Source organism: Schistocerca cancellata, chromosome 2 (assembly GCF_023864275.1).
Source record: "Schistocerca cancellata isolate TAMUIC-IGC-003103 chromosome 2, iqSchCanc2.1, whole genome shotgun sequence".
Classification (NCBI taxonomy): domain Eukaryota; kingdom Metazoa; phylum Arthropoda; class Insecta; order Orthoptera; family Acrididae; genus Schistocerca; species Schistocerca cancellata.
In genome coordinates, this window is record NC_064627.1 from 1,112,181,955 (window position 1) to 1,112,470,312 (window position 288,358).

The window sequence follows — 288,358 nt, forward strand, 5'->3', positions numbered from 1 at the left end:
AACACACAGACTTTCCGTTTGCAATATTAACGACAACTGATCGTAGAGAATGCGCAGCCTGTACTCTTAACTGCACACGGTGTTGTAGCTGACCGAAATACTGCTGTCAGTCACTAAAACACCACGATAATTTTGCTCTTGTATTGTGAAAGCGTTTCCACTGGAATCGCCACACTCTCGCCCAGAGAAAGATACCAGTCGCCGCACTGGGTTGCTTGTGTTCATACAGTGCTCACGTTCCACTCTGACTGTTAGTTCCAAACTCGGCTCCTGGGTGCATCAGCTTTGCAGAAGGCTTCTTGGCTGTCCACAGACAAACAGCCTTTACTCTCCCTGTCCCCACAACTGCAACTTCGGCCATGCTATCCCTTCGGTCTGCTATGGTGACTGAATGAGTTAGGCCAATGCCAAAATTGTGGCCTGGCACCTTGCCCATTCCGATGTTCATCTGTCTCTAAAAATTAAAGAACACCTTCGAGGACGTCACCTTGATAGTGATTAAGCTGTCGACGCAGAAGTGAGGTCGTAACTCTGCCAACCAATTCAAACATTCTACAGCGAAGGCATCAACAAACCGCTGTCTGATTGGGAGAGACGAGTTCGTCGCCAGGATGACTTTCAATGGAATAAATGTGTAGACATGAAGAATAAAGACGTAGAGTGCTAATAACGTTTGTTTCATTTAAAAAGCTTAAATAGCTTTCACATAAGAAATTCGGAGGTATTACTTTTCAGCACTTCCTTGTACATCGCCTGCCATTATTAGCAGAAGTGTTCGGTAAGTGGCCGTAGTATACATTTCTACAAAGTCAGTTTCGTTTCCTAGTTAGGAGAGAGTACTGCAGAATGCCAGATACCGACGACGTATTCGAATTCTGCAGGGACTCGTCATGTTCTCTGTGAACGAATAGTCACCGTCCCAGTATCTGAAGGACACACTTTAACCACTTTAATTTGGAATTCACTTCAAAGAAAATGAAATACGAATACGTGTATCAGGGCAATCAATTTCTTTTCTCATGGCGTAGGGTTTTCTTGCCCATTAATTTGTACGGCAGATAACGATTACGCTGTCATTCCGTTAATGCAGTGTTAAGTAACTCTACGTACGCATCGTTATAAATCCTTTACTCCTTTGCTACATATGTCAAGCAGCAATCAAAATAATTTAATTTTATGCTTTATGTTTACTTGTGCTCACAGCTCTAAGAATCACCAACTCGTTCCACCTGGACTGTTGTATGTACTTAAGAGGTAGTACCAGATTGTATCTGTAGTGCCAGTGACACAATTTAAAGATGTTCTACAGTAACGTGTCATGTTATCCTAATTACAAACTTGAAATAGTCAAACCGAATGAGAATGGTGGCCTTTATTTCAAAAAGATTTAATTTCTTTTTTACAGACAATAGACCTCTACAACATAGTCAGTGCTAAGTGTTATCAAAGTCAAATGCATATGACACGTTCCTAAATAAAAGCATATATAGTGCCATGAAATATAATTTTTTAAAACAATGGCATACTTTTATATAACACTGCGACATATTATATTGTTTAAGACATGTGTCTCTGTGTTAAGGTGAACGTAGTTTGAAGCTTATCTAAATGCGGTCACATATGTAGTTCCCGTTGCTAAAGTTACAACGTACGTCTGTATCGGCATACATACTCGGCAGAAGACAGTGATGCGCGTGGTAGTGGGAAGAAGGTACTTACCATGGTATCACACTTTCGGATATCTTGCGGTTCAAGTCACGTATTGGGTGCAGGAAGAACAACTTGTTAAATACCTCTGTGCTTGATGAATTTGGTCTGACATTGTCTTCACGATGTCAACAGCAGTAGTACGCGGGAGTCTTCACTTAGTATTGATCCTTGAAACTTTGGAAGTAAACATTAAAGGGATAACTACCGTCTGCCTTGAAACGTGTGCTAATTCACTTTTTTCAGCATTTTCGTGACGCTCTGCAGTGAATGAAACAAACCTCTAACTATTCGTGCTGACCTTCTTTGTGTACGTTGAGTACCCGTACTGGGCCTAATTGGTATGGCTCCCACACATGTGATTTGTAAGCAATGTTCTTTGTAAAATGACTGCATTCCTCCATTATCCTGCCAATGAACGGCAGTCCGCAACATGGCGTACCTACGAGTAAGACGATGTGATCATTCCATTTCGCATTCAGTGCCACTGTTTTCCAGTGTTCTGTAAACATCATAACCTTACATTTCTGGTTATTTTAAACAATTTGCCATAGTTGAACTACTCACAAATCTTATCATTATCTACGTGGATATTTGCTCACCCTTTTCACAAATGGTTCAAACGGTTCTGATCACTATGGGACTTAACATCAGAGGTCATCAGTCCCCTAGACTTAGAACTACTTAAACTTAACTAACCTAAGGACATCACACACACGCATGCCCGAGGCAGGATTCGAACCTGCGACCGTAGCAGCAGCGCGGTTCCGGACTGAAGCGCCTAGAACTACTCGGCCACAACGTCCGGCACCATTTCCACATATTAATAGTATTTCGTTATAGATAGGTTTATAATTTTCTAAAAGTCTGAAGTTACTATTACTGTTTTCTGCCATATCATTAATATACTTTATGACAGGAGTCCCAGCACACTTATATGGAGTACACCTGAAAATACACTCCTGGAAATTGAAATAAGAACACCGCGAATTCATTGTCCCAGGAAGGGGAAACTTTATTGACACATTCCCGGGGTCAGATACATCACATGATCACACTGACAGAACCACAGGCACATAGACACAGGCAACAGAGCATGCACAATGTCGGCACTAGTACAGTGTATATCCACCTTTCGCAGCAATGCAGGCTGCTATTCTCCCATGGAGACGATCGTAGAGATGCTGGATGTAGTCCTGTGGAACGGCTTGCCATGCCATTTCCACCTGGCGCCTCAGTTGGACCAGCGTTCGTGCTGGACGTGCAGACCGCGTGAGACGACGCTTCATCCAGTCCCAAACATGCTCAATGGGGGACAGATCCGGAGATCTTGCTGGCCAGGGTAGTTGACTTACACCTTCTAGAGCACGTTGGGTGGCACGGGATACATGCGGACGTGCATTGTCCTGTTGGAACAGCAAGTTCCCTTGCCGGTCTAGGAATGGTAGAACGATGGGTTCGATGACGGTTTGGATGTACCGTGCACTATTCAGTGTCCCCTCGACGATCACCAGTGGTGTACGGCCAGTGTAGGAGATCGCTCCCCACACCATGATGCCGGGTGTTGGCCCTGTGTGCCTCGGTCGTATGCAGTCCTGATTGTGGCGCTCACCTGCACGGCGCCAAACACGCATACGACCATCATTGGCACCAAGGCAGGAGCGACTCTCATCGCTGAAGACGACACGTCTCCATTCGTCCCTCCATTCACGCCTGTCGCGACACCACTGGAGGCGGGCTGCACGATGTTGGGGCGTGAGCGGAAGACGGCCTAACGGTGTGCGGGACCGTAGCCCAGCTTCATGGAGACGGTTGCGAATGGTCCTCGCCGATACCCCAGCAGCAACAGTGTCCCTAATTTGCTGGGAAGTGGCGGTGCGGTCCCCTACGGCACTGCGTAGGATCCTACGGTCTTGGCGTACATCCGTGCGTCGCTGCGGTCCGGTCCCAGGTCGACGTGCACGTGCACCTTCCGCCGACCACTGGCGACAACATCGATGTACTGTGGAGACCTCACGCCCCACGTGTTGAGCAATTCGGCGGTACGTCCACCCGGCCTCCCGCATGCCCACTATACGCCCTCGCTCAAAGTCCGTCAGCTGCACATACGGTTCACGTCCACGCTGTCGCGGCATGCTACCAGTGTTAAAGACTGCGATGGAGCTCCGTATGCCACGGCAAACTGGCTGACACTGACGGCGGCGGTGCACAAATGCTGCGCAGCTAGCGCCATTGGACGGCCAACACCGCGGTTCCTGGTGTGTCCGCTGTGCCGTGCGTGTGATCATTGCTTGTACAGCCCTCTCGCAGTGTCCGGAGCAAGTATGGTGGGTCTGACACACCGGTGTCAATGTGTTCTTTTTTCCATTTCCAGGAGTGTAGTTCGACTTCTGTTGACGACTCTCATGCAACATAAAATGCTGCGTCGTCCCTACCAAGAAATTCTCGATCACAAAGTTTGCCTGTTACTCTGTATAATAGTACTGCTGTTAATAATCGTTGTACCGAGCGAAATGCTTTTCTAAAGCCAGGAAATACACTGTGCACTCCCACTGATGGGACCACTGTCAAAAGCCTGGATAACCAGCATCTGGAGCACGGACCGCTTTGAGACGGGCAGAAAGAAAGTCAGTGAGGTTCTGGGAGGTATCGAGATGGATGTGGAGCCATGCCGACTCGACGTTTCCCGGTTGAGGATCCATGGTGCTAACGACCCGATGGAAACGGTCCCGCCGATTTACGATAGGAGTTAAATCCGGAAAGTTTGGCCACCAGGAGAGCACGCTCAACTCGTCCTGGTGCTCTTCAAATCATGCACGTGCCCTGCGAGCTGAGTGACACGTCGGCTTGTCCTGCTGTTAGATGCCATCGTGCCGAAGAAGCACAAACTGTATGTAAGGGTAGATGTATACTGTTGCTAGAGATTGCCCTCCAGTATGACTAGACGCCCAGCGAGTGACACGAAAATATTCCCCAGACCATAACGCTCCGTCCTCCAGCCTGGACCCTTGGAAAAAAAATGGAAATTTGTGGTAATGTCTTACGAGACGAAACTGCTGACGTCATCGGTCCCTAGGCTTACTCACTACTTAATCTAACTTAAACTAACTTACGCTAAGGACAACATACACACCAATGGTCGAGGGACGACTGGAACCTCCGACGGGGGAAGCCACGCGAATCGTGACAGGATGCCCAAGACCGCGCGTCTAACATGCGCTACTGGACCGTTCTGATGATTGTTGCTGAGTGTTCGCTTTCAGGCGTTTCACGCCCTACACGCCAAGAGCTGTCTATCCGATGCAGTATAAAGTGTGATTTATCTGAAAAGACCACTCAGTGAACGTCCAGTTGCCATATTGGCGTGCAAATTCCAGCCTTCAAATGTTCAAATGTGTGTGAAATCTTATGGGACTTAACTGCTAAGGTCATCAGTCCCTATGCTTACACACTACTTAACCTAAATTATCCTAAGGACAAACACACACACTGTGGTGTCACCGCCAGACACCACACTTGCTAGGTGGTAGCTTTAAATCGGCCGCGGTCCATTAGTACATGTCGGTCCCGCGTGTCGCCACTGTCAGTAATTGCAGATCGAGCGCCACCACACGGCAGGTCTAGAGAGACGTACTAGCACTCGCCCCAGTTGTACGACGACTTTGCTAGCGACTACACTGACGAAGCCTTTCTCTCATTTGCCGAGAGATAGTTAGAATAGCCTTCAGCTAAGTCCATGGCTACGATCTAGCAAGGCGCCATTAACCATTTCTATAGAGAGTCTCACTTGTATCATCAAGAATGCTGTATACAAATGATGGAGTAAAGTTAAGTGTTACCGCAGCTACGTACTTTTCTTTATAGCATTCATTACGTATCCTGTTCCAGACCTCACGCCCGTCTGCGTTAGATTATAGCGTGCATTTCGGCCTCCTCTATCAACAAGGTGTTGGCACATTTGCCAACACATCACACACCCATGCCCGGGACCAGCCGCACAGTCCATGACTGCAGCGCCGTAGGCCGCTCGGCTAATCCCGCGCGGCTTCCAGCCTTCGTCGCCGATGAATAGCAACCAGCATGGGGGCATGAACCAGGCGCCTATTGCGGAGGCCCATACCGAGAACGTTTGCTGAACTGTCGTTGAGGAGATGCTGTTCATAGCCTCTTGGTTCTCCTGGGCGGTCAGTTGCTCAACGGTTGCACGTCTAGTCCTCGTACACATCCCCGCAGCCGTCGTTCCCCCTGTCATCTATGGCCCACGGTGTACCACAGTTAACTCGGCACCAGTTTTCGATAACGCTACTTTGGCACGCACGGTATATTTTTACCACGGCGGTACGCAAAAAATTTAGGACCTTAGACGTTCTGGAAATGCTCTCACCCTTGGCACGAACGTCAATGGTCACCCCCTTTTGTAGGTGAGATACACTCCTGGAAATGGAAAAAGAACACATTGACACCGGTGTGTCAGACCAACCATACTTGCTCCGGACACTGCGAGAGGGCTGTACAAGCAATGATCACACGCACGGCACAGCGGACACACCAGGAACCGCGGTGTTGGCCGTCGAATGGCGCTAGCTGCGCAGCATTTGTGCACCGCCGCCGTCAGTGTCAGCCAGTTTGCCGTGGCATACGGAGCTCCATCGCAGTCTTTAACACTGGTAGCATGCCGCGACAGCGTGGACGTGAACCGTATGTGCAGTTGACGGACTTTGAGCGAGGGCGTATAGTGGGCATGCGGGAGGCCGAGTGGACGTACCGCCGAATTGCTCAACACGTGGGGCGTGGGGTCTCCACAGTACATCGATGTTGTCGCCAGTGGTCGGCGGAAGGTGCACGTGCACGTCGACCTGGGACCGGACCGCAGCGACGCACGGATGCACGCCAAGACCGTAGGATCCTACGCAGTGCCGTAGGGGACCGCACCGCCACTTCCCAGCAAATTAGGGACACTGTTGCTGCTGGGGTATCGGCGAGGACCATTCGCAACCGTCTCCATGAAGCTGGGCTACGGTCCCGCACACCGTTAGGCCGTCTTCCGCTCACGCCCCAACATCGTGCAGCCCGCCTCCAGATGGCGCTGCGGTCTGGGAAACTCTATAGTACGATATTTTCCACATATCCACCGTGCGTAGCAATAATATGGCGTAGTCTCTGAATGAAATTACCCGAAACCTTTGACAACGTTTCTGGCGGAATGGCTTCACATGGAGATGAGATGTACTGCTTCAGCTGTTCAATTGTTTCTGGATTCTGGCGGTACACCTGGTCTTTCAAGTGTCCCCACAGAAAGAAGTCACAGGGGTTCATGTCTGGCGAATAGGGAGGCCAATCCACGCCGCCTCCTGTGTGTTGCGGATAGCCCAAAGCAATCACACGATCATCGAAATATTCATTCGGGAAATTAAAGACGTCGGCCGTGCGATGTGGCCGGGCACCATCTTGCATAAACCACGAGGTGTTCGCAGTGTCGTCTAAGGCAGTTTGTACCGCCACAAATTCACGAAGACTGTCTAGATAGCGTGATGCAGTAATCGTTTCGGATCTGAAAAATAGGCCAATGATTCCTTTGGAAGAAATGTCGGCCCAGACCAGTACTTTTTGAGGATGCAGGGACGATGGGACTGCAACATGGGGCTTTTCGGTTCCCCATATGCGCCAGTTCTGTTTATTGGCGAAGCCGTCCAGGTAAAAATAAGCTTCGTCAGTAAACCAAATGCTGCCCACATGCATATCGCCGTCATCAATCCTGTGCACTATATCGTTAGCGAATGTCTCTCGTGCAGCAATGGTAGCGGCGCTGAGGGGTTGCCGCGTTTGAATTTTGTACGGATAGAGGTGTAAACTCTGGCGCATGAGACGATACGTGGACGTTGGCGTCATTTGGATCGCAGCTGCAACACGGCGAACGGAAACCCGAGGCCGCTGTCGGATCACCTGCTGCACTAGCTGCGCGTTGCCCTCTGTGGTTACCGTACGCGTTCGCCCTACCTTTCCAGCACGTTCGTCCGTCACCTTTCCGGTCCGTTGAAATTTTTCAAACAGATCCTTTCTTGTATCGCTTTTCGGTCCTTTGGTTACATTAAAACTCCGTTGGAAACTTCGCCTTGTTGCAACAACACTGTGTTCTAGGCGGTGGAATTCCAACACCAGAAAAATCCTCTGTTCTAAGGAATAAACCATGTTGTCTACAGCACACTTGCACGTTGTGAACAGCACACGCTTACAGCAGAAAGACGACGTACAGAGTGGCGCACCCACAGACTGCGTTGTCTTCTATATCTTTCACATCACTTGCAGCGCCATCTGTTGTTGAAAATTGTAACTACTGTAATTTCGAAAGTTTGTCCGCCTGAATATGTACTGTTGTCCCAAGCATATTGCAACAAACGGTGTATCTGTATCGCTGCTCGTTTAGTTTTTATTGCCGTTTCAAATATACCGGTCATTTTTGAAACACCCTGTACGTCCGCTGCGCCTGTTATAATTATGACGAATACTTTTGCTTAAACTGACTGTGGACTACCGAGCGGGGTGGCGCAGTGGTTAGACACTGGACTCGCATTCGGGAGGACGACGGTTCAATCCCGCGTCCGGCCATCCTGATTTAGGTTTTCCGTGATTTCCCTAAATCACTCCAGGCACATGCCGGGATGGTTCCTCTGAAAGGGCACGGCCGACTTCCTTCCCAATCCTTCCCTTATCCGATGAGACCGATGACCACGCTGTCTGGTCTCCTTCCCCAAACCAACCAACCAACCTGACTGTGGACTGTATCCCGCCGGCAGTCGCGTAGCGACTGGCGTGAGAGTTACGGTGGTTAGAAGGAAAAACACATCAGTCACCCTGATGATGACATTCAACGGAGCTCCCAGAAATCAAACGTCCAGATGATGTGGCACTCAATAAATTATACCCCGAAGCGAACAGAGAGCTGCGCTACGTTAGAAGTAGCCTATCTGCGAGCCTCTTAAATGTTTAAAAGTGAAAGTTATCCTGTACAATCAAAATTGCAAAACTAAATTAAATTTTTAACAAAAATATCAACTGTTTAGAATAAAAGAAGTTTACATCTTTATCGCAAATGTAATGTAGAATCAAACGGGTAGATTCTTAAATGTAGAAATCTGAAAAATTTACTTTTCTCCATTAGAGCGGCTTGTATCCCCGACTGTAAAAAACTGATTCGGGTAAACCCTAGCTAATTTTTGGCATAGAACCCGAATCTGCAATAAAAACTGGGCATTCTCTTTTGAAGATAAAGCCATTTTCTTCGTACACTGCGTATTTTTTCGAGATATTTAGTTGTTCCGAATAAAACACACACTCAGAATATGACCTACGCTCTTATTCTCGACAGTCTTTTATCTTTGGCAAGCGCTCATTTACTGTACAGTGTTATCTGAAGTGGTTTTAATTCTGTCACTGACTTACACTCGAGACGAAAGAAGAAATACTACTGTCCCATATGCGTACGAAAGACGATGGAATGTAGAAAACTATGTTGCATTCTCACGACAACGCTAAGGCTGGGAGCGAATGCTGAATGCTCACGTCATTATCCAGTGTGGAGTCGCGGAATGATTTAGGTACTGACACAGTGTTGAAAATGGATTGTTAAAAGGTGCAGAACTTAAAAATAAATCTTTTTGAAGAAATGGAAAGTATCATGCATAACATAAAACGTGGGTAGCACGTATCCTACGAAAAATGTGAGACAACCGCAATGAACGTTTTCAGGTCAGTCTGGGTTTGAGGCCGCATCGTCAACTACAAAATTCCGACGTTTCGGCGACTATTGCAAGACGCCTTCCCCAGGGTGTACTGCTAACTTTCATACTTGACAATGCAGCCTCAAAACCAGAAGAATTTTTTTGACTGTGACAATGGTCGCTGCAGCCTACGTTTAGATACAGTGTTTTTAGATGATTCTCAAGCATGCGAGACGACTGAAAATAAATTTTACTGCCATTCACTCTCTACTGGTGGAAATTCTGCTAACTAGAAAATAAGTTCCAAACAATAAAACCGACTCATTATCCAATGAATACGCTGAAATCTGTGTGTAATGTTGTGCTTGCACGTAAAAGTTCTAAAGATTTAAACACAAACACAATCTCATCAAAATTATCTGGACACCTATTACTGGACATGAAAGTGGTCTGCGGCGTCTCTTCGCCTTTGTGATGGCCTGAGCTCTGCGAGAGACTTGCAACGAGGTGTCTTTCGAGGAAAGGCAGCCTATTCTTCCTCAAGAGCGGAACCAGGGGAGGCACTGATGTTGCACGCAGCGGTCTGGAGCAGAGTCGACGTTCTAACCAATCGTGAGGTTGTTCCGCTGAGTTAAGTGTGCGACTCTGGGCAGGGCAGTATATTTCAGGAACGTTATGAACCACAAACCACCGGCTCACATACGTTGTTTTATGACAGGGTACACTGTCAAACGCAGATAAAATCGCCTCCGAACTGTTTCTCTAATGCGGTAAAATTTGTTCAAATCCTTCCGCATTTAGCGTTTTCCTAAGCGCTGTAAGGGGACCACACCCTAACCACGAAGCCGGCCGAAGTGGCCGTGCGGCTAAAGGCGCTGCAGTCTGGAACCGCAAGACCGCTACGGTCGCAGGTTCGAATCCTGCCTCGGGCATGGATGTTTGTGGTGTCCTTAGGTTACTTAGGTTTAACTAGTTCTAAGTTCTAGGGGACTAATGACCTCAGCAGTTGAGTCCCATAGTGCTCAGAGCCATTTGAACCATTTTGAACCTAACCACGAAAAACAGCCCCATATCGCATCACCACCACCCGTCTGTACTTTAGAGCTGGCATTGCACATGATCGCAGGTAATGTCCTCCACGCTTTCGCCAAACCCAAAACCTTCTACATCTACATCTACATCTACATTTATACTCCGCAAGCCACCCAACGGTGTGTCACGGAGGGCACTTTACGTGCCACTGTCATTACCTCCCTTTCCTGTTCCAGTCGCGTATGGTTCGCGGGAAGAATGACTGTCTGAAAGCCTCCGTGCGCGCTCTAATCTCTCTAATTTTACATTCGTGATCTCCTCGGGAGGTATAAGTAGGGGGAAGCAATATATTCGATACCTCATCCAGAAACGCACCCTCTCGATACCTGACGAGCAAGCTACACCGCGATGCAGAGCGCCTCTCTTGCAGAGTCTGCCACTTGAGTTTGTTAAACATCTCCGTAACGCTATCACGGTTACCAAATAACCCTGTGACGAAACGCGCCGCTCTTCTTTGGATCTTCTCTATCTCCTCCGTCAACCCGATCTGGTACGGATCCCACACTGATGAGCAATACTCAAGTATAGGTCGAACGAGTGTTTTGTAAGCCACCTCCTTTGTTGATGGACTACATTTTCTAAGGACTCTCCCAATGAATCTCAATCTGGTACCCGCCTTACCAACAATTAATTTTATATGATCATTCCACTTCAAATCGTTCCGCACGCATACTCCCAGATACTTTACAGAAGTAATTGCTACCAGTGTTTGTTCCGCTATCATATAATTATACAATAAAGGATCCATCTTTCTATGTATTCGCAATACATTACATTTGTCTATGTTAAGGGTCAGTTGCCACTCCCTGCACCAAGTGCCTATCCGCTGCAGATCTTCCTGCATTTCGCTACAATTTTCTAATGCTGCAACTTCTCTGTATACTACAGCATCATCCGCGAAAAGCCGCATGGATCTTCCGACACTATCTACTAGGTCATTTATATATATTGTGAAAAGCAATGGTCCCATAACACTCCCCTGTGGCACGCCAGAGGTTACTTTAACGTCTGTAGACGTCTCCCAATTGATAACAACATGCTGTGTTCTGTTTGCTAAAAACTCTTCAATCCAGCCACACAGCTGGTCTGATATTCCGTAGGCTCTTATTTTGTTTATCAGGCGACAGTGCGGAACTGTATCGAACGCCTTCCGGAAGTCAAGGAAAATAGCATCAACCTGGGACCCTGTATCTAATATTTTCTGGGTCTCATGAACAAATAAAGCGAGTTGGGTCTCACACGATCGCTGTTTCCGGAATCCATGTTGATTCCTACATAGTAGATTCTGGGTTTCAAAAAACGACATGATACTCAAGCAAAAAACATGTTCTAAAATTCTACAACAGATCGACGTCAGAGATATAGGTCTATAGTTTTGCGCATCTGCTCGACGACCCTTCTTGAAGACTGGGACTACCTGTGCTCTTTTCCAATCATTTGGAACCTTCCGTTCCTCTAGAGACTTGCGGTACACGGCTGTTAGAAGGGGGGCAAGGATTGCCACAAGTTATGGCACGGGTCATCACTGCACATCAGTTGTGCCCCCGCCATTCACTGTCGAGTGGCGTCGGTCTTTGCACCACCTCAAGACTCGCTTAGTATTGGCCCTACTCTTTTGAAGCCCCTACTTACCGCGATTGTCCTGGCTGGAGTGCTGGTAGCACTTTGGAACTCACGATATTCCCTGCCCTGGTTTCACGCGACTTTTTACTCGTATAAAGACGCTGAGTACTGTTCGACGGACCCTGTCCTTCAGTAAATGAGGTATTCCTGGTCTTGGTTTATCTGAGATTGTTCTTCGACGTTTCCACTTCACAATCAGATCATCAACAGTCGACTTTGGCGGCTCTACAAGGGTTGAAATGTCGCTGCCGGATTTGTTACACAGGTGACATCCAACGACTAGTCTACGTTCGCGATCACTGAGCCTTCCTGGTCGACCCATTCTGCTTCTCTACATGCAACACAATCCTCCCGCCTCATTTCTACATTCTTATGTTCAATTCCACACCATACTGAGGTGTCCGGGTACATTTGATGAGATAGTGTACACGTATGGCGTCTGTATCTCTGATTCAGAATGTAATTTGGTAATGCTCTATGACTTACAACGATCTATATTTCTATACCTGTAGGGTGTCTGGATTGTTTCAATTTTGTTTTGTGTCTGTGTATGATACAAATGTCTGTATAAGGGGCCGTAGTGCACTTTTTGCTGGAATATGCTGTGAGTAGCTTCGTTGTTTGTAATATATGATTTCCTCATCTCATTATGATATAAAGTGGCACACTATAACAATTTTTTACCAAAATGAAGCATAGAGCACACAGCTAAGGACATCCACATTTCTACACTTCCTTCAAGGCTTTCTTCAAGAATGCCGCATCCAGCGATGTGCCTGTGGCATCTGTACTTGGATAGAGCGCTAAAGAAGAGGTCACAAACTATTTAAAAATATTTTATAAGCTGGCTATCGTAACCTGAGTGGGACACATGGTTGTCATGTTTGGTAACAGAACTACGCGAAGCTGTTGTACCTAAAGTGGACATAAATGTTCAGCTGCAACTACGAAGTACTCTTTTCTTAAGGGGCTCCGGAAAGGCTCAAAATCATGAAAAGTTCAATTTTTACTTTTTTGCGTTTTCTGAATCTGCAGACTATTACCTTTTAATAGATATATAATTTATTCAATTCCGAAGACTACAACTATTTTTAAATTTTTTTTGAAATGTGTTCTACATGGGCGTGACCCACTGTGGCGCTGTTAAACTGCTGTCAAATGGTGTTATTATTAACGTCCGTGTTCATCAGGTACATTTTAGTGATGTGAGATAAAGTATGTGTTGTGGCTAACCTGTGATGGTTCAATATATATCGCTGGTGTGATTGTCGATTGTTTCATGTTTATTTACTCCGTCGTTATCTCGAAAATATTCGTAATTAATTATGTGTCTTGAGTCTCTGTTTTGTTGAAGTATAATAATGAGTAAAAGTAAAGTTATTAGAAATCCTCTGAAGGCTTTTAAGAAAAGGAGAAATGTTGGAAAGCCAAAGGTATGTGTTATTACTGTAAACAATAAAGACGATAACCAAGTGAGTGAACCTAACTTGCTTTAGACAAGGAACGCCTTCGGGCTGCAGACAGGGCTGTAAAGAGTCTAGAAATACAAGCAAGAGTAAACAGGAGGAGGAACAAGAGGAAGCTGGAGGAGGAGTTTGCAGAGGATGAAGATAATCCATCCTATGGACCTGGAATGCACTAAAAAGTTAATCCAATCTTTGTCGCTCGATTCCCAAAACTTTTATTTTCTCATACTAATTACATGTTTTCTAAGGATCTTCCAAACATATTTGTTTCAAACTTCCAGTAAATGTTACACAGTACCTTCTGCATAATTTAACAAAGCCTTTTTCCAAAAAACTGTATAATTTTGAATATATATATATATATATATATATATATAAATTGCAAAAAAATGTTGTGAATTTTCATTATAATTGAAAAAAAATCATATTTAATAACTGAACTAAAATTTTGTAAATCCCTGTGTTAAGTTGTAGCCCATATTCCAATAAATAATCTGTAAAAAGTTCAACTTCCTACCTCAAATACTTTGTGAGGAAAGATGTAATTTATAAGCGTTATTTTAACATTGCAAGTATAGGGCGTTCCGGAGCCCCTTAAGACAGCGTACTTTCATAACGCGCACGTTAAGGCGTGAAAACTATCGACTACTGAATCCAATATGGCACTTGCCAAGCGCCCCGCTTCGATAGCAGTTCCTACTGTCTTCGATGAAGCCTTACAAGCTGTTGGATACCCGTAAACAAACCGAGCCTGCGATACGTGATCCGGTAGTGATAGGTTTGTTGCTGTCAGGCGCGGCTCGAGGGCACCGTCGCCAGATTTGGCGGCAGGGGCGGCAGCGTGAGTTTGGTCCCCGGGCTGTGGCCGGCGCGGGGCGTCCCCCGGTGCGTGACCTCCACCTTGGGACGCAGCTGGGCGGCGCGGCGGTGAAAGTGCGGCGCGCGCCGGCTTAGAAGCGGCGGCCGGGCCCCCCCAGCGCCCAGTCGCGCCTCCGACGCCGACGCCGACACCTCACAGCCGCGCAGCGCACCCAGCAACTCACCGCAGCAGGTAGGCAGTGACGAGACGTCTGAAGTAACAGTGCTGCGATACCTGCACGTCGCACTGGCGTTTTCTGTTCCCACTAATTCACGTATCCTACAGGGTGTTTCAAAAATGACCGGTATATTTGAAACGGCAATACAAACTAAACGAGCGGCTAGAGAAATACACCGTTTGTTGCAATATGCTTGGGACAACAGTACATTTTCAGGCGGACAAACTTTCGAAATTACAGTAGTTACAATTGTCAACAACAGATGGCGCTGCGGTCTGGGAAACTCTATAGTACGATATTTTCCACATATCCACCATGCGTAGCAATAATATGGCGTAGTCTCTGAATGAAATTACCCGAAACCTTTGACAACGTGTCTGGCGGAATGGCTTCACATGTAGATGAGATTTACTGCTTCAGCTGTTCAATTGTTTCTGGATTCTGGCGGTACACCTGGTCTTTCAAGTGTCCCCACAGAAAGAAGTCACAGGGGTTCATGTCTGGCGAATAGGGAGGCCAATCCACGCCGCCTCCTGTACGTTTCGAATAGCCCAAAGCAATCACACGATCATCGAAATATTCATTCAGGAAATTAGAGACGTCGGCCGTGCGATGTGGCTGGGCACCATCTTGCATAAACCGCGAGGTGTTCGCAGTGTCGTCTAAGGCAGTTTGTACCGCCACAAATTCACGAAGAATGTCCAGATAGCGTGATGCAGTAATCGTTTCGGATCTGAAAAATGGGCCAATGATTCCTTTGGAAGAAATGGCGGCCCAGACCAGCACTTTTTGAGGATGCAGGGACGATGGAACTGCAACATGGGACTTTTCGGTTCCCCATATGCGCCAGTTCTGTTTATTGACGAAGCCGTCCAGGTAAAAATAAGCTTCGTAAGTAAACCAAATGCTGCCCACTTGCATATCGCCGTCATCAATCCTGTGCACTATATCGTTAGCGAATGTCTCTCGTGCAGCAATGGTAGCGCCGCTGAGGGGTTGCCGCGTTTGAATTTTGTATGTATAGAGGTGTAAACTCTGGCGCATTAGACGATACGTGGACGTTGGCGTCATTTGGACCGCAGCTGCAACACGGCGAACGGAAACCCGAGGCCGCTGTCGGATCACCTGCTGCACTAGCTGCGCGTTGCCCTCTGTGGTTGCCGTACGCGGTCGCCCTACCTTTCCAGCACGTTCATCCGTCACGTTCCCAGTTCGTTGAAATTTTTCAAACAGATCCTTTATTGTATCACTTTTCGGTCCATTGGTTACATTAAACCTCCGTTGAAAACTTCGTCTTGTTGCAACAACACTGTGTTCTAGGCGGTGGAATACCAACACCAGAAAAATCCTCTGTTCTAAGGAATAAACCGTGTTGTCTACAGCACACTTGCACGTTGTGAACAGCACACGCTTACAGCAGAAAGACGACGTACAGAATGGCGCACCCACAGACTGCGTTGTCTTCTATATCTTTTACATCACTTGCAGCGCCATCTGTTGTTTAAAATTGTAACTACTGTAATTTCGAAAGTTTGTCCGCCTGAAAATGTACTGTTGTCCCAAGCATATTGCAACAAACGTGTATTTCTATCGCTGCTCGTTTAGTTTTTATTGCCGTTTCAAATACACCGGTCATTTTTGAAACACCCTGTAGGTTAATACTGCGTCCCCCTTTATATTACACCACCAGCCTATTACAGTCTCGTAAATGAAGTTATTCCCGTATGACTCCTCACCTTATCGTGGCGCCGGCCGGTGTGGCCGTACGGTTCTAGGCACTTCAGTCTGGAACCGGCTGACCGCTACGGTCGCAGGTTCGAATCCTGCCTCGGACATGGATGTGTGTGATGTCCTTAGGTTAGTTAGGTTTAAGTAGTTCTAGTTTCTAGGGGACTGATGACCTCAGAAGTTAAGTCCCATATTGCTCACAGCCATTTGAACCAATCTTGTCGTGGCTCTTTCAAAACGTACTTCCACACGCCCTAAGCGGGTTACTACAGCTTCGGAGCTGCATCTACGTAAGCCTCATGCGAGCAACTATGGAGTGCGTGGCAGAAAGTACTTTTTACCGCTACTATCTTTCTCCAGCTTTATTTTGAGTCACCAGTCTTTTGACCGGTTCGTAGTGGGCAGATCGCTATGAATTCCTCTCCCGTACCAACCATTTCATCTCGGCGTAGCGCTTGCAGCCTACGTCCTCAAATATTTGCTGGGTGTTTCCCAGTCTGTGTGTTCCTGTATAGTTTTCACTCTATACAGCTCCCTCTAGTACCCTGGTGTGTTAACAGGTGTACTTCCATCGTCCTTTCTTCCTCCGCAGCTCGTGGTCCAGCGACTAGCGCTGCTGCCTCTTGATCGCGGGGTCCCGGGTTCGATTCTCGGGCGGGTTGGGATTTTCTCTGCCCGGGGACTGGATGTTTGTGTTGAACTCATCGTCATCATCATCATCATTCGTACTGAGGCTCGAATGGATTGTGAAATAAATTGGACTGTGTACACATTTGCACTTTGTACGAACGCTGATGAGTGCGCAGTTGGGCGCCCCACAAACCAAACTTCATCGTTGTCCTTCTTGCTCTACATGAAACGTTTTCGTAGTTACTAGTATAGCTGTATAGTGGAAAGACAATGAAAATTTGTGCCGGACCGGGACTGGAACCCGGATTCCCCGCTTACTGCGACCGGTCGCCTTATCATTAGGCTATCAAGGTCACATCCAAACTTCCATGTGTCGTCAGCCATGTGTCTACAGCCTGTAGTCGTACACTCATTATATACATGCCCGTACAGGCGATAAATTGTAACTGAAACTGCTTACGAGAAGCCAAAAGATGGGAGAAACCTCGAAAAAATCGTATAAAAGCTTCATATTATTACATATGATTGGTACCATCTACGGCTGTGAAATAATTCGTTTGTTATAGCGACGGCAATGTCGAGCATTACTCAAAGATACGCACGCAGGCACAAATACACCCGCTGTAACTGAACTCCGTCCGAACAAACCTTGGAAGATATTCATGATAAACAAATCCGCCACAGTTGTAAAATACACTATTGACCAAAATCTTGCACGATAGAAGTCGCTACACACCTCGATTTCCGTCGTGGAAGACTTCGGTTGGTAAAGTATTTTACAAATGTGGCGGACTTATTTACCATGAACGTGTTTCAGAACAGTTATGTCTCACAAATAAGAATTTAAACCTTGGAACGCCCCACGATGCAGACCGACCTCGTGTCATGCTCAGTCGATAGGCACCACTGGATACGGCTGTGGAGGTCAGCGTGCCCTCTCGCGGACGCTGTCAGCTTACGTGACCGGAGGCGCTGCTTCCCAGTCAGGTAGCTCCTCTACTGACCTCACAAGGGCTCAGTGCAGCCCGCGTGTCAACAGCGCACGGCATATCTGGACGGCCGGCCATCAAATATACACGCTATTCGATATATCAACCGACTACGGGATACATTTTTAGTTTTATTTTTGTTCGTTTAACATCTTCAATTAGCAACACTAGCCTAGACGAGAAACCTCTTAGAATAATCGATAAATAAGATGACGAGAATATGATAGATTATAATGCATTTTGACCTTTTCTACTTTACTGTTTTTACTGTCTTCAAATGCACGCATCTCGTGGTCGTGCGGTAGCGTTCTCGCTTCCCACGCCCGGGTTCCCGGGTTCGATTCCCGGCGGGGTCAGGGATTTTCTCTGCCTCGTGATGGCTGAGTGTTGTGTGCTGTCCTTAGGTTAGTTAGGTTTAAGTAGTTCTAAGTTCTAGGGGACTGATGAGCATAGATGTTAATTCCCATAGTGCTCAGAGCCATTTGAACCATTTTGAACTGTCTTTAAACGTGCTTCTAAAACTTCCGTCCCGAAAAGTGCTAACGGTTTTCAAATCAAACATGTGTGCAAATTTTTGTTTTTAGATAGCTTTCTTGATGGCTCTAATATGACACATTGTACCGATATTGATCGAAATTATTCAGAAAGAGACTGAAAGTTTTTAAAATTAAGTTTCCTACGTATACAAATCACGTTCGGTACAACAATAGTTATTCATTTCTGCAAAAATGCGCTACACGAAGAGTAAATAGTTGATCGATGGTCTAGGCCGCATTTGTTTTGTATACTGAGCATATAAAATGCACACTAAGCATTCAGAACTTTCTACGACTCTCGTTTCTTGACTGGCGGTCACGTACACTAAGCAAACGCGATTTATACGTATGTCTACGCAGTGGGCCGTGTGAGGTGGCGTAAGTGTCATAGCAGTGCACACTTTTTATTGAAAGTGGGCGCAAAATTTCCATCGTGATACAGGCTTACTGTAGCTTTCCACGTCTACTCGCCATGTTACTCCAACAAAGCTAGCGATCCGCCTCTTCAACCCCGTATTTCATAACGAGACGGCGAGTGAGATATTGTCAAGACTGCGTGCGATACAAACAGGCGGGCAGGTTTTTAAAGCGCTCGTCTTACACTGTTCTTTGTGCCTGTCGGTTCTCCTTTAAAGTCACGTATGCCATCCGGTTGCTGTGTTAACCATTCACCCTTTGCGCGTCGTCTGATTCGAGTTATAAATACTGTCGAAGAGACAATCTTTAATCTTCCATGTCACTGCTGGCCGGGATGACCGAGCGGTTCTAGGCGCTACAGTCGGGAACCGCGCACCGGCTACGGTCGCAGGTTCGAATCCTGCCTCGGACATGGATGTGTGTGATGTCCTTAGATCAGTTAGGTTTCAGTAGTTTTAAGTTCTAGGGGACTAATGACCTTAGAAGTTAAGTCCCATAGTGCTCAGAGCCATTTGAACCAACTTCCATGTCACTCGATTCATTTTTTGGTTAGTGGCTATCCTGACACTACAATTAGTGTTGCAGTTTCCGTCATTCTGCCAGCTGGTTCAGGTGGATGGCGACATGATTTATGGGAGACCGAGCAAAGTTTCGCGCGCTACTGCCGATTAATCGTCTGCTCAAAAGCTTCTTCCCGAACAATAGACGAGGCTCTGCCGCTTGGTTGCTTTAATTTATAAACTGATCATCCGTAACAAGTTAAGCTGAGAAATATTAATTGCTAGCATGCTAATAGTAATGATACATCTGAAGAACAATCAGTGTAAGTTATCTGCGGAACAACACTAAAAACACTCCCGTTTAAGGAACGAATTATTTACGAGTGTCTTATTTCGCGCCTGATTCCATCTGTGGCATGTTTCTTTTTGGATTTGTGTGTTTCTCTGAAAGCAAAAAGAAAAAATTTAAGAAATGCGAAATATTAGAAGGAAGGAAAGAGCCTCCAATTATACTAATATTCGACTCTGAGTACTCAGGTTTGGATTTTCTGCAGTCTGTATAATTTTGACCGTAAAGATCTGATACACCTTGTGTCTGGAACTTGATCTGTGCGGAGCGCTTGCCCAGTGTATTCTAAAACCCCATCATTCTTCATAAATTCGAATGATGCTTTTGATAATTTGTACTGCATTCGAATAAATCATCAGAGAAGCGTGAAATTTTTGTCATATGTGGCTAACAGTACTGCACAGAAACGATTAGAGCTTCAAATTATCGATTTACATACTCTCTCTTCCTTTTGTGATTTTGAGGCCAATAGCCGCAATACCCCATTAAAAAAAATGGCACATTTTCAGTGACACGTGCTTTAACTAGATTCTGGAAGTAATTCAATTCCGAATAAAATAAGATAACTTCTGGCTTAACTAATCGCAAATCCAGCCCGCCTGAGCGTAATAGAAGCCTGTTTTCCGTCAGATCACATTGCAGTATGTAAATACAGGAACACGTACCTGCTACAGCCGATGAAGACCACAGAAAAATAGGATATTATTAAATTCCTGTTACATATCCCTAGGACGTGTCGAGGGCGCTGGAAAGGTCACCATTTGAATATGAATGTACGGAGCAACGTATCGAATTTTTTTCTTAACCATTATTTCTCAGCACTACTTATCTGCAACACCCTTACAAGCTTTTCAGGCTGTTTCTGATCATCCTGCAGAGGCCTACAACGTAAGCCTATCTTCAGTGCGTGGCAGGTGGGGGGGAGAGAGGGGGCAGTGTCTGGTTCCATGCAACATTAACTGAGACGTAAAAAAAAAAGTTCCACTCTTCCATGTCTAATGGGTGAAACAGTGAATGCGATTTGTTATAACTACAGCAAATTTACTATCATAATTAACTTGCTAGTATGCTAACTTGGTCAAATACCAGCTGCAGCGGCGGAACGGGAAGCGGAACGTATTTGGACGAAGAGTCAGTCTGCAACACATCACGAGAATACTGTATATTTCACCTGAACCTTGATGCTGAACATTGTTTCCGAATTAGTTACTGGGTTCCCAGTGCAGAAATTACCACTCTGACACTAAATAGATATCGCTCGTTTCCTCTCGACATGGGAATGCGGAACACGCCTTTATACGTGTCTGTTCATGTATTCGTCTTGGGACATATGTTTCTACTCCAATAAATTTACAGGGTGTTTCAAAAATGACCGGTATATTTGAAACGGCAATAAAAACTAAACGAGCAGCGATAGAAATACACCGTTTGTTGCAATATGCTTGGGACAACAGTACATTTTCAGGCGGACAAACTTTCGAAATTACAGTAGTTACAATTTTCAACAACAGATGGCGCTGCAACATAAACATATCGATGTATTGAAGTACCTCAACATTAATGAAATCAAATCTGAATGTTGTCTCAGAAATATGTCACCTACTTTACAGAAACACAGTAGAATATTACTGGTATCGAGAGGTTGAGTTGAGGTGCCGTAATGGTTACGTAATTCAAGTACCATTACAAGCTGTAACACATTATAGTTCCAGGGAAGCCAAACGAATGGATAAGAATTAATTTGGCAACAGGAAAGAGTCATTTGTGGAAATTTATCACCATTCACAAAAATCTTGGAAGAGACTGGGCCTTTGAAATCACAGAGAGCTGCTAAGATTGCTAAGATTCACAACAAGGATTTATTCGCACAGCTGAATTTGAGGAGAGGGTTTTAAATATCGAGGTAGATGATTCATCAGTACAGAGCTTGTCATCATGGTCGTGAAATGCACGCTTCGAAGAATAAAGTGTTTTGAGTTTTGGTAGAGCCTGAGTCACAGCCGTACCATTATGTACTTTAGAGTAAATAGGATGGAAGGCAAAAAAGGAGCTATGGGGCCAAATGATTTTGCAGCTGGTGTTCAGTTGTGTCTTAGGTACGTGAATTGGTGACCGTCACTTTGAACAGCTGCTCTGAGTTTACTTTGTTACTTTAAGATGTAAGTTGTTTATGTCAATAAAAACGTAAATATTAATTCCTGACCATTATTTTCTTATCTCAAAAGTCCAATTTAGGCTCCTTTACCATCTGGATGAATTTTACTCTTAACGTTCAGGACGTACTGCGGAGAATCTATTCAGCAGACATGGCCTCATCCCTGGTCAAAACGTCGGCTTAATTCGCTCATAGTTGTTTAACAATACGACACAGCGTTACACTGAGGGAACGTTTATGTTAACTTTCAGACTTTTTCCGGTTGTAGAGCTTCCATTAGCCTTTCTGGAAGCAGAAACCTAGTTATCAACGCGCACACGGTTCTAAATGGAGACATGGATACTAAAAACTATCCTTTCTAAGGTTTCACCCTCCAGTGAAATTCTAGCACTATAATAACCTCCTCTTGAAGAACCAGTTTCGTCTGAATGTGAATACCTTTTTGTAAAATAAATTTTTTCTCGAGATAAAAAAAGGAAGTAAGATTAGTATTTAACGTGTCGTCGACAACGAGGTTATGAGAGAAGTGGCACAAGTCCAGAGCAGAGGAAGATGAAGAAGCAAATCGCCCGTGAACTATCAAAGGGACCTTCCCGGCATTTGCTTGAACTGATTTAGGATAACCACGAAAAACCTAAATCTGGATGGCTGGAAACGGATTTGAATCATCGTTCTCCCGACTGTGTGCCTAGTGTCCTAACCCTGTGAAGAGAATATGAGCTACGATGACATTTGTCATGAGGATTTTGTAGCTGGTACAGGTCACTTTCCAAGGAATAAAAACTCTATCTTAAAACTGATGTAACAAGACACTGGATCCACTCTATCGAACTATGGGCGTTGGTCGTTCCACGGACTCTCGGCATTTTGCGGTCACCGAGCACCGCAAAGGCGCTGGAATATTTCCTAGGCGGCGGTCGCTTTGTGAAAAGCCACCGACCTTGTGCCGTGCTAACCGGAACTACACGCTACATCCCGGTTGTTGCCGCCCACGGAAAGGAGACATAGGGAAAAACCTGCTGTTATCACAATTAGCATGTGAGTAAGGAGCAGGTCGTACCTTGCACGTCAATAGCGTTCCTATAAATTGCTTTTGTTGCATATTTACGCTCGTTGATAGCGGACGTTACCAGTGTTTGGAAAGCTAACGAACCGGAAGCAAATGGGTTCGTCTTTTACTGGCACATCAATGGCCCTAACGTATAAGGTGGATGCGCCGTTCATTTGCCAAATTAAGTCAGCAGTTAGATGACACGCCGTTAGCTTGTGTATACCATTAGTAGCTATTTCTGTTTCTCATGAAAGAGGTCACAGTAATCTTCTCTAGAAGCTTTCGAACAATAATGGCACAGAAACGAGGAAATACAAGTGACTCATCGCCGAAAGCCGGCAATAAACCGGTAATGAAAGTTAGTGAGATGTTCTGCTTCGAATCACTCAGAGATGAGCGTTCCGTGACCGAGTTCGCTTAATTCGTAAAATAAGGAACTCGACCCAAATCTGGGCTAGCGGCTGACGTCGCGCATTAGTTGAGGAACTGGGCACATTTTAGTTGGTTAATTTCATGGTCCATGGATTATTTTGCACGATAAATCGTCTACATTCACATCGAAAATTAATTTGTTAATTTAGCTACATGCTGGAAAATTATAAAATGTTTTTATGTTTTATTTATATTTTTTAATGTACAGGTGTGATTTAATAATTGCCACCCACTAGTTTGCACAATGCAAAAACAGAAACTCTTTTACGGAACAGAAGGAGTTGTCGAGGAAAACCTTTTCCAGTTTGTTTTCAAATTTTACTGTGCTATCCGTCGGACGTTTAATATCACTGGGTAAGTGATTAAAAATTTTAGTTGCAGTATTGTGCATCCGATTTTTGACAAATCAAAACATAAGATGGGGCACTGAATGTCATCTTTCTTCCTGGTATTGTTATTAAGTCCATCGTTGTTCTTTTTGAACTGTAGTGGTTTATTTACGACAAACTTCACGAGAAAATAAATAAACTGTGAAGCAATAATCACAATGACGAATTCCTTAAACAGATGTCAACTAGGTGATCATGGCTGAGCACCACACGCATGCTAATAAGCGCAAATGCGGCTGAACTAAGTTGTTTTAGGAGTTTCAAAATGTGTTTTGTCTAGTTTACGTTCTTATCAGTACGGACACCTGAGAATTTAGAAGTTTCCATCTTATTTATTATTCCTCCACCATGTGTCACACTTGTCATTGGTGTAGTACCGCTACATGTACAGAACCGAATATGTTGTGTCTTTTTAAAACAGGCAGTTGGACCATTCGCAGACAAACGAGTCAATGATACTTTGAAGAACTTTGTTTACCTTTTCTCCTTTCTCTTTATGTGTGCTTGGACTGATTAGCATGCTAGTGTCATCTGCAACAACAACTAATTCTGTTTGTTGTATATTAGACGGAAGTTCGCTTACATATTTGAGTTACAGTAGTAGACCTAAGATTGAGCCTTGTGGAACCTCATATATCATTTCTGCCGTCAGAATTGCGTCCCCAAACTATAGTGGTTAAATTACTAAGTACAGCTTTCTACATTCTATTGGGTGGATGCCACATTATCCACTGGTTCACCATACCATGAATTCCACAAATCTTAGATACTGGAGAATACTGTGATTCACACAGTCAAATGCCTTAAATAGGTCCCAGAAAATGCCAACCAGCGCTATTGCATTTTTAACGGTTGTAAAATTTGGCGAATGAAGACCAAATAGTCTTCGTTCCATACTTGTTTTCCGTGCTTTCCCTAACTCAATCTAGGGGAATATCGGAATGGTGGCGTTTCCTTTGCCATGATTTAGTGTTAGGCCACTATTGATTCAGCTACTGACAACAATAAGCTCTAACCTTCCTTAAATAGTTAGATAGAATAGCAGTGGTAAGACGGCTTTCGGAATACATTTAGTAAGAGAAACTGATATGGTTCCATGCAATTCCTGAACGCCACAATGCACATGAATGCCTTGGGCTATGATCCGATATCTTCGAGGTATTGTATGGCGTAGAATTATATGGCATTTTTATTTATCCATAAAGAGCTGAAATTTAATGTCCTGCATATATTTATTAGACGCAGTTATTTATGTCTTGGTTGATTGTTTTTCAACGATGTACACAATAAGTTGCAGTTTCTCTTAAGATAATGAACCCGCCATTGTTGAAATACTTCGGGTTAAGTGTTCGTAACACTCTTTGTAGAACGTCTCTGAAACTAGTATCAGTGATAGAGGTGTTCAGATTTCGCTTTTTGTTGCTTTCGCCGCGCGGAGTGGCCACGCGGTTTGAGGCGCCATTCACGGATTGCGTGGCCCCTCCCGCCGGAGGTTCGAGTCCTCATTCGGGCAAGGATGTGTCTGTGTTGTTCTTATAATAAATTAGTTTAAGTAGTGGGTAAGTCTAAGGACCGATGACCTTAGCAGTTTGGTCCCTTAGGAATTCACACACACTTTTTGTTCCTTTCCGGAAGTTAAAGACAGCGTCAGTGCGATGCATTATGCATTCTGTTAGCCATGAGCGATGGATTATCACACTGAACCCGTGTTCCCGTACCATAACGTCAGACTATTTAGTAGATTTAAAGCGGGAACTGTAATAATTGTTCTTCGTTGAAGTTGCTGGAACACAACGGGAAGCCGAGAGAAGTACTTGTCGAATGTGCACCTGTGTTATGTGTATGATTACGATTTGTGATATGCAGATTAGTAATGAATTTGTTACGGATAGCTCTGAAAATGAAGTAAGGGAAAGGATACAAACCGGGGCTTACTTCCAGTGGCGTAAGACCAAGGGTGGCCTCTGCGTTTATTGTTCCCAGTCATGATCATCAGTGCTACCACACGACCTGGCTACATGAGATACTGCCCGGGAGGTTGGGATTTAATTCTAAACGGTCAAAGATTGATAAAATGTCACCATTACGGTTCCATCGGCAACCTCCACATTGACCAAAAACGTGTTAAAGAGCGGTACTGACTTCTAAAACTTCATCGTGACAGTTTGAGCTCATACCACACTGAATGTCTGAAAAGAACAGAAAAATACCACAACAGATCTGCATTACTTGTGATGGGTACATGATTGGAGCGATATTAGGTGGAATAACTGCTCAAGCCGAGCCAAGGGGAAGACCAGCTTAGATTTATTGGAAGCGTCCTAAGAATGTGCAATTCACGCATGGAATAGGTCGCTTAGATAGTAACCTTTGCGGCCAATCCATGAGTATCGTGCGTCGGTCTGGAATACTATCTACTTGAAACGTGTCAAGAGATAGTAAAGTCTCACGGAACAGATGCTAGATTCTTTATGAATTTCCTTAGGTACAATGAAAGTGTTATAGAAATACCCAACGGACCGCAGTACGAGGTGTTTCAAAGAAGAATATGTGCATTACGCACATCATACTCAAAAAATTCCGAGTATCTAAAATACGAGTAAAATGTTAGTATTTCTTCGAAAATACATCTTGCATAATGACCACGACACTAAAATTAGTGGTGGTGAGCTTTATAAAGAGGATCACGGATAATATTTCTTCTGACGTACCGTCTGCAAGTGAAATAGTAAGTGGAAAGCCGATGGCTCTGAGCACTATGGGACTTAACATCTATGGTCATCAGTCCCCTAGAACTTAAAACTACTTAAACCTAACTAACCTAAGGACATCACACAACACCCAGTCATCACGAGGCAGAGAAAAATCCCTGACCCCGCCGGGAATCGAACCCGGGAACCCGGGAGTGGGAAGCGAGAACGCTACCGCACGACCACGAGCTGCGGACGGAAAGCCGATGCTAATGCGCTACGTTCAGTCTGCCTTGCAGAGTGCAGACGTAGATACGCATATAGACCTGATTAATCCGTTGCAGCAGAATCTTCTCACGAAATTCCAATCACCAACTTTCTCCTCCAAATGCGAAAATATTTTGTTGACACCGACCTACAAAGGGAGAAACGATCACCACGATAAAATGAGGGAAATCAGAGCTCGTACGGATAGATATAGGTGTTCATTCTTTCCGCGCGCTATACGAGATTGGAATAACAGAGAATTGTGAAGGTGGTTCGATGAACCCTCTGCCAGGCACTTAAATGTGATTTGCAAGGTATCCGTGTAGATGTAGAATCGAAACGTGTTGGGTTATGATTAAAGGATTCTGTCTGAAGAAAGTCGCTGTGGTTCACGTCAAACATCGCCCTTCAGACTCGAGACCCTAGCTTCATTAAAAATAAATTATTTCCATCTTATATGTGCTTTTCTCTTAGATATCATAGTGAAAAATCTAGAGAAATTTAGATACGTGGGAGGTTCCTTGTTTTCGTTCCACCCAACCGTGCTATAAGAGGAGACATATGATACAGCAAGTAGCTATCTTGCAAGTAAACTCAGCGTGTCGATGACGTCACTGAGTATATCCTTCAGCTAGCGGCATGGAAAGCCGTTGGGCGGGGTCCCGTGGTCACACCGTGTGCTGGTAACAAGAAAACTTGTCCCCGCAGCGGACTAGAAACTCCAGGCTAGCTCGTTTTATACGCCTCAGCACGCGAGGAAAGGTTTTGCTTTCCTTCTCGTGCATTTATTATTACTTTTTGTTTCGCTCTGGATCTGATACCTCACGTACGTTTTTTCCCCTTTCCCACTTTCTAAGCTCTTTTCCAGTTCGAAACCCTTCGACCCGATTGAAAGAGAGACCGATTTACCTCATTATTCCGTCGAAGCTGACAAATTACGTTGAACGTGGCCAAAATAGCCTTCGGCAGCTCAGCTGCTTACATTCGTTTGTCTATTTATTGCTGTTACATCGACACCCAACCTCCAGAGTTTCTACACTTGACGTTCAGTATTCACTGACTTAGCAAATGTCATAGCGGGGCACAGATGGAGCAGGTATGTTGTATGTGAACCACACCTCCCCTACAGCTGTACAGGAGACATCTGAGAAGTAGTTCTGCAAGTGATTTGTGTAACCTGCAACGTTATCGTGAGCTGACGCCGTTCGAGTGAATTATGGAGGTCAGTGCTCGACGGATGGGACTTTCGATTTCGACAGTGGTGCGGGAATTCGGCTTCACGCGCTCGACAGTATTTAGAGTGAGTCGTGAATGGTTGAATAATGGCGTTACATTCCACAACAGACTAACTACCGACAGTCCAGCCTCCCTCGATGAGCATGACTGGCGGCAAATGAGACGGGTTGTCAAAAGTGGCAGAAGGGCAACAGCGCAAAAAATTACGTCTGGATTCAACACAGGAAGTGCTAGACACGTCCTTCAGTGGGCAGACCGTACGAACGTAGGTTCCATGTGGCATGGGAGCTGGCACCGCACACGGGCACCACTGTTAACCCAAAGTCATTGGGCACAACGGCTGCATTTGTTGCTAATCGCCGGCCGGTGTGGCCAAGCGGTTAAAGGCGCTACAGTCTGGAACCCCGTCACCACTACGGTCGCAGGTTCGAATCCTGCCTCGGGCATGGATGTGTGTGATGTCCTTAGGTTAGTTAGGTTTAAGTAGTTCTAAGTTCTAGGGGACTGATGACCTTAGATGTTAAGTCCCATAGTGCTCAGAGCCATTTGAACCATTTGTTGCTAATCTCCAGGGATGGACACTGGGGTAATAGCGTAACATGATATGGTCTGACGAATCATGATTATAACGGCAAGAGGGTGTGGTCCAAGGCGTTGGTGTCTCTGTTGTGCTGTGAAATGCAATTTCCTGCCATGGAATGGATCCCCTAGTTGTTCTGGATGGTGTCTTGAAGGGAGGATGTAAGATGAACATCAACAAAAGCAAAACCAGGATAATGGAAGGTAGTCGAATTAAGTCGGGTGATGTTGAGGGTATTACATTAGGAAATGAGACACTTAAAGTAGTAAAGGAGTTTTGCTGTTTGGGGAGCAAAATAACTGATGATGGTCGAAGTAGAGAGGATATAAAATGTAGACTGGCAATGGCAAGGAAAGCGTTTCTGAAGAAGAGAAATTTGTTAACATCGAGTATAGATGTGTCAGGAAGTCGTTTCTGAAAGTATTTGTGTGGAGAGTAGCCATGTATGGAAGTTAAACATGGACGATAAATAGAATAGAAGCTTTCGAAATGTGGTGCTACAGAAGAATGCTGAAGATTAGATTGGTAGATCACATAACTAATGAGGAGGTACTGAATAGGATTGGGGAGAAGAGGAGTTTGTGGCACAACTTGACCAGAAGAAGGGATCGTTTGGTAGGACATGTTCTGAGGCATCGAGGGATCACCAATTTAGTATTGGAGGGCAGCGTGGAGGGTAAAAATCGTAGGGGGAGACCAAGAGATGAATACACTAAGCAGATTCAGAAGGATGTAGGTTGCAGTAGGTACTGGGAGATGAAGAAGCTTGCGCAGGATAGAGTAGCATGGAGAGCTGCATCAAACCAGTCTCAGGACTGAAGACCACAACAACAACAGTTGTTCTGGAAGGGGATTTGGACGGTCCGCGGTATGATGAGCTGCTCGGGGACCACCTCCATCCATTTTTGGCCTTCCAGCACCGTGGTGATTCCGCGGTATTTCAAGATGATAACGCGCCGCCACATTGCTCCCATGTAGACCGGAGATGGTTCCGGGAACCTGCACGGGACGTCAAAACACTCAGATGGCCACCCCGGAGCTTAGATTTGAACACCATCGAGCATATCTGAGATGTCACAGAACGTAAGCTCCGTGCCGTGGGTCATGGACCCGTGGACACAACAGAACTGGCTGCCGGTCTTGATTTCAGCTGCTCCAGATGGGTACCAGTGACTCGTAGACCCACTTCCACTCCAGAGGACTCTCCACGCGGTATTAGGCACGTGCCCATGACATTTGGTAAGTGAATGTGTACTGAGCTAATATGCACAAAATTCCTCATTACTAATTCACAATTTTGGTGTTATTTACTGCAAAAATAACGATACTTTAAACGTACAACCCACATGACGAATTGAATGGAAAGGGGTGAAACCCCATCACTAAGTAATAAACAACCACCGAACTCAGGCATGCTGGAAGGGTGTCTTGTAAGCATTTAGAGTTTCGATAGTCCCTCTTTATACCTCTAAACTTAAGTTATTACTGAATATAAGTAGGCTTCCCCGGATGGTGTCGTAATGAGTAAAGCTCTTCTTGGTGTTGTACCGTGTCATTGTATAAAATACTTTAATTGTAATTTATAACACCGACATTTCGACCGTATTATAATGGCCTTCCTCAGAGCAATACCTGTCGTAATACGGTCGAAATGTCGGTTTAAGATGAAACTGGTCATATACAATCACAATCTGAGAAGAATAGTGGTGTCTACACCTACAAAATACAAGAAAAATAGTACCCTTATTAAACATTATTTAAGTTGTCAGTGCCTCACAAAGGAGTGCAATATGCATGAACAAAAGTTTTTGATTATTTGCCCTACATCCTAAAAGTCTGATAGATTGCAAAGTAATTTTTAAATCTAACGTAAAATCATTTCTTCTAGAGAACTCTTTGTAATCCGTTGACGAATTATTTAAGAAGTGGTAGCCTGTCAAGAAATACGTTTACGTTTAGTCGCACGTGTAGGACTGAAAAATAATATAGTCATTAATGTTAAAAATAATCATGTATACATATCACGCAAATGGGTTGGTTTCACATTATTTCGACAGAAAATTGTTCAAATGTCTTATGTAATGTGTAACTAGCTGACTAACTCTTGGTGATCAAGAACTAATAGCAGACACTTGTAACACACGCTGCAGTATTCTGAAAAATACTATCATGGTAACTTCACTTTCCCCTGAAAAATAAGGAATTAGCAAACAGAAATATGGCAGTATAAACTAGTTTATTCAAGTTTAAATGATATATGGCAGTAATCGAGGGTACAGAAAAGTAACCGAACCAAGGTTCTACACTAATTCTAGGGTGCGGGTTCTTCAATTTTGGTTGTGATCCATATGTAGTCCCGAAAATTTAACACTATCGACTTATTGTCTTTTCGTTGCAAGTAAGATGTCAAATAACAGGCGAAACCTGCTTATAAGCACTGAAAACTTTATGGTAGATATTGTATAAATACTACCACCCTTCCCCCTCTCCAACGTGTCGGATCTACAGAAGCTCTCTCAGGACCTTTGTCAACCGGAGTCGACTGACGAGAAAATTTTTCGGAGAAAATTCGTGCCTGGTTATTTATTAACTGACGCCGCCATTTATTATTTCCTAATTTTATGGGCTTTTGTAATTTCTTGTAACTCAATGTTGCAGTTACTAAGCATAATTTTAATATACTCAGATTCAGTGCCAAGGAAGTCCCAATGGATCCTCCTGATAGAGATGTATTCGCTGTATGCTGTATCTTCACGTGGGATTATTAAATCAAGAATCGAAAATAAGTACATTCCAATACGTGGTGCATGAGATGCGTCAGGGCATCTCTGGTTTATGTACGAGTAGATACACTACTGGCCATTAAAATTGCTACACCAAGAAGAAATGCATTTGATAAGCGGGTATTCATTGGACAAATATATTATACTAGAACTGACATGTGATTACATTTTCACGCAATTTGGGTGCATAGATCCTGAGAAATCAGTACCCAGACCAACCACCTCTGGCCGTAATAACGGCCTTCATACGCCTGTGCATTGAGTCAAAGAGAGCTTGGATGGCGTGTACAGGTACAGCTGCCCATCCAGCTTCAACACGATACCACAGTTCATCAAGAGCAGTGATTGGCGTATTGTGACGAGCCAGTTGCCCGGCCACCGTTGACCAGACATTTTCAGTTGGTGAGAGATCTGGAGAATGTGCTGGGCTGGGCAGCAGTCGAACATTTTCTATATCCAGAAAGGCCAGTACAGGACCTGCAACATGCGGTCGTGCAGTGTCCTGCTGAAATGTAGGGTTTCGCAGGAATCGAATGAAGGGTAGAGCCACGGGTCGTAACACATCTAAAATGTAAGGTCGACTGTTCAAAGTGCCATTAATGCGAACAAGAGGCGACCGAGACGTGTAGCCAATGGCACCCCATACCATCACGCCGGGTGTTACGCCAGTATGGCGATGACGAATACACGCTTCCAATGTGCATTCACCGCGATGTCACCAAACACGGATGCGACCATCATAATGTTGTAAACAGAACCTGGATTCATACGAAGAAATGACGTTTTGCCATTCGTGCACCCAGGTTCGTCGTTGAGTACACCATCGCAGGCAGCCGGCCGGAGTGGCCGTGCGGTTCTAGGCGCTACAGTCTGGATCCGCGTGACCGCTACGGTCGCAGGTTCGAATCCTGCCTCGGGCATGGATGTGTGTGATGTCCTTAGGTTAGTTAGGTTTAAGTAGTTCTAAGTTCTAGGGGACTGATGACCACAGCAGTTAAGTCCCATAGTGCTCAGAGCCATTTGAACCATTTGAACCATCGCAGGCGCTCCTGCCTGTGATGCAGCGTCAAGGGTAACCGCAGCCATAGTCTCCGAGCTGATAGTCCATGCTGCTGCAAACGTCGTCGAACTGTTCGTGCAGATGGTTGTTGTCTTGCAAACGTCCCCATCTGTTGACTCATGGATCGAGACGTGGCTGCACGATCCGTTACAGCCATGCGGATAAGATGCCTGTCATCTCGACTGCAAGTGATACGAGGCCATTGGGATCCAGCACAGCGTTCCGTATTACCCTTCCGAACCCACCGATTCCATATTCCGCTAAGTCATTGGATCTCGACCAACGCGAGCAACAATGTCGCGATACAATAAACCGCAATCAAATGGCTCCGAGCACTATGGGACTTAACATCTGAGGTCATCAGTCCCCTAGAACTTAGAACTACGTAAACTTAACTAACCTAAGGACCTCACACACATCCATGCCCGAGGCAGTATTCGAACCTGCGACCGTAGTGGTCGCGCGGTTCCAGACTGAAGTTTCTAAACCGCAATCGCGACAGGCTACAATCCGACCTTTATCAAAGTCGGAAACGTGCTGGTACGCATTTCTCCTCCCTACACGAGGCATCACAACGACGTTTCACCAGGCAACGCCGGTCAACCGCTGCTTGTGTATGAGAAATCGGTTGGAAACTTTCCTTATGTCAGCACGTTGTAGGTGTCGCAACAGGCGTCAACCTTGTGTGAATGCTCTGAAAGCTCATCATTTGCATATCACAGCATTTTCTTCCTGTCGGTTAAATTTTGCGTCTGTAGCACGTCATCTTCGTGGTGTAGCAATTGTAATGGCCAGCAGTGTAAATGGTTCAAGAAAAAACAGTGACTCATAATCCACAGTTACCAGACACTGCAGTTCGAAGGAAACATGAGATTTCCCTTCCCCTTCTTCCTTTCGAACGACAGCCAATCGCGAGCCTTGTCTGGGGATGTAGGACGTTCGCTGAACTCCTTTTATGGCCCGCAGCCCCTCACTGAGACAACGTGCCTATCAATTAAAGGCGACTGCTTAACCAGGGAACTGAACGCACCGGCTTTCACCGAACTCAGTCTTCAGCTGTCAGCCTCGCCGCTGCGGTTTACGGAGCTAGGTATTCTCCGCACGATGCACCGACGCACCCAGTTTCTCGTAAAGAGTTGCTACGTTGTTTCAACTATCTGAAGTAATAGCTGTCCTTATATTGAGAACGAAGAAGGAGAATTCTCACATTCTCCACTAACATCGGTTCACACCATGTTCCACAAGCTAAAGGAGAATCTAATTTTAGATTGTATGCCAGAGTCCACTTGCTCTGGTGGAACATGGAGATTTCAGGAAGAATCGCAGCTGTTACCGTTCCGCCTTAAAAGTGACACATTTTATAGAATGCGAAGTCAGCTGCTCACAGATGCTTGTGGCGCTATGTGTGGCCGCAGACACTGTCGCTGATATTCATGGATATTTCTCAGTGGATGTTGCTGAACAAACTCAGATTGAAGACATTTAATATTTACAAAACTGACATACGGATAGACTTATTTAAGAACTGAAGTGTTGGCAGAAGAGCCAACACCTTGTAGCTAGAGGAGGCCGAAATGCACGCGTGCAAGCTCACGCAGATTGGCGTGAGGTCTGGAACAGTTAAGGGAAATTGTAGTAGCAAATAAAGTACGTAGTTGAAGTAATACTTAACTTTATTCCACAAGTGGAGAACATCGCTCTTGAATGTACATGCTTTTAATATCTCAATATCAATTGGTAATGGCGCCTTGCTAGGTCGTAGCAACTGACGTAGCTGAAGGCTATGCTAACTATCGTCTCGGCAAATGAGAGCGTATTTGTCAGGGTAGCATCGCTAGCAAAGTCGGCTGTACAACTGGGGCGAGTGCTAGGACGTCTCTCTAGACCTGCCGTGTGGCGGCGCTCGGTCTGCAATCACTGACAGTGGCGACACGCGGGTCCGACGTATACTAACGGACCGCGGCCGATTTAAAGGCTACCACCTAGCAAGTGTGGTGTCTGGCGGTGACACCACAAGAACTATTTCAAGGATAGGCGTTAGCGTATACATGGTTAGTCTGCAATTTATAATTAAGTGATGAATGGGCTTCATGTGGTTCCAAAGTTCTGCAGCGACCGTAAACCATAAAATTACCAAGTAAGCAGCAACCAGTCGCAAAAACGTGTTTTCTTTATTTACTTTTCCAAATTGGTTTCAACTGATTAACAGTCATCATCGGTGCTTTGAACGAATATGTGCCCTGAGTAGTAATACCGTCTTAAGCAGAGGTCAAAGATAATGTTTTATCAATCCTATCTGGTACGGATCCCACACCGGTGAGCAGTATTCGAGCAGAGGGCGAACAACTGTACTGTAACCTACTTCCTTTGTTTTCGGACTGCATTTCCTTAGGATTCTTCCAATGGATTTCGTAACGGTTGCTGGTGTCGCTGCCACGATGAAAATAATTAAATGGAATAAGTGTGCGAAGAGCATTCTATGTTCATCGCAGGGCCAAGGCGTGTCACAAACGACTCAGGAAAGGACGGGTGTCCTAGGCAAATGACCCTCGATCCGTGATGCCACACCGCATTACCGGTGTCATTGTCCACCAGGTGGATGGCCTCATAACTGAAGACCGTCGAATTCCATTGGCAGTCGCTGCTCAAGAGGGCGTAGCGAACGCCGGAATTGCGACGGACATGCAGTGCTCGCCATACACTTGTGCCATTCTTTATCGAATTCCCTTTCCCCGCAGTCCTACCGCTGGAATCGAACGCACTTCACCCCTTTGCTGTTTTCTTGAGTCCTCTGTTCCTCTGTTTTCAAGGACAGTCGACGCGTGTTCACGCTTGCCCCGGCACCATGTCGGTGTGTCCGTGACCCTCTAGTGGTGAGTCTGGAGCCCAGGTGCCCTTGTAGGGGACCACACCTTCTTCCGCAGGCAATGGCACTGCGGTTCCTTCAGCAGTTTTCATTGTACGGCCTCCAGCCCATGTCGTTTTGGATGCTCCTTATACAGGGCTATTACAAATGATTGAAGCGATTTCATAAATTCACTGTAGTTCCATCCATTGACATATGGTCACGACACACTACAGATACGTAGAAAAACTCATAAAGTTTTGTTCGGCTGAAGCCGCACTTCAGGTTTCTGCCGTCAGAGCGCTCGAGAGCGCAGTGAGACAAAATGGCGACAGGAGCCGAGAAAGCGTGTGTCGTGCTTGAAATGCACTCACATCAGTCAGTCATAACAGTGCAACGACACTTCAGGACGAAGTTCAACAAAGATCCACCAACTGCTAACTCCATTCGGCGATGGTATGCGCAGTTTAAAGCTTCTGGATGCCTCTGTAAGGGGAAATCAACGGGTCGGCCTGCAGTGAGCGAAGAAACGGTTGAACGCGTGCGGGCAAGTTTCACGCGTAGCCCGCGGAATATTGGCTCATGCCACAACTGGAGACCGACAGCGCCGACTTTATCTTTCAACAGGATGGTGCTCCACCACACTTCCATCATGATTTTCGGCATTTCTTAAACAGGAGATTGGAAAACCGATGGATCGGTCGTGGTGGAGATCATGATCAGCAATTCATGTCATGGCCTCCACGCTCTCCCGACTTAACCCCATGCGGGGTGTGGGGTGGGGTTATGTGAAAGATTCAGTGTTTAAACCTCCTCTACCAAGAAACGTGCCAGAACTGCGAGCTCGCATCAACGATGCTTTAGAACTCATTGATGGGGGCATGCTGCGCCGAGTGTGGGAGGAACTTGATTATCGGCTTGATGTCTGCCGAATCACTAAAGGGGCACATATCGAACATTTGTGAATGCCTAAAAAAACTTTTTGAGTTTTTGTATGTGTGTGCAAAGCATTTTGAAAATATCTCAAATAATAAAGTTATTGTAGAGCTGTGAAATCGCTTCAATCATTTGTAATAACCCTGCACATCACTACGAGTTTTGGCGTAATTTAAGCTAAATGGTGTGTTCCTATTTGCTTCGAGCCCTGATAAAAACAATCGGAGACCTTAGTTCTTGTACTCACCCTTTACCTTCCACTTTGATTCATCGGGCCGTTCCGTCATTATAATTTTCACGAACTTTTGCGAACAACAAAATTTTGAAACTGAGGTAAGTGTGTATGTGACTACGTGCGACACAATGAGATGTATAGTGTAACATATGTAATTCAGATAGTTTTTGTTTTCAAAAATACCCTATATGTGGCCGAAATACTCACTCCAGTAAAATTACTTTAAGTGTCAATATGAATAATTTACAAACGTTCGAGCATCTGCGAAAATTAAGTTCGAAATGGGTAAAGAAATGAAGGGAGTGACAAATCCAGATGCGCGTATAAAATGAAATGATAAAAATTGGCCGGCCGCTGTGGCTGAGCGGTTCTACGCGCTTCAGTCCGGAACCGCGGTGCTGCTACGGCCGCAGGTTCGAATCCTGCCTCGGGCATGGATGTGTGTGATGTCCTTAGGTTAGTTAGGTTTAAGTAGTTCTAAGTTCTAGGTGGGTAGATCACGTAACTAATGAGGAGGTATTGAATATGATTGGGGAGAAGAGAAGTTTGTGGCACAACTTGACTAGAAGAAGGGATCGGTTGGTAGGACATGTTCTGAGGCATCGAGGGATCACAAATTTAGCATTGGAGGGCAGCGTGGAGGGTAAAAATCGTAGAGGTAGACCAAGAGATCAATACACTAAGCAGATTCAGAAGGATGTAGGTTGCAGTAGGTACTGGGAGATGAAGAAGCTTGCACAGGATAGAGTAGCATGGAGAGCTGCATCAAACCAGTCTCAGGACTGAAGACCACAACAACAACAACAAGTTCTAGGGGACTGATGACCACAGACGTTAAGTCCCATAGTGCTCTGAGCCATTTGAACCATTTTTGACTGATGACCTCAGATGTTAAGTCCCATAGTGCTTAGTGCCATTTGAACCATTTTTGATAAAAAAAATGAAATGACGGAGTACATCGCCGAATGTACATCTTAATTTGCTATAAAAACAAGTGTACCATACGTAATTTGACACTGTATGCAAAGATATAATGCATGATACCCGTAAACATTTGCGATTGAATACTAAACGATATGAAATAGTTCATTGCTGTCTGAAAAAAATCTTTCGTTTGTTGACATGATGGGATTACATTTTCTTGGAGACATATTTGCGCCTCAGATTTATCTTCGATAAGGATAGAAGCTGAAGCAATGAATTCAAATGCGCGTCAAGGGGTGGACCTCGGCGCTAGAGTCCTGCTTAGTAGTCAGATGTGTTTATCCACTACACCACCGTGGCACCGTGACTAACACAGCTGGCTAAATAAGCGGGAGAGCCGGGTCCAAGTCGAGGTCTTGACACAAATTTTAATTCATTACTTGAGCTTCTATTCTTATCTAAGATACCGTTAAGACTCAATATGTCTCCAGGAAAATGTAATTCCATCAGATCAATAGATCACCTACACTTGAGGCACAGGCCGGATTTCTCCATTACGTCCGAAGCCGCAGGCTAGTCCAAAATCGGAGAGCCTCGGCAATACTGATGATTTAAGACGGGGATAAACAATATGTGCTGACGTGTGGATTTAAGTTTTGGTTAGGAAGAGCACTGACTGTGATGGTCCGTGCAGCTATGTCAGCTGCAGTGATACGGTGGTGAAATGCCTGAATAAATAAAAGACCAGACCTCGTTTCGAGTCCAGGCTTTGACACAAATTTTAATTCATTATATCAGCTTCTATCCTTATCGAAGAACTGTCCTGTGGTTACCATTCCCTCCAGCCCCATTGCTTCTCTTGTACAAGAGTACACTAACCTAAACTCGTGGTGATCGGTGCATGGCAAGATAAATGCTGGAACACTAAAGTGCTCTAGCAAGCTGATATGCCGTCAGAAATATTGAGGGAATGGTCAGTTTTGTGGGACGTTGACTGAAACGAGCGTCTGCTAACTACGTAGGCTGCTACATACCGTCGTTTGTTCTCACAACAGCACTTACGAGTAGACGTCATAAACATGCAGAACGCGTGTTTGAAACGACTGCATCCCTTTTGCAGGACGTTGATTGAAATTACGCCTCTCTCTTTACAACCGGCGCGGTGCGGACATAGAGGACAGTGTGCAATTTGCATCGGGAACGCGTTACGTCGTCCAGCCCGAATAATTCAGCCGCCACTTCGCGTACTTTCCTTTCCAAATACGCGGAAGCGAGCTATTTTCGAACAAGAACGCCTTTCTCTACTGCAGACTGTTAGCGCGCTCATAGTGTGATGTATGCCCCGATTATCTCACACACTAGGCAAACGATATTTATATAGCATTTGCAGCGATATAACCACAGCGCAACAATGCTTTTACATCACAATATCTCATCTTCCTTGATGCTCAGAATTTGCCTTTGGAGAGTGTTATAATGAGAGAAAATTTACATCGTATTAGGCGTAATGAAACAAAGAAATTGACCTATTAAAAATAACAGTACCGCTCTTATGAATTACTTTTGCCTCCTTCTTTCCCTCTTCCCATCCCAGGTCTCTCTGCCGCATGTGGTAGTCGCGCGGTCCAAGGCGCCTTGCCATGGTTCGTGCGGCTCCCCCCGTCGGAGGTTAGAGCCCCCACCCCTTGGCCATGGGTGTGTGTGTTGTACTTAGCGTAAGCTAGTTTAAGTTACATTAAGTAGTGTGTAAGCTTAAGGACCGATGACTTCAGCAGTTTGGTCCCATAGGAACTTACCACCACCACCATCTTTCTCTTTCTCTCTCTCTGTATCTACATATCTATCTTCAGTTTCCTCACGTTGTTGGTATCTTCCGTTAAATCTGTTTAAATTAAGTAAGTAATTCAAACGAACACAGGTAATTTTTTTCCAGCTATCAATGCCACTGTTGTCTTACTCCTCAATCCTTGTCCACTTTCTCCATTGCTGTTCCCATACAGGAGTAATGCTGATGCCTATAACTGTATAGCACCGCAAATGAATAAAATAACGGTTCCCAGCCGTCCTTCATATTTAGTTGCTTACTGATTATGGTCGCTCTTCTTGGTCAGCGGAACTAATGGTTACATATATCTACTGAACTGCTTTTGAAGGAGCGAGCGTGGGGGTTCCACTGTGTTTAGCACACTGGACTTGCATTCTGGAGGATAATGGTTCAAATCAGCATCCAGCTTGCCAGATTTTGGTTTTTCCCTAAATGCCTACAAGCAACTATCGCGATGTTTCCTTTGAAAAGGCCAGTAGATTTCCTTCCCCTCCCTTCAAACAATTCGAGCCTGTGTTCCATCTCTAACGATCTCGTTGTGGATGGGACGTTAGACACTAAACTTCCTTTTTTCCCGAAGGCACCAACTAAAGTTGCGCACTGATTAAGGCGACAAACTCATGTTAGGGCGATCAAGCTTCAAATCAAGGGACACTTATCCAAAGTTAGGTTCTCCCTGCATTTCGCAAACTTCTTCAGACACATTTCAGGATAATTTCTTCTACATCCCTTACCCATGTAACGCTACACTCAAATCGACCTTCCTTCTTTCCTTTCACTGTCAACTCTATCTACAGAAACAATTCGGATATATGCACTACAAATACAGAATAATACTTTTCAGCTTGAGTGATTCTGAAAAAAATTCACGTAGCCAACTGTATATTGCTAGTTGCAAACATTTCAGCATCAACATCAAGTATTTGAGATCTAGCACGTCCCAAGTCAACTTTTTCACTCCTACATTCTACAAGCTGAGAAAAGCCCCAATTTAAAACATGACTGATTCTTCGAACGAAGACATTAGCCCATAGAAACTCTCTATGTCCAAGCAGACGGAGAAAGGAATCCATTTGTTATTTCAATTGAATGCATGCAATATTTGAAACCTTCCTAGTATTTCACGGTGTCTCTAAATGTTCGCTCTTTGTCGCCGTAGAACCGCGGTTCACCCGGTTTAAAATGACCTGTTTTCACATCAAGTCAATAATACCGAAATTCTGTGATGCTAGCTAAGACGAAGTTTTTTAGACATTCCTCTTCGTATGTCAGTCGCTTTCAATTTAATATATATCATGACAGCTATTCATTCCCCCTGCCAATATTAGGTACCCGTAGCGCTTTACTTCCGTCGAACGTTGCTTGCTGTACAAAATCATATCTTAGGAGACTTCAATTGTTTGAAAAATCACCCTTTGCAAGTCCACATGAGCTCGAATTTCGTCTTCTGTACTTCTTTTCTTCTTTCCTCTTTCCTTCTTATCTCCTGGAACCATCCCGGAATTCGCTCGAAGTCATTTAGGGGACACCATGGGGAACCTAAGGCATGCTATCCAAACGGGTGTTAAAACTTGCCCTTCCAAGATACGAGAAATCTCTTGAAGACTGTAACAAATCGTTCATTGATGTTTCCGGCTAAGGGTGGTAGTCATTTTCTTGGAATTTTGAAAATAAATACGAGAGAGACATTAGACGTCGTCCTTACGCTAATTAGTAGTTCTAATTTTTCAGTATGGTTGGTACGACGCATTTTTCATGAGCTGCAAACCACACCCCAATCTACATCTACATCTACATCTACATGACTACTCTGCAATTCACATTTAAGTGCTTGACAGAGGGTTCGTCGAACCACAAGCATACTATCTCTCTACCATTCCACTCCCGAACAGCGCGCGGGAAAAACGAACACCTAAACCTTTCTGTTCGAGCTCTGATTTCTCTTATTTTATTTTGATGATCATTCCTACCTATGCAGGTTGGGCTCAACAAAATATTTTCGCATTCGGAAGAGAAAGTTGGTCACTGAAATTTCGTAAATAGATCTCGCCGCGACGAAAATCGTCTTTGCTGTAATGACTTCCATCCCAATTAGCATATCATATCTGCCACACTCTCTCCCCTACTAAGTGATAATACAAAACGATCTGCCCTTTTTTGCACCCTTTCGATGTCCTCCGTCAATCCCACCTGGTAAGGATCCCACACCGCGCAGCAATATTCTAACAGAGGACGAACGAGTGTAGTGTAAGCTGTCTCTTTAGTGGACTTGTTGCATCTTCTAAGTGTCCTGCCAATCAAACGCAACCTTTGGCTCGCCTTCCCCACGGTATTATCTATGTGGTCTTTCCAACTGAAGTTGTTCGTAAGTTTTACACCCAGGTACTTAGTTGAATTGACAGCCTTGAGAATTGTACTATTTATCGAGTAATCGAATTCCAACGGATTTCTTTTGGAACTCATGTGGGCACCTCACACGTTTCGTTATTTAGCGTCAACTGCCATCTGCCACATCATACAGCAATCTTTTCTAAATCGCTTTGCAACTGATACTGGTCTTAGGATGACCTTACTAGACGGTAAATTACAGCATCATCTGCGAACAACCTAAGAGAATTGCTCAGATTGTCCCCCAAGTCATTTACATAGATCAGGAACAGCAGAGATCCCAGGACGCTTCCCTGGGGAACACCTGATATCACTTCAGTTTTACTCGATGATTTGCCGTCTATTACTACGAACTGCGACCTTCCTGACAGGAAATCACGAATCCAGTCGCACAACTGAGACGATACCCATAGGCCTGCAGCTTGATTAGAAGTAACTTGTGAGGAACGGTGTCAAAAGCTTTCCGGAAATCACATTGCCTTTCTTGTATACGCTCCTGCGTGACCAACTAGATGTAAGAGACATGTCCGGAAAGTAAGTACCGATTTGGAAAAAAAAAACTCATAAAATATTTTTCGAAACCAAAATCTATTTTTACAAGAAAATACATTTGTGAAACTATTTTTCTTCATAGCTGCCACCATTTTTCAGGATTTTGTCACAGTGGAAAGCGACTTTTCTATGCTCTCTCCACAGAGAGATACCGCCAGTGAATGTAGTCAACTGATGAACTCAGTTCTTTGCGTTGTCATCGTTGTCAAAGCGCGTTGAATCCTGGCTACTCGTCGAATATGGGGTGCCTAGGAAACCTGCTTTCTCGGATCGCTGGACAACAATTCAAGCAAATCGTATCAATGAATTTTATTACAATAGTAACTTTTTGTTAGATAGCTGTGTCGCAAGCAAAGGGCAACAGACAAAGTAAACAATGTTCTTCAGTATATACAGTTCTTAAGTCGCCGTGTAACCGCTCAATGTCATTCAATACAATCACGACGTCACGCCTCGATCGACGTTAGCACTCGTGGTGTCACTCGCCTTCATACATGGCAGTGGACGTTTGAAAATTGGTGACGCTAGCTCAATGGTCGTCAATTGATTTAAATGTATTTCCCGGCTGACTCTTGATTCAATTACTGCCATGGGGGTGAGGAGAAAGAACACATCCTGGTGGTACCAGCATTATGCGGATTTAGACTTTCGATTAATCTGAATGGTTTGCAAAGTTCCAGCGATTCTATTCCAACTCTAGGCTGATGTACCGACAAGGACCATTTTCGCAGGCGGCCGGGGTGGCCGTGCGGTTCTAGGCACTACAGTCTGGAACCGCGTGACCGCTAAGGTCGCAGGTTCGAATCCTGCGTCGGGCATGGATGTGTGTGATGTCCTTAGGTTAGTTAGGTTTAAGTAGTTCTACGTTCTAGGGGACTGATGACCTTAGATGTTAAGTCCCATAGTGCTCAGAGCCATTTGAACCATTTTCGCAGATAAACATGCAAGTACGTAATGGATGTTCAGTCTCTCAATATAACATCCGCTGTAAGAAAAATTTCATGCATTTACATTTTTGGTGTCCCACAATATTGGTTGGCTAAATATTATGACGATACGTTGCATACAACTTCCACAGATATTGTTTATCATGTAGTCAAGACTACGTAATAAAGCCAAAATCGTGGATAAAATTGAAATGTAGTTTGTTTATTAACACTTCTCTTTTCACTAATTAAATATGAAATATGAATCGGGATTGGAGGTGATGATCCTATCCTTCTTTTTTAGTATTTTAGGTCCCCGTTAATTAATATCTGGTTGTTAATAAGCGAACTATTTTTTATGCTGGCGCGTTGTTTGTATCAGTTACCCGCGCAACCGTCCAAGGATAAGATTCTATTAATGTTCCGCGCACATGCGTTTCACCATTTTATAAAATGCAGAATTACGTAAACTATAGCTTTCCGTTGCACACAACTTTCGTGGGTTCCACAACCATAATAGCTTCCCAAGAGTGTTTTTCCCAGCTAACACAAAGTTCGAATTATGTTGTCGGATTCATTTTCACTTCACCCGACAATAAACGTCTCTGATCACTTCGTCACACGCAATGTATTTTAAACGTGCTTGAAGAGTCTTTAAATAATGTCCTTAACGAATTTCGCAGTCGCGTACCACTTTTTCATCGACTAGCCCGATCGCGATAACTGAAGGTAGAGAGCTCAATAATGTGTTACATGTTCTTTTATATGTATTAAAAAACAAACGCGCCCCTATATCTTTCTGTCCCGCTTGGTCTTTGCTACTTTGCTTTTTATTACTTTTCATTATATTCCTTCTTAGTAATACTGAGCAGTTATTAAAGTTTGGTATTGCTTTCCCCTTTTTAATTCTTCCCCGATTTTAATTAATATGATCCTAATTGACACGCCTGCCCGCAAAGTACCGCTATAGCTGGTCTTGGAGTGCCTAATCTTGATTCTGCTGTAGAAGTGGACCGCGGGCAGTCGGCGGGGCGCTTACGCCCTGTTCGCATAGAGGCCGCTGCCGTTGCGTTGTCGTCCTGGAGAGTGGTCGGTCAGCGTGCTATTGGCTGACGTCGTCTTCACAGCCCTCTCTGGTCTCTCGTTTCCGACTGGCGTGCCGGCCCTTGACTTTACACCGTAACACTACAAAATCGTGCTCGTATGTTAATTCGGTCCAGCACACTCGATTAGTATTCTGACAAGCTTTATCAACAGTCTTTCCTGGACAATCTGTAGTTTCCTAGAATTTCTGAAACGTAATTAAGTCTACTTCTTACATCAGCACTTCAAAAGCTGTGTGGTTCTTCTATTTCATTTCTTAGAGGTTGTCAGGACCAGATCTTTAGTTTACGGCAAATAATGGAGAAGTGTTGCGAGTGGAACAGGGAGTTGTATCTATGCTTTATAGATCTAGAAAAGGTATATGACCGGGTTGCTAGGAGGTAGTTATTGTCTGTTCTACGAGATTATGGAATAGGGGGCAAACTTTTGCAAGCAATTAAAGGTCTTTACATAGATAGTCAGGCAGCAGTTAGAGTTGACGGTAAATTGAGCTCATGGTTCAGAGTAGTTTCAGGGGTAAGACAAGGCTGCAACCTGTCTCCACTGTTGTTCATATTATTTATGGATCATATGTTGAAAGCAATAGACTGGCTGGGTGAGATTAACATATGTGAACACAAAATAAGCAGTCTCGCATATACGGATGACTTAGTTGTGATGGCAGATTCAATTGAAAGTTTGCAAAGTAATATTTGAGAGCTAGATCAGAAATGTAAGGACTATGGTATGAAGATTAGCATCTCCAAAACGAAAGTAATGTCAGTGGGAAAGAGATATAAACGGATTGAGTGCCAAATAGGAGGAACAAAGTTAGAACAGGTGGACGGTTTCAAGTACTTAGGATGCATATTCTCACAGGATGGCAACATAGTGAAAGAACTGGAAGCGAGGTGTAGCAAAGCTAATGCAGTGAGCGCTCAGCTACGATCTACTCTCTTCTGCAAGAAGGAAGTCAGTACCAAGACTAAGTTATCTGTGCACCGTACAATCTTTCCACCAACTTTGTTGTATGGGATGAGATGATGATGATGTTTGGTTTGTGGGGCGCTCAACTGCGTGGTTATCAGCGCCCGTACAATTTCCCAACCTTTGCTCAGTCCAATTTCGCCACTTTCCTGGATGATGATGAAATGATGAGGACAACACAAACACCCAGTCATCTCGAGGCAGGTGAAAATCCCTGACCCCGCCGGGAATCGAACCCGGGACCCCGGGCTCGGGAAGCGAGAACGCTACCGCGAGACCACGAGCGGCGGACTATTTGTTGTATGGGAGCGAAAGCTGGGTGGATTCAGGTTATCTTATCAATAAGGTTGAGGTTACGGATATGAAAGTAACTAGGATGATTGCAGGTACTAGTAGGTGGGAACAATGGCAGGAGGGTATCCACAATGAGGAAATCAAAGAAAAACTGGGAATGAACTCTATAGATGTAGCAGTCAGGGTGAACAGGCTTAGATGGTGGGGTCATGTTACACGCATGGGAGAAGCAAGGTTACCCAAGAGACTCATGGGTTCAGCAGTAGAGGGTAGAAGGAGTCGGCGTAGACCAAGGAGAAGGTACCTGGATTCGGTTAAAAATGATTTTGAAGTAATAGGCTTAACGTTAGAGGAGGAGAGGAGGCACCAATGTTAGCACTGAATAGGGGATCATGGAGGAATTTTATAAGGGGGACTATGCTCTGGACTGAACGCTGAAAGGCATAATCAGTCTTAAATGATGATGATGATGGAATTAATGTCAGGAAATACTATTCAGCAGCAACTACATGTCGTCAACGTTGTAGGGACCGTCAAGTGCTGGGAGGACACTTTCTGCAACAACTGTTGGTTTGTACACTCTACAGTGGTACACACTTGGTACTGTTAGGCCTCTTGCGAGGAGTCCCATTTTCGGTCGGGCAGTGTATAATCTCACATTAGCTGCTGGAGGCATGCCGAAGCGGCAACACTTGTAATATCAAGACTCTTCTGCGTCGTTTAGATGATGTTGACTGTAATGGCTTACTACTTACATATTGTTTTTTTAACGTAACCTTCATAATATACATCGAGGTTTGTCGGTATCGTTTTGTTACATTGTGTGTGTGTGTGTGTGTGTGTGTGTGTGTGTGTGTTTGTGTGTGTGTGGATACCACGACCTCTTCTTAAGAAACATAATTAATTAACGACATCCAGAAGAAACAGAATGACTCAGTATCTAAACTTCATTCTTCTTGAACATCAGACCAGTTACTTAACTTAGCCTGGTTTCTTGTTGTAATCGAGTAGCACTACGTTGTTTCTGTTGTTTATTTCCTTTATCTTGGTTTCATTCACATTCTAGGAGTAATGTTATTGTAAATGAATAAGTTGCCTTAGCCGTAATAGAACAACGATCTTTTACTATGTGGAACATGTGTGTCAGCGAAAAATCAGAGACAGATGTTAATTCCTCTAGATATTTTTGACTGAACAAATGTAAAAGGTCTGGAAGTATCTGTGAACGATTGTATTCTGGAATTATCTGTGAACGATTGTATACTGAAACTTCCTGGCAGATTAAAACTGTGTGCCGGACCGAGATTCGAACTCGGGACCTTTGCCTTTCGCGGGCAAGTGCTCTATCAACTTCTTTTTTTGTCTGCTCGGGAAAAGACGTCGTAAGACACCCGTTTAAGTTCGTCGTTGATCCATTAACCCAGTTTTTTGATTACAGAGGGCAGCTATCCCTCTGACCGGACACGCTGAGGTACCATGCCGGCTCAACTGAGCTACCCAAGCACGACTCATGCCCCGTCCTCACAGCTTTACTCCTGCCACTACCTCGTCTCCAACCTTCCAAACATTCTGCAAGGTTCGCACGAGAGCTTCTGTAAAGTTTGGAAGGTAGGAGACGAGGTACTGGCAGAAGTGAAGCTGTGAGGACGGGGCGTGAGTCGTGCTTGGGTAGCTCAGTCGGTAGAGCACTTGCCCGCGAAAGGCAAAGGTCCCGAGTTCGAGTCTCGGTCGGGCACACAGTTTTAATCTGCCAGGAAGTTTCATATCAGCACACACTCCGCTGCAGAGTGAAAATCTCACTCTGATTGTATACTGTCCAATCACAATACTGTCACCACCTGTCAAAACCTGAATAATCACCTTTAGTAGCGTGGACCTCTGCGAAACGTGCAGGAAGAGAGTCAATGATGGTGTTGAAGGTATCAACAGGGATGTGGAGCCATGCCGACTTCAGTGACGTGATCAGCTGCGCTATGTTTCTGTGTTGAGGATCCGTGGCACGACCAGATTCTTGATTAGGTTTAAATCCGGGGAGTCTGATAGCCAGGGAGTATGGTAAACCTGTCCTGGTGCTTTTTGAACCACGCATGTACTAGAGATGGGGGATCCGCTCTTGAACTGATTCATAGAGTTGAATCTTTCAAAGGAGTGAACAATCAGTGATTCAGAAAAAAAGAACGGTAGCTCCAAACGTTTCCCACGGCAGAGAGAGAGAGAGAGAGAGAGAGAGAGAGAGAGAGAGAGAGACGGAGCATATCAGCGGCGCCTCTGCTGGTCAGAGCACAGTGCACGCCACACAACACAGCCAGCTCCGGCCTCTGCCCTGCTTCTACCTTGGCTGCCTGCATTGTGCAGTGCCCCATTGGATTTAGTGTTTCACATATGCCGTGCCATCTCTGTGCATCGTCTGCCGCGTGCAGTGTCTGGCGCAGCTTAACTTCGCATCGCACTCTGTCGGCGATCGTTTCAGTCGCACGTCCTGCCCTCTGGGCAGTTGATGCGAGCAACAGGACAGAGAGCCACCTAGCGGATAACATAGGAACTACTTGCAACAACCTGCTCGCAAGGGAACGCATGATTTGTCTCGGAGCGGATGAGTTCACCGCTCCCCCCACCCTCGGAACTCGCCCGCTCAACGCTCACCCCACCATTCTCGACTCTAGCCAGAGCGTTGAGCAAAGCAACTCAGATGTCACTCTGGTCTCTGCGGTCTTAGCTCACGCAGTAATACAGCTCACGGCTCGACCTGCTCGACTCAGTGCTTCTGCATTGGAGTTCGTCTCTACTGGATATTGTTCTTCGTAGTAATACCGCTATGTATATTACATTGTTATGTTATGTATACATCATTTGTTTTTATTTTATTTTTATTTGTTTAAACTGATCAGATTAGGTTTCTGATGACTCCTCTTACTATAGGATTTTTATTATGGACACTCGAATTTACGCTTTAATTACGAGCGAACCGATAAACGTATCGCAAAATGTGATACACCAATATTTTCCTTGTTTTATTCTGCGTAAGGCTATATGCAGCACTTTCGTTTTACAGTCAAAATGGCTCTGAGCACTATGGGACTCAACTGCTGAGGTCATTAGTCCCCTAGAACTTAGAACTAGTTAAACCTAACTAACCTAAGGACATCACAAACATCCATGCCCGAGGCAGGATTCGAACCTGCGACCGTAACGGTCTTGCGGTTCCAGACTGCAGCGCCTTTAACCGCACGGCCACTTCGGCCGGCTTTTACAGTCAAATTAATTTTTTTTTTTTTTTTCTTATTCTGGTACGGATTTTGCGATTTTAGGCGTCTTCGGAAGGAAACGTTCACTTTAAAAATATATGGCTTGCGATGTATTTGTATGAGGTTAATGAAATTTTAATACATTATAGCCAAATATATTGTTAATGTAAATCTCAAGTTACAACATTTTCCGATCACCCAAAAAACGACGACAGTGCAAAATAAATCAATAATCAAAAACTTTGTCATATCGTGGAAATTTCAATAAACAATACAAAATTCTTACTCATTATCTGTGTTACTTCAAAATAAGATCAAATAAGATCAAAATACAGGTATAGTTCAGGAATAAACCAAGTTTAAAGGGCAATGTGCCTTCCATTTATTTTCTATTGTAAATGAGTGGTGAGTCATGAAAAAAAGCTAATTCATTTCAGGGATGAACAGTTCTGATCCGATCTCTGAAAAGAACAGTTTTGCCCATCTCTAGCATGTACACTGCTAGCTGCGTGACACGTTGCGTTGTCCTGCTGGTAGATGCTATTGTGCCAAAGAAAAACAAATTGCGTCTAGAGACGGAAATGATCCGTTGGGTGTTCCAGAATGACGAGACCACCCAGGAAATGTCACGAAAACATTTCCTGAGCTGTAATGCTCCGACGATTGTTGCTGGATGTCTGCTTTCAAACGTTCCACACCGTACACGCCAACTGTTATCTGTCCGACGGAGCATAAAACGTGATTCATCTCAGAAGGTCATCTTCCGCCGCTCAGTATTGCTGGTGTGCAAATTCCAGCCTTTGTCCCCGAAGAACAGCAGTCAGCGCGGGCACATGAAGCAAGCAGCTGGAGCGGAGGCCCACAAGAAGCAACGTTCGCTGAACAGTCGATGAGGAGACACTGTTGATAGCCCCTTCGTTCAGCTGGCCGGTCATTTGCTTATCAGTTGCGCATCTGTTCGCCCCCACACATCACCGCAGCCGCCTTCCACCCCTGTCATCTACGGCCCATGGTGTACCGCAGTTGGCTCGCCATCGGTTTTGATCTACATCTACATGGATACTCTGCAAATCACATTTAAGTGCCTGGCAGAGGGTTTTTCCAACCACCTTCGCTATTCTCTATTATTCCAATCTCGTATAGCGCGCGGGAAGAATGAACACCTATATCTTTCCTTACGAGTTCTGATTTCCCTTACATTATCGTGGTGATTGTTCTTCCCTATGTAGGTCGGTGTCAAAAAAACATTTTCGCATTCGGAGGATTAAGTCGCTGATTGGAGTTTCGTGAGAAGATTCCCTCGCAACGAGAAACGCCTTTCTTTTAATGATGTCCAGCCCAAATCCTGTATCATTTCTGTGACACTCTCTCAAATATTTCTCGCTAATACAAAACCTGCTGCGTTTCTTTGAACATTTTCTATGTACTCAGTCAATCCTATCTGGTAAGGATCCCACACCGCGCAGCAGTATTCTAAAAGAGAACGGACAAGCGTAGCGTAGGCAGTCTCCTTAGTAGCTTTGTTACATTTTCTAAGTGTCCTGCCAATAAAACGCAGTCTTTGCTTAGCCTTCCCCACAACATTTTCTATGTAATCCTTCCAATTTAAGTTGTTCGTAATTGTAATACCTAGGTATTTAGTTGATTTTACGGCTTTTAGATTATACTGATTTATCGTCTAACCGAAGTTTAACGACTTCCTTTTAGCACTCATGTGGATGATCACACAGTTTTCGTTATACAGGGTCAACTGCCACTTTTCGCACCATTCAGATATCTTTCCTTAATCATTTTGCGGTTTGTTTTGATCTTCTGAAGACTTTATTAATAGATAAATGACAGCGTCATCTGCAAATAACCTAAGACGGCTACTCATATTGTCTCCCAAATCGTTAATATAGGTAAGGAACAGCAAATAGCCTATAACACTACCTTGGGGAACGCCAGAATTCACTTCTGTTTTACTCCATGACTTCCCGTCAGTTACTACAAACTGTGACCTCTCTGACAGGAAATCACAAATCCAGTCACATAACTGAGACGATATTCCGATAAGATTTCACTACGAGCCGCTTGTCTGGTACAGTGTCAAAAGCCTTCCGGAAATCCAGAAATAGCCGCGATGGATTAGCCGAGCGGTCTGGGGCGTTGCAGTCATGAACTGTGCGGCTGGTCCCGGCGGAGCTTCGAATCCTCCCATGGGTGTGTGTGTGTTTGTCCTTAGGATAATTTAGGTTAAGTAGTGTGTAAGCTTAGGGACTGATGACCTTAGCAGTTAGGTCCGATAAGATTTCACACACATTTGAAATCCAGAAATACCGAATCGATCTGAAATCCCTTGTCAACAGCACTCAACACTTCATGTGAATAAAGAACTAGTTGTGTTTTACCGGAACGATGTTTTCTAAACCAATGTTGACTGTGTGTCAGCCGGCCGGGGTGGCCGAGCGGTTCTAGGCGATACAGTGTGGAACAGCGCGACCGTTACGGTCATAAGTTCGAATCCTGCCTCGGGCATGGATATGTGAGATGTCCTTAGGTTAGTTAGGTTTAAGTAGTTCTAAGGTCTAGGGGACTGATGACCTCAGAAGTTAAGTCCCATAGTGCTGAGAGCCATTTGAACCATTTTACTGTGTGTCAATAGACCGTTTTCTTGGAGCTAATTCATAATACTCGAACACAATATACGTTGTAAAATCCTGCTGCATTGATATCGCAGTTTCGCCATCCTCAGTGTACTTTAGTCACGGCGGCAGCGAACAGTTTACAAACGTACAAGGATCACCTTGAGAGCGAAGTACAGGTTCAACCTTTAGTGAGGTTCATTTGAAAGTGTTGTGTTAACGATTATGACAGGAAAAACATTAGCAGGTAATTACAAAGTACGTCAGGAGAGCGACAGGAAATGAGAGTCCGAGAAATGAAGAGATCACTCTTCTGTGGGATATATGTACACATTTCACAAAATGGCTATCGTCGACATTGAAGAAATGTTCAAAACAAACCATCAACTTGCACCATTAACATCAGTGAAAAATGGCGCGCCGCAGTGATCACAAGGATTCGCACCATCAAGATCGAAAGTGAACTTCTTGGGAGTTACAAACTGTGCAGGATGTTCAGCTAGGGATCCACTCTTAAAGATTCCATATAGGATCATATTTGTGTTACGGGGTGATAAGAACTGACGGAATGTGATGGTAGGGCAACCAAATGCTCGTGGAACTAATCGTGAAACAGGGTATCCTTTAAAGCATAGCTGAAGGAAGTGCTATAATATTTGTGTTTTCCGCATCCGCCGAGATGTTTTATATACACTGCTAGTGCTGCTACCTACCGTCTTTGGGCTGACGTCTAACGGTGGTCACAGTGAATGGAAACGTGTAAAACCTAGCTGCAGCGAATCAGTTATCCTACATTACTTATTAAAATTACGCGTCACCTCACTGAAGTCAAATTGCTTACGGCAATGTAAAAGAACCTGCAGTACCTTCAAAAACTGTCAAACGCTGAACGATGCACCATGATCGGGCTATACAAAGAAAGAAAGTAGCACTGAGGGTAGGAAGAAAGTAGCACTTGAACAGTTGGCCGGACTGCGTAAGCGAAGAAGTCAGCACTGCAGGGGAAACCGGCGCGAGCGGCAGCCGGCGTGGGCTACCGGTGGAGTCCGGCCGCGTCACTTTCCCGAACGGACCTGCCGCAGGCGCTGGGCTGTGACGTCACGCGTGGACTGCCCCGCCCAGCTGCGCTGGCACGCGCCGCGCAGGCGCCGGCGGAACAAATGACGGAGCAGCACCGCCAGCGCCACTCCGCGCTGCCACTGTGTGCACCTCGCTAATTACGCTCTACGTGGCTCTTAGCGTAGACTCGAAACTCACGCCTTCATCTGCTGACCGCGACTCCCTCTCCTCAACGCACACTGACGATTTTAGGAGATGCTCTCAAAAGGCAATATGGATCCTGTAACCTCCCCCTCACTTATGGACCTTAATGACAGTAAAAATTAAACCGCGAGTACCTAATGGAAATTCGGGAAAAGCAATCGTCACCGAAGTTAATTTGTCGGTAAAGAGGGAGGAAAGGGTTACATCTAAATGAAAGGAAAAATGCAAATGAAACTGGTGGAAATTAATTTTGAAAAGGGGTAAAGTTAATAAAGAAAGTAAATGTGCGGTCGTTACGTTAACAATTAACTGGCGTTAATTAGATATTTGAGATTTGGGGAAATTATGGTCGCCAGTCCTATGGACAATTACTATAGTAACTGAAAAAGAAAGGTTATTACACATATAATTAGCACTAGAAGCGTGGCAACTGAAGGTTGACACGTGTTGTGTGAAAACTGAATGTTTGTCAGAAGTAATAAATTTCGCTACACTCTGACTTAATTTAGCAAAAGAATTAATAAAACCGGAAAATTGAAAGTTAATTTAGTAACTCAAATTAATAGTGAACTTTGTTTCAGAAGCACTACGCAATAAAATAAAATAAGGTTAGTCTTGGGTCACCTCAACAAACATTTCAAAAGCTACTTGAATGTACGCAATTTAGAAATAAGAGATTTAACTTTGACCTTGAATTAAATGATTCAGGTCAATTAACAATAGTAACATTTAGTACGTACCAAGCTGAGCTGCAGTCACAGGTAAGATAAAATATCGTAACAAAACTCGCACTCTTAATTTGTGCTTGTGTAATCTCAATATTGTAGCCAGCTATGAATACCTTAACTAAACTTTGAAATTAAAGCAGTGAAATCGAATATTTCTTTAATGCTGGCGTTTGAATTTCAACGCCACTCGAGTTCATGTCGGAAAAGTAAGGGACTCCACTTGGTAATGCAATTGGGACAATGAGCAACAAAGGTTCATGCTAAGTTGCTGTAATTTTGATGCAACAATTTTAAAAAGTTTGAAAAGCTGAGGTCTGCCATACAGTTCTAAGACTTTACGTGCTCCCAGTCTTCCTTGTTGGTTGATTGAAGGTTTGAAGCCGTCGATCGGGGAGATGGCGACAGTCACTCATTGTCGACCGTCGCTGTTGCAGAAGCTGGATGTTGGCGCGCCTTCTTCTCGACACGGTCACCAGGCGAAACAGGCTCTTGATGTGCACCAGCTAATGCTTCTCGTCCGCGACACCGTGTCAGAAACTATCATAGCAAGTCGAGCGCAATTACATGCTGCCAAACCCCGAAAGCGCGGCAACTCGCGGGAGCGTCACACAACACACCTGCTCCACTCGCTACTCCAGCCAGACTCCCTCTCTGCCCGCGCTCCACGCGACAGAGTTAACCCTACCAAAGATCCTAAACACTTTGGTTCTCCACACGACCTATCGATGTAATGGTTCGATAGCATAGTTTTCTCTAGGCCAGACCCAGCATAAAAATACAAATAATATTTACAAAACAAACCAATTATACATCGACATAAATGCATAAATATACATATATATACAAATAGTAAAACAATTACAATATATAAAGACACATAAATGTCATATCTTCAGGTAAAGAAAAAAATTTATAGTACAATAGATGGAAATAGGAGGATATGCATTTCCGGCGTTACAACCAAAGAAGAACTACCAGGAGAATGGAAAACAGCTTTAATTTGTCCAATACATAAGAAGGGCGACAAACTGAAATGTGACAACTATCGAGGAATCACCCTGCTTAACGTCTGCTATAAGATTCTGTCCAATTGCTTCATACATAGAATTCAGCCAGTGGCAGAATCGGTGATTGGGGAGTACCAGGGAGGTTTCCGGCGAGGACGTTCAACAGTAGATCTCATCTTCAGTCTCCGGCAGCTCGCTGAGAAACTGGATGAATATGGTAAAGATTTGCATATTTTATTCGTTGATTCTAAGAAGGCCTATGATTGCATACATCGCAAGAGCCTGCTCAACTGTTTAAGGGAGTTTGGCATAGCAGAGAAAGTCATCAATCTGATAAAGATCCGTCTGAACGAAACACGTGCAAAGGTGAAGATGGGAAATCGCGTAACTGAGGAGTTTGAAATTGTGACAGGACTCAGGCAAGGAGATGGGTTGTCCCCTATCCTGTTCAACTTTGCCCTCGAGAAGATCGTACGCGAGACCTTCCAAGAGAACGAAGGGATTGAAATCGAAGGAAAGAGACTGGCATACTTAGCCTATGCAGACGACATCTGTTTACTCTCTAGGTCGGAAGAGGAGTTGCAGCAAATGACCAAAACACTAAAGGAGGCTGCCAGCAAATTTGGGCTAAACATAAACGAAGCCAAGACAGAGTACCTCGTTATGACGCGTGGTCATTGTCAGATTGCTGGTCATCTACAATCACTGCAGGTGATCCTACGAGAGAGTGCCAGAATTCAAATACCTAGGGGCACTTTTCACTGAGAACTCGTCATGTGAAGCAGAGATCAATGCCAGAATACAAGCAGGAAACCGATCTTACCACAGCCTACCACAACTGCTTCGGTCCAAATATCTCTCCAGACAGTTCACGATTCGATTGTACAAAACCCTGATCCAGCCTGTTGTTCTATATGGCTGTGAGACATGGAGTAGCCGGAAATAGGACTTCCATAAGCTCCTTGCGCTTCGGTAGATCTTCGTTCCGGTTCTGGATGCAGATACAGGTGAATGGAGGATCAGATACAACCAAGAGCTTGAGGAACTATACCAGCATCCCAACATAGCAGGAACCGTCAAAGTCAAACGAATGCAGTGGGCCGGCCATGTGACCCGGATGGAGGATCACAGATGGCCTCGGAAGCTCCTGGATTGCACACCTACAGGAAAGAGACCGCCAGGGACACCCAAGAAGCGTTGGAGGGATGGACTCCATGAAGATTTAAACCAAGTGTCAATAGATGTGGACGGATGGCGGATAGCAGCAATGGACAGAATACGGTGGAGGAGGAAACTTGTAGATGCGTGCGGTCCACTGGGCGTGATCACGTAGTAGTAGTAGTAGTAGCAGTAGTAGCTTTCAAAAGGACGTCACAGACCAATCACTGCTTACTTAACCAAGGATCATTATCTGTTGTCGGAATAGCATTTCGCTTTCATGTCCGCTAGTGACGCGTTTCAAAAAAGAAATTCGCCATTTACAGTCAAAATAGCTGCTAAATAGGCTTCAGGAGCCTCATTTAAAACTTTTAATAATATACACTACTGGCCATTAAAATTGCTACACAACGAAGATGACGTGCGACAGACACGAAATTTAACCGACAGGAAGAAGATGCTGTGATATGCAAATGGTTCAAAAATGGCTCTAAGCAGTATGCGACTTAACTTCTGAGGTCATCAGTTGCCTAGAACTTAGAACTAATTAAACCTAACTAACCTAAGGACTTCACATACATCCATGCCCGAGACAGGATTCGAACCTGTGACCGTAGCGGTCGCTCGGCTCCACACTGTAGCGCCTAGAACCGCACGGCCACTCCGGCCGGCTATGCAAATGGTGCACGAATGGCAAAACGTCATCTTTTTCGGATGAATCCAGGTTCTGTTTACAGCATCATGATGGTCGCATCCGTGTTTGGCGACATCACGGTGAACGCACATTGGAAGCGTGTATTCGTCATCGCCATACTGGCGTATCACCCGGCGTGATGGTATGGGGTGCCATTGGTTACACGTCTCGGTCACCTCTTGTTCGCATTGATGGCACTTTGAACAACGGACGGTACATTTCAGATGTGTTACGACCCGTGGCTCTACCCTTCATTCGATCCCTGCGAAACCCTACATTTCAGCAGGATAATGCACGACCGCATGTTGCAGATCCTGTATGGGCCTTTCTGGATACAGAAAATGTTCGACTGCTGGCCTGGCCAGCACATTCTCCAGATCTCTCACCAACTGAAAACGTCTGGTCATTGGTGGCCGAGCAACTAGCTCATCACATTACGCCAGTCACTACTCTTGATGAACTGTGGTATCGTGCTGAAGCTGCTTGGGCAGCAGTACTTGAACACGCCATCCGAGCTCTGTTTGGCCCAACGCTCAGGTGTATCAAGGCCGTTATTACGGCCAGAGCTGTTTATTCTGCGTACTGATTTCTCAGGATCTATGCACACAAATTGCGTGAAAATGTAATCACAGGTCAGTTCTAGTATAATATATTTGTCCAATGAATACCCGTTTATCATCTGCATTTCTTCTTGTTGTACAAATTTTAATGGCCAGTAGTGTAAGAACAACACACACACCCATGCTCGAGGGAGGATTCGAACCTCCGGCGGGAGGGAAATGCTAATCATTTCTGCAGAACATAGTATGTAGATGTCCTTTGAATATGAATGTCCTGTCTCTAGTCGTTGAAGGTGCTTTTTTTTCTGAACGTGAGTGTAATATGCATCTAGCAACTAGCATCCGAATCCAAAAACCTCAACTAACGTTAAGAGCTTCTTAAGACTGCAGTCTTACTGCTCAGTAACGAACAAAAATACTTACAGAGACACTGATATTTCAAGATGTGCTTAATTTTATTTGATTTTGTTGTATCCCGCCTTGGACTATTCCAGTTGGCCGTTTACCTCAGGGGTAGAGCGGTAAGCGGTGCAGGAAGCACAGCGTTAGAGAATGTGTGATAGAGAATGTTTTATTAACTGTCTTCCAGTACTGGCAACTCAATGGCGTGCGTGACTCGTACCGATGAGCTGGTATGGTCCTTCAGACGGAAGTCACATGAATTCGTGAATGCGCATTACAGAGATGGACTACTTAAAGTGGGCTACTTATTCATAGCAGGGAACATTATATTAATTACTCGTAAGGCTGTTGAAATACATGGCAGACAGCAGAAATAATCATTTATCGACCTTCTGTGATGGTGTTTCATATTCAATAGTGTATTTAAATACAAGTAACAATACTGTAAGTAATCAAAGTCAACCGCCCACAAAGTACAACAAGCAACACTTCACTACACAAGTACAGTGTCACAACGGTTAGACCGCTGAGAGTGGCAGCAGTCTGAAACAGAGAACAGTCGACGGCCGGAGTGGCCGAGCGGTTCTAGGTGCTTCAGTCTGGAACCGCGTGACCGCTACGGTCGCAGGTTCGGATCCTGCCTCGGGCTTGGATGTGTGTGATGTCCTTAGGTTAGTTAGGTTTAAGTAGTTCTAACTTCTCGGGGACTGATGACCTCAGATGTTGAGTCCCATAGTGCTCAGAGCCATTTGAACCATTTGAGAGAACAGTCGATATCAAGTGCCAACTTATAGTGATCATTATTCAGCGATTAGCGTCAAATCCTCTCGCCCTTGCTATAGCTAGTCTGACGGATACTTATGACATACTAAATTATGTAGGCTACCAATTAATAATAAGATCGACTCATATGTGGACTAAGATGCTGCCCTACACTTCAGTATCAGGTCATGAGCAAAAAGTTCTACAACTGGTATAAATGTACATACAGACGTAGAGAGAAAATGCAACTGTCTCGAGGTGCCACCTACGTACCTGCCACAATGCATGCGGAGGCTTGTGGAGTATCTTTTGTATACCTGTCGGCACGACTGGCATAAATTGCGGTAACGCGCAGCCTCATCGAATTGTTGCCCGGGCTACTCACGCGCGTCGCGGCAAACATTTCGATGAAATACAACCTGTCACGGGCGGACAGTCAGTTTAATTACTTGTGTGAAGTCGTTTGGCACGCACCGTACCAGTCTGCTCGTAAAGGCTTCGCTGTGTTCTTTACATCTGCTGTGCTTACTATTTGCAGTAGTTACTGTAAGAATCTCACGTTTTTACTCGTGGCTTCGGCTTTGGCCAGGCTCTTACCTCTGACAGTGAAACTGCTTGCGACTTATTTTCTGTATCGCCTGGAAAATACATCTGACTACATCTTTGCGGCAACCCTTGACTTTCGCGTGTATTCCGTGTGGTAGTCAAGTATAAAACTAGGTGTAGATGAAAGCTTGCCCTTTACTCAGTCAGGTTAAGCGAGAAACTTCCTGAAAGTTGTAACCCTCCCACTCTCTAATCGGCTATGAAAATAACCGTCATCGCGTCAGCCTAATTGGATCAGAAAATTAAGGCATCAGTTTCCGAAATAACTGATTAGCGGAGAAACTTACTTTGAGAAATAGTTTACCACACCTTCTTCTTACGTAAACTTTGGGTAATCGTTACGAAATAATGTAAATCACGCACAACAAACACAACAAAAAATACTACGAAATTTTGAGTTATTTAAGTTATTTCTAAATTCGTCCCCGGTTCAACTGGACAAATTCAGTTCATTAACCAGCTATAATCAGGATAATATTATTACATAAATTATATGAACGAACGTGTGCTGACAAAACAGTTCGCACGCGTAAACAACAGAATCACTTTAATAAACAACAAAGAGAAATATTTAGTTCGGTTTTAAATTACTGAAGGAATTAAATATAATAATTTTTTAAAAAACCTACTAATAATCGTTGCGGAAGTGGCTAAATTGTGAGCTCTGTCTATTAGAGTCAAAAGTACGTAATCTCCCAATAACGCTTACCTGCACAAGCAAAGATAACACTTACCTGCACAAGCAAAGCTCATCAACATGACAAATAAAATTTATAGAATTTCAATGTTTTAAATAATTACAGCTCTTAACACTAAATAAATATAAACAAAATTCTCTGTAGTTACAACGCTCAAGTATGAAACACTAAGCAAGCAACAGGAAAGTCTTTCACAAAATCAATCATAATATGAAAAGTTTTTAAAAAATGCGATTCAGTTTGACAGCATCATTGCATTTAAATCACTTTACTATTAGTTCAGTGGCACTTCCATTCAAATTATAATGATTTTTACTCTACATGGTTGTTATGTCGAACAAACAAACTAATGGAGCCGTTCTACTACAAAGCAAAACTGGTATATACTTAGGAAGACAGTCTTTCTTTGACGGATGTTCATTAACGACACATGGTTCTGTTACAATAGGAAAGGTGCACGGTCCTAGCCTAGGTGATAATGACTGAGGTTAACGACAAGGTCGAGGAGTTAGAACCATACGTGACCAGAGTTGTTATTCAGTTGTCAATCATATTCACTGGGTATGGCTTACAAGAGTTCTACGCCCACTTGATGTGAAAAGTCTTACAGATTGTCGAGATTGCTTAGACGGCTGTGTCGATGTCTACGACAACGCTCCATTAGCTCCAGCCTTTACGGGAGCACTCTGGTTAGCCGCAGACGATTTTAGGGCAGAATCTTCGTGTTATCTGGAGCTTAATTCATTTGCCCACATACTCCGCTTCCACTGCGTCTCGTAAAATAAGATTTGGCCTAACATTGACCAACTTCTCGTTTTGCACGAGATACATATATCTCCTCTCTATCGTCGCTGATACTGGAGTACCGAGTGCAGGCACTCTGACGTAACACAACAACGCGCAGAAGTGTTCCTACCACCACAGTTTACTCTGTGAAGAATATGTGAAACTTGCGGCTTTCCATACCGACATTACCCAGTTTCATAATAATGCACGTAAAATTACAAACGTTGTTCAAAAATCATTTTACGAATCTCTCGAAATCTGGCAGAAAATCCAAATGATTCTGGCGGTATGTGAAGTAAACCTGCAGCAAGACGCAAGCTATACCTCCACCACACGGTAACAATGATTATGTCAGTGAATATAGTATGACAGTGCCACTACAGCAGAGTTACTAAACACGGTTTTCCGACACTCTTTCACCAAAGCAGACGAAGTAAATATTCCAGAATTTGAATCTAGAACAGCTGCCGACATGAATAACTTAGAAGTAGATATCCTCAGTGTAGCGAAGCGGCTTAAATGACTTAACAAAGGCAAGGTCTCCGATGCATATTCCGTACCGGTCATGTTACTTTCAGAGTATGTGGATACAACAGCTCTATGCTTGTTGTTGTGGTCTTCAGTCCAGAGACTGGTTTCATGCAGCTCTCCAAGCTACTCTATCCTGTGAAAGCTTCTTCATCTCCCAGTACCTACTACAACATACATCCTTCTGAATCTGCTTAGTGTACTCATCTCTTGGTCTCCCTCTATGATTTTTACCCTCCACGCTGCCCTCCAATACTGAACTGGTGATCCCTTGATGCCTCAGAACATGTCATACCAACCGGTCCCTTCTTCTACTTAAGTTGTGCCACAAACTTCTCTTCTCCCCAATCCTATTCAATACTTCCTCAATACCCATCTAATCTTCAGCATTCTTCTGTAGCACCACATTTCGAAAGCTTCTATTCTCTTCTTGTCTAAAATATTTATCGTCCATGTTTCACTTCCATACATAGCTACGCTCCATACAAATACTTTCAGAAACGGCTTCCTGACACTTAAGTCTATACTCGATGTTAACAAATTTCTCTTCTTCAGAAATGCTTTCCTTGCCATTGCCAGTCTACATTTTATATCCTCTCTACTCCCCAAATAGCAAAACTCCTTTACTACTTTAAGTGTCTTATTTCCTAAAATAATTCCCTCTGCATCACCCGACTTAATTCGACTACATTCCATTATCCTCGTTTTGCTTTTGTTGATGTTCATCTTATATTCTCCTTTCAAGACACTATCCATTCCGTTAAACTGCTCTTCCAAGTCCTATGCTGTCTCTGACAGAATTACAATGTCATCGGCGAACCTCAAAGTTTTTATTTCTTCTCCATGGATTTTAATACCTACTCCGAATTTTTCTTTTGTTTCCTTCACTGCTTGCTCAATATAGAGATTGAATAACATCGGGGAGATGCTACAACCCTGTCCCACTCCCTTCCCAACCACTGCTTCCCTTTCATGTCCCTCGATTCTTAGAACTGCCATCTGGTTTCTGTACAAATTGTAAATAGCTTTTCGCTCTCCGTATTTTACCCCTGCCACCTTCATAATTTGAAAGAGAGTATTCCAGTCAACATTGTCAAAAGCTTTCTCTAAGTCTACAAATGCTAGAAACGTAGGTTTGTCTTTCCTTAATCTAGCTTCTAAGATAAGTCGTAGGGTCAGTATTGCCTCACGTGTTCCGATATTTCTACGGAATCCAAACTGATCTTCCCTGAGGTCGGCTTCTACCAGTTTTTCCATTCGTCTGTAAAGAATTCGCGTTAGTATTTTGCAGCTATGACTTATTAAACTGATAGTTCAGTAATTTTCACATCTGTCAACACCTGCTATCTTTGGGAATGGAATTATTACATTCTTCTTGAAGTGTGAGGGTATTTTGCCTGTCTCATACATCTTGCTCACCATATGGTAGAGTTTTGTCAGGACTGGCTCTCCCAAGGCTGTCAGTAGTTCTAATGGAATGTTGTCTACTCCCGGGGCTTTGTTTCGACTCAGGTCTTTCAGTGCTCTGTCAAACTCTTCACGCAATATCATATCTACATCCTTACATTTGTCCTCTATCCATCCCTGCTTAGCCATTTTGCACTTCCACTCGATCATATTTTTGAGACGTTTGTATTCATTTGTGCCTGCTTCATTTACTGCATTTTTATATTTTCTCCTTTCATCAATTAAATTCAGTATTTCTTCTGTTACCCAAGGATTTCTACTAGCCCTCGTCTTTTTACCTACTTGACCCTCTGCTGCCTTCACTACTGCAGCCCTCAAAGCTACCCATTCTTCTTCTACTGTATTTCTTTCCCCCATTCTTGTCAATTGTTCCCTTATGCTCTCCCTGAAACTCTCTACAACCTCTGGTTCTTTCAATTTATCCAGGTCCCATCTCCTTTTTGCAGGTTCTTCAGTTTTAGTCTACAGTTCATAACCAATAGATTGTGGTCAGAGTCCACATCTGCCCCTGGAAATGTCTTACAATTTAAAACCTGGTTCCTAAATCTCTGTCTTACCATTATATAATCCATCTGAAACCTGTCAGTATCTCCAGGATTCTTCCATGTGTACACTCTTCTTTTATGATTCTTGCACCAAGTGATAGCTATGATTAAGTTGTGCTCTGTGCAAAATTCTACCAGGCGGCTTCCTCTTTCGTGTCTTACCCACAATCCATATTCACCTACTACGTTTCCTCCTCTCCCTTTTCCTACTAACGAATTCCAGTCACCCATGACTATTAAATTTTCGTCTCCCTTCACTATCTGAATAATTTCTTTTATTTCATCATACATTTCTTCAATTTCTTCGTCATCTGTGGAGCTAGTTGGCATATAAACTTGTACTACTGTGGTAGGCGTGGGCTTCGTATCTATCTTGGCCACAATAACGCGTTCACTACGATGTTTGTAGTAGTTTACTCGCATGCCTCTATGCTTAGCAGTCATATAAAACTGCTCGCTCGTAGAAAGATCCGTACCTGAAGACTGGTAAGTTGCACAGGTGACACCAGTACACAAGAAAGGAAAAAGAACTAATCCGCTGAATTACGGACCCATATCACCAACGTCGGTTTGCAGTAGGGTTTCAGAACATTGTGTATTACCTCTAAGAAAATGATTTATTAACGAGTAGTCAGTACGGATTCAGGAAACATCATGCTTTTGAAACACAAGTAGCTCTCGGTTCTCATGAAGTAATGGGTGCTATGGAAAGGAGATGTCAAAGTGAGTTCATATTTTTAGGTCCCCAGTAGCCTTTGACACCGTTCTTGCAAACGTATCCTAATGATATTGCGTCCCTATGTAGTACTGCCTCAGTTTTGCAACTGGATTCGTAATCTGCTGTCGGAAGGGTCACAGTTCATAGTGATTAATGTAAAGTACCGGGTGATCAAAAAGTCAGTATAGATTTGAAAACTGAATAAATCACGGAATAATGTAGATAGTGAGGTACAAATTGACACACATGCTTGGAATGACATGGGGTTTTATTAGAACCAAAAAAATACAAAAGTTCAAAAAATGTCCGACAGATGGCGCTTCATCTGATCACAATAGCAATAATTAGCATAGGAAAGTAAGACAAAGCAAAGATGATGTTCTTTACAGGAAATGCTCAATATGTCCGCCATCATTCCTCAACAATAGCTGTAGTCGAGGAATAATGTTGTGAACAGCACTCTAAAGCATGTCCGGAGTTATGGTGAGGCATTGGCGTCGGATGTTGCCTTTCAGCAACCGTGGAGATGTCGGTCGATCACAATACACTTCGACTTCAGGTAACCCCAAAGCCAATAATCGCACGGACTGAGGTCTGGGGACCTGAGAGGCCAAGCATGACGAAAGTGGCGGCTGAGCACACGATCATCACCAAACGACGCGCGCTAGAGATCTTTCACGCGTCTAGCAATATGGGGTTGAGCGACATCCTGCATTTTGGTTGTAATAAAACCCCATGTAATTCCAAGCATGTGTGTCAATTTTTGCCTCTCTATCTACATTATTCCGTGGTTTATTAAGTTTTCAAATTTATACTGGCTTTTCGATCACCCGGTATTATAGGGACTCTGCTGTTCCCGATCTATGTAAACGATTTAGGAGACAATATGACCTGTCCTCTTAGACAGTTTGCAGATGACGCTGTCATTTACCATCTTGTAAAGTCATCATGCACGGTGGCAAACGCGGCAATTGATTCTAAGTAAAAAAAATATGTGAAGTCATCCACATGGGTACTAAAAGAAATCCACTAACTTTCGGTTCCACGACAAATTGCGCAAATCTGAAGGCTGCAAATTAAACTAAATACTTGGAGATTAAAATTACAAATAACTTAAACTGGAACGATCACATAGATAATGTTGTAGGTAGAGCAAACCAAAGACTCCGATTTTTTGGTAGAACACTTAGAAAGTGTAACAGATCTGCTAAAGCGAGGGCTTACACCACCTCTGCCATGCGAAGCGGGATCCACACGAGATGGAACTGACGGAAGGCATTGAAAAAGTTCAAAGAAGGGCAGCTTTTATTGTATTATTGCGAAATAGGACAGAGAGTGCTACAGACATGACACCTGAAATGGGGCGGCAATCATTAAAGGCCTATTTCGGTGTGCCAGGGTCTTCTCGTGAAATTTCGGTGACCGACTTTCCCCACCGATTGCGAAAATATTCTGTTGGCGCCGACCTACATGCGAAGAATCGATCAGCGTGATAGAAATCAGATCTCGCGCAGAAAGATTATAGTTCTTGTAATTTGCGCCGTTCGAGAGCGGAACGATAGAGAAATATCTTGAAGGTGGTTCGATGAATGCTCTGACAGGGACGTAATGGCTCTGAGCACTATGGGACTTAACTTCTGAGGTCATCAGTCCCCTATAACTGAGAACTACTTAAACCTAACTAACCCAAGGACATCACACACATCCATGCCCGAGGCAGGATTCGAACCTGCGACCGTAGCGGTCGCGCGTTTCCAGACTGTAGCGCCTAGAACCGCTCGGCCACTGCGGCCGCCCCGGGGACTTAATTGTAAATTGCGGAGCAGTCGTGTAGGTGTAGAAATATACGTCAGACACAAGAAACACGCTGTGTTTTTGTGACGTCAGTGTTGTGGTGCCAGTCCAGCGGAACCGCGGCTGTGGGCTGTTTCGGCCGAGCCACGCCTGCGGTTGGCCAACGACGCCGCGGGCTCCGGTGCGACCTTTAGCACGGCCTGGCGCAGACCAACCGTGAAACCCACAGCGCGGCCCTCCGGAGCCGCCCACGAGGTGGCCGAGGTAACGCCGCGCGCTCCACCCACACAGGCCGTACAGGGTGTTTCACAGTTCATGTTACGCACTTCTAGGGGTTGTTTTCAAGAAGGGACGTGTGGTGTCACCGCCAGACATCACACTTGCTAGGTGGTAGCTTTAAATCGGCCGCGGTCCATTAGTACATGTCGGACCCGCGTGTCGCCACTGTCAGTATTTGCAGACCGAGCGCCACCACACGGCAGGTCTAGAGAGGCGGACTAGCACTCGCCCCAGTTGTACGACGACTTTGCTAGCGACTACACTGACGAAGCTTTTCTCTCATTTGCCGAGAGACAGTTACAATAGCCTTCAGCCAAGTCCATGACTACGACCTAGCAAGGCGCCATTAACCATATCTGGAGAGAGTCTCACTTGTATCGTCAATAGCGATGTACCAATGATGGAATAAAAGTTAAGTATTTAAGAAGTTACGTACTTTTCTTTAGTGCATTCATACGTATCCAGTTCCAGACTTCACGCCCGTCTGCGATAGATAGCGTGCATTTCGGTCTCCCCTCTCTACAAGGTGTTGGCACATTTGCCAACGCATCAGGACGTCGAACAGATGTGCAGAACTATAGACCTAAATCTCTAACGTCCATCAGTTGTAGAATTTTGGAAGACGTATTATGTTCGAGTATAATGACTTTTCTGGAGACTAGAAATCTACTCTGTAGGAATCACCATGGGTTTCCAAAAAGACGGTCGTGTGAAACCCAGCTCGCGCTATTCGTCCACGAGACTCAGAGGGCCATAGACACGGGTTCACAGGTAGATGCCGTGTTTCTTGACTTCCGCAAGGCGTTCGATACAGTTCCCCACATTCGTTTAATGAACAAAGTAAGAGCATATGGACTATCAGACCAATTGTGTGATTGGATTGAAGAGTTCCTAGATAACAGGACGCAGCATGTCATTCTGAATGGAGAGAAGTCTTCCGAAGTAAGAGTGATTTCAGGTGTGCCGCAGGGGAGTGTCGTAGGACCGTTGCTATTCACAATATATATAAATGACCTTGTGCATAGCATCGGAAGTTCACTGATGCTTTTTGCGGATGATGCTGTAGTATAGCGAGAGGTTGTAACAATGGAAAATTGTACTGAAATGCAGGAGGATCTGCAGCGAATTGACGCATGGTGCAGAAAATGGCAATTGAATCTCAATGTACACAAGTGTAATGTGATGCGGATACATAGAAAGAAAGGTCCCTTATCATTTAGCTACAATATAGCAGGTCAGCAACTGGAAGCAGTTAGTTCCATAAATTATCTGGGAGTACGCATTAGCACTGGTTTAAAATGGAATGATCATATAAAGTTGATCGTCGGTAAAGCAGATGCCACACTGAGATTCATTGGAAGAATCCTAAGGAAATGCAATCCGAAAACTAAGGAAGTAGGTTACAGTACGCTTGTTCGCCCACTGCTTGAATACTGCTCAGCGGTGTGGGATCCGTACCAGATAGGTTTGATAGAAGAGATAGACAAGATCCAACGGAGAGCAGCGCGCTTCGTTACAGGATCATTTAGTAATCGCGAAAGCGTTACGGAGATGATAGATAAACTGCAGCGGAAGAATTTGCAGGAGAGACGCTCAGTAACTCGGTACGGGCTTTTGTCAAAGTTTCGAGAACATACCTTCACCGAAGAGTCAAGCGGTATATTGCTCCCTCCTACGTATATCTCGCGAAGAGACCATGAGGATAAAATCAGAGAGATTAGAGCCCACACAGAGGCATACCGACAATCCTTCTTTCCACGAACAATACGAGACTGGAATAGAAGGGAGACCCGATAGAGGTACTCAAGGTACCCTCCGCCACACACCGTTAGGTGGCTTGCGGAATATGGTTGTAGATGTAGACTTAGTAATCAATATGCAAATTGAAGGGGGATCACTACTATCAGCTGCAAGCGGGACATTTTTTCGGAATCACCGGCGACGAGTGAAAATGTGTACCGGACCGGGGTTCAACCCCGCGATCTCTTGTTTTACTACGCAGATGCGGTAACCACTGCGCCATCCGGGACACACGGCGTTATCACAACAGCACGCACTATTCCGGTACGCCTCACGGCGGATCCACACTCACATCGAGCGCCACATAGCCTCAGTCCCTGTCCATTACTCTCCTGTTCGCTACTTACAAGGAGACGGCAAGAGCGTGGGGTCGGCGATTTGTCCAAAATTTTGTGTGGTGAAAGAGGACCCCTAACACCTCACGTGGTTAAAATATTAGGACGCACTACCCGGAAAATACCGGGAAAAATCGATCGAAAGTTTCTTAGGTGCCTCATGGGTATAAAATCTGGGACGCTTGCCGAGCCGGCATCTGGCCTAGATGTTTAGGGCTCGGACTTTTACGCCAGAGATCTCGGGTTCAATTCCTTCTCTGGCACTTTTTTTCTTCTGTTTCATTTTCTTTTGTTATTCAACCAATTATTCAGAAAGTTTCCCAAACCTACATTATCTTTAACAAATTAGTTACATTATTGAATAAAAATTATTTTCTTTTTGTCCAACAACACAATTCATGGCGGTGGGTTTTCCATTTTTCATTGTAAAGTATATAAGGAGAATCATTGGGTTTTTAATCAGAATAACAAATTAGTTTGGGAAACATTCCATTTTTATACATATAATAATTATAAACAAGAACCGCAGTGGTAATTATCCTAAAAAAACAAAGCAATAATTTTTGTGACATTTTGCGCAACATATAAAAACGGATTTTGTACGATCACAGGGCGTTTGCAATAAATCTGTACAAAAATAGGCCCCATTAACATTTACGAAAATGTTTTGAGTTTCTGATAATTTTGAGGCAAACCAGACATATTGAATCATGTCTCGGAATATTGGTGACGATAACTGATGGTGAATTATAGAACGAATGTTTATACAGTCTTCCCGGGAATTAATTTCACGATTCTTCTGTAACAATGCGCTGCAATACTGCAAGCAACAGAAGAAAAAAAAAGACAGCCGGAGGAGGAATCGAACCCGATACCTCTGGCGTAAGGGTCCGACCGCTGACCATGTAGGCGAGACGGCCGCTTGGCAATGGACAAACATTTTACTGTCATAAGGCAGATAAGAAATTTTGGGTCGATTTTTCTCGGGATTTTCCGAGTAGTGCGACCTAATATTTTAACCACGTGAGGCGTTAGGGGCCCTCTTTCACCACCCAAAATTTCGGACAAATCCCGGACCCCATGGTCGTGCCGTGTCCTTGTTACAGATTCCCACAGCAGGTTGAACGTATCTGTGCATTCTCACTGAAGAACGTCGATCAATTTCCCAGTCACGCCTGTCAGTTATTTGAATGCGCAGTGTCTGATCCTTCGAAAGAACAGATATCACGCCGACCAGAGTGGCCGAGCGGTTCTATGCGCTACAGTCTGGGACCGCGCGACCGCTACGGTCGCAGGTTCGAATCCTGCCTCGGGCATGGATGTGTGTGATGTCCTTAGGTTGGTTAGGTTTAAGTAGTTCTCAGTTCTAGGGGACTGATGACCGCAGAAGTTAAGTCCCATTGTGCTCAGAGCCATTTGAACAGATATCACGCAGATAGGTGGCGCTCGATGGGAGAGTGGATCGGCCGTGATTCGTACCGAGATAATCCGTGCAGTTTCGGTAACACTGGTCCCGGATGGCCTGTCTAGTAAGGCAGGAGATCCCGGGTTCTAATCCCGGTCCGGCACACATTTTCGCTCGTCGCCGCTGATTCCACAAAATGTCCCGCTGCAGCTGATATCATTGATCCCCCTTCAATTTACATACAACGTTTCGCAGCTGCTGGATCTGCGTGGCTTCTGTTCTTTCGAAGGAACAGACACTGCGCATTCAAAAATATTAGTAGATCAAGTTTCACGTTGGAGCCCAGGTGCGAGAACGTTATCCAACGACGCTACAAAGTGTCCGAAGTCACAGGCGCCGCCAAGGACCCTTATCTCGAACTGATCATCTTATCTTTCTTCACAATTCTACAAAGTTCACGTCATCACGGAGTCAATATACATATTATCTTTCTTCATAATCCTACAACATGAAAAAGAAACATGAAATGACCAGTTCGAGATAAGGGTCCTAGTACCAAAAATTAACGAGTAGAATGTTCTATTACCTCTGACGGCGGAATACATGTACTGATACTGTTGTTGCTAAGACTGTAGCATACGCAACTTGCATAGGTGGTAGTATGGACTAAAAAAAAGGAAAAGAGTGTCCAGTAAACATGGGTTCTAAAATAGATACGTGAGGAGTTGGTGTTGTTGTTGTTGTTGTTGTTGTTGTTGTGGTCTTCAGTCCAGAGACTGGTTTGATGCAGCTCTCCATGCTACTCTATCCTGTGCAAGCTTCTTCATCTACCAGTACCTACTACAACCTACATCCTTCTGAATCTGCTTAGTGTATTTATCTCTTGGTCTCCCTCTACGATTTTTATCCTCCACGCTGCCCTCCAGTGCTAAATTGGTGATTTCTCGATGCCTCAGAACATGTCCAACCAACCGAGCTCTTCTTCTAGTCAAATTGTGCCAAAAATTCCTCTTCCCCCCAATTCTGTTCAGTACCTCCTCATTAGTTACATGACCTATCCATCTAATCTTCAGCATTCTTATGCAGCATCTCATTTCGAAAGCCTCTATTCCCTTCTTGTCTAAACTATTTATCGCCCATGTTTCACTTCCCTACGTGGCTACACTCCATCTCGCTGATTTTCCATTTTACAATAGCTAGTTTAATGATTACAACTCGCAAAGATGCATCTTTCATGCTGATGGCAAATTATGCCCTTCAGATGGGAGTAGTTCCCATACATATACGTCTGTACTCTTCAGTCCGAGTAACAGTGGCTAGCGAATAATACGGCTACCACAGTTCGCTGCTTCCTGTTCCGTTCGAGCACGTTGCACGGGAAGAACGACTACTGATTTCATTTCATATTAGATCGAATTCTCCTGATCTTACTTAATCGAATTTGCTACCTCCTTCGAAGTTAGATTGTTCCGCACTCGTGTTTTTATTTATTTAAAGGTCTTGAGTGTTTACGGTGATTAACTATCAATCGTCTGACTGAATAATAACGGATCCTCCTGTCTACTTTTCAGCAATATATTACGTTTGTTAGTCAGACACTGCACCAAGCGTTGTTCCTATGTAGTTTTCACGTTAGTTTGCCATTAGTTTTTGGAGTTGCGACATCTCTGTACACAACAGCAATATAGCTGTACAGAATCATGTCACCAAAGACGCTACGCCACACCCTTGTGATCCGCCCAAAGCTACACCACTGGCCATTAAAATTGCTACACCAAGAAGAAATGCAGATGATAAACGCGTATTCATTGGACAAATGTATTATACTAGAAATGACATGTGATTACATTTTGACGCAATTTGGGTGCATAGATCCTGAAAATCAGTACCCAGAACAACCACCTCTGGCAGTAATAACGGCCTTGATACGCCTGGGCATTGACTCAAACAGAGCTTGGTTGGAGTGTACAGGTACAGCTGCCCATGCATCTTCAACGCGATACCACAGTTCATCAAGAGTAGTGACTGGCGTATTGTGACGAGCCAGTTACTCGGCCACCATTGACCAGACGTTTTCAATTGGTGAGAGATCTGGAGAATGTGCTGGCCAGGGCAGCAGTCGAAGATTTTCTGTATCCAGAAAGACCCGTACAGGACCTGCAACATGCGGTCGTGCATTATCCCGCTGAAATGTAGGGTTTCGCAGGGATCGAATGAAGGGTAGAGCCACGGGTCGTGCAGATGGTTGTTGTCTTGCAAACGTCCCCATCTGTTGACTCAGGGATCGAGACGTGGCTGCACGATCCGTTACAGCCATGCAGGTAAGATGCCTGTCATCTCGACTGCTAGTGACACGAGGCCGTTGGGATACAGCACGGCGTTCCGTATTACCCTTCTGAACCCACCGATTCCATATTCTGCTAACAGTCATTGGATCTCGACCAACGCGTGCAGCAATGTCGCGGTACGATAAACCGCAATCGCGATAGGCTACAATCCGACCTTTACCATAATCGGAAACGTGATGGTACGCATTTCTCCTCCTTACACGAGGCATCACAACAACGTTTCACCAGGCAACGCCGGTCAACTGCTGTTTGTGTATGAGGAATCGGTTGGAAACTTTCCTCATGTCAGCACTTTGCAGGTGTCGCCATCTGCGCCAGCCTTGTGTGAATGCTCTGAAAAGCTAATCATTTGCATATCTCAGCATCTCCTTCCTGTTGGTTAAATTTCGCGTCTTTAGCACGTCATCTTCGTGGTGTAGCAATTTTAATGGCCAGTAGTGTGTTTTCACATTAAGAATAATTTGTGACTTCCTGAGTTCTATAAGTTAAGAAGTGTTCCCAATTACAATGGTAGTCCTGCACTTCGTTCGAGTGTGTGCCAGGATCGCTAACGATGCACAGAAAAAAAAAATGTCAGTAACAGGTACACGGCTCTCCGCTATTTCGCGAAAGCAGACCGGTCTGCCTAGATCCTGGCGCTATTACGTCACTTCTTCCTCAGTTTTGTGTGTGCGGCTGATTCTCATTAGCGAGTGGCCCATTTCTCGCCGTCTGGAGATAACGTAGCGACAATGTTTCTCATGCACGGCACGTAAGACCTGCATTCAGCCAGGCTAACACATTGTCAGTTTTCACTGTGGAATTTCTTAACCGTGCTGGTAGCCTTACGTAACTGAGCCTCTTACAAAGGAAAACCTTTCAGGAACAAAATAAATAGCAAAACAATATAATGGGAAGATGAAAGATTCTAGTTTCACCTACTGACGCAAAAAGCTGTCGAATACGCAGATCCAAAAATGGGAAAATAGCACGTATTAACTGCCACCACAATGAAATAAACATCTTTTACAAAAATGTTTGTTCTTAATACGTTATTCCAGTCTCATCCCTTTAGCGCCAGGAACCAGACGTGGGTTAGAGTGTCTCTTTTCTAGCTGCTATCACTCTACCTGTATTTTCACGAGGCGTTAGGTGCCTTTCTTCAAGTGTCTAGTAGCTGACATTCTTCAGTACTACAATTGCACTGTACGGGGAGTCGATCAAGCTTTCAACGCGGCTCTTCATTGATACAGTCCATTTCTCTTCAGCTTCTGGTTTCGTTGACACTAGCAGTATTGTAGTTCTGCTCGTACAACTGTTTTATAAAGATTATCTGCCACGATAGAGTGTGTAGTACACAAGCTACAATGTTTTCTGTTTTGCCTTTTATCATATTCAGTATTCAAGTGTATTGAATAGAGCAATCTCATAAAAATTTGTAACAAAAAGTAACGTTAGCTACTACGTGGGAATTAAGCGAAATATTTACAAAGAGACTGTCGAAAGGGCCTATTCGATAACATGTACTGAGCAAACACAGGCCATTGTAGTAAGGACGGAGAGAGAGATGGCTGTACGGAGTTGTTGGCCGTTTACGGTTGGCTCGACTTGAGTGTCTACAATTCGGAAGCGTAGTCCCATGGCTTTGAAGAGACTGTTGAATGACACAAACTGGCCAGATAGTGACTGCGTGTCTCAAACTGTGATGCCTCCTATTGTGCTAAGGTTGACTTATTGCGTGCTTTGTCGTTGGCATTGTGTACGCGTGAATCAACTGATAACTCATCGAGAACTTTCAGAATTGTTAGGGAACTGCATTGTTTCCATGACTGATAAAGAAGTCACTGGGAAACTTTTGTGTGTTCTTTGCCTTGACCTGAAAGCAAATTTCGAGTAACAAAATGTCAGTGTTTTAAGTACGTCAGTATTTATAAGTCTATCATTTCGAAAGTGATTACTTAATGTAAATCACTCCGAGATATTTATTTTGGTAAGTGAACGATCAACTTGTGAGCAATAGTTCAAATGGCTCTAAGCACTATGAGACATAACATCTGGGTCATCAGTCCACTAGACTTAGAACTACTTAAACCTAACTAACCTAAGGACATCACACCCATCCATGCCGGAGGCAGGATTCGAACCTGCGGCCGTAGCAGTCACGCGGTTTCGGACTGAAGTGCTTAGAACCGCACGGCCACCGCGGCCGGCTGGTAAGGTCATCTAAAGTGTTAGTGTTCAGTTGTTTAAGAATTTTTTGTTAATGGGTGCGTTGAGAGACTATGTTTGTATCTTGTCACGGGCGAGGCCCCAAAAGGAGCTACCACAGAGGATTGCCCGTGAACCGTGGCCTCGTGCAGACGTACTTTCGGGCTTGATGGTATGTTACTCCCAAATATTGTATCGTCTTCACCATCGGGATTGGATTACCGCTTACGGAGAGCTTTGTGTCGATCGGGTAGTTATACGTGGAGATGATATTAAAACGGTTTAAAAGTAGTGGCAGAAACGAGAAAAACGCCAGAGTCAGTTGTAATGAAACTGTTATAAATTACCTACCAGAAGGAGAGTTAGTAATTTCTTTATAAACTCCGTCTGAAGAGGAGCAACGCAGCTGACCGGTCGCCGTGTCACCCTTAGCCGACAGGCGTCACTGGATGCGTGCATGGAGAGGCATGTGGTCAGCACGCCGCTCTACATCTACATCTACGTCTACATTTATACTCTGCAAGCCACCCAACGGTGTGTGGCGGAGGGCACCTTTCGTGCCACTGTCATTACCTCCCTTTCCTGCTCCAGTCGCGTATGGGTCGCGGGAAGAACGAATGCCGGAAAGCCTCCGTGCGCCCTCGAATCTCTCTGATTTTACATTCGTGATCTCCTCGGGAGGTATAAGTAAGGGGGGAGCAATATATTCGACACCACATCTCCCGCCCATTGTCAGCTTCCGTGACCGGAGCCGCTACTTCTCAGTCAAGTATCTCCTCAACGGCGTCACAAGGGCGGGGTGCACCTCCCAACGGCACTTGTCACCCACCCAAGGTCTAGCCGTGCCCGACAGCGTTTAAATTAGCTGATCTTACGGGAACCGGTGTTACCACTGCGGCAAGGCCGCTGGCAATTGTTTCATAACCTCTGTTTAAATATTGAGACCAGTGGAGTACCATTAGCTGTAATTTCATACGACGGCTCTCTTGCACTAAACCTGGTCAGCAGTCGAGTCTGACTGCTACATAAAGAGCGGTGCCCTGTTTCGCAGCGCGGCTGAGGACAAAATTACAGGGCCAAAGGCGGCCCCACCGCCCGCTGCCGGCACAAAGGAAGGCAGCAGGTTGCTTACTCACTGCGAGCAGCAGCACCGAAAGTGGCCTGCGACGGTCTGTCCTTCTCCTTCCTGACGATGTCGCAGAGACCGGATTCGAGGCAGTGCTATTTATCGTAACATACTGGCCGGCAGTCCTTCTCTCACCACTGCCTTTAAGCAACTTAAGGGAGGGAAATCGTATAACCCACTTGTCAGTGAATCACGTAAACTTTGCTCTGTGTGTTATATTATTGTAACTGTTTGTGTTGAAACGTCCCCTTAGAAAAATTATACATGACTGTGCTTAAACTGACACACAATATTATTAGCGCAACGCAATCTGACTTTCTATAAACCCTACAAAACAATGGCCCTGACTAACATTAACCTATACCTTTCACAAATCACTTACCTCACAAAAATCTTCATTACTCGAACTACTGCAATACAGCGAGCGCCACTACTGCCAGCTAAATAAAAGATTCAAATTACGGAAGGCACTAACTACTGATAGGCATAGTTAGCAAATGAAAGATTTTAATAGAGAACAAACAATGTATTTACCTTAATAATCATAATGTATATAGCAGTTCATAACATCCATTCTCTACTCAAAAATCCGCCATCTCATTTCCCACATCCACCACTGCTGGCGGCTCATCTCCAACTGCGCAACGCTACGCGCTGTTCACGTCCAGCTGCCCAACACTACAATGGCAGACAACAATGCAAACTAGCCACAGACTGCACACAGCACAGCCAGTGATTTTCATACAGAGAGCGCTACGTGGCGGCGGCGTTACCAATATAAGAACCTAAACAGCCTACATATAAGAACCTAAACAGCCTGCTTACAGTGTACTCTATTTTCTCAAGTGTAGACTGGGGACCGGCCCATCAGTTGCCTAAGTGCTTTTGAAGAACTGCCTCAAACAACATTCAGCTGTCTGGTGCGTTGGACCAATGGTTGTCAATACGAGTATTAGTTCAAAGATCATTTGACGTTGCTTCTCTGCAGCGTAACTTCCACATATTGGCCTAATAAAAGGGCCGAAACCAGTCGTGTGAACGTAAGTTCTAAAAATCAATTGGAGCGGAGTTTCATTAATTGAACGACACTTGTGGTATCAAAAGCATCATCCGGACATGGAGAAACTACCAACAAAACTCAAGTCTGTCTCACCTCCCCGTCTCGCAACCTATCACGTTGCACGTTAAGCTGTGTGAAAAGGTCATACGGGCTCGTACAATATAGAGAGTTTAGCAATATGTGACACAAACAGCACTGATTTGATTGACAACTTCCAGTACAACAGAAACTGTGCAAAATGCAAACGGCAAGTAGTACTGAAGTTCCTCACAAGCGACTTCTAATCAAGTTGCGGGCCTATGGGGTATCGTCTCAGTTGTGCGACTGGATTCGTGATTTCCTGTCAGGAAGGTCGCAGTTCGTAACAATAGACGGCAAATCATCGAGAAAAACTGAAGTGATATCAGGTGTTCCCCAGGGAAGCGTCCTGGGACCTCTGCTGTTCCTGATCTATATAAATGACCTGGGTGACAATCTGAGCATTTCTCTTAGGTTGTTCGCAGACGATGCTGTAATTTACCGTCTACTAAGGTCATCTGGTTCGCCCCTCGTGGTCTCGCGGTAGCGATCTCGCTTCTCGAGCACGGGCTCCCGGGTTCGATTCCCGGCGGGGTCAGGAATTTTTCCTGTCTTGAGATGACTGGGTGTTGTTGTGTCGTCTTCATCATCATCATTCATTCCCCCGGTCGGAGGAAGGCAACGGCAAACCACCTCCATTAGGACCTTGCCTAGTAAGGCGGTGCGGGTCTCCCGCATCGTTCCCCTACGCTCTGTAAAGAAGCATGGGACTTCATTTCCCTGTTTTAAAGGTCATCCGAAGACCAGTATCAGTTGCAAAGCGATTTAGAAAAGATTGCTGTATGGTGTGGCAGGTGGCAGTTGACGCTAAAAAACGAAAAGTGTGATCCACATGAGTTCCAAAAGAGATCCGTTAGAATTCGATTACTCGATAAATAGTAAAATTCTCAAGGCTGTCATTTCAATTAAGTACCTGGGTGTTAAAATTACGAACAACTTCAGTTGGAAAGACCATGTAGATAATATTGTGGGGAAGGCGAGCCAAAGGTTGCGTTTCATTGGCAGGACACTTAGAAAATGCAACAAGTCCACTAAAGAGACAGCTTACACTACACTCGTTCGTCCTCTGTTAGAATATTGCTGCGCGGTGTGGGATCCATACCAGGTGGGATTGACGGAGGACATCGAAAGGGTGCGAGAAAGGGCAGCTCGTTTTGTATTATCACGTAATAGGGGAGAGAATGTGGCAGATATGATACGCGAATTGGGATGGAAGTCATTAAAGCAAAGACTTTTTCGTCGCGACGAGATCTATTTACGAAATTTCAGTCACCAACTTTCTCTTCCGATTGGTTGGTTGGTTGGTTTTGGGGAAGGAGACCAGACAGCGTGGTCATCGGTCTCATCAGATTAGGGAAGGATGGGGAAGGAAGTCGGCCGTGCCCTTTCAGATGAACCATCCCGGCATTTGCCTGGAGTGATTTAGGGAAATCACGGAAAACCTAAATCAGGATGGCCGAACGCGGGATTGAACCGTCGTCCTCCCGAATGCGAGTCCAGTGTCTAACCAATGCGCCACCTCGCTCGGTCGTTCTCTTCCGAATGCGAAAATATTTTGTTGAGCCCAACCTACATCGGTAGGAATGATCATCAAAATAAAATAAGAGAAATCAGAGCTCGAACAGAAAGGTTTAGGTGTTCGTTTTTCCCACGCGCTGTTCGGGAGTGGAATGGTAGAGAGATAGTATGATTGTGGTTCGATGAACCCTCTGCGAAGCACTTAAATGTCAATTGCAGAGTAATAATGTAGATGCAGATGTAGATGAAATTCGTGGGAGCATTGTTCACATAAGGAGCTTTTACTTTGACAATTCACAAGTACATGAGAAACAGGCTTTGAGGAAATTGGAAAACGAGAAACTGGAAGCTCTGAAATGTAGTGTTATTAGGTCAGAAATAGTCTGAAAAGCTTGTAAGTGCATTGCAGGATAGGTTGTGCTGAGAAATAATTGTTGAGAAAAGACTTCGATAGTTTGCGCCGTTACTAAGTTAATTAACACTGAAGTTAGCTCATCAGGTCGTTGTGCGCGCTAATTCACAGCCCCTCAGAGATGAAGGAACACCAGACGTGTTCCTTGTTTGGTTTACTAAAACCAAACGAGAGAGCGATACAAAAATTGGACTTATGACCGTAGTAAGAATCTAACCTGAGCGAAGCAAATGGTTCAAATGGTTCTGAGCAGTATGGGACTTAACTTCTGAGGCCATCAGTCCCCTAGAACTTAGAACTACTTAAACACAACTAACCTAAGGACATCACACACATCCATGCCCGAGGCAGGATTCGAACCTGCGACCGTAGCGGTCACGTGGTTCCAGACTGTAGTGCCTAGAACCGCTCGGCCACACGGGCCGGCCCTGAGCGAAGCAGTTTCGTGCGCTATTATATACGCTATGAGAGCAACTCACACTAAATGTATCCGTCGGACCGTTCGAATGTGACGTGCAAAAGCCTGAATTGCTCTTCAATGCTAATTACTCGGAAACGGCGCAACGAATCCCATTTTCTTCTTCACAATTATTTGCCAGAACAACCCTGCAACACCCGTATAGGCTTTAGACTGTTGCTGACTACCCTTTGTATAGTGTATAAGGCGAAGAGGTAGTGTATATAAGCCAGACATCTGTGGATTACCTCGAGATGACTGGGTGTTTGTGTTGTCCTCATCATTTCATCATCATCCAGGCAAGTGGCGCAATTGGACTGAGCAAAGATTGGGTAATTGTACGGGCGCTGATAACCACGCTGTTGAGCGCCCCACAAACCAAACATCATCATCATCATCATCATCTGTGGATTACCGGAAACAAAATGGTGTGGTTGGATATCTGCTGAGAGATCTAGAACTAGTTAATCTGTCACTAGTTAATGTGCCCCTAGATAACGCAGGATAGAGGGGGAAATGGTGAGAAGAAACAGCGTTTGAAGGTATGACTAAGGAGTCACGCAGTACACTGAGTGAGTTTGAATCGTACCCTTAGAAAAATTTATACATGACTGTCCTTAAACTGACACACAATATTTTTAGCGCAACGCAATCTGACTTTCAAAAATCCCTACAAAAGAATGGCCCTGACTAACATTAACCTATACCTTTCACAAATCACTTACCTCACCAAAAATCTTCGTTACTCGAACTACTGCAATACAGCGAGCGCCACTACTGCCAGCTAAATAAAAGATTCAAACTACTGAAGGCACTAACTACTGATAGGCATAGTTAGCAAATGAAAGATTTTAATAGAGAACAAACAATGTATTTACCTTAATAATCAATATATATATGCCATCCAGTCTTACAAATTTCAAAACTCCGCCATTTCTCTCCCCACATCCACCACTGCTGGCGGCTCACCTCCAACTGCGCAACGCTACGCGCTGTTCACATCCAGCTGCCGCTGCCCAACACTACAATGGCAGACAACAATGCAAACTAGCCACATACTGCACACAGCACAGCCAGTGATTTTCAAACAGAGCGCTACGTAACGTTGCCAATAAGAAAACATAAACAGCCTACTTACAAGTTAGGTATTAGGTTAGAAAGGTTAATTCGCCTATCTAATACCGGAACACTGTTCTTCCATTATGGATGTATGGAAAATGGTTCAAATGGCTCTGAGCACTATGGGACTTAACATCTTAGGTCATCAGTCCCCTAGAACTTAGAACTACTTAAACCTAAATAACCTAAGGACATCACACACATCCATGCCCGAGGCAGGATTCGAACCTGCGACCGTAGCAGTCCCGCGGTTCCGGACTGCAGCGCCTAGAACCGCACGGCCACCGCGGCCGGCCATGGATATATGGATGATATACCAACGGTCACTGTTCTTAACCAAAATTTGCGGCAATGGGTACAGTAATGGTAAATAAGGGAAGTTATAGCACTAATTCAACGCCCCAACAGTATGCGCAGGTAGGATTTTGCCGGCGTCTTTGCTCCCAGCGACTCTAGTCCAATTGGCCGTTTATGTTCGCCCGCCGCCAGCTCCACTAGGCTCTGGTTCATGAACGTGAACAGGCGGCAACAAGAGAACTTGAGTGCGGCGTCGATGTCTCCCTCCAGGATAAGCCAATTCGCCTGCCAGTCACCTGCTAGAATAGTACAGGACAGCCACCTTTACACAGGGAACTCGACGATCCATTGACATACGAGAACGTGTCGTCGCTTGTCACCTTGAAAGCTGTCTGTTAAAGAACAACTTTCTAGCTAATTATCGGCACGGGAGTTGCAAATATTTCTATGACACAAATATCATATAATCGATGTTTTTTGTCTGTTAGAGTAACTTCATTTTTGATTGAGTAACGTAAAGCAATGTATTTAGTCATTATTTTGAAAGTAGAGTCCAGTTGGCCAATCATATTGCGTGACGCTGTGAACACCGTTCTACCAGCTGTCGACTTGTAAAGTGTACACATTTGTCTTGTGGTTTTTAGACGGACTTTCTGAAGCTACGCCATTTAGTATTATTGGTGAGAATGTTGCTTGCTCGCGCTGAACTGGCGTGACTTTAGGTTGCATCATTTTTTAGCTTCATTTACGGGACGTACAGCGCAATAGCTTGTTCGCGTGAGCGATAACAGTTCTTTGTTGGATTCACATCTTTGTTATAATACCTGAGGATCGATTTCTATTTCATGTTCAGTCAACTGAGCACGTCGTTTGCTTTCCACATTACTTTCTCATTCTTTAAATAACAAAACAATGGTTCAAATGGCTCTGAGCATTATGGGACTTAACATCTATGGTCATCAGTCCCCTAGAACTTAGAACTACTTAAACCTAACTAACCTAAGGACAGCACACAACACCCAGCCATCATTTAAATAACACTTCAGGCTTATCGTGGATATGTGATTATTTTTCTGTCTTTTCGGTACAGCGACGTGATCCATAAGTTGACGCTTGTGTTAACAATGGATTTTTGAGTCTGCTCTCTGAATAATAATTGAGTTTAACTGCAATCTCTCGTCAAATGTTTCCACGCGAAATTATTTTTCAGTCCTTCAAGCGCTATAGATTATTTGCACATGTGCTCATTTTAGCTTTCTTCATGAAGGAAAGATGTTTACGTACAATATACTTGCAACGAATTTCACCTGAGGTTCGTCCAGCAGACAAAACAGTTCTAGAAATGACATTTTATTTTCTTGATTTATATATTATTTTCAGCTAAGGTAAGTGCAGTATGCAGTGGTCCTCGAGAGAGGTGCTGCAACGGAGAACTCTTCAAGGCTTTGCTTTCCAGTTGAAATGGTTCAAATGGCTTTGAGCTCTATGGGACTTATCATTTGACGTCATCAGTCCCCTAGAACTACTTAAACCTAACTATCCTAAGAACATCACACACATCCATGCCCGAGGCTGGATTCGAACCTGCGACCGTAGCAGCAGCGCGGTTCCAGACTCAAGCGCCTAGAAACGCTCGGCCACAGTGACCGGTTTGCTTTCGGGTAGCTTATTTTGCAGTCTCAATGCATTACAATGTACCGTGTGGAGTTAACTTCTGCATTGCACTTATTCCTTCATATTAACAGAATCTTCCGTCGGTTCTTGGTAGAACAACATTATAATAATAAATAAATAAATAATAAATAAATAAATAAAACAAAAGCAAACTGGCATTTATTTCTGTTATAAAAGAGTTTACACTTACACTGACAGAGCCAATTATAACAGAAGATCTTGCTTGCAGTTTGTATTGGTTTGATTTATATCAAAGGCGCCTTTATTGCTTCGTTGCGGTATAAAAGTTGGTTCAGTTCCTCAAACTTTGCTAAAAGTAGTCGGATTGCGCTGTTATTCACGTGTCGACTTTCTTACAAAAGGGAATATTTTGAGGTCATTAACGTTTGAGTCATAACTTACTATACACTCAAAGGTTATAAGTTAAAAAATAGTGGCAGGTTTCATCCTGATGACCAAAATAGTACGTTATACAGGACGAACACTAATAAAACCGACAAACTGCAGGGATGGACTCCTGACTGTAAACGAAGGAAAAATGGCCATACGAACATGCGTCCGGAAATGGACGGTGCGCATGGAACGACAACAAATCGGTCCGGAACACAGTACAGAGCTAGAGCGCACGCACATCACATGTTCATAGTGATCTCAATAACATGTAATGCAGGTTTTCACATCTCGCATCAAGGATTGTCACACTCTTTCGCACGTTCCGGTCTTCCTCCGAATAGCGTCACAGGCGTCGTGAACACGGTGTTCAAGAGTCTGCACACCGAGAACTGGTTCAGCATACGCAGCGCTTTTCAGGTGCCCGCAGTGATAAACATCCAGAGGCTTTTAAGTCCGGTGACCTTGCAGCCCGTGCTACAGGGCCTGTGCTTCCTGTCCAACGTCCGGGGAAGATGTTGTTGAGATGTCGGCGAACTGTAATGCGGAAGTGGGGGTGATGCTCCCTCATGCAGGAACCATGTAACTGTCGTGTTGGCGAAACCACTTTCTCAAGCAGAGTATTCCGCAGGAAGTCCAGGTACGTCTCTACGTCGAGGTGTCGTGGAACAATAACCGGTCCTACGACATGGTCGCCAAGATGCTCAGCCGATGCCAATGACAAGCCTCAACCCATTCCCCGAGGGTTGTCTGTACTCCGTAGACGATTATTATGCAGATTGGTTCGGCTGGCTCTGAGCACTATGGGACTCAACATCTGAGGTCATAAGTCCCCTAGAACTTAGAACTACTTAAACCTAACTAACCTATGGACATCACACACACCCATGCCCGAGGCAGGATTCGAACCTGCGACCGTAGCAGTCCCGCGGTTCCGGACTGCAGCGCCAGAACCGCTAGACCACCGCGGCCGGCTTATGCTGATTGATGATGCCAGTTCTAGTAAAGGTTGCTCCGTCGGTGAAGAGAGCTGATGACAGAAATCCCGCACTTGTGATGTTCTGGTGCAAAAACCATCGACGGAATCCTTCGCGTAGAGGAAAATCGACTCTTGATAATCCTTGTTCTCGTTTCGTGTGATAGTGACAGTAGCGGTTGTCACGTAGGATACACATAATCGTGGTTTGGCTTGCTCCATGTTGGTGGGCCACTTGCCTGGAGCTTGTACTAAGGTTCGTCTCAATATCCTGTAGAACTCGGTCCTGCAAATCTGGTGTACGCACAGTCCGCCGCTTTCCTGCACGTTTGTCTGTAAGAAAGTACCCCTGCTCACTCCCAAAAACGACTTGTAATGTTGTGTGATGTGGTCGGTGTCTGTCAGTGTACTTGTTTTGGTGTGGCTGTGTTACCTCTCACCAGTTTCCATCTGCTTGGCCGTACACAAACACCATATCTGCATGATCTCGACATGAATATCGGACCATTCTGTAGCTTAAAGTACGCTGCGTCAACCACACGGCCTGAAACACGCAAGGTTGGTTGGTTGGTTGATTTGGGGAAGGAGACCAGACAGCGTTGTCATCGGTCTCATCGGATTAGGGAAGGAAGTCGGGCGTGCCCTTTCAGAGGAACCATCCCGGCATTTGCCTGGAGTGATTTAGGGAAATCACGGAAAACCTAAATCAGGATGGCCGGACGCGGGATTGAACCGTCGTCCTTCCGAATGCGAGTCCAGTGTCTAACCACTGCGCCACCTCGCTCGGTAACACGCAAGGAGCACACGGCAAGTGGTCGAGGAAGTTTCATTCGTCAGCGCCATCGACTGTGGCAACGTTGGATTTCCGGACGCATCTTCATAGGATCTTTTTTCCTCCATTTCATCGAGTTCCTCCAGTCAGGAATCCTTCCCCGCCGTTTGTCAGTTTTATTAATGTTCAATCTGTATATGGGGAAGACCATCCCCAGAACCCAGCAGGCTCGGATTCGGGAGGACGACGGTTCAAACCCACGTCCGGCCATCAACATTTTCCATGATTTCCCCAGATCGCTTCAGGCAAATGCCGGGATGGTTCCTTTCCAAGGATACTCCCGACATATATATATATATATATATATATATATATATATATATATATATATATATATATATATGTTCTTTTTCATATGCCCTCGTTATCCTCCGCAGCAAATCTCTGCATGCAAGGTGATCCTCTGAAATGCCCTAAAAAGCCAAACTGAAATTATAAATTCTTTTCTAGAACTGAATAAACGGCTACGAGCTATAGTAGATGTGTCCACAGATATTTCTCAGCCGTTCATCTGAATAGTCACGAAACATGCAAAGCTTAGTGATTGACATGTTGAGCGACAGCTCGCTGGCCATGGCAATGTACTGTTGTAGAATCGGTTCGGCTGTGTCAACGGCTGCACGCATCTGAGGTCTATAGCTCCAGAAAGCTGGACTGGAAAACTTGAATGAGTTCTTTGCTGTGCCACGTCGCCAGATAGGGCCGTTGCTGTTCTTCTTATCCATTTATGATATACCGAATGAATACAGATGTTCTTACATACTTTTTCATGTTTTCGTGTTCCCTAATCCGAGCTTTTGCTCCGTCTCTAATGACCTCGTTGTCGATGGGACGTTCAACACTAATCTTCTCCTTGTCTTCCTCCTCTAGAACCCAGCAGTTTAGTAGCACTGAAGAGGACGGCTACAACGATGTTCGGAACACCATCTGTATAGTTATTTTAGTGCTTCATAATGAGGCAGCCAAGCACCCCCCCCCCCTCCCCCTCTTCTCAGCGTCACTCCCGACAAAGGACTATGCTCCTGTTGTAGGGCTGTTGTTGACTGCAGGGCTATTAATTTCTTGTCTACTGTAGGAGGACATAGCGGACAGGACAATAAGTGTGAAAGACAAATGAGACTGAAATGTCGATCGAAGGAATTGGGCGCCGCCCAGATAACGCCGCGCTGCCGGCCAGGTGTCGTAACGAGCTAATGGTGGTGGTGTCCGCAGGCGGCCGGGCGAAGGCCGGGGGGGGGGGGCCTTTCACCGGTGCCAGCGGCGGGCCGACACCACCCGCGTGCTCACCGCCGGCGACAGCGTGAACCGCCGCCTGCCCCGGCACTTACGCCGGCTGCCTCGTAATTACGGCTTATCTGTCTTGTCTCCTTGTCATTCTCCGTAACCGGCTCTTGCGCTTCCGCCGTTTTTAGCTTTCTGTCAGCGTTTATTTACTACTCCACGGTTCGCCTTTGCAGAAGAAGGGAATGGCACACATCTAAGCACGGGGTAGAGAGTGCAGCGACGATTGTCTTACACACGGAAAAGTCACAGTCTTTACGAGGAACGTTTCGCTACGACTTACAGGGTGTTTCAAAAATGACCGGTATATTTGAAACGGCAATAAAAACTAAACGAGCAGCGATAGAAATACACCGTTTGTTGCAATATGCTTGGGACAACAGTACATTTTCAGGCAGACAAACTTTCGAAATTACAGTAGTTACAATTGTCAACAACAGATGGCGCCGCGGTCTGGGAAACTCTATAGTACGATATTTTCCACATATCCACCATGCGTAGCAATAATATGGCGTAGTCTCTGAATGAAATTACCCGAAACCTTTGACAACGTGTCTGACGGAATGGCTTCACATGCAGATGAGATGTACTGCTTCAGCTGTTCAATTGTTTCTGGATTCTGGCGGTACACCTGGTCTTTCAAGTGTCCCCACAGAAAGAAATCACAGGGTTCATGTCTGGCGAATAGGGAGGCCAATCCACGCCGCCTCCTGTATGTTTCGGATAGCCCAAAGCAGTCACACGATCATCGAAATATTCATTCAGGAAATTAAAGACGTCGGCCATGCGATGTGGCCGGGCACCATCTTGCATAAACCACGATCTGTTCGCAGTGTCGCCTAAGGCAGTTTGTACCGCCACAAATTCACGAAGAATGTCCAGATAGCGTGATGCAGTAATCGTTTCGGATCTGAAAAATGGGCCAATGATTCCTTTGGAAGAAATGGCGGCCCAGACCAGTACTTTTTGAGGATGCAGGGACGATGGGACTGCAACATGGGGCTTTTCGGTTCCCCATATGCGCCAGTTCTGTTTACTGACGAAGCCGTCCAGGTAAAAATAAGCTTCGTCAGTAAACCAAATGCTGCCCACATGCATATCGCCGTCATCAATCCTGTGCACTATATCGTTAGCGAATGTCTCTCGTGCAGCAATGGTAGCGGCGCTGAGGGGTTGCCGCGTTTGAATTTTGTATGGATAGAGGTGTAAACTTTGGCGCATGAGACGATACGTGGACGTTGGCGTCATTTGGACCACAGCTGCAACAAGGCGAACGGAAACCCGAGGCCGCTGTTGGATCAGCTGCTGCACTAGCTGCGCGTTGCCCTCTGTGGTTGCCGTACGCGGTCGCCCTACCTTTCCGGCACGTTCATGCGTCACGTTCCCAGTCCGTTGAAATTTTTCAAACAGATCCTTTATTGTATCGCTTTTCGGTCCTTTGGTTACATTAAACCTCCGTTGCAAACTTCGTCTTGTTGCAACAACACTGTGTTCTAGGCGGTGGAATTCCAACACCAGAAAAATCCTCTGTTCTAAGGAATAAACCATGTTGTCCACAGCACACTTGCACGTTGTGAACAGCACACGCTTACAGCAGAAAGACGACGTACAGAATGGCGCACCCACAGACTGCGTTGTCTTCTATATCTTTCACATCACTTGCAGCGCCATCTGTTGTTGAAAATTGTAACTACTGTAATTTCGAAAGTTTGTCCGCCTGAAAATGTACTGTTGTCCCAAGCATATTGCAACAAACGGTGTATTTCTATCGCTGCTCGTTTAGTTTTTATTGCCGTTTCAAATAAGCCGGTCATTTTTGAAACACCCTGTACCAAGAACAGATGTCTACACCAGCGACCCCCGTGAACGACGTCCGCCTGCTAGAACAGGAAGTCGTCGTTACAGCAGAATGGACTGCTTTTCGTGCTGCGCCTGTGCAGAGCCGCCCACAACTCACCACACCAGCAGAGATCCGTAAAATTACCCGGAAGACTCGGAATAACGCGCCGGACAACGACTCCAAAAGCTACACCGATTTGAAACAGTTGCCCAGGAAGCCAACTGTGCTCCTTACCCAAATTCTCAACAGCTGCCTTCTGAAGGGATATTTTTGTTGTGTCTAGACAAGACAGCCTAGACACAATGAGGTGGAAGCCGAAAGACACGCGCTTAAACTCACGCAGGCTGGCGTGAGGTCTGAAACAGGATACGTAATGAATGCTATAAAGAAAAGTACGTAGCTTCTGGAATACTTAACTTTAATCCACATTTGTAGAACATCGCTCTTGATGATACATTAATAGAATCTCAATATATATACCGGTAATGGCGCCTTGCTAGGTCGTAGCAAATGTAGCTGAAGGCTATGCTAACTATCGTCTCGGCAAATGAGAGCGTAATTCTCAGTGAACCATGGCTAGCAACGTCGGCTGTACAACTGGGGCGACTGCTAGTACGTCTCTCTAGACCTGCCGTGTGGTGGCGCTCGGTCTGCAATTACTGACAGCGGCGACACGCGGGTCCGTCGTATACTAGCGGACCGCGGCCGATTTAAAAGCTACCACCTAGCAAGTGTGGTGTCTGGCGGTGACACCACAATTTTCCTACGGCATGGAAGACGGCTCGAGTAGTTCCAATACCCAAGCCGGGTAAAGACCTAGCAGAACCCAACAGTTACCGGCCAATTAGTCTCTTGCCGACCCTTGCCAAGGTGCTCGAGAGAGTGCTGTTGAAGAGGCTCCATGACACGCTTACAGCGCATGATGTTATACGACCCGAACAATTCGGTTTGAAGGACAAGTTATCTGCCGAACTTCAACTTCTACGGATCACCGAACGGATACAAGAAGGATCAGCAAGCAGCACTTCACGATTGGTGTCTTCCTTAACATCGAAAAAGCTTACGATAAGGTGCGGCGGCTCAACCTTATGGTCAAACTGCATCGCACTACCCCTATTGCGGATTGTTACATTGGACTCATAGATAGCCTTCTGCAGGACAGGAAACTGTATGTCCGAGTCGACGATAAAAACTCCGAAATGAAACTGATCTCCGCAGGAATTCCGCAGGGCTCTGTCATTTCGCCTCTGCTTTTCAACTTATATATAAATGACATCCCAACAGTCCCCCTTGATACGGCGAGTTTTTATGCGGACGATACGGCCTTTCAGACAACTGGTCGACACTTGGACCAGCTAATCGCTAGGATGCAACGGCAACTTTCTGTAATGGAACGCTGGGCGCTGCAAAATAAGATAACGATCAATCCGACGAAGACGGCAGCCGTTCTGTTCACACGGAGGAAACCAGTTCTGAACGACAGACTCCAAATAGCTGATCAGTTTATCCCATGGTCGCCGGGAGTGAAGTACCTCGGTGTCTACCTTGACAAAAAATTACTCTTTACGCAGCATACTAACGACAAGAAGACGGCAGCCCAGAAGATGGCCAGGTCATTGATTCCGTTTCTGAGGACTAAGGATCTCAATCCTAAGACTGAACTCCAATTGTATAAGGCAACGGTGGAACCCACAATGTTGTATGGCTCCACCTCGTGGGGAACTACGTGCGTCTCCAACTACAACAAACTCCAAGCGCTGCAAAACATTTGCTATCGATGGATCACAGGAGCTCCATGGTGGACAAGAAACGTCGATATCCGCACCGCACTCCACGAGACCACTATACAAGAGAAGGTCCATGACAAGGCTCTACTAGTTTTTGACAAAATCGATGCCCTTAGGGACGAAGTTCGACAATTAGAATCGGTAGGATGGCACAAGTATCGAGTACCGAAGTCAATAACGTTTCACCCCCCATAGGCAATCTGTCATAACACGACGAAGCAGTTACACATAACAGCCTCGACACATTTCACCCTCCACAGGAGATAGACAACAGCAAAGACAGCAGGCCAAAGGACCCATTGCTTGCCAAAGCCTAACTGAATGTGTAATAAATAAAGTGTTTTCCTTTTATCCTTGCATCCCATCCTAGAAGAATAAGTCATCAAGGATGATCTCTTCAGTCCACACTACACACACACACTAAAAAAAAAAAAAAAAAAAAAAAAAAAAAAAAAAAAAAAAAAAAAAAAAAAAAGAGGACCGTTTGAAAAGTTCGTGCGAAGTCCGAGAGTTGTCACCACCGGCTCGTATCGAGGTCATGTTTAATTAGTAGCATCTTTGGAAATAACGCACGCCAAGATTCAGCCATATTGGTCTAGAGTTTGGCATTCGTGTGAATCAAGAAAGTCGAGTGGTTGTCAAAAAATGGACGAAAAAGAATTTCGTGTGGTGATTAAACATTACTTTATGAAAGACAAAACACCTCAGGAGACTAAAGAGAAGCTTGATAAACATTACGGTGCACCTTCGATTAGAACAGTTTATAAGTGGTTTAAAAATTTTCGGAGTGGCCATTTGAACACAAGTGATGCTGAACGTTCTGACGCCATGTGGAGGTTACGACTCCAGAAATCATTTATAAATCCATGATATGGTGATGGATGACAGAAACGTTAAGGTGCGTGAGATTGCTAGTACTGTGGGCATCACGAATGAACGGGTACGTAATATTTTGCATAAACATTTGGACATGAGAAAGCTACCCGCAAGATGGGTTCCGCGATTTCTCACGATTGACCAAAAACGGAATCGTGTGAAGTGTTGCAAGGATGGTTTGCAGCTGTTCAGGAAGAATTCGCAGTACTTTAAGCGTCGTTGCGTCACTGTGGATAATACACGGATACATTACTATATAGCGCCGGCCGGTGTGGCCGTGCGGTTCTAGGCGCTTCAGTCTGGAACCGCGTGACCGCTGCGGTCGCAGGATCGAATCCTGCCTCGGGCATGGATGTGTGTGATGTCCTTAGGTTAGTTAGGTTTAAGTAGTTCTAAGTTCTAGGGGACTGATGACCACAGATGTTAAGTCCCATAGTGCTCAGAGCCATTACTATACTCCTGAGACCAAACAACAATCTAAACAATGGGTTACCAAGGGAGAATCTACACCAAAAAAGGCGAAGACCATTCCTTCGGCCGGAAAGGAGATTCCAGCAACTAATAGCTATTTTACAGAATTGGACAATTCCTATTACTCGGAAGGGCTCAACAAATTAGAACAGCGTTGGAGGAAGTGTATAAGTCTAACAGGAGACTATATCGAAAAATAAAAACGTTTTACTCCAAACACGTAAATAGTTTTTATTTTTGCACGGACTTCTCAAACGCCCCTCGTATTATACGCTGCTACGTTCGAGACGGTGGAGCAATCTGCCCATACCTAAAACCGTGATACACTTACATCTGTGCCATTTCCTGCAAAATCTCTTCGAAGTATAGTAAAACGTCCAAAACACGAAGACGAAATGTGACAAATAAACGTTAGTGTAGTTTCATGACAGTTTTCTGTACAGGAATAATATGTAGCGACTAACGAATATTCGCTCCTCTAAAATATGTACTTGGAATTTTCTGAGACGCGTTCGTTCTAGCTTCTCCCAGTTATGATTTTACAGTTTTTATGTTGCAGTCCAGTATGAGTCAAATCAGTTTGTAACCATTCGTGCCACCCTTCTCTTTATCTGCTTTTCTCTCCTATTAGTCAGTCCTCATACTGATCCCTCGCATTTGACTAACATTCCGGTAGAGTGTAGCGTGAGTCAAATAAGTCTGTAAACATTCGTGCCACCCTTACTTTTATCTGCTATTCTCTCCTATTAGTCCGTCCTGATCCCTCGCATTTGACTAGCATTCCAGTAGAGTCTGTATAGTTTTTAACCTACAGGTACTCACTATGTCCTTATTTGCCTTATTCATAGCTGCTCAACTTCTTATTTACCTCATGCATTCCTACGATGCAGCTGAGCCCAGACATTAATCGTGTACTCAATTGCCGATTTGTTTTGCACCAAATACAAACCTTTATATATTTTTTACAGTTTGTTCCCATTCGTTGCACAAGGACGATATTATATCAAGAAGTAAACGTCCAGCTCCCCTTCGTAGCTTAAACACGGAAAGTATGTAATAGCATCTACGATCATTCGGTATATCATAAATGGATAAGAAGAACAGCAATGGACCTATCTGGCGACGTGGCACGGCAAAGAACTCATTCAAGTTTTCCAGTCCAGCTTTCTGGAGCTATAGACCTCAGATGCGTGCAGCCGTTGACACAGCCGAACCGATTCTAAAACAGTATATTGCCATGTGCAGCGAGCTGTCGCTCAACATGTAAATCACTAAGCTTAGCAGGTCAGCAACTGGAAGCAGTTAATACCATAAATTATCTGGGAGTACGCATTAGGAGTGATTTAAAATGGAATGATCATATAATGTTGATCGTCGGTAAAGCAGACGCCAGACTGAGATTCATTGGAAGAATCCTAAGGAAATGCAATCCGGAAACAAAGGAAGTAGGTTACAGTACGTTTGTTCGCCCACTGCTTGAATACTGCTCAGCAGTGTGGGATCCGTACCAGATAGGGTTGATAGAAGAGATAGAGAAGATCCAACGGAGAGCAGCGCGCTTCGTTAGAGGATCATTTAGTAATCGCGAAAGCGTTACGGAGATGATAGATAAACTCCAGTGGAAGACTCTGCAGGAGAGACGCTCAGTAGCTCGGTACGGGCTTTTATTGAAGTTTCGAGAACATACCTTCACCGAAGAGTCAAGCAGTATATTGCTCCCTCCTACGTATATCTCGCGAAGAGACCATGAGGATAAAATCAGAGAGATTAGAGCCCACACAGAGGCATGCCGACAATCCTTCTTTCCACGAACAATACGAGACTGGAATAGAAGGGAGAACCGATAGAGGTACTGAAGGTACCCTCCGCCACACACCGTCAGGTGGCTTGCGGAGTATGGATGTAGATGTAGATGTTTCGTGACTATTCAGATGAACGGCTGAGAAATATCTGTGGACACATCTACTACAGCTTGTAGCCGTTTATTCAGTTCTAGAAAAGAATTTATAATTTCAGTTTGGCTTTGTAGGGCGTTTCAGACAATCACCTTGCATGCAGAAATTTGCTGTGGAGGATAACGAAAAAAAAAAAAATTAAATGTACGTGAAATCTTATGGGACTTAAGGTCGTCAGTACCTAAGCTTACACACTACTTGAATTATCCTAAGGACAAAAACACACACCCTTGCCCGAAGGAGGACTCGAACCTTCGACGGAGGGAGCCGCACGCACCGTGACAAGACGCCTGAGACTGCGCGGCTACCCCGCGCGGCAAGCGTAATTGATCTGATGCGCCTGCAACCTGGCCGTGTATTCATTGCATCACGTTTTAATCCTCAGTTCCTGTGAAGAATAAGGTACTTACAATATTTGTGAATAGTACACCGTGCACAGGCGCTGTTGACAAATCACGTGAAAATTCAGCTACTTTCTTTGGTGATTCAAAACCCAAAAGCGGCAGTTTTACCGAATTACGCATTCAGCGATGTGAAAAAAGTTTGTCACCTATGAAAATCATACGTATCACGAAGACTTCGTCGCCATACTTCTTCCATACCTTATATTTCGTTTGGGACGATCGCGTTCTCTTATATCGTGACGTACTAGAATGTTTGCGTATAATCCCAACATCTCTCTTGCAACATTTTCGGCAGTTCATTTCCTAATGCCAGGCTAAAAACTATAGCATTTGACAGATGTATTTTAGTCTCGAATGCAAACTGCCGAATACACTCATTATCTGATTTGGTACGTGTTGTACCGACCGATTTACTCTTCGAGCTTATATAGAGTCCACTAAATTTTCGAAATTGTGTGTTTTCCAAAATGTTCATTGGTCTTGCTTTATCAAATACCTCTCTAATTATGCACGAAAGTGAATATTCAGCTGATATTTCACAAATCGTATGACAGACTGCGTATTTCCTTGCACAAATATCCCGCTGATTTCCCACTGGCCGATTTCCAATCACAATTCTGCATGGGTAACCAACCAGCACAGCAAATTTAACTTTCATAGTGTACGTAAACAGTGAAAAGATATTCAGACTCCTGAGTCGATTGATTAAAATGTTATTAGGACACAAAGTGCCAAGCCTTAGTCGGGAAACCTGTATTAGAGCAAAGTTGTCGAGCTTCTAGGTTTCGCAGGAACATAATCTTTCTTTTCCGCACTACATTAAGATAGTTGTTCCCAGTGGGTTTACAATGTGGGCAAGTTTGGTAGCGTTACAGCGTAACTGTGGGAGCGTATAATCACCGAGAAGAAACGCAGCACGAGTGGTTAACGTCCGTCAATGGCGGATTAGCAGCGACTCCGGTGTTTCTGCGCTGTGCCCGGCGTCACGCCGAGAGCGAATACTGTTTTACGCTGACCTTGGACGACGTGTCCGAGATCCAGTTGCCGATACGTGCACAAAGTGACTTGCTGCTAAACTACAAAGGCAATGTTGTTCGTGCTTTGAGTCGAGGTACTGTGTTCCGATTTAATGTCATGATACGACAGTCCTTGCAGCAGCCAATTAACCCAACTATAGAAGGATAATAGCAGACAAGTCGTGATGCTTAAGCTTACAGCCGCCATAATTGTCGCTCATGAAGAATGCCGAAGCCCTGTACGGGAAGCTGTTCTAAGCCATCGCAAGAAGACATTCGTGTAGATGAAAGCGGTTTCATTTTTGACGATACTGGACGAATACTTGCTTGCAATTAAACTCTGCCAACATAGACCGCCTTGGAAATGCCTATCTTTCATAAAAAAACAGCATATAATTCCAGATTCAATCGACGTAATACCACAACATAGCCGGTTCTAGGCGCTTCAGTTCGGAATCGCGCTGCTGCTACGGTCGCAGGTTCGTATGCTGACTCGGGCATGGATGTGTGTGATGTCCTTAGGTTAATTAGGTTTAAGTAGTTGTACGTCTAGGGGACTGATGACCTCAGATGTTAAGTCCCATTGTGCTTAGAGCCATTTCTGAACCACTACATAAATTTACATAAAATTCAACTGGAACTAAAAACACTGGGAATCTTGCTTACTCGGTAGATAGCAAAGTCCTGAGTGTGCGACCGTAAACGAGTAAGGAACGAAAATGAAGACTAGGGTTCAACGTTCCATCGACAACAAGGTCATAACAGACGAAACGCTAGGTGAGATTAGACAAGGAAGGGACAAGAAATTTGCTATGGCGTTTTGTAAAATGGTGATAATATTTCGTATTGCCGACAATATAACGCGACAATGCTGTCCGGCAACACTGCAGCCACACGAATTTCAGCCACTACACCACAACATTAATGGGCGCTACTACTCGCCAGTGTTTGGCCCTAAGCACTATGGGACTTAACATCTGAGGTCATCAGTCCCCTAGACTTAGAACTACTTAAACCTAACTAACCTAAGGACATCACACACATCCATGCCCGAGGCAGGATTCGAACCTGCGACCGTGGCAGCAGCGCGGTTCCAGACTGCAGCGCCTAGAACCGCTCGACCACACGGCCGGCAGCCAGTGTTTACAGCAATATATTTCCGGGCTAGAAGTCATTACTAGGAGCCACGCTATTGCCACAAAATGGACGAATATCAGCAAGTGTGGAGTGCGGCGCTACTGTTTTCACGCCACACAAGGAATCAACCTCTTGGTTCCAGAAGTACGCAATGTTTTGAGAGAAGGATCAAAGTATTTCATTAAGTTTGAAATAAGAATACAATTTTTATTTACACTCTCTTTTTGTTCACCAGCACACGGAAACAAAAGTGATAAAGCTGACAACAAAATTACGCACGCTTCAGACCCCTTCGCCAATAGCTCTCCAAATATTCTTTGTCAAATTGCGATATTAGTATTCATTACTTTCGACGTCTCGTAACTATGGTCATATATATGAACTTGCAAGTCGCCGCTTGCTTTAATCGTAAATATATGTCTGAGTTATGCTAAATGTTATCATCCTTACATAAAGAAAAGTATTTTCTTCTCAATAACGTTCAAGTCGTGAGCTACACCGTTAATTTTTATATATAAAATTAAAGAATTAACCCGTGAAACCTTTGTTGCCTTTGCCTGCGGTCACATCCAGAAGTAAAATTAATAATCAAATTAATTAATTTAATAAGATTGAACCTTAAATTGCTGGTCTACCCATTTACCACGGAATAAAATAAAAACAGTCAGTAGTTGAGGGAATGTGAATGAAAAAAATGCCGTATTTAAGTTTAAAAAATAATGCAAGTTTTATAGATTCATTTTTAACTACAATGGGCTGATAAATCTTACGCAAAAAATATCAAACAAAAGTAAGAGAAGGGATGGTGTTTGATTCGCAAAGCATACATTGGAGTAGAAGCTATACAAATTCTCGCATGAAGTTATCCCTTTTACAACGCAATCTGACTTTGTTTACAGGAATCCACTGTGAGACCCAACTTTATTCAAATGGAATCAACTACGACCAAGTATACCACAAACTATGGTTCACCTGTGAACAGGCAGCTGTGAATATCATTTAACAACCCTACGCCAGTGCAGCAGTATTTTACGCTTTTACCTTGATTGAGGCGGCAGCAGAAAACGGCGAGCTGTGGGCGAGTAGCGGCGCCTGCAGCAGCTGTTGATGTTCTGACACGTCCACGAAAATTTGCAAACTACGCGGTCTAGCATTCTGGTTATCAGAACGTGGGAAACTTCCCTACCGGAGCCCTAAAATACCGGCAGGTTTTAGTGTGAGGTGCACCTGCTCGCTGGTCTGGCCAAATCAATTTGACTCACAGTCATGACAGTGCGTGCTTGAACTGTCAAACGGCAATCAGCTGACTCAAGACGAATAAGTTCACCTTCGTGACACACAATATGCTCGAAATAATACGAGGGTTGGAACATTAATTGTGGCAACTATTTATTTACAACTCGTACAAAATAGATAGGTGTTTCAAAGTTTTACTGACCTTCGAAGTAGTCACCAGCATTGCGTATAACCCGTTGCCAGTGATGTGGAAGTCGTAGGATACACTTAGCTGTGCCAGTTGTGTTTACAGTTCGAGCGGCGCCGTCTATTGCCCGACGAATTTTTAGCAGTTCTGAAGCGAATGCCGTGAAGTGTTTCCTTGAGTTTAGAAATCGAGTTGAACTCTCGTGGGCTTAAGTCAGGAGAATGTAGTACGTGGTATAGCACTTAGAAGCCCCATCAGTCAAACAAGTCAGTAACACTGTACGTGCTTGAGTGTTGTCCTGCAAAATGATGGTCAGGTCCTGAAGAAAGTGTCATCACGTCTGTCTCTATGCTGTTCATTTTTGGAAAACAACCTACGTGCTGTCATTCCATATCTTCATGCTGAGGCACGCCCCTGGTAGCTGAGTGGTCAGCGGAACGGAATGTCATACCCAGCGGCCCGGGTTCGATCATCATTTCATCCCCATCGACACGCAAGTCGCCGAAGTGGCGTTAGCTCTAAAGACTCGCACCAGGCTAACGGTCTACCCGACGGGAGGCCCTAGCCACACGGCATTTCCATTTCATGCTGAGGGATTATGCCTGATTTGCGAATGTCAACCGATGGTCTTGTTCACTGAATAGATCAGGCGATTCAAAAATGGTTCAAATGGCTCTGAGCACTATGGGACTTAACTCCTGAGGTCATCAGTCCCCTAGAACTTAGAACTACTAAAACCCAACCAACCTAAGGACATCACACACATCTATGCCCGAGGCAGGATTCGAACCTGTGACCGTAGCGGTCGCGCGGCTCCAGACTGTAGCGCCTAGAACCGCTCGGCCACTCCGGCCGGCTCAGGCGATTCGAGAAAACCGTCTATGAAGGGAAATTCATAATAAGCGAACAGGTATCTTGTCATCAGATATTGTTCGTCTTCACGACAATGTTCGGATGCAGACTGCATTTTCAACAAAGACGCTCCTGCAGCGTTGTGGGCGGAAAGTGTTCGATCGTCCAGTATACAGCTCGGACTTGGCTCCCTCAGGCGAACCGCTTTATGAGGAAAGCATTATGGCACAGAGAACGAACTGCACACCAGCGCAGAGAACTGGTGAAAAGCACAGCTGCCTTCTGTGACGAGGGTATTTGAAAGTTGGTACCAGGCTACGATAAATGTCTAAGTCGGAGGGGCGAGAAGTAGCTGGAAGGTGTAGTTACATGTCGTAATTTAAACGTTTTAGATTTTCGCTATGGTTCTCATTTTACAACCTCACATTTACTAAAATTAAAGTCCAAATGTTGTATGTGCTTTATTTGTGCGGTGTCGGATTGCAGGTTTGTTGCTTCACTCAAGAGGTAATGCACAGCGAATGGAACAGTTCATGGCAACGTTTTGGAAAAATGATCGCTGTGGATTCTTGTACTAGTAACACCGTAAATGATGTAGCACATCCACGGGTTGCCCCTGTCAACCGTGCACGTAGTTGCATTCCACAATGTTTTAATTACTTCATCCACACTCGTCATTGGCACTTCGGTAACAAGTAACGTCATGGACTGTGCGGCTGATCCCGGCGGAGGTTCGAGTCCTGCCTCGGGCGTGGGTGTGTGTGTTTGCACTTAGGATAATTTAGGTTAAGTAGTATGTAAGCTTAGGGACTGATGACCTTAGGAGTTACGTCACATAAGGGGAAAAAAACGAAAAACAAGTAACGGAAGAAGTTACTACAGTATAGGACCATCTTTTTTGGGAAATACGAATTTAAGTACTCCATGTGTTAATACACTGAAGAGCCAAAGAATCTGGTGCACCTGCCTAATATCGTGTACGGCCACCGCGAGCACGCAGATGTTCCGCAACACGACGTCGAATGGACTCCACTAATGTCTGAAATACTGATGGATGGAACTGACGCCATGAATCCTGCAGGCCTGTCCATAAAACCGTAAGAGTACGAGGGGCTGGAGATCTCTTCTGAACAACACGTTGCAAGGCATCCCAGATATGCTCAACAATGTTAATGTCTGCGGAATTTGATGGCCAGTAGAAAACTCTGAAGAGTGTTCCTGGAGCCACTCTATAGCAATTCTGGACGTGTGGGGTGTCCCATTGTCCTGCTGGAATTAACCACGTCCGTCGGAATGCATAAACGACATGATGCACGTTATAGACTGGATGCTTACGTACGTGTCACCTTTCAGAGTCGTATCTAGACGTATCAGGGATCCCATATCACACCAACTGCACACTCCCCACACCATTACAGAGCCTCCACCACCTTGAACAGTCCCATGCTCACAAACAGGGTCCACGGATTCATGAGGTTGTCTCCATATCTCTACCCGTCCATCCGCTCGATCAGGCAACATGTTTCCAGCCATCAACAGTCTAATATCGGTGTTGACGGGTCCAGGCGAGACATAAACCTTTGTGTCATGCGGTCATCAAGGGTACACGAGTGGGCCCTCGGCTCCGAAAGCTCATATTGATGATGATTCTTTGACTGGTTCCTAAGATGACACTTGTTGACGGCCCAGCACTGAAATCTGCAGCAATTTGGGGAAGCGTTGCACTTCTGTCACGTTGAACCATTCTCTTCAGTCGTCGTTGGTCCCGTTTTTGCAGGATCTCTTTGCGGCCTCAGCGATGTCGGAGATCTTACGTTACAGTGGAATCCTGATATTCACGGTGTACTCGTGAAATGGTCGTACGGAAAAATCTCCACTTCATCGCTACCTCCGAGATGCTGTGTCCCATCGCTCGTGCGCCGACTATAGCGTCGCGTTCAGACTCACTCACATCTTGATAACATGCCATTGCAGCTGCAATAACCGATCTAACAACTGCGCCAGACATTTGGTCTCTTATGTAGGCGTTGCCGACCGCAGTGCCGTGTTCGGGCCGTTTACGTATCTCTATGATTGAATACGCACGCCTATACCAGTTTCTTTCGCGCATCAGTGTACGAATGGTTTCTAGCAACTATTTTGCTTTTATGTTAAATAATACCTCATTTAGACTCTCGTGACTGCTCGTCATAATTGTGTTTTACCAGGTATTTTTTGCTCGTCATAATTGTGTTTTACCAGGTATTTTTTCAGTAAGTCGTAGTTCTCTATTCTTTAGATTAGTTTACTTTCAATCATCGATTGCACACCATTGTGGTTATGTGTTTGGTACATCCCGTTTCAGATCTGAGTTACCTGAAATGAATTACTTATTCTCTGGTCAGAAGCGAAATTGTATTTATGACGCCACTGTAGATATTGTTAATACACTATCTATTTCTAAGCTGCCTCTACGAATGTATAACGCCTGTTCCAAATCCTGCTGTGTTCGTGGAGCAGCCATGGCATGTACAGGGTGTTTCAAAAATGACCGGTATGTTTGAAACGGCAATACAAACTAAACGAGCAGCGATAGAAATACACCGTTTGTTGCAATACGCTTGGGACAACAGTACATTTTCAGGCAGACAAACTTTCGAAATTACAGTAGTTACAATTGTCAACAACAGATGGCGCTGCGGTCTGGGAAACTCTATAGTACCATATTTTCCACATATCCACCATGCGTAGCAATAATATGGCGTAGTCTCTGAATGAAATTACCCGAAACCTTTGACAACGTGTCTGGCGGAATGGCTTCACATGCAGATGAGATGTACTGCTTCACCTGTTCAATTGTTTCTGGATTCCGGCGGTACACCTGGTCTTTCAAGTGACCCCACAGAAAGAAGTCACAGGGGTTCATGTCTGGCGAATAGGGAGGCCAATCCACGCCGCCTCCTGTATGTTTCGGATAGCCCAAAGCAATCACACGATCATCGAAATATTCATTCAGGAAATTAAAGACGTCGGCCGTGCGATGTGGCCGGGCACCACTTGCATAAACCACGAGGTGTTCGCAGTGTCGTCTAAGGCAGTTTGTACCGCCACAAATTCACGAAGAATGTCCAGATAGCGTGATGCAGTAATTGTTTCGGATCTGAAAAATGGGCCAATGATTCCTTTGGAAGAAATGGCGGCCCAGACCAGTACTTTTTGAGGATGCAGGGACGATGGGACTGCAAGATGGGGCTTTTCGGTTCCCCATATGCGCCAGTTCTGTTTATTGACGAAGCCGTCCAGGTAAAAATAAGCTTCGTCAGTAAACCAAATGCTGCCCACACGCATATCGCCGTCATCAATCCTGTGCACTATATCGTTAGCGAATGTCTCTCGTGCAGCAGTGGTAGCGGCGCTGAGGGGTTGCCGCGTTTGAATTTTGTATGGATAGAGGTGTAAACTGTGGCGCATGAGACGATACGTGGACGTTGGCGTCATTTGGACCGCAGCTGCAACACGGCGAACGGAAACCCGAGGCCGCTGTCGGATCACCTGCTGCACTAGCTGCGCGTTGCCCTCTGTGGTTGCCGTACGCGGTCGCCCTACCTTTCCAGCACGTTCATCCGTCACGTTCCCAGTCCGTTGAAATTTTTCAAACAGATCCTTTATTGTATCGCTTTTCGGTCCTTTGGTTACATTAAACCTCCGTTGAAAACTTCGTCTTGTTGCAACAACACTGTGTTCTAGGCGGTGGAATTCCAACACCAGAAAAATCCTCTGTTCTAAGGAATAAACCATGTTGTCTACAGCACACTTGCACGTTGAGAACAGCACACGCTTACAGCAGAAAGATGACGTACAGAATGGCTCACCCACAGACTACGTTGTCTTCTATATCTTTCACATCACTTGCAGCGCCATCTGTTGTTGAAAATTGTAACTACTGTAATTTCGAAAGTTTGTCCGCCTGAAAATGTACTATTGTCCCAAGCATATTGCAACAAACGGTGTATTTCTATCGCTGCTCCTTTAGTTTTTATTGCCGTTTCAAATATACCGGTCATTTTTGAAACACCCTGTATCAACTACAAACGAGTAAAGCGTACGTCACGGTTCCCTGCGTTTCGCGTGTCGTGCCACATTTTCGTGACTCTGGATTAATTTTTATCAGCAGTCTCACGGCTCTGGTCGCGGTATGTGCGGACTTTCCCACTATTATGGTCAGAGAACGGAAAGTGAGCGCGGTTAAGTCGAGGAATGCCGACTGAAAGTACGTGTTCGGTCGTGCAGTGTTGTTATCAGCAAAGCTATCGCCCAACGACGACGCAGTCACACGACTCTCACTGCCAAGACCAGTGGTACGTTTTCTAGCGTCATTATCGCAAAAGCCAAACTAAGTGACTTTACTGTCCAGACCAAAAGGAGAAATTCGTATGATTAGGTGATGTTTTATATTTGCCCACATTTGCAGTGTGACGTGCTGTCTGACACGTAATTGTTTCCCGCGAGCTGTAGTTGTATACGTGTTCCTCTTCCACGAAAGACTTAAAATTCAAATGGTTCAAATGGCTCTGAGCACTATGGGACTTAACTCCTGAGGTCATCAGTCCCCTAGAACTTACAACTACCTAAATCTAACTAACCTAAGGATATCACACACATCTGTGCCCGACGCAGGATTCGAACCTGCGACCTAGAACCATTCGGTCACAGAGGCCAGCCAAAAGACTGGTCACATAAGCGTCCACTCTTACATGTTTTTGCAAGTAAACCTGACATGTAATAAACGCTAGATGGCAAACACTTGATCATTAAAGTAGTCCAAAACCTATCAATGCAATGTTCAACTACTCTCTACTGAGTAAAAGGTTACTCCGACCTATATAAAGCTACGAGACACCACATTAATAGATCAGTCACGACCGTTAATCTTAATTGCTGTTAATCCATTTTTGGATAACATGTGCGAACATTTACTGTGCACTTAATCCCGTTAATTATCTTTAAAATGTGTTCCCATATATTCTGGCCAATGAAGTGGTTTGTAGGCGTACACTGATAACTCTTGTGTAGGTTGGTTGGTTGATTTTGGGAGAGGGGACCAAACAGCGATATTATCGCTCCCATCGGATTAAGGAAGGGTGGGGACGGAAGTCAGCCGTACCCTTTCAAAGGAACCGTATGGGCATTTGCCGAAAGCGATTTAGGGAAATCATAGAAAACCTAAATCAGAATAGCCGGACGCGGGTAAGAACAGCCTCGTTCCCATATATTCTGGCCAATGAAGTGGTTTGTAGGCGTACACTGATAACTCTTGTGTAGGTTGGTTGGTTGATTTTGGGAGAGGGGACCAAACAGCGATATTATCGCTCCCATCGGATTAAGGAAGGGTGGGGACGGAAGTCAGCCGTACCCTTTCAAAGGAACCGTACGGGCATTTGCCGAAAGCGATTTAGGGAAATCATAGAAAACCTAAATCAGAATAGCCGGACGCGGGTAAGAACAGCCTCTTGTGTTGGTTCAAATGGCTCTGAGCACTATGGGACTCAACTGCTGTGGTCATGAATCCCCTGGAACTAAGAGCTACTTAAACCTAACTAACCTGAGGACATCACACACATCCATGCCCGAGGCAGGATTCGAACCGGCGACCGGAGCGGTCGTGCGGTTCCAGACTGTAGCGCCTTTAACCACTCGGCCACTCTGGCCGGCTCTCTTGTGTTGCTTTGGCAGTTTATCCATAATGGCCTTCACCATTCATACGCGTCTATTCGTTATAGATAACTAATTTTATATGCTTCCAATTGTGTTTTATAGTTCACTTGCTGTTCTAACAGGCAGACGTTCACCAGCTGTATACGTTTTAAGTTCACATTACATATATACCGTTACATACATCATATGTATCTGAATTCTCCATGCTCACAAGTTCTAATAAACAATCAAAAGCACTTTTCAAATGGCTCTGAGCACTATGCGACTTAACTTCTGAGGTCATCAGTCGCCTAGAACTTAGAGCTAATTAAACCTAACTAACCTAAGGACATCACACACATCCATGCCCGAGGCAGGATTCGAACGTGCGACCGTAGCGGTCACGCGGTTCCAGACTGAAGCGCAAAAGCACTTTTCTCCTTATACTGGTGCTGTACTGAATTTCTATCAATCTCCAATTTCGGTCATACGAGAAAATGATATATATATATATATATATATATATATAAGTACGTACAACACTTTTTTAATGTTGCGAAATTCAGTTCTTTTTATTTAATTTGTGACCGCTTTCGAGTATGAGAACCCATTCTCAAACAATTCAAACATAAAAAAAATGGTGCATTCCTTGATAGTACGTAGACCATGCTAATGCTGTGCATACTTGTGTCCAAGTCCAGTTTTTCAGCGACCATTGGCAGGAAAGACGTAGTTGTATGTAGATGCGGAAATAGACATTGTAGTTTCGTCTCGCCGGCCGCTGTGGTCGAGCGGTTGTAGGCGCTTCAGTCTGGAACCCACCGACTGCTACGGTCGCAGGTTCGAATCCTGCCTTGGGCATGGATGTGTGTGCTGTCCTTAGGTTGGTTAGGTTTAAGTAGTTCTACGTTCTAGGGGACTGATGACCTCAGATGTTAAGTCCCATAGTGTTCAGAGCAATTTGAACCATTTGAAGTGCCGTCGCTTAAACAAGGACGCACTGACTGTTCAAATAAACTTGAATTGCCCGCGAAAGGCAAAGGTCCCGAGTTCGAGTCTCGGTCGGGCACACAGTTTTAATCTGCCAGGAAGTTTCATATCAGCGCACACTCCGCTCCAGAGTGAAAATCTCATTCTGGAAACATCCCCCAGGCTGTGGCTAAGCCATGTCTCCGCAATATCCTTTCTTTCAGGAGTGCTAGTTCTGCAGGTTCGCAGGAGAGCTTCTGTAAAGTTTGGAAGGTAGGAGACGAGGTACTGGCAGAAGTAAAGCTGTGAGTATCGGGCGTGAGTCGTGCTTCGGTAGCTCAGTTGGTAGAGCACTTGCCCGCGAAAGGCATAGGTCCCGAGTTCGAGTCTAGGTCGGGCACACAGTTTTAATCTGCCAGGAAGTTTCATATCAGCGCACACTCCGCTGCAGAGTGAAAATCTCGTTCTGGAAACTTGAATTAATTCTCCTAACACTTGACATTTTTGCTGTCGCGCGTATTCAGTAAAGAACGCTTATCGTGCGTAAGATTAGCTCTACTATACGATATACTCATCGCGTCGGGCAGCCCGGACAAAGTCGTGCAGTATCGAGATACACGTGCGTGCGCTACACACAAAGGAGTGGGATTTATTCTCACGGAAGTTGAGTCCTTGGCGAGTAGATCACAAGCAGAGACTGACGTGAAGGCGGCACCCGTCAACATCCTGGTGCGCGAACGTTGGCTGCTGCCGCACGAGCAGTCCACACCACCACCCACATGAATTGCTTACTTTGCGTTTTACAACCTTTTTATGCTGTATAGCTAGACGATAAAGCTAACTTTCAGCAGCCCTGCAAGGCACGTCTTTATCTTAGGTCAATAGACTTCATGCATCATTATTTCAAAATACGAGGTGCATTCAAGTTCTAAGGCCTCCGATTTTTTTTCTAATTAACTACTCACCCGAAATCGATGAAACTGGCGTTACTTCTCGACGTAGTCACCCTGCAGACGTACACATTTTTCACAACGCTGACGCCATGATTCCATGGCAGCGGAGAAGGCTTCTTTAGGAGTCTGTTTTGACCACTGGAAAATCGCTGAGGCAATAGCAGCGCGGCTGGTGAATGTGCGGCCACGGAGAGTGTCTTTCATTGTTTGAAAAAGCTAAAAGTCACTAGGAGCCAGGTCTGGTGAGTAGGGAGCATAAGGAATCACTTCAAAGTTGTTATCACGAAGAAACTGTTGCGTAACGTTAGCTCGATGTGCGGGTGCGTTGTCTTGGTGAAACAGCACACGCGCAGCCCTTCCCGGACGTTTTCGTTTCAGTGTAGGAACGAATTTGTTCTTCAAAACATTTTCGTAGTATGCACCTGTTACCGTAGTGCCCTTTGGAACGCAATGGGTAAGGATTTAGCCCTCGCTGTCCCAGAACATGGACACCATCATTTTTTCAGCACTGGCGGTTACCCGAAATTTTTTTGGTGGCGGTGAATTTGTGTGCTTCCATTGAGCTGACTGGCGCTTTGTTTCTGGATTGAAAAATGGCATCCATGTCTCATCCATTGTCACAACCGACGAAAAGAAAGTCCCATTCATGCTGTCGTTGCGCGTCAACATTGCTTGGCAACATGCCACACGGGCAGCCTTGTGGTCGTCCGTCAGCATTCGTGGCACCCACCTGCATGACACTTTTCGCATTTTGAGGTCGTCATGCAGGATTGTGTGCACAGAACCCACAGAAATGCCAACTCCGGAGGCGATCTGTTCAACAGTTATTCGGCGATCCCCCAAAACAATTCTCTCCACTTTCTCGATCATGTCGTCAGACCGGCTTGTGCGAGCCCGAGGTTGTTTCGGTTTGTTGTCACACGATGTTCTGCCTTCATTAAACTGTCGCACCCACGAACGCGCTTTCGACACATCCATAACTCCATCACCACATGTCCCCTTCAACTGTCGATGAATTTCAATTGGTTTCACACCACGCAAATTCAGAAAACGAATGATTGCACGCTGTTCAAGTAAGGAAAATGTCGCCATTTTAAGTATTTAAAACAGTTCTCATTTTCGTCACTGGCGGTAAAATTCCATCTGCCATACGGTGCTGCCATCTCTGGGACGTATTGACAATGAACGCGGCCTCATTTTAAAACAATGCGAATGTTTCTATCTCTTTCCAGTCTGGAGAAAAAAAATCGGAGGCCGTAGAGCGTGAATGCACCTCGTATTCATGCATAAAAAACAGTGCTTTACTTTTTCCCGTTTTCATCATATATTTTCCAACGTTACTCTTAACTCTAAAACCACACCGCGCAACAGAATTAAAGGATTACATTTTCGAAAGTGCGTACTTGTCTCTCATTCCTACATATAAAAAAATGGTTCAAATGGCTCTGAGCACTATGGGACTTAACTTCCGAGGTCATCAGTCCCCTACAACTTAGAACTACTTAAACCTAACTAACCTAAGGACATCACACACATCCATGCCCCAGACAGGATTCAAACCCGCGACCGTAGCGGTCGCGCGGTTCCAGACTGTAGCGCCTAGAACCGCTCCGCCACCCTGGCCGGCTCCAACGCAAAAGATTGAAATTAGGCTTAACAACGTTCCTCTGTAACAGTGCAAAACTGTGGCACCCTGTGACTTCACCCTTGGGCTCAGCGCACTGCAAAGAGCAAGGTGTCGACACATGTGGGAAAAAGGCCAGAGCTCAGAACTTCACGCGCCTTGTGAAATGGATTGGTGATGTCACATTGGTCTCATTGGCACTAAATTTCACCACAATTCTACACACTGCCACCGTGGACGTTTTGCACTATAAGAAGGTCGTCATAGCCGCTCTTACTCGCATTTAACCCCTTATTTTGACGTCTCTGCGACGGAGGTGAGAACTGCACAAAATGGCTCTGAGCACTATGGGACTTAACTTCTGAGGTCATCAGTCCACTACAACTTAGAACTACTTAAACGTAACTAACCTAAGGATATCACACACATCCATGCCCGAGGCAGGATTCGAACCTGCGACCGCAGCGGTCGCGCGGTTCCAGACTGAAGCTCTTAGAACCGCTCGGCCACTCCGGCCGGCGTGAGAACTGCGATGCCCAGCTTTGACACTACATTGTTTTTGTATGACTGGCCGAAGAAAACATTTCAGACACACTTCAGACACACCGCCGCTCAGAGATGAAACGATAGGGCGTCTGTAGGTGGCAGGAAGAACACAGTGAAACCAACCCTTGCTGTGGGACGGTGGTCTCCACATATTTCGCTATGGAAAATGACAGTTGGCAGTGCGACGAGGAAAAGGACGATGTTATTGACAATCTTAGGCACTGTTGACAATTGCTGGGTAAAGCAGACCTTTTCGACTGACCTCACGGGGTTGCAGCCACATTGAAAGTGAACTCACCCTTTTGTGGGTACTGTGTGGAACCAATAGGAACCGTTTAAAATCTTTCGATGAAATCTGAACGTGATCCGAGACAGCCAATCGTCCTTACGCGCCGCGCGGGATTAGCCGAGCGGTCTAGGGCGCTAGAGTCATGGGCTGTGCGGCTGGTCCCGGTGGAGCTTCGAGTCCTCCTCCCTCGGGCATGGGTGTGTGTGTGTTTGTCCTTAGGATAATTTAGGTTAAGTAGCGTGTAAACTTAGCGACTGATAACCTTAGCAATTAAGTACCATAAGATTTCACACACATTTGAACATTTCGTCCTTAAGCTTTTCCAGTGCTACTTTTTCTCGCCCTCTTGTGGCGTGAAGAGGGAGGGGTGCAACACTGACACATGCGTGAATAAAACGGTAAAGATTGCCTCTAAGGCAACCCAGTTCAGCAGATACCTCTGTGACACCCACCTACAATTATTGAGTGTTTTAAAAATGTGCGTTTAGAGAGAAAACCTGCGAATTACTCCCAGGTTCCTGCAGGCAGGCAGCTGGTCTCGGAGGTGACTCAAGGGGTTGCCTCCCTGCAGGTACCTCGAGCTACTTCACAGGTTTTCTCTCTCTGTGCGTTGAGCATCCTGATCTTGAAAAGATTTTTGTAGGAATGGTTTGCTAATGTTTTTTGTCTACACATTATGAATAGTAACCTCCTTTTCAGAACGTAAGGATGCATCTGATATGTTGGCGCCATGTAATGTGTATTTCTCTTGTTAATTATAAACAAGAGACGAAGTGAAAGAAAGGAATATACAGCGAACTCTACGTTGGCCCATAGCCTACTCGGATAGCACCAAAAACACTTGCTGATTTTTAATGTCCTCGTCCAACCAATGACTCACCACAACCATGTCAAACACCCTGCCACTGTCCCCAAGAGTCATTGCAGAGGCGTTTTGTATCCAACCCAGGCCTGGTGGTAAGAACTGTATCGCGCTATTCCTCCGTCAGTCGCATCCTTGTCATTAGACTCCTGATTGTGACGCAATACTAGGACACACTTCTGATGATCAGCGGAAAACTATAACATCTGTCATACCACAGTCTGCATCTGACGATGTCTTCAGTTCCAGGTTTCGCATCGCAATTCTCCATTCTGTGCAAGCAGCCAAATTTTCAGTAGGAGAAATTGTTTTGCCACTTCTCCTAGTTAACGTCATTATTATTCTTGTTTTGTTATTCACCTGGGCACGTTACCTTCACATCTGGAAATATTCTACTTGTCTCTTGTAATATTATCTACTTACTAGTAAGCTATTATGCGTTAGTTTAAAGGAAATTCCGATACAAAAGGAACAGATTTGTCAGTTACTTGCCCTTCCCAGGAAATTCAGTGAGTCTTTGTTGCCATGTATGATGAAAAAGACCGGTGTTAACGATGCCTATAATGAGAACGTGAAAGCGGGAAGGTTCAGAGAGGGTGTTCAGTGGTTCAGATACTGGAGACGAATTCTAGAGGACTTGATCTAAGGTATCTGTACAGCCACGCTTTTGAGGTGAATGAGTTATATTAGACGAATTCCCTGTGTACAGGACGTTAAACTTCGTATGAACCACACTACTTTAAAATTATTTTTCATGCAAGGGTAATATCAAGCATAGTGTTACCAAGGCCCCATTGTTGAGAGCGGGAAAGTCCTTTTACTTGGCGAAGCTTAGCTGTCCTTCTCAACCTCACAGCCACTAATTACGTGTGAACTTTCTTCGCTTCGGAGGCCGTGAAAAACTTTCTTAAGAAGGAGATTGTGGAGGTGGTGTACTATCGTGCTACGTACTTTTGCGATCAGCTGAACTCCTTTGTGTCAAGGATAATGGTAGAAGCTATTATGGGATCAGACGATTGAAAGCAGCAATGAAAGGCAACGTTCACTACTAGTCGTTTTAGCAGCATAGCTTTAAACGCTGAAAAAGCACTTTACCTACTTTTGTATGAATTTTGCTCTGCAGTTCGCACTAGCCACTCATCCAAGATGTATTTACTATTATACTGTATTCAGTTCTTGTACTGATCGTTTGTAAATACGATTACACGTGAACATTGAAAACAGATCACCGGACATGGACTACTGAGTTCTAGAAACGGATTTGATTCGATTTCTTTGAGCATTACCATCAAAATGGCTCTGAGCACTATGGGACTCAACTGCTGTGGTCATAAGTCCCCTAGAACTTAGAACTACTTAAACCTAACTAACCTAAGGACAGCACACAACACCCAGCCATCACGAGGCAGAGAAAATCCCTGACCCCGCCGGGAATCGAACCCGGGAACCCGGGCGTGGGAAGCGAGAACGCTACCGCACGACCACGAGATGCGGGCAAAAATGGCTCTGAGCACTATGGGACTCAACTTCTGAGGTCATTAGTCCCCTAGAACTTAGAACTAGTTAAACCTAACTAACCTAAGGACATCACAAACATCCATGCCCGAGGCAGGATTCGAACCTGCGACCGTAGCGGTCTTGCGGTTCCAGACCGCAGCGCCTTTAACCGCACGGCCACTTCGGCCGGCTCATTACCATCGATGTACATTTTTTCCATATGGATGACTGTTACGCAGAAATTCTCACTCACCCATCACTGTTGCGAAAGTAATATTATTTCCGTCTTATGTTAGGATATTCCAGCGATTTATTCACTTATAATCTAGAGAATGTCGAACACACGTTATGCCATTATTATATTAACTGAGTCTGAAATGTCAGAACATTTACAACCAGGCTATACTTGGCATTCCAATGGTTTTATTTCCATGTGTGAAAATAGACTAAACAACTTAAAGAGGTAAAAAAGGAAATAAGACTTATCAACAAATAAATGCCATAAATATGTTTAGCAAGTACAGCACAACAAATTACGTTATGATATTTGGTGGATGCAGACATGATATTAGGAGGCGTTTCAGAGACATGAAGGAACAGACACAAACCACTCCGTACAAAATGTAAAATCTCTTCCAGCAGGATGGTCAGCTCAGCAGCCACAATGTTTTCTGGAATGGGACTTCAGCATCTTCCATTTGAGGATCTGTTGTTCTTGTGGTCTTCAGTCCGAAGACTGGATTGATCCATACTACTCTATCCTGTGCAAGCTTCTTCCCCTACGAATAGCTACTGCAACTTAGATCCTTCTGATTCTGCTTAGTTTATTCATCTCTTGGTCCCCCTCTACGACGTTTATCCCCCACACTCCCCTCAAATACTAAACTGGTAAGCCCTTGATGACTGGAAGTGTCCTATCAACCGATCCCTTCTTCTAGTCATATTGTACCACAAATTTCTCTTCTGCCCAATTCTATTCAGTACTTCTGCATTAGTTGCGTGATATACTGACCTAATCATCAGCATTCGTCTGTAGCATCACCTTTTCGAAACATTGTTTTCCCTTCTTGTCCAAACTATTTATCGTCAATATTTCACTTCCACACATGGCTACACTGCATACAGATACATTCAGAAAAGACTTCCTAACACTTAAATCTATATTCGATATCAACAAATTTCTTTTCTTCAGAAAAGCGTTTCTTGCCATTTTCAGTCTACATTTTATGTCTTCCCTAGTTCGGCCATCTATGTTATTCTGCTGTCCAAATACCAAAACTGATCTACTCCTTCAAGTGTCTAGTTTCCTAATCTAATTCCCTCAGCATCACGTGTCTTATTCGCCTATATTCCATTATCCTCGGTTTGCTTTTGTTGATGTTCATCAAATGTCCTCCTTTCAAGGCACTGTCCATCATTCCTTTCAACTGCTCTTCCAAGTCCTTCAATATCGTCATAAAAACTCACAGTTATTATCTCTTCTCCTTGAACTTTAATTACTACTCTCTCTTTCTCTCTCTTTCTTTCTTTGTTTTCTTTTTTCTGTTTGCACAGTGTATAGATTTAATGACACTAGCGATAGGGTACAACCCTGTCTCACTCCCTCACTCCCTTCTCAATCACTGCTTCAATTTCATACCATCGACTCTTCATAACTGCCGTCTAGTTACTGTACAAGTTGTGAATAGCCTTTTTGCTCACTGCATTTTACCCATTCTATCTTCAGAATTTCAAAGAGAGACCTATTTTCTAAGTCGTAGGGTCAATGTTGCCTCATATGTTACGACATTTCTACGAAATCCAGACTGACTTTCCCCTAGTTCGGCTTCTACTAGTTTTTCCATTCTTCCTTAAAGAGCTCGTGTTATCATTTTGGAAACATGACTTATCAGGCTGATAGTTCGGTAATATTCAGGTCTGTCACTAACAAATTTCTTTGGAATTCTTTGAAGGTATTTCCCCTGTCTCATACACGTTGCGCACCAGATGGAAAAGTTTTGTCATGAATGGCTCTCCTGAGGCAATCAGTAGTTGTGTTGGAATGTCGTCTAATCCCGGAGCCTTGTTTCGACTTAGGTCTTTCAGTGCTGTATCAAATTCTTCTCGCGGTACCACATATCCAATCGCATCCTCATTAGTTACGTGTTCTACCAGTCTAATCTTGAGCATTCTTCTTTAGCGCCACATTTGAAAGAATAAGTCTGGGAATCCTAAAATGTGACGTGATCTGTGTTAACGTGAAACTACTTATTGCAAGAATGTTCGCTGGTGAGAGGGTCGCACAGAAAAGTGAACGGTACGCGGGCGCATGTAAAAGGCTTTTCCGTTCAGTGTGGGTGACAGCTTAGCTGCCCAGTGAAACAACTTTCGCTGCCGGTTGTTGGAAGGTGTGTTGTGTTCCCTGGTAACTCGCCAAGCCGCCCAGCAGTCGGTAGGACTAGAGATCTAGGCTAGAGCGTCCGCACACCTGCCAGAAGGGAAAACGACGAATGGAACTGGTCTCAGCTTGCCAACACGGAAGCTGTGGTATCTGGTGACAGAGGCTGCCATTAGAATCGCGGTAGTTACTAACCAGGTGAGGCGAATGACTGCTAGGAAACAACAAAGGAAGTTGTTTGCTTGAGGTAGAGAACGTTTTTGATTGTGGGGGATTGTGGGGCGGTATTAAATTTTGCATTTGGAAAAATATACGAGGTATATATATATATATATATATATATATATATATATATATATATATATATATTATTACTGTGTGTTACATTGATCAATCGCATGGTACAGTAGCCGTTATGATGTGGAACGTGTCAAGTGCACAAGAAATGCACATATGAAACAAGGTTTTCTAATATATATATATATATATATATATATATATATATATATATATATATAAACAGGGTGTTACAAAAAGGTACGGCCAAACTTTCAGGAAACATTCCTCACACACAAATAAAGAAAAGATGTTAGGTGCAAATGTATCCGGAAACGCTTAATTTCCATGTCAGAGCTCATTTTAGTTTCGTCAGTATGTACTGTACTTCCTCGATTCACCGCGATGATTTCATACGGGATACTCTACCTGTGCTGCTAGAACATGTGCCTTTACAAGTACGACACTACATGTGGTTCATGCACGATGGAGCTCCTGCACGTTTCAGTCGAAGTGTTCGTACGCTTCTCAACAACAGATTCGGTGACCGATGGATTGGTAGAGGCGGACCAATTCCATGGCCTCCACGCTCTCCTGACCTCAACCCTCTTAACTTTCACTTATGGGGGCATTTGAATGCTCTTCTCTACGCAACCCCGGTACCAAATGTAGAGACTCTTCGTGCTCGTATTGTGGACGGCTGTGATACAATACGCCATTCTCCAGGGCTGCATCAGCGCATCAGGGATTCCATGCGACATTTTGAACATTTCCTGTAACAAAGTGTTTGAAGTCACGCTGGTACGTTGTGTTGCTGTGTGTTTCCATTCCATTATTAATGTGATTTGAAGAGAAGTAATAAAATGAGCTCTAACATGGAAAGTAAGCATTTCTGGACACTTGTCCACATAACATATTTTCTTTCTTTGTGTATGAGGAATGTTTCCTGAAAGTTTGGCTGTACCTTTTTGTAACACCCTATATATATATATATATATATATATATATATATATATATATATATATACAGGGCGTTTCAAAAAGAAAGAGCAGATTTCAAACATTTATTTCTCAAAAACTACAAATGATAGAAACACAATTCAAACGTTTCTTGTCAGAGAAAGGTTCAAAGTTTTTCAATGGTCCGCGCAGAAGTTCCATGCAAATCCGCAGTGGCGCTGGCGTTTGTTTGTAGGAAAATGGCGACGACACCACAGGAACGATCATTTTGTGTGCTGCAATTTGCAAAGTTAGAGTCCATTGTTGGTGTGCAACGTGCATTCCGCCGTCAATTCAACAAACAGCCGCCTCGTCATAAGCAAATTTATGAGTGGCATCACAGATTCGTAGAAGATGGTTGCATCTGCAAGCGAAAAAGCACGGGTCGTCCACGCACATCGGATGAAAATGTCGAGCGTGTCCGTGCAGCTTACGAAAGGAGCCCTAGAAAATCCACGACACGGGCAAGTCACGAACTAAACATGTCTAAAACAACGGTATGGCGCGTTCTGAGTAACCGTCTGCACATGAAGCCGTACAAACTGCAGTTATTGCAAGCATTGCGTCCTGACGACCACAACAAAAGGTTCGAATTTTCAACTGCAATTCTACAGGACATGGAAGAGGACAATTTTGCCGAACGATTAATTTTTTCAGATGAATCAACGTTTCACATTTCTGGTAAAGTTAATCGGCATAACGTACGAATTTGGGCGAGTGAAACTCCGAGGGACGTTATTCAACATGAAAGAGACTCACCAAAGGTTAACGTCTTTTGTGCAATTTCGGTAAACAAAGTTTATGGACCTTTCTTTTTCATGGAGAAAACTATCACAGGAACCATTTACCTGGACATGTTAGAAAACTGGCTATTTCCTCAACTTCAGGAAGATTCAAATCACTTCATCTTCATGCAAGATGGCGCCCCACCACACTTCTCTGAACCTGTACGACGGTACCTAAATAACACCATTCCAGGACGGTGGATTGGAAGAGCAGGAGCACAAGATCAATGTCATCGTCTGTGGCCTCCCAGGTCACCAGACCTTACTCCCTGCGATTTTTATTTGTGGGGGTACATAAAGGACTGTGTTTATGTCCCACCTATGCCCGCTACTCTTCAAGAGGTACGACATCGAATTGTTGCGGCCGTGAATTCGGTAACTAAAGACCAGTTGCGTCGTGTGTGGCAAGAAATGAGATACCGGTTTGATATTTGTCGTGTAACAAATGGTGCTCATATTGAGGTACAGTTTTGATATTTGTTGTGTAACATTTGGTACTCATATTGAGTGAAGGACCGTTGGAATTGTGTTTCTATCATTTGTAGTTTTTGAGAAATAAATGTTTGAAATCTGCTCTTTCTTTTTGAAACGCCCTGTATATATATATAGAGAGAGAGAGAGAGAGAGAGAGAGAGAGTGTGTGTGTTAAGGCTTAATATTTCTATTATTTACCCGATTTCTTTAAATGGCACAAAATGTATATACTATATTTATAGATTTATTTATTCCTATTCAAGAATTCATCTATGGTATAGAAGGAGTTGTCAAGGATGTACGATTTCAAATTGTTTTTGGAACTATTACTGGTGTCTGTCAAACATTTTATCTCATTTGGTAATTTGTCGAAAATTTTTATAGCAGCATATTTTACCCCTTTCTGTGCTAAAGATAGGTTGCGTAAAGGTTAGTGTAATTCTTTCTTTTTTCTGGTATTATAATCATGAATGTCACTGTTGTTTTTAAACTGGTCCATGTTGTTGAGAACAAATTTCATTAGTGAGTAAATGTACTGTGAGGCTGTTGTAAGAATCCCCAATCTTTTAAAAAGATGCCTACAAGATGTGCGACTATGAACCCCACATATTATCTTAACCACTTTCTTTTGAGCAGTGAATACTTTTTGTCTAAATGTTACCCCAAAATATTATTCCGTATGACATCAGAGAGTGAAAGTATGCAAGGTATGTTAGCTTCCTAATTTCTATATCCTCAAAATCGGCAATTATTCTGATTGCAAAAGTTTCTGAAACTAGACTCTTTAGAAGATCCAAAATATGAATTTTCCAATTAAGATTCTCATCTGGGATGATGATGTTTGGTTTGTGGGGCGCTCAACTGCGTGGTTATCAGCGCCCGTACAATTACCCAATCTTTGCTCAGTCCAATTTTGCCACTTTCCTGGATGATGATGAAATGATGAGGACAACACAAACACCCAGTCATCTAGAGGCAGGTGAAAATCCCTGACTCCGCCGGGAATCGAACCCGGGACCCCGTGCTCGGGAAGCGAGAACGCTACCGCGAGACCACGAGCGGCGGACAGATTCTCATCTATGTGTACACCCAAAAACTTAGTATGCTCTACCCTGTCTACTGACTTCTGTTGATGTTTTATATTTATTCAAGAAACTGTACCTTTTGCAGCAAAAAATTGGGTACTGTGTTTTTTCAAAGTTTAGAGCAAGCCCTTTAGCAGAAAACCAATTAGTGACTTTTCAAAAGACCATATTTGTACCATTTTCAATTGGAGTTTCTTTTACCGGATTAATAATTATGTGTGTATCATCAGCAAACAGTGTCAGTTCAGCTTCCTGTTTCAGATAGGAAGGGAGGTCATTCACACACATCAAGAACAGAAGGGGACCCATGATTGAACCCTGTGGAACACCTAATGTAATTTCACCCCAGTTAGATGAAGTGGAAAACTTATTTAAATCACTTGACCCATATAAGGAAACTTTTTGCTTCTTGTTCTGTAAGTACGACCTAAACCACTCATATGCTATTCCATGTATACTATACCATTTCTGTAACATAATGTCATGGTACACACAATCAAATGCTTTAGACAAGTCACAGAAAATTCCTATTGGTGACATTTTACTATTTAAAGACCCTATTATGTGGAGAGTGAAACTGCATGTTGCTGTCTCAGTGGAACAGCATTTTTGAAATAAGAACTGCGATTTACTAAGTATCCCATTACTGTTGAGATGGGTAGCCACTCTTGAGTACATTACTTTCTCGAAGATTTTTCAAAATGCTGTAAGCATGGATACTGGCCGATAATTATTGACATCTGTGGTGTTCCCCATTTTGTAGAGCGGCCTGACAATGGCATATTTTAACCTGTCTGTCACATTGAATGAAATGGGTCCTCCGGTGTAAATGGTTATGTTCGGTTATTTGGTGATCATTTGTAGCCATTCATAGACTACACGTACGCGGACAACGACGGAACTTTTATGGATGACAATGCGCCACAATTGTTCGCGACTGGTTTGAGGAATTGGGGACTTGGCTGACCACACGGAACATTAAGACAGCAGCATATATTGCCACAATTGCAAACAGAATGTGGCTGAGAATTAAATCGGCCTGATAGCAAATCAGACAGAGAGTTATTAGGAACAGCATTCTCTTCAGGTAAATTGTCCCTAACAAGAAATTTTATCTCCTCAACATCAATTAAATCATTCAAAGAATTCATTCTTCCAAAGTAATTCTAATTTTAACTTTAATTACACTTCTTAATAACCTGCTAAACAGTTGACCATAATACAGCATACAGTCGCTATTGATCTTGATTTTACGATTGCCATTGCCGACTTTCGCCCACAAAAAGAGGTACTCATCAGCATTTAACTTCTTCTTTCTTCTAGTAGACAATACAAATGGCATGCTTGGAACAAGAGTACCATAAGGAACTTTAGCCAGTAGACCAGTTGTTTCAGAAATACTCCAAGTTTTCCATGCCAAAATATTAGCATCTGGAAAAGCTTCAAGGCCACCATAATCTGCGTGATTGCCCCAAACAACAGCCAAGGTCAGCCATGTCGACCCACCAAACACAGCCTGTACATCATATGTAAAGTTCAGGTGCAAACCACGAAAAACATTCGGGCCTCCGATCAACTGGTGTTTGGAAAACTGCCCTTGAAGGTCAATATCAAACGCCTTCAAACTGCGCCGCCAGTGACGACGGCAACCACGTCGCAGAGGCATTGCTGTGGCACGTTAACACAAGCCACCCGGATCGCCCGACATGTATCGCAGTTTGAAGGCGTTTGATATTGACCTTCAAGGGCAGTTTTCCAAACAGCAGTTGATCGGAGGCCTGAATGTTTTTCGTGGTTTGCGCCTGAACTTTATATGTGATGTACAGGCTGTGTTTGGTGGTTCGACATGGCTGACCTTGGCTGTTGTTTGGGGCAATCACGCCGATTATGGTGGCCTTGAAGCTTTTCCGGATGCTAATATTTTGGCATGGAAAACTTGGAGTATTTCTGAAACAACTGGTCTACTGGCTAAAGTTCCTTATGGTACTTTGAGGAACTTAGTGGACAATTCGAGCGAATGGCTTAGCCACCCGGATCGCCCGACATGTATCGCATCGAACGTTTATGGGAGATAAATAGCACGCCTAAGCACTGTTAACGACTGATAATGTGGTGTCACCGCCAGACACCACACTTGCTAGGTGGTAGCTTTTAAATCGGTCGCGGTCCGCTAGTATACGACGGACCCGCGTGTCGCCACTGTCAGTGATTGCAGACCGAGCGCCACCACACGGCAGGTCTAGAGAGACGTACTAGCACTCGCCCCAGTTGTACAGCCGACGTTGCTAGCCATGGTTCACTGAGAATTACGCTCTCATTTGCCGAGACGATAGTTAGCATAGCCTTCAGCTACATTTGCTACGACCTAGCAAGGCGCCATTACCAGTATAGATATTGAGATTCTATTAATGTATCATCAAGAGCGATGTTCTACAAATGTGGATTAAAGTTAAGTATTCCAGAAGCTACATACTCTTCTTTATAGCATTCATTACGTATCCTGTTTCAGACCTCACGCCAGCCTGCGTGAGTTTAAGCGCGTGCCTTTCGGCTTCCTCCCATTGTGTCTAGGCTGTCTTGTCTAGACACAACAGATAATATTCGTAAGAGTATGGAGGGCTGAGTAGCGGTTATTATGGTTTCCGCCAGTAGGACTGACATCACTAATGAGCGCAAACACTGAATACAGCAAAAAAAAAAAAAAAAAAAAAAAAAAAGGATTCTAATGGCTCTGGGCACTATGGGACTTATCGGACTTATCTTCTGAGGTCATCAGTCCCCTAGAACGTAGAACTACTTAAACCTAACTAACGTAGCGGTCGCGCGGTTCCAGACTGTAGCGCCTAGAACCGCTCGGCCTGAATACCGCTGTCACTGCGAAACTGTCGAAACTGCTGAGAGGTTAAGTGTGGCTCGTTGTCGGAAACGGTCACTTCAGGAAACCTTTCAATGCAGAATGTAGTAGGAAGGGCGGTCACTGACTTGCTGATGTGCAGTTCACTACAAACGGAAATTTGTTGAAAGCATTCACGACTAGCAGCTATCTAGGGTTCCAGAAAGGACCAGAAAACTGTAAAAGCAATCTCTGCCATGGGCCTGTGGGCCAGTCAAAATAACATTGAAGTGGAGCAGTTCCATGTTTCCCACAAGTTGTACACTGAGGACTCATCTGTTCGATTTGAGTCTCCGTACCTGGCCACACACATTGACGTCTTGCCAACTACACTGAAGGGCCAAAGAAACTGATGCACCTACCTAATATCGTGTAGGGCCCCCACGAGCACGCAGAAGTGCCGCAACACCACGTGGCATGGACTCGACTGATGTCTGAAGTAGTGCTGGAGGGAACCGACACCTTGAATCCTGCAGGGCGCTCCATACATCCGTAGGAGTACGAGGGGTTGGGATTCTCGTCTGAACTTCACGTTGCAAGGCATCCCAGATATAGGGGAAGGCGGGGCAAGACGGGGAGGTGGGGTAAGACGGGGAAGGGCTATAAGCTACAGTTAGAGTGCTGCCATCTGTGGATAGCTACGTCAACATCATCAATACACAGGTTCCAGTGTGTTGACATTGCTGAACCTTAGTTTCGCGGCGGTTTCTGTAAGCTTTTCAAGGTACGTACAATTATTATACTGATCTGCAATGTTTTACACCTTTCGAGGTCCTAAAACAAGTGTTTCGTGAACATTTGTCCAGACTGTATACAGGGTGTCCCAGCTATCTTGTCCACCAAAAATATCTCTGGAACAATAACAGCTATTGGAAAACGACTTTCGCCGGTATCAATGTAGGGCTGGGGCCCATGAATGTACGTATTTGGAAACATTTTAAAACGAAAGCATGTGTGTTTTTTTAACACAAACTTATGTTTTTTTTTAAATGGACCTCCTATATTTTTTCTTCAGTAATCCATAGCATGACAAAGCACATACACAATGGCGTTGATTGCATCGCAATATTCCCATTACATCCCGAGATATTAAGACGCGAAGTTGACGCTTGAAACACCAGACATGCGCTGCTAGCGCCACGTCCTGAGGCTCAGGCGTGAACCCCATGCTGCCCATAATCGCGATGTGATTGACATGCGTAATCACACTTCCATACTTATCAAGAGGTCCGAAACGAATAATACGGTCTGCTGCCATCCTGCTGCGATTACGCGCAGCATGGGGTTCACGCCTGAGCCTCAGGACGTGCGCTAGCAGCGCATGTCGGGTGTTTCAAGCGTCAACTTCGCGTCTCAGTATCTCGGGATGTAATGGGAATATTGCGATGGAATCAACGCCATTGTGTATGCGCTTTGTCATGCTATGGATTGCTGAAGAAAAAATATAGGAGGTCCATTTAAAAAAACATAAGTTTGTGTTAAAAAACACATATGCTTTCGTTTCAGAATGTTTATAAATAGTCCGCAGCTCGTGGTCGTGCGGTAGCGTTCTCGCTTCCCACGCCCGGGTTCCCGGGTTCGATTCCGGGCGGGGTCAGGGATTTTCTCTGCCTCGTGATGACTGGGTGTTGTGTGCTGTCCTTAGGTTAGTTAGGTTTAAGTAGTTCTAAGTTCTAGGGGACTGATGACCATAGATGTTAAGTCCCATAGTGCTCAGAGCCATTTGAACCATTTTATTTATAAATATGTACAATCATGGGCCCCAGCCCTACATTGATACCGGTGAAAGTCGTTTTCCAATAGCTGTTATTGTTCCAGAGATATTTTTGGTGGACAAGATAGCTGGGACACCCTGTATATAGCACTGAATAGTACGTCTTATTAACAGTAAACTGCTGTGTCAGTAGTCAATGTTCTTTAAATAGTGTTCATGTAGGTGTAAAATACCCTGACAGCATGGTAGGGGGCAAGAGGGGGTGGGGCAAGATGGGGAGCTTCCCCGTCTTGCCCATACTATTTGTCCAACCATTACGTTCTTATCGTCTCATGTGTTTACCTCGCTGCGGGTTTTAAACACGTACATTATACGTTGAATACAATTGTAAATAGAATGGTATTCGTTATTCAAACACTTTCCTAATTAATTACAAAGTATGCCTTAGGCTATATGGTGAATAAAAACACACAAAACGTGCAAAGTCAGTGTTCTTGCCATGCTGTAACGACTGACTATTGGAAATATGGTATTTACTGTATAATATAGATTACGAGGAATGATCTGACTCAATAGTACGTTGCACGTGTTTTATTTCAGATGGTTCGCAAGTATCGGCGACAAAGATTGGTCATTGGAGTCAATGGAAGGCGCTGTAAATGCTGTTATAGAAGGTCGTATGGGTTCTTTCAGGGCTGCTCGACAGTTCAGAGTGCCACAAAAATACGTATTTCAGCGTCGGGGTGCCCACGACAGTTGTGCAGGGACAGAAAGTGATGATGACGAGGCTGTCCACACTTGTGTACTGTGTGAAAGTAAGAGGCCTAAATAAAACGTAATACTTGATTCTACAATTCGCAGAACCATGTTTCGAAACGTTATCGTCACATTATTTCGTTATTTCAGTCCTTATTTAAGCTTTAGAGATGAATTCATGCTAGTTCCCCATCTTTTGCCGCATATGGGGCAAGATTGGGTATTGCTAGTTTATGTTTCAAATCGAGAGATTGCTAACTAAATGTAACAAGTTTGCAGGTTTCTTTGCATGCTATTGTAATTCAATGGTTAAATAAACAAATGATAATCAAACCTATTTGAATTTGTCTGTTTTTGTCCCTTTTGTAAGGGTTTAAGGTTAACTTCCCCATCTTGCCCCGCCTTCCCCTACTAACTATCGCTCATGTCTGGGGACTTTGGTAGCCAGCGTAACTGTTTAAACTCAGAAGAGATATCGAGAGATCAGTTTGTGCACAGCATCCCGCACCGATAAAAGTTCCGCAGTTGTGGACAGTTAAAGCGGCAACACGGTTCAATATTTCAACAGGAAACTTGCAAGGACATTTTGAGTATATGCCACGTCGGTTTGCTGCACTATGCTAGGCAGGAGATCCAACACGGTACCCCATGACTTTTGTCATCTCAGTGTGTGAGCATTAAGTGTGAGTGTGTGCAGCTTATGTGGTGTTGTTTGTCGACTGGTCCCTCTGTTCGGAAGCGGCGCGTCAGTGTTCGCCGCCGGTGCCTGTGCAGGAGACATGATGAGGTGGGCGTGCCTGTTCCTCGGCGTGCTGGCGGCCACGTACGCGGCCGACCTGGAGCAGCTGTACGAGTGGAACTTCCTGCCCTTCCGGCTGCCGCACGGCTTCCCGCGCGACGGCTACGTGCCGGAGAACAACGTCTTCACCGGCCTCGAGGTGGGCTGGAACCGCGTCTTCGTCGCCATCCCGCGCCTGCGCAACGGCGTCGCAGCCACCCTCGCCGTCCTGCCCAAGGTCACGCACCCCGCGCACGGGCCCGCCGCGCCGCTGCTCGACGTAAGTATACCACGGGTACGCCCACGCAGCACCGCCGGCGTGAGCCGTAGCCATCTGTGGAAACACTGTTTCTACACCTACATACATACTCCGCAATCCACCATACTGTGCGTACCACAACTAGCATCTTCTCTCCCTGTTCCACTCCCAAACAGAACGAGGCAAAAATGACTGCCTATATGCCTCTGTACGAGCCCTAATCTCTCTTACCTTATCTTTGTGGTCTTTCCGCGAAATACGAGGTGCATTCAAGTTCTAAGGCCTCCGATTTTTTTTCCAAGTAACTACTCACCCGAAATCGATGAAACTGGCGTTACTTCTCGACGTAGTCGCCCTGCAGACGTACACATTTTTCACAACGCTGACGCCATGACTCCATGGCAGCGGCGAAGGCTTCTTTAGGAGTCTGTTTTGACCACTGGAAAATCGCTGAGGCAATAGTAGCACGGCTGGTGAATGTGCGGCCACGGAGAGTGTCTTTCATTGTTGGAAAAAGCCAAAAGTCACTAGGAGTGAGTAGGGAGCATGAGGAATCACTTCAAAGTTGTTATCACGAAGAAACTGTTGAGTAACGTTAGCTCGATGTGCGCGTGCGTTGTCTTGGTGAAACAGCACACGCGCAGCCCTTCCCGGACGTTTTGGTGCAGTGCAGGAAGGAATTTGTTCTTCAAAACATTTTCGTACGATGCACCTGTTACCGTAGTGCTCTTTGGAACGCAATGGGTAAGGATTACGCCCTCGCTGTCTCAGGACATGGACACCATCATTTTTTCAGAACTGGCGGTTACCTGAAATTTTTTTGGTGGCGGTGAATTTGTGTGCTTCCATTGAGCTGACTGGCGCTTTGTTTCTGGATTGAAAAATGGCATCCACGTCTCATCCATTGTCACAACTGACGAAAAGAAAGTCCCATTCGTGCTGTCGTTGCACGTCAACATTGCTTGGCAACATGCCACACGGGCAGCCGTGTGGACGTCCGTCAGTATTCGTGGCACCCACCTGGATGACACTTTCCGCATTTTCAGGTCGTCATGCAGGATTGTGTGCACAGAACCCACAGAAATGCCAACTCTGGAGGCGATCTGTTCAACAGTCATTCAGCGATCCCCCAAAACAATTCTCTCCATTTTCTCGATCATGTCGTCAGACCGGCTTGTGCGAGCCCGAGGTTGTTTCGGTTTGTTGTCACACGATGTTCTGCCTTCATTAAACTGTCGCACCCACGAACGCCCTTCTGACACATCCATAACTCCATCACCACATGTCTCCTTGAACTGTCGATGAATTTCAATTGGTTTCACACCACGCAAATTCAGAAAACGAATGATTGCACGCTGTTCAAGTAAGGAAAACGTCGCCATTTTAAGTATTTAAAACAGTTCTCATTCTCGCCTTGGCGGTAAAATTCCATCTGCCGTACGGTGCTGCCATCTCTGGGACGTATTGACAATGAACGCAGCCTCATTTTAAAACAATGCGCATGTTTCTATCTCTTTCCAGTCCAGAGAAAAAAAAATCGGAGGCCTTAGAACTTGAATGCACCTCGTATAAGTTGGCAGCAGTAAAATTGTACTGCAGTCAGCCTCAAATGCTGGTTCTCTAAATTTCCTCAGTAGCGATTCACGCAAAGAACGCCTCCTTTCCTCCAGAGACTCCCACCAGAGTTCCTGAACCATTTTCGTAACACTCGCGTGATGATCAAACCTACCAGTAACAAATCTAGCAGCCCGCCTCTGAATTGCGTCTAGGTCCTCCCTCAATCCGACCTGATAGGGATCCCAAACGCTCGAGCAGTACTCAAGAATAGGTCGCACAAGCGTTCTATAAGCGGTCTCCTTTACGGATGAACCACGTCTTCCCAAAACTGTACCAATGAAACGAAGACGATTATCCACCTTCCCCACAACTGCCATTACATGCTTTTCCCACCTTATATCGCTCTGCAACGTTACGCCCAAATATTTAATCGATGTGACTGTGTCAAGTGCTACACTACTAATGGAGTATTCACACATCGCGGATTCTTTTTCCTATTCATCTGCATTAATTTACTTTTATCTATATTTAGAGTTAGCTGCCATTCTTTACACCAATCACAAATCCTGTCCAAGTCATCTTGTATCCTCCTACAGTCACTCAACGACGACACCTTCCCGTGCACCACAGCATCAGCAGCAAACAGCCGCACATTGCTATCCACCCTATCCAAAAGATCATTTATGTAGATAGAAAACAACAGCGGACCTACCATACATCTCTGGGGAACTCCAGATGATACCCTCACCTCCGATGAACACTCACAATCGAGGACAACGTACTGTTTCGTAGTTAGGGCAACCAAAACTTACATTACTCATTGTTACTACAGATCCATTTCCAAAAATTCTCCAAAATCACCTTACAAATACTTTTAACAATTTTATGACACAAAGAAATTACAGACATTGGCTGCGAACGGGCATTGATTGAAGTCAATGGGAAAAGTTGAAAAAATTTCTGCCGGATCGGGATTCGAACCCGGGTCTCTTGCTTTTGTTCTTGGCATTAGGTCTGGCCGGACTTCACATTATACATCACACTTGTTCAAGCTGATTTTATCCATACTGGATGAGACGTCGTGGTTGTGAATGTCAATGTTAAAAAAATTTATCGGCTCAGCCACTTGTTTATAGTGTAAAAGACTAAGATTGACGCGTTTCGGAAGTCTAGTTTCCATCATCAGAATAATAAAAACTAAAAGAACCTTTTAAAACTCGCTAAAATGGGACATGCACCAGGCACAATAAAATTGATAATGAAATTAAAACATCGTGGCTAGTTCCCTTGTTGCAGCCGTGTCTTTCAAGGTGCATCTCCACATAGTCGTCAAAATATAAAAAACTCTAAAATCGTGTCGCCTATGGTGTTTAACATCTAACCACATGGCTCTCTCCTCCATCGTCGTAAACCGCCCGTGCGTCTTCGTTGATACAACACACCACGGAGCCAAACACGACATTGAAACGCGAGTGAGCTCACGCGCAAGTAAATAAGGAAGTCACAGAGATGTCTATACAAACAGATATCGTATACATGTTCCAAGGACCTCATGAAATGATGGTATCCAGCCAATTGCTAAAAATGTAGTTACTAAAAGAAACCAGTGAAATGTTTGAAAAAGTTATTTGTATCACCAGTTAGCTGTTCTTTCAATGTGCTGTGATTATCCACGCTATGTGTCGTAATTTCCAGCTGTTCTAGTAACTCCAGGTTTTTGCCTTTGTCCTGTCTATGTAAAATAACGAGATCCTAATCTATTCCCAACATGGGGTGTCCCGTTTCCCAAATATGGGTGGCTGCAGCTGACTTTTCGAAATTATTAAGCCGGAAAGCATCGCTATGTTCTTTGTAACGTACTTTAGAGAACCTACCAGTTTGGCCTACATAGCTTGCCTTGCAAGTGTTACACTGATTTTATAGACCGCAGCTCTCTCATATTTATCGCCTTCCTGAGTTTAATTCGCAGCGTATTATTGGTCTGAAAAGCGGTATGATAAAATGTTGTCAATAAATTAATACGACAGAAGCAGCGCGCGATTGCAAGGAAGAATGCCGCAAATAATATTACGAGAGTCACAATAACATATTTCGGTGATATTTCGCAAAAAGTGGCTAACATTTTCAAACCTTTTAAAGTGGTTGAGCCGATAAATTTTTTAACATTGTTCACGTTGATCGTTGAATATTTATTTCAGTACTTTTTTACTATTTTATTTTATTTATTTATTTATTTTTTTACGATGTGCAACCAGCCCGCTGACCTATCGTGCTGACATCCACTGAGCTATACGAAGTACCCCTTGTCCATTATCCTCATTACTCGCGTAAGAGTTCGAGCCTATTGTGCATCTATACTGAAGAGAATCAATTATGCTGATGGTGATCTCGCCTTTTATATATATACAGGGTGAGTCACCTAACATCACCGCTGGATATATTTCGTAAAAAACATCAAATACTGACGAATCGATTCCACAGACCGAACGTGCGGAGAGGGGCTAGTGTAATTGTTTAATACAAACCATACAAAAATGCATGGAAGTGTGTTTTTTAACACAAACCTACGTTTTTTTAAATGGAACCCCGTTAGTTTTGTTAGCACATCTGAGAATATAAACAAATACGTAATCAGTGCCGTTTGTTGCATTGTAAAATGTTAATTACACCCGGAGATATTGTAACCTAAAGTTGACGCTTGAGTACCACTCCTCCGCTGTTCGATCGTGTGTATCGGAGAGCACCGAATTACGTAGGGATCCAAAGGGAACGGTGATGGACCTTAGGTACAGAAGAGACTGGAACAGCACATTACGTCCACATGCTAACACCTTTTTATTCGTCTTTTTCACTGACGCACATGTACATTACCATGAGGGGTGAGATACACGTACACACGTGGTTTCCTTTTTCAATTACGGAATGGAATAGAGTGTGTCCCGACATGTCAGGCCAATAGATGTTCAATGTGGTGGCCATCATTTGCTGCACACAATTGCAATCTCTGGCGTAATGAATGTCGTACACGCCGCAGTACATATGGTGTAATGTCGCCACAGGCTGCCACAATACGTTGTTTCATATCCTCTGGGGTTGTAGCCACATCACGGTACACATTCTCCTTTAACGTACCCCACAGAAAGAAGTCCAGAGGTGTAAGATCAGGAGAACGGGCTGGCCAATTTATGCGTCCTCCACGTCCTATGAAACGCCCGTCGAACATCCTGTCAAGGGTCAGCCTAGTGTTAATTGCGGAATGTGCAGGTGCACCATCATGCTGATACCACATACGTCGACGCGTTTCCAGTGGGTCATTTTCGAGCAACGTTGGCAGATCATTCTGTAGAAACGTGATGTATGTTGCAGCTGTTTGGGCCCCGGCAATGAAGTGAGGACCAATGAGGTGGTCGCCAATGATTCCGCAACATACATTTACGGTCCACGGTCGCTGTCGCTCTACCTGTCTGAGCCAGCGAGGATTGTCCACGTACCAGTAATGTGTGTTCCGTAGATTCACTGCCCCGTGGTTTGAGAAAGCCGCTTCATCGGTAAACAGGTAGAACTGCAACGCATTCTCTGTTAATGGCCAGTGACAGAATTGCACTCGATGATTAAAGTCATCACCATGTAATTGCTGATGTAGCGAAACATGAAACGGGTGAAAGCGGTGACGATGCAGTATGCGCATGACACTACTTTGACTCAGTCCACCGGCTCTCGCAATGTTCCGTGTACTCATGTGTGGGTTCATGGCAACAGCAGCTAACACACCAGCTGCACCCGCTTCTCCTGTGACGGGCCTGTTACGGACCCGTTTGCGTGCTACGACCATACCTGTTGCATACAGTTGGCGGTAGATGTTTTGCAGTGTGCGGCACGTTGGATGCTCTCTGTCCGGGTACCGTTATGCATACACCCTGCAGGCTTCAGCTGCATTTCGTCGACACTCGCCATAGATGAGTATCATCTCCGCCTTTTCAGAGTTCGAATACACCATGGTCACAGTTCCTACAACACTACACTATCACAGACGTCTGGTAACACGGTGCACTACAGTTGGTCTGCCTGCGGAGACGAATGCAGAATAACAATAGCAGCAAGCGCTACATGCGGACACTGCGACAGCTAGACCAAACCACAACAGTACACTACAGCCACACTCGTAAACACGGTCGTCATCGTAAACATGTCCCTGCAGATGCTGCTCGCCGACCGTGGCCCGTGTTTGTTACAACACGCAACCGAACGTCGGAGGTTTCAAGCGTCAACTTTAGGTTACAATATCTCCGGATGTAATTAACATTTTACAGTGCAACAAACGGCACTGATTACGTATTTGTTTATATGTTCAGATGTGCTAACAAAACTAACGGGGTTCCATTTAAAAAACGTAGGTTTGTGTTAAAAAACGTACTTCCGTGCATTTTTGTATGGTTTGTATTAAACAATTACACTAGCCCCTCTCCTCACGTTCGGTCTGTGGAATCGGTTCGTCAGTATTTGTTGTGGTTTACGAAATATATCCAGCGGTAACGTTAGGTGACTCACCCTGTATTCAAGCCACGAGTGGCCTACCGGGACCATCCGACCGCCGTGTCATCCTCAGAGGAGGATGCGGATAGGGGCGGCATGGGGTCAGCACACCACTCTCCCGGTCGTTATGATGGTATTCTTGACCGAAGCCGCTACTAATCGGTCGAGCAGCCCCTCAATTGGCTTCACGCGGCTGAGTGCACCCCGAAAAATGGCAACAGCGCATGGCGGACTGTATGGTCACCCATCCAAGTGCCGACCACTCCCGACGGCGCTTAACTTCGGTGATCACACGGGAACCGGTGTAACCACTGCGGCAAGGGCGTTGCCCACGTTTTAATGCATCTTCAGGTAATAATAACTTTTCACATCATAAGGCTAGAGAAAATGTACGGTGTCCCAACGCTGAAGTTGCAAACCGAATAGTGCTTAACCTCTTAGTAGGACGATCATCTAACGGCTAAATTCGGGAGTGTGCTCCTTAAGGTGCACGTCGAAAGCGTCAAAACTCATTCTGCATTAGAAAGCCAGAAGCTGTTTTATATTACCCTCTGGGTCTAAAAAGTTGAACCCTTATTAAACGTGCTCCTAAAATGCAATCCCCATAAAAGAAGAGTGCAGTCAACAGGTATAAGGTCTCCATCAAGTGGACAAAATCATAGTTCACGCAGACGACTTGACGGGGGCGTTGTGTACGCTAAATGCACTCTTCTTTTAATGGGAATTGGAGTTTAGGATGACGTTTGATAACGAGTTAAATTTTTAGACCCTGAGTCTGTTATAATGCAGCTTTGGATTTTTTTTTAAAGCAGTGCGAGCTTTGTGCCTTTTGACGTTCGTCTTACGGTGTTTCATTCCGAATTGAGCAACTCGATGCTCAGTCTTTAAAGAGGTTACGCAATTACCGGTTTGCAGATTCAGCGTGCGTTCTCTCTAGCCTTATGAAGTGAAACGTTATTTCCACATGATGCACCTATAACAGTGTCAAATCAGTTTTGTTGCCTAATAAGGGAGCCTCTTACAACTAAGGGACCCCTGAAGAATTTTCATTCATTTTCAAACAAAAAATTTTAAAAGGATTTCTTAAGAAGATTTTTGAGGATTTTTTTGAAAATTTCCTTACAGTATCACTGTCAAAAGCTCTGTGTAACGATACTGGGAAACTCTGAGGATGAGATTTTCACTCTGCAGTGGAGTGTGCGGTGATGTGAAACTTCCTGGCAGATTAAAACTGTGTGCCGGACCGAGCCTTGAACCCGGGACCTTTGTCTTTCGCGGGCAAGTGCTCTACCAGCTGAGATACCCGAGCACGACTCAGGCATGCCCCGTCCTTACAGCTTTACTTCTGCCAGTACCTCGTCTCCTACCTACCAAACATCAGCCCACACTACTCTGCAGGGTGAAAATCTCATTCTGGAAACGTCCCCAGGCTGTGGCTAAGCCATGTCTCCGCAATATCCTTTCTTTCAGGAGTGCTAGTCTTGCTTGGTTCAAAGGAGAGCTTCTGTAAAGTTTGGAAGGTAGGAGAAGAGGTACTGGCAGAAGTAAAGCTGTGAGGACGGGGCGTGAGTCGTGCTTGGGTAGATCAGATGATAGAGCAATCTGCCAGGATGTTCTGCTATTGCAGGACTTCAGTCTGTTGAGCCTAAGTGGCAACTGATTTGATATACAGAGAGTTTCAAGAGAAATAGTAAATATTTTAGGAGGTGGTAAGTTAGAGTAATTCGAATACAACATTATATAAACCATGTCCTCAATTTTTATTGGTCACCGGGATACAGCTGTTAGGATTTAAGCCAAACAAATACTCATAGAAGATGTTAAAGAACGGCAAATGATTAAATTCCATGTTGATTTTCATAAATTCCTGCCCCGACTTCAATGTAGTACAATACTTTAGAAAAGTATTATAATTAAAATTATTGCATACAGTTTGAATCACAAAAATACTAATTTTTTTTCCAAACGGGTCGTTCCAAGCTTGCGGAGTAGGAGACGTGCTGGGACATGAAATGTTGAGCACTGTTTAAAAGAAACTTATTTATTTTACTAAATATCCAAAGCTAGTAATTTCAAAAGACAATTAAAGCCATCTATTAGACACTAGGCAAGGTTTTCATTATTTGAAAAACCATGGCAGTCTAAAATTGTATCTACGCAAGACCTTGCAAGAAAACCAAATCTCTAAAAATTTAAATCACTTTACAATAGATTCAAACATCAACTTTAAATCTTTCAAATCTTTCATCATGAGTTGTAAAACAGCTTTGGGTAAAACTTACAATAAATTTTAAGAAAAGAAATATTCACAATCATCAACAAAATAAATCACTTGAAGGGTAAGCAATGAAATGGCAAGTAAGCCAGTCCATTCAAAAATGAGTGAACATCAAGCGCCTCGTTTCCAAAAGAACTTCGTGTACATGGCGGATTAATTGTGTGGTCGGCTGATACCGGTTGTACATGCCACCTCTGTCGTTGTTATTTTGTTCCGAAATCGACACAGTTCCCGCATACAGTAATAATAGCTCCTGAAGTACTACAGCTGTTGAACACATATAATAGCCAAGCAACGTGAATAAAATATTTTGGGCCTTAATAATATCAGAGCTTGGCGTAGTTTTAAAGACAAGGCTTGAATTTTAGTCAAAAATATTACTTAACTATGAAGGAGCTAGAGAAGTGAATTGCTAAACCAAACGACAAATTTAAATATTGAAAACAAACACAGCACCTAATTACCAGATGCAAGGATTTTAAATTATCCAAAAAATTACTTAACAAGAAAAGAAGCTAGGAAGACTAAAATGACAAATTTAAATATCAATAAACAGCTCCTCACTTGCTAGATGCGCTACACTCTTTAAATTTATGGAGTATTACTATGCGGGCACTGGAACTACATCGACGTCTGCTGATCAGTACGCCGAACTTAGCACTGGTTGCCTTCAGTACGTTTTTAGAGCAGCGTAAGTACTTACCACATACGCTGCATATTTCGTCGCTAATGCTGGAACACAATTTTCAAGTGCCAAAGAAACCGGTATACGCATCCGTATTTAAATACAGAATTATGTAAACAGGCAGAATACGGCGCTGTGGTCGGCAACACCTATATGAGACAACAGAAGTCCGGTGCAGCTGTTAGCTCGGGTACTGCTGCTGCAATGCAGGTTATCAAGATGCAAGTGAGTTTGAACGTGATATTGTAGTCGGCGCACGAGCAATGAGACACAGCATCTCCGAGATAGCGATGAAGTGGGGATTTTCCCATGCGACCATTTTACGAGAGTACCGTGGATATCAAGAATCCGGTGAAACATCAAATCTCCGACATCATTGCGACCGGAAAAAGATGCTGCAAGAAAGGGAACCATTCGACGCGACAGAAGTGCAACCCTTCTGAAAACTGCTACAGATTTCAGTGCTGGGCTATAACAAGTGCCAGCGTGCGAAACATTAAACGAAACATATTCGACATGGGCTTTCGGAGCCTAAGGCCCACTTGCGTACCCTTGATGACTGCACGACACAAAGCTTTACGCCACACCTGGGCCCGTCAACACTGACATTGGAATATTGATGACTGGAAACACGTTGCGTGGTCGGACGGGTCTCGCTTTAAATTGTATCGAGCGGATGGACGTGTACGGGTATGAAGACAACCTCTCTAATCCTTGGTCGCTGCATGTCAACAGGGGACAGTTCAAGGGGGTGTGCAGTGTGCAGTTGAGTGATATGGGACCCCTTATAGTTCTCGGTATTACTCTGACACGTGACACGTACGCAAGCATTCTGTATGATCGCCTACATCCATTCATGTCCATTCTGCATTCCAACGGACTTGGGAAATTCCAGGAGGACAATGCGACGCCTCACACGTCCAGGATTGGTACAGAGTGGCTCCACGAACACTCTTCTGAGTTTACACACTTCCGTTGGCCACCAAACTTCCCAGACATGAACATTATTGAGCATATCTGGGATGCCTTGCAACGTGCTGTTCAGAAGAGATCTCCACGCCCTCGCACTCTTACGAATTTATGGACACTCCTGCAGGATTCATGGTGTCAGTTCCCTCGAGTACTACTTCAGATACTAGTCGAGTCCGTAGCACGTCGTGTTGTGACACTTCTGCGTGCTCGAGGGGGCCCTATATTAGGCAGGTGCATCAGTTTCTTTGGCTTTTCAGTGTACGTTAGCCACACTGTAAGACCCACGTAAAGCTGAGAGTGTTGCACACACAGCGACCAACAGGTCGTTCCACAAGCCATCTCCGGAACGATGACTTCAATGGGAAATAAACAGCAACTGCTTTACTGAATCTGCGATCTAGCCGTGGAATTGGTGTAAGCTAGCACGCGCCACTTTCAGACACTGCGAGAGTATGGAATCCAGTCAGTTTGGCTGGAGCCGACTGGCACATACAACCGCCCTTCCACACACGACACTACACACAGCTGCTCCGCCCGCCTCTCGTGGTCGTGCGGTAGCGTTATCGCTTCCCACGCCCGGGTTCCCGGGTTCGATTCCCGGCGGGGTCAGGGATTTTCTCTGCCTCGTGATGGCTGGGTGTTGTGTGCTGTCCTTAGGTTAGTTAGGTTTTAGTAGTTCTAAGTTCTAGGGGACTTATGACCACAGCAGTTGAGTCCCATAGTGCTCAGAGCCACAGCTGCTCTGCAGAACATAGCAAGTAGTACCTTGGCTGAACTTCTTATCAAAGCGAGGAAGCAAGCAGCCATTCTGCGGTCGCTCTCTCTCTCTCTCTGTCTGAAATACACCCCCCCCGCTCGCCCCCCCCCCCGCCCCACACACACACACACACACACGCACTTTGTGTGCCCCTGTCTTCTTCCTTCGACTGCCTGTCTTCTCTCTAGCGGCAACGTCCGCGCCGTAGCAGCGCTAGAGTTTCTCTAATATCCAAGCTGCGATCTAACGCGAGATATCGAACCGCGATCAGAGCTGGAGCAAGGTCGACCACCCCACGGCTCACAATGTACTTTCAAATTCTCTGGACAACATCACGTGTAACTACCCTGAAGTCGTTCTGGCATTCTTTTATGAGGGCAGCACTATTGAAAATCCAAACGATCAATTCGTTGGTTGATTTTACAGCCGATGGGAGTTACAAATGTTATTAGTACCGCCAAGAGGGAAAGCGGCTACTTCAGTTAATGTCTACCTTTGCCTCCTTCTCGGAGATTAACAGTAAACATAACGATAGAGGTCGTGCATACGTAGTGTCCGCAACGTTCTTAAACATGCAACACCGAAGCATGTATAAATTCTGCGCATGCTTTCCAGAGGACTGCTTTCTACCAACTGAATGATGGCTTCCAATTCCCTCTTCATTTGCGTCTACAGAACAGCTATGGCCGCTGCGCAATGCGCCAGCCTCGCGCGTTCAGTGAAAACACGAGTAAATACTCTTGAAACTCTCACTGTGCCGTTAGAAAAGCATTTATGGCATTGTCTGCAAACAGCATCAGCGTTCCCATCACAAAACTCTTATAGAAAGACTATATCGGTATACTCCACAGCTATAAATACGTGGGGCATCCTTAATCGCTACTTTATAATTTGTCGACAGTTCACAATCACAGTTGAAGACTTCTAGTATGTACATTCAAGCACAGCTTCACAACTTGACCTTCAAATCAAACATGACACCCGTTAAATAAACCCACAGCATCTGGAGTACCAAAACGTGATATGAAAACATGTCCATAACAACACGTATCTATGTAACCAATAGAAACTGGATATAGGTACGAAATGTTTTATTCGAATAAGACTGCACTACCGTCTCCTAAAATATTTACTTTTTGTACTGAAATAATGAGTGGCGAGACGTCCACGTTCAACTTTGCATTTTCGACCAACCGCCAACGCTCATGCCTCATTAGTACAGAAGGAATGAATGTGAATAGTTAAAATAGGTGCCTATACGAGCGTCACTAGAGCTTGTTTAGCAAAAATTTGATGAGATCTCCACGAAACGGAACGAGTCGCAAAGGGCACCCCACTCTCGCCTATTGTCGCGAATTTGTATATGGAGTACTTCGAGGTGTCATCCAAATGGAAACCCTCGTACTTTTTCCGTTATGTGGATGACACTCTCGTCATCTGGCCCCATGGAACGGACAACCTTCTTGACTTCCTTGGACATTTGAACTCTATACGTTCCAACATCAGATTCACTACGGAGATCGAAGCAGAAGAAAGACTACCATTGCTGGACGTCATGGTCAAGAGAAGGGCTGATGGCACCCTGGCCCACGGTGTGCACTGGAATAAAACGCACACTGACCTGTTTTTGCCTGCAGAGAACTTCCACCACCCTCCGCAGAAGAATGGGGCTCTAAAAACATTTGTACAGGGCTATTACAAATGATTGAAGCGATTTCATAAATTCACTGTAGCTCCATTCATTGACATATGGTCACGACACACTACAGATACGTAGAAAAAATCATAAAGTTTTGTTCGGCTGAAGCCGCACTTCAGGTTTCTGCCGCCAGAGCGCTCGAGAGCGCAGTGAGACAAAATGGCGACAGGAGCCGAGAAAGCGTACGTCGTGCTTGAAATGCACTCACATCACTTAGTCATAACAGTGCAACGACACTTCAGGACGAAGTTCAACAAAGATCCTTTAACTGCTAACTCCATTCGCGCAGTTTAAAGCTTCTGGATGCCTCTGTAAGGGGAAATCAACGGGTCGGCCTGCAGTGAGCGAAGAAACGGTTGAACGCGTGCGGGCAAGTTTCACGCGTAGCCCGCGGAGACCGACTTTCAACAGGATGGTGCTCCACCGCACTTCCATCGTGATGTTCGGCATTTCTTAAACAGGAGATTGGAAAACCGATGGATCGGTCGTGGTGGAGATCATGATCAGCAATTCATGTCATGGCCTCCACGCTCTCCCGACTTAAACCCATGCGATTTCTTTCTGGGGGTTATGTGAAAGATTCAGTGTTTAAACCTCCTCTACCAAGAAACGTGCCAGAACTGCGAGCACGCATCAACGATGCTTTCGAACTCATTGATGGGGACATGCTGCGCCGAGTGTGGGAGGAACTTGATTATCGGCTTGATGTCTGCCGAATCACTAAAGGGGCACATATCGAACATTTGTGAATGCCTAAAAAAACTTTTTGAGTTTTTGTATGTGTGTGCAAAGCATTGTGAAAATATCTCAAATAATAAAGTTATTGTAGAGCTTTGAAATCGCTTCAATCATTTGTAATAACCCTGTATATAGGGTACTCACCATTTCAGACGCAGAGAGTCTGCCCCAGGAACTCGAATACGTCATAGTCGTATCCCGACAAAACTGGTATCCAGAATGGCAGATTAGGCGCGCATCGCAACAGTACAATCTGTGGAGACGGCAGATCCTACGGAGTAAGAGGCAGCCACTGCCTTTATACCGCACATTCGCGCACTATCGCGAAAAATCGGACGTATCTTGAAAAAGCACCGAGTAAAAACTGTCTTTTACACGTCCAATAGCCGGCCGGTGTGGCCGAGCGGTTCTAGGCGCTTCAGTCTGGAACGGCGCGACCGTTACGGTCGCAGGTTCGAATCCTGCCTCGGGCATGGATGTGTGTGCTGTCCTTAGGTTAGTTAGGTTTAAGTAGTTCTAAGTTCTAGGGGACTGATGACCTAAGATGTTAAGTCCCAAAGTGCTCAGAGCCATTTGAACCATTTTTTTTACACGTCCAACAAGACACGAGAATTCTTGGGAAATGTCAAAGATGATCTCAGTTTGCGGAAGGCTGGCGTATACCAGATCCCATCTCAATGTAGGAAGGCATATATTGGACAGACAATGCGTACCGTCGAAGGTCGTTGCCAAGAACACCAGAGGCACACCCGACTGGTGTGACCCAACAAGTCAGCGGTCGCAGAGCACTGTTTGTCCGATAACAGCGAATGGAGTACCAGGATCAGACTTCCAAATACTGGGACAGCATCGTTAGAGAGGCCACAGACATTCGTACCAGGGACGATCTCGTCAACCGAGGTTGCGGCCATAATCTTAGTATAGCTTGGGAACCAGCACTGAGCTTTATTGAGAAGACTCTCAGCAAAGAAAATGATGTGTGGCGTCCAGGGCGGACAGAGAACTTACATCAACGCCATCACAGACGCCGACGCTAGCGCCTCCACGAACGCCGACACGCGTTCTCGCGCGCGGATGGCCCACCGAGCGACTCGCGAGCGCAAAGGACATTAGCCGGCCGCGCGCCCCCAGGAGCTGAGATCGTCAGCGCACCTGACGATGGCGACATGTTTTATCACCGAAATACTGAGCCCGTTGGACACTGTGAACCGGCAGTACACCCGTGGTCTATTCGACCAGTTGAAATAGATTGTAAATCAATAATAAAAATAATTTAAAAATGGCTCTGAGCACTATGGGACTTAATAGCTGTGGTCATCGGTCCCCTATAACTTAGAACTACTTAAACCTAACTAACCTAAGGACATCACACACACCCATGCCCGAGGCAGAATTCGAACCTGCGACCGTAGCAGTCGCACGGTTCCGGGCTGCGCGCCTAGACCCGCGAGACCACCGCGGCCGGCGAATATGGCTAAATGGCTCTGAGCACTATGGGACTAAACTGCTGAGGTCATTAGTCCCCTAGAACTTAGAACTAGTTAAACCTAACTAACCTAAGGACATCACAAACATCCATGCCCGAGGCAGGATTCGAACCTGCGACCGTAGCGGTCTTGCGGTTCCAGACTGCAGCGCCTTTAACCGCACGGCCACTTCGGCCGGTCACGGCCGGCGAATAAAAATAAAAATAATTACTTAACGATATCGTACTCCTAAGAAACACACACACAGAATCGCACAAACTTACAGTCACTTGTACTCCCATTTCTTAATATTTCAAACACATTCTAAATACAAAACATTTTAAAGCCGAGCTGTACATCGAAGTAAAGTCGAATTCACCACGAGCAATTCAGATTTATGTTTTTCGATATTTCTTTTAGTCACCTAACGCAAGTTCTGGGATGTTACCTTTGAAAAGCTACAGACGACTTACTTCACCATTCCGAAACTGAGTAATTTTTGTAACGACAACGACGCCGACAACGCCTTAAACCCCATTCTGCGTCCTTTGTTTCTCAGGAAATTCCAAACAAAACATAAGTCTACAATTAAATACATGCGATACTTGAAGAAATACAGCAACAAGCTACTTTATGTAAAACTTTATTTATGATAATGTGTGTTCAGGTTTTCATCCATGTTCAATTGACGTAATGTATTTATACCTTCACCAGCGCCACATTTCAGTAGAGTGCACTTTGAACGCTGTAGCTGTCCTGTGCAATATAAAAATTGTTTTAGCTTGCACGTTTCCCGAGGTGTATATTCAAGTTTCATTTGCAATTAGTTGCACTTAATTTTAATCTGGATCTTGCAGCTCCTTGCTTCTGTGTGTTTATATCGGAAAATACACATAAGCTATAATTTTCGCATGCATTCGGAAACTACCTCTGAGGTCATATTTGATATACTTACTATTGTCGTTCTTGAAACTTGATATATATGTTTCAGTCGTTTGAAAACGGAATGGTGTGTTATTCCTTACTTAAGATACAACTGTACTGCAGTGACTAGAGCTAAGGTTAGCGGAGCAAGGAGCACAGCTAAACATTAACGCACTGAGTCTTGAGGTAAATGTGAGAATGTCGTATACATAACGAAGAATATAGTATATAAAAAGATATAACTACATTATCCGTTAGCAGAGTTTAAATGGTTTCGTAAATAGTGAAACAGAGACTGGTTAGCATTAACAGATGGTTTATCGCGCGAAATATAAACTGAGACAGTCACTCTCAAATGTTCAAATGTTTGTGAATTCCTAAGGGACCAAACTGGGTCATCGGTCCCTAGACTTACACACTACTTAAACTAACTTATGCTAAGAATAACATGTTGTGTTGGCAGAAGAGCCAACACCGTGTTACTAGAGGAGGCCGAAATGCACGCGTTTTAGCTCACGCAGGCTGGCATGTGGAGGGAAGGACTATACGGACGTAAGGTCTGGAACATGACAAGGAATGAGAATTCAGAAAGCGGACGGAATTAGTTTGATTCTTAACTTTAATCCATTAATGATGAAGGTCGCTCTTGACGGTACATGATTCACAATATCAATATGAGTAGTAACTGAAAATGGCGCCTTGCTAGGTCGTAGCAAATGACGTAGCTGAAGGCTGTGCTAAACTGTCGTCTCTGCAAATGAGAGCGTATGTAGCCAGTAAACCATTGCTAGCAAAGTCGGCTGTACAACTGGGTCGAGTGCTAGGGAGTCTCTCTAGACTAGACCTGCCGTGTGGCGGCGCTCGGTCTGCAATCACTGATAGTGGCGACACGCGGGTCCGACGTATACTAACGGACCGCGGCCGATTTAAAGGCTGCCACCTAGCAAGTGTGGTGTCTGGCGGTGACACCACATCACACACACACACACACACACACACACACACACACACACACACACACAGCCATGCCCGAGGGAGGACTCGAACCTCCGGCGGGAGGGACAGCGCAGTCCGTGACAAGGCGTCGCAAACCGGGCGGTCACTTTGCGCGGCAGAGTCACTCTGCGACAGGCTGAAACCTTCTCTCTAATATTTCAGGGAGGAGGGCGCAGAAATTTATTTGATATGGGATGAGGCAGGACATCTCTTCTAACGATCTATCTCGATATTAACCTTAAGCGATTTAGGGACACCTCCTAAAGCTTAATTGGGGACAGCTGAATAAAGGGTTTGAAACCGTCAATACCCGAATATGACTTCAGTGTCTCTCCTATTACGCCAGTTTTCTGGGTCTTGACATAAAGTGAGTCTGTCATACACGTATCTAAGGAGAGAACAAAAATAATAGTTTACATGTCTCAAAAAGCAGTAATTTGTCATTAATCAATGTGTTTTACCCAGTTTTAGTGATTTGAGGATTAGTTTCGACTTCAGCCAGTTAAAAGGCACGAAGTTTAAATACGTAATCCAACGTGTCACCATTACCTCCACAGATATAAGCTTTAAAAACTAAATTAAAATGTTTTACTTTTCCATGCGTCCGATAAGAATCAAATCATTCTGCTTTTAAGCTATCTGCAGAATACCGTAAATCGATTTAGTAATTTATTCAAGCATCTGACTCTCCATGAATATGTAGGCAGTGTATTATTTCCACGGAATAGGATATCAAAGCCATAAAAGATCGAGTTCTCGGATCTCGGAATGTAATTACGTTGTTCAGATTGTATACAATTTTGCTCTCGTGCGCTGCAATTTCATTCCTGAACAAGGTCGACATAACAAGTCACAGATTACTAGTTTCCACTTTCGAAACCTCAGTTTAAGTAGCGGCAAAACAGTTGGCAAATTAATATACGAGGCCGCGAATGACACTACATTAAGTTTTGTGATGTAATGCTGTACGATATATGTCATTCGCAAGAGAAATCGTAATAAGAAAGTTACAAAGGGAATGCTTTGTATCTCTTTCATGACCATTTAGAATATTCTGACGTTACCTTTTTTTGTCTCGATTTTGACGAAAATTCATCTCATTATCATACTAAATTAGCAACACCCTGATATAATGCACTGGATCATTTAAGTCATGGCCATGAGTCATACTTTCGTGGTTTCCAGGATTTTCATAAATTATTCACTAGACTACATTTACATTAAAAAGTGAGACAAGGAGACATTACCTAATTCCCTACGTTTTCTGGCCACATTTTTGGCACTTTCAATAAAGTTCTTCGTGGGAGCCTACAGTAACTCTCACTTTCAATATACTCACCACCTGAAACTTTCTGGCAAATTAGAACTGTATACTGCACTCGGACTCTTATCCAAAACATTGGCTTTTGTTCTAGCGATCATTAATTCAACACATTGCTGCGCGCATGGTGTTTCGCGTGATACGGACGCGCTTCTCCGGCTTTGCATGGGAACCAGAACTCCATACGCCAACACTGTTTAGCATATGATGATCTGGCCCGTTGCTTGAAAAAGAGTGGCACAGACGAGAGAGAGAGAGAGAGAGAGAGAGAGAGAGAGAGAGAGAGAGAGAGAGAGAAGGGAGGTGGGGGGAGGAGGGAGGGTGAGAATATTCACTATAAATTCGCACAATTTTACCTAAAGTTCACAGAACGATTCAGAAACTGACACGCTACAGACACCAAGACGGCATAATGAAAAAACAGAATTGAGGAGTTTATTTAAAATGAGTCTTAAATCTAGTGAAGTGCTCAAGCCCAGAAATAATATACAGTTGGAACTTACAGTGTTGTGATGTTTTGAAAGTATATGGCCAGTTTTCGCTCTACATAATTATAACGTAACCTTCGTAAATGTTAAGAACAAAAGCACGTGATGTTGAGTGAAGATGTTTTGGAGACAAGGAATTATTTACGTTTAATTTTACATAAAATTCATTCAATAAACATTTTACTCAATATTGACAGAAACATCATATGAAAATGATTTTAGTCATAGAAGTAAGGAAAGATAGCTGATAACGTCCGTTATAGTATCCACATAACAAGCTGCTCCCTTTGAGAATCATCACTGGCACACTTACGAACCTTGATATTTTCTTAATCATTCTGTAGATGTCAGAAATCTCTCCTAACCAACGACCCACATTCAAAACTAATAATTTTTCGTGTACAGAGAAATAAATAGTACGAAACCAGTATGCTATGTATTTACGTTGGAGCAGCTACGGTGAGTCAGATCCATTCTTTGGTTTCATGTAGTGGCCACGCAAATATAAGGTACAGTAAAAAGAAATACAACATCACTATAAGACGCCTTGAATATAAAAAAAAGTTTTCAGATCCTCTATAACTTAAGAGATGAGACAGATTGGCGGATAACACTCTTCTGTTTAAGTGCATGAATGTACAGTACAGTAAATGCAGTAGCATAAAAACACAAAAAATTCAAACTTCTTGATTTCAGTGGCTTTCAAAATAAGATCTTCAGTGCATCAATTTAAATAAATAAAAAATCTTCTCTGACAGCGGAAAAGTGCTTTGATACTGCAGTCGAAACTAAAGTTAAAACATGAATAAAATACACACTTCCGTAGTGGTGACCGCTAACGTACGTCTGAGCTGTGGCGTTGTACTCATTGGTAAGCAGGTTTGCATCCTCAAGGTGGATGACATTTCCACTGCTAGTATTTACCTAGTAAGAGGAGGAGACGTGCTGGCGTAAAGCTGCTGATCACCATCACCAATCTCTGCGCCAGTGTCCTGGGTTAAATTACAGACCTCTCCGCACTGGCTCCTGGAGTGAGGGCATGCGGCGCTGTTGATTTTGATTTTGACCCGTCCGTCGGATGGGGACCTAAAGCCCCGTGGCGCCTTCGATACTATTCGCGAGGAGTAGGCAATATGCCAGAACCGGGTTTCACCCTGTCCCTTCTCTCACCACCATCCATCCAGCACAAAGACAACACTACACCAAGAAAATATGTTGTGTGGACATGTGTCCGGAAACGCTTACTTTCCATGTTAGAGCTCATTTTATTGCTTCTCTTCAAATCACATTAATCATGGAATGGAAACACACAGCAACAGAACGTACCAGCGTGACTTCAAACACTCTGTTACAGGAAATGTTCAAAATGTCCTCCGTTAGCGAGGATACATGCATCCATCCTCCGTCGCATGAAATCCCTGATGCGCTGATGCAGCCCTGGAGAATAGCGTATTGTATCACAGCCGTCCACAATACGAGCACGAAGAGTCTCTACATTTGGTACCGGGGTTGCGTAGACAAGAGCTTTCAAATGCCCCCATAAATGAAAGTCAAGAGGGTTGAGGTCAGGAGAGCGTGGAGGCCATGGATTCGGTCCGCATCTACCAATCCATCGGTCACCGAATCTGGTGTTGAGAACCGTCCGAACACTTCGACTGAAATGTGCAGGAGCTCCATCGTGCATGAACCACATGTTGTGTCGTACTTGTAAAGGCACATGTTCTAGCAGCACAGGTAGAGTGTCTCGTATGAAATCATGATAACGTGCTCCATTGAACGTAGGTGGTAGAACATGAGGCCCAATCGAGACATTGACAACAACGCGTGCCCAAACGTTCACAGAAAATCTGTGTTGATGACGTGATTACACAATTGCGTGCGGATTCTCGTCAGCCCACGCATGTTGATTGTGAAAATGTACAATTTGATCTCGTTGGAATGAAGCCTCATCCGTAAAGAGAACATTTGCATTGAAATGAGAATTGACACATTGTTGGATGAACAATTCGCAGAAGTGTACCCGTGGAGGCCAATCAGCTGCTGATAGTGCCTGCACATGCTGTACATGGTACGGAAACAACTGGTTCTCCCGTAGCACTCTCCATACAGTGACGTAGTCAACGTTAATTTGTACAGCAGCAACTTCTCTGACGCTGACTTTATGGTTATCGTCAACTGCACGAAGAATTGCCTCGTCCATTGCAGGTATCCGCGTCGTTCTAGGTCTTCCCCAGTCGCGAGTCATAGGCTGGAATGTTCCGTGCTCCCTAAGACGCCGATCAATTCCTTCGGACGTCTTCCTGTCGGGACACCTTCGTTCTGGAAATCTGTCTCGATAAAAACGTACCGCGCCATGGCTATTGCCCCGTGCTAATCCATACATAAATGGGCATCTGCCAACTCCGCATTTGTAAACATTGCACTGACTGCAAAACCACGTTCGTGATGAAGACTAACCTGTTGATGCTACGTACTGATGTGCTTGATGCTAGTACTGTAGAGCAATGAGTCGCGTGTCAACACAAGCACCGAAGTCAACATTACCTTCCCTCAATTGCGCCAACTGGCGGTGAATCGAGGAAGTACAATACATACTGACGAAACTAAAATGAGCTCTAACATTGAAATTAAGCGTTTCCGGACACATGTCCACATAACATCTTTTCTTTATTTGTGTGTGAGGATTGTTTCCTGAAAGTTTGGCTGTACCTTTTTGAAACGGCCTGCATATCGAATCAGACTGGAAGCAGAACGTCAAGAAAACTACGAGGAACGATAGAAGATCTTATACTTCCGCAGCTGGTAACAACTTGCCTGAAAAAACTACAATAAATGTGGTTCGTGCAAGAGTCTTGTATATCATTATAACGTAAAAGTTGTACACCAGAATATTATATTTGGTCTGGCCTTTGGTTTGGGCAAAACAACAATGGGACAATGACACTTTTGCACAACTTCTTGCTCTGACAAAACATGTTACAATAGTATAGCAAACATTTATTGTTTCGGGACATAGGTTTCTGCCCTGGTACGGTACTTTTGCATTAACCTGGAAAAAAGGAGAGTAATGGACGTCATGACTACCTATGAATCGAAGTCCTTAATATTTGCTTTTTTAAGCACATGTTTCATTATAATGCAAATGAGCCAGACTGACTTTGTTGCTGTCAGTATTGCTGAAAGTATTGTGACGTGTGACTCAAACTTTAAAATTACTAATTACATGGTTAAATATCAATACAGATGACCCACATTCAGTGTATCTACGTTTTAGTCATAATGTCATTCACCTTTGGGTACGTCACTGTCTGCTAAAGACAAAAGAGAAAGTCAGCCCTAAGTTAACATCCGTATTCTTGTTATGAGGTTTTCCATATCTACATCTACATGACTACTCTGCAATTAACAGTTAACTGCCTAGTAGAGGGTTTATCGAACCACTTTCACGTTATTTCTCTGCCGTTTCCGCTCTCTAACAGCGTGCGGCAAAAACGAACACTTAAATCTTTCCGCACGAGCTCTAATTTCTCTTATTTTATTACAATGATCGTTTCTCCGTACGCACATGGCTGCCAACGAAATATTTTCGCAGTCGGAGGATAACGTTGCAATCAAAAACGCCTTAGTTTTAATTATTGTTACTACAGATCAGTATCGCATTCGTGAAACTCTGTCCACTATTTCGCAAGAATACAAAACTCTTTCAACTTTTTTGATGTCTTCTGTCAGTCCTAAATCACTTTCTTGTATAGAGAGTTTATTCCTCTTTCGGCATAGAAAATGAGGTTCTTGTTGGAATGTATAGATAATTTGTAATAGAATACAGTAAATTTTCTGTGAACTTGACTTCTGAGTGAACAGTTCAGCTTATTTTTCCTCTGTTTCACTTTTTCTTAGTTACTGTATCGTATCCTCTGTAGAATCAGTCATTCTTCGGTAAGTTTAAATAAATGCAAATTATTAATTCAGTATATCAGATAATGTAATCTGATAATATTTCACATAACTTTTGCCACTGTAAGAGAACATTATTTTTTTGATATACGATAGTATTCCACAATGTACTTTTACACCACACGCAGTATTCTCTCACGGAAGGCTGGAATTTATAAAGTACCTTGCGAGTGTGGGAAAGCCTACATTGGTCAGACCACACGCACAGTACACGACCGCTGCGTTGAACATGAGCGCCACACTCGCCTTTTACAGCCCAGTAAGTCGGCCATAGCCGAACATTGTATTTCCACAGGACATACTATGGATTATTCGGCCACGAAAATCTTGGCCCCATCGAGATCCTTCTGGGATTCAGTTGTTAGGGAATCCGTGGAAATACGTTTAGCGGAATATCTCATTAACCGTGATGGCGGCTTTTTATTGAATAAGGCCTGGGACCCGTTGATTTCTTTAATTTCAACCAAATGAAAACTTTTTATGGCTTCTGACATGTCGAGCGACAAGTAATTTTAATTTTAATATTGAAATTTTGCATTTTATTGTTTTGGACACGTCTGCGTGCATGTTTTACTTTTTTCACGCATTCGTTTGCGCTCCATAGATGCAGTAATATTGTAGAGGGCCTTGGAATCGACAGGTGGCGCGCATGCTACGCTAACTTGCGCATGCGCGCCTGCGTCACTTTTACGTATAAATAGAGCGACTTGCACTAGCAATCTCCTCTGTCCAGTTTCCCCCCACCTGCTCTCGGCTGTGGTATGTCACATTTGCCAACTTTTTAGTGCAGTGTTCCAGTGACTATTCAGTGTTGTTCGTCTTTCTCGTGTTGCGAACAGAAACCATGCTGTCGCTAGGTGTGAATTTTATGTCTTTTGCGAACAGAATCCAGACTGTCGCCGTGTTTTTTAATTGTCTGTCTATTGTTTTACCTGTCTGCTTCGTATGTATTTTATTAGCATCATCATCCCTCTGTTGGTTGGTTGTTTCGGTGAAGGAGACCAGACAGCGAGGTCATCGGTCTCATCGGATTAGGGAAGGACGGGGAAGGAAGTCGGCCGTGCCCTTTGAAAGGAACCATCCCGGCATTTGCCTGGAGCGATTTAGGGAAATCACGGAAAACCTAAATCAGGATGGCCGGACGCGGGATTGAACCGTCGTCCTCCCGAATGCGAGTCCAGTGTCTAACCACTCATCATCCCTCTGTTCTTTGTTTTAAGTTCCACGATTTCTTTTCGCCATGTTACTCTTTAAGTCTCCGATTTTATCGCCTTTTTTTATTATTTATTCTCTTCATCTTTCTAACAAAGTCTGTAGGCTGAAGTGCGGCATACTAAGCTGCTGCCAGCCCGCCCCCTTCGGGGGGAATTGAAATTCGATAAAGAAAAAAAAAAAGCAATCTCCAGTGTCAAACACTCGCCTGAAGATGGCTGTAAGGTTGTCAGCCGAAATATCGTGGAAAGAAGTCGATGAGATCCGGCTGCAATCCCGAAATCTTGTGGAATATTCGATACGCTGGGAAAATTTCAAGAGTCACAATCAAGGATATGTGTGCGCAAAACGTAAAATACAAGAGATCATAGGTCACGGTACAAAACGACTTCTGAATCTTTCGTCCATAAAGGATGGTATCATGTGGGATGCGACTGCTGATAAAGTAAATAAAAGAATTCATCACGTCAGTCACCTATTAATTCTTAACTACGCGTTTTGATGGTTCACACCGTCGATTTCAGGTGGAGAATTGCATAGTTACTTTGATGGGGTTAGTGAAAACCAAACACGCGTTTCTACAGCAGCAAACCAAAGGCAGGTTATGTTGCGTCTTTTGGTGGTAATACAGTTGGTTTTTCAGAAAACGCACTGTTAATATGAATGTAAATGAGTATAGTGTACCTATAAGCTAATTATAGTCGAAGAAATGCTGCGTACTACTACTTGTTGCATGTGGCCTTCACTGTACATTTGTTTGCATAATGTCACTTGAAAGATGTTACACATTCAGAGATGGTTCAAATGGCTCTGAGCACTATGGGACTCAACATCTTAGGTCATAAGTCCCCTAGAACTTAGAACTACTTAAACCTAACTAACCTAAGGACATCACACACACCCATGCCCGAGGCAGGATTCGAACCTGCGACCGTAGCAGTCCCGCGGTTCCGGACTGCAGCGCCAGAACCGCTAGACCACCGCGGCCGGCCATTCAGAGATATGTTTCCACACTTTTAATACAAAGATAATTAGCTGTAAGCTACAATTGCTGGAATTTAGCTATTCGTTACTGCACATCAAAATTCTATTATTATATTTATTAAATGGCCATTTGTTCATTTTTCTTTTATTTTTTAAAAACCATATGGCTGGGATGTAACAGAATATGGACGTCTGTGTAAGTATAAAAGTCATCAATTGTAAGGGCAAAATTAATTTATGTAATAAAATGAATGTTATTTATTATATAGCAACCAGATGCGGTGCCTCACACCATCTCCAGGCCTTAACTGGCGCTGAGGGGTAGTTTCCAATCGTATACACGACACCAGCAGTGGCCGACGTCTACGAGCTGGTTTCCTTAGACTACAGTAACAACGATGTTGTGTCTGCAACCATCATTGGTTGTAGGCCATCATTAATGGGACGGGTTGTGCATACGCTTGGAGTCCACCCACTCAGCGTCAGTTACGGCCTGAAGATAGTGCAGTGAGTCACGGAAACTGGTAGCTATATAATAAATAACACTGTTTCATTTTATTATATAAGCGGACGGCCGAATCCCACAGCCTTCAATCAGAAGGATGGACACACACAAATTAGTGTAGTTTAGTGAGTTGTTACTGCATTTAGACTTCTTGCTAATTGTAAATGTATTGCAAATTTAAAGAATAAATAGCGAAAGAACTAACAGTTTAACCTTGCAGGTCCCATATTTTGAAAACATTGTTGTGGAAAACAAAATTTTTCTTATGTGTTATTTATATCCATACATCCATTTAATAACTATAGTAATATAATTTTGACGAAGAGTAACAAATATCTAAACTCGAGCAATTGCACTTTAGAATTATCTTAGTACTCAAAGTAAGCAAATCTACCTCAGACTTGACAACGCCTTTGCAGAGACAGTGTAGGCAAATGCACAGTGAGGAGCACTTGCAAGAAGCGACAAAGTGGAACGTTTTCTCGACTCTACGTGCCTTGTACGTACATCTACACCTACATCTACAAGGATACTCTGCAAATAATACTTACGTGCCTGGCAGAGGGTTCGTCGAACCACTTTCACATTTCTCTATTATTCCAATCTCGTATAGCGCGCGGAAAAAACGAACGCCTGTATCTTCCCATGCGAGCTGTGATTTCCCTTATTTTATTATGGTGATCGTTTCTCCCTACGTAGGTCGCTATTAACAAAATATTTTCGCATTCGGAAGAGAAAGTTGGTGATCGAAATTTCGTGAGAAGATTCCGTCGCAACGAAAAAGGCCTTTACTTTAATGGTGTCCAACCCAAATCCTGTAACATATCAGCGACACTGTCTACCCTATTTCGCGATAATAAAAAAAGTGCTGCCCTTCTCTGAACTTTCTCGATGTACGCCGTAAATGCTATCTGGTAAGTATGCCATCCGCGGAGGACGGACAAACACAGTGTAGGCAGTCTCCTTAGTAGCTCTGTTACATTTTCTAAGTGTCTTGACAATAAGGCGCAGTCTTTGGTTAGCCTTCGCCACGACGTTTTCTACGTGTTCCTTTCAATTTAAGTTGTTCGTAATTGTAATCCATAGGTATTTAGTTGAATTTACGGCCTTTAGATTTGACTCATTTATCGTGTAATCGAAATTTAAAGGATTCCTTTTAGCACTCATGTGGATGACCTCACACTTCTCGTTATTTAGGGTCAGTTTCAAATTTTCGCACCACACAGATATCTTTTCTAAATCGTTTTGCAATTTGTTTCGACCTTTTGATGACTTTACTAGTCGATAAACGACAGCGTTAGCTGCAAACAACGTAAGACGGCTGGTCTGATTATCTCCCAAATCGTTTATATAGGTAAGGAGCAGCAAAGGGTCTATAATACTAGCTTGGGGAACGCCAGAAATCACTTCTGATGTACTCGATGACTTTCCGCCAGTTACTACGAACTGTGACCCCTCTGACAGGAAATCACAAATCCAGTCATGTTGTGGCTAGGAATCGTGCATACTCTGTTCGGTACACAAACAATCAAACAACTCTTATTAATGAGTTTTTCGTTCAAGAAGACAAGTACAAGTACTTATCTTTGATCTGAGAATTCTTGTACTCCTCTATATATGATCATCCACAAGTGCGATTACATAGATGTATCGCAAGCAAAGGGCGACAGACAAAATAATCAGCCTTCTTCATAACAGAGAAATACAAGTAAGACTCCTGGTCCTAGCGTCAGGTACTAGCATAAGTCTGTCAACTGAACTGCAGTGACGACTGATCTCTAACTGTGCTACGTAGAGGTTGCTAATGAAGAGGCTGCCACGCGCCGGCTAATGAAGTGGCTAACGTTCAGGCCCCCACAACCGCACGAGTGGTCGACTGTGAGATGCGGACAAATTGAATAGCTGGCCGGCGGCCATTAGAGTGGTAAACTGACGCGCGGATTTCGAATGTTTATACATCGCTTTTGGTTACCAAATGTCTTCCCTACAGTTAGGTCACAAACATAATGCCTCATTTAAATGCGTTACTACAATATAGTTTTTAATTTATGAACAAACAGCAACTAGTCACTGTTTATGAATTTATGTTACGTAGTACATGGAATCTGCTGTAGCTAAAAGTTATGCACTGGACCCCTAACATTTTGCGTAGTTCATTTACGATAGATGTACGCAAAATGCATCAAAATACTCGATGATTTGCTCACTATGTTAATAGATATTTTCTGACTCTACCTTGCTTTAGATTTTATGACGAAAAGTGCGTTATATATGGCGTAGTGCTTTGGCAACTCACGACCAAATTATCAAGTTTCAGCCTAACCTAGACCATGAAAACACTACCGATCAGCCAGCTACAACAAACAAGACTTCAGGCAGGCATCCAGTATCGCGTTAGTCACAATATTTACTTTCGAAGATGTACACTTCAGTTTATATGTGTGGTTTTTTCATATAATAAATAAAACTCAACAACTGTTCCATCGAGAGAAGTTGTGAAATCAGATTACAATTACACACATTCAGTTGCATTTTATAACGATAAAAAGCCTGCTAACTCAAATTTCGTGTTGCTTGCAACTCAACTTCTATAGTTAAAATAAAATGTGGTTCACAAAGAAAAATTTATCTTCTGCTGTATATGGTCTGGAAAACGAAAGGTGGATGGAACAGCATCGTCTTTCAGCTTTCTGCGATTTACGTAATTTCCAAGGAAACAACTTTCTTCAAAATGATCGGAACATATAAAATAGTATTCTGTCGGTCGGAAATCTTGCCTCCTGACAGCGTGTAACCATTTTTGTAACAGCTGTGGTTTTGAGAAAGAAAACCTGCAAATGTATGCACAGACATTATGCTAATACCGTGTTACAAAAACATTTATTAAGTAAGTGCACCGACATACGAAACAACTTAAAATATCCACATACCTGTGAAATGTAATATTCGTTCCTTTCTCGAATTTATTTGTACAATTAATCGCTGCACAACTCTTCACCACTGTACTTCTTTTGATTGGAACGTACAGACAGTAGAAATACGAGTAACAAATACTGTATGTACGCCCCAACAAATATACAACTTTGAATCAGGGTCTTCATAAACAACAGTACTACACAACCCATCAGACTACAACCACTATAATGGCGTCCAGCCGAAGGTTCAAATTATCCCGCGACTACAGCGCCATCAGTGAGTCTAGTTATTTTTTACAAGGTCTTTGCTAACGTTGAAGCTGCTTTCGATGTGGGCAGCCACCAGTTTGTCTCGGCGCTTATGTCGTCGTCACCTAGGGGCCGCTGGTGTGGCGTTGTCGTGCTGGAGGGAGGTCTATATGAAGATGGTATCTGTTCTTTCGAACATATCCGAAAGAACAGGTACCATAGTTGACCATGTATTAGAATGAAATGATAATTAAATGAAGACCCTAAGCTGCCGACAGGCATTGATATAACATCAACGGGGACAGCTGAAAATGTGTGCCTCGCCTCGGACATGTCCGAAAGAACAGACACCATCTTCATATAGTTAAGGCTAACCGGCCATTGACCTGCTTCTTCTGTGCTGGATGCACATGCATTGCCCGAACTCTTACGGAACTCGGTAAGATTGTCTGCCGCGAGTAATGAATGTAATGGGCAGGGTCACTACGATTGTAGTGTGTGGACATTAAGCTGGGAATGTGGGTCTCAAAGGTAGCGTGCAAGGGATAAATCCCTGCAGCCGCACTATCCTCTGTGCCCTCAGTGGATCAGACGGATAGAGAGTCTGCCATGTAAGCATGAGATCCCGGGTTCGAATCTCGGTCGGGGCACACATTTTCAACTGTCCTCGTTGATGTATATCAACGCCCGTCGACAGCTTAGGGTCTTGATTTAATTATCATTTCATGGAGGGAGGTCGGTCAGCGTGCGAGTGGCTGACCTGTTCTCACAGCCGTCTCTTCTCTGGAGATTCCCGACTGGAATGGCAGCGCTGACTTTACGCCGTAACAAGTCACATAACTGAGACGATATTCCATAAGCACGAAATTTCAGTACGAGCCGCTTGTGTGGTACAGTGTCCGGAAATCCAGAAATATGGAATCAATTTGAAATCCCTTATCAATAGCACTCAACACTTCGTGCGAGTAAAGAGCTAGTTGTGTTTCACCGACTGTGTGTAAATAGATCGTTTTCTTCGAGGTAATTCATTACTGTTTACTCTCACGAATTCTTATCTTTTCAACTTGTAAGTACCAAGTTCTCCACCTGAAGATGATAGTGTGAGCCATCGAAACGCGTAGTGGGAGAATAAATAAATGTTGACGCAGTAAACTGTTTTATTTGTAAAACGGCGTCTACTTAAGGAAAAATATAACTGCTGTCCTCTCTTCCTACACGACCACGGCACGTGGTGATTTAAGGGGCTCCGGAAAGGCTCAAAATCATGAAAAGTTCAATTTTTACTTTTTTGCGTTTTCTGAATCTGCAGACTATTTATTATCTTTTAATAGATATGTAATTTATTCAATTCCGAAGAGTACAATTATTTTTAAATTTTTTTTAAATGTGTTCTACATGGGCGTGACCCACTGTGGCGCTGTTAAACTGCTGTCAAATGGTGTTATTATTAACGTCCGTGTTCATCAGGTACATTTTAGGGATGTGAGATAAAGTATGTGTTGTGGCTAACCTGTGATGGTTCAGTATACACTCCTGGAAATTGAAATAAGAACACCGTGAATTCATTGTCCCAGGAAGGGAAAACTTTATTGACACATTCCTGGGGTCAGATACATCACATGATCACACTGACAGAACCACAGGCACATAGACACAGGCAACAGAGCATGCACAATGTCGGCACTAGTACAGTGTATATCCACCTTTCGCAGCAATGCAGGCTGCTATTCTCCCATGGAGACGATCGTAGAGATGCTGGATGTAGTCCTGTGGAACGGCTTGCCATGCCATTTCCACCTGGCGCCTCAGTTGGACCAGCGTTCGTGCTGGACGTGCAGACCGCGTGAGACGACGCTTCATTCAGTCCCAAACATGCTCAATGGGGGACAGATCCGGAGATCTTGCTGGCCAGGGTAGTTGACTTACACCTTCTAGAGCACGTTGGGTGGCACGGGATACATGCGGACGTGCATTGTCCTGTTGGAACAGCAAGTTCCCTTGCCGGTCTAGGAATGGTAGAACGATGGGTTCGATGACGGTTTGGATGTACCGTGCACTATTCAGTGTCCCCTCGACGATCACCAGTGGTGTACGGCCAGTGTAGGAGATCGCTCCCCACACCATGATGCCGGGTGTTGGCCCTGTGTGCCTCGGTCGTATGCAGTCCTGATTGTGGCGCTCACCTGCACGGCGCCAAACACGCATACGACCATCATTGGCACCAAGGCAGAAGCGACTCTCATCGCTGAAGACGACACGTCTCCATTCGTCCCTCCATTCACGCCTGTCGCGACACCACTGGAGGCGGGCTGCACGATGTTGGGGCGTGAGCGGAAGACGGCCTAACGGTGTGCGGGACCGTAGCCCAGCTTCATGGAGACGGTTGCGAATGGTCCTCGCCGATACCCCAGGAGCAACAGTGTCCCTAATTTGCTGGGAAGTGGCGGTGCGGTCCCCTACGGCACTGCGTAGGATCCTACGGTCTTGGCGTGCATCCGTGCGTCGCTGCGGTCCGGTCCTAGGTCGACGGGCACGTGCACCTTCCGCCGACCACTGGCGACAACATCGATGTGCTGTGGAGACCTCACGCCCCACGTGTTGAGCAATTCGGCGGTACGTCCACCCGGCCTCCCGCATGCCCACTATACGCCCTCGCTCAAAGACGGTCAACTGCACATACGGTTCACATCCACGCTGTCGCGGCATGCTACCAGTGTTAAAGACTGCGATGGAGCTCCGTATGCCACGGCAAACTGGCTGACACTGACGGCGGCGGTGCACAAATGCTGCGCAGCTAGCGCCATTCGACGGCCAACACCGCGGTTCCTGGTGTGTCCGCTGTGCCGTGCGTGTGATCATTGCTTGTACAGCCCTCTCGCAGTGTCCGGAGCAAGTATGGTGGGTCTGACACACCGGTGTCAATGTGTTCTTTTTTCCATTTCCAGGAGTGTATATCGCTGGTGTGATTGTCGATTGTTTCATGTTTATTTACTCTGTCGTTATCTCGAAAATATTCGTAATTAATTCTGTTTCTTGAGTCTCTTTTTTGTTGAAGTATAATAATGAGTAAAAGTAAAGTTGCTGTTGCGACTTTCAATGATGGCAACATTGTAAGGTGCAATGTATTTAGAAATATGGGAATGAAGATAGGTTCTAACATGGTACGAGCGATGCTCGCTTTAGACAAGGAACGCCTTCGGGCTGCAGACAGGGCTGTAAAGAGTCTAGAAATACAAGCAAGAGTAAACAGGAGGAGGAACAAGAGGAAGCTGGAGGAGGAGTTTGCAGAGGATGAAGATAATCCATCCTATGGACCTGGAATGCACTAAAAAGTTAATCCAATCTTTGTCGCTCGATTCCGAAAACTTTTATTTTCTCATACTAATTACGTGTTTTCTAAGGATCTTCCAAACATATTTGTTTCAAACATTCAGTAAATGTTACACAGTACCTTCTGCATAATTTAACACAGCCTTTTTCCAAAAAACTGTATATTTTTGAATATATGAATAAAAAATTGCAAAAAAAGTTGTGAATTTTCATTACAATTGAAAAAAAAATCATCTTTAATAACTGAACTAAAATTTTGTAAAATGCCTGTGTTAAGTTGTAGCCCATATTCCAATAAATAATCTGTAAAAAGTTCAACTTCCTACCTCAAATACTTTGTGAGGAAAGATGTAATTTATAAGCGTTATTTTAATATTCCGGAGCCCCTTAAAGACATTTTTGTAGCTCGATTTCACCCAGAGAGCAGTCTTGTAGAGCGTACCTTTAAAGAGTTGAACAGGTTCATGAGAACTTGCATTCCGAATCGCCACACCAAGTGGGCAGAATACGTTTCGACTTTTGAGGAACTCCACGATAGATTGCCACATTCAGCCACCGGTTATACTCCACTAGAAGTCATGTTTGGAAAGAATGAAACCGACAGCTGGCTGTCACCATTACCAACTGCACCACGACAAGTTGTACCTCACGAACAAATTATAGCTGAGACTCTAAATAACTTAACGAGGTGCGCGGAGCGCCGAAAGGAGAAGCATGACAAGAAGATAAAGAAGGTAACAGTGTATCAACCAGGTGACTTGGTGCTAATAAGGACTCATCCCAAGTCATCTCTGTTAGCAAAAAAGAATAAAAAATGTCAACCGGTGTATGCCGGGCCCCACAAAACCATAGACATACCACACGGATGTAGCTGTTTGTTGCAGGCGTACCCCAGCTGGGCGTGGCACTCGACGGCGTCGCGTCCCAACTGTTCGACGCTGGTGTCGGTGTACCGGGCGCGCGCCGACCGCTGCGACCGGCTGTGGGTGCTGGACAGCGGCCTCATGGACTCGCTGGGCACCTTCACGCGCGTCTGCCCGCCCAAGCTGGTCGTGTTCGACCTGCGCACCGACTCGCCCGTGCGCTCCGTCACCTTCCCGCAGGACGTGCTGCGGCCCAGCTCGCTGCTCACCAACCTCGTCATCGACGACGAGGGCTCGCGCTCCTGCGACGACGTCTTCGTCTACATGAGCGACAGCGCCGCGCCCGGACTTGTCGTCTACGACGCGGGCCGCGACTCCGCCTGGAGGGTCAGCCAGTCCTACATGTGGCCGCACCCGGACCGCAGCGCCTTCCAGGTAGGCAGCCCTCCACCCTCACCGCCTCCCCTTCTTACTTCACCTGCTCTCATTCCAGTAACCAGACCACTTGCATTCCCACTCCATAATAACAAGAATGAGCCAAATTCTTCGAGTACATGTCTGACACTGTGCCAGTCGTTGGGGGCGATTGATTCTTATGTTGTTGTTGTTGTTGTTGTGGTCTTCAGTCCTGAGACTGGTTTGATGCAGTTCTCCATGCTACTCTATCCTGTGCAAGCTTCTTCATCTGCCAGTACCTACTGCAACCTACATCCTTCTGAATCTGCTTAGTGTATTCATCTCTTGGTCTCCCCCTACGATTTTTACCCTCCACGCTGCCCTCCAATCTTAAATTGGTGATCCCTTGATGCCTCAGAACATGTCCTACCAACCGATCCCTTCTTCTGGTCAAGTTGTGCCACAAACTTCTCTTCTCCCCAATCCTATTCAATACTTCCTCATTAGTTATGTGATCTACCCATCTAATCTTCAGCATTCTTCTGTAGCACCATATTTCGAAAGCTTCTATTCTCTGCTTGTCCAAACTATTTACCGTCCATGTTTCACTTCCATACATGGCTACACTCCATACAAATACTTTCAGAAATGACTTCCTGACACTTAAATCTATACTCGATCTTAACAAATTTCTCTTCTTCAGAAACGCTTTCCTTGCCATTGCCAGTCTACATTTTATATCCTCTCTGCTTCGACCATCATCAGTTATTTTGCTCCCCAAATAGCAAAACTCCTTTACTACTTTAAGTGTCTCATTTCCTAATCTAATTCCCTCAGCATCACCCGACTTAATTCGACTACATTCCATTATCCTCGTTTTGCTTTTGTTGATGTTCATCTTATATCCTCCTTTCAAGACACTGTCCATTCCGTTCAACTGCTCTTCCAGGTCCTTTGCTGTCTCTGACAGAATTACAATGTCATCGGCAAACCTCAAGGTTTTTATTTCTTCTCCATGGATTTTAATACCTACTCCGAATTTTTCTTTTGTTTCCATTACTGCTTGCTCAACATACAGATTGAATAACATCGGGGAGAGGCTACAACCCTGTCTCACTCCCTTCCCAACCACTGCTTCCCTTTCATGTCCCTCGACTCTTATAACTGCCATCTGGTTTCTGTACAAATTGTAAATAGCCTTTCTCTCCCTGTATTTTACCCCTGCCACCTTTAGAATTTGAAAGAGAGTATTCCCGTCAACATTGTCAAAAGCTTTCTCTAAGTCTACAAATGCTAGAAACGTAGGTTTGCCTTTCCTTAATCTTTCTTCTAAGATAAGTCGTAAGGTCAGTATTGCCTCACATGTTCCAGTATTTCTACGGAATCCAAACTGATCTTCCCCGAGGTCGGCTTCTACTAGTTTTTCCATTCGTCTGTAAAGAATTCGTGTTAGTATTTTGCAGCTGTGGCTTATTAAACTGATTGTTCGGTAATTTTCACATCTGTCAACACCTGCTTTCTTTGGGATTGGAATTATTAAATTCTTCTTGAAGTCTGAGGGTATTCTTATATTTTCCTTGAAGAATCAAGTTTGCCAGGCTCGCTAGTACAGGGCTATTACAAATGATTGAACCGATTTCATAAATTCACTGTAGCTCCATTCATTGACATATGGTCACGACACACTACAGATACTGGCTGTTTCAAAAATGACCGGTATATTTGAAACGGCAATAAAAACTAAACGAGCAGCGATAGAAATACACCGTTTGTTGTAATATGCTTGGAACAACAGTACATTTTCAGGCAGACAAACTTTCGAAATTACAGTAGTTACAATTTTCAACAACAGATGGCGCTGCAAGTATTGTGAAAGATATAGAAGACAACGCAATCTGTGGGTGCGCCATTCTGTACGTCGTCTTTCTGCTGTAAGCGTGTGCTGTTCACAACGTGCAAGTGTGCTGTAGACAACATGGTTTATTCCTTAGAACAGAGGATTTTTCTGGTGTTGGAATTCCACCGCCTAGAACACAGTGTTGTTGCAACAAGACGAAGTTTTCAACTGAGGTTTAATGTAACCAAAGGACCGAAAAGCGATACAATAAAGGATCTGTTTGAAAAATTTCAACGGACTGGGAACGTGACGGATGAACGTGCTGGAAAGGTAGGGCGACCGCGTACGGCAACCACAGAGGGCAACGCGTAGCTAGTGCAGCAGGTGATCCGACAGCGGCCTCGGGTTTCCGTTCGCCGTGTTGCAGCTGCCGTCCAAATGACGCCAACGTCCACGTATCGTCTCATGCGCCAGAGTTTACACCTCTATCCGTACAAAATTCAAACGCGGCAACCCCTCAGCGCCGCTACCATTGCTGCACGAGAGACATTCGCTAACGATATAGTGCACAGGATTGATGACGGCGATATGCATGTGGGCAGCATTTGGTTTACTGACGAAGCTTATTTTTACCTGGACGGCTTCGTCAATAAACAGAACTGGCGCATATGGGGAACCGAAAAGCCCCATGTTGCAGTCCCATCGTCCCTGCATCCTCAAAAAGTACTGGTCTGGGCCGCCATTTCTTCCAAAGGAATCATTGGCCCATTTTTCAGATCCGAAACGATTACTGCATCACGCTATCTGGACATTCTTCGTGAATTTGTAGCGGTACAAACTGCCTTAGACGACACTGCGAACACCTCGTGGTTTATGCAAGATGGTGCCCGGCCACATCGCACGGCCGACGTCTTTAATTTCCTGAATGAATATTTCGATGATCGTGTGATTGCTTTGGGCTATCCGAAACATACAGGAGGCGGCGTGGATTGGCCTCCCTATTCGCCAGACATGAACCGCTGTGACTTCTTTCTGTGGGGACACTTGAAAGACCAGGTGTACCGCCAGAATCCAGAAACAATTGAACAGCTGAAGCAGTACATCTCATCTGCATGTGAAGCCATTCCGCCAGACACGTTGTCAAAGGTTTCGGGTAATTTCATTCAGAGACTACGCCATATTATTGCTACGCATGGTGTAAATATCGTACTATAGAGTTTCCCAGACCGCAGCGCCATCTGTTGTTGAAAATTGTAACTACTGTAATTTCGAAAGTTTGTCTGCCTGAAAATGTACTGTTGTCCCAAGCATATTGCAACAAACGGTGTATTTCTATCGCTGCTCGTTTAGTTTTTATTGCCGTTTCAAATATACCGGTCATTTTTGAAACACCCTGTATGTAGAAAACCTCATAAAGTTTTGTTCGGCTAAAGCCGCACTTCAGGTTTCTGCCGCCAGAGCGCTCGAGAGCGCACTGAGACAAAATGGCGACAGGAGCCGAGAAAGCGTATGTCGTGCTTGAAATGCACTCACATCAGTCAGTCATAAGAGTTCAACGACACTTCAGGACGAAGTTCAACAAAGGTCCACCAACTGCTAACTCCATTCGGCGATGGTATGCGCAGTTTAAAGCTTCTGGATGCCTCTGTAAGGGGAAATCAACGAGTCGGCCTGCAGTGAGCGAGGAAACGGTTGAACGCGTGCGGGCAAGTTTCACGCGTGTATCTGGACATGCTGGAAAATTGGCTCATGCCACAACTGGAGACCGACAGCGCCGACTTCATCTTTCAACAGGATGGTGCTCCACCACACTTCCATCATGATGTTCGGCATTTCTTAAACAGGACATTGGAAAACCGATGGATCGGTCGTGGTGGAGACCGTGATCAGCAATTCCTGTCATGGCCTCCACGCTCTCCCGACTTAACCCCATGCGATTTCTTTCTGTGGGGTTATGTGAAAGATTCAGTGTTTAAAACTCCTCTACCAAGAAACGTGCCAGAACTGCGAGCTCGCATCAACGATGCTTTCGAACTCATTGATGGGGACATGCTGCGCCGAGTGTGGGAGGAATTTGATTGTCGGCTTGATGTCTGCCGAATCACTAAAGGGGCACATATCGAACATTTGTGAATGCCTAAAAAAACTTTTTGAGTTTTTGTATGTGTGTGCAAAGCATTGTGAAAATATCTCAAATAATAAAGTTATTGTAGAGCTTTGAAATCGCTTCAATCATTTGTAATAACCCTGTAATTGTTGGTATTACTATTACCGGTTTCGACAGATCTCCGCTGTCTTCTTCGGATCCTGTGACATTATTAGATATACGTGCTTCTCACGACACTGGAAGTCACATAGTGATGTTGCGTCAAATTGTAATAAAAAGTGGCAGGGAACAACCGTATGTCACAAATAAAATGGCACACATACATTAAAAAATGCAGGCACTTTGGCGTATTTTTATTAATGAAACAACTGATAAAGTGGCAGTAAATACTCAATACTGTTGTGCAGTATGTAGCAGACGACATGCTGTTGATCGAAACACCTATTGTAAAGGAAAATGTTAACCATGTGAAAATGGACATGGTAATCCGTAATCGGTTATAGTACCAAAATTAAACGTTTTAAAATATTTGTGTCGTCGTTCACCAACAATCAGCAACAGCCGCGTAGTTCACAAGATCCAACACAGATAAAATAAGATTAAGGCTGGACAATTTGATACCACATTTATCGTTTTTCCACTCTTCATTTGGCTATGAAAATTCGGACAAAAATTTTCCGTGAAGTAACGAATTTATTTTTTCAGGTTACCTTCCATTGAGAAATCTGCTGCACTCAGCGACTGTTATATTGACTTGTAAATTATAGATTGCAGCGATGAGTCGTCCTTTTTAAATTTTATTGTGCAGATCTACATTTCGGCTAGAAGCTGGCCATTATCACTCCACTATTATTTTCGTTGAATGCATGTAATTTCCCTTTCAGTTGGGCTTCATCCACAATTCATTGAACGAGTTCTCGAATTTATGGCCCGATAAAAGTACCTTCCTTAACTTTTGAAACAATTTCGGAAATTTTTTCTCTTACGTACTTAAAACGCCCGTCCCTCTTAGTTCATACCTTTGACAATATTTTTCATCAAACCCAGCGTGATACGCAGGGATGAAAGAAAGACATCTTGTGGGTCCACGTGAGGCCCTGCAGCGACGTCATTGCATTCTTAAGAGTATGCAAATGACATTTAGATCACCACGCATTTTACGTTTGTGTTCATGGTATTTTATTGAGGCCGAGATGGCTCTCATATGTCTCCTTCATATGAACTGTATGACCAACAGTAATTGAAGGAAGACGGATGCCATTGTGAAACAACACAGATTTCAGACTAGGCTCGGAGGAGTCTATGAGTAGCCTCCATTCACTTGGATCATCGTTCAAATTCAAAGATTTCATCAAGCCATTAATGTCACTGCAAACAACGACATTGTTTTTCTTCTTCAACAAGGGAAGCAGTTTCATGTGACCTTTTCTGTACTGTCAGATAGTGACATCACATTGGAGAAGATACCATTGCTGTAGTAGAGACCCGAGAATTTCTCCTTCGATACGTCAAGGTGTTTAATCAGATCACACAACTCGGCTTGACTCAGTCCCTGCTGTTTATCATCTTATCCCTCAAAATCAGGGTCACAGGATGTGGAAGGCTTGTTTGGTTCTTCTTCTTGCTTCAGACTTTCATTTTCTAATTCAAAGACACAATTTTCTGGTGGAATAGAAAGTGGTAAACTAAAGGAATGCGAAAGGGGTCAATTAGCAGGTCCAAGATTCGGGTACTGACCTATTCTTCTTTCCTTCATAGGCAGAAATAGCAGTCATCTGTACGGTCTGTAGTCTCCTGCCCAACCATAGACACTGCGCGTTTCTTATTTTTCAGCCATTCTCGTAGTGTAACAAAACACGCTTTACAACATATATGTGGAGCCCAAGACTTACCCTGGTCCCCTCCTTTCATACCGCAATAATGTTGGTAGGCAGTTTTCACAAGAGGCTTCTGACTGAGTTTGTGTGAGGAAAATGTTATTTCACCGCAAATGTTACAAACATTATTCATCTTATTTACACCATTTTTACGAATTTTACACTGCAAAAGCACTCTCTAACCAGAAATTCTACTTTAATTACAGCAAAAACTATATGAAACTCACCGTCATAGCAACAGTGTCTATTTTCATGACTTAAAGACAGGTTAAGAACATTTGTGTTTTGTTATTGGACAGGTGTGCCAACTCCGAAATGAAAATTTCCCCCAAACGGAAAAATGAAATGTCACTTTGTCTCCAAAGCAAGAGCTAATATGTCACCTTAATGGTGGTTTTTTTTAATTCATCAGATGGAAATATACGAGAATTAACAATTTTAGAGCCCGAAACACTTTCATTGTTGACTAGTGTTATTTGCAAAATAAACAAACCCCAGAGGGAAGTCATCGGCTCCGAGTTTCTCTTTCACGCATTCATTTATGTTTCTTTGCCTACGAAAGCCACCAGTACCACCGGTAATACTACCGTTTGAAACTTCCTGGCAGATTTAAACTGTGTGCCAGATCGAGACTCGAATTCGGGACCTTTGCCTATCGCGGGCAAGTGCTCTACCAACTGAGCTACCCAAGCACGACTCACGCCCCGTCCTCACAGCTTTACATCTGCCAGTATCTCGTCTCCTACCTTACAAACTTTACAGAAGCTCTCCTGCGAACCCTGCAGAACTAGCACTCCTGAAAGAAAGGATATTGCGGAGACATGGCTTAGCCACAGCCTCGGGCTGGAAGGTAGGAGACGAGGTACTGGCAGAAGTACAGCTATGAGGACGGGTCGTGAGTCGTGTTTGGGTAGCTCAGTTGGTAGAGCACTTTCCCGCGAACGGCAAAGGTCTCGAGTTCGAGTCTCGGTCCACACACAGTTTTAATCTGCCAGAAAGTTTCATATTAGCGCACACTCCGCTGCAGAGTGAAAATCTCATTCTGAATAGTAGCGTTTACTGAGTCATTTATATACAGGGTGATTCAAAAAGAATACCACAACTTTAAAAATGTGTATTTAATGAAAGAAACATAATATAACCTTCTGTTATACATCATTACAAAGAGTATTTAAAAAGGTTTTATTTCACTCAAAAACAAGTTCAGAGATGTTCAATATGGCCCCCTCCAGACACTCGAGCAATATCAACCCGATACTCCAACTCGTTCCACACTCTCTGTAGCATATCAGGCGTAACAGTTTGGATATCTGCTGTTATTTCTCGTTTCAAATCATCAATGATGGCTGGGAGAGGTGGCTGAAACACCATATCCTTAACATACCCCATAAGAAAAAATCGCAGGGGGTAAGATCAGGGCTTCTTGGAGGCCAGTGATGAAGTGCTCTGTCACGGGGTGCCTGGCGGCCGATCCATCGCCTCGGGTAGTTGACGTTCAGGTAGTTACGGACAGATTGTGGAATTTCCAGCTCTCTGCTAGCTCTGCGAGTCGATTTTCCTGGGCTGGGAACAAATGCTTGCTGGATGCGTGCTACATTTTCATCACTCTTTCTCGGCCGTCCAGAACTTTTCCCTTTGCACAAACACCCATTCTCTGCAAACTGTTTATACCAACGCTTAATACACCACCTATCAGGAGGTTTAACACCATACTTCGTTCGAAATGCACGCTGAACAACTGTCGTCGATTCACTTCTGCCGTACTCAATAACACAAAAAGCTTTCTGTTGAGCGGTCGCCATCTTAGCATCCACTGATGCTGACGCCTAGTCAAGAGCGCCTCAAGCGAACAAATGTACAACTAAATGAAACTTTATAGCGCCCTTAATTCGCCGACAGATAGTGCTTAGCTCTGCCTTTTGTCGTTGCAGAGTTTTAAATTCCTAAAGTTGTGGTATTCTTTTTGAATCACCCTGTACTTTAGCGAAACTACAGGACAGCAGTTTTGGTGGAGCGAAACTGTAATTGGGAGTAGAGTAAAGTAGCGGTGAGAGAGGGCGAGTGCAGAGAGCCGGTGCTGTGTGGCAGGTGGCTGGCGAGTCGTTCACGCTGATGGACGGCGTGCTGGGCCTGGCGCTGTCTCCGCCGCAGCCGCACCCCCAGCTGCACCCCCACCCGCTGGCCGGCCACGGGCAGCCCGCCTCCGGCTCGCGCCTCCTCTACTTCCAGCCCATGGCCGAGACGCGGCTGTTCTCGGTGCCGACGTCGGCGCTGCGCGGGGGCCCTCTGCGAGAGCTGGAGGAGCTGCCCGTGTCCGTCGTGGGCCACAAGTCGTCGCAGTCGGCCGTGCTGCACGTGGACCAGCGCGACGGCGCCGTCTGGATCAGCCCCGTCACAGAGGCCGCCGTCGCCTCCTGGCAGCCCGCCACCGACACCGCCAGCGTCGTCGCCTACAGGTCAGCAGCGCCTCGCCTCTCGCGTCCGACGTATTACAGAACTTCTGTGCCAAGATCGATACTGATAACCTTTATTCTCGATAACCGGTTTCGGTAATCAGTCCGCCATACTCAGATCTCGACATCACGTTATTGCGTATCTCTGAAAATAGAAGTCTAGTACTCTTCCTCGTGAATTGGCAGGTACACAGCAAACACAAGGCTGATGCATCGGCATGTCAGAATTTACACAGCTACTCAGAACATACAACTGTCTTATGCCACTCACAAGTGGCATAAGCCTGATGTAAGAGTTGAATAACCGTACGTGCAGTTGTTTTAATTCAGTAGGAATTAAAATCCACGGACAAGCATTAAAAACTTTGAGGTTTGCCGAAGACATTGTAACTCTGTCAGAGACAACAAAGGACTTGGAACAGCAGCTGAACGGAATGAACAGTGTCTTGAAAAGAGGATATAAGATGAACACCAACAAAAGCAAAACGAGGATAATGGAATGTAGTCGAACTGAATCTGGTGATTCTGAGGGTATTAGATTAGGAAATGAGACGCTTAAAGTAGTAAATGAGTTTTGCTATTTGGGGAGCAAAATAACTGATGATGGTAGAAGTAGATAGGATATAAAATGTAGGCTGGCAATGGCAAGGAAAGCGTTTCTCAAGAGCCGGCCTTGGTGGCCGAGCGGTTCTAGGCACTACAGTGTGGAACCGCGCGACCGCTACGGTCGCAGGTTCGAATCCTGCCTCGGGCATGGATGTGTCTGATGTTCTTAGGTTAGTTAGGTTTAAGTAGTTCTCAGTTCTAGGGGACGGATGACCTCAGAAGTTAAGTCCCATAGTGCTCAGAGCCATTTGAACCATTTTGAACCGTTTCTGAAGAAGAGAAATTTGTTAACATCGAGTATAGATTTCAATGTCAGGAAGTCGTTTCTGATAGTATTTGTATGGAGTGTAGCCATGTATGGAAGTGAAACGTGGACGATCAATAGTTTGGACAGGGAAGAGAATAGAACTTTTCGAAACTGTGTGCTACAGAAGAATGCTGAACATTAGATGGGTAGATCAATTAACTAATGAGAAGGTACTGAATAGAATCGGACAGAAAAGGAACTTGTGGCACAACTTGACTAGAATAAGGAATCGCTTCGTAGGACATGTTCTGAGGCATCAAGGGATCACAAATTTAGTATTGGAGGGCAGCGTGGAGGGTAAAAATCGTAGAGGGAGACCAAGAGATGAATACACTAAGCAGATTCAGAAGGATGTAGGTTGCAGTAGGTACTGGGAGATGAAAAAGTTTGCACAGGATAGAGAAGCATCAAGAGCTGCATCAAACCAGTCTCTGGACTGAAGACCAGCCGGCCAGTGTGGCCGTGCGGTTCTGGGCGCTTCAGTCTGGAATCGCGTGACCGCTACGGTCGCAGGTTCGAATCCTGCCTCGGGCATGGATGTGTGTGATGTCCTTAGGTTAGTTAGGTTTAAGTAGTTCTAAGTTCTAGGGGACTGATGACCACAGATGTTGAGTCCCATAGTGCTCAGAGCCATTTGAACCATTTGACTGAAGACCACAATAACAACAACAATTCTGACACGCCGATGCAGGAGTCTCATAATTTGCTACCCAGTTTACGAGTAAGAGTTCTCGTACGGCTATTTTGAGAAATACATAAAACCGGAATCTCGAGATCTGAAGATAGCAACATCGACTACTGAAAGCTATTATAGAGATAAAGGTATTTGTATTGGCAAAGAAGTTTATCTTCCATAATCTGTTATTACATATCGCCACTAGCAGCTCAAAATGAGTAAACTAAAACATGATCAATAGCTTGACAGATTAAGAGGGGTGCACTGAGATAAATACATATTATGACCACTGCTTACCACCAACCAAAGAGCCGCCTGGTGACGTTGCTGGCACGAGATGCATGAGAGAAGTGCAGGGTGGTTATAATTAAACTTACTATCTAGATTTTAAATTAAATGTTCCCTGAGATATTTAAGTCTCTATCTACGATAACGTTGGAAGCTGTAGAAGTGAATTAAAACTTGTGACGGTCTGGACTCGAACCTGGGTTTTCTAACTTACTGGACAGAGATGCTGACTATTACACCATCGCAGAATCATGCTAGTCAGACCTGCATGAACTACACAAATCAAGTACCATCACCAACACAAAATCCAATTCACATCTTCCCTTCTATTGTCACTGTTACCAGGGCTCTTCCACATTGGAATAGCACCCCAGCATTGTACGTAATGAGGAAGTGCTGTTCTACATGTGATCCTGTAGATCTTAAATTTCCCCCGATAATAGTGACAATATAAGGGGAGATGTGAATTGGAGTTTGTGTTGGGAAGGGTACTTGACTTGGGTAGTTCGTGCAGCTATCTTGACCATAATAGAGCGGTGGTGGAACGGTCAGCGTATCTGCGCTGAAAGCATTGACACCCGAGTTCGAGTCCCAGCTGCAGTACAAATTTTAATTCACTTCTTCAGCTTCCAACGTCATCGTAAACTGACAGTATCACGAGTGCTGTAGTGCAGACTGTATACTTCGCAGTACGCTGAAACATCGTAGGTATCTTACTTAACTGGTGCGCTCGCGGATTATGCTGAAAAAGTAGTAGTTCCAATTTCTGCCACCAGGTGAAATATGGTACTATAGGAATTCAGAGTGTAGTGTGGGCGCAGGACAAGGGGAGGAACGGTCAAACACATGATACGAGCGGTTCTGGCACTTTTATTAGGATACGGTCATAAATTACAACATATGGTCTGTATGGGTCTCTGTACTCAGCAACGTGCTGCATCTGTAGCATGGCAAGGTCGACACTAGCTCGCAACATAGCCAGTGTAATCAGAGCGATACGTCGACGTACGCTATCCTTCAGGTATCCTCGCAACCAGAAGTCACATGGATTTAGTTCGGTCGATCTGGATGGCCATGCGTCTTTAAATTGAATAGTGATGATGTAATCGTTAACAAAGGTATGTCAGAACGAATCTTTCATCTGGAAAGCGACATGTCGTTTCGTCCCATCTGCCATCATAATAATGGTTGCGCTCCAGCAAAGCTTGAATCATACGTTACACTAGGCGGTCCTTGTAACACGCAAATGTCAATGCACAAGTAAGACGCTACTGAGGTGTCATCGCCTGGAAGGAAAACGTACCGAGAATGAAGGAAGGAGTGAAACCACACCACGCGGACAAATAAGCTGAGTGCAGTGGTTGTTCCTCCACAACATGCTGCATAGAAGAACCCCGTATGCGGCAGTTCTTTGCATTCACGACAGTGTGCAGAGTAAAATGTGCCTCGTCCATGCAAAGAATATTCTCCGGCCACATGTCATCCTTTTCTATGCGTACCAGATAACGAACGGCTAAGTCACGGCTCTGAAGCCCGTCTAGGGACTTCATTTGGTGCAAATTCTGAATCTTGTAGAGATATCAGTGTAAAATGCGCCGCATAATCTTTTGCAGTATTGATTTCCACGACACAGCCAGAGCATTGGCTGCAGGATTTGAGGCAAGTGCTTCCCGGTCAGCTATAACTACTACTTCACCAACAACTTCCTTGGGAATGCGCCGCTTCCCCCCCCCCCCCTTTCGCACAACATATTACACCAATTTCTTCAGATTTCTTGATCACTTTCTTTAGCCCATTTTACTGACATGGCTGCTCTTCGCAGCTGTTTCTGTCATCGATATTCCTGCAATGCAGAGCTAATATCGCTGCCGTACTGATAAAAAAACTTTACCGGCAGTGTACGGTCTTTCTTCTCAGCAGCCATTGTGTTTTCTACGGAAAACTTTAACCTTCTTAACTCTTCACACCAACAGTCACTTCACAAAAGAAATAACACACATTGCCAAGCGTCAAAACAGGAAACATTTTACGTTCTGACTGATTGCAGTGCCATATTTAGAAAGTGGAACTATTATTTTTGTCAGCATACTCCGCGAGGGCACCGCTCAAAGAACATACCTGCGATGTTACAGCATCCTGCGACTCACACAGCCCGCACTACAGCACTCTAAACATTTAATTATAAATACACGGTATATAGTCACTCGCCTTAAACTTGCACCGCAGATGTTGCGGAAATGGAAAGTGCTACTAATGTGCAGTTTTCACAGAGTGAAATGGCAGTCAGGGGATCGTACTGCTAGCCTATGTACGGATTATAATAACACTTACAAAGGGTATTTTTTGCTCAAACTTACACTAATTTAAATGGAACTATGCCTGTTGACATTAACGAACTGAAAGTGTGGTAAGTTAGAATGTCAGTGGTGTTTGTTGCAGGATACTAGTGCGAGTCTTTTAGGAGGCTGAACTCAAATGTTCCTGGTTGGATGAACATTCAGGCACGCTATCGCACATGGACAGTTCCGCTAAATTACTCGACTTTAATTCTATTGAAAATATCTGGCATACCTACATCTACACCAGTACTTCGCAATTCACAATTCAGTGCCTGGCAGAGGAGCCAACATAATATTTTTGCATTCAGACAGTTCGCCACTGAAATTTTGTGAAAGATCTAAATGCAACCAAATACGCTTTTGTTTTAATGATTGCCGCTGCAACTCGCGTCTCATATCTGTGAAACTCTCCACCCTGCATCCACATCTACATCTACATGGATACTCTGCAAATCACATTTAATACCTGGCTGAGGGTTCATCGAACCACCTACACAATTCTCTATTATTTCAATATCGTATAGCGCGCGGAAAGAATGAACACCTATATCTTTCCGTACGAGTTCTGATTTCCCTTGTATCATCGTGGTGATTGTTCCTCCCTATGTAGGTCGGTGTAGAAAAAAACATTTTCGCATTCGGAGGAGAAAGTTGGTGATTGGAGTTTCGTGAGAAGATTGCCTCGCAACGAAAAACGCCTTTCTTTTAATGATGTCCAGCCCAAATCCTGTATCATTTCTGTGACACTCTCTCAAATATTTCGCTCTAATACAAAACCTGCTGCCTTTCTTTGAACTCTTTCGATGTACTCAGTCAGTCCTATCTGGTAAGGATCCCACACCGCGTACCAGTATTCTAAAAGAGGACGGACAAGCGTAGTATAGGCAGTCTCCTTAGCAGCTCTGTTACATTTCATCTGTCCTGCCAATAAAACACAGTCTTTGTTTAGCCTTCCCCCACAACATTTTCTATGTGTTACTTCCAATTTAAGTTGTTCGTAAGTGTAATACCTAGGTATTTACTTGAATTTACGGCCTTTATAATTGACTGATATATCGTGTAACCTAGGTTTAACGAAATCCTTGTAGCACTCATGTGGATGACCTCACACTTCTCGTTATTTAGGGTCAACTGCCACTTTTCGCACCATTCAGATATCTTTTCTAAATCGTTTTGTTGTTTGTTTTGATCTTCTGATGACTTTATAAGTCGATAAACGAAATTGTCATCTGCAATCAACCGAAGACGGCTGCCCTGATTGTCTCCCAAATCGTTTATATAGATAAGGAACAGCAAATGGCCTATAACACTACCTTGGGGAACGCCAGAATACACTTCTGTTTTACTCCGTGATTTCCCGTCAATTACTACAAAAGGTGACCACTCTGACAGGAAATCAGAAATCCAGTCACATAACTGAGACGATATTCCGTAAGCACGCAATTTCACTACGAGCCGCTTGTGTGGTAGTGTCAAAAACCTACGGGAAATCCAGAAATACGCAATCGATCTGAAATCCCTTGTAAATAGCACTAAACACTATTTCACGCTAGTACGAAACGAGCTCCCCTTCTTTGAACTTTTTCGATATCCTGCATTAATACTATCAGATAGGGATCCCATATCGCACTGCACTACTCCGGAAGAGGACGAACGAGCGTAATGTTGGCAGCCTCTTCAGTGTATCTGTTGCATCTTGTAGGTGTCCTCCCGATAAAACACACTCTTTGGATCGCTTTCCGCACAACGTATGACCGTTGCAAATTAAGTTAATAGAAACTGCAATCCACAAGTACCTAGTTGAAATAAAAGTCTTTGGATTTGTGGTGATTTACCATGCAGCCGAAATTTAGCAGATTCCTTTAAGTACGCCTGTGGATGACCTCACACTTTTCATTATTTAGATTCCATTGCCACTTTTCCCACCTTACAGATATCTTCTCTAAATCGTTTTGTGATTAGTTTTGGTGTTCTGATGACTTCGATAGACGGCAAATAACAGCATCATCTGCAAACAATCTAAAAAGGCTGCTCAAATTGTCTCCTACATCGTTTTCATACATTAGGAACAGCAAAGAGCCTGTAATAATTTCCTGGGGAGCGCCAGCTATTAATTTTGTTTTACTCGATGACCTGCCGCCAGTTACTACGAGCTGTGGCCTTTCTGACACTACAGCAATGACAATCCCACATAGGCGCACAATTTCATTCGAAGCCGCTTGTGCGGAACGGTATCAAGAACCTTCTGGAAATCTAGAAGTGTGGAATCAATTTGAGATCCCCTGTTGATAACTCAGTAATACTGAAGGTGAATAGCAAAGATGTAACACAGGAATGAACATCCTTGCAATGTGTTAGGCCTAAAGGATATACACTACTGGCCATTAAAATTGCTACACCACGAAGATATGCTTCAGACGCGAAATTTAACCGACAGGAAGAAGACGTTGTGATATGCAAATGATTAGCTTTTCAGAGCATTCACACAAGCTTGGCGCCGGCGGCGACACCTACAACGTGCTGACATGAGGGCCCGCATCTCGTGGTCGTGCGGTAGCGTTCTCGCTTCCCACGCCCGGGTTCCCGAGTTCTATTTCTATTCCCGGCGGGGTCAGGGATATTCTCTGCCTCGTGATGGCTGGGTGTTGTGTGCTGTCCTTAGGTTAGTTAGGTTTTAGTAGTTCTAAGTTCTAGGGGACTGCTGACCATAGATGTTAAGTCCCATAGTGCTCAGAGCCATTTTTTTGCTGACATGAGGAAAGTTTCCAACCGATTTATCATAGACAAACATCAGTTGACCGGCGTTTCCTGGTGAAACGCGGTTGTGATGCCTCGTGTAAGGAGGAGAAATGCGTACCATCACGTTTCCGACTTTGATAAAGCCCGGCTTGTAGCCTATCGCTGTTGCGGTTAATTGTATCGCGACATTGCTGCTCGCGTCGGTCGAGATCCAATGACTGTTAGCAGAATATGGCATCGGTGGGTTCAGGATGGTAACACGGAACGCCGTTCTGGATACCAACGGCCTCGTATCACTAGCAGTCGAGATGACAGGCATCTTATCCGCATGGCTGGAACGGATCGTGCAGCTACGTCTCGATCCCTGAGTCAACAGGTGGGGACGTCTGCAAGACAACAACCATCTACACGAACAGTTCGACGACATTTGCAGCAGCATGGACTATCAGCTCGGAGACCATGGCTGCGGTTATTCTTGACGCTGCATCACAGACAGGAGCGCCTGCGATGGTGTACTCAACGACGAACCCGGGTGCACGAATGCCAAAACGTCATTTTTTCGGATGAATCCACGTTCTGTTTACAGCATCACGATGGTCGCATCCGTGTTTGGCGACATCGTGGTGAATGCACATTGGAAGCGTGTGTCCGTCATCGCCATACTGGCGTATCATCCGGCGTGATGGTATGGGGTGCCATTGGTTACACGTCTCGGTAGCCTCGTGTTCGTATTGACGGCACTTTGAACAGTGGACGTTACATTTCAGATGTGTTACGATCCGTGGCTCTACCCTTCATTCGATCCCTGCGAAACACTACATTTCAGTAGGATAATGCACGACCGCATGTTGCGGGCCTTTCTAGGTACAGAAATTGTTCGACTGCTGCCCTGGCCAGCACATGCTCCAGATCTCTCACCCATTGAAAACGTCTGGTCAATTGTGGCTGAGCAATGGCTCGTCACAATACGCCAGTCACTACTCTTGATGAACTGTGGTACCGTGTTGAAGCTGCATGCGCGGCTGTACCTGTACATGCCATCCAAGCTCTGTTTCACTCAATGCCCAGGCGTATCAAGGCCGTTATTACAGTCAGAGGTCTCAGGATCTATGCACCCAAATTGCGTGAAAATGTAATCACATGTCAGTTCTAGTATAATATGTTTGTCCAATGAATACCCGCTTATCATCTTCATTTCTTCTTGGTGTAGCAATTTTAATGGCCAGTATCGTAATTATCTAAAACTATCTTCGGTTATGTATGGAGTTTTCTCCTCCAGAAACGAAGCGATTACCAAAGCCAGGGGCTGTTTTTCACGGTCTGTCTTCCCGGCGACTACTTTTTTGTACGGTATGTTTATTTTTTGGAGGCAACTTTGAGTAGACTCTCTGTATGCAGTGGTGTACACGGTTAGAGTGCTGAGGGCGCGCTGCTCCCGCTGTTGCAGCCCTGACCTGATCCAGTTCTCGTCGGAGCTGATCCTGGCGCCGCGCGACGACTACAACGTGTGGATGCTGTCCTCGCGCTTCCAGAAGTTCTTCCGGCGCACCTACAACCCGCACGAGATCAACATGCGCATCCTGCGCATCCGCCTCGCGCCCACCGTCGGGCCCTACTTCGGCCCCGGACTGCTCAACAACACCCTCGTCTTCGACGGCTTCTAGGGCGCCCGCCGCCGGGCCACTCGCAGAGGTCACCTGTTGGTCGGACGGTTGCGTCCTTCTCCAATCCAGCCTCGTCTCGTTACCGCTTTCGAAAACTTTTCGCTTTTCATCTCTCCTCCCGCAAAATTTGTCTGAGAAGTATCACGAACAAACTGGAATATTACCTGTGTTCTTATTTACTCATTTACTCAGTTCAGCTATAACGGAATATCTGTATTGCAGCAATATTATCACATAATCATGTTCCTACGAGCGTAAGTCAGCTGCAAATGCAGAACTTTTCAGTTGTCTGTCGACCAGCAAAAGGAAAGTCCCCTATTAAACCGATGTCGTATTAATCTCTGAGCTGCTTGCTGACATTACTTCACTTCATTGCATTTTCAAATAGTTGATAACTGGTCCGAACAGCTTATGTACACAATATTTTTTATTACGTTAAACTTAAATCTTACTGAATAATACACACAGGTCAGTAAGTTTTTTTCCCCCATAGGAACAGCAGCTGAGCTTCACATTCAAAATTACTGTGAAATTATGAGATATTTCGGCTAAATGAAATCTGTATTTCAGATTCTGTTTCTAGACAAACTTTTACATAATTCAAGCTACGGCCACAGTTTGTTACTTTTTTCTTGCCACCCTTCTCAGACACTGAAGACACGAACGTCATTGTCAAGTTTAAACGACAATAGCTATCATATAACTTTACCTAACCATGTACGGTTTGTTAGTGTATAATAACGTTTATGTGCAATATACAATTCTGTACAGCAAAATCGGATTCTGTAGCTACGAATTTGATGGTAAAATTAGAGTTCTAAAACTAGCCGTAATGATTAACGGCATCGGACCGTATTCCTTAGAATTTTCTTTACATGCACAAATCAACAAGTGCTTCTTACTTGTATAAACAGTTACGAATCCCTCTGCTCACATTAACTGAAACACGCAACTGCCTGTTTGAGCTAAACCAACGAATCTCTCACGGTATCTCTTTCTTCCAGAAGTTCAGACTTAGATATTACTTACTTGACACTTCATTGCAGTGTCTAAAATGTTACAATTCCCTACACTTAGTCATCTAGAGATAATTATATCCAAGAACGCAAAATAAAAATAATAACGGAAAAGTATATCTAAAAGAATGTAGCAGTTGTTCCTCGATGTCTACAGCTTTTTACTGGTCAATTCTGCAGTGGCCCAATGCATTTTTATACCGTCAGTTTATTCTTTTTCAGAACACTGCTGACCGATTCGGAGAGCAATTTGTGAATTAATCATCATTAACTGTCATGATTCTAGCGACGTTTCAACCCATAATGTTGGCACCATCTTTCTAAAGTGGCAGAAAAGCATATTAAAGATTTCGTTCGATCTTTTCATACTTCACTTTTATTTCCTGTGCCAAAGAGATCCGTGTATTTTTATGGTAGGCTTACCAAATAGGCCTTAGCACACGTCAAAAGAATAGAATGTACGTTTGTAAAGCGTTATTGTTGTTTAATTATTGAAAGTGGAAAAACTATTCTATTTTAAATAAACTTACGTCAGTCACTTGTTTTGCTGTCATGCGCCAATACATTTAACTTGGAGTGAACAGTAGTACGTTAGATATGTACTACAGTAATAGCTAATACACAAACGGAAAATCTCTCCTGAGTTTGCATCCAAACAGACCACCGCCCATGTAAAGGACTTAATGACGTTGTTAATATGTTTGTTATTTATTTTTGTACATACTCAACAGAATTTTGTAATTACCATCTTTTTGTAACTTTTGCACTCTCATCTTCTTGTTTCTGCGGTTACACGAAATTGTTTTTAAAATAAATTTTATTTTGGAAGTATCGTTGTTAAATTGTAAACGCAATGTTCCTTGCTTTCCTCTGTCTTCCATAAGGATATAACTTTACAGTTTTGTGGCTTTATTATTAATGAAAAATCGTGATAAATTAATGCAAAATCCAATTATATTTTAAACAATAAACTGTAAAATAAAAATTTTAATAAATTTACTTTGTTTAATCAAAATTGTAATTCATGTCATGAAATTGGTCTCTCTAGTCAAAACTGTTGTAGCTCTCAATCGCAGTAAACAAGAAAAAATACAAAGAGGACAAAATATGCGAATTATACACGTAGTGAAAAACTGTGATTGTTAAAAGCTAGTAGCAAAATTAGAGCCACTGTCATTTAAGCTGTAAAGGGTTAATTTTCTAGACGCAAATCAAACGAAAATCTTACGAGTTATACTTTTACAAAGTAACTATCACGAAATTATTCTTGAAATAAATATACATAAACATCAAAGAACTGAGGAAGATATCGAAAATTGCACTAAATATTTTTCGCTGTTTTATCACATCAGTCGTTCAGTGTTATCTAACCTCAGTATCAAAATAACGCAATACACATGATAATAAATCTGCAGCAAAGAGTCACATTCGGTTAAAAATCGACTGAGAAGGCTACGCACGCACTTTGAAAAAGTATTCACGCTGATGGGGAGATGTCTCAGTGTTGAAAAACGTGGAGCTCACCTATGCTGCCGTTTTAATGCTTTGGTGCTCGTCGGTTTGCAAGGATGAACTGTTAGCCACGCCCAGCTTTCACTGTAGTGACCACCTGCGCTGATCACATTTCACTTTCACCGATCTATGTGCACCATCCTTAAACCAGTAAACATTTTTTTCCTCGAACAGTGTGACCGTATTATCCACATTTCAGCCAATTTCACGTTCTCCTTCAAATAGAGTGTGTTCGTAGCAAATTTGCATTAAAAGGTCAGTCTCGTTCAAGCTTGAAAGACTAAGGTGGTGAAAATGTCATCATTTAGACAAATATAAGCAGCAAAAGAATCAAGTCTAACTGAATATCATGCATGGCAATCAGTGTATACTTCTGAAAGGACGTGTTGTAAACACCAAGAGCTGCATTTTATTACATATTTGGTCACCTGACGATGATCCTTTTAGGAAAGGGGAGATGTCTACAATACATCAAATTGAATATAGATATTCAGTTACTAATGATTGCAACGTGTACTAACAAAGCAAAAGATCACTTTTATACAGCAAATGTACTTATCTACACTCCTGGAAATGGAAAAAAGAACACATTGACACCGGTGTGTCAGACCCACCATACTTGCTCCGGACACTGCGAGAGGGCTGTACAAGCAATGATCACACGCACGGCACAGCGGACACACCAGGAACCGCGGTGTTGGCCGTCGAATGGCGCTAGCTGCGCAGCATTTGTGCACCGCCGCCGTCAGTGTCAGCCAGTTTGCCGTGGCATACGGAGCTCCATCGCCGTCTTTAACACTGGTAGCACGCCGCGACAGCGTGGACGTGAACCGTACGTGCAGTTGACGGACTTTGAGCGAGGGCGTATAGTGGGCATGCGGGAGGCCGGGTGGACGTACCGCCGAATTGCTCAACACGTGGGGCGTGAGGTCTCCACAGTACATCGATGTTGTCGCCAGTGGTCGGCGGAAGGTGCACGTGCCCGTCGACCTGGGACCGGACCGCAGCGACGCACGGATGCACGCCAAGACCGTAGGATCCTACGCAGTGCCGTAGGGGACCGCACCGCCACTTCCCAGCAAATTAGGGACACTGTTGCTCCTGGGGTATCGGCGAGGACCATTCGCAACCGTCTCCATGAAGCTGGGCTACGGTCCCGCACACCGTTAGGCCGTCTTCCGCTCACGCCCCAACATCGTGCAGCCCGCCTCCAGTGGTGTCGCGACAGGCGTGAATGGAGGGACGAATGGAGACGTGTCGTCTTCAGCGATGAGAGTCGCTTCTGCCTTGGTGCCAATGATGGTCGTATGCGTGTTTGGCGCCGTGGAGGTGAGCGCCACAATCAGGACTGCATACGACCGAGGCACACAGGGCCAACACCCGGCATCATGGTGTGGGGAGCGATCTCCTACACTGGCCGTACACCGCTGGTGATCGTCGAGGGGACACTGAATAGTGCACGGTACATCCAAACCGTCATCGAACCCATCGTTCTACCATTCCTAGACCGGCAAGGGAACTTGCTGTTCCAACAGGACAATGCACGTCCGCATGTATCCCGTGCCACCCAACGTCCTCTAGAAGGTGTAAGTCAACTACCCTGGCAGGCAAGATCTCCGGATCTGTCCCCCATTGAGCATGTTTGGGACTGGATGAAGCGTCGTCTCACGCGGTCTGCACGTCCAGCACGAACGCTGGTCCAACTGAGGCGCCAGGTGGAAATGGCATGGCAAGCCGTTCCACAGGACTACATCCAGCATCTCTACGATCGTCTCCATGGGAGAATAGCAGCCTGCATTGCTGCGAAAGGTGGATATACACTGTACTAGTGCCGACATTGTGCATGCTCTGTTGCCTGTGTCTATGTGCCTGTGGTTCTGTCAGTGTGATCATGTGATGTATCTGACCCCAGGAATGTGTCAATAAAGTTTCCCCTTCCTGGGACAATGAATTCACGGTGTTCTTATTTCAATTTCCAGGAGTGTATAAGCAGCAACAAATCAATTCTTACTGAATATCATGCATGGCAATCAGTGTATGCTTCTGAAAGGACGTGTTGCAAACACCAAGAGCTGCATTTGATTACATATTTGGTCACCTGACGATGATCCTTTTAGGAAAGGGGCGATGTCTACAATACATCAAATTGAATATAGATATTCAGTTACTAATGATTGCAACGTGTACTAACAAAGCAAAAGATCACTTTTATACAGCAAATGTACTTATCTATTTAAGGAGTAGTTTTGACAGACTACCAACAGTTGTTGCCGCATCACGGGAAAAGGCAGCTATTTTAGTGCATAGTCGACTTGCACAGCGTTGCAGTCCTAATTTGTGATAAAGTTTTCGAGTAGTGAAGCTGTTAAACCTGTGAAAATTCACCGTAGGATTAAAGCACTGAACGGTGATTCGTGTGTGTCCCTGGAGTAAGTGCAAGAATGGTGCAAATAATTTACGCGTAGACAAAGACATGGGATACGTACTAATATCGTGTCCTTTTGATCCTGCTTATGCCCAGCACAGAGCAACAACTCGACGTGACATCGGTCTCTAGTCTTTGGAAATCGCCTGCAGAAATGTCGAGCCGTCTGTAGCCGTCCATAACTGCGAAAGTGTTACCAGTACATGATTCTGTGCACGCAAACACCTCTCGATTATGTCCCGTAAATATTGGATGGGATTCATGTCGGGTGATATGAGTGGCCAAAGCGTTCTCTCAAACTGTCCAGAATGTTCTTGGAACCAATCGCGAACAACTGTGGCCCACTGGCGAGGCACGTTGTCATTCATGAAAATTTCATAGCTGTTTGGGAACATAAAGTCCATAGATGGCTGCAGATGGTCTCCAAGCGGCCGAACATAATCCTTTCCAGTCAATGATCGGTTCAAGTGACCAAAGGACCTGGTCCATTCCGTGCGAAGAGAGCCAAAACCATTATGGAGCCATCACCAGCTTGCACAGTGCATTCTTGACAACTGATCCGCCAAAGCACTGGCCTTTTATACCTTGTGTACCCGATACTGCTACCATCTGTACGTGTGTTTTGACATCTCAGTGTGCAAGAGGCGTACCTCCTGTGGAAGACGCCCCGCGCATGTGTCATGCATTCTGCCTGGTGACGGACGAAAACGTTGCTGCAGTGGAAGAGAAAAACAGGAGTAGAATTTTAAACGAAATACCCACTTTTTTCGATATTAGAGCTGCTTCAGCACCCAGTATTGCCCGAGAAATGCTTCGATTCAGTAAATTGTCCGCCTGATGTTTGTCAAGCTAGTTGACTATAGATTTGAGGTACAGACGCGTGGATGTCTGTGAGGAAAATCAGTGTCGCTTTCAGGTCGAAGGTAATGGATATCTGGACAGAACAAAAAGATCGAGAAAGTATGGCGCCATAACTCTTTGAACAAACAAGAAAACGAAATTCTCTCTTACCCACTTTCTTTTAGGATGCATAAGGGGCTATTTTGGAGGATTACATCGAAAGGGCGTTATGAGTGACCAATAACTGATATCCAAATCTGATACTAAGTCACATTCTCATTGCAGTCAGAGTAAACGACGAGGGCTTCTGCCTGCAGATGTTTCGCTGCAACCGTCCCACTGTAGCAACAATACAGGATATGGAATTTGAGTGTTTCGAACTCCTACTTCACTCACATAACTCCGCATCCATTGTTCGGACGACTCAAGGAAGCGTCCAAGTGTTTCAGAGGTGACGGAGAGTTGAAAACCACGGCGCACGAGTGGCTGCGGGTACAACGAAAAGAATTATTTTCACGAGGTACCTGTGAAGTTCCGAAGCGATGAAGTGGTTGCATTATAAGCTAAAGATACTATTAAAAATTGTATATCTGTAATTGTAGTATTATCTCTTGCGTATAACAATAAATGTTGATAGTTTTGATGTGAATCATCCTCTTACAATATTTTACGACCACGATATTAACAAACATAAATACCGCACCGCGTTGTTGGCTGTGATCTCTCCTAAGGCTTCAACCAACTCAAATACAATGATTTTTTTTATTCTAGCCACTAGGCAACTGTCCTTCGTGAAATGTCACTGTTTAGTCTACCTGAGTGATGGGTTAGTGTAATTCGTGTTTATGTTGATGACGATGAGAGAGAGAATAGAGACGTTAAACCAAGGTCCCAACACGTCTACTAGCGAACAGCACCAAGAGGGACGTCGTGTTTGAGGTCCCCATGCGACCAGCAGATCACTTTCAATGGTGTCGCGTTTCTCCAGTACGTGGTACTCTGTGCAAGGTTTGGAATTTAACCCAGAACATTGGTGCAAGGTCTGGTGACCAGAAAACTGGTGCCACTATCTCTCCTTCCCATTGAAATGGTGGAAATCTGTCCCACCACCTGATCTCAACCAGCTGAAACGCTACTGCCCTTTTTAAAATGCGGTATTTGTGAGTTCGCTCTGCCATGCAGTTACGAAGTCATGGATAACCGGTATCTTAATTAGCGTCCTCATATTTAGGTACCAGTACTGTATGGTTGAGTTGTTACACGCTATTCCACGCTATTTGCAGCTCTGTAGCAGGCTCACTGCTTCTCAGAAAGCTCCACAGATCTATCCGGAACATAAGGAACGGAGTGCCGATTCCCTTCAACCGTCTATTAGTGTCCCGCACGCTTGAATGGCAACAAAGTCCGCATGTTGCAATTAACTGGGTTCGCATATACTATCAAGCTTCATTCCTCCCCATCTCGCTGCTCACCTGCTTCTATTTCCTTTCTCCGTCTATCACCTGCCCATTTCCTCCTCTATGGTTTCTTTGTGCTTTTCCTCCTCCTCCTCCTCCTCCTCGCGTCCATCTCCTTCTCCCTCCTTTCTTTTCCCATCTCTTCCTCCCTTGTGTCTCTTTATATCTCCTCTTTTCTCTTTTCTCTCTCCTTCTCTCCTCTATGTCCACCTCCATTGCCCCTTCCTGTTCAAACCCTCATATGATCTATCTATATCGATCTAATCTATGCCCCCTCTCTGTCCATTTCCTCCTCCCCTCACCCACTTATCATTCTGACCCCAATAGGTGGCTAGTGGTCCTTACTCCACAGTATTTCTTTTCAGATTGTAGCTAATATGGATACCAAATTTGGTTGAAGTAGTTCCACGGGTTCAGGATGAATTTTTTACATGTTATTTGCCTGTATACACGCATCTCAAATATATTTTACATATATTTAACATATTTAAAACACATTTGTTCACATTTTTCACTTGTATCTCTAGCGAATTTCGCCTGCAGTTTAGCTTTCAAGAGCTCTCATTCTCAAGTACTGGGTGACTATGACCATCGAGCGTTGTTGGCTACACTGGTTTTTCATTCACTCCCCCACCCCTTTGACAGGTAGGTGATTACTATCCGCCGTGATATTTCCCAGACATTAAGTGATATGCACCAAGTTTGGTCGAATTCGATTCTGTGGTTTTGGAGGAGATGTGAAACATACGTACATCCATTTGTTGAATTGTATGGAAATACTTGGTATGAAAGTCATGTGTGTGTGTGTGTGTGTGTGTGTGTGTGTGTGTGTGTGTTTTGTGTGTGTGTGAGCGCTATTGAATGCCTCTTTTATTTACTAAAATGAGTCCTATCCACTATAATTTGTAGCGTGACATGTATCTGGAGCAGGCTAAGTAGATTATGTCCGTAAAGAAAAGATCCCGACGATGATGAAGGGATTATGCGAATGGGACGGAAAAAGGTAGATGTATATGTACAGACAAACAAATGATTACAATTTCAGAAAAAAAATGGATAATTTGTTCAAGAGAAAGAACTATACAAACAGAGCAAGTCCGTAACGCGTTGGTTGGTCCACCTCAGGCCCTTATGCAAGCAGTTATTCCGATTGGCAATGATTGATAAAGTTGTTGGATGTCCTCGTGAAGGATATCGTCCCAATTCCACCCCACTGGCGAGTTAGAAATTTACGATCTGGTTGGAGGGCCCTGCCCATAAGCCCCCAAATGTTGTCAGTTGGCAAGAGGTCCGACGACCTTACTGGCCAAGGTAGGTTTTCGCCGGCACGAAGACAAGCAATAGAAACTCTCGCGCTATTTTGCTGAAATGTAATTCCAGGATGGCTTGCTATGAAGGGTAACAAAACGGGACGCAGAATATCCTCGATGTACCGCTGTGCTGTAAGGGTTATGCGGATGACAACCAAAGGGCTCCTGCTATGAAAAGAAATGGCAGTCCAGACCATTACACCCGATTGTCCGACGGCACGACGGGAGGTATTTAGGTTGGTATCTCCCGGCTATCCAGAGCGTCTTCGCTCGTCAGTTCGAAGCGGGACTCAGCACTGATGACAATTCTACTCCAGTGAATAAGATTCCAGGCCGAATGTGTATGACATCATTGCAAACAGGCTTTTTGATGTACAGAGGTCAGTCGCAGTCGGTGCAAAGAGCTCAGATCCCTCTCCGTGAGCCGCCTATTAATGATCTTTGCGGTCACTGAGCATCAGCTGCACGTCAAATTGATAATAATCATGAATCCATGGTACTCAGTCCTTCTCTGACGATTGCTCGAACGGCACGTTCGGTCGTTACTAAAGGTCGACCGCTTCCTTCTTGACGCTGTGCTCAAATGGCTGGGCGCATCACACCCGAGTTGCGTCTATCAGTAGGAAGGCTGGCGCCTAAGAGTTATGCGACCGCCTACCTCGGATGTATTGGTGGTTGCTGCTACTGTAGGCGCTAGGACTACCCACAGCATGTATGACTAAGGATCATGGCTGATAGTGATTGAGGGAATTCTGACGGCCTAACAGTACGCTAAGTGACATCCTGCGTCCTCACATGTTACCTGTCATGCGAAAGTATCGTGGTATCAGCAGGACAATGCTCGTCTACACATGGTGCGTGACCCTATGAACTGTCTGCGAGATGCTGAGGTACTTTCGTAGCTGGCAAGGACAGTCTCCAACAGAACATATGTCGGACCAGCACGCCCCCGTGTCGGTACCCGCGATATCAAGGACGAGTTCCAACAGTTGTGAACCAGCTTGCCTAGGGTATCCTGCTGCTTGATGACACCTTTCCCAACCGAAGAGTGCATCCGTCCAAACCAAATGGAGTGTAATGCCATACTCATTTGAGGGCTCGCACTGTCAAGTTCTTCGTAAACTTGACTCGATTTTCGGTCATTGAATTAACATCACATTGTCTCTCGACCCATGAACTTTCATTACGTTTTTTCCTCCCCTTCTGGTTGTTTGATTTCTTTTATCAGACAGACTACATTTTGCGCCATGACCACATTTGCAAGTGCTCAAGAATTAGAAGTCAAAACCGGTGTTTACTTGTGAATCCATCACTGGTACACACACTTTGTGAAGCATGTAGCACGTAGTTGACAACGCTTTTGGAACTGTCATCCTACATGAAAACTGGGTACTGGCCAAGTACCCTCTCACATATGCATTTGTAGGAAAGCGCAGCTGTGAGAGGAAACATTCCGTTCCCTGTCTGCCATGTTTCCCTCAGGAAGAAACAAATTATGATCAATACTGCTCCTACTGCTTGTAATAATGAAGAGGCAATTTATGTTCTACATGTTACGTCACTCTAGCATCGGTTTGTGGGGTGTATTCGGTGAAAATTTCTTCGTAAAGTTTCGACGTATGACCCTTTCAGATCTTATCTTTATAATGAGTGCATTCCGTCTCTAAGAACGAGTCTGTAAGAACACATCTATGGCTGCGATAACATCCTCACTATACTCTAAACGTTTTACTCCCAGAAATTTCTTTTCGTGTAGAAATAGGCCAAAGTTCACCTAATGAATTGGTTAGATGATCTACGAAATTGCGTTTTCGATGCTTTTGAGTCATGAGTCTTCTGACTGGTTTGATGCGGCCCACCACGAATTCCTCTCCTGCACCAACCTCTTCACCTTACATTAGCAACTACAGCCTACATCCTCAATTATTTGCTGGATGTATTCGAATCGCTGTCTTTCGGTACAGTATTTACCCTCTACAGCGCCCTCTAGTAACACGATGTCTTAACAGATGTCCTATCATCCTATCCCTTCGTCTTGTCAATGTTTTCCATACGTTCCTTTCCTTGCCGATTCTGCGGACAAACTCTTCATTCTTTGCCTTATCGGCCCCATGTTTTCAACATTCTTCTGTAGCAACACCTTTCAAATACTTGGATTCTCTTCTGTTCCGGTTTCCCACAATGTTTCACTACCATACAACACAGTGCTACTGTGCTGCAAACGTGTATTAGTATAAATTTCTTCCTCAAATTAAGGCTAAGTTTGTTATTAGTAGATTCCTCTTGGGCAGTAATGCCGTTTTAACCAGTGCTAGTCTGCGTTTTATGGCCTTCCTGGTCCGTCCATTAAGGGTTGTTTTGCTGCCTAGATAGATGAATCCTTTAACTTCGTCTGCTCCGTGATCCCCAATTCTGGTATGAAGTTTTCCGATGTTCTCATTTCTGCTACTTCTCATTACTTTCGTCTTTCCCCGATTATCTTTCAGAGCATATTCTGTATTCATTAGGTCGTTCATTCCATTGAACAGCACCTGTTATTCTTCTTTGCTTTCACTACGAATATCACTGTCATCAGCGAATATCCTTGATATCCTTTCACGCTTAATTTTAATCCCAGCCTTGAACCTTTCGCCGGCCGAAGTGGCCGTGCGGTTAAAGGCGCTGCAGTCTGGAACCGCAAGACCGCTACGGTCGCAGGTTCGAATCCTGCCTCGGGCATGGATGTTTGTGATGTCCTTAGGTTAGTTAGGTTTAACTAGTTCTAAGTTCTAGGGGACTAATGACCTCAGCAGTTGAGTCCCATAGTGCTCAGAGCCATTTGAACCATTTGAACCTTTCTTTCATTTCCGTCATTGCTTCTTCGATGTACAGATTGAACAGTAGTGACGAAAGACAACATCCTAAGTGGACGTCCTTTTTAATACGAAATCTTGGTCCTTCGTCTTCCAATCTTATTATCCCCTCTTCCTTCTTGTACATTTTGTATATTACCCGTCTTTCCCTCTGACTTACTCCTATTTTTCTGAGAATTTCGAACATCTTGCACCATTTTACATTGTCGCAGGATTTTTCCATGTCGGCAGATCCTATCAACGTGTCTTAACTTTTCTTCAGTCTTGCTTCCTTTACCAGCCGGAACGTCAGAACTGCCTCTTTGGTTGCTTTACCTTTCCTAAAGCCAAAGTGATCGTCATCTAACACATCCTCAATTTTCTTTTCCATTCTTCTGTCTATTACTCTCGTCAGCAACTTGGCTGCATGAGCGATTAAACTGATTGTGGGATAATTGTCGCACTTTACGGCTCTTGCAATCTTGGGAATTGTGTGGATGAAATTTTTCCGAAAGTCTGATGGTGTATCGCCAGTCTGCATAGCAAAGTGATTAATCCTTTCGTTGCCTCTTTCTTCAGTGATTTTAGAAATTCTTACAAACCTCTTCTGCCTTATTTGATATTACGTCATTCAGAGATCTTTTAAATTACGAATCTAATATTGAACCCTGTCTGATCACTGTCGACTTCCGTTTCTTCTTCCATCACGTTGTCAGTCAAATCCTCCCCCTCACAGAGGAGTTCAACGTATATTCTCGTCACCTATCGACTCTCTCTTCTGCGTACTGAATTCATAATGTTGCCGCTCTTGTTTCTAATTTCACCGAAGATTGTTTTGACTTTTCTACATGCTGAGTCAGTCTTTCCGACCACCTTTTCTTTTATTTCTTCGAATTTCCCATTTCTCCTTAGCTTCCCCGTGCTTCCTATTTATTTCATTCCTAAGTGACCTGTATTTCCGCATTCCTGAATTACCCTGGACGTTTTTTTACTTCCTTCTTTCATCGATCAACTAAAGTATTTGGTATTTGTTCTATTACTCATTGTTTCTTTGCAGTTAACCTTGTTGTTCTTACGTTTTTCTCTCCAAATTCTGTGATTGCCCTTTTAAGAGATGTCCACTCCTCTTCAACTGAACTGCCTAATGATGTATTCATTATCGCAGTATCTATAGTCTCAGAAATTTTCAAGCGTATCTGTCCTTTCCTTTGTATGTCCTCATCTCTTTTCTTTGCGCGTTGATTCTTCCTGACTACTCTCTTCACCTTCAGACTACTCTTAATTATTAATGAAATGTGATCTGAGTCTATATCTGATGCTCGGTACGCCTTACAATCCAATATCTGATCTCGAAATCTCTGACTGACCGTGCTGGAATCGAACTGTAATTTCCGTATCTCCCGGCCTTCTGCAAGTATACCTGCTCATCTTGTGATTTTTGAACAGAGCATTCACAGTTACTAACTGATATTTAAAGCAGAACTCAATTATTCTTTCTCGTCTCTGATTCCTACGACCAATCCCATAGTCTCCCGTAACCCTTTCTTTGAGTTCCTATCTTATGAGCGCACTCCAGTCCCCAACGGATATTAGATTTTCAGCTCCTTTTACGTATTGAAACTACCTGTTCGACATCTTCTTATACTTTATCTCTTCTTCCCCTGCTAGCAACGTCGGTCTATATACCATTGTTGTTGGTGATGGTTTGCTATTTATTCTGATGAGAACAACTCTATTACTGACTGTTCACTGTAACTCACTCTCTGTTCTACCTTCCTATTCATAGCGAATCCCACTCCAGTTATAACATTTTCTGCTGCTGCTGTTTGTATTACTCTATACTCGTCTCGCCAAAAATCCTTGTCTCCTTCCATTTCACTTCAGCGACTTCCAGTTATATGTATATTGAGCCTCTGCACTTCCCTTTTCAAATTATCTAGGTTCCGTATTATGTTTAACCTTCTGACATACCATGCCCCGACTCGTTCAATGTTATCCTTTCGTTGGTTATTCAATGTTTTTCTCATAACCACCTCTCCCTTGGTCCGACATCTTTTGCCAATGGACAGATCATCATGACACTTTTTTCAATTACAGGCCACATGTCCTGTGGAACACATTATTTATCTTCAATGTAGTGCTTTCCACTGCCTTCTGCATCCTTACGCCGTTTATCATTGCTTATTCTTACACTTTTAAAGGCAGTTTCCGACCCCAAAGGGCACGAAAGTGCCCTTGGGGCTGCCATTGCTGATGATTTGTATTCAAAATTTAAACCTTAGATTTCTCTTTCCTAAGCATCTTTGTGATCAGGGACATTGTTCTGACGAAAGTTTATATTTGTTTCTTCCTTTACTTTTTCATTCTTCTTTCACTTTTTACAGTTCAAGATTCATGTCGTGGTCTTATCTTTTTTATCCATTTGCTTCAGAAGGCTTTTGTAATATTTGTCAGTTATTCTCTTACAGTTTTCAAAGTAATCATTTAGAAGAATTCTTTTTGCACCTCAGAAAATAATGGCAATTACCGTTTGTCTTTAGGATAAAGCCTACCTGCTTCCACTCACTGCTTTGACTGGTGTGTCGTTTTGGTTGTAAAGTCATATCTCGTCCATAAATACGGACATAATCACTTGAATGCATTTTGAATGTGTGGGAAATATAAGAGGAACTTTTTTATATTTAATCTAAATCAGCATTCAACAGTCGGTGTAAGCATCTCACTCAAATCTTTCTCATAGGGAATTCTTCATTAAAAATACATTGTTGCCTTTCTTTTGTTACTTCTCCAGCATTAGTTACTTTGTAAATCATTAATCGGTTGTCGTTTGTAGTTGCAGTTTTGCGATGACTCTTGCGTCAACTCTCTTCAAGAGATTCAAGAGGTACATGGCTACGTTCGTATTGAGCATCACATTTGCAAACTGCATTACAAACTACCATCAGTTTGGAGAAATTTCGATTGGCAGTAATCTCTACAATGCAGAAAATTATATGACAGTTCACAATTCAAACTTATCCATTTATGCTAAACATACACAGGACAACTACTTTAACAAGCGTAAATAAAACTATCCTGCACTCAAGTGACTCTCGATGTGACTCCTTACATAATATGTACCAACGGAGAAAAAGCAAAATGCCGTTGCCACAACACAGTCATTTCCTTCCCGCTCTGATAAATGAGTCATTGTTGCTAATCGCAAACGTAACAAGAATACTAAATATGCAATGTTTCTCTTGGTGTGAGAAGGAAGACAAAACATATTGAAATGAGATGTAAACAGCCGAGTATGATTTATCATACGCCATTCTATCGCAGAGAGGACGATCGTAGACGGGGCATGTGTTACTTACACTACTCACACCTCAATGAATCTGTTGATTCTGCTAAACCACCAGCTAGTCATCTATTACAAAACCAATGCGGATGTGGCGCGACAGGAAGATTAAATTATTCAGACACCTCTCTAAGCTCTGGGGACCTTTAATTACGTCCTGTTGCGTCAACATCCTCGTACAGAGCGGGAGAGTTCAGTGATTAGTGTGCTGGACTCGCATACGGCAGGACGACAGTTCAAACCAGCGTCCGGCCAACCTGATATAGGTTTTCCGTGATTTCCCTAAATCGCTTAAGAAAAATGCCTTAGGAAGGGCATGGCCGCTTTCCTTCTCCATCTTTCCCTAATCAGAGCTTGTGTTCCGTCCCTAGTGACCTCGATGTCGACGTACGTTAAACACCAACACCTATTTCATCAACATCCTAGTGTGTACACTATGATACACTTTCACTTCCTATTTAGAACTGCGGAAAACATGTATCGTTATGATATCACTGGACGAAACAATTTCTTCTTTCGTGTAATTCTAAATATAACGTAGAAAATATGAGAGCGGCATAGAACAGCCTTCACCTCGTAGCTTCCAAGTGTTTGGCTTCTTTGAGTGATCAGCATATTTTTATTTCATTAATATTTCGCCATGTATCAGGCATACAGCAATTACTTCTTAAAGGATCTAACGTTGTGACGTCTCACTACACAGAACTTGTAAGTGAATGTGTGATGAAATGGTACTCTTTGCTGAAATTTGTATCGTGAATTTCAGATTTACTGAGAACTGTTAATGAAGGAATCTAAGGGATTGCTCACAATGAGACAGAAAGACGAGATGGAGTAAAATGGAATAAGATGGCGGAGGCATGTGAGGAAGAATATGCATTATTATTATTATTATTATTATTATTATTATCAGTAATATAATCAGTTCAATGTTTCTTTATATGTGGCTTGTCTTCTAGGTAGCCATTAGACAATGAAAGTTCCATAATAAACGACTAGTTTGGTTTTCTAAGAGTAGTGTAGTTCGAAAAAATAATAAATAAAAAGAAATTGTTAGTATTTTCAGATATTCTTCCGCATCTGGTATTTCAGTGCGTTACTTTTTACATAAGAATAAGTGTTATTCTACTTTTGCGATTGAATTTAATATTATCCCTTGTATTTCATAATTTTCGTTCATACTGTGGGCCAACTAACTCAGAATCTGGCAACCCAAGTGAGACACAGCCACTCGAGGTCCACGGGGCCCCACAAAAGCATAGGGCTATGTCTGGGCAACTGCAGCTATTAACAAGCAGTGCAAAGCGTGCTGCAACTCGAGTTTTACCGACATCGGCAACGATCCCAGTTAGTAATCAGGATACCATATTTACTTGTACATATCGTTTCAACAAAACTTCAGGAGTGGATTCGTCATATAAAGAGAAGAAAGAAAGTCTGATAAATAAGGGCTCTAAAATGCCTACCTTATGAACTGTGAGCACTTCTTCATCTTCGATACTGTGAAACAAATCTCTTGTACTGCAAGCTCTTTTTTTCATATTTTGGGAGGTAGTACTATGGATCAAAAGAAGGAAAATAAATCCGGTAAAAATAGAATACCTTCGAAACCATGAAGCACACCTCTTATACTGAACAAGAGTTAACAGATTTTAAGGTGTGAATCTGAGAGCCTATGTTTACTGGACATTTTTTCTTATTTTGATCCCTACTATCTCCTCCCAAAATATGGAAACCAAAGAGCTTGCAGTAGAAGAGATGTGTTTTTCAGTATCGAATATGAACAGGTGCCCATAGCTCTTAAGGCATCCATTTTAGTTTCCATGTTTACTGTTTTGACATTGAGTTTCGAAGCATCCTGTACAATACCTTGTAACAAGTGTTTATAATACCTGTTGCAAGCAGCTAGAGAACCGGCTATGTAAACTGATAGCTTAAATAAATGGATGGATGAATGAATGAATGAATGTCCCGTGATCCATCACGCTGCGCCTATTGGTTTTAGACATCTGCTTAAAGAGAAGGGTAACTATGCGTCTGATCTACAGCAACATATGCCATCTGTGACTCTTTTCGTCTGGGAATGTGTCAGGAATTCCTCGATGGCTCACACTTGCATAGAGGAATATCTAAAGTATGTTGATCCTGTAACTATCTATCTACTGCACATGAAACAAGTTACTGTTTCGGTCGTCACCATTGTTTGTGTCTTTTGACGGCTACCATTTTAAGCATAATTTCTGTATTCTACATTATCAACGGTCTGCTTAATACATAATCTAAGCCTGAGCCTGAGATTCTTTCGTCGATCAATGCTTCCAGACCAGTTTTCAGTACAATGATGTAATTTTTGCCTAGCGATTCAGTCTCTTCTAGTCATTATAACCCACATTTTTAGGAATTTAGAAAGGCAACCACTGCTCTTATAGTTAACTGTCCACGTTATTTGAAAAGAGTATCACGTATCAAATTTTGACTGGTTTTAATTTGTATGATATTGTCAATTAACGTACGCATAGATCTACGTATGCTCGTCCCTTCAAATGAGCACCTTCCCGAAGAGAAAGTGTTAAAATAAACTAATAAATAAAAAATTAAAAAAGTAAATTTTAGAACCCAGCTGGCTCTCCTTCCAAGCTCAGAAATTTCACATAGGCTCACAGTTTTACCTTGGGCTGCTATTCCAGACACCCCTTCGCAAAAGGGTGTGCTAGGTGCACTAGCCCCGCTTGTTTCCAGAATGACGTTCTAACACATGCAACTCTTTAATTTAACAGTTTTATTCATTGCTGGTTTCCGTCTACTTGGCCATCATTGGATGCAAAAAACTGAAAATCGTATTCATTTATCAGTAGTATATTATTGCTACTTGCTGGTTGAAATTCATTAGTAACTTCCACGTATTCAACAATAATGTTGCTAACTGCACTGCACACATATATAGTACTACTGGATTTGTGCAGCACAATCAGTAACATATCAACTTTCTGTACCTGAAGATTTCCGTGAAGATTAAAATCTAAAGCGGATAAAGTTAATTCAGCATCATCCACTACTTGTTACACCTATGTGTTCGATAATATAATAGGGCTTCCCTCTCAAAAAGTTCTCTGTACTAAGGGTCCTTTCTTTACACTTTAATTTGGAACTTTATAACTCACAAGCAAGTTTGCAGTACATCATAAATGGCACTGTAAGAGGCATACTCCTACAACTACGCCCCAGCTGTTACACGAGCGTTTGCAAGGTTGAATAAAAAGTAGGCGTCGGCCTGAGTAATTTGTTTCGGTGAATAGCTGTAAGCCGCTAGTTGTGATACAGCGCACAATCTAAGAAACAAATAAATTTCTTTAGTGCTATTTTCTGCGTGAAGAGCTTTTAGCTATCAACGTAGATTACGAAGTAGACGTAGTGTTCAAGTGCGGTAGGGTCAATGAAGACGGAAAACGGAGATCATTAACGCTAACATGGGTAGGCTTGTTCAAATGTGAGTGAATTCCTAAGGGACAAACTGCTGAGGTTATCGGTCCCTAGACTGACACACTACTCTAACTAACTTAAACTAACCTATGCTACGAACAACATACACACCAATGCCCGAGGGAGGGCTCGAACCTCCGGCGAGAGGGGGTAGGCTCGTTTGTTGTTGTTGTTGTGGCCTTCAGTCCTGAGACTGGTTTGATGCAGCTCTCCATGCTACTCTATCCTGTGCAAGCTTCTTCATCTCCCAGTACCTACTGCAACCTACATCCTTCTGAATCTGCTTAGTGTATTCATCTCTTGGTCTCCCCCTACGATTTTTACCCTCCACGCTGCCCTCCAATACTAAATTGGTGATCCCTTGATGCCTCAGAACATGTCCTACTAACCGATCCCTTCTTCTGGTCAAGTTGTGCCACAAACTCCTCTTCTCCCCAATCCTATTCAGTACCTCCTCATTAGTTATGTGATCTACCCATCTAATCTTCAGCATTCTTCTGTAGCACCACATTTCGAAAGCTTCTATTCTCTTCTTGTCCAAACTATTTACCGTCCATGTTTCACTTCCATACATGGCTACACTCCATACAAATACTTTCAGAAATCACTTCCTGACACTTAAATCTATACTCGATGTTAACAAATTTCTCTTCTTCAGAAACACTTTCCTTGCCATTGCCAGTCTACATTTTATATCCTCTCTACTTCGACCATCATCAGTTATTTTGCTCCCCAAATAGCAAAACTCCTTTACTACTTTAAGTGTCTCATTTCCTAATCTAATTCCTGCAGCATCACCCGACTTAATTCGACTACATTCCATTATCCTCGTTTTGCTTTTGTTGATGTTCATCTTATATCCTCCTTTCAAGACACTGTCCATTCCGTTCAACTGCACTTCCAGGTCCTTTGCTGTCTCTGACAGAATTACAATGTCATCGGCAAACCTCAAGGTTTTTATTTCTTCTCCATGGATTTTAATACCTACTCCGAATTTTTCTTTTGTTTCCTTTACTGCTTGCTCGATATACAGATTGAATAACATCGGGGAGAGGCTACAACCCTGTCTTACTCCCTTCCCAACCACTGCTTCCCTTTCATGTCCCTCGACTCTTATAACTGCCAGCTGGTTTCTGTACAAATTGTAAATAGCCTTTCGCTCCCTGTATTTTACCCCTGCCACCTTTAGAATTTGAAAGAGAGTATTCCAGTCAACATTGTCAAAAGCTTTCTCTAAGTCTACAGATGCTAGAAATGTAGGTTTGCCTTTCCTTAATCTTTCTTCTAAGATAAGTCGTAAGGTCAGTATTGCCTCACGTGTTCCAGTATTTCTACGGAATCCAAACTGATCTTCCCCGAGGTCGGCTTCTACTAGTTTTTCCATTCGTCTGTAAAGAATTCGTGTTAGTATTTTGCAGTTGTGACTTATTAGGCTCGTTTAGGGTTACGAATATTTTCGGTAATAATACCCCTTCTTCTTCACATAAGTTTTGGTGAAAATATTACGAGACTGGTGAAAAAGAACAGAAGAAGAAATAATAAATAAAATATCACTTGAAAGAAAGAGAGAGAACCTTGACATGAGTGCTTAGCTTTTGATGATGATTTAGGAATATTAGCAGAGAACCTACAAAATACAACAAAAGTGGTAAATATTCTCCAAGAGCTTGCAGAGAAAAGTTGTATTACAAATTTCACATTATCAGTGTTAGAGGTGCACCAAAATGTGTGAATCAAGCTACATAAAAATAAAGAAAATCTCAGAATTTAAATACTTTGGGGAAATAAACCATTCGAGTGCTCAGGACAAAGCAACTAACAAAAATAGAGCCAAAAAATGGAAGTTGTGTTCCGCTAAACGAAGAACTCGTACAATAAAAAATTCTTCTACAGGCTATTTCTATAATGATTGTAAAATATGAGAGGGCTGGTAGAGCGGGTCACAACAAGCAACTTTCACACAGCAACATACGTCCGCATTCTAGCGTCCGGCGCTGCGAGTCACTTTACAGCATCGCGTGCCAGCAGGAAGGTAGGCGTACAGCCCGTCATCCGTGTCAACGTGGTAGCATATCTGTACGGCAACGTTTGCAACTTCTTTGTGACATCAAGGCAAAAGAGAGGTGTGGTTGACATTTCACGACCTTTATTTGCAAACAGTTACAAAAACTGATGGAAATTACTGCCTCCTGTTTGAATTTATGCATGCAAGCGTAGGCCTTCACGGCAAATGCGCTCTTACGATACCTCGCCAGTGGACAACTCACCTAAGGTACCTCTCTGTCTCTCTCTTAGAGATCTGTGGATTGCGATGAACGTGCGTAGGCCTGGCACTCGAAAATCCAGAAACCACTGGACGTACAACAGTTGAGCAGTGAGAGCATTTACATCTGCCGCCCCATATGCACAGTGTATGTCTACCCTTTCCTACCAAGAAAAGCACTCCATTTGTTGTCTGCTCTGCACAGCACCCCATATGTTGACTGACGCAGGGTGAACTAGACTCAGCAGAGACGTTCGCGTCCCAACAAATGCCAGAAGAAAATCCGTAGTGTTGTCCCGCCCAGAGTACCTGTTGCCATTTCGACTCGGACTGCGGATTGTATGACTCCCTTACCGGTAGTGTGCGACACTGTTAAATGCCGCTCAGCGCTAAACGTTAAGGGATGCGCACATGGGATTCTATGTGAAAGTTGCTTATTATGGCCTATCGTACGAGTCCTCCCACATTTTACATTCATTTTAGAAACTGGCTGTACATTAATAAAAAATTTGAGATCTTACAATGTGGTTATCAAAACTTGGAGTCTCTATGTCTCATAATGGCCCGTCATAAACACACACGAAGACTTAAGTAATCTGGAAGATAAAGAAAGAAGAATAAATGGACAAATTTTGGATCAAAAGAATGAAAGTAGTGTTTCGGGACTGAGAAGCAACAACGAGGTGTATGAAAACACTGAGACAATAATAAATACTATGAAAAAGCGGAGGATTACATTTTATGGACACTTAACAACAATGAACAGCAAGAGGCTGACAAAAATATTCTGTTTTGACGAAAGTAAACATACAAATTTCATTGTTTATAGAAGTTAAGAACAATATATGATAGTTGGGAGTAGCAGATAAAGGCATAGAAAACAGGCATGAGTTCAAGAAAATTAATAAAATGTCACGGATTTCTAGATGAAACTCAGAAGAAGAGAGTAGCGACGTGGGTAGAGGAAGAAGGAGAACAGAGAGCAAGAATGAAGAAATTTTGTGAAGCCAAACGAAAGGGAAAGAATACGATGTCATCAATCTGCTGTGTCAACTGGTTCTGAGTTGGAAAAATTCGAATAACAATAATAATAATAACGAAACTTATTATTGGTGTTCTATCACCCTGCATTTCAGTTCCAATGCTTAACCAATTTTTTACTTCTACCGATACTTCTTTGATGAACAGATTAAAGAGTAAGATAGAAACACTGCATTCCTCGGTCCTTTTTAATCGGAGCACTTCGTTATTATTGTACCTTCTAGGTTCAGGTACATATTGTATATTACCTGTGTCTTCCTATAGCTTACACCTATTTTTCTGAGAATTTCGATCGTCTTACCGCACATTACATTGTCGAAGGCTTTTCGTAGTTCGGTATTTTTCACGTTAACATATCATTGCCTTAAGTGAAAGAAGCGATAAGGTTGAGAAAAACATCGCAGGATCAACTGAAAAGGGACTTCAGACAGCCGGCCGCATTGGCCGAGCGGTTCTAGGTGTGTGATGTCCTTAGGTTAATTAGGTTTAAGTAGTTCTAAGTTCTATGGGACTGATGACCTCAGACGTTAAGTCCCGTAGTGCTCAGAGCCATTTGAACCATTTTGTACTACAGACGTTTGTTATTTGTAGTCAGATATTAGACAACGAGCCCGTAATGTGTATAGAGAAACTCTTAATTCAGGCCTAATTTTCGCAGATATTTGTTTTCCCGGGACAAGAAATAAATATTTTAGTAAACACATATTGATCATTAATGAAGTTAAGAAATATTACATGATATTTAATTTATTAATCATTACGCCAATGAAACACACAGTGAAAGTGGCATTCTGCGTGAACTCAGTTCGTGTGAAAACTGATGTGGCTGCTTCGATGAAGCCAATAGTTGGAGTTGGCATTCAACTAAAGTAAAAATAGGTCAACTTCGTGAAGTACTGCTGTTGAAATGATGGAGGAAAAGCGAAACAAGGTCACTGTAGGCACCTTATAGCGCCATTGACGAAAGGAGATCATGTTGGCGATGTTAGTGACTGGATTGGCGTAGGCGGTGGTGGGAGAATGTATGGGACATGTCTTGCATCTATGTCTATTACAGGGGTATGAGCTACGAGGTAAGGGATTGGGAGCAGCGGTTGTGTAAGGATGGACGAGTATGTTGTCTAGGTTCGGTGGACGGCGGAATACCACTGTTGGAGGGGTGGGAAGGATAGCGGGGAGGACACTTATCCTTTCAGGGCACGACGAGAGGTAGTCAAAACCCTGACGTAGCATGTAATTCAGTCCTGGGTGGTACTGAGTTACAAGGGGAATACTCTTCTACAGCTGGACGGTTGGACTTTGGGAGGTGGCGGGAGACTGGAAAGATAAGGCACGGGAGATTTGTTTTTGTACAAGGATGGGAGGATAATTCGGTCAGTGTAGGCTTCAGTGAGACCTCGGTATATTTCGAGAGGGACTGCTCGTCACTGCAAATACGACGACCACGGGTGTACGGAAGGGATTTCTTGGTATGGAACGGGTGGCAGCTGTCGAAGTTGAGGTATTGCTGGTGGTTGTAGGTTTGATATGGATGGAGGTACTGAGGAAGCCATCTTTGAGGTGGAGGTCAACATCTACAATCAATCATGGATTTTCCATTGTTTGGTAGCATCCAACAGATATTTGTGTTGATGTGTAGGACACGCTGAGATATATTTGACGCTAAATAGCGCTTACACTAGTTAATAGTACGATAGCTTCGTTGCTAATGCCTTCCCGCTCACTTAAGTGGACATTAACCGTGAAGTTGTTTCATTCAAAGTAGTTTCCACAAAGACTAGAATCAGAACTTGATGGACAAGATTATTTATATCTGTCGTGACTCCAGAGAAAGACTCATATTAATACATTAGTAAAATGAGACAACTCTCCTAAATTATTATTGTGTGTTGCTAATTAATCAGTTGAAGTGGTGATAGTTTGCGTAAGAAATACAAGACGTATTCCTCGTCTTATGGTGACACACACATACCCGAAAGGTACAATTCACGAAGTTGCAGTATTGATAGAAGAGATAATAGAAAACGGGGAGCGTGAGAGGACTCGCGCTCTGAGAGTCCCATACAAATCTAATTGTATATATACATAGTTTATATTTAGGTTTTTATGAGTGAGATTGTGAGTACCAAAATATTTGACATAATGGCCTTATCATTCTATTATATTGACTAAGCAGCTTCGGTATTTTGCTCCGCGAAAATATCGTAGTCCTTAGTATTTGACATGAAAGTCAGCTTGATACTTTCAACTTGATACCTCTACCCATTTCTGAGAAAAAGGCGTCTCATTCTTGAATCCACTTGAATATAAGCTTATAACCATCTTTTCACTCAAATAACCTTATTTCCAGCTTTCAAATTACCTTCATTTTATGGAAAGGTACTTTCACATTCATTTCCAGAGAATCACTTTAAAATCGGCTCTTGAAATCGCTTACCGAAATTGTTTATTTTGGAAATGTCATATGTATAATAGACAGACAAGCAGACAGACAAAAAAGTGATCAATAAGGGCTGTGTTCTTACGACTGAGGTTTGGAACCTTAAAAACATATATTAAGTGATAAGAATCTACCACACCGTTTCAAAAATTTCTTACAATTTTCGGCTTTATCCATCGGGCGTAACATTATCAATTCTTCATGTGACTAATTATTCGGTGGTTCTCGGCTTCTGCTCGTCATCGTTGTTGAAACATTGGCGACTCCTCGTGGGACTCACGATGGTTCGGAGTGTCAGTTTTTAATTAATAGGCAGCAACAACTATGAAAGCCCAGATGTTGCGCGTTTACTGCCTGGAGGGTAACTTCGACATGACCTAAAAAAGAATGTATAGAACAACAGAAGGCAATCTGGATACCATTTGAGTTCGTAGATCCATAATTAAACAAGTGAATGTTTTACCTTGTCTGTCAATCCTGAAGGGCTGAAAATGGTTTTCCGTTTTTGGTGCTGCACGAAATTGGAGTTATTACTTACCCTCTACCGTTTACTAGCAGTGTCAGCATTGTTTTCGTGGGAAGATATATTTCTCTTCCTTACGATGTAGCTGTCGGCGGCTGCAGAAAATTGAGAAGCACGACAGGAGAGCCCCTGAATGAGTAGGCAACCGACAATACATGGCAGTTCCCTGGGTGTTTGGTGGTCTAGGCGTTCGGCTGCGCTATACCGAAAAGTTACGCCAGCGAACTATGTCAGATTGATCAGAATACACCTCCAAATTAAAATGGACGATAGATATACGACCTGCATAAAGCAATTCCATAATGCTTATAGGTAAAATAAAGTTAGAGACACAGAACTATAAATTATTACAATGTCTGCTACCTTGCTCTAATTGTAAGTATAAATATATTAGAACTGCTGAATTTAGAGCTTTCTTGCATAATTGTAAACATGGCTTATTATATTCTTGCAGCAAAAAAATTAACGCATTAACACAAAGTACTACGATCAGCTCCAATGCTCTTAGCCTAGGACTGCTGTATCGCGTGGGGAATCCATCTTAGGACGGAAGTAAAGCCGGTGCTCGGGAGGGTGAAGTGAGAGAGCTGACGCGGGGGAGGAGGAAATAACGAAAGGGGTAGGTAGGGAAAGTGGTTATAAAAGAGTTCTGCCGTCTTATAATGTCCGATTCCGCTACTCCACCAAGTAACTCATCAGCTGTCCTCACCAGGACGAGTGCAGCCCATTCCCGTTATATTGTAAAGAATTATCTTAGGCGGTTTGCGGAAACGATCACTGAGACTGTGGGCAGCATTCAAACACACTGAGCGTTCAGAGAAAGAGAGAGTTCTTGTTTTATGAGATGCTTCAGCTTTATGAGTAATCGTCTACGCGATTTAAGAAAGTTTTCTCGCTTACTGAAGCGCTTTTTAACAAAATTTTAGTGTGCAGAATTTTTCCGATGTATTTCGATTCCGAGCTATTCACTACAGTTTTGAGAGACGCCGTAAAAATCACCTGCATTACAACACGTGAAATAAATTCTCGAGAACAAAGTGAATCAATTTAGTGTAACTAAGCAAATCAGTATTATGGATCTTTCAGTGTACCTTACCAATGTTTTCGTATCCTGAGACACACGAAGCATTTTTACTAAACATGAAGTGATGACCTGTTGTGTGCCATTTTATTGTGTTTTCACCGCTAATCCAAGCTAGCTACAAAATTACGCAGATATCTTTCAGTTACAGAGGCTTACCGACAATCATTCTTCCCATGAACTATTCGCGAGTGGAACGGGGTTGGAGGGATCAGATAGTTGTACCGAAACTACCCTCCGCCACACACCATTAGGTGGCTCGCGTAGTATGATGTAGATCTAGATCTTTTAGTTCTTTGAACGCAAAGGAAATCATCCTGATTAAATGTTATGTTTATCGATAATGGCAAAGGGCAAACCAGTTTATACTTCTTATAATATTCACTCTGTAATACAAGAAGGGATGGTTGTAGATCTGTTTAAAAATATGATAGAGAACGTGAGTGTCGAGAACAGCAGTTGTACCAACTGGATACCAAGCAATTGCAACTGTCATGATTTCACCGACAGCATCAGGTAGGCGAAGAGAGTGAAGCGAGTTATTATCGGTTACATAGCAACAAACTATTTTATATCCCGGGCAACCGCAGCTGTTGAAAGGCATGAAGTTCAGGAGAACTCCTCTTACAGCTGGTAAAATTGTCGTTTATTAAAACACAATCGGTGTCGCGCTTCAAGCCACATCATCAGGTGCAGCCTAAACGGTAAAAAGCGAAGAACAGTGTCACCACATTTTGTGGATATTAAAATTAATAAGGGAATACCTAAAATACACTCACAACGTTACAATATCATAGGCACACCCATCGCTCGTAGTCAAAATTTACTATTCAGAGAATATCGTCAATACTATGGAGAGCGAAAGGTGCTCCATTCTTTAAATTTCTTTCCTTTTTTAGGTTTTAGTCATAAAAAGGAAAACGCACAGTTCACGTTGAATAAACAATTGGAATTAAAGCACCATAGCATTCTGGCTAATTTTGATTGTTTGTATGGTTATGCAATATGAAATAAAATTCTGTATTATTCCCGCTTGTAAAGACAGCGACCCAGGACTCATAGTTACGAGTATACGACGCCACGCTGTCCACATGGACATTATCCTCTCTGCCAGCCAGCTCTAGTCTCTCTTTGTCGTTTGTGCGGGACGCTTTTGCCTTGCCCTGCACTGAGCTGTCCTGCTGTCACACTGGTAAGAAACTGCCACCTGATACTTTCCACATAGTAATTTGCAAAGTTCCGTGACTAATCATGTTAGTAGCGACAATTTCTTATCGCCACTCCGGCCCCTTTTAGAAACTTGTAGCCTCCTCTCACTATAAAATATTTTCTTTTTTCTTTTTAGATACAAGCAAATTTTAAGGAATGGAGCAAGTCTTCTTTACCTTTCGCTCGCCACAGTATTGTATGCCTATGAACTGTTAACACTGTGAGTATATATTAGACATTCCTTTATTAATTTTAATATCGACAAAAAGTGGTGACACTGTACTTGGCTTTTTATCTTCTAGGCTGCATCTGATGATACGGCTTGAAGCCGCGAAACCGGATGTGTTTTTAAATAAACAACAACTTTACCAGCTCTAGGAGGAGTTCTTCGTAACGTCATACATTGCAACAGGTTGACCGGAATGTGTCAGTTTTTGAAACGGCCTCACAACACTGACTTTGAGTGAAAAAGTAATGGTAAGGTTTAAAGTCACTTTCACATACTGGACTATTCCGTTATTAAGTCTAGTGTGAAGTCGTTGGTTATTGTGACATGAAGAGTAAGTCGGCATTTGCTAAAGAAGATTGTTTTGCCTACTTGTCTATCGATTTGACAACAATTTTTATGGCTGCGTATTATATTAACTGTTATTTAAATCGTCCACGTACAATCTGATATTGAAAAAGGAGTGAATATTTGTGATCATGTTCAAGAGTTTTTTACATGTTTGTGAATGTTCAGAAGAACATTTTACAATTTACTCTCAGCCACCTACAGATCGTCCATTACTATCAAGATTGATACGAAGTTCTAAATTATGCTTAATATTGTATAACGTTTCCACGTGACCTTTCACTGATGAACCACCGTAAAGTGATTCCTGACGTAACGTCATTCTTCTCTGTGTGTTCTTTGGTTTTGCATTTTGATGTGCTACAATCTACAGAAATCAGAAAATACTAATACACTAAAGCATAAATATAATTTATATGTGTCTATGTCACTAATTCGTAACTATTTCAGTAGTATAGTTCCACCATGTTCATAGCTTATCGATCACACTTACCTGTGGTAGACAGATTTATGGCTGTAAATGATGGTTATATAATGAGTATAACTAGATTAGACGATTTTATATGCATGAACTACATTTAGCCTTCACATATAAGAATGTTAACAGTTAAATATATAAACAGTTCGTGTATAAATGCTGTGAGAACATTAGACATGTATATAGCTGACCACATCAAATATATCTTGTAATCTCTTCCCGCAACCACTGGCTTTGACAGAGTTACACGTGCAGGAAGCCGTTACACAATTAACCACTGGTAGGAAGTTTCCTTGCTGTCGAATGTTTCCTGTTGCACAAAATCGCTATCAAAAGACCACAGAATTCGTCGACCTCTGTAATCTAACAACTCAACCACAAAATCTTACGGATTATCATAGCGTTGTTTACATGTCTGGGGAAAGATATTTCTGTACAGAAAAGTTTTGAGAAAGAAATATGTAGGAAGCTGATGCAACGTGCCGATGTTCTGCTCATGTCACCTGCTGGTAGTCGATTTACTGGCATGTTTATTCAAAACGCTAGATAAAGGTGTCCATCACTTTGATAGCGGAGTCCACAATTTTGTGGCGTAAGATGACACATTTTTCCAACTGTCGCGTTAAGTACGCGTAGAAATGCGTCACGATTCACACCATTATTCAGGAATAAAGAAAATATAACGATACACACACGTCTTATAACGTGTAGTTTTGGAGGAACTCTCGTGTAATCTGCACATTATACCTTTCAACAGTGATACTTATGTACAGACCAGATCGTAATGCTACGGTAGTAAGCGGGAACTGTGATTAAAATGTACTCCGTACCCACCATAACTGGCCAATTTCAGTTACGCAGAACCTTTCCACGTAATTACAACTACCCTTGTCCATTCATTAAAGCTCACATCGTTCTAAAATTTCGAATGAACCATTCATTTAAGGTGAGCTACACCAGCCACGACTAAGAAGTGGAACTGTTGTATTTCATCAAGCAGGGATTAATTACTATTTGTGTAGTAGATGACACTTCAGCATCGACTTCTGAGTCAGGTGTTGTAACTGGAGTTCCGTATCGGGATGACTGGTTGTGTTTGAACCATAACAGTACTGTTGCTACCAAACATCGGACAAACGTCAAAAATACCACTACAGATATACCCACTAATAAATTTTTACTGCCGCGTGTGATAGCCGCGTGGTCTTGAACGCCTTGCCACGGTTCGTGCGGCTCCCCCTTCGAAGGTTCGAGTCCTCTCTCGCGCATGGGTGTGTGTGTTGTCCTCAGCGTAAATTAGTTAAAGTGGGATTAAGTATTGTGTAAGCCTAGGGGCCGATGACGTCAGCAGTTTGGTCCCTTGGAAACTTACCACAAATTAAAAAAAAAATCGCTCTGTGTAACGTAAGCCACTACCTGCGAACACAGTATTCCTCCTACGTAACACGACGACTTGCTGAAAGATCAAAACCTTTCCGAACATCTAGTAACCTCTCTCATCGTTCACCACAAAATGAACTGAGTTTCCTGCAATACAGTCTCTGGAAACACACAACCATTACGCTGACCAGTGCTGAGAAGGCGGCCGAACTTTTAAAAATGAGATATTTTTGTCTCTCCAAAAGCACACATTCCACTACATCTGTACAGTTTCCAATACATGATACCCTTTATTGTGAAAGAAGAGTATTTACAACAGTATGTGTGTACCTAAAACTATTATCGAAATAACAATCTTCGTATGTTCTAATCAGTCTTCATAGGTTGTGCATAATTCTCTGACGTCTGCACTATGCAACGCTGTATAAATTGTAATAAAATCTTGACACTGCATTTTTTTACTGGAATACAACGTGATAACTGCATTAGAGGGAAGCTATTTCATGTCAGAGATGTAAATAGAGGTACAAGACAAGAGTGAGCAGAAAATATATTATCTGTTTTATTTTTTAGCAGTTATCCTCTTTCACTGAATTTCCACAGTTGTACTACATTTAACAGCCGCAGGGATGATTGTGTTTTACTAGGAAGTCTATGAATCTTTATAAATGGTACACTTATCTCTCTTTAAAAGATTGTATGATGGCGTCTTTCTAACAGAAAATCAATCAGCCACGGGAACTTCACTTAAAATGTTTACCCACTCTTTACACCGCTCCAATGTCCATAATTACAATGTTGTGCTATTTGTACATTTCACAGTACATAGTGAAAGTGACACTGCAGTTGACATGCGTTTGTTTCTCATGCAATTGTCTTATCAAAATATACTTGAAACAACGCTAGATTCGGACACTAAAGATGCAATTAGCGTTTGTACTGACCGCCCTCCATGTCGTCTCGTCTAGTTGCCTTGCAGTACTACAAGTCATCCACAAAATACGATGATTGGGCACTTTATTTATTTCTTTGCGAATTATAATTATTCTGTTTTAACCATTGCTAATGGAACAAGTACTACGAACTGCGTGGAAGGATAAAAATCATTTAATTACGACAACAATTTCCCGAAGTTTTGGTAAGCAGATTTTTTGGCGTCTAACGCCAACGTTCTTCGTGCCTCTGCTAACACAGATTTAGAGCGTATTTTTCCGTGCGTTGGAGATGCGTGTAAGTAATTGCTGTTATACTTTGTAAATACTCGAGATCACTTCTAGACTCACAAAGCTTGCGACGTAGGACTACTGCTAATCAGACAAGAATCTTGTCCTCCTGTCCTGATGTCGCACTCTGTCGTCCTCTGACACTTTGTCTACAGCTCTTAGGCCCAAGTCACCCAGATGTAAACAGCTACAATACTACTGCGTCCCACAAGGGTAGCAGTTCCACCCTGTGATACATCTCTTTACTTAATAATGGTCATTTATCACTTAGCTCCGCAACTTGGTCATACGGCATCCTTTCGCCTCGAGGAAGAGTAGACACTTATCACGCAACACTTACCGCTGGCGGACAACATTCCAGAGTACGTCTGCTGATATTTCCATAGACGATGAATACAGTCGTTCAGAATGTACCACTCAATCAGCTAAGATTTTCCAATTATAATCGATTACTTGTCGTACAGTGCTTTGCCATTGACTGAATTGAGGTGTACATCATCTATTTGATTCTTTTGATGTGTTATCATTTCCACTATCAACAATACATTGCTGTAATGAATATCTTACCTTCTAAAGTCTACAATTGCTGACACGTAAAATCTAAGTTAAATTTCCGTGATTTTTTCCACAGACGCCCTGAGCTTTGAGAGGTACGTAAGACAGTTGTTTCCTGATAGTGAAAACCTCTAATGAACAACTATTGTAGCGCATTTTCTCGCAGCAGAGATTTGGAAGTTACTACTCCAATTCGTGTGGCTTCCTGGCGTGGGAATGAATATATGAAAGTCAGTATACTTTTGAAAAGAAAAGTTGCAAATTATGTTATCCACTTGTTACAAAGGTTACATGCAGAAATGTAACATGAAGATAGCTGATTAAACATCTAATGAATGACTCCATATGCACGTCAAATTTTCAAAACGAAACTCAGACTGGGCAACGTACTTCTTTCGTGTTTATGACTCTGCTGTCGAAAACGTGATGAAACTGTTATTCCAGAAATACGGATAGGATGACACGAATGGGATGCAAGAATAAAGGGCACAGACAAATTGCTAATTTTAAATCAAAGGCATGGAAAGAGTTGTCTTCCCCATGCAAAACGTTAGCACCTGAAATCTGCAAATCCCATACGAGAAAATTCAATACATAACAGACACTGAAATAGGTCTTTCACGAATTACATAGAAAGGACAAATTGTTCAGAAAAAGAAGCAAACTGAAGGATCCTCTTGGATGGTTAGAAATCGGGCAGATGAAAAATAAGAAGACACAATCTGAATAAGATGAATTCTTCATAGGTAGAAACCAACAGGAGAAACCTCACTAGTGCAAAATCAAGATATTATCTAACACTCAAATATTCTTAATCTCTTTACAATGGCAGATTTATTACCCTTATAAGGGCGGAATTAATTAACAAACTAAAATTGATAGAGAGAGTCATTCTGAGATGGGTACTGAATAAAGTGGGATGCGTCCTAATAAAAGACTAGTGAACAAGGGATCATATACTGAAGTGCCAAAGAAACTGATACAGGCATGCTTATTCTAATATGTAAACAGGCAGAATACGCCACTGCGGTCGGCAACGCCTCTATAAGGCAACAAGGTTCTGAAGCAGTTGTTTGACCTATTACTGTTGCTACAGAGACGGGTTATCAAGATTTAAGTCAGCGCACAAACGATGGGACATAACATCTCCGAGATAGCGACGAAGCAGGGATTTTCACGTGCGACCATTTCACGACTGTACTGTGAATATCAGGAATCCGGTAAAACATGAAATCTCTGACATGGCTGCGGCTGGTGAAAGATCCTGCAAGAACGGGACCAACGACAACGGAAGAGAATCGGCCAGCGTGACGGAAATGCAACCCTTCCGCAAACTGCTGCAGATTTCAATGCTGGGCCATCAACAAGTGTCAGTGTCCGAACAGTCAGGCAGCAGCAGTGGGCCAAGAGCACAAATACCGCGTCACAAACCAGCGACATTACGTAAACTCGGTTTCACACTGAGGTGCAAAAGCAATCGTTCATGCAGCACACCATGACGCCACACATCAGTCCTTAGTTTGTGAAACGTGAATCTTCCTCTGTTCATGACACTTCTGCTTCGTCTGCTGTGTCTATGACGTTAGAGAATTCAACAAATTAGAGTAGTGGCTAGTTTGCATTCGGAGAAAATGTAAAATCTGAACTAACATTAATAGAGACGCTGGATGTAGAACATAGATAGTGAAGAAGAGATTGTTATAGACGCGATAGGTTGTAGACTATGTAAGAAATAAATAATGATAATAATTAGGAGGTTTCATCGCCAGTGGAGCAACCATTTGCAACACACACGCACGAACACACACAAACACACACACACACACACACACACACACACACACACACATACAGGGTGTTACAAAAAGGTGCGGCCAAACTTCCAGGAAACATTCCTCACACACAAATAAAGAAAAGATGTTATGTGGATATGTGTCCGGAAACGCTTAATTTCCATGTTAGAGCTCATTTTAGTTTCGTCCACCTACGCGCAATGGAGCACGTTATCATGATTTCATACGGCATACTCTACCTGTGTTGCTAGAACATGTGCCTTTACAAGTACGACACAACATGTGGTTCATGCACGATGGAGCTCCTGCACATTTCAGTCGAAGTGTTCGTACGCTTCTCAACAACAGATTCCGTGACCGATGGATTGGTAGAGGCGGACCAATTCCTTGGTCTCCACGCTCTCCTGACCTCAACAATCTTGACTTTCATTTATGGGGGCATTTGAAAGCTCTTGTCTACGCAACCCCGGTACCAAATGTAGAGACTCTTCGTGCTCGTATTGTGGACGGCTGTGATGCAATACGCCATTCTCCAGGGCTGCATCAGCGCATCAGCGATTCCATGCGACGGAGGGTGGATGCACGTATCCTTGCTAACGGAGGACATTTTGAACATTTCCTGTAACAAAGTGTTTGAAGTCACGCTGGTACGTTCTGTTGCTGTGTGTTTCCATTCCATGATTAATGTGATTTGAAGAGAAGTAATAAAATGAGCTCTAACATGGAAAGTAAACGTTTCCGGACACATGTACACATAACATATTTTCTTTCTTTGTGTGTGAGGAATGTTTCCTGAAAGTTTGGCCGTACCTTTTTGTAACACCCTGTATACACAAAAGAAGGCAAAAACCTACGTACCACGAATGAATTATCCGAGGTTTAGGGAAATCGGTAGATGTAAGGTACGTTTCAGACTAGTTTCCCACAGCTGTCCGGGGGGTATCCACAGACGCCTTATCTTCAGTGACGAGTCCCTCTTCGATGTGAGCCCCACTGACCAACGAAGTCGTGTCTGGATACGCCCCAGACAGCGGTATGATACCAACTCGACTTTCGCACACCATACAGTCCGACAACAAGGAGCGGTGGTCTGGGGAGTCATTCCACTTCTTGGCAGGAATCATTTGGTTGCCATCCACGGTACCCTTACAGCCCACTGGTACTTGACGATATTCTACGCTCCATTTTGTTGCCCTTCATGGCAAGCCACCTTGGGCTTATATTTCAGCAAGATAACGGTCGCCCGCAATTGCCCTCGTTCCTACTGCTTGTCTCCGTGCTTGCCAGATACTACCTTGGTACACACTACCTTGGCCAGCAATGTCGTCGGATCTCTCCCCAGTTGATAATATCCGGAGCATTGTGAGCAGGGTCCTCAATCTTCCAGAGATTTTGAGTATCTAACGAGTCAATTAGACAGAATTTTGCGCTACATGCCTCAGGTGGACATTCTAAATGAATATTATAATTTTTTTTTAATGAATATATAGACACTAGTCCAACTACCAGAGATTAATGCGTAAAGCATTTGCTGAACAAAAGAAGCTTTACGCTCTTCGTTTATTAGTTTTAGAATAAGTTACCTTTCGCTGTTATCCTGCCCTAGTGTTAAGACGTGTTGTACCATTTCTTACCGATAAAATTGCGTTAAATAATGGAAGTGAATTTGAAGCAGAGCGATTTCGTCTTTTGTGATACCATGGGCCCAGCTCCTGAAATTCTGGATAATTATTTCTATTATTTTAATTTTATGCAGAGAATTTAGATGGAGGCGACGATCTTCACGGTGACGTTGCTCAACAATAAAGGTACGTGAATGTGTTCATCTTTTTCCTTTCGTTGCCGCTACCGTCAATTTCAATATATTTACAGCGACATTCAGAACGTGCAGTCTCTTTTCATTTAATTTCGAAGTCCACGCATTTAGGTTGTAAGATGAATAAATGCGTTTAACTGTGATTCCTTTTGTCCAGGTCATGGGGGATGATTGCACACAAAATGTACTTGCCTCTATCCCATTCGTATGTTCGCATACATTTGAGTATGTACAAGGGTAACTATATTTAAGACTCATTTCCTAGATAGTATTAACGCTTTTTTTCCACTCTTTCGCGAATGTACGTGCCCTCTTATTTGATGTAGTCAATCGACCGTATTCTTTAATAACATTATTTGTAATACTCAGTGGCTTAGTTTCCACAATTGATCTTTGCCTGTGTCGCAACAGCGCTTCCGCACTTCACGCGAAATATTTATTACGCGATATCCACAGCAACTTTCATTTCAAAATTTCGACGACCGACTGAATAAACATTTTTATAACAATAACAATAGCAAAACATAATAATATACGAGGACGCGTGACAAATGACGACCGAGTGCCATGACGTTTGTTAATTTCCAGAAAAATTTAGTACATATTTCAAGTGGAAATATTTACAAGGTGTATACGGGGACAAGGAAAAAAATTCCCGGATATCCCGTTTAAAAAATATGCTTTTTCCCGGGCGAAAATACACTTTTTCTGTGCTAAGTGACAGTAGGTTTTCCGTAGATTTTCCCTCGGAACTGTAAAACTTATCAATACTTTGAATGGTTAACGTTTTATACACTGGCGTAGAACTTCCCCCCCCCCCCCAAAAAAAAGAAAAAAAATAAAGAAAAGACGGGGGAGAGAAGTTAGGCAAAGACTTTTAATGAAAGAAAGGAGAGAAGTTTTGCAAAGACTTTTAATGAAAAACAGGACAGAAGTTTCGGAAAGACTTTTCATTGGCAGCAACATATTCGCTGCATAATGTTGTATTACGAAAGTATAAATTCAAATTGCACCAAACACAGCGCGTTAGTTTCCGAAGCGTTGAAGCCGAGGTTGCGATGTCCTTTTGTAAGCCAATCATATGTCACGCCACGTTGATGTCGCCAGCCGATGACAGCAGATATTCAGAGCATAGGACACGTGTTATAGTCAGCCAATAGCTAGATCACTGGTTACATAGCGAGAACAAACAAAGAGGAAAAGTTAACGGTTTACATTAAAGTACATAGCATAGCTACAAGAAAAGTTAAGCTTTCACATATAATATTGGTCTCTAAGATTAACAAGCTACAACAGAAGCTAAGCTTTCACCTGTAGTATTGATCGTTTTTTTTGCTTGTGTTATACTTTAAGATGCATCACGTAAATGAGCAGGTAATTTTAAAATTATGACATAAATGTCTAGGCTCGAAATTCTTGTAAGTGGCTGGTCCTCAAACTGTTCAGTTTTAAACGCTTTGTGATTTAGAAATCCATCCCACTTTCCCACACGTAACATAATTCATCTTGCATAAAAACAAATTTACTTTGAACGAAACGCTTTTCGAACCAACGTTCGCAATACCATCCGGAGACTGTTAGAAATAGGTACGCTTTACCAGTTGCCAGAGAGCGCCAGAAAACAGGCATTATTGCACGTGCGCAGCTGCAGTGGTGTAGGAAGCCCGCATGTTCGTATGTATAAAGCACTAAGAGAGCTTACATTACACCATAAAAGAAACAGGGCATCAGAGGATACTCCCAAGAGTATCGGAATTTCGTAAACCATACTAAAATGCATAATCGGCTTGAAGCGCACATTGGTTTTTTCCAGATTCACAATGAAGTATGTCCCATCTGATATTAAGCTTTTCAGTGTGGTTTATGGGACGTAAATTTGCTTGGAGTACCAGTACTCTACGCTCTCATTTTTGGTTCTTTATTGTGGCATAATGCCATACATGGCACAAGATGATGACGTGCACTTGAAATTCAGCGAACAGTTGGAACTAGCCAATACCGTGGAATGAAACACTTCGTTTCAAATAAAATGATTGCCTCAGCAGGAAGATTAATAAAGCCAAATTTCTTTAGCAAACTTGCAAAAATAGCTTCACTGTTCTGCAAGGCGATTAATGCTTGGCTGCTATTAACTTGGAAATAAAATCAGAAAACTACAACTAATAATATATTTTTGCCCTCCGTAATTATGTTATGAAACGTCCCCTTAGAAAAATTGTACACGACTGTGCTTAAACTGACACACAATATTTTTAGCGCAACGCAATCTGACTTTCAAAAATCCCTGCAAGAGAATGGCCCTGACTAACATTAATCTATACCTTTCACAAATCACTTACCTCACCAAAAATCTCCGTTACTCGAACTACTGCAATACAGCGAGCGCCACTACTGCCAGCTAAATAAAAGATTCAAACTACGGAAGGCACTAACTACTGATAGGGATAGTTAGCAAATGAAAGATTTTAATAGAGAACAAACAATGTATTTACCTTAATAGTCATAATATATATTGCAGTTCATAATATCCAGTATAACAAATTTCAAAACTCCACCATCTCTCTCCCCACATCCACCACTGCTGGCGGCTCACCTCCAACTGCGCAACGCTACGCGCTGTTCACATCCAGCTGCCGCTGCCCAACACTACAATGGCAGACAACAATGCAAACTAGCCACAGACTGCACACAGCACAGCCAGTGATTTTCATAGAGAGCGCTACGTAACGTTGCCAATAAGAAAACATAAACAGCCTACTTACAATGTGAATGCGTTTTAATTCACTCGATAGCTCCCGGCCACAGAAATCCGTTTTGTTTTCATTTGACGTTGGAGCTGTAAATGGAGAGAAGCAGCCAAATCACGTAACTTAAACACGGGTCACGTGGAGACTAGCCCCCTCCCCACTACAACTCAGACAACTCTGCGATGCGCAAATTTGGCAGCTAGGGCGCGCGAGAAAATTTTTCTCGTTTGCATCTGGCTGCTTGCTGCTACTGCCGATACACCTAACAGCCACATTTTAAGTAGCGGGAAAAGGTACTGCTCATACGCGAGTCAACTGCGCATGCGCATCAGCCCGCTTGCAAGTAGTCAAACGAACCTAATGTGAACAGTTGTGACATCATGCTCATAGCAAGCAGTTCATTGTTACGAAGAATTACCTAGTCTTCACCCTATGGCCTTTGACATATTTTTGCTATTTGCAGACAATTGTGCGTTCATGGTGTTTTGTTGTAAATTGCACATTTCCTTTGCCACTAAAGTTTTTTTCCCTCTCGTTTATATTTTATTGCTGCAGTATCATTCTCCAGTAATTGTTGCGGTATCATTCTCCAGTAGCTGGATACAGTAACATTCTTTGCTAGAGAGTCAATTCTTACCAGTCAAAATTACAAAAATTTAACTGAAAGCTAAAAGAATGAAATCCCGAAAAATTCTCGGGTTTATTTCCGGTTTTCTCCCGGGTGAAAAAATTCCCAGGTTTTTCCCGGATTTCCCGGTTGTCCTGGGTCATATACACCCTGATTGAAGTAATTTTTCCCATCCATTATTGCGACTATAACCAATTGTTTCTGTTACATGTTACGCTAACTGCGTATAAGATCACCAAATTTACTAATGAAATCAGCCCATAAAATTCACATATATCCATAAAATAAAAATTTTGAAAAAAGAACGAACTTCTGGAACATCAAATTTTTAACCGACTATCAATAAAATGACTGGAAAAAGAAAATACGCTTTTAGTTTACCGTAAATGTGGGACTGAATAGCATTTTTCCGACACCCACAGCGTAGCACGCGTTTTTTTCAAAATTTCATTTTTTTACATGATTTGCAGATTGCTGCTAGTAAAATATACGTGAATGCGTCGCAAGATGGCGGATCATTTCCACTGATTGCGCGCGTAAAAGTCATTTATCAGTATACTGTTTTACCAGAGACATATTTTACTACATTGAAATACGCGAAAGAGCGCGACGTCATCTGTGATTTGTTTACATGTAGTACGAGCCGCAATAGTAGTGAAGTTCGGCTGCAAATTGGTTTACGATTACATACAGCTATGGTGAAATTAAGATCACAAACCAAAACTATGGATAATTCGTCAGATGAGAAATCAGTTGCTCAACCTATACCTGGCACAGAGATAGAAAACATTTCAGACACAGATACCGTAGTCGCAGCTACCAGTGGTACTCAGAAGATATGTCAAACCTAGAAATTGTTGCGGATTTCGCAGATGTACCAGGCCCAGCAGAGCCAGGAATTATGCAGATGTCCAGAATAATAAAAACACAGACAGGGAATGTAACAGTTCAAATGAATACACAGATAGAAAATGTCACAGCACAGATAGGGAATGTAACTGAGCAAATGAACAAGCTAGACAGTGATGTAAAAACCGTTACTGAAATGCGCAATAACCCGACGACACAACTGACACAACTAAAAAGAGAGGTAGGGGATCAGGTAATAGAAGTGGTGCGTGAAGATCTAAACTGTATGAATCGGGATATCGATAACTTGAAAACCACAGTTAAGGATGTGCCAAATCAGATAAGTAAGTTAACTCAAACTTTCACTGCCATGAGTGTACAGGAAACTAAGCTCAATACAAAAATGCAGGAAGCTGTAAATCAAGTTGAGAACTTGACAAAACAGCAGAAACAGTAATTCGAGGGCTTTTTAGAAGAAAGAGACACACACATAAATAGTACTCTAGAAACACAGCTACAAAAAGTAATAAGTAACACAAAACACATCTTAAGTTAAACACCAAACTGACATAGGCCAGAAACAGAAAACTTTGACACAGGACTTACCAGGTTGGCAGAGTCAAATAGTCGAGCAACTAAACAGGAAACTTGGTACAATGAAAGAACGAAACCAACTTGCAGCAGAAGAACTTGAGAACATACCCACAGCAGGTAAGAGCGGCATTGCGGTCAGTGGATATCCTAACCCGAATGTACATGTGTATTCACCAAACAATGAGGTGTACGGTAACCAACGACACCGCGACGAAAGAAGGGAACAGCAGATAGCTGAACCCACTTTGTCATCAGTTTTGTTAGAAAAGAGTCTTATAAAACACCGTCAATTTCAAGTGTTTATCCCGGAAAAAAATCCGTGCATCCGGTAATTTTTATAAAGCCATTTAAAAATGTATTGCCTAAAACGTGGATGGAACAGAAAAAGATACAATATTTTACGGGTTATATCCAAGGCGATGGAGCGTTATGGGCGATGGAAATGTCAGAAAATTGTCAGACATTAGAACAGTTTGAAAACGCGTTTCTTTCAAAGTATTGGTCACATGGCGTGCAAGACAGTTTAAGAAAAGCCTTATTCAACCCTGAACAATATAATCCAAAATCTGGACTACTCTGAAAGTACTTTCAGAAATATTTAAATAAAACAAGATTCTGGGATGAACCAGTGACACACACGGACGTCCTGTTGTTGTTGTTGTGGTCTTCAGTCCTGAGACTGGTTTGATGCAGCTCTCCATGCTACTCTATCCTGTGCAAGCTTCTTCATCTCCCAGTATCTGCTGCAACCTACATCCTTCTGAATCTGCTTAGTGTATTCATCTCTTGGTCTCCCTCTACGATTTTTACCCTCCACACTGCCCTCCAATGCTAAATTTGTGATCCCTTGATGCCTCAAAACATGTCCTACTAACCGATCCATTCTTCTAGTCAAGTTGTGCCACAAACTTCTCTTCTCCCCAATCCTATTCAATAGCTCCTCATTAGTTACGTGATCTACCCACCTTATCTTCAGCATTCTTCTGTAGCACCACATTTCGAAAGCTTCTATTCTCTTCTTGTCCAAACTAGTTATCGTCCATGTATCACTTCCATACATGGCTACACTCCATACAAATACTTTCAGAAACGACTCCCTCACATTTAAATCTATACTCGATGTTAACAAATTCCTCTTCTTGAGAAACGCTTTCCTTGCCATTGCCAGTCTACATTTTATATCCTCTCTACTTCGACCATCATCGGTTATTTTACTCCCTAAATAGCAAAACTCCTTTACTACTTTAAGTGTCTCATTTCCTAATCTAATTCCTTCAGCATCACCCGACTTAATTTGACTACATTCCATTATCCTCGTTTTGCTTTTATTGATGTTCATCTTATATCCTCCTTTGAAGACACTGTCCATTCCGTTCAACTGCTCTTCCAAGTCCTTTGCTATCTCTGACAGAATTACAATGTCATCGGCGAACCTCAAAGTTTTTACTTCTTCTCCATGAATTTTAATACCTACTCCGAATTTTTCTTTTGTTTCCTTTACTGCTTGCTCAATATACAGATTGAATAACATCGGGGAGAGGCTACAACCCTGTCTTACTCCTTTCCCAACCACTGCTTCCCTTTCATGCCCCTCGACTCTTATAACTGCCATCTGGTTTCTGTACAAACTGTAAATAGCCTTTCGCTCCCTGTATTTTACCCCTGCCACCTTCAGAATTTGAAAGAGAGTATTCCAGTTAACATTGTCAAAAGCTTTCTCTAAGTCTACAAATGCTAGAAACGTAGGTTTGCCTTTTCTTAATCTTTCTTCTAAGATAAGTCGTAAGGTCAGTATTGCCTCACGTGTTCCAACATTTCTACGGAATCCAAACTGATCTTCCCCGAGGTCGGCTTCTACCAGTTTTTCCATTCGTCTGTAAAGAATTCGCGTTAGTATTTTGCAGCTGTGACTTATTAAACTGATAGTTCGGTAATTTTCACATCTGTCAACACCTGCTTTCTTTGGGATTGGAATTATTATATTCTTCTTGAAATCTGAGGGTATTTCGCCTGTCTCATACATCTTGCTCACCAGATGGTAGAGTTTTGTCATGACTGGCTCTCCCGAGGCCATCAGTAGTTCAAATGGAATGTTGTCTACTCCCAGGGCCTTGTTTCGACTCAGGTCTATCAGTGCTCTGTCAAACTCTTCACGCAGTATCTTATCTCCCATTTCGTCTTCATCTACATCCTCTTCCATTTCCATAATATTGTCCTCAAGTACATCGCCCTTGTATAAACCCTCTATATACTCATTCCACCTTTCTGCCTTCCCTTCTTTGCTTAGAACTGGGTTGCCATCTGAGCTCTTGATATTCATAAAAGTGGTTCTCTTCTCTCCAAAGGTCTCTTTAATTTTCCTGTAGGCAATATCTATCTTACCCCTAGTGAGACAAGCCTCTACATCCTTACATTTGTTCTCTAGCCATCCCTGCTTAGCCATTTTGCACTTCCTGTCGATATCATTTTTGTGACGTTTGTATTCCTTTTTGCCTGCTTCATTTACTGCATTTTTATATTTTCTCCTTTCATCAATTAAATTCAATATTTCTTCTGTTACTCAAGGATTTCTATTAGCCCTCGTCTTTTTACCTACTTGATCCTCTGCTGCCTTCACTACTTCATCCCTCAGAGCTAACCATTCTTCTTCTACTGTTTTTCTTTCCCCCATTCCTGTCAATTGTTCCCTTATGCTCTCCCTGAAACTCTGTACTACCTCTGGTTCTTTCAGTTTATCCAGGTCCCATCTCCTTAAATTCCCACCTTTTTGCAGTTTCTTCAGTTTCAATCTGCAGTTCATAACCAATAGATTGTGGTCAGAATCCACATCTGCCCCAGGAAATGTCTTACAATTTAAAACCTGGTTCCTAAATCTCTGTCTTACCATTATATAATCTATCTGATACCTTTTAGTATCTCCAGGATTCTTCCAAGTATACAACCTTCTTTTATTATTCTTGAACCAAGTGTTGGCTATGATTAAGTTATGCTCTGTGCAAAATTCTACAAGGCGGCTTCCTCTTTCATTCCTTCCCCCCAATCCATATTCACCTACTATGTTTCCTTCTCTCCCTTTTCCTACTGACGAATTCCAGTCACCCATGACTATTAAATTTTCGTCTCCCTTCACTACCTGAATAATTTCTTTTATTTCGTCATACATTTCATCTATTTCTTCATCATCTGCAGAGGTAGTTGGCATATAAACTTGTACTACTGTAGTAGGCATGGGCTTTGTGTCTATCTTGGCCACAATAATGCGTTCACTATGCTGTTTGTAGTAGCTAACCCGCACTCCTATTTTTTTATTCATTATTAAACCTACTCCTGCATTACCCCTATTTGATTTTGTGTTTATAACCCTGTAATCACTTGACCGAAAGTCTTGTTCCTCCTGCCACCGAACTTCACTAATTCCCACTATATCTAACTTTAACCTATCCATTTCCCTTTTTAAATTTTCTAACCTACCTGCCCGATTAAGGGATCTGACATTCCACGCTCCGATCCGTAGAACGCCAGTTTTCTTTCTCATGATAACGACGTCCTCCTGAGTAGTCCCCGCCCGGAGATCCGAATGGGCGACTATTTTACCTCCGGAATATTTTACCCAAGAGGACGCCATCATCATTTAATCATACAGTAGAGCTGCATGTCCTCGGGAAAAATTACGGCTGTAGTTTCCCCTTGCTTTCAGCCGTTCGCAGTACCAGCACAGCAAGGCCGTTTTGGTTAATGATACAAGGCCAGATCAGTCAATCATCCAGACCGTTGCCCCTGCAACTACTGAAAAGGCTGCTGCCCCTCTTCAGGAACCACATGTTTGTCTGGCCTCTCAACAGATACCCCTCCGTTGTGGTTGCACCTACGGTACGGCCATCTGTATCGCTGAGGCACGCAAGCCTCCCCACCAACGGCAAGGTCCATGGTTCATGGGGACGTCCTAGCATTCTGAAAGCTAAACCACCGCTAAATATTTGGGAAAAGCTGGTACAAGTACCCGAAAGCAATTTGGAGTATTTTCTATCTGTCTTGGACTCTATTGTAATTAATGAAGACGCAAGACAAAGCCACAGCAATCAAAATAATTTCCGTAGCAGCGGTGACAACCAGCCTCTGCAGCGCCAGCCACAGTACGGCGTCAACACTGTAGCGTGCTCGGCTGTCACGACCGGCTTTTGTCGATTCCGCCGCAGCAGCGCACATGCCAGGCCCAAATTCGGGAGGCAATTTTAATAACAACTACAATCAAAATATTAATCTAGGATTTGAAAGAAAAAGAAAAAAACAGTGACAGAAACTACTCTGGCTATTCCGATAACCGGAAGCGTAACTGGAATAGGCACGATAACGGAAATCAGTGGGGTAACGCTCACAGTAATTTTCAGCCTCAGTTCAGCATAATCATGATCGCAAAGTGCAATGGAGTAACAACACGTCGGGGGTGAATGTTATAGAAGTGACGAATGAAACTCCTACAAACAGTAATAATGGGGTGTTAAACTAAACGTGGCCTCATTATGCTCCCCAATGTTGGCCATGAATACACGTGGGGGCAATCCATGCTACCACAGTAGTAACTAGCTAAGATATCAAGATGAAACAGACATGCGTGATTTGTTTAAAGAGACTGACAACCACAAAGCTTTACCGACCTATCCACCTACCAGTGCAGAACTGCAGGATGTTAGGAGCCATAGGTGGAAAATCTAAATTAATTAAGGTACAAACCATGGTCGAAATACAAACTGAAGATATTACTTTTCAGGCAATTTTTCTAGTAGTGGAAGGACTGACGGAACGGTGTATTTTTGGCATGGATTTCTTAAAGGAATAATGTGCAAAAATTGATCTAAAACTGGGAAGTGTTATCTGTTTATAAATGGGAAGAACTGTACTGTTGTTGTTGTGGTGGTCTTCAGTCCTGAGACTGGTTTGATGCAGCTCTCCATGCTACTCTATCCTGAACAAGCTTCTTCATCTCCCAGTACCTACTGCAACCTACATCCTTCTTAATCTGTTTAGTGTATTCATCTCTTGGTCTCCCTCTACGATTTTTACCCTCCACGCTGCCCTCCAATACTAAATTGGTGATCCCTCGATGTCTCAGAACATGTCCTACCAACCGATCCCTTCTTCTAGTCAAGTTGTGCCACAAGATCCTCTTCTCCCCAATTCTATTCAATACATCCTCATTAGTTATAAGATCTACCCATCTAATCTTCAGCATTCTTCTGTAGCACCACATTTCGAAAGCTTCTTTTCTCTTCTTGTCTAAGCTGTTTATCGTCCACGTTTCACTTCCATACATGGCTACACACCTTACAAATACTTTCACAAACGACTTCCTGACACTTAAATCTATACTCGATGTTAACAAATTTTTCTTCTTAAGAAACGCTTTCTTTGCCATTGCCAGTCTACATTTTATATCGTCTCTACTTCGACCATCATCAGTTATTTGGCTCCCCAAATAGCAAAACTCCTTTACTACTTTAAGTGTGTCATTTTCTAATCTAACTCCCTCAGCATCACCCGACTTAATTCAACTACATTCCATTATCCTCGTTTTGCTTTTGTTGATGTTCATTTTATACCCTCCCTTCAAGACACCATCCATTCCGTTCAACAGCTCTTCCAAGTCCTTTGCTGTCTCTGACAGAATTACAATGTCATAGGCGAACCTCAAAGTTTTTATTTCTTCTCCATGGATTTTAATACCTACTCTGAACTTTTCTTTTGTTTCCTTTATTGCTTGCTCAATATACACATTGAGTAACATCGGGGATAGGCTACAACCCTGTCTCACTCCCTTCCCAACCACTGCTTCCCTTTCATACCACTCGACTCTTATAACTGCCATTTGGTTTCTGTACAAATTGTAAATAGCCTTTCGCTCTCTGTATTTTACCCCTGCCACCTTCAGAATTTGCCGGCCGGAGTGGCCGTGCGGTTCTGGGCGCTGCAGTCTGGAGCCGAGCGACCGCTACGGTCGCAGGTTCGAATCCTGCCTCGGGCATGGATATGTGTGATGTCCTTAGGTTAGTTAGGTTTAATTAGTTCTACGTTCTAGGCGACTGATGACCTCAGAAGTTAAGTCGCATAGTGCTCAGAACCATTTGAACCATTTTTGAACCTTCAGAATTTGAAAGAGAGTATTCCAATCAACATTGTCAAAAGCTTTCTCTAAGTCTACAAATGCTAGAAACGTAGGTTTGCCTTTCCTTAATCTTTCTTCTAAGATAAGTCGTAGGGTCAGTATTGCCTCACGTGTTCCAACATTTCTACGGAATCCAAACTGATCTTCCCTGAGGTCGGCTTCTATCAGTTTTTCCATTCGTCTGTAAAGAATTCGCGTTAGTATTTTGCAGCTGTGGCTTATTAAACTGATAGTTCGGTAATTTTCACATCTGTCAACACCTGCTTTCTTTGCGATTGGGATTATTATATTCTTCTTGAAGTCTGAGGGTATTTCGCCTGTCTCATACATCTTGCTCACCAGATGGTAGAGTTTTGTCAGGACTGCCTCTCCCAAGGTTGTCAGTAGTTCTAATGGACTGTTCTCTACACCGGGGGCCTTGTTTCGACTCAGGTCTTTCAGTGCTCTGTCAAACTCTTCACGCAATATCATAACTCCCATTTCATCTTCATATACATCCTCTTCCATTTCCATAATATTGTCCTCAAGTACATCGCCCTTGTATAGGTCCTCTATATACTCCTTCCACCTTTCTGCTTTCCCTTCTTTGCTTAGAACTGGGTTTCCATCAAAGCTCTTGATATTCATGTAAGTGGTTCTCCTTTCTCCAAAGGTCTCTTTAATTTTCCTGTAGGCAGTATCTATCTTACCCCTAATGAGATAAGCCTCTACATCCTTACATTTGTCCTCTAGCCATCCCTGCTTAGTCATTTTGCACTTCCTGTCGGTCTCATTTTTGAGACGTTTGTATTCCTTTTTGCCTGCTTAATTTACTGCATTTTTGTATTTTCTCCTTTCATCAATTAAATTCAATATTCCTTCTGTTACCCAAGGGTTTCTACTAGCCCTCGTCTTTTTACCTATTTGATCCACTGCTGCCTTCACTATTTCATCCCTCAAAGTTACCCATTCTTCTTCTACTGTATTTCTTTCCCCCATTCCTGTCAATTGTTCCCTTATGCTCTCCCTGAAACTCTGTACAATCTCTGGTTCTTTCAGTTTATCCAGGTTCCATCTCCTTAAATTCCCACCTTTTTGCAGTTTCTTCAGTTTTAATCTACAGTTGATAACCAATAGATTGTGGTCAGAGTCCACATCTGTCCCTGGAAATGTCTTACAATTTAAAACCTGTACTGTAGATCTGATAAAAGTCAAAAGTAACAACGCCAAGCCTTGTCAAGCTATACACATCACACTTTCAAAAGCCAACACCATCGACGCCATGACTCGAACGAAATGTGTGTCAGCAAGTAGAGCAGCACGAATTTGAGGATAAAATATCAGAATGCACAGGAATGTCTCAGCAACAAAAGGACGACCTCAGAAGTGTATTGTTACGTTATGTACGCGTGTTCGACAAGAAACGTGGAGTTATTAAAACGTAGGAATATCGCATGGATGTCCGGCCCCACGACACGTTCTGCAGAAACACCTATTCCATACCGTGGTCACAAAGAGAAGCAGTGGCACAGGAGATACGAAGGACGTTTGCATGGAATATTATAGAGACCTCCTTATCGCCGTATTGCAGTCCATTGCTTGCATTAAAGAAAGCGTATAAATCGGTGAGGCTTGTTCTCGATGCCAGGGAAATCAATAAGATAATTGTTCCAGTAACAACCCGACCCGGAAACCTAGAAGAACAATTGCAGCGGTTCCACGGAGTACAATTTTTAACTAGTGTCGACCTCCGTAGTTCGTACTGGCAAATTCCCCAATCACATGAAAGTAGGAAATACACAGCATTCATATTTGTAGGCAGGTCCTACCAGTACTGCGTTTTGCCCTTCGGGTTAAACGTGAGTGCTGGTGTTTACATCACTGCACTCGGCACCATGTTAGCACCTGACCTCTTAGACAAACTCACAGTATATATAGACGACATCTTAATAGCACCACCTACTTGAGATGAACATATAGAACTTTTAGACTGGATGTTACAGAGGTTTTTAGCAGCTGGTGTTACAAAGAACGTTAAGAAATCTAAATTTGTAAGAAAAGACATCAAATTTCTCGGTCACATAATTTCGCTCGCTGGGATAAACTCTGACCCTCATAAACTATTAGCCATAAAAAAATTTCCAGCCCCTTGCACAAAGCGACAGCTAAAGGCATTCGTATGCTTGTGTTCATTTTTCCGCCGGTTCGTTCCGAACCAATTGCTCAGTAGCCCTGCACTATCAGACCTATTATTGAAGAAGGACAAACAATGGAACGGGACGCAGCAGTGCCAAGCTGATTTTGATAGTATAAAACATGCTTTGGTAAACTCCAATATTTTAGGTCATCCTGACATGAGCACAGATTTTTGCATAGCGGCAGATACTTCATTTTCGGGATTAGGAGTCTGTTTCAGCTGGACGAAGGTGGGGGCACAGACAATGTTAAAGTTATTGGTTTTGCTAGCCTCACACCATCAGAATGTGAACACGGATATTCCACCACACACTTAGAAGCCCTTTCTATTGTGTGGGCATTCAAGAAATTTAATTATTACCTATTTGGCAATCATATATGAGTCTACAGTGACCACCAGGTATTAAGCTTTTTACTCACATGTACGAGGTGCATTCTAGTTCTAAGGCCTCCGATTTTTTTTCTAATTAACTACTCACCCGAAATCGATTAAACTGGCGTTACTTCTAGACGTAATCGCCCTGTAGACGTACACATTTTTCACAACGCTGACGCCATGATTCCATGGCAGCGGCGAAGCCTTCTTTAGGAGTCTGTTTCGACCACTGGAAAATCGCTGAGGCAATAGCAGCACGGCTGGTGAATGTGCGGCCACGGAGAGTGTCTTTCGTTGTTGGAAAAAGCCAAAAGTCACTAGGAGCCATGTCAGGTGAGTAGGGAGCACGATGAATCACTTCAAAGTTGTTATCACGAAGAAACTGTTGCGTAACGTTAGCTCGATGTGCGGGTGCGTTATCTTGGTGAAACAGCACATGCGCAGCCCTTCCCGGACGTTTTTGTTGCAGTGCAGGAAGGAATTTGTTCTTCAAAACATTTTCGTAGCATGCACCTGTTACCGTAGTGCCCTTTGGAACGCAATGGGTAAGGATTACGCCCTCGCTGTCCCAGAACATGGACACCATCATTTTTTCAGCACTGGCTGTTACCCGAAATTTTTTTGGTGCCGGTGAATCTGTGTGCTTCCATTGAGCTGACTAACGCTTTGTTTGTGGATTGAAAAATGGCATCCACGTCTCATCCATTGTCACAACCGACGCAAAGAAAGTCCCATTCGTGCTGTCGTTGCGCATCAACATTGCTTGGCAACATGCCACACGGGCAGCCGTGTGGTCGTCCGTCAGCATTCGTGGCACCCACCTAGATGACACTTTTCGCATTTTCAGGTCGTCATGCAGGATTGTGTGCACAGAACCCACAGAAATGCCAACTCTGGAGGCGATCTGTTCAACAGTCATTCGGCGATCCCCTAAAACAATTCTCTCCACTTTCTCGATCATGTCGTCAGACCGGCTTGTGCGAGCCCGAGGTTGTTTCGGTTTGTTGTCACACGATGTTCTGCCTTCATTAAACTGTCGCACCCATGAACGCACTTTCGACACATCTATAACTCCATCACCACATGTCTCCTTCAACTGTCGATGAATTTCAGTTGTTTTCACACCACGCAAATTCAGAAAACGAATGATTGCACGCTGTTCAAGTAAGGAAAACGTCGCCATTTTAAGTATTTAAAACAGTTCTCATTCTCGCTGCTGGCGGTAAAATTCCATCTGCCGTACGGTGCTGCCATCTCTGGGATGTATTGACAATGAATGCGGCCTCATTTTAAAACAATGCGCATGTTTCTATCGCTTTCCAGTCCGGAGAAAAAAAATCGGAGGCCTTAGAACTTGAATGCACCTCGTAAGTTATTAGATAATCGCCTTGTGCGGTGGACTTTGTCTTTGCAGTCTTATGATTTTGAAATAATATATGTGAGGGCAAAGACAACGTAATCGCCGTTGCACTGTCACGGTTACCCCAAGGATTACCCGAGTTTGAAGAGTTGATGAAACAAAACACAGAATTTAAGGTTCAAAATGGTTCAAATGGCTCTGAGCACTATGGGACTTAACATCTATAGTCATCAGTCACCTAGAACTTAGAACTACTTAAACCTAACTAACCTAAGGACATCACACAACACGAGAATTTAAGGTTATGATCATTAAAGACAATAAAGTTAGAAAATATTTTTTGGATATGTGTAACAACATGGCGAAATTGCAGGAAGAAGATGAGCGGTGGAAGAAAATCAGATTTCAATTACACAGTAACCCACCTGCACCTGTATGACAGCATTGTAAGTTGTATAAAGATGTGTTATTCTATACGAGAAACCTAAGCAGCGACGTGTGGTGCGTTTGTGTACCCGAAGCGTGTGAGAAAAGTTTAATTTAGCACACTCATTTCACTTGGGAACACTATGGTGCCCGCAAGTGCTGTAAAAATTTGAATGTGTACTGCTATTTTCCCAGTATGCTTCGATGCACACAACAATTTTTGAAAACTTGTAGTCTTTGTCAAAAGGCTAAGCCTCTCAATCTGAACTGCGAGACAGAGTTACATCCTATTTTATCAAAAAACCCTCTTGAGCTGGTATGAATAGATGCTATGGGTCCTTTACCCTCTGCAAGAGGAGGGGTGAAATATATAATTGGTGTACATGATGTATTTTCGAAATGTGTGGAACTGTATGCCACAAAAACAACCACAGCTAAGCCTATTGTTAGACGTATGCTAAATGACTACTTTCCGTCTGGAAACCGCAGGCGATCTTATCAGATAATGCAACCAATTTTACATGCCATGCGTGAAAACAATTTCCAAAAGAGCAGCAGGTGAAACAAATTTTGATATTCAAATATAGCCCGCAATAAAACCCGATAGAAAAAGTTTTTCGTGAATTGAACAGGTTTATGAGGACATGTGTAGCCAACAAACAGTCTAAATGGATTGAATACTTAAACGTTTTTAAACAGGTAGTAAATAATCTTCCGATTTACGAAACAACAGTTACACCATCGGAATTAATATACAACAGGAAAGAAAGCAATGAATGGGTCAACCCCATCCCATCTGTTCCAAGACAACCTGGAGATTTAAATGAAAAGGTAAGACACGTACTGGTCTCTATTACTGAACAAGCTCAACGCCGTAAGAAACATTTTGACAAACAGCCACATGGTGTTACCAGATTTGTGGTTAGAGAAAAAGTATTACTTAATACCCACGTGAAATCTTCTCTGTCAGCCAAGAAAAACGCTAAGTGGCAAATAAGATATACTGTTCCGTATATTACTGTACAAATTATGCATGACGGATGTTATTTACTTACGTATCCTCACAATGGTAAAATCAAAGGACTCTAGGCACACAGAGACTTGAGGAAATTCCACCATGTTTAAGTATCACACTTTATATATATATATATATCTGTGCAAACGAGTGAAATAAGTAAACTGTGTTAAAAAGAAGAAATACGATTAGGGTAAAGTAGGTATATCTTCCTATGGAGCTACGTGAATCAGAGCATTTCACTACTTCTGTTTACATTTGTCAGTGATTGTGGACTCAATACACAAGCAAGCTAGGACATACACGTCAATGGATGACTACCAATGTTAACATAGGATGTACTTGGAACGTTGACTGAATATTTTCTGATCACAGGTATTTTAGTTTTAAGTTTATGTACAAAGGATTCTGGAGCGAACAATTAGCACAGACCTCGGAACAAAGTAGATGAAAGATTTATCTTTTTTTTTTTTTTTACATGTCCACACCACTAGGCTTTGTTTAAGAATATATCGAGCAAAACGATATTAATTTTTTTTTTGCTCCAATGATGATATGATTTCTGCCTGCTGATGAAAGTTTAGCATGTTATACACGATACGCACGACAACCTGTTCTAAGTAAAGTGCATCCAAAGATAGAGTTTAGGAATAAGAAAAAAGAACTAGTGTGATCTCGTATTGTATGTTAACAGGGGACCTAGAAACGACAGATAGGCTCCGTCCCCGCCGCAGCTGCAGTGGTCTACAACCCCAAGACAACTACCACAGTATACTTCACCTCCCCGCCGCCCCACCCCGAACCCAGGGTTATTGTGCGGTTCGGCCCCCGGTGGACCCCCCCAGGGAACGTCTCACACCAGACGAGTGTATCCCCTTTGTTTGCGTGGTAGAGTAATGGTGATGTACGCGTACGTGGAGAACTTGTTTGCGCAGCAATCGCCGACATAGTGTAACTGAGGCGGAATAAGGGGAACCAGCCCGCATTCGCCGAGGCAGATGGAAAACCGCCTAAAAACCATCCACAGACTGGCCGGTTCACCGGACCTCGACACAAATCCGCCGGGCGGATTCGTACAGGGGACCAGGCGCTCCTTCCCGCCCGGAAAGCTGTGCGTTGGACCGCACGGCGAACCGGGCGGGCCCAGTGTGATCTTACTGAAATAAAAATAATTTTTCAACTTCATACACACGTTTGAGTGCAAGTACATTGCTGAGGTAGGATTTGCAAATGTGATATGAGGCATACTTAGTACCGTCTCTTCTAGAATAAAGTAAAAGAAATATGTACGAGGTAAGTAATAGGAAACTGACGGGCAGAGAAATTGGGCAATGCCGGAACAACCTTAATTCTTTACAGGAGACGTTCATCGAGGTGCTTCGAGACTTCAATCGGTGAAGGGAAGCAACTATATTACTCTTACGTCACTACGACTTACGATCTACGTTACAGAATATCAACAAGATCATTTAGAAGTACACTACTTGACACTCAGTAAAACCAGAAACTTTTAATAATTGGTCTTATCTTCGGCATGAGAGTACCAAGAATCTATGCTGACTTCAGAGCAGAGTATGCACTGATTTTCTCTTACGTTTACAATATTTTGTCCAATCCGAGTTGGAAACGTTTTGTGAAGAATCAGAGTAAGAAAGGACTTAGGTCATGTTCGATATATATATATATATATATATATATATATATATATATATATATATATATATATATATATATATATATATATATATACTGGGTGGTCCTTTGATAGTGACTGGCCCAAATATCTCACGAAATAAGCGTCAAACGAAAAAACTACAAAGAACGAAACTCGTCTAGCTTGAAGGGGGAAACCAGATGGCGCTATGGTTGGCTCAATAGATGGCGCAGCCATAGGTCAAACGGATATCAACTGCGTTTTTTAAAATAGGAACCCCCATTTTTTATTACATATTCGTGTAGTACGTAAAGAAATATGAATGTTTTAGTTGGACCACTTTTTTCGCTTTGTGATAGATGGCGCTGTAATAGTCACAAACGTATAAGTACAAGGTATCACGTAACATTCCGCCAGTGCGGACGGTATTTGCTTCGTGCTACATTACCCCTGTCAAAATGGACCGTTTACCAATAGCGGAAAACGTCGATATCGTGTTGATGTATGGCTATTGTGATCAAAATGCCCAACGGGCGTATGCTATGTATGCTGCTCTGTATCCTGGACGACATCATCCAAATGTCCGGACCGTTCGCCAGATAGTTACGTTATTTAAGGAGACAGGAAGTGTTCAGCCACATGTGAAACGTGAACCACGACCTGTAACAAATGGATGATGTCCAATTAGGTGTTTTAGCTGCTGTCGCGGCTAATCCGCACATCAGTACCAGACAAATGGTCCAAATGGCTCTGAGCACTATGGGACTTAACATCTATGGTCATCAGTCCCCTAGAACTTAGAACTACTTAAACCTAACTAACCTAAGGACAGCACACAACACCCAGCCATCACGAGGCAGAGAAAATCCCTGACCCCGCCGGGAATCGAACCCGGGAACCCGGGCGTGGGAAGCGAGAACGCTACCGCACGATCACAAGATGCGGGCAGTAGCAGACAAATTGCGCGGGAATCGGGAATCTCAAAAACGTCGGTGTTGAGAATGCTTCTATGCACCAGGAATTGCATGGCGACGACTTTGAACGTCGTGTACAGTTCTGCTACTGGGCACAAGAGAAATTACGGGATGATGACAGATTTTGTGCACGCGTTCTATTTAGCGGTAACGTAAACTGGCATAATATGCACTATTGGGCAGCGGAAACTCCACGATGGCTGCGACAAGCGGAACATCAGCGACCTTGGCGGGTTAATGTATGGTGCGGCATTGTGGGAGGAAGGATAATTGGCCCCCATTTTATCGATGGCAATCTAAATGGAGCAATGTATGCTGATTTCCTACGTAATGTTTTACCGATGTTACTACACGATGTTTCTCTGCAAGACAGAATGACGATGTACTTCCAACATGATGGGTGTCCGGTACATAGCTCGCGGGCGGTTGAAGCGGTATTGAATAGCATATTTCAAAACAGGTGGATTGGTCGTCGAAGCACCATACCATGGCCCACACGTTCACCGATCTCTCGTCCCCGGATTTCTTTCTGTGGGGAAAGTTGAAGGATATTTGCTATTGTGATCCACCGACAACGCCTGACAACATGCGTCAACGCATTGTCAATGCATTTGCGAACATTACGGAAGGCGAACTACTCGCTGTTGAGAGGAACGTCATTACACGTATTGCCAAATGCATTGAGGTTGACGGACATCATTTTGAGCATTTACTGCATTAATGTGGTATTTACAGGTAATCACGCTGTAACAGCATGCGTTCTCAGAAATGACAAGTTCACAAAGGTACATGTATCACATTGGAACAACCCAAATAAAATGTTCAAACGTACCTACGTTCTGTATTTTAATTTAAAAAACCTACGTGTTACCAACTGTTCGTCTAAAATTGTGAGCCATTTGTTTATGACTATTACAGCGCCACCTACCACAAAGTGAAAAAAGTGGTCCAACTAAAACATTCATTACGTACTACACGAATATGTAATTAAAATGGGGGTTCCTATTTAAAAAAACGCAGTTGATATCCGTTTGACCTATGACAGCGCCATCTAGCGGGCCAAACATCGCGCCATCTAGTTTGCCCCCTCAAGCTAGACGAGTTTCGTTCTTTGTAGTTTTTTCGTTTGACGCTTATTTCGTGAGATATTTGGCCCGGTCATATGTACACACGCCAGTGATACAATGATGCACACACGTAAACATGAACAAACACACACACAGACTCAAAAAAAGTGGTTCAAATGGCTCTGAGCACTATGGGACTTAACATCTGAGGTCATCAGTCCCCTAGAACTTAGAACTACTTAAAACTAACTAACCTAAGGACATCACACACATCCATGCCCGAGGCAGGATTCGAACCTGTGACCGTAGCGATCGCGCGGTTCCAGACTGACGCGCCTAGAACCGCTCGGCCACACGGGCCGGCCACACAGACTCAGAAAGCAGTATAGCGTATAGCGGCCAAGCTTCATTATCAACCTGTTGTTCATACTGCCTAACATTTTAATTTTTCTATTTATGTATGAATTTTAGTATGGTGATTTATTTATTTATATATATTTTTTATTTCTTTCTACTTGTTCTTGATGTGTACCATGTGTTGTTACAATCTTGGGTGACGTAAAGGTGAAATTCTTTCCCCCGCAGTAACTTGCGGGTAGTAAATGAACACATTTTGCCTGATTTGGAGACAATTTCTATAAGCACTTTTTGTGCATCCATTTTTTTGTAGTGTCATTTCGATGTGTAAGTGCATCTATAGCACGATCCTAAGTTAGGGGAGTGCTGGTGTTCACGAAAATGTGTTCTCTTGTGCCCTGTGAGTTAGTGTTAAGCTAGAATAAGTACTATTCTCCGTGAATTTCATTTGTTACATGTTTATCTTGGCCGTGATGAGACAACTACGTCAGATAGTATCGCGATTGCGAACTTTAGTACCAGACGCACGTATGTTCTGTGAACACATTCACCTACCAACTTCTATAATGAAATATTTTGAGCAATATGTACCCCGATAAAGTTTTGAAAGAGAATACAGGAGCAAATAACGAACGTGGGCATAAATTACTAAAAACCAGCCAGTGGTCTCATGAGGGTGGTGTATAGTTACCCAACGACAGTGAGTTATTCAGTGTCAGTGACATGTGGGATACACGCATAGGAACCAGTGAGAATAATGTTATACCACAAGCTTTCTACTTCGAAATAAAGAAGACTTGGTAAATCGAGAATGCCTGTTATGGCACGAGTGTTTGTGCAAAGTATAGGACAGTTCGCCGTTGGCAAGCTAAATAATTAAGTGCAGTACTTCCCTTCGTGCAGTGACCGTAGGAGGTGCCTTGTGGCCCCTTCTCGCAGCCAAGGTGTACGACGAGTGGAAGTAGATGCAGTAGTTTCGTAGATGCTACGAACGCTGCACATAACACTTCACGGAAATGTATTGATCGGCGCGCGCGACATCGCTATCCGGTGGTGGTGTGCAGACTACTGGACTCCAAACGGCGCGTAGCTTGCTCCCAGACTCATTGTTGCGCGTGAGGTTGCTTATAACTGACACATTATTGACTCACAGCGTGAAGCTGGAGGGCAATTTGAATAGGAAGCAAAAGTCTACGTTCAAATGCACACACACCATAGTGCAAAGAGGCGTATACACTCGATTTCCTGACCTACTAAATAAAGTCTTACCACTACAGCTCATGATTTACGTCCCACATTACAAAACAAAATATAAAAAACGACACCCATGTTCACTGAACAGTTTGTGTGTATGTTAGTGTTAAGCTAGAATAAGTACTAATCTCTGTGAATTTCATTTGTTACATGTTTATCTGGCCCATGATGAGACAACTATGAAACCCAGAAACGACATTATCAAATAGATCCTCTTATAAAAGAGGGAGGAAGCGGAGAGCATAAGCAACTATAAGGAAGAATTTCTCCCACTTACTATTCCAGATACCCTTGCAGCCATACAGCCTGGATCGATACCCTAAAATATACGAAGTTCTTGTAAAACTTTCTTGTTTTCAGCAAATATGTAACTGCAGAATCATAGAAAAGACTTGTGAAATGTAATGTTATTGTCAACGTGCGATTGAAGATGTTTTTTGTACGTATTAACAATGACACTGTGAATCGTCGTAAAGAACTGAACTATAAATTTGATCTAAAAGATGATGTAATGTAACGTAAAAGATGATGTAACGTAATATCCATTTATTTAATGTAAAGGACGATGTAGTAATTTTTGTATCTAGTATGTAAGTATTTTTGTGTGCCCTAGTGTGTACGTTTTGTTTTCCTTGCTATGTACCAGTGCCAGCACCAGAACTATATAAACTAAGTGATGAAGAGAATTCCATTAAAGAAATGATCATTGCGATTTAAGTACGTATGTAGAGGAGTCAAAAACTACCAGTGTGTAAAGTGGTTGGGCTCATTGCCCGGAATTTGACATTTCTTCGGACAGTTCGCCCAAGGGGGCAATGTAAACGAATTATATATTTTTTTATGAATATACGTATAGACACTAGTTCACCTACCAGAGATTAGCGCGTAAAGCAATTGCTGAACAAAAGAAGCTTTACACTCTTCTTTTATTAGTTTTAGGATAAGTTACCTTTCGCTGTTATCCTGTCCTAGTGTTAAGACGTGTTGTGCCATTTCTTACTGATAAAATTGGGTTAAATAATGAAAGTGATTTTGACGCAGAGCGATTTCGTCTATTGCTATACCATGGGTCCCAGCTCCTGAAATTCTGGAAAATTATTACTATTATTTTAATTTTATGGTGACAGTTTAGATGGAGGTGACAATCTTCACAGCGACGCTGCTCAACAACAGAGGTACGTGAATGTGTTCATCTTTTTCCTTTCGTGGCCCCTACCGTCAATTTCAATATATTTCCGCGACATTCACAACCTGCAGTCTTTTTTTTTCATTTAATTTCGTAGTCCACGCATTTATGTTCTAAGATGAATAAATGTATTTAACTGTAATTCCTTTTATCCAGGCCACGGGGGATGATTGCACTGAAAATGTACGTGCCTCTATCCCGTTCGTATGTTGGTATACATTTGAGTGTGTACATGCGTAACTATATTTAAGACTCATTTCCTACACAGTATTAACGCTTTTTTTCTTTGACCACTCATTCGCGAATGCACATGCCCTCTTATTTGATGTAGTCAGTCGGCCGTCTACTTTAATAACGTTATTCGTAATATTCAGTGGCTTAGTTTCCACAATTGATCTTTGCCTGTGTCGCAACAGCGCTTCGCTTGAAATAATTATTACGTGACATCCACAATATCTTTTATTTCAAAATTTCGACCACCTATTGAATAAAGATTTTTCTAACAATAACAATAGCAGAACATAATAATATAAGAGGACGCGTTACAACATCCAGGAACTCTATCAGTCGATACCAAGCCGAATAACTGCTTGTGTAAGAGCCATCGCATTATTGACTTGGTCAGTTTGTGAAGCTCTTTCTCTTAAATAAACCATCCAATTTTTCTGAAATTTTAACGTTTTGTTTGTCTGTACATACACATCACATCTATTGATTTCCGTCCAGTTCGGATAATTCCTTCGTGGTGTGTCGTTTTTTGTTGTTATTTTTTATCACAGAGTGTACGTGTTCAGTCGTCTGGAAAGGTAAAACGCCGACGCTGTCGACACATATGTCTCGTTTAAGGAAAGGTAATACATTACTGAAATAACGACGTAATTTCCTCTGAAGCTGTGAAACTTTAATACTCCACCGTTCAGCCAATCTGTCTGTGCTGTCAATAATTCCAGAGCAAAAAAGTAAGTAAACGGAAACAGCAGGTTGCCATAGGAAACAACAGTTAAGGAAGCATTTCCGAGCAGCTCACCTGCAGTTTATCGTACGCAACTGAGTGCGATATTTTAGAACGCCACTGACAGCCACGTCACTCGGTTTCTGTTGGCACAAGCTGTGAGGCAGCTAGTCGCAAGTATACAATTAACGGCACGATGAAAGCAGTTACTCTGAAGAGCGTTCTGTTTGGATCTTCGACAAGTTTAGATTATTTACCAGACGTTAAATTCTACGTTATCGTGGCGCCAGTTTATAGGTTACTCCAGTTGTTGGGCCTCGTACCGCTACTCGTGGGGGACGGTTGTCACAGCCTTTTTACGATAGGGAAGAGGAAGATTAGGATTTCAATGTCGCCGATATGGCTAGCCGTGTCAGCTACAGCCATACTGCGGGGGATGTACGTGCGTATCAACGGTCTAGGCGTAACAAAAGTAACGGCCGTTCCAGACATAATAGTGAAGAATATTTTATGGTACAAAGTAGTTCATTTACAAGCAAAAGGGACTTTCGGGGGTTGTAAACGGTTCGCCGAGTTTCTGACCGCAATTAATCTCGCCGATAGCTACTTGTGTATTACGGAGAAAGAGGGGAAGAAAATGTTAAGCGTGGTTGCGGCGACGACTGGAATAGTGTTCGTGGTCACAGCACAGTTCTTGGGAGTGGAAATGTTCCACCGTTATCCGGGGAAAGAGAAGCTGCTGAACGGGTTTTTGCACGCGGTCTACACGATTTTTGAAAGTTTCGTCTCGGTGTACCTGGTGTGCCTGGAGCTGGAGTTGTGGGTGAGGTTCAAGGTGCTGAACGCGCGGCTGCGGCAGGCGGTGCTGGAGCGGCTGGAGGCGGGGGCGGCGTGGCGGCGCGCGGCCTGGGACTGCGAGGCGGGAGCGCGCCGGCTGCGGCTGGCGCACGCGGCGCTCCAGCGCGGCGCGGAGCTGCTCCAGGCGCACGCGGGCGGCGCGGCGCTGCTGGAGGTGGGCGGCGCCTTCTGCGGCGGCGTCTACAGCGCGTACGAGCTGCTGGTGCTGGGGCTGCTGGCGCCGGGCGGCGGGCGGCGCGCGCTGCTCAGCGGCTCTGCGCTGCTGTCGGCCGCCTGGCTGGCGCTGCACGCGGGCCGCCTGTGCGCCCTGGCGCTGTCCAGCGCCGCCGTGGCGGACGAGGCGCGCGCCGCGCACCTGCTGCTGGGGCGCGCCGCCGCGCTGCTGCCCGCCGCGGCCGCGGCCGCGCCGGAGCTGCGCGCCTTCCTGCGGCAGGCGGGGGCCGCCCCAGCGCCGCACCTCAGCGCCGCCGGCTACGTCACGCTGGACAGGCGGCTGCTCGTCTCCGTGCTCGCCACCGCCGTCACCTACCTCGTCATCCTGGGCCAGATGGCGGACAAGTGAGATCCGCCTCTCATCCACAACTCACCTCGTGTACGTGAAGAGTCTGTAGTTTGATGCAACAAAATTGTCCTGTTGACAAGTTAAATGCAATTCTAGCACTTCCACACACGTTCAGCACGTTAGATTTGTCTGCACTCCTGGCAGACCTGACAGCAATCGCTCAATCTTGTGGTACTTTATAGCCTTGCACATATTCTGGGTTGTTGGGGTTTCTTGTACCAGAACAGTCTCCTTCCTTCCCCCGTCCATCAACACTCTTCCCATTATATTACAACGAAACTTCGAAACTTTTGTCATCTCCTATCTAACCATGAAACCCACCCAGGAAAGGACACATCCTTCCAAATTTAAGATAATACCCCTTTCCATTTCCATTACAGCGTTCTTCTTCTCTCCAACACTTATCTTCAGGACACTCTTGCCCGTCTTTGCCACACCTCCCCAATACTAAAAAAAGAAAGACACAGTAGAGATGAATTGCATTATTATTAAAACTAATAACTGTAACTAATAACTGTAACAACATTCATAGTGATAATAAAATACTGGAGGAAATAAGAATGGCATTGACTAGTTATCACGTGACAAACTCAATAATATATATACACGTCCAAAAAGAGAAGATACCAAATATGCAATTAAGGCAATGACGGTCACTGATCCCCTCAGTGCAGATGTACACCAGGCTCCAAGTCTTAAATGAATCGGCAAGAGGCGGTGGCACAAGTTGAGAATTGTGATTTGACGGGAGGTATGGTAGAGTTGTCCATGCTGTTGAGCTGACCATTGTCTTCAGATGGCGTGTTGGTCAACGCATCTGCCTGGTAACTGTCAGCACGGTAGCTCAGCGTGTTCGGTCAGAGAGCTGGTTGGACTCTGTAACAAAAACCTGAGTGAAAGGATCAGCAGCGAACTTGAACGGATGTTATGTGACGTCCGCAACGACTAAACCCAACGATCAACGAGGAACAAAATGAAAAAAGAAGTAAGTGGAAATCGCTTCTTCGAATCATGATCTGGTATAAATTTTCAACTTTTCCCATTGATATAATTCAATGCTCACTGGCATGTAATATCTTTAACTCATTTGTGTCTTGATCAGTAATAAAATGTAATAATAGCAAATAACAATAATAGTAACACAATACTAATAATAATACAATAACGGTCGCATTAGGAATGATATTGATTAGTTTAGCACTATTAAAGCCTTTTTTGACATTAGAAGAAGTGGAAAAGATGAAGAAAGAGGAGGAAGTTGAAACTAAAGAGACAATCACACGAGAATACCGAATATTAAGACATGAAACACCGAAGGTTTCGAACACTGATTTAATACCACCTGAGTTATACACTGTAGAAAGAGCTCCAGGATACATATAATATGGAATAGGTGCGGAGGTGTAAAGCAAGACTGTACATGAGTGCTGGGTGAGTATAGAGGCTGAAATCAACTGACTGGGTTTAAGGTTGTCCTTTGTTGCCTAAAATATAAATTACAACCGTAAGGTAAAACCGTAATAACTACGGTCAGCCAAATAGTAAAACGTGCATTATGTGTTTATTGTTATCAGTGAAAAAGTCACTAGATCAGTTATTCCCGAGCTCGATTGTTTATGTAACGCATTTCGAAGCCTCAGTATGGCCCCAGAGATCCAGATAGCATACACTTATAAAGAACACTTCAGTATTCTTGCTGGGTAAAATTATACTACCCATTTTTATTCTACTGTGATGTGTCAAAAATACTGAGAGTGCTTTGTACAATAACGTTGCGGCGAGAAGCTTAGTTCTTAACATGCACTGGTTTCTGACGTGATCACGATCCGGAAGTTACTGCCCACATTATCCACTCCTCCCTTCAGTTTCAAAATATGAAGTCCCGTTTCCAATTCATTCCAGTTACTGAAGGTAGTGTTCATTTTACATTACAAACCACATATAGTTTCGTCAACTCTGTAACTTTTTTATACCGCTTTCATATACACTACCCAACAGAAAAAGTGAAACGCCCAGAAAGCGAGGAGGAAACAAAACGAAACTTCAGGGATTGAGAGGGTACGTGATGTTATCTCAGTGATTACAATATTCAGTCAGACTTACAGAGAACTTGGCAGTATGAACCCAATTATCAGTGTGTCACTGTATCCCTTCTGGTTCGGATTCATGCACTGATTCGACTGCAAAAAATGTAATGAAACCCTTATATCCTTGTTCACTGCTGTCGTATCTGGTCCTTGGTATCCTAGACACGGTTCCTGGGACGTATTTGACATCTGAGATGGTCCCACATTTGTTCTATTGGGGACGGACCTTGGGGATTGCTGGTCACGAAATAAGCACGACCGAAATCAGTACAGTTCACTTTGTGACTCTGTCTCACCTTGTCTGTGCTTGGGTGTAAATCAGTTTTCTCGCTGCAGTAATGATGCCTTTAGATTCTCCATGCTGCTGCAAGATATCTATCTCCTCTTGAAATCAGGTTCGACATAGTAATTTTCAAGTAAAAAGTTTTCTCATATTTTCTGAAGATATTTTGCAACGATGTACAACACTGGGCGTGACGTTGCTTCAGCAGACAACGAACTCAAGTTACTCTACGCTACACACTGCACACTGCACTGCCACCGCCGGGACAGACGTCGCCATGGTGTAAATACACACAAAAAATGAAGATATTTCATACTATAGTTACATACTTGTTGAGTGACAAATTACTGTTAAACATTCGTTAGTTTATCAATTTAGTTGTTTAACAGACATCGGTATAGCTCAAAGTTTTTCACCAGGGAATAAATTTACGAATCAATTAACATTACAATGAGCAGTTACATAAAGTTAATTACAATAACAATGACAGATATAGAAATATGAATAAGAATGTTTTCAGCGTTTTGCATCAAGTACTTTTTACTGAGCTAATGGGTTTTACTTAGAAAGGTCCTGAAGTCTCGGTTCTGTAGTTTATGTTTTGAAAATGATGAATCGTTTTGCGATTAGATACTTGGTAAATATTTTAGCAGTTTAACCACATACTAGTTAAATACAGTCAAACGTTTTTTTTTTTTCTAACTCATATATATGTACAGAAAACCAAAATCAGTTCATTGTGAATGTTATACGGCTAACGTAAATCCTGCTTGAAAGAAATATCAATAGATTCGTTTTGTCTGTCCCCATTTTGCCACGCTCCACCCCCGCTCCGAATCCCCCTCCTGCTCCCTAAGAATTGCACCTGCATTTTATGTGTAAACCTCTGTCTTTTGAGGTATGGATCTGCCAGTGTGTTTCCTGATTTCTATGACATGGCTACTATCTATACATTAAATGAAGTGCCACTAAAAACAAAATTCATAAAAATAATATTTTCATATATCAACAACTTAATCAAACAGCGTCACTGAGGTAATATTTTGAATCATTAAAATTTTTCATTGATATGTGTTAGAAAGTTCGATTGTATTATTACTTCAATTTTCCGTGGTGCCTCTCAGAAATCCTTTTATCTTCCATGTGGACGCCTAACTATGTGCTTGGTGAAAGACGGCAAACTTCATTTCCAGCATTGTACCTTTCCTAAAGTGATGAGTTAAACCTCGACTCACTTCATTACGTAGTTCCTCATACTACACATTATCTTCATTCCCAAGCCGGCCGGAGTGGCCGAGCAGTTCTAGGTGCTACAGTCTGGAACCACGCGACCACTACGGTCGCAGGTTCGAATCCTGCCTGGGGCATGGATGTGTGTGATGTCTTTAGGTTAGTTAGGTTTAAGTAGTTCTAGGTTCTAGGGGACTGATGACCTCAGAAGTTAAGTCCCATGGTGCTCAGAGCCATTTTTTTTTTCATTTCCATACTGTGAAACAGAACACAAAACAATTAGACCAGTTTATTCAATAGCCTATGCTCAAAATAAAATATGGTAAATATTCATAGAGCCAAATTAAATTCGTTACTAATCAGATCATTTGGCCAGAGTTACAGCTGGTAAGTAAAAGCATTATAACTTCAGCGAACTCTTTCTTTACGTTAGCAATGCAGGTGCATGGGTTGTGCACCAATGTGTGTGTGTGTCAAAGTTTCTTGTAGTTTGGTATACACATTTACAACTAATAGTAATATCAAATGGTATCATTGCTGAACACAATGCGACACCATTCATCAGCATCCCACACTTCATAGTCACGACATCATTCAAACTACAGAAGCTGATTTGTGGTGTTCATGGCTGCTAGCCTGCAACCAGTGCTGTGGGATGGCAGAGAATGATGTAGGGAGTCTGTTAACTGGTCTCGGATGCAGATGCAGAGGAGCTTGGTGCGAAATACGACGATCCTGCCTTGTGGTGGTCTGGCGTGGTTGACCAAAACATCGACGAATACAGAGCCTGCCCTCTCGTTCCGACATCGGACCGCCATCACATCCGAATGACCCACAAATATAGATACGTCTCATTCGACCAGCCAAATGGAGAATCGCTGTGAGGTTGCTTCCAAACTCGGTCAGGAGTTGATAATGCTGCCACACTAGTACGCGGCGTCTCCGTGTACTTCACACCGATCACTCAACATCTGAGGCTACTTACGCCTCTTGTATATCCTACCAGGCCTGTTAACAACACTAAATAAGAACAAAAATATATCCAAGATGTCAACAGATCGCCGGGAACGCATGAAGAATTACAAGAACAACACTAATGCCCTTAGTTGACCATTCTAACACTCAGAGAGAATTGTAACTTTAATCATTTACATACTCGTGTGTGTACGTGTTCTAAGTTACTTTGACATTTGATCATGTGATCTCGCTGCTTAATTGTTTTAATTAGGCAGTGTATTTCAAAACTCTCTGGTTGTGAGGCTAAAGAGTAGATGAAAATGTTGTCGCTGATATTCCAAACCAAAAACGCTAGATATTTTAGGCTTGCGACTGTGAATAGAGCTAATAAAATAATATTATCAAATTTCGCAGTTTCCGGTAAACCACTGTTTCTAGGCTTGTAGCGTACTCTGTAAGGCAGTTAAAATTTCACTCTTCCTGTGAGAGAACCAGTGCCCATACATGTAACCTTTCGATTTTAATTTAAAAGAGTTAATTGTTCGTTACCAAGTTCTTGTATTCTCTGACGAATGCGCCATGTACTTAATCAACAAACATCTCCTCTATAATACATATTTTCATACAGTGAGGTGCCATTGGTAATAGGAATCTTTCAGATTGATGTAACTCTTCAGGCTTTCATGGCGATCTAATGGCATCTTGGGTTGTCGGGTGTTCTGCATGATATCAGCGCCGTACTTGCACGATATTTCATCAGGTCGCACCTGTTGAAGGTCACGAGCTACGTGACCGAAATATCGTGCAAGTACGACGCTGATATCCGGCAGAACACCCGACAACCCAAGATGTCATCTTTCAGATTGTTTAGATGTTGAAAATCATGACTGGGTAACGACATCCCATATAAATACTCAGTTCCCAAACTCCGTTTTATTAACAAAATTTGTAGGTATGAATGTGGCCAGCAAGCATAGACTAATTATTAATTTAACTTCACGCAGAATACAATATAAAATACTATAAATTTTCTCACAGTTTTTCTTTTTCCATCTTTAGTCATTCGACTGTTTCGATGCAGTCTTCCATCTTTTCCTGTAATGTGCCGATCTTTTCATCCTCACACAACATTCTTTATGATCTATTTTGTTGCCTGCCACTATTTTTTTCCCATTCCACTACCTCTGGCCCAAGATAACAAGATGCCAGAGCAGATGTCCTACTAACCTCTACGTGATTCTTGTAAAGGTCACTGATAAACTTTTTTCTTTGCCTAAGCTTTCTGGTGTGTCTTCATTTAGTACTCACAGCTAAGTTCACGAAATACTAATAGATATCTAATAATGCTGGAGCATGTCACAGTAATCCGTACAGAAGGAGCTGGATTCACTTTCTAAGGCTATGAATAGGTGTCTAATTTCTTCTCACTAAAACGCTCGTAGCTAATTACGATACTCTGCTTTACTGACAGATTTATGAATTGGCTCGTCAACAGCTTAAATTAATCCTCGACGTGTCCCCCTGTATGCCATTAGTTTAGATCTCTGTCATTTACTCCACATTTCGCTGTTTTCCCCAAACTTCATGTTAGATTTCTACATCTACATCTACATCCATACTCCGCAAGCCACCTGACGGTGTGTGGCGGAGGGTACCTTCAGTACCTCTATCGGTTCTCCCTTCTATTCCAGTCTTGTATTGTTCGTGGAAAGAAGGATTGTCGGTATGCCTCTGTGTGGGCTCTAATCTCTCTGATTTTATACTCATGGTCTCTTCGCGACATATACGTAGGAGGGAGCAATATACTGCTTGACTCTTCGGTGAAGGTATGTTCTCGAAACTTTGACAAAAGCCCGTACCGAGCTACTGAGCGTCGCTCCTGCAGAGTCATCTCCGTAACGCTTTCGCGATTACTAAATGATCCTGTAACGAAGCGCGCTGCTCTCCGTTGGATCTTCTCTGTCTCTTCTATCAACCCTATCTGGTACGGATCCCACACTGCTGAGCAGTATTCAAGCAGTGGGCGAACAAGCGTACTGTAACCTACTTCCTTTGTTTTCGGATTGCATTTCCTTAGGATTCTTCCAATGAATCTCAGTCTGGCATCTGCTTTACCGACAATCAACATTATATGATCATTCCATTTTAAATCACTCCTAATGCGTACTCCCAGATAATTTATGGTATTAACTGCTTCCAGTTGCTGACCTGCTATTTTGTAGCAAAATGATAAAGGATCTATCTTTCTGTGTATTCGCAGCACATTACACTTGTCTACATTGAGATTCAATTGCCATTCCCTGCACCATGCGTCAATTCGCTGCAGATCCTCCTGCATTTCAGTACAATTTTCCATTGTTACAACCTCTCGATACACCACAGCATCATCTGCAAAAAGCCTCAGTGAACTTCCGATGTCATCCACCAGGCCATTTATGTATATTGTGAATAGCAACGGTCCTATGACACTCCCCTGCGGCACACCTGAAATCACTCTTACTTCGGAAGACTTCTCTCCATTGAGAATAACATGCTGCGTCCTGTTATCTAGGAACTCTTCAATCCAATCACACAATTGGTCTGATAGTCCATATGCTCTTACTTTGTTCATTAAACGACTGTGGGGAACTGTATCGAACGCCTTGCGGAAGTCAAGAAACATGGCATCTACCTGTGAACCCGTGTCTATGGCCCTCTGAGTCTCGTGGGCGAATAGCGCGAGCTGGGTTTCACATGACCGTCTTTTTCGAAACCCATGCTGATTCCTACAGAGTAGATTTCTCGTCTCCAGAAAAGTCATTATACTCGAACACAATACGTGTTCCAAATTCTACAACTGATCGACGTTAGAGATATAGGTCTATAGTTCTGCACATCTGTTCGACGTCCCTTCTTGAAAACGGGGATGACCTGTGCCCTTTTCCAATCTTTTGGAACGCTACGCTCTTCTAGAGACCTACGGTACACCGCTGCAAGAAGGGGGGGCAAGTTCCTTCGCGTACTCTGTGTAAAATTGAACTGGTATCCCATCAGGTCCAGAGGCCTTTCCTCTTTTGAGCGATTTTAATTGTTTCTCTATCCCTCTGTCGTCTATTTCGATATCTACCATTTTGTCATTTGCGCGACAATCTAGAGAAGGAACTACTGTGCAATCTTCCTCTGTGAAACAACTTTGGAAAAAGACATTTAGTATTTCGGCCTTTAGTCTGTCATCCTCTGTTTCAGTACCATTTTGGTCACAGAGTGTCTGGACATTTTGTTTTGTTCCACCTACCGCTTTGACATAAGACCAAAATTTCTTAGGATTTTCTGCCAAGTCAGTACATAGAACTTTACTGTCGAATTCATTGAACGCCTCTCGCATAGCCCTCCTCACACTACATTTCGCTTCGCGTAATTTTTGTTTGTCTGCAAGGCTTTGGCTATGTTTATGTTTGCTGTGAAGTTCCCTTTGCTTCCGCAGCAGTTTTCTAACTCGGTTGTTGTACCACGGTGGCTCTTTTCCATCTCTTACGATCTTGCTTGGCACATACTCATCTAACGCATAATGTACGAGGGTTTTGAACTTTGTCCACTGATCCTCAACACTATCTGTACTTAGACAAAACTTTTGTGTTGAGCCAACAGGTACTCTGAAATCTGCTTTTTGTCACTTTTTCTAAACAGAAAAATCTTCCTACCCTTTTTAATATTCCTATTTACGGCTGAAATCATCGATGCCGTAACCGCTTTATGATCGCTGATTCCCTGTTCTGCGTTAACTTTTTCAAATAGTTCGGGTCTGTTTGTCACCAGAAGGTCTAATATGTTATCGCCACGAGTCGGTTCTCTGTTTAACTGCTCAAGGTAGTTTTCAGATACAGCACTTAAAAAAATTTCACTGGATTCTTTGTCCCTGCCACCCGTTATGAACGTTTGTGTCTCCCAGTCTATATCCGGCAAATTAAAATCTCCACCCAGAACTATAACATGGTGGGGAAATCTACTCGAAATATTTTCCAAATTATCCTTCAGGTGCTCAGCCACAACAGCTGCTGAGCCAGGGGGCCTATAGAGACATCCAATTACCATGTCTGAGCCTGCTTTAACCGCGACCTTCACCCAAATCATTTCACATTTCGCATCTCCGTCAATTTCCTTCGATACTATTGCACTTCTTATCGCTATAAACACGCCTCCTCCTTCACTGTTCAGCCTGTCTCTGCGGTATACATTCCAATCTGAGTTTAGGATTTCATTACTGTTTACGTCTGGTTTCAGCCAACTTTCTGTCCCTAGTACTATATGGGCGTTGTGATCGTTTATTAATGAGAGCAGTTCTGGGACCTTTCTATAGACGCTCCTGCAGTTTACTATTAGCACATTACTATTGTTATTCCCGGTTGCATTTTGCCTACTCCTACCTTGCCGCGTCCCAGGAGGCGTCTTGTCGGGCCTAAGGAGGGGATTCTCTAACCTAAAAAACCCCCATGTGCACTCCACACGTACTCCGCTACCATTGTAGCCGCTTCCGGCGTGTAGTGCACGCCTGACCTATTCAGGGGGACCCTACATTTCTCCACCCGATAGCGGAGGTCGAGAAATTTGCACCCCAGATCTCCGCAGAATCGTCTGAGCCTCTGGTTTAAGCCTTCCACTCGGCTCCAAACCAGAGGACCGCGATCGGTTCTGGGAACGATACTGCAAATAGTTAGCTCTGATTCCACCCCGCGAGCGAGGCTTTCCGCCTTCACCAATTCCGCCAACCGCCTGTACGAACTGAGGATGACCTCTGAACCCAGACGGCATGAGTCATTGGTGCCGACATGAGCAACAATTTGCAGTCGGGTGCACCCAGTGCTCTCTATCGCCGCCGGTAGGGCCTCCTCCACATCTCGGATGAGACCCCCCGGCAAGCAGACAGAGTGAACACTGGCCTTCTTCCCCGACCTTCCCGCTATTTCCCTAAGGGGCTCCATCACCCGCCTAACGTTGGAGCTCCCAATAACTAATAAAACCCTCCCCCCGTGTGCCTGCTCGGACCTTGCTGAAGGAGCAGCCACATGTCCACTCACAGGGAGAGCGGGCGATGCCACACGGCCAGCCTCCACATTGACCCTCCGCCTCGTGCGCCGCGAACGCCGCTGAACCCGCCACTCCCCTTGGGGAGAGGGTGGCCCAACCGCGCCCGGTACCCGCGAAGATGTCTCGACAGCAGGGACAGTGGGTGAAGCATGTAACTCCTGGGGTGTACCACGCGACGCACCAGACTCCCCACTGCCGTTACACTCCGAGGCAGCAGCCTGAAGACGGCTGACCGCGGCCATCAACACGCTCAGCTGTTCGCGAACAGTGGCCAGCTCCTCCTGCGTCCGAACACAGCAGTCACACATCCTATCCATCCTAAGAAATCAATTTACTGAAGAGAGTTAATCAACCTTTAACTAGACTGCTAATTCACTAAAGGCGGCTGCTTATTCACTAAACTGTGGTTGCTAGCCACTTCTTGTAGAAAACAATGAAAATAGCACTACCTGTCTCTGGAATGTATTGAAAACAAACACTAGCACTACTGGCACTATGGTTGACTACAGGGACTCTCTCTGACTGTATTCAAAACAAACACGAATTCTATGGAACACTATTACTAGCACTCGAAAATTAAAGCTTCCTAAAAGCAAATTCACACGGAAGGAGAAGTGACAAGTAAGAAAAATACAGTTAATACTTAAATTACTGTAGCTCGCTGCACAGCAGCCGTGAAGCAGACGGCAGTTACGACGACACTGACACTGACTATGGCTGACTAAAGGGACTCTCTCTGACTGTATTCAAAACAAACACGAAATCTATGGAACACTATTACTAGCACTCGAAAATTAAAGATTCCTAAAAGCAAATTCACACGGAAGAAGAAGTGACAAGTAAGAAAAATACAGTTAATACTTAAATTAATGTAGCTCGCTGCACAGCAGACGTGAAGCAGACGGCAGTTACGACGACGATGATTAATTTCAACTCTGACTTGTTCCTGTACTGAGTACATGGTGATTGTCGGATACGTCGGACAAAGGACAATACTTTCCGTTCAACTTACGTTGAAAGATTCAAAGCACTGATATTTCTGTATATGAATGAAAGAAGCTAGTTTTATCATTTTAAATAATAAATAAAGCACCTTTTTGTACCTTATCATTCGGTAATTTCTATTGTTTTACATAGTATCAATTCTCGTATTCTTTTAAAAGTAAGGAAATTAGTAATAAGAAATCTCTGTATGATATTACTTAAAAACAAAAATTCCCAGGTATTTGCATTTTTTGTTTAAAATGTGACGTTTTACTTTTGCACCACACACAAAAAAGAGAGCTCACACGTACCAATAACGTTGATGTTTTATTTTCTGTAATCAGCATTGCACAGCTTAGATGTATTTAAAGACCGGCATCACGAAACTATCAAAATCTATCATGACGCATGTTTAGTCACAGACAACTAATTTCGGGCAAGCGAACATATTCAAGTAACGGATTTACATACTTGAAGTTTAATGTGGGTTTCTAGGCCTCAAATATACATAATTGTTTTAAGTTACAGCATCTGTCACATTCACAGGCATCTATTGTCTAATGAAAATACATAGCCTGCGTCATGTAAACGCAGCTATATGTTTGACGCTAACTTGGTATAGTGTAACTCCATGACTTGAGGATGTTCGCTTGCCCAGAAAGGCATGTAGGTGAGTAGACATACACTCCTGGAAATGGAAAAAAGAACACATTGACACCGGTGTGTCAGACCCACCATACTTGCTCCGGACACTGCGAGAGGGCTGTACAAGCAATGATCACACGCACGGCACAGCGGACACACCAGGAACCGCGGTGTTGGCCGTCGAATGGCGCTAGCTGCGCAGCATTTGTGCACCGCCGCCGTCAGTGTCAGCCAGTTTGCCGTGGCATACGGAGCTCCATCGCAGTCTTTAACACTGGTAGCATGCCGCGACAGCGTGGACGTGAACCGTATGTGCAGTTGACGGACTTTGAGCGAGGGCGTATAGTGGGCATGCGGGAGGCCGGGTGGACGTACCGCCGAATTGCTCAACACGTGGGGCGTGAGGTCTCCACAGTACATCGATGTTGTCGCCAGTGGTCGGCGGAAGGTGCACGTGCCCGTCGACCTGGGACCGGACCGCAGCGACGCACGGATGCACGCCAAGACCGTAGGATCCTACGCAGTGCCGTAGGGGACCGCACCGCCACTTCCCAGCAAATTAGGGACACTGTTGCTCCTGGGGTATAGGCGAGGACCATTCGCAACCGTCTCCATGAAGCTGGGCTACGGTCCCGCACACCGTTAGGCCGTCTTCCGCTCACGCCCCAACATCGTGCAGCCCGCCTCCAGTGGTGTCGCGACAGGCGTGAATGGAGGGACGAATGGAGACGTGTCGTCTTCAGCGATGAGAGTCGCTTCTGCCTTGGTGCCACTGATGGTCGTATGCGTGTTTGGCGCCGTGCAGGTGAGCGCCACAATCAGGACTGCATACGACCGAGGCACACAGGGCCAACACCCGGCATCATGGTGTGGGGAGCGATCTCCTACACTGGCCGTACACCACTGGTGATCGTCGAGGGGACACTGAATAGTGCACGGTACATCCAAACCGTCATCGAACCCATCGTTCTACCATTCCTAGACCGGCAAGGGAAGTTGCTGTTCCAACAGGACAATGCACGTCCGCATGTATCCCGTGCCATCCAACGTGCTCTAGAAGGTGAAAGTCAACTACCCTGGCCAGCAAGATCTCCGGATCTGTCCCCCATTGAGCATGTTTGGGACTGGATGAAGCGTCGTCTCACGCGGTCTGCACGTCCAGCACGAACGCTGGTCCAACTGAGGCGCCAGGTGGAAATGGCATGGCAAGCCGTTCCACAGGACTACATCCAGCATCTCTACGATCGTCTCCATGGGAGAATAGCAGCCTGCATTGCTGCGAAAGGTGGATATACACTGTACTAGTGCCGACATTGTGCATGCTCTGTTGCCTGTGTCTATGTGCCTGTGGTTCTGTCAGTGTGATCATGTGATGTATCTGACCCCAGGAATGTGTCAATAAAGTTTCCCCTTCCTGGGACAATGAATTCACGGTGTTCTTATTTCAATTTCCAGGAGTGTATATCCGTGTAATCGCCTATTAAGTACTTTAAGAGATGTAAAAGCATAAATGTAAGCAGACAACCTCAGTTTATGAGTGTGAAGTACAATGTAACGATGTAATGGATAGCTGGGTCCACTAATCTCATGAAATTCCACGACGAGGAGATTTCACAGCAGTGCAATGAAGTAACCACTAATAGAGCTGTTTGAGATTCTAAATTCGTGCAGACAATTTCCAATTTAGAATCGAAAATTGCTTGTTAAATGCTGTGCCTGTGTCCGTGTCTGTAAGAGGCAAAAATATATCGTGATCCTCGATTCTTGGAGTGGGTGAACTGTGTATATACGTAATTAAGTTTGTACGGAATAGTTACTGTGCGAGTCCTCCTGGCGCACGGCTATTTTTTGTTTTGTTTTGTGTAATAATTACAATTACCCTAACCTGATTACGACGATGATAATAATCATCAAAAGGCGGAATCACTCTATAGCTTTAATTAACATATTTGATTAAAATTGATAACTGTAAAAAAGTCGTGGTTTAGAGTGAAAATCAGTTTTCGTGTCGTGTGAACGTGCTACAGAATGCCGAGCGGAGACTCAAACTCATGTTTATCTTAAGTACCAGCAACTTAGCTTACCGTAATCAACAGTATCAACTAATGATAGAAAGAAATTGTGACAATTCAAGTGTCTTGAATTAATACTTCTTCTACTTCACAATTTATCTCTTTCAAATCATCAGCTTCATTATGTTGTTGTTGTTGTCTTCAGTCCTGACACTGGTTTTCATGCAGCTCTCCATGCTACTCTATCCTGTGCAAGCTTCTTCATCTCCCAGTACTTACTCTCTTTCAAATTCTGAAGGTGGCAGGGGTAAAATACAGGGAGCGAAAGGTTATTTACAATTTGTACAGAAAGCAGATGGCAGTTATAAGAGTCGAGGGGTATGAAAGGGAAGCAGTGGTTCGGAAGGGATTGAGACAGGGTTGTAGCCTATCCCCGATGTTATTCAATCTGTATATTGAGCAAGCAATAAAGGAAACAAAAGAAAAGTTCGGAGTAGGTATTAAAATCCATGGAGAAGAATTAAAAACTTTGAGGTTCGCCGATGACACTGTAATTCTGTCAGAGACAGCAAAGGATTTGTTAGAGCAGTTGAACGGATTGGACAGTGTCTTGAAAGGAGGGTATAAGATGAACATCAACAAAAGCAAAACGAGGATAATGGAATGTAGTCGAATTAAGTCGGGTGATGCTGAGGGAATTAGATTAGGAAATGAGACACTTAAAGTAGTAAAGGAGTTTTGCTATTTCGGGAGAAAAATAACTGATGATGGTCGAAGTAGAGAGGATATAAGGTGTAGACTGGCAATGGCAAGGAAAGCGTTTCTGAAGAAGAAAAATTTGTTAACATTGAGTATTGATTTACATGTCAGGAAGTCGTGTCTGAAAGTATTTGTATGGAGTGTAGCCATGTATGGAAGTGAAACGTGGACGATAAATAGTTTAGACAAAAAGAGAATAGAAGCTTACGAAATGTGGTGCTACAGAAGAATGCTGAAGATTAGATGGGTAGATTACATAACTAATGAGGAGGTATTGAATAGAATTGGGGAGAAGAGGAGCTTGTGGCAGAACTTCACTAGAAGAAGGGATCGGTTGGTAGGACATGTTCTGAAACATCGAGGGATCACCAATTTAGTATTGGAGGGCAGCGTGGGGTGTAAAAATCGTAGAGGGAGACCAAGAGATGAATACACTAAGCAGATTCAGAAGGATGTAGGTTGCAGTAGGTACTGGGAGATGAAGAAGCTTGCACAGGATAGAGTAGCACTGAGAGCTGCATCAAACCAGTCTCAGGACTGAAGACCACAACAACAACATCGATCCCAATGATAAACTCATGACAAGAGCTGGAGAGCTGGGTAGTATTTTAAGGGGGCTAGTGTGAGGCTATGATGCAAAACTCTGTTGGCAGTGATCGAATGTGTCGTTCTTTTCTGCTACATTCACTTAACAGAATGTTAACTGCTATGTCCGTCCCTCGCTATGTGCTCTTATTAGATAGATACAGTTTCTTGCAACACGCCTTACGAGCTAACGAATGCGCTTGTGTCGTTTTCTTCCGTTTTCCGTTCTTTTTTCTCTTGAATGCTAATTTCTTTATCGGCAGACAATGTCGTCTATCTAACCTACTTGCGACATAATGGCTCGCTTGTTGCTTCAGACTCTCTCTGGCATGACTTGAATTTGCCTGAGGCTATGTGAGTTTTAATAATTCTTTTTCTAATTTTTACCCTGTGTCATAACACCGTAACACATCCCTCCTCCTTAAAAAGTTCATTCCGAGTTTTCCTTTTCTTTCACTTATTTCTAATTGTGCTATAACTGTCTCGCATTAAAACAAAGTTACTCTGTAACTGCTTGTCAACCTATGTCTTTCATGTTAGTTACCTTAATTTATCTTATTTTCCATTCTCTCCTAGTTCAATATGAGCCGTGGCGCGGCTCTCGGGCGCAAGACGCTATCGATTACTCCTCTGGTTGAGGTTGGAACTATGTGCGATCGCGAGCGCCTCCTGTCGGAGCGGGTCCTAACGGGGGAGTGAGTACGAGTACGGGAGTCTGAGGCGCACAGCAGAGGAGAACGGACATCGCGGCCGCACTCTGAGGCGACAAGACAAGAGTAGTTGTGCACGGCCGAGAAAGGAGCGTTGAGCAAGGCGGCAGTCAGCATCGCTTTCCGGGGGACAGAGAGTTGCGGCAGTCCAGCGAGCAGACACCAGCTCCTGGAGCAGTGCTCCGGTTTGTGGGCGTGACGTGGGTCGCATTTTGGCGCAGTATAGTTTGCTTGGTACGCATCTGCTGCTCCCTTTATGCCCACGTTTGTTGTTCTGTCCGTATGTGCATTGAAAAGGTTACGCTCCGGCTGGAACAGTGGCTTGTGCTTTACGTTCGTGCACCCTGACTCATTTGTTTTGCTGCAGGCAACTGTAATTTCAGAGATCTTTTATTTCGTCGCGATTGTCTTAGCCCGGTGGTGCCTAGTATCCGAGAACAACACGTGTGACCTGTTGTTTTGGGTTTTGGAGTCCGGTTTGAGCAGCCTAGTTATCACGCACACAAATGTATTGCTGCCGAGTGAGGTTAGTCCTAATCTTGTGCAACTGAACTTTCAGTGACTGGCTCGTCTGCAAATTAATTAATTTACCCTTAGTGGTGTGTTGTTTCTTTTTTTTTCTTTCAATGGTGAATTACTTGTCATTCATTTGTGTATGTTTCGCCGTTAATGATAACTGTGAGTAAGATACAGGGTGTTTCAAAAATGACCGGTATATTTGAAACGGCAATAAAAACTAAACGAGCAGCGATAGAAATACACCGTTTGTTGCAATATGCTTGGGACAACAGTACATTTTCAGGCAGACAAACTTTCGAAATTACAGTAGTTACAATTTTCAACAACAGATGGCGCTGCGGTCTGGGAAACTCTATAGTACGATATTTTCCACATATCCACCATGCGTAGCAATAATATGGCGTAGTCTCTGAATGAAATTACCTGAAACCTTTGACAACGTGTCTGGCAGAATGGCTTCACATGCAGATGAGATGTACTGCTTCAGCTGTTCAATTGTTTCTGGATTCTGGCGGTACACCTGGTCTTTCAAGTGTCACCACAGAAAGAAGTCACAGGGGTGGCGAATAGGGAGGCCAATCCACGCCGCCTCCTGTATGTTTTGGATAGCCCAAAGCAATCACACGATCATCGAAATATTCATTCAGGAAATTAAAGACGTCGGCCGTGCGATGTGGCCGGGCACCATTTGCATAAACCACGAGGTGTTCGCAGTGTCGTCTAAGGCAGTTTGTACCGCCACAAATTCACGAAGAATGTCCAGATAGCGTGATGCAGTAATCGTTTCGGATCTGAAAAATGGGCCAATGATTCCTTTGGAAGAAATGGCGGCCCAGACCAGTACTTTTTGAGGATGCAGGGACGATGGGACTGCAACACGGGGCTTTTCGGTTCCCCATATGCGCCAGTTCTGTTTATTGACGAAGCCGTCCAGGTAAAAATAAGCTTCGTCAGTAAACCAAATGCTGCCCACATGCATATCGCCGTCATCAATCCTGTGCACTATATCGTTAGCGAATGTCTCTCGTGCAGCAATGGTAGCGGCGCTGAGGGGTTGCCGCGTTTGAATTTTGTACGGATAGAGGTGTAAACTCTGGCGCATGAGACGATACGTGGACGTTGGCGTCATTTGGACCGCAGCTGCAACACGGCGAACGGAAACCCGAGGCCGCTGTTGGATCACCTGCTGCACCAGCTGCGCGTTGCCCTCTGTGGTTGCCGTACGCGGTCGCTCTACTTTTCCAGCACGTTCATCCGTCACGTTCCCAGTCCGTTGAAATTTTTCAAACAGATCCTTTATTGTATCGCTTTTCGGTCCTTTGGTTACATTAAAACTCCGTTGAAAACTTCGTCTTGTTGCAACAACACTGTTTTCTAGGTGGTGGAATTCCAACACCAGAAAAATCCTCTGTTCCTCTGTTCTAAGGAATAAACCATGTTGTCTACAGCACACTTGCACGTTGTGAACAGCACACGCTTACAGCAGAAAGACGACGTACAGAATGGCGCACCCACAGACTGCGTTGTCTTCTATATCTTTCACATCACTTGCAGCGCCATCTGTTGTTGAAAATTGTAACTGCTGTAATTTCGAAAGTTTGTCCGCCTGAAAATGTACTGTTGTCCCAAGCATATTGCAACAAACGGTGTATTTCTATCGCTGCTCGTTTAGTTTTTATTGCCGTTTCAAATATACCGGTAATTTTTGAAACACCCTGTAGCAAGGTCTTGAAGGGCTTGCGTATCGTGACTATTTTTGGCCACTGTTTAATTTGATTTCTTGTTTATCGGACTGGTGAAAACATATGCCAAGTTTACTAATTTCCGCCTGTTGTCCGGAAGTTGGTCTGAAGGTAAATCCGTTGGTAAATTTTTACTGGACCTAACTGTTAACTGATCTTGCGTTGAACTAATGCCATTATTAAATCGTTTCTTGTGTGCTATAAATTGTATTACCATAGACAAGGAGACAGGGCACATTCTGTGGTCGAGGGGTAGGCACGGTTGCTGCTTTGCGCGTGGCGTCTTGTCGCTCGCTATCATTTCCCGCGTCAGTACGGGCGGCGTGAGATTTGTTTGCTCGCGGTTGAATGGCAGCTAGTCAGCTGTGCCTGCTCCCGCTTCAGGGTGTGCCGTGTTTCGTAAGGCGTACGCCGACTTTGTCACTGTTACTCCTGTGGTGCTGTCGGTCGCTTACCGAAACGTGAGTCTGTTTTAGCACGGTGGCCACTGGGCCGTGACGATGTCGGTTGATGACCAGCGTTGGGGCGGTCGTCCGCTCTGAGTGGCTTCGGTCGCTTGGACTTGGCAGTTACCTTCTGGTTAAACAGATCAAACTTGTTTATTTGCTGTAAATTCCTAAGTAGTTTGTGAGAAAAGTTGTAACTCAGCTTTTCAAGATTTTACAGAATTCAAGCTGTTTGGTAAGGCGTTTTCCTATCTATATTTTATTTAAATGAGAATTCTATATTGGGGTTATTCACCTGTTGAAGTTTAACATAAAATTTGTAACTTAGCTTTCATGATTTTACTTAATTTAAGCATTCTTGTAAAGCAGTCCTTTATCTACGTTTTATTGACTGATAATTCTTTATTGGGGTTATTCACTGGTTGAAGGTTAACATATGTTTGTAACCAAGTTTATGTCCTTGCTTAATTGAGATTTGTTAAGAGCCTTTATGGCTGGAAGATCATTAAAGCTTGGGTGCTTGTAATTGTGAATACTGTTGTCTGTCTATGTTGTGGGCTACCCTTCCACTTCCACAGCCAAGCTGTCCTATCTACCAGTACACAATACACTACTTACACTTTCCACTTATCTCACTTGCTGCTACTTTGTATTCATTCCACACGTGACTGATGAATTGCAGCTTCCTTTGAGTAAGATACCATATGCTTTACACACGAGTAAGCTGCAAAAATGAACGCTAGAACCAAGATTATTCTTGTCGTTGATACGTTAAAAATAATTATATTTTGTCTACGTTTCACGCGACATTGTATCACAAGTTGCATTATTTGAATAACTGAAATGTATACTTTTTCTGAAGTTAATTATTCGTCTACGGATTGTAGCAAAGTGGAATCTAAGGTACCGCTAATGAAGATTGTTTTAGGTAATATGTTTGACGATTCCTCCGATCGATACATTGGTCGAGACACGTTAATCATTGTTGTACCCATGAAGGTAGTTGGAAGGCGAAATTGTCATCCTGCAGTTGCACGTCTAGTTCCATTTATAAAGAATCCACTGACCTGCAATTATAGCAATGGATAGTTACTGTTTCAGGTGTAAATACGGAGTAAACTCAGTGAATTCCAATTTTATGGAATTTTGGCTGTGGAGCTAAAACTTTTATCTCCCGCTGTACTGCTTCCGTTTTCCATAGAAAAACTGCGTTTCCCGTGACTGGTTGTTCGTTTGCATCATCCTTATTGGACAAATAACAGCAATTTCACTAATACAGTCTTTTAAATGTGCTGCTTACATAATGGCATCAGCATCTCTCCGTCTAGAAACTGATAATACTTCGTGCCTTTGTATCTGAATCCATTTTCAAATTGTATTCCATTTAATGGAATAGGGATGTATCGTGTAACACTGGTGTTGTGAGTTTATACCAACTAACGGGAAATTATATTTTAATGTGCAATCTGACTTGATGAGTATCGACTCTTACATGAGATATGAGATAAAATAAAGTAATGAACAAGTAATTGTGCGACTTTTTGGTTGCACCGAGTCGCCTGTGAAAGGTGCGGGTGATTCACGAAACGCGATACGCTCCATTGCACTACTGCTCTCCGCTGCAGCAGCCCAAAAGAGAGATTCGGCCAGCAGGCAGTTCTGTGACTTCTTGTGCGAATCAGCGCTGTCCGGTTTTACGGTTCTTATAGACGGTCCATGTGAAACTGGGAGACCTCAGTCACATCCTCTGTTCTGCATTTCTCTCAAACAGATTGTCGTTACAGCCTTCAGAGACTGCATCATCACTGGTTTCTCACGTTCTACGTACCAGCAGAACCAACATCAGTACTCACGCCGCACTTTTCTTATGTGGGGTGAGGCACCCATAACCCCCCCCCCCTCCCGAGTATATATATATACAAATATATTTCTGTTCTCTTATTAACCATCGAGATATGGGCACCTTTCCCTTTCAAATGCAACAAACCTTTTTTCCACAATAATTCTTCCTTTGAGATAAATTCAACATTTTTTATGCATCCTCAGCAAGAAATTACTTAGCGTGAATACCACTAATTACGCCATATAATACTGGAACTCTTGCAGCTTCGCACTCATTTGATGTGTTAAGGATATAAAACCAAACACAAAGAAATTTGTTAATTTGCTCTAACACATCGTTGTTAATGTCCATTTTGACTCTAACTGGATCAAATACTCGAAATGCTACCTATAATTTTTGTCGAGGAGATATTAAAATTACACTCATTTCCTACTTTCACAAGCTGAAACAGTGTCATTCGTAGATCATTTCTGTTCCAGCTAAGGTCTGGGATACTTTGCGAAGAGCATTTTGTCTAGAGTAGCGTTATTTATTTTAAATTGTTCAGGTAATATTTTTTGACATTTGTCTACCTCATTGTCAACACATAAATCAAACAAAGGAGTTAATGCAGGGCACCTCTGTCTAAGTTCTTGGATTACTGCAGCCTGCGACGTTTCATTTAAAATTTTAAAATGTATTCTGTTGTACGTGCTTTGAAATACTCTACCTAATACTAAGTAACCTAAGCAGATACATTAAACTCGATATGTTTGTATAAGAGTATCAACTGCGTTACACCGTTCTGTGCATCATTTATAATTGCTCCTGCTATTATCACACCTCTTCTCTTTACTGTCTTTGCATACATTTTCTATGCTATAAGTGGCAAGCCCATATTCCTGTCATTGAAAATTTGACTTTTTATTGCGTCTTTTAATGCAGTTTACTGTCGCACTAATGTATACATTGATCTTTCGTTTGGTTCTTAATGTAACATTTTCAAATCCCTTAAAATAAATGAAAGATATGCTACGTTTGATCTGACTCACCTAATGTGAAACACACATTCCATATATAATACAACGTATACAGTATGCATCGTAGTTACAGAGCAACCTGAAGGTTTCATGTGCTGCGCACAGCGTCCGTAAGTCGCTAATATAGATGAAATATAATGGCGGATTTGTGAAGGAATGGAGGGGTTTACATTAAGTGCCATCGCCGTCTGTGTGTGAACCATCAAGATGATAAAGTCTTTAAATTTGAACAAAACAGTTACAAAGATAAAAAGTTGTTGATATCATTGATCCAAACAAAACAGATACAACAAAAATTAAGGACAGTGTTGTTGTCGTGGTCTTCAGTCCTGAGACTGGTTTGATGCAGCTCTCCATGCTACTCTGTCCTGTGCAAGCTTCTTCATCTCCCAGTATCTACTGCAACCTGCATACTTCTGAATCTGCTTAGTGTATTCATCTCTTGGTCTCCCTCTACGATTTTTACCCTCCACACTGCCCTACAATGCTAAATTTGTGATCCCTTGATGCTTCAAAACATGTCCTACCAACCGATCCCTTCTTCTAGTCAAGTTGTGCCACAAACTTCTCTTCTCCCCAATCCTATTCAATAGCTCCTCATTAGTTACGTGATCTACCCACCTTATCTTCAGCATTCTTCTGTAGCACCACATTTCGAAAGCTTCTATTCTCTTCTTGTCCAAACTAGTTATCGTCCATGTTTCACTTCCATACATTGCTACACTCCATACAAATACTTTCAGAAACGACTTCCTGACACTTAAATCTATACTCGATGTTAACAAATTCCTCTTCTTGAGAAACGCTTTCCTTGCCATTGCCAGTCTACATTTTATATCCTCTCTACTTCGACCATCATCAGTTATTTTGCTCCCCAAATAGCAAAACTCCTTTACTACTTTAAGTGTCTCATTACCTAATCTAATTCCCTCAGCATCACCCGACTTAATTTGACTACATTCCATTATCCTCGTTTTGCTTTTGTTGTTCATCTTATATCCTCCTTTCAAGACACTGTCCATTCCGTTCAACTGCTCTTCCAAGTCCTTTGCTGTCTCTGACAGAATTACAATGTCATCGGCGAACCTCAAAGTTTTTACTTCTTCTCCATGAATTTTAATACCTACTCCGAATTTTTCTTTTGTTTCCTTTACTGCTTGCTCAATATACAGATTGAATAACGTCGGGGAGAGGCTACAACCCTGTCTTACTCCTTTCCCAACCACTGCTTCCCTTTCATGCCCCTCGACTCTTATAACTGCCATCTGGTTTCTGTACAAACTGTAAATAGCCTTTCGCTCCCTGTATTTTAACCCTGCCACCTTCAGAATTTGAAAGAGAGTATTCCAGTCAACATTGTCAGGAGCTTTCTCGAAGTCTACAAATGCTAGAAACGTAGGTTTGCCTTTTCTTAATCTTTCTTCAAAGATAAGTCGTAAGGTCAGTATTGCCTCACGTGTTCCAACATTTCTACGGAATCCAGACTGATCTTCCCCGAGGTCGGCTTCTACCAGTTTTTCCATTCGTCTGTTAAGAATTCGCGTTAGTATTTTGCAACTGTGACTTATTAAACTGATAGTTCGGTAATTTTCACATCTGTCAACACCTACTTTCTTTGGGATTGGAATTATTATATTCTTCTTGAAGTCTGAGGGTATTTCGCCTGTCTCATACATCGTGCTCACCAGATGGTAGAGTTTTGTCATGACTGGCTCTCCAGAGGCCATCAGTAGTTCAAATGGAATGTTGTCTACTCCCGGGGCCTTGTTTCGACTCAGGTCTTTCAGTGCTCTTTCACTCTTCACGCAGTATCTTATCTCCCATTTCGTCTTCATCTACATCCTCTTCCATTTCCATAATATTGTCCTCAAGTACATCGCCCTTGTATAAACCCTCTATATACTCCTTCCACCTTTCTGCGTTCCCTTCTTTGCTTAGAACTGGGTTGCCATCTGAGCTCTTGATATTCATACAAGTGGTTCTCTTCTCTCCAAAGGTCTCTTTAATTTTCCTGTAGGCAGTATCTATCTTACCCCTAGTGAGACAAGCCTCTACATCCTCACATTTGTCCTCTAGCCATCCCTGCTTAGCCATTTTGCACTTCCTGTCGATATCATTTTTGAGACGTTTGTATTCCTTTTTGCCTGCTTCATTTACTGCATTTTTATATTTTCTCCTTTCATCAATTAAATTTAATATTTCTTCTGTTACCCAAGGATTTCTATTAGCCCTCGTCTTTTTACCTACTTGATCCTCTGCTGCCTTCACTACTTCATCCCTCAGAGCTACCCATTCTTCTTCTACTGTATTTCTTTCCCCCATTCCTGTCAATTGTTCCCTTATGCTCTCCCTGAAACTCTGTGCAATCTCTGGTTCTTTCAGTTTATCCAGGTCCCATCTTCTTAAATTCCCACCTTTTTGCAGTTTCTTCAGTTTCAATCTGCAGTTCATAACCAATAGATTGTGGTCAGAATCCACATCTGCCCCAGGAAATGTCTTACAATTTAAAACCTGGTTCCTAAATCTCTGTCTTACCATTATATAATCTATCTGATACCTTTTAGTATCTCCAGGATTCTTCCAGGTATACAACCTTCTTTTATGATTCTTGAACCAAGTGTTGGCTATGATTAAGTTATGCTCTGTGCAAAATTCTACAAGGCGGCTTCCTCTTTCATTCCTTGGGCTGCAGATTCCTCGACTTGCGCCATAGGGTGGTGGGGTTTCGGGTTCCGCTGGATAGGTCAGGAGTCCACTACACGCAACAAGCGGCTACACGGGTAGCAGGGGTTGTGTGGCGTGGGCTGGGCGGTTTTTTAGGTTAGATGGCCTCGGGCAAGTGCAGAAAGGGCAACAGCCTCAACGGGTGCGGGGCAAAGTCAGGACATGCGGGGACCAAGCAGCAATCGGTATTGTAATTGTAAACTGTCGAAGCTGCGTTGGTAAAGTACCGGAACTTCAAGCGCTGATAGAAAGCACCGAAGCTGAAATCGTTATAGGTACAGAAAGCTGGCTGAAGCCAGAGATAAATTCTGCCGAAATTTTTACAAAGGCACAGATGGTGTTTAGAAAGGATAGATTGCATGCAACCGGTGGTGGAGTGTTCGTCGCTATTAGTAGTAGTTTATCCTGTAGTGAAGTAGAAGTGGATAGTTCCTGTGAATTATTATGGGTGGAGGTTACACTCAACAACCGAGCTAGGTTAATAATTGGCTCCTTTTACCGACCCCCTGACTCAGCAGCATTAGTGGCAGAACAACTGAGAGAAAATCTGGAATACATTTCACATAAATTTTCTCAGCATGTTATGGTCTTAGGTGGAGATTTCAATTTACCAGATATAGACTGGGACACTCAGATGTTTAGGACGGGTGGTAGGGACAGAGCATCGAGGGACTTCATACTGAGTGCACTATCCGAAAATTACCTCGAGCAATTAAAAGAGAACCGACTCGTGGAAATAACATCTTGGACCTACTGATAACAGACCCGAACTTTTCGACTCTGTAAGTGCAGAACAGGGAATCAGTGATCATAAGGCCGTTGCAGCATCCCTGAATATGGAAGTTAATAGGAATATAAAAAAAGGGAGGAAGGTTTATCTGTTTAGCAAGAGTAATAGAAGGCAGATTTCAGACTACCTAACAGATCAAAACGAAAATTTCTGTTCCGACACTGACAATGTTGAGTGTTAATGGAAAAAGTTCAAGGCAATCGTAAAATGCGTTTTAGACAGGTACGTGCCGGGTAAAACTGTGAGGGACGGGCAAAACCCACCGTGGTACAACAACAAAGTTAGGAAACTACTGCGAAAGCAAAGAGAGCTTCACTCCAAGTTTAAACGCAGCCAAAACCTCTCAGACAAACAGAAGCTAAACGATGTCAAAGTTAGCGTAAGGAGGGCTATGCGTGAAGCGTTCAGTGAATTCGAAAGTAAAATACTAGGTACCGACTTGACAGAAAATCCTAGGAAGTTCTGGTCTTACGTTAAATCAGTAAGTGGCTCTAAACATCATGTCCAGACACTCCGGGATGATGATGGCATTGAAACAGAGGATGACACGCGTAAAGCTGAAATACTAAACACCTTTTTCCAAAGCTGTTTCCCAGAGGAAGACTGCAATGCAGTTCCTTCTCTAAATCCTCGCACAAACGAAGAAATGGCTGACATCGAAATAAGTGTACAAGGAATAGAAAAGCAACTGGAATCACTCAACAGAGGAAAGTCCACTGGACCTGACGGGATACCAATTCGATTCTACAAAGAGTACGCGAAAGAACTTGCCCCCCTTCTAACAGCCGTGTATCGCAAGTCTCTAGAGGAACAGAAGGTTCCAAATGATTGGAAAAGAGCACAGATAGTCCCAGTCTTCAAGAAGGGTCGTCGAGCAGATGGGCAAAACTATAGACCTATATCTCTGACGTCGATCTGTTGTAGAATTTTAGAACATGTGTTTTGCTCGAGTATCATGTCGTTTTTGGAAACTCAGAATCTACTATGTAGAAATCAACATGGATTCCGGAAACAGCGATCGTGAGACCCAACTCGCTTTATTTGTTCATGAGACCCAGAAAATATTAGATACAGGCTCCCAGGTAGATGCTATTTTTCTTGACTTCCGGAAGGCGTTCGATACAGTTCCGCACTGTCGCCTGATAAACAAAGTAAGAGCCTACGGAATATCAGACCAGCTGTGTGGCTGGATTGAAGAGTTTTTAGCAAACAGAACACAGCATGTTGTTATCAACGGAGAGACGTCTACAGACGTTAAAGTAACCTCTGGCGTGCCACAGGGGAGTGTTATGGGACCATTGCTTTTCACAATATATATAAATGACCTAGTAGATAGTGTCGGAAGTTCCATGCGGCTTTTCGCGGATGATGCTGTAGTATACAGAGAAGTTGCAGCATTAGAAAATTGTAGCGAAATGCAGGACGATCTGCAGCGGATAGGCTCTTGGTGCAGGGAGTGGCAACTGACCCTTAACATAGACAAATGTAATGTATTGCGAATACATAGAAAGAAGGATCCTTTATTGTATGATTATATGATAGCGGAACAAACACTGGTAGCAGTTACTTCTGTAAAATATCTGGGAGTATGCGTGCGGAACGATTTGAAGTGGAATGATCATATAAAATTAATTGTTGGTAAGGCGGGTACCAGGTTGAGATTCATTGGGAGAGTCTTTAGAAAATGTAGTCCATCAACAAAGGAGGTGGCTTACAAAACACTCGTTCGACCTATACTTGAGTATTGCTCATCAGTGTGGGATCCGTACCAGATCGGGTTGACAGAGGAGATAGAGAAGATCCAAAGAAGAGCGGCGCGTTTCGTCACAGGGTTATTTGGTAACCGTGATAGCGTTACGGAGATGTTTAACAAACTCAAGTGGCAGACTCTGCAAGAGAGGCGCTCTGCATCGCGGTGTAGCTTGCTCGCCAGGTTTCGAGAGGGTGCGTTTCTGGATGAGGTATCGAATATATTGCTTCCCCCTACTTATACCTCCCGAGGAGATCACGAAAGTAAAATTAGAGAGATTAGAGCGCGCACAGAGGCTTTCAGACAGTCGTTCTTCCCACGAACCATACGCGACTGGAACAGGAAAGGGAGGTAATGACAGTGGCACGTAAAGTGCCCTCCGCCACACACCGTTGGGTGGCTTGCGGAGTATAAATGTAGATGTAGATGTAGATGAATCCATATTCACCTATGTTTCCTTCTCTCCCTTTTCCTATTGGTGAATTCCAGTCACCCATGACTATTAAATTTTCGTCTCCCTTCACTACCTGAATAATTTCTTTTATCTCGTCATACATTTCATCTATTTCATCATCATCTGCAGAGGTAGTTGGCATATAAACTTGTACTACTGTAGTAGGCGTGGGCTTCGTGTCTATCTTGGCCACAATAATACGTTCACTATGCTGTTTGTAGTAGCTTACCCGCATTCCTATTTTCCTATTCATTATTAAACCTACTCCTGCATTACCCCTACTTGACTTTGTGTTTATAACCCTGTAGTCACCTGACCAGAAGTCTTTCTCCTGTCACCGAACTTCACTAATTCCCACTATATCTAACTTTAACCTATCCATTTCCCTTTTTAAATTTTCTAACCTACCTGCCCGATTAAGGGATCTGACATTCCACGCTCCGATCCGTAGAACGCCAGTTTTCTTTCTCCTGATAACGACGTCCTCCTGAGTAGTCCCCGCCCGGAGTTCGGAATGGGGGACTATTTTACCTCCGGAATATTTTACCCAAGAGGACGCCATCATCATTTAATGATACAGTAGAGCTGCATGTCCTCGGGAAAAATTACGGCTGTAGTTTCCCCTTGCTTTCAGCCGTTCGCAGTACCAGCACAGCTAGGCCGTTTTGGTTAATGTTACAAGGCCAGATCAGTCAATCATCCAGACTGTTTCCCCTGCAACTACTGAAAAGGCTGCTGCCCCTCTTCAGGAACCACATGTTTGTCTGGCCTCTCAACAGGACAGTGTACAAAGTTAAATTTGTAATGGAATAGCTTTTTGCAGCTCCACTCCGAATCCGGTCCTGCCTTAAATATCGTATTACTCAAGTAACATACGGCAGCTGTACACAAAAAAAAAATGGCTCTGAGCACTATGGGACTTAACATCTAAGGTCATCAGTCCCCTAGAACGTAGAACTACTTAAACCTAAATAACCTAAGGACATCACACACATCCATGCCCGAGGCAGGATTCCAACCTGCGACCGTAGCAGTCGCACGGCTCCGGACTGAAGCGCCTAGAACCGCTCGGCCACCGAGGCCGTTGTACGCGATTGACACGAATGAACAAATGGATATGTCATCACCGTTTCGGCTTTGCACCATCTTATTTATCCGTGTTCTGAGTGAGCAGGTTTTTGTAGTACCAGTCTCGCTTTAGTGACATTTTGTTTGGAAACAAAATGAATTACTGCGAAATTGATGAATTAATAAAATGTTTTTCACTTCAGTGTGAGACAGCTTTGCTTTTCTCAGAATGATTTTGACATCGGCAGTCTCCTTTCATGAACAAAAACTCACCACCGTCTGATCGTCGTTACATTATGCCTGCTTCATGACGAAACGGATAATTTCGTGTCTCTCTTCACTGTGATTTTTATAAAGGGACGCGGTGGATAACTATAACGATTCAGTGTAGGCTGAGTACTACGTTTCTTTAAAAAATAAGCAGTTCTTTTATTTCGCGTGACGTAGCAATATGTTGTTACTATTACATCGTTCGTCACAACTTCTCGAGTAGTCATATTACTTATGCACTGAAGCGCCAAACAGACTGTTATAGGCATGCATATTCAACTACAGAGTTATGTAAACAGGCGGGATACGGCTCTGCAGTCGGCAAAGGCTATATAAGACAAAAAGTGTCTGGCGCAGTTGTTAGATCGATTACTGCTGTTACAATGGCAGGTTATCAAGATTTAAATGAATTTGAACGCGGTGTTATAGCCGGCGCACGAGCGATGCGACACAGCAATGATGAGGTGTGGATTTCCCCGTACGACAATTTCACTAGTGTACCGTGAATATCAGGAATCCAGTAAACCATCAAATCTCCGACATCTCTGCGTCGAGAAAGATCCTACAAGAACGGAACCAACGACATCTGAGGAGAATCGTTCAACGTGCAACCCTTCCACAGATTGCTGCAGATTTCAATGCTGGTCCATCAACAAGTGTGAGCGTGCGAACCATTCAACGAAACATCTTCGAATGGGCTTTCGGAGCCGAGGGCATACTCATGTGTCCTTGATGACCGCACGACACAAAGCCTTACGCCTCACCTGAGCTTGCCAACACCAACATTGGACTGTTGATAACTGGAAAGATGTTGTCTGATCGGACGAGTCTCGTTTCAAATTTTATCGAGCGGATGGACGTGTACGGGTATGGAGAAAATCTCATGAATTCATAGACCTTGCGTGTCAGCAGGAGCTGTTCAAGCTGGTGGAGGCTCTGTAATGGTGTGGGACGTATGCAGTTGGAGTGATATGGGGCCCTTGATACGTCTGTATACAACTCTGACAGGTGACATGTACGTAAGCATGCTGTCTGATCACCTGCATCCATTCATATCCATTGTGTATTCCGACGGACATGGGCAATTCCAGCAGGATAATGGGACATCCAACCTCCAGAATTGCTACAGAGTGGCTCCAGGAATACTCTTCTGAATTTAAACACTTCCGCTAATCATCAAGATCTCCATACTGTAACCTCCCCCTCACTTATCGACCTTAATGACAGTGAAAAATGAAACCGCGTGTACCTAATGGGAATTTTGGAAAAGCAATCGTCACCAAAGTTAACCTGTCGGTAAAGAGGGAGGAAAGGGTTACATCTAAATGAAAGGAAAAATGCAAATGGAACTGGTGGAAATTAATTTTGGAAAAGGGGTAAAGTTAATAAAGAAAGTAAATGTGCGGCCGTTAAGTTAACAATCAACTAGCGGTAATTAGATATTTGAGATTTGGGGGAAATTACGGTCGCCAGTCCTAAGGACAATTACTATAGTAACTGAAAAAAAACGGTTATTACACATATAATTAGCACTAGAAGCGTGGCAACTGAAGGTTGACACGTGCAGTGTGAAAACTGAAAGTTTGTCAGAAGTAATAAATTTCGCTACACTCTGACTTAATTTAGCAAAAGAATTAATAAAACAGGAAAATCGAAAGTTAATTTAGTGACTGAAGTTAATAGTGAGCTTTCTTTCTGAAGCACATCGAAATTCGGTAAAATACAGTTAGTCGTGGACCACCTCACCAATCATTTCTAAAGCTACTTGAATCTACGCAATTTAGAAATAAGAGATTTAACTTTGAACTTGAATTAAACGATTCTGAACAATTAACAATAGTAAAATTTAGTACGTACTAAGCTGAGCTGCAGTCACAGGTAAGCTAAAATACGGTAACAAAACTCGCACTCTTAATTTGTGCTTGTGCAATGTAAATACTGTGGCCAGCTATGAATACTTTAACTGAACTTTGAAATTAAAGCATTGAAATCGAATTATAGTACTTTAATGCTGGCATTTGAATTTCAACGACACTCGGGTTCATTCCGGAAAAGGAAATGGACCCTGCTTGGTAATGCAATTGGGACAATGAGCAACAAATGTTCACGCTAAGTTCCTGTAATTATAGTTACGAAAATGGTATAGTTTGAAAAGCTGACGTCTGCCATACAGTTCTAAAACTTTACGTGCTTCCAGTCTTCCTTGTTGGTTGATTGAAGGTTTGAAGCCGTCGATCGAGGTGGTGGCGACAGTCACTCATTGCCGGCCGTCGTTGTTGCAGAAGCTGGATGTTGGCGCGCCTTCTTCTCGACACGGTCACCAGGCGAAACGGGCTCTTGATGTGCGCCAGCTAATGCTTCCCGTCCGCGACACCATGTCAGAAACTATCATCGCGAGTCGAGCGCAATTACATGCTGCCAAACCCCGAAAGCGCGGCAACTCGCGGGAGCGTCACACAACACACCTGCTCCACTCGCTACTCCCGCCAGACTCCCTCTCTGCCCGCGCTCCACGCGACAGAGTTAACACTACCAAAGATCCTACACACTTTGATTCTTCACACGACCTATCGATGTAATCGTTCGATAGCAGTTTTCCCTAGGCAAGACACAGCGTAAAGATACAAATAATATTTACGAAACAAACCAATTATACATCGACATAAATGCATAAATATATATATATACAAATAGTAAAACAATTACAATATACGAAGACACAGAAATGTTATATATTCAGGTAACAAAAATAAGGAAAACAAATTTATAGTACAATAAATGGAAATAGGAGGATATGCATTTCCGGCGTTACAATACATGAACATTATTGAGCATATCTGGAATGCCTTACGACGTGCTGTTCAGAAGAAATCTCCACCCAATCGTACTCTTACACATTTATGGACAGCCCTGCAGGATTCATGGTGTCAATTTCCTCCAGCACTTATTCAGACATTGATCGAGTCTTTACGCAATTCTGCGTGCTCGCGGGTGCCCTACACGATATTAGGCAGGTGTACCAGTTTCTTTCTTCCTTCAGTGTATCTCGTGTAGCTTCGAATCTACTGTGATTTGAATGTAAGGTGGCCATTTTCAAATGTCTGATTTACGGTAGCCGCAATGTAATGTTAAACTTTACATTTACGTAGGGGAAGTCTTTACAAGCGGACTACATGTGAAATTTTGTAGGAGGCTTACGGTTATTATGATGTAGGTCGAATTTGAAAGTGGTCATTAATCACCTGAACATGGAGCTGGACTACAGAGCCTTTCGACATCGATAGGTGGCGCTCCTGTCTAGAAAATCAAGAAGTGTGTATTAGGGAATGAACATAAAAAGGATAAATTTCATTTGCGTCACGTTGTGAGATTTTTCGCTGGAACTTTAAACACCCATTAAATAGCGGCAATGTTTGCTCTTCGACTAATCACTGAGCGGCTCCAACGTACGTTTATAAGGAACTCCTTGAACAAGCTGACAGTATGATCCAATGGAAACAACGGTGGGAACAGTTTGTAAACAGAAGAGACAAGCAGTGTTAATAAGACAAGACGTAAGCCTTTGTTCGTTTAATAAAAACATTATTCAGAAAAAAATCTTTTTTGGGTAGACCTCACATTCCGCAAGGCATGTACAATGTTAATGATTCTTCATCAGAGCAATCTCATATTATTACCTCCTGATTGGAATAAAGATTCTGATACATAACCAGAATAGAAATAAGAATGCAACAATTCTTGGTGCACAACCTCGTTTACTCCCAAGAATTTTTAACTCATCTTCTTCTCTTCCTTCCTCCTTCCCACCCATCCTGCCTCCTCTCCTAGTTCCCCTCTCTACGTCGTTCCTCTTCCTCCCTATCATCCTACTCTTCCCTCTCCATCACCTCTTTCCTCCCTCATCTCCCCTCACTTCCTCCTTACTTTCGACCATCTCTCTCTCTGTTCACCCCACTCAACGCCCAGTCCCTCCCATCTGTCTTCCTACTCGTCCTCCATTCATCCCCCGCATAAAGTTCATCCCTTGTCCCACCTCATCCCCCTGATCATCCCCTCCCCTTGTCTAATCTCATCCCCCTTGTCTCCCCACAGCCTCTTGTCACCCACTGCTTCCTACCCCATCGACCTCACGTCACAGTTTGTCTATCCTTCTGTTTCGCCCCGTCCTCTCCCTGCACTCATCCATCTCCTCATGTCCCTCTGTCATTGTACCTCGTCCTCTCCCGCTAATCCCTCCTCTCACAAATCGCCCTTCATCAAGACCCCCACTCCCCTGTTGGCCTCAGCAGCGTACCCTACCTTCCTCCCACTGCCCCCTCCTTTCTGCCACCTCTCCCTTTCTGCCACCTCTCCCTTTCTCCCTCCTCTCCCCCTCAACCTCGCTCTCCACATAAAGATGATAATACACGAACATGAGCGTTTCAGCAGTAGAGTTTGTTTTTCGCAGATGTGTAATAATATGCGCATTCAAACAGGCAGCTTTTATTTTGAATACTGTTTGTCTTTATTATACAGGAAAGTAATATTTTTAATTCATTAAGGCTAATTCTTTGACCCATGATTCTACTTAAATATAAGCCAAAACATGTTCACAGATACATGGGTGGTACATCATATTTCAACAATTCCTCTGTATGAAATAGGTACTCTTGACCACTCTGTGGCATTGGTTTTTCATATATGTCAGGTGCAGTTGCTTAAAGGTAATAACTTCCCTTCATAAGGGGAACCTTTTATTTTTTAAATACATTATTTCATCATTTAGCAATTAGGTACTTTCTTTTCTTTGGGCATTATCAGTCTACATTATCGCAATAAAAATTTTTGTGCTAACAATATGTTGAATTCCACATGTAAGTGTGTGTGTTTGCATTTGGGAGAGTAGGTAGCTAATTGATAAAAATTGTAATAACGTGTTTATTTAAAAAATAAATCTTATCAGAAAAATGATTCCTGTAAGAGTTGTGTTTAGTAATTTTCCCAAGTGACGAATTATTCTTGCAATGAATCGCTGACATTTACATAAGTCTTTATAGCGGTGTGACTTTTCAGATAGGAAGAGCATGGTACGACGTATGTTTCTAAAGCTTGTTCATTACAGTGTCAGTGGCCACTAAATTGTTGTCTTGGAAACTAATGTAACAGAGTGTACGACAGCGAATTTCTACACTCACTCTTTATTGAAGTTCATTATATGTTTCAATGATCATGCCATTAGAACACTGTAATGTTATGACCATCGAAATACGCTGTAGGCTTAAACAGTGGCTGAAAGTCTAAGTTATTTATGAATTACCAAACATCACCGTCCTCGAAAGACAGTCCATCATAAACGAAGTTTTTCAGACACTGCATGATGAGTCTGTCTCCTCTGGACACATAAGTAATAAATAATTGGTATCCCTCCTGGATACGAGTCTGGTGTACCTATATTTTGGAATGTACATATGGAACAATTGTTGGTATCATTGTAGCATTATGATACGATTGTCGATGCGATATCTTATGGAGACAGCCCCTTTATGTAAGTTGAATGTGATACTCCAAAAAAAATGGAAGTCAATGATGATGATGATGTTTGGTTTGTGGGGCGCTCAACTGCGTGGTTATCAGCGCCCGTACAATTACCCAATCTTTGCTCAGTCCAATTTCGCCACTTTCCTGGATGATGATGAAATGATGAGGACAACACAAACACCCAGTCATCTCGAGGCAGGTGAAAATCCCCGACCCCGCCGGGAATCGAACCCGGGACCCCGTGCTCGGGAAGCGAGAACGCTACCGCGAGACCACGAGCGGCGGACAATGGAAGTCAAGGAGCATTTACAAACTGATGGGAGTATTGTGATCAACGTTTTGACTGCGAGCCATCAGTCTAATTAATTATGAGTTAAATATCATTTTCAACCAATCGATGCGAGTGTACGGGAAATTACTAGAAATAGGTGAAATGAACCAAGATACTTCCGTATACAATCGGATCAGACAAGCAGCTTTACTTTTCAAACAGGTGCGAGACTGGATTAATAAAGAAAGAGAAAACTTTTAGTGCTTCAAGTATTCTATATAGTCTCTGCCACTCGAGTACAACGGACAGTGTATTGATGGGAGGTGGCTGGATAACATTAGAAAATATGCAGGAGTGGCATGCATACGTACAGATGAATACCTTTAATGCATGGAAAAGTCTGCCCAGCACTGGATACCATACGCCCAATGGTGAGATTTTTGACGGTGTTTAAGAAACCATGAAACCATGTTAACTGTAGTGAGTGGTACTCCCTCGAGGGTTACACCAGTAATATCTACTACAATTCCTCAGCTGAATAATGTGGATTTGGAGAACTGTTTTATAAGGACCGCAATGGAGAACGAATGAGATTACTAACAGCGTCATCAGCCATGAAAATTCGCTATGACTGCTGCTAATGCAGATAAGGGAAAACAGTTAGTGTTAATAGGATTTTAAGAGCGGCCCGGACGATTTATGAAGTGCTTGTGGAATGCAAGAGAGTAGTAACGAATTTTGCCAGGACTACTATGAGAAAAATGGAAGTGGTGCATCCTATAGTGTACGAAAAAGGCAGGCGAGGTATGAGTGTACGAATAGGACAATAAACACAACCAGTGCTCAATTGCCACATAGATGTTCACCTGGACCATATATTACACACCAGAAGGTTAGACATATCGTAAAATGAGTGTGTAGTATATGAAGAAAGTCTGTAATATGGAACAAACTTCATTCGTGGAATTTTCTTGGGTTGACAGTCAAGTAATGGATTCGTCATTTGCAAGTTTTCCACTTCGCGAAATGACGAGACGGAATTTTGTCAAATCATTGCACCACAACATAGCCCTTTCGTTATTCAAAAAAGAGAATATTTCGACAGACATAGAAGTCAACCTTACGAAGCCCTCTGTTGCCCTAAACATGCGCATTCGTTTATTGGACTAATGAAGATAGTGATCTCCCCAAGGAAACAGTTTGCTCCTCAATTTGTTGGATTTTAATTGCCTGTAAATTCATTAGAAACTACAGTACAAGAAAGGGGAAAATTCCACGGTGACCTCTTGATGTAACCGTAAGACAACTGACATGAACGGACCTTCGGAAAGCCCGGGAAAACTATTGCGATGGTGCCACAAATTTGAGCGCCTGTACTACGGCCTCCGGAGCTGTTCGTCCCGTGCATTTGAGCTTAATTTTGCTGAACAACAGGTAAAGCTGCGTATTCGAGTCTCTCTAATTTTAACGAAATCTCTTCTGTAGGAATCAACATGAGTTCCGAAAACATCGATCGTACGAAACAAAGCTCGCACTTTCCGTTCACGAGACCCAGAAAGCAGTATACAAAGGTGCTCAGGCAGATGCCGCATTCCTTGACTTCCGGAGGGCGTTCGATACAGTTCCAATCTGCCGTCTAATGAACAGAATACGAGCGTACAGATTTTTTTTTTTTTTGATTAGGGGTAAGTACATATGGGACCAAACTGCTGAGGTCATCGGTCCCTAACCTTACACACTACTGAAGCTAACTTAGCAGTAAAAGGGGTCAAAATGATCCCTGTCAAAGTTTTTCGGTGATTGTCATATCCAATTTATTTACTTCGTTAATGAAATTATATAAATTTTTCTAATTTTTCTCCTCTTTCTGAAGACGTTTTAGTGTTTACGAAATATTTTAATTTTCTTCGCCATTTCATTCAGTATACCTAGAACGGTGCAATGGGTCAATTCGACCACACTGTGGTTTCTCTTTTGAATATAAGTAAGTTATCCAACAATATAGTGACAATAGTGAGCAGTAACGCAGAGTAGTTGTTCCTCATTGTTGCAACTTGGCACGTGTAAATTCCAGTCCGCCACAGCTTATGTTGTGTAACTCAGGCAGTCCTTGTCTGTGAAACACGTTTTCGAACAGGTAGTGTTATAACTCTTAGAGAATTTCGAAGCTGAATCGGAAATTGACTTCACTAACGAAGATGATGATTATGTAGGTGACACAAGTGAAGATGAAAACATTGTGAACGAGGAGAGAGTAATGGAAGAGGATTTACATGCTGATATACGTCAATCATCACCTCTTTCACCACAGCAAGTACAGTTGGAAGCGTCTACAAAGATGATTGCAAGGAATGGAACCGTATGGGAGATTGGAAATTCTACATCTACATTTATACTCCGCAAGCCACCCAACGGTGTGTGACGGGGGGCACTTTACGTGCCGCTGTCGTTGCCTCCCTTTTCTGTTCCAGTCGCGTATGGTTCGCGGGAAGAACGACTGTCTGAAAGCCTCCGTGCGCGCTCTAATCTCTCTAATTTTACATTCGTGATCTCCTCGGGAGGTATAAGTAGGGGGAAGCAATATATTCGATACCTCATCCAGAAACGCACCCTCTCGAAACCTGGCGAGCAAGCTACACCGCGATGCAGAGCGCCTCTATTGCAGAGTCTGCCACTTGAGTTTGCTAAACATCTCCGTAACGCTATCACGGTTACCAAATAATCCTGTGACGAAACGCGACGCTCTTCTTTGGATCTTCTCTATCTCTCCCGTCAACCCGATCTGGTACGGATCCCACACTGATGAGAAATACTCAAGTATAGGTCGAACGAGTGTTTTCTAAGCCACCTCCTTTGTTGATGGACTACATTTTCTAAGGACTCTCCCAATGAATCTCAACCTGGTACCCGCCTTACCAACAATTAATTTTATATGGTCATTCCACTTCAAATCGTTCCGCACGCATACTCCCAGATACTTTACAGAAGTAACTGCTACCAGTGTTTGTTCCGCTATCATGTAATCATACAATAAAGAATCCTTCTTTCTATGTATTCGCAATACATTACATTTGTATATGTTAAGGGTCAGTTGCCACTCCCTGCACCAAGTGCCTATGCGCTGCAGATCTTCCTGCATTTCGCTACAATTTTCTAAGGCCGCAATTTCTCTGTCTACTACAGCATCATCCGCGAAAAGCCACATGGAACTTCCGACACTATCTAGTAGGTCATTTATATATATATATTGTGAAAAGTAATGGTCCCATAACACTCCCCTGTGGCACGCCAGAGGTTACTTTAACGTCTGTAGACGTCTCTCCATTGATAACAACATGCTGTGTTCTGTTTGCTAAAAATTCTTCAATCTAGCCACACAGCTGGTCTGATATTCCGTTGGCTCTTACTTTGTTTATCAGGCGACAGTGCGGAACTGTATCGAACGCCTTCCGGAAGTCAAGGAAAATAGCATCTACCTGGGAGCCTGTATTTTCTGGAAAGCGGTCAGCTGTGAATGTTCTGAAGGAGAGAGGAGGTCCCACTGCTTATGCTTGCCAATGAGTAAACCGCTCTGTCATCAGTGCCTTCCGTCTTATTTTTAATGAAGCAATGCTACGTCTCATGAAAAAATACACAGAATCAAATGCTCGAAAAGTACTAAAAACAATGTCTGGACTGTGTCACTTGAGAAACTGGTGAAACTGATAGCCATCATGTATGTTCGGGGTGTATTGTACAAAAAAGCTATGTCTGTGGATGATATCTGGTCGCGTTCTTGAGGGCCTGCTTTTATCAAGAACATTACGCCAAGGGACAGATTTCAGGAGCTTCTCAGATTTCTCCGTTTTGATAAAAAATCAATCCGGGCTGAACTCCTAACACCCAACAAATTCGCTCTTGTATCTGAAATTTGGGTGAAGTTCCTTGAAAACAGTATAATCATTGACAAGTAACTGTTAAGAAGCAATGTAAGATGCAGGTTCACTCAGTTCATGTCCAACAAACCAGATAAATATGATCTCAAATACTGGTTGGCTGTTGATGTAACCGGTCACAGGTTCGAATCCTGCCTCGGCCATGGATGTGTGTGATGTCCTTAGGTTAGTTAGGTTTAGGTAGTTCTAATTTCTAGGGGACTGATGACCTCAGATGTTAAGTCCCATAGTGCTCAGAGCCATTTGAACCATTTTTTTTGTTGATGCTTTCCCATACCTCAGCAAAGAGGACACGCATAGGGAGAAAGAACCACTTGGGGAGTAAGTTGTTCTGCGTCTGATGGATCCATTTGAAAATCAAGGATGAAATGTGACCACAGACATTTTCTTTCCGTCTTCTCAACTTGCCAAAAAACTCAAAGAAAAGAAAACTTTATTAATTGGTACAATGAACAAGATCCATCGTGAAATCCCCGAAGAAGTAAAGAAGCCGAATTATGAAATACACTTCACCACAATACTGCACAATAGTGGCAACACAGACTGCACCTTGACTGTGTACCAAGGAAATAAGAATAAAAATTTCATTCTTCTGAGTACGCTGCACGCTGAAGTAGCGAGAAGCAAGGAAGGAAAGCAAAAACCTGAAACCCTAACTTTTACAATGCAACAAGCTACGGGGTGGACGTGGTTAATCGAAAGACCCATAAATATACTATGAAGGATGCATGTAGGAGATGGCCAATGCATATCTTCTACAATGTAGTGGTGGCAATAAATGCATGGGCCATTTATAACATAAAACGAACAGGAAAATGGAAAGGAAGAAGTTCATACTTCAATTGGCAAATGAACTCAAGGGAACGAAAGAGCAAGAACATCAGGCAAAGGAAGAGGATATGGAACTGAAATCACCTAGAAAGCGGAAGAAGTGCCAAACCAGCCTCTGCAAAGGCAACCAGACCAGAGAAAATTGTGTAAAGTGCCACAAAGCCGTGTGCACAAAAGGTGCACATAAAACAGAAATCACCTGTGCTAAGTGCGTCTAGCAGCTTCAAATGACTTGAGTGAAAATTAATACATAGCATTTTGTAAAACAATGTGAGTTTAAATTATTATTTATAATTGTAAATAATTGTTGTGATTACTGGAAATAAAGTATGGATTAGCAAACACTAAAATAGTACTTGTTTAAGTCAAATATGAAAATATTTTATGTGTGGTCAAAATGACCCTTTTCCGCCATTTTAGGTATTTTTTGCAGAAGTTTTTCTACCCAGACCATTTTATCTGTAGTTGCACGATTGCAAAAGCAGTTACTGGAAGCAGTTACTGCCATGAAATATCTAGGAGTATGCGTAGGAAAGGATCTGAAGTGGAACGCTACATAAAATTAATCGCGGCTAGGGCATATGCCAGACTGAGAATCATTGGAAGAATCCTCAGGAAATATCCATCAACAAAGGAAGTAGCTTACAAAACACTCGTCCGATAAATACTTGAATGTTGCTCGTTATTTTGGGATTCCTACCACGTAGGACTGATAGCGGACATAGAGAAGATCCAAAGAAGAGCAGTACACTGCTTTACAGGTTCATTTAGTTAGCGTGAAAGCATCACAGAGACGTTCAGTCAACTCCTGTGGCAGATGCTGCCAGAGACGTCTTCTAGATCATGCTGTGGTCTACTGTTAAAAGAGCGCCCGTTCCTAGAAGGGTCAAACAATACATCACTTCCTCCTACGTATGTCTCACGAAAAGATCATAAAGAAGAAATTAGAGAGATTGGAGCCCACACAGAGGCTTATTAGCAATCGTTCTTCACGCGAACCAAAAAATGGTTCAAATGGCTCTAAGCACTATAGGACTTAACATCTGCGGTCATCATTCCTCTAGACTTAGAACTACTTAAACCTAACTAACCTAAGAACAACACACACATCCATGCCCGAGGCAGGATTCGAACCTGCGACCGTAGCAGCAGCGCGGTTCCCGACTGAAGCGCCTAGAACCGCTCGGTCACAGTGGCCGGCTCACGCGAACCATCCAAGACAGAATACAAAATAGCCTCCGCCACACACGTTAATGTGGCTCTGAAGTACAGATGTAGCTGTAGATGTACATCTCTTAAAATTCGAATATTTTTGGCACTGAAAAACGACCAGGACATTCTGCGATACATGGTATGAAAGTTTATTATTGTATAGTAACAGGTAGCAGCTGCCTTATATTCGAACATTGTAGCTAGTTTCGGCTTGGTACAAGTTACTGCATGTGAAAACCATAGTTTCAGTGTAGAGCATTCCGTGCACATACGTTTAAGGCGCAGCTTATCGGCTACCTAAAATGCTGCTACTTGCACATGAAACAGAGCTTTTGCTATGGCTTTTGCCTGAAGATGGCCTAAATTGGACCTAAACTAGTCCACCGTTTGAACTGAATGCCACACAAACTATTATGTCTTAATAATAATGAAAATTTCTGATAATCGAAGAATGCAAGCCATGCTAACAATACTACAGATCGACATTTGCTCACCGTAGCACATGGGATAACACGGCAGTTACCTACCAGAATCAGTGTTTTACTCATGGTGGTATAAAATATGAGAGGCCCTGACATCACAACAGAGAAGCCGAGATATTCATTGGGTGGCCACAAAATACTGCTCTTCAAAGTTTGTGTGCATAGGGTTGTCCCTAGGTTTTTTTTTTTTTTTTTTTTTTTTTTTTTTTTTTTTTTTTTTTTTTTTTTTTTGTGGCCACATTTGTAGTGTTTGTATGCACAAATCGTACCGATTGTGACACGAAAACTACAAGGATAACATTTCATGTGTAAGTTGTCTCGCTAATGTGTTATTTGGATACTGTTATTGCGGACAAATTTGTGCTACTTCTTTATTTGTGGTGTAGCGTGTTTGTCTCTCATCTATTTCAGATTTTCAAAAGATGAAGATTGAGAAAGCTCTATGGGGAAATGCAGAGAAAGAACTGGCGAGAGTCTACATGGAACAGAATATGCTGTGCCATTAATTTTTTCTGCTCATCGAAAACTTTTGCAAAAGGTATGTTAATTCATAGATTCCAACTTCATGTTTCTGTATGAAATACGTTTATCAGAGGTCACCAAGAAGTGTTGAGTGATTTACTTTCTCAACATTCGTGTTCTGAGATCATATACTCATTTTAGAAGCTAACAGTGCCGTAATTTTATAGGTCTAAAGTATAAATAAGACACTGCTTAGTTTTACGATTCTAATTATTTCCATAACTATCGGTACTGCAGTAGATTGATTTGCAATAATGTTACCATTCTCTGTGCTTGTAGGTGCCAAAAGCAAGATGTATGATAAGTATTTATTCGATGTTATACTTGCTTTCCGCTGCTGTTGACAGCTGGTGTCACAACAGCTGTCAATGCATTGCCTACTTTACTTAAATGTTGATATTTGAGATAATCCAGCGTGTGAATGTCGTGACTAGTCAACAAATTATTGATTTAAAATTTTCAGTACATTAATTCTTTCCTTTTTCTGCTTATGTGATTATTCTACTCTTCGCTAATTCTTGTGTTGGAAGAGCGTTGTTTATTTTGTACGCCACTTCTGCAGAAAGTAATAATGATTAATATGCATCAAAGATTTTGACATGTAATGCTAATTTTAAGCATCTGTTTGTGTTTTAATGTTGCCAGATGACGTTCCCCTCAATTCAGACACACTGCCCCAGGCCACTCTTCATATCAAGAGAAAGTTCTACGCTGTGTGTGAAGCAAATATGCAAAACAGGAAGTAAATCAAGCTTCTCAGCAGCCAAAAGGATGCCTCACGCAGCGAAATAGTCATTTGAATCATGGGATAAAGACCTTGCAGGAGAGGAACTGTAGAGATAAAGGGTATTGTAGTGCTTAACAACAAATTCATTGTATGAAACTTCCTGGCAGATTAAAACTGTGTGCCGGACCGAGACTCGAACTCGGGACCTTTGCCTTTCGCGGGCAAGTGCTCTACCAACTGAGCTACCGAAGCACGACTCACGCCCGGTACTCACAGCTTTAGTTCTGCCAGTACCTCGTCTCCTACCTTCCAAACTTAACAGAAGCTCACCTGCGAAACTTGCAGAACTAGCACTCCAGAAAGAAAGGATATTGCGGAGACATGGCTTAGCCACTTGATAGAGCACTTGCCCGCGAAAGGCAAAGGTCCCGAGTTCGAGTCTCGGTCCGGCACACAGTTTTAATCTGCCAGGAAGTTTCATATCAGCGCACACTCCGCTGCAGAGTGAAAATCTCATTCTGGAAATTCATTGTAGCCTAAATTAAGAGTTGTCACGACTACATCCTAGTACATCAAGTGATATCAAGGTGGGGCACCTGGTTTCGCAAGTAATGCTTTATGTATATCCACGAAAGTCAGTTAACTTAATAGTTAGTGTAGTATAAGTAACTGTTTAACACTATTTTTTTTCTGGACTTGAGTGCTGACGTGAGACTTCAATGGCCACTTGACTGTCACTTGGTTCATGCAATGAGAAAACCGAAAGTCTTTTTCTCACAGAAACAAAAGTGAATGCAAATACAGTAGGGCTAAACCAATTATCTTTGAAGGAAAGCGAACTATATATGAAATAATCTAAGCTGGTTAATAAGCTGAAAGTTTGTTTTGTTTGTGAAATAAAGGTTTTAATTTCACGAACCACTGGAGTGTTATATCGTTGAATATAAAACGATACCTTATTGTAGAAAATTATGTTTACAGGCATCATGGCTGCACATAAGTACAATAGTGATTTCAATGGTAAGCTAAAATCACAAGTGAAGTACATATTCCCGAGTGTTCAAAATTGTCAAACGAAATTGACGGTATGTAGAATGAATTCTTAGAAGTGGGTAAAATGTGTGGGAGAGACAAAGATAGGCTTTTCTTGACATTCAACTGTTTTAATTTTAGTGGTACTGCTCAACAGCACCTATGCTCAACGATTTTCATACAGTACTGACCGTGTACCTCTTATTAGAAACCTTAACTTCAGTGCTTACATAATGAAAGTCGTACATTTTGGCAGTGAAATGTTAAGAAGTATTTTATGCCGTTTGTACTGTTAACTATTACGGCTAATAGTTCATTAAAACGATCGGCTGTTTAGCTGCGATGTAGTCACTGCTGAACGAATGAAATTTCGCAATAATAAATTATGTTATCGGCTCTCTGATTATTACTATGCCTCCACGAAAGCATTTGTATCTAAGTACAGAGTAATATATGACTGTCAGTTCGGCGGCTTTAAGAAGAGAAACCAAGTTCCACACTGTGTTTTGTGAGAGAAACCATTGTTTTGTTCTTTACAAGACTGCAGAGTACCCCGCCCGCTGGCTTCAACCAAAGTCTGCTCACAGCATGGATTCGCCATCTTCCTCTATTTTTACCTCCATTGTTTTACAGGATATGAGACATCACTATTATCCATCGACCAGAGGGCTGATTCATTCAGCAAGTTATTGGGGAACGTGAAATTTAAAGAAATAAAGAGCTAGAAAATAAGCTAAGATCGAGCCCTGAACATCTGGATTTATAGTCTGACACAGAACGAAACATGGTCTCCATTCTTGAAGAATACATTTGATATTGTCATCCAGTTGTAAGTCGAAATTTCGTATTTATTATTAGAAATTTACAAAAAAGTAGTTTGTGATTTCTACGTAATCTACTAGAAGTAAGACGATGAACATCGCCTAGAGTTAACGGCGTAGTATGGACAGTAGAGCAGATTTAAATTTATCAAAAAGATTATGTTTAGCTTAGTGAGTTGAATTAATTATATCCTGCGTAATAACTTCATAATTAACAACCTGATCACTGTATAAATTTGATCTTCTGTTTATCAATTGCATTCGCACCAAATTTTAACAAAACTCCTCGTTTTGCCATTCCAAAATTACAGTGCAATTTCACGTAATTTAAACTGCAAGGCTACTAATCCTATTATAAATTTTTACTTAAAAGTTGTCCACCCCCGGTAGCTGAGTGATAGCCGGTACGGTAACTCAGCGTGTTCGGTCAGAGGGTTAGCTGCCCTCTATAATAAAAAAAGAACTGAGTTAATGGATCAACGACGAACTGAAACGGATGTCTTTTGACATCCGCCCCGAGCAGATGCAACGAACGAAAACGAACAAAATGAGATAACAAAAAAAAAAGTGGTCAGCGCGACGGAATGTCAATCCTAAGGGCCCGGGTTCGATTCCCGGCTGGGTCGGAGATTTTCTCCGCTCAGGGACTGGGTGTTGTGTTGTCCTAATCATCATTTCATCCCCATCGATGCGCAAGTCGCCGAAGTGGCGTCAAATCGAAAGACTTGCACCAGGCGAACGGTCTTCCCGACGGAAGGCCCTTGTCACACACTTTTTTTTTTACTTAAAAGTTTGCAGGAATCTCAGAGTGGACGGTTCTTTCTCTGTTTCTAATACGGCGGAAAAATGATATACAAGCTCACTATTAGGCCTACTCTCGTTTAACTCGGACCTCGCTCTGCGTGAAGAAAATAACGCAGGAAGACTGGTCATTATTATGAGCTAGGTGACCCGGCGAACTTCGTACGGCCTAACAGTCAATGAATGTCGTGTTACCTTTTAGCTGAACTAATTTAGGCTTTGATGAACGTAATACAATGATACAAAATAGTCTATATATATAAAACAAAGTCGGGTTTGTTACAACACTTATAACTCGAGATCTGCTGGACCAATTTTCATGGTTTTTGATTTGTCATCACTTGGCATGCGCTCTAAAGCAGTCTTGAAAAGCCTGACCAATGCATGATGTTCATGAAGCATTTGCTGCAAATCTTGGAGAATTGCTCTTTTCGTAGCTGTGTTGATCCCTTGACGCCGGTCAAGTTGTTCTTCCATATTGCCCATGAAGTGGGCACCTTCAATAGGTTGCAATGATCCAATGCGATGGCAAATCTGGCCTTGAATCTGTAAATTCAAAGCCATAGTTATAGTTAGATTTACAAACACTTTTTTTCTTCAAATAATAACATACCATTTTTATTTTAGAGACAAATACAGAAATCTAACAAACTACATTCCAAATTTTTTTTACAATCATATAAAATAAAGTTTTTAACGTAAATTACCTTAATTGTCGGATTATATCCGTGTTCTTCGATAATTTCCGCCCCAAATGAAGTCATTTGGAAACAGACATTGTATTTTTGAGTGTTCGCTAGAAAATGTCGTGATTCTAGTGTTTCGCCATAAAGCAGGGAACGCAATGGCTCTGGTGGCGGGACCACTAATGGCAATGTCACTTTACCACTAAGGCAGCACAAACCAGGCGTTTCACCAGCAAACTTCAATGCGCCACAATGCTGGCAAACAACGTCCATTGGACCAATGCAAACTAAACGATGCAAGCTGTAGTCGATGGTGCAATCATATCGAAACGCTGCTCGATTCTAACCAATACTTGAACCATTTCTTCTTGCACTTCGAAGTTTATTCCTCTGTTCATCTGTACGATAAGCTCGACGATTTCTCGTTTCTAATCTAGCCGTTTCACGGGCTGCCTCTCTTTGCTCTTGTGTTTGAGAAGCACGAATTAGGCCCTTCTTTGCTCCATCCTAACGCGGCGCTCTTCTCAGGCAATTTCTCGTTCTTCGTCAGATAATTGACTCGCGATATTCCGTTGCCTAATTGCATTACGGCTCCGCTGGGAAAGATTAGATCTTCTAGGACGCGGCATTTTTATTAATAGTAATACTGAATATGCACTAGCACAAAACCACATAAAACAATCGAGACATAGACAATAGCTTATCAAGAAAAATCATAGACAACCTATGAAAAGACATTTACACTTTTGTTAACCTGTAGAATAACTTTTAGGGAAAATAACGCATTTTTCAAGTATTTGTTAATTTTTCATTATTTTTAAGATGTATTCCGCTATTCGGGTGGAGACAAATCCAACAAATCAAAAACCATGAATATTGGTCCAGCAGATCTCGAGTTATAAGTGTTGTAACAAACCCGACTTTGTTTTATATAGATAGATAAGCAGTAGCGCAAGCTGCCGTATAGCATGGAATTTGGCGTATCGAAATAAAGGAGCAAATAACTCTAGTTTTACTATTAGCCACCATGCGTGGTGTGTCATCCGGCTGGAATATTTTACCAAGACCTTAAAATTAGCTTACGCAACTGTTAGACCCCAGTAATACGGCTCGGCTGCACTACGAAGAAATTTCCTTCTCAGAGACATTCGTTATGAATAAAATCTGATTAGAAATTCACTTGAAATCAGCTACTTTCGCTTGAAGATTTAAAAGACATGTGGATACATGGAGGAGGGAGACATTTGAATGGCAACTCCGATTAAGACTGTGAATTTACTACAATGGTTGATAAACCACGTGGGATAAAAGGTCTAGCATTAAGTTAACAATAATCTCTACTTATTCCCTCAGTCAGGCTTACATAGAATTGCAAGGCAAACACCAGGCGAATGACGTCAAAGGTAGTGATGTCAGAGTAGAGAATCCACACAAAAAGGGAGAATAAGCCCACACTAATGTTGGAAAAGACACATGCAACTTAGTAACAGAAAGGGACAAAACCTCCTCCACCACTATTTAATCGCACGCGGAGACAGATCGTGCTACAAATGACTCAAGTGGAAGTCAAAGCTCTCCCGCCAATTTTAGTAGAAGTGTCTGATGTGTTGTTCTTGCGCGTTGTAAACTGGACTGGTTTGTTACTCTTTAACTTTGTGTATGTCTGTGTTGTAGGTGAACCTGAAAAAGGCAAGTGGTGTGATTACAAAAATCCTATAAAATAAAAAGAGTCGTCAAATCCAACTGAAGCTGAGCGACTGTATTGCAATTAACTTTTATCAAACACAATCCGGTAACGTAAAACTGTATACTAAACAAGCTGTCCTGTCTACATAGCCGAGTGCAGTGAACGTTAGTACAATGCGTGACGTCACAGTATGTGACTTACACTTGCAACACACAAAATTAACAGAATAAAAGTTATACATAAAATTAGAAAACGAATTTTGAAAGAATAAATATCCAAAATGCTTCTATTAAAATGCCCTGTAAATTAATGTACGCAGACAGACTAAATAAAATTCCAAACATCAGATGAGATACACGAAAATGTAACGCTACACTCTACGAGTAAGACTTTACCTAAACAGAGCCTGGTAATAGTTTTGAAATGCAAAGCTTAAATGTAAATTGTCTTATGTTCTGGCTGATATTAAACTGATGACTTTCATGACTTACCTTGCGGCAACGGAAACTCGGTACTGCTCCAAAGTGGCGAAAATAAAAACACTCAGCGAATCAGAAAACCAGCTAAAGAAAAACCTCGACCAGTGCTACGCAAAAAAAGCGGCTAGACACGTTTTGCTATGTTTCCGCTCAGTTCAGAGTGACAACACACAATTGGAAAGCAACACTTTCTTGAGCAGACGGTGGTAGAAATTCGACTTATTAATTGGTTGAAAATGGGACTGTTTGGCAAACTCAGATTCCTTCACAATTATAATCATCTTAAGAAAATCATTTTTTATAAAAAATATGACTGCCGTGAAATTAGTTAATAAAATGGTAAAAGAGTTGTAACTCCATAATTCTGAGTGCAGACTATGTGAACAGATGATTTTGTATAATCTCGTCTCGATAATCAAACTAACAGAAGAGAAAACCGCTAAGTATTTGTCTTTCTCAATCTCATGATAAGTCACGGGCGAGCAAGCAATGTAGAGATATCATCACCAGAAAAGCTTCATTTCTCAAATAAATCTTTACCAAATCATTTTTCCAATAAGTAACATCCTCTGTATTTACATCTCTGTGTTCTGCAAGTTATTTATAGACAGGATAGGAGCATAACTAACACCCGACTGCCTCACTTACTTTTCACTGAATGCTACTGGCAACAATGCTGCTGACAACCAAAGATCACAGTGCTTGTATTCAGAACCTCTGTCGCGGCACATATCGACTATCGAAAACTTCTGCTTGAAAAATATCCAGTGTACAAATATGAAGTATGACTCATCGATTAACAATAGAGCTCACATCACTGAACGCCAATAAATACGCTAGTAACCTTACGGGCAATTAATTAATATCAGTATCGTCACGCAATCAAAATGAAGAAAGCACTGCTTTTAAACAAACGCAATGCGATTTTCAAGTAAATAAGCCCCAGTTCTGATAGGACTGGGTCCATATTGGCACGAATAAATCGAGGAATCAAATACAGACATCATTCGCAAAAATTACTCGAAAAACGTTTAGTGAAATTAAGGAAGCAGTTTCCTCACAAAAGAAAGGTGTCTGCCATCACTAACCGAAACAAAATTGTGCCAATGCATGTTCGGAAGAACGTCCATGCTTACTAGATCGGCGTCCCACCCAACACACAGCTTCACTAGACTCCAGCTCTTGGCCGTTGCCTGGAGGACGCCTTTGTTTTAAAAGGTTAGGGGTGGTTATCCAGTGGTTCGGCGAGCCAAGGAGCGAGAAAAGCTCTGTCACAGAAAAACAACTTTGCCTATCTCTCAAACAGACCAGCCAATGACGTTCACGTAAAGCGCATTCTTTGCTGTAGGGTGTGGGGAGTGTGTCCCACTACCAGTGTTTCTTACAAGGGAATGGTCAGACTTGTCATGTCGAAACATGTATTGCTTTTTTTAGCACTGTTATTTAACTGTGCAAAAGGTCCGTATGCAAAATTGTAGCTGCTGACATGAACTGGAAGTCACCTAAAAAAAAATCACGAACATGGCTGTGTTTCCCGCTTGGCGCTTGCAGTGACGGCTGGCCACCCCTGGAAATGGAGAGTCGCAGGCGTTGTGCGCATGCTCGGGAAGTGCGGCCGTCTTATCGCGGCGTTCACGAAAGAGGAATATCGCTGCACGGTTTTGGTGGAAAGGAGAAACGAATATTCGTTTCTGTGGCATGCACGTCCTTTTAATTTCTGGTACGTATTTCGAAACATACCGTCCTGAAAATGGTTAGAGATGTGAAAGATGTTCTGTACATGTTCATCTATACTCCGCAAGCCACTTTACGGTGAACATTCAATCTCCCCTCACAGGTGATGGCGAACCCTGTAAATGTTTTGCTGCTTGCCATGGAGATATACCACAGACGCCAAATGAAGCAATCAACAGAAAATACGCGTGAAGACTATGTGTTGTGCGACATGGTTATTAAACTTCTAGACGACCATGTAAATGGCGCAGACATGTGGCTAGAAACAACTGAAACAGTCGATATTGCAGACTCTGAATCTACAGACGGCGAAGACACCGACGAATGTTGCACTCGCGAAGACTCTTCGAGTCATAGTGCCACGTACCATCATCAGTTATTTCCGAAAATAACACCAGCAACTACAATTACCTTATCAGACAAAGAAAAAGCGGTGACGTATTGGTTGAACGAAAGTGGCAAGAAACGCCTACGTGTCAGTACTGTTCAAAATAAGTATCGCTTTGTCCGTTCTGAACGTGAATTGTATAGCTGGAAAAAGGAAGTCGCTGGACGACGTAAGAGTCGACTGGAAATTGCGACGGAGATAAATGCGCGACTTTTTGAGCTATTTACCGATGCCAGACAACAGTCATTTAGTGTCAGCGACACAACTTTGCGTGATTGGGCGTTAGAGATTGCCAACGCGATAGGCGCTAAAGAATTTACAGCTTCTCAAAGTTGGATTAATCGCTTCAAAACATTACATAAAACTGTGGCAAGAAAAATAACAAAATTTGTATCGAGAAACAGGTCGGAAAATGAAGTGACACAAATCGAAATGATATAAGCTTTTCTTACGAATGCAAAAGTAAGATCGCTAGTGTTAGTGGATCGTACGTGTACAATGCAGATCAGTCAGGTTTTCAAAAAGAAATGCGTGCGAAAAGAACACTGTCATTCAAATGGGAAAAACATATTGAGGCGATTGCGCAGTCCACGACTGCACTCACCCATTCATACACTATAAAGCCCATAATTAGACTGGATCGTTCATTGCTGCCTAAACTATATGTGTGTCTTGAAGAACCAACTGGACGTTTTGGACAACGTGTCAAAAGAACAATGTTCTACGCAAACAATCTTGTGGTAGACGCATCGAAGTCTGGAAAAATGGGAAATGAGAACGTTACACTTTTCATGCGTCATGCTTTTCTTCCGTTCTGCGGGAACAAATCTGTTCTCCTTCTAGATTCGTGGTCAGGTCATAAAATATCTGATTTATTAGAAGCTGTATTTCGAGCCCACCCTGACAAAGAAGTAGAGATACTTAAGATTCCACCCGGCACGACGAACGTAATTCAACCTTTAGACAGAGAATTTTTCCGTCAGTGGAAGGCTTTTTACAGAAAAATAACAGAAAATTATTGTGTGCAGATCACTGCAATTTCCTGTCTATCATCGTGACAATATTCTCAAGCTGCATTATCAATTTTCCGCCCCACCGTTTCAAAATTTGATTAGATATGCGTGGCACCCCTCGAAATATACTGATACTAGGCCTGATTCATTCCTAACACCAGTCCAGTTTTGTCTACGGACATCTAGCAAAGTCTGTGATTCACAGGGCTGTCATATATCGTCTTTGCTTGTATGTTCTTGGTGCACAAAAAACCTCTGTTTTGAACATTGTATCAATATTTCGCATTTTTGCTTTAATTACAAGAAATAAAATTTGGACGTGTTCTAAACCGTATATTTATTTGTGTCTATTTCATAGCTATTTGGAAAGAATGTTGTAGATAACATATCAGCCATATTTGTCAACGAATGTTTAATTATCATACTATCGCTTTCACTGGGCGAATCAGCTCTCTCACTGCTGTGGCAACAGAGCAGCGCGTAGCTAACGCCACCTTGTCCCTAGATGGCGTTGGTATAACGTAGCGAGAGAGGTCAGGGTTGTACAAGAGGCAGTTATAAGCGCGGAAACCGTGCGACAATAATGTCTTACTTCATAAAATTGTTAACATACTTCCAAGTCATGTCAGCAGCTAAAATTCTGCATACAGACTTCTTGCAATGTTAACTCACAGTGGTAAAAAAAGCAACACAGGTTTCGACATGACAAGTCTGACCATTCCCTTGTTAGAGAAACAAACGGGATGGCTCTGACTCGAAAATAAGCCCCTTACTAAGCTTCACTGGAGAGGTTCAGCAAAGCTCGCATTACACTACCAGAAAGCACAAGATTGTCTCTGTTTCTCTCACAGGCAGATCCGAATTACATACACTCACACGTTCATACTTACAGAGAATATTCTGTGAAAATGAGTTGACGATGGGAGAAAGTTGGTAATTAAACAAAATAAATACACTCACGGAATGCTTGTTCTTTACGAAGATAATAACCGCTCTGAAAGAACAGATACCAATTATCGCATATCCACCACTTTATTAATTATATGACAGTGTATATGTGTTAAAAAAACATCTATTACACTTGAGGTAGAGATAAGTAGTGGCTATGAATACCATTTTGTAATTTTACGTATCTTGCCTGGTTCTGGTGTCCGGGGGTTTCTTCTAATAACATTCCAGGTCTCGTTAATTATATTCACGTTTATTTGTCCTTCCAAAGTCCTTGATACATTCAATTTGATACATATTGTCTTTGATAATACAACAGCTGACAGAGAGAACTTTTCCAAACAAAAGCGATCACACAAGTACCCATTGACAGACTAAAACAGACAGACTCACAGCACTGAACTGAACTGAACTGGCGCTGCATGGCAGCGTTTCCTATTTATACTTCACAAACAATGAGTGTTTCTGATATTCGTTATTACAGTATCGTGAAATTAATAGTTACAATTAAAATTTACAAATATACAAAAGGTTAACAATGAGAGGATGTACAAAATAAAATATCATTTTGTTACGTAAAATTTCAGGTTAGAAATCGTACAATTTAATCTTTAAAAGTAAATATGAGTTCTTTACAATAATGCGTTTTGTTAATTTAAAAAATACGATTTAATTACCGCACAGAAAATGTTCCTAACATTTGCATTATATTGCACAAGCTGTTTGATTTTTCTACGACAGTAAAATTTCGAAATATGCGTCCAAACGTAAGTAATGTAGTTAATTACGAGTGCTGACAATGATCAGTTAATTATTTTGGTAATGATATTAGCTCTGGTTTACAAATTTGGGTTTGAAGTTGCATATTGCTATAAATTACGTAATTTTAGCTTTGGTTCTACCTTTTTTGATTAAATTACAATAACTTTTCCAAATAGAAATTTCGAGATCAATTTACAGTTCATTAACGAAAGGAATAACGATACTAATATTTATGTTTGCTTATTGTTCAATGAATTAAAATGATTATTATATTCGTGATTAAAAATTGATGGTTCATAATTATTATTATGTTACACATTTACATATTATATAATTGTTAGTCGTTGTATTTAAGTATCAGTCTTTGCTCAAAATAATATCATTACATCATAAATCACTCTTCCACAGTGGGGGGGGGGGGGGGGCTGGTATGTTATACAATGATGACCATGCAGCTTCTCTAGTAAGAAATGATAATTAATCGAAACCCTCACCGGCCAACAGGTGCTGTTGATAAACTTTAATGGGGACAGCTGAAAATGTGTGCATCGACCATGACTCGAACCCAGGATATCCTGTTTACGCCCAGACGCTGTATCCATCTGAGCCACCGGGAGCACAGAGGATAGTGCGACTGCAGGGACTTATCCCTTGTACGCTTCTCGTGAGACCCACATTCCCAACTGTCCACAACGTACATTCATAATGTTCCTAAAGGATATTTGGCCATTCATTCATTACTCTCTCCAACTTAGTGACGATTCCCGTAACAATTCGGGCAAAGTGTGCCCATTCGCACAGGAGGAGGTCAATGGCTGGCCGGCCTTTTGGGTCCAAAAACACAACAGTTTTATAAAGCTCGATTCGTGGATTTTCGAGATCAAGGAGGACTTTTGCTTCCCTTCTCATGCAATATGTTGTACATTTCCAATCAGGTAAGCGGGGGAACCAATAGACTTCTGAAAACAACCCCTGCGGTATGGCGTGAATATGATCTACAACGTTTTCATGGACCTTACCTGTCGCCTTTCTTTCTTATGATCCACTGAAAAAGACGTTATGACCATCAGAAACATTACAAAACTTCTAACGCACTTCCCAGGCCCAAGAAAATGGTGCAAACTAGAAAATTCCTCTAGCGGTCTTCATGTATTGGATAAGCAACGTTGTGGACCTGGATTCGTGGGAGCTCATAGTGCTATTCCATTGGATGAAGTTCCGGTCTGTACGCACCTGATTCGGAAGAGATTTAGCAGTAGCTTCCAGTATATGTATGTTTGTTTAGGTCCCACTATTGCCGAGTTATTTACACACATACTAAGTTCAGCAGTCACTTTTTTGACAGTGTTTTTTACAATTACTCTCTCTAATGACTTCGAGGTTGACGGGACGTGAAACCCTAACCTTTTTTTCATTCAGAAGTAAAATGCTCTTAAATATATTCGTGTATGTGTCTCTAAGATTAATTTTTGTGCTGTTGTCGTCAGCGACGAAATGTTCCCATGAACTCTGCTATCACACCAGGGCAGCGGTATTGCATATTCATCAATTAAGCAAATACTCAGGACGTGACACTGAAGTTTCTAAGGTGTGTTTGTGTTAGGGCATTCTGTGGCAGGCTATTTAGTCAACAGCCATTATTACATTCAGGGCAGTGCATCGCTGATTATCTACTTTACTTATCTTTATGTTGACAGTGTGGATCGCAGCTCGTGCGACTGGCTCTTCTAATTTGTCTTTTTAAATTTAATTTAGCACGTTTGATTCTTACACAAGTGTTCAGACGGGCTGTTACAGATCTTTCCCCTTTTGGCTCAAATTTCAGCGAATTTATGGGGGAACAAGAGAACGTTCCGCTGCGCCACTTGGCTTACAATCTCGATTAACGCATGGTAAATCTTGGTCAGATGATGAAGTCATTGCGTGCGGAATACTAAATCAAATCAGGTATTGTTAAAAAGGAACTCCTTGTTCACGACTGACAATACTGGCTCCTAATTACAATGAAACACAGACTATCAGACTAAAAGCTCTCAGAATATTCAGTACGTTAGGTACATTTAGTTTCTTAGAGTTCAACTCTCTAACAATGGCCGAGTCATTAACTGAAGCACTTGTTACTGAAGATTTATGACAATGATACCGTTCACAGACAGCACCGTTGATACAACGAAACCTTTCTATTTTGATCCTTGCATTTCCTGAGGTCATATGAGGTAATAACTGTGACGTAACTTCGTTCAGATTGAAAGAATACTGCAAGTAAAAAACCGAGCCATCAGGTTCACTAGTATTGTTTATTCATGATCGTCATGTACATCGACATTTAACAACAATTGGGTTATTACACTGACGTCACTCTACATCTGCTTACTTACAGGACTCGTGGATGAGAAAATGATCTTGTTTGAAAGTAACCGCTGCATCTGTTTATTGAACACAGTTTAAGGTTTCCAGCACATTCTTAAGAGCATGTAGGCAAACTAGGCTACCGCATAAAATGCGGAAACCGAAGGGGCGCTAAATTTGACCAGAAACCTGAAATTTACAACAAAATGCTTTTTTTCTTCTGTGCCTTTGCGTTATTAGTGGTTTCGTCTCATGAGTGACATAGTATACAAACGTTACTTTTGCAGTCAAGTTCGACAATGACACGCGGCGTTCCACAATGCCCTGACAGGGGCCGCTGTCCTCTAATGGTTCGCAACTAACGCTATGACAGTGAAGACACGTCCGTACAGACTCACAACTGAAGGCAAATGAAAAAAACAATAACGTGATAATTTACATTTGAAAAGAAGAAGAATTCTGACACACAAATTGATAATTTGTTATTTCCCGATTCCTCATTTCTATAATCAAATCTCTTTATTAAAACACCTTCTGATGAAGTCATGATCGTCGTACTATTCATATAAACAATTTCTTGTTACAGCTTAGAGCCATTTCTTTGGGAAGGAGGGGGGAGGCGGAAAGGAGCAAACACATTACTCGCCAAGGCCAGCGTCAAAATATTTGGAAACGTCCCGGCTTTCACACGAGCCAGGATCTAGTTAGTGGCAGTCTCTCGTACTCATGCTGATGGTTCGGCACCCATCAGACGGCACTTTTAAGCTCCATAGTCTACTGAACACTGACTAGGCTATGCGCCGTCATTTCTTTTTAGGTATGTATGCGAAAACATGCATACCTAATATGTTACAAAACGCCGCGCATATAAACGGGATTTTCTGGTATTCATACCTCGGGAGTCAAATATTTCCGACAGTCCTTGGGCTATGGATCATTTGTGTACCCAGCTTAGTGTCACTATCATACAGCACAGGGTCAAAGTACGAATACTGCACACTTAGTCTTGCTTAGGCAAATGGAGAAAATCGGTTGGCTTTTTATGCGTTTTCAGTATCCTACGGTGGGCTTGATGGGACTTACAGAGGTACTATTAGTTCGTTGGCGGTTGTTTGGAAAACCGAACAAAAAGGATGTTTTTACTATTTTTTCTCCGTCACCAGCTGATCAAAATCCAGCCGATTATTCCCAGACGGCTATGCACAGCAAAAGGCTGACATTTTTACTATACATTCCTAAGATCCCGATTTCAAACAACCTTACAATTTTTCTTCTTACCTGTATCAGTCTCCAAGATACAGATGTTCAAAGTTATCCTACTTCTTCGCCGGCCGATGTGGCCGAGCGGTTCTACGCGGTTCAGTCTAGCACAGCGCGACTGCTACGGTCGCAGGTTCGAATCCTGCCTCGGGCATGGATGTGTGTGATGTCCTTAGGTTAGTTAGGTTTAAGTAGTCCTGAGTCTAGGGGACTGATGACCTGAGATGTTAAGTCCCACAGAGCTCAGAGCCATTTGAACCATATCCTACTTCTTCACGAAAAATCTAGTATCAGCACACATAAATATGCTGTAAAGCATATCCGTTATCATCTGGGGTCTCTTGTTGTAGTACTGAGGCATATGCTACATTTTTTTTCACCTAAAATCCAGTGTAAGATGTAAAATAGTTTTGCGTTATTTCAGTTTTACGTAGGTAAACTATCTAAAGTTTACTGGCCAATACATTTCTTTTCATATGAGTTACATGCCCTGCTGCAGCAGGGAAAACAATAGAACCAGCAGAAAAAAGCTCATATCGGAGCACAGAAAACGCGAATATGTTCCTGTTTATTGAGAAGACTGTAAATGAAAAGTGGGGTCCCAGCTGCCTCATTCTATCTTCCTCAGCACCTTCAAACTATTTCCCAAAACTTTGGGCATGGGAACGTATTCGGGCATTCCTGTGCTGAGAGAGAAGAAGCCAGTGACAGTGGAAAAGAGACAGAAACATAATAAATACTGGAAGATAGTGGTTGTGTTATGAAAAAAACGAAGGAGTTAATGGCAGTGTGACAGGAAGAGGGGGTCACAGCACAATGACAGAACAGTTATAACAAGAGAATGAAGTAGGCAGCGCCAGTTGGGGAGGGGGGGGGGGAATATAAAGATAAAATGTAAGTCGAAGTGGGTGAGAGCCAAGGATAATAAGAGACAGAGTATGTGACAATGACAACGAGGAAGAGAGACACCGACAAGGAGAAGAGATAGCAGCAGTAGCAATTAAGGAACGAGATATTAGCAGTGAGAAAGAGCAAGAGGGACAGAGCGATAGTGAGAGAAGACTATAGTAGTAGGACGGAACGAAGAGGACTCTGGCTGTGACGCAGGAGACAATGGCAGAGAGACACAAAGAGATAATGACGATAATTTGAACTGAATGAGTGAGAAAGGGCAACTTGGGATGGATGGGTATACGCGACTTACAGCGATGGAGTGGGTGTGAGTTACTGTTATGGAAGATTGTAGAGTTTTAGATGAGTTGCATGTTAAAAAAGTGCGAATAAGTTCACAAGCGAAATTTTTTGAAATCTCTAAAGGCGCTGAGGAGGGCAGAATGAGGCAGCTGGTACCCCACTTTTCAGTCAGTCTTAAATAAACAGAAGCATTTTTCCGCTGGCCACGTACTTGACAAGGCAACACACATGTTGTGGATGCGACCCTGGCAAACCTCCGCCGCTGCTGGACGTTAAAAAGCTACTCACCTCCTCCATAGTTGCGACTAGCATAGTAAGAGTAAGTTTAATTTTGCAGTTTCAATTAACACATTTTTTTTAAATTTAGAACGGAACTGTTGATATAGAGTCCGCAGCTCGTGGTCTTGCGGTAGCGTTCTCACTTCCCACGCACGGGGTCCCGGGTTCGATTCCCTGCGGGGTCAGGGATTTTCTCTGCCTCGTGATGACTGGGTGTTGCGTCTGTCTTTCATCATCATTGACTCGCAAGTCGCTGAAGAGGCGTCAACTAAAAAGGACTTGCAATACGGCGGCCCAACTTCCGCGCTTGGGGCCTCCCTGCTAACAATGCCATACGATCGTTTCATTTTTTTGTTGGTATAGAGACATTGACGCAACGATCAGAATTATTTATCAAAGAAGGGGTGGCTTTCCCCCTGAGGACGTAGAATTGTCTGATGTGGTATCACCTAGAATCTGAACAAATAATTTTAAATTGTGGTACTGTTATAATGGGACACAAAGCGTAAAGAGGCATCATGGCAGCAATGATGAACAGTTAATTCCCAGGTCCATCAATTAATGAAAGGGGAATTTATACGCTTGGTTCTTACTGACAATGAACATTTCTCACAATCACTTTCAATTAGCACATCAGGTAGAGCTTTGACATCCACTACAAATTAGTCGTGACGTCTTTGTTAATGTTTTGTTGAAATTAGCTGGTAGTCCCGAGACCCAGACAACCGCTCTTTTGCCACTTCCATAAATGGAAGCAGCCAACATTAGCTCTGTCCCATCCGCAAGAACTATTCGCGCGTATGACTGTTCACAACTATTTCCATTTCATCTC

At 43.3% G+C, this 288,358-nt stretch overlaps 1 protein-coding gene across 1 annotated transcript; it reads left to right on the forward strand.

Moving 5' to 3' along the window:
- Positions 1–14,578: 14,578 nt before the first annotated feature.
- Positions 14,579–171,678, forward strand: LOC126163133 (protein yellow-like). Its single transcript, XM_049920060.1, has 5 exons — positions 14,579–14,657; positions 120,897–121,180; positions 153,607–154,020; positions 161,891–162,258; positions 170,658–171,678. Exons 2-5 carry the CDS (start codon positions 120,902–120,904, stop codon positions 170,872–170,874), a joined length of 1,278 nt encoding a protein of 425 aa, XP_049776017.1. The 5' UTR covers positions 14,579–14,657; positions 120,897–120,901; the 3' UTR covers positions 170,875–171,678.
- The last annotated feature ends 116,680 nt before the right edge of the window (positions 171,679–288,358 follow it).

Excerpts from the sequence above, each read along its gene's own strand:
- LOC126163133 (XM_049920060.1), top strand. The coding sequence starts at position 120,902 with ATGATGAGGTGGGCGTGCCTGTTCCTCGGCGTGCTGGCGGCCACGTAC. Across the intron at positions 154,021-161,890 it reads CGGACCGCAGCGCCTTCCAG|GTGGCTGGCGAGTCGTTCAC; the intron begins GTAGGCAGCCCT and ends GCTGTGTGGCAG. Across the intron at positions 162,259-170,657 it reads GCCAGCGTCGTCGCCTACAG|CCCTGACCTGATCCAGTTCT; the intron begins GTCAGCAGCGCC and ends CCGCTGTTGCAG.